Source organism: Python bivittatus, unplaced genomic scaffold (genome assembly GCF_059951505.1).
Source record: "Python bivittatus isolate LINGU-HERP-01145 unplaced genomic scaffold, Pbiv_v1 ctg000220_np1212, whole genome shotgun sequence".
Lineage (NCBI taxonomy): Eukaryota > Metazoa > Chordata > Lepidosauria > Squamata > Pythonidae > Python > Python bivittatus.
In genome coordinates, this window is record NW_028277048.1 from 15,389,222 (window position 1) to 15,677,579 (window position 288,358).

At 40.5% G+C, this 288,358-nt stretch overlaps 3 protein-coding genes across 13 annotated transcripts; 1 reads left to right on the forward strand and 2 right to left on the reverse strand.

Annotated features, from left to right (window-relative positions):
- Nucleotides 1-15,903: 15,903 nt before the first annotated feature.
- Nucleotides 15,904-37,478, reverse strand: STAC3 (SH3 and cysteine rich domain 3). Of its 3 annotated transcripts, none has more exons than XM_088138522.1 (11): nucleotides 37,410-37,478; nucleotides 29,778-30,033; nucleotides 28,080-28,177; nucleotides 23,996-24,053; nucleotides 23,802-23,893; nucleotides 22,892-22,958; nucleotides 22,243-22,289; nucleotides 19,594-19,685; nucleotides 18,446-18,497; nucleotides 17,060-17,209; nucleotides 15,904-16,343 (listed from the first exon to the last, which is right to left on the reverse strand). In XM_088138522.1, the coding sequence occupies exons 1-11, from the start codon at nucleotides 37,476-37,478 to the stop codon at nucleotides 16,245-16,247; spliced, it is 1,080 nt and encodes a 359-aa protein (XP_087994648.1). In that variant the 3' UTR covers nucleotides 15,904-16,244. The 3 variants fall into 3 exon arrangements, with proteins under 3 accessions (XP_087994648.1, XP_087994647.1, XP_087994649.1); XM_088138521.1 differs by having other exon boundaries at nucleotides 23,993-24,053; XM_088138523.1 differs by lacking the exons at nucleotides 23,996-24,053; nucleotides 28,080-28,177; nucleotides 29,778-30,033; nucleotides 37,410-37,478 and having other exon boundaries at nucleotides 19,594-19,679.
- A 19,232-nt stretch (nucleotides 37,479-56,710) lies between these two features.
- Nucleotides 56,711-223,743, reverse strand: R3HDM2 (R3H domain containing 2). 9 transcript variants are annotated; one of them, XM_088137953.1, is made up of 25 exons: nucleotides 223,171-223,743; nucleotides 125,069-125,265; nucleotides 121,979-122,020; nucleotides 120,317-120,403; nucleotides 118,850-118,976; nucleotides 115,713-115,791; nucleotides 114,211-114,270; nucleotides 110,940-111,080; nucleotides 107,534-107,642; nucleotides 106,002-106,097; nucleotides 103,486-103,517; nucleotides 103,336-103,389; nucleotides 94,749-94,984; nucleotides 87,505-87,659; nucleotides 84,338-84,439; nucleotides 78,219-78,461; nucleotides 73,887-74,013; nucleotides 72,135-72,370; nucleotides 70,761-70,918; nucleotides 69,309-69,409; nucleotides 63,624-63,793; nucleotides 63,368-63,515; nucleotides 62,597-62,697; nucleotides 61,574-61,658; nucleotides 56,711-58,118 (listed from the first exon to the last, which is right to left on the reverse strand). In XM_088137953.1, the coding sequence occupies exons 2-25, from the start codon at nucleotides 125,231-125,233 to the stop codon at nucleotides 57,778-57,780; spliced, it is 3,195 nt and encodes a 1,064-aa protein (XP_087994079.1). In that variant the 5' UTR covers nucleotides 125,234-125,265; nucleotides 223,171-223,743; the 3' UTR covers nucleotides 56,711-57,777. The 9 variants fall into 9 exon arrangements, with proteins under 9 accessions (XP_087994079.1, XP_087994080.1, XP_087994083.1 ...); XM_088137954.1 differs by lacking the exon at nucleotides 223,171-223,743 and adding an exon at nucleotides 166,763-166,854; XM_088137955.1 differs by having other exon boundaries at nucleotides 56,712-58,118; nucleotides 70,761-70,915.
- A 35,662-nt stretch (nucleotides 223,744-259,405) lies between these two features.
- Nucleotides 259,406-263,536, forward strand: LOC103060389 (inhibin beta E chain-like). The gene is made up of 2 exons (XM_007434078.4): nucleotides 259,406-260,036; nucleotides 261,974-263,536. Exons 1-2 carry the CDS (start codon nucleotides 259,676-259,678, stop codon nucleotides 262,690-262,692), a joined length of 1,080 nt encoding a protein of 359 aa, XP_007434140.1. The 5' UTR covers nucleotides 259,406-259,675; the 3' UTR covers nucleotides 262,693-263,536.
- Nucleotides 263,537-288,358: the final 24,822 nt, after the last annotated feature.

A 288,358-nucleotide genomic window follows, 5' to 3' on the forward strand; every position in this document is an offset into this window, starting at 1 on the left:
CTCAACATAAAACTCAGAATGGCATATAATTAAAACTATAATCACACTATAAAAATAATTATCCAAATATAATGACATAAAACAATTGTGCCAGAGGCAATTCAATGATAAAAAATGGACAGATTCACAAGACCACTTGACCCAATGCCTGAGGGGAGAAAAAACAAGGTCTTCAAGGCCTTAGAAAAGGCAGGCAGAGTTGTACAAGCAATCTCACATGGAGACATGGGAGTTATCTCTGTAGCTATCTTCATCAAGAAAGCCAGTTTGGTCTAGTGGTTAAGGAACTGGGATTGCTGAGTTCTAGTCCTGCCTCAGGCATGAAGCCAGCTGGGGACCTTGAGCCAGTCACTCTCTCTCAGCCCTAGGAAGAAGGCAATGGCAAACCACTTCTGAAATCTTGCCAAGAAAGCTGCAGGAATTTGGCCAGGCAGTCGCCAGGAGTCAAGACTGCATTTCTTATAAGACAGCAAGGTGGATGGCATAGAGGGTCTGTGGTATAACCTTCCATCTTTGGCTGTAGTTCATCAGGGAAGAAAAGATTAATATTTTCAGATAGCACATATTGTGAGAGTAGTATTCCTACTGACACCAAGGTCCATTCAGTCCAATATTCCTTGCAAGCATCCCAGCCAATAAAAAATGCTTGACCTAAACAGGGATATGGTTGCTTTAATGAGTCACAAAAAGGTGTTGCATTCAGACTCCCACACATTCCAGAGCAGCTATTCTAGACTGAATCTGTAGCATTGCATAGCCCTGATTTCTTTGCATTCTAATCTTGGATAAACTCATTGCCCAGCAAAATGAGGTTGTACGTATTGAATACAACCATTTGTAGATGCATATTTGAGAACTTGCAACAGGAACATCCTCAGTAATTAGTTTAAAAATAGACAAGTAAATCTTGTCAGTACAAACTGTTCTTAGAAAAGTTTGTTTAACAGAGGCCTAAAACAAGTCAGGCTATAGTGATGATAAAAGTATGAGCATACCTTGTCTGTAGAACCAAGATGATGAACTGATTGGCCTTCATAGCGTATGTTTTTGACATATATCTCCCAGAACTTCTAATCATGCTAATTGAGACTGATAGGAGTTGTGATCCAACAAAATTTGGATATCTTCAGGTTTCTTACTTCTGAAATAGACTACTCCTAAGTCAGTCCCCAGTTAGAAAGATTTCAGGCTGAAGAGGAGAAAGAGACGTCTCTGCCTGATGCCTTGAAGATCTCCTGCCCCTCAGAGCGGACGGCACAGAACAAAGTCTGACTCAATATAAGCTTCATTTATGTTAACTTAGATAATGCCGCTTTTAGTTTAGTAACTTTTAGAAGTTGGAAATCCATGGTCTCCCAGGTATTATCGCCAGGAGTTGTAGTTCAGTGACATTTAGAAAGCCTCTGGACTCCTTCAGGGGAAGATGGGGTGTCACAAAGCCTTTGCGCAAAGTGACTGTAAAGAGATTAATTTCTAGTAATAAGTGGAGTAGTCAGGTTCAAAAACTAAATGAGCACTCTCTTGCTGCCGCCTGCATCAATGTATTTTCTTTCCTTGCTGCTGTTGTCTCCATTGAGATCAATGGACCAATAAACAGGAGTGTATGGGGAGAGTAAAAGGTGAACTCACTACTAGACAGCAAAGAGTGTATACCCATGGAAAACAACAAGTGACTCGAATGTGCTCCCTGCAATACATCCAATACCACAGGGAAAAATTGGCTGTCAGGCTGGATTCTCCACTGTTTGCCTGGAAACCTAGAATTTATTCAAATGGTTTGGTGGCGGGGGGTGGGGAGGAGGTCCTCATGACTATTTGCATGCACTGCATGCAAACAAATGGATTATGATGCTTACAAACATTGCCAAGTCAATGCAAAATATTCATTGACTTGTACACAGTTCTGGATGTCTAATTTTGGAACTGATTTGGCGTAATTGCATGCTGCATTCACAGAACTAGATTAGCAAATCACATCCCCTTCAGTGATATAATTTGATAGAATGCATTTGATTAAAAAAAAAAACTGCAGCAAATGGTAGAAAAATCACAAAACGAGACTCACAAGCCTTAAAGTAATCTAGGAGTCCCAAATGGGTTATTCTCTCCATACGAGAGGATTCGTTCTGCAATATCTTAAAAATCTTTAAAATCAAGGGTCTTGTGGACCTGGAAAGGCCTGAATCTGGGTCTTGGTTTGCTCAATGCCGCTGCTGATATACTTCAAGGTACAGAATTGCTTCCTAACCATATCTCATAAAACTTCAACCCCAACAGTCTTTGGGTCAACCACTTGGATCCTTCCCCATACCACCTCAGGGGTGGGCCATCTTTGGCAGTTGCACTTAGCTGTTTTGGAAAGACAGAGGATCACAACAGGACAATAAGGATATGGCAGTGTTTCACTTTGATTTATGATCCATACTGTACTGGTCATTGCAAAGCACTGCACTGTCATTGATCCTTGCATACAACTGTAATTTGATTTTGTCCATTCACATTGTGATTTTTTTTTTGGCTTTGAACAGAGCAAAGTCCAAGCTCTCTCCACCATCCTTTGCCATTTCCTTTTCTGTGACTGGCAAGTGACACTAACTGGGTATTATAATATGTCCTTCTGATTAGTCTTGTCTTAGTGGTGAAGCTGCTGGCATTTTTGCATTCTCCTTGGAGGCTTAGTCTATGGGGACCATCACGATGTTCTTCTGCCTTTCAAAACTTATCACTCCACTGCATCAAAATATATTAATTTACATGCAACGTGTCCCAAAGAAACACCATTTTAATGTGTGTACCTACAGCTAAGTTGGGGTGTATCCGTCAGGTTTTAAATTATGCTCTTATATTGCCCAAAGGCCCTAATGAGTTGCAGACCAGTATATTTTACTGGTTATAGCAACTATTTAACATGCATATTTACTCAAGACAATGAGAAAATCTAATTTTAATCAAGAGTTTGAATTCTTCTGTCTCTTGTTATTTTCAGCCTCATACTTTCTCTTTGATTTAAAGCAACCTGAGTCAAAGCAAACTATCCTGATGCAAAGAGCAACAGAGGCTTTTAAGCTTTGTGTTGCACGAGCTTCATCTGCTTTTGTAGATGGTCCTACCATTGGTGGCAACGCGACCACAGAGAGACAACCCGTATCGGATCATGAACTAATTGATTAGAACATTTTGCTTTAAAATATAAAAGCAGCGACTGGGTCATCAAATCTCCGCACCTTTCCTTGCTAAGCTGCCTTTCTCTCCCCAGTGGAGTATTCAGATGCTACAAAAATCACCGTAATTACTTGAACTTAGAGATGGTTTTGGTTTTTTCAGCACTTCAGGATTCCTTCTGTTCAGCCTCTTTCTTTTCATTAAAGAACATTGATGGTGGAAAAAAAGGATGAGAAACGAAAACTAAGGGAAGGGGGGAGAACAGGAGTTCAAAAGCCCCAGGCGCTAACGAGCTCCAGGGAATGGTTGGCAGGGCCCTCACTGCCTTGGAAGCCAGACGGGGGGACGAACCTTTCATTAAAGACCAACGCAACTCGGGTGGGAAAACTTCGCCTGCTAGCCAGAAGGACTTAGGCCTCAAAGCCCAGAGATGGATGTCTCCATGCTACCTCTTGCTGGTCAAAGTCTGCTCAGTTCTGGTTGAGGCTTCATGATTTGGAGGCAGGGCAGGAGGGGAAAGACGGGGAAAGCTACCTTTACTGAACGCAGAAAGACAGATTGGCAGAGAATAGCCCATTTTTCTACCACTGTTCCGTAGTGGATTTTGTGAAGGGCTAAGAATGCCATAGTGTTCCAGCATTCCAAGCACTTCACCTACTTTGTCTAGTTCCATCCTTCCAGTAACGTTACTAGACAAGCCAGTATAAAAAGATAAAGACTCCCACAAGTTAAGCTTTTAACTTCCCAGTCTAGCCAACAGCCCAGGAATTTCCTGGTGGTCTCCCATCCAGGTCCAACTGTTTCGCTTTTTCAAGCCAAAAGAGATATCGAAGCTGAGTGTCCCCTACTGAGTTTGTGGAAGAGCTGAGACTCAAACCAGGGCCTTCCTGATTTATAGCTCAGCAACTATCACACTGCATCTGATCAAAGTATTCCACAAATCAGTATTCTGCTGGGCTGTTCTCACCAGTTCAAAATGCAGCTAGGCGCATTGCTGTACAGTTCCACATTTCTTTTGGTGTGGAAAATACGCCTAGCAGGGGAGAAATCTTCCCCCATTTTCACTTTGGACAGAGAAGAGTCAGGAGTGACCCTTCAGCCTCATCTTTAGGCTATTAAGATGCCAACTGCTTCCAATATCTTGATGTTAATATTGCTATTGATTTATCTCAGTATCTAGTCAAGGAATACACTACAGGAGGCATCATGTCTCTACCACCCTATGGCCAAATTGAATATTTTGCTTTGCACCAACGCTAGGGGCACGTACAGGACAATAAATACACAGGTATGCTCATTTCCAGCCTTCTGACACATTTCAACATGATCTGAGAACTGAACCCCAGGTGTGACAATGTGGGTTAGGAGACACGGCTCTACAGATCAGGATGAAGTCCGTTCAGATGACCTGCCCAGAATTTGGACATCTGAATCCTGGCTTTGTGGGAGGGTGTACGGCCACTGAGCCTCACTCAACTATTTGAACAAGGGAACTTCTTCCTGCATGGTGGTTATTTGCTACGGTAGGGATAAACAAAAAGTTGTATGTGGGGACAATTTGGCTGATAATACTGCACGGCAATCTTTCTTGTTATGCTGCCATCAGCAAGCTGTGCATAGTCCGTACATCCCCAGCACTCTCCTGTCTTCCTTGCCTGCCCTGACAGGGATAGGCATTTTCCTGATATACATAATAATGACATGCATAATCCTTACTTAAAAGAATGTGGAAAACCCATCTATCCCTCTCAGTTCACACCAGAGCCAGAGGCTGCAGAAACCGTGTGACTTCTCACCTCCCCACAGGACTGCCACGCTACTCCAGGAGGCGGGCCAGCCGTCTGTCTCCGCAATGCAATCAGTGGTGGGCTGCAACAAACAGGCCCCTGGGGGGTTGCTGGGGAATTCTGTGAAGGCTGCAATTTGCCAGCAATAAGATTACAAGAAGGTATAACAAAGCTGGCTAATTTAATTAGGCTCCTGATTGCAGAAAGATTAAAGATGTGACAGACTGGCTGAGCATGGAGAGGGAAGCACTGGGATGGAGGGTACACCAAACCACTTTGGGTAGGAGCGAGAAATATATTATTCACTGTACAAGCTGACAAGCAAGAAACAAGGAGGGCTGGATAACTCGAGGCAAAGCAGAGGAAGGAGATTCCGAGGCGGGCGTTAGATGCCGAGCCACGGGTGACCTTTCTGCTTTATGCTGTCTGCTTCCCCCTTTAAGAGGAAAGGGGTAAATGTGCCCAGTTGTGCCACCAGTGTCTTGTACATAACTGCTTTGGGGGAGGACGCTGGGAATTGACCCCAGGACAGTTGCTTCTTTCCTGCAGGTGAGGAAAGCAGGGCAGAGAGAAAGTGTTGTTACAGTAGGGTTCAGCCATCTAATATCTTCCCAATCTTGAGAACAATAATGCCTCTTAGTTGTTACACTGGCTAGGGGGTCTGGACGCTGTTGGCCAAAAAGCAGCAAAGTCACCAAAATCTGGAAGACACCAAAACATCTGGAAGGCACTCCTGCTGTAAAGGTAACATCATGTCTCCTTTGAGTCCTGCTGACTTTGTGGACAAGGTCAACTCCATTTCATCCCACCTCCATCCTAGGGATAGGAAATTCCACCCCACCAGGTGAGGACAGTCTCTGAAGGTCTCATTCTCAACTTCCCAGTTCTGATTGGGACATGAGGAAGAAGGGCCATGGGGTGCCCATCTCCCATTATTGCATCTATGAAGGTCAGGATGGCCTATATTCACTTTGGTATCAGAACAGTCCCTGAACAGCCCCCAGGTAACTGTCCGAGAGGAAAAGCGATTTCTTCTTCTCAGACTGTTGCTTGAAGAGTTTCATTGTATAACAACAACAGGGCTGAAACTTCAGGGAAGAACCCTGAGGTTTGATATTATGAGAAATTTCCTGATGGTAAGAACTGCCAGCAGTGAAACCTGTAGTGAAATCAGTACTGAATCTGAGACTCCTTAGCTGCAAAGTCTGTGCTGCTAAACCGTTTCTCAAAGCTCCCCTCCACATATTCAGAAATGCCTTCAGAGGCTGCATTCTCACAACCCAGGTAACCCAGGTATCCCCTTTCCAGTCAAAAGAATCACCTTTGTGGGCAACGTGAACTGCACAAATCCAGTTGAACATGAGATGGCAGCAAAGTGTTTGGCTTGCCTTTCTTTCTCTACTGCCACCTAGTGGTTATCCACATTTTTTTCAGCCCTGAGGTTATCACATGAGGATGTCTGAGTTCTCTCAGGTGGTGCAAAGGAGGCTGGGAGGCTGTCACTGATGCCCAATTCCTGCCCATTCTTCCTGAAGGGATAGATACGTAGTGGCAGGATTGATGCCGCTGGGGATGGACTTGGTAAGGGCAGTGAACCGCTCTGAATGCCTTTATACCCCTTCCCCCTGCTCTCTCTCTCTCTCTCCCTCTCACGTACGCGTGCACACCCACACACACCCACACGCACACTAGAGCTGCAAGACCTAGTACGTGAAAACTACAGAGGCGACAGAGACAGGCATTCCTAGAGAGGCTGCTGTCAGTCTGAGGAATGAGATGAATCAATTCATTCCCACAAACAGAGGAAAGGAGGACATTGGCTGATAGCGTTTTTTCACCCCAAGCCAGATGAGGGATGCTTGGGCTGCAATTGAACCTTCTTCTGGCTTAGGGCATTTCCATACTGGTGTCACAAAGTGATACAAAGCCTGTCCACATTGTTGTTATTTTGGTACAACAATGGCAGGATGACTCTAACAGACGCTCTAAACCGCTAGTGTGGACATTTAATTTTCAGGTCATTTGGGTTTGTACTGCTGCATATGATTTCAGCCTCACCCTTCCGCTGCCATGGTGTGGTTTAGCATGTTATGTGAACGGGGCCTGTAAGTCATAAGAACGGTGGAGTTGACAGGCAGCTACAGCCAATTTAGTGGGCTAACCTGATAGGATCTCTTTCCTTGCAAGTGGTGTTCCTTGCACCTTCCAGTATGATTTTCAGGCGTTCATCAAATGTCACACCACTCACACCATTTAGGGAAACTTTCCTATGTGTGACTGTGATGAAAAAAATCAGGTAGGTGGGTTTGCCGTGTCACTAGTGCTTGTCCTGGGGCCAGGACAAAATACAGTCAAACTTTCAGAAGGGCTCTCCCCATCTCTCTATTGCAAGGTGGAATTCTAGTTGTGTCCCACAGCAAGTGAAAGATGAACTAGAACCTGGCCGAGAACAAGGAACTGGAAAAGCTGGGGTTGCACCCTCCTCCTTCTCCTCCTCCATTAATCCTCACCATTATTTTGGCAATTTTTAAATACAGGCCCTGCAATTAGATAATTCCACTTGGAGTCAAGAATTAAGCAAGCCCCTTCCTTCCCTGTTCCTACAGATTGGACCTCAGCCCCACAAGAAGTGACCTTCGCTATCATGTCTGGAGTCTGACTTAGAAAAATGTTGGGAGGGTCTTGCTTGCCATCTAATGGCTAAAAAGTGGAATATCGTGTCTCTGACTGGTCCCAAAAAGGAGACAGAATACTCAAGAGGTTTCTTCTGCATCTCTGTGACATGAGGACCAGAATAGGTCTGAACCTTATACTGGCACAGGCTTAAGGTACCTATTTTTCCTTTTATCCCTAAAATAAGGAAAACTCAGCCTGTTAAAGAAGATGGTTTAAAGGTGAAATGGATGCCTTAAAGTACCGTGAGGCTTAAAGCACCTGTTTTATTCCTTGAATATCCTTAATGCTCCCCAAAGGCCAGGCCTAAAGTGTTAAGCTCCATTTGCTTTGGATGTGCTGGGTGGGACCTCAGCTGGGCTGTATGCTGCCCATCCTCACCCTAAAGGGATCTTGCATCAAATAGTATCTCAGGATGTGGCATTGTGATACGTGTGATCAGATCCAGAGGAGAACAAGTTCATGGAGACAGGCTCTGGAAGCTGGAAAATACTTTGAAACACAGGTCTTACATGGCTGCCGGCTTTCTTTCCTTACTAGCGTTGAATAATCATTAAAAATAAAAAATAACTAAAAGGCAGGCTAGGGGACTGGTATAAAGGAGTGGCTTTTAGTGGCACCATCAAAAGCTGGAGGGAGCTTTTTGGCTTCCTTTTATAAGCCCTTTGTCAGGAGACTTTTGAAGCCACTCTCAGTTTATGTGCTGTGCCTTTACCTTTTCTCTTTGTTTTCGTCGTTCCTTGCTTTCCAAATCCAGAAGCGATCCCCTAGCTTGTCCCTTGGACCCCTTATTTTGCACTAGCTTTTTAATAGCCGGTAGATGTCTCCTCAATGAGCCCTAATGACTGGGAAAGAGTTGGAGATTTCTCTTCAAGTCTTTTCACCGAAAAAGCTATTAGAGCTCGGGAGGTGAGACCCCGTGTGAGAGAGCATTAGATGAAGACTGAACAGCTCTCTCTGGAAATCTGTGGAAGTTATAGATCTGCTGCCTGCCTGGAGGAAGGGAAGTATATTGCTTGCTTCCATTTGTCTCCAACTTGGGTATCATCAACTAAGCAGTACAAACACACCCTATCCCTCCAATGGAAGCCAAATACAAATAGCTCTGGATGCCCCTGGAATTTTCCACCATTCCAGGAAATGGAGAATGAAATACTATAAAACTAAACTATCAGGTACTGTAATTTATTTTGTGAACAAGGAAAAAAAACTTAACATCAGTCACATTGCTCCCTCCCACCCCAATAATAACTAACAAGAAACTTAGGGTAAAAAACTTCAGTATTCTTAGCATGTACTCAAAGGAACACGAGAAGCTGGTTTTAAAACCAAGTTAGATCCTGGCCCATTTAGTTTTGTTGCTGTCTCTACGTGGAGTGGAAATTGCTATCTAGCCGGGCTGTGAGTGCTTCAGATTTGATTCCAAAAAGGGACTTCAGGGCACAAACACAGCAACTCTTTAAAACAGCTGCATCTTTTGCGAGGATTATACAGCCACCCTTTATAGCTACCTCATGATCCCAGAAAAAGGCGGGATGACCTGCTTTAAGAAGAGGTGCTATGTGTGTGTCCCCAGGACCTCTGAAATATCATTTTTAACCAGATTCAAAGCACTGGATGCTCCTCTATCCAGGATCTCAGGGCAGGCCTTCTTGCTTGAAGGGGCTGGGAATTGAACCTAAATCTTTTGTAAGTAAATTGCACGTTCTGTCGTAATCAATGTTGTAGTTATCACTATTTGTAATCACTTGAATTTTGGAATATGGAGCTGAAGGTTGTTGGTCAATATCATAGGAGCAGTGTATGAAGGAAGTAAAGCATGTGTGAGAATGAATGCTTAGGGAGTGGTTCAACACTGAGCAGAGGGTAGCACAAAGATTTGTGATATCTCTTGAATATTTAATGTATTTATGGATAGCTATATAAGGAATGCTTGTGATGTTAGAGATGTGTTGATTTAGGATGTGAACGTACATGTACTTTTCTATGTCGATGATGCTGAGGTTTTGGTTGAGAACCCAAATGATTTGCAGTGAATGTCAGGTTGCTTGTATGATGCAAAGAGGAGTATGGCGCTGAAAATCAATAAAGACCGAGGTAGTTGTGTTTGATAGGTGAAATGGAGAGAAAACCTAGAACATGTAGATTAATACTTTGGTAGAATGTTTACCAAAGACGGGGAAATGGATAGAGAAGTTTTAAGATGTGCAAATACTGGTAGGAAGGTCTGTTGTGAGGGTTAAATGAAGCAAAAATGGCTATGCTTTTGCCCACTTTGTTATATGGAAGTGAGAGCTGGGTAGATTAGGAGAAATAAAAAGGAAATTAAATATAGTGGTACTTATAACTGCATGCGGTAAAACAAATGATAGAGTGAAGAATGGATGGATGATGGATAAAGGTTGACTGAATGTGAAAGTGAATGACCAGTATGAATGAATGAAGTCTGGAGATGGTTTGGTCATTCATTCATGTAGAGAAAATGAATGAGGATTGAACTGCAAATCAAATATATGAAGGAAGGGTGACTAAGTCAAGAAGAGGGAAAGTTATGATTGGATGGAGCTGATGACATTCTGAAAAAAGAGAGAAGTGAGAAGTCTAAAGTATGAAAGGCAATAAATGAAGCAAGATATGGAAGCAAGGATGGATTGCCAAGATAGAAAGGTATGGAGAAGTATAGTGGATAGAGTTGGGGAAAAAATCAATTTAGTTATTTTTCTTTTTCTTATCTTAAGTCTTTAATTTCTTTGGAGCACTATTTCTTATTTCTTTTTTGTGCTCTGTTTAATGTTGCTTATTTCAAAAAGGAATCGTGGGGCGATACGTACATACAGGGTATACGCAGAGGGTAGAGCAGGATAAAATATAGATTTGATTTGTTATATAAGCTTCCCTCTGTCATGAGCTCATTGGAGCTCCATTATAATATGAAGACATTAGTTCAAACCATAGGCTAGGATTCCCTCTCTCATGCACAGTGGTGCAGTCTGGGTTTAATTAAGTCTGGGGAAAAAGGTACGGATATGATTAAAACACTTCCCTCCCTGACACTTGGTGAAGTTCAACCACTATCTGAAATGCACAGCTGCCTGTTCAGAGATGGTGTTTGCTCTGTTCTCCTTTGTAGCTAGACTCCTCTCCACACGTGTTGCTAACACCCGTCCAGACCTGGACAAATTGGGGTGCATTCAAGCTAGTACAACTCACTTACCCAGTAAGGTGCCTCATTAGGGCATAGAAACCTTCCTGATTCTCATTCCCTGCAATTGTCTCTGCTTACAGGGGGATTTCAGGCACCTGAAAGACTACAGTGGATATCTGATAAGTTTTATCTGGTGCGACAAGTTGTAGTTCTACAGACTTAGGTTAACAGCTGCCAAATCTTTACTTTCTACCCTTAATTCGTGTCCAGACTTTCTATAAAGAGTGGCCCAGCTGGGGCTGCTTCCCTCACCCTTCCTCTAATCAGAGGTGTGAAAGGATTAAGCAGTGACAATGAGAGGAAGGTCAGGCTGCAAAAAATGGTGAAAAATGTAGCCTTTCTTGAGAAAGATTTATTTTTCAAAGGTTGCAGCCAGAACATTGTGATGAAATAGCAAGCAGAGTGAATTTCCGTTTCATAGCCTTTGGAATTTTGCTCCCAAGCTCAGCTCAAGCTTCACCCTGGATTTTGAAAGGGCCCTGAAACAGACTTCATTCTTTTACTGAAGCAATATGCCCCTTTGATCCTGAATAAAAAAATGCAAATAACAGAAGGATCTGAAACACTGAACCTTGTGTCCAACGTCTGAGTGCAGTTCCTCAGACCCCATCATTTCTTCCTGTTTTCATCCAACCTCTTTCTGTCTTTTGGGACACAGCACCTGCCTCGTGCTTTAAGTGAATGAACAGAATTGAGCCAGGCAAGAAGATGTGTGGAGGGGGCCAGGGATTCTATTTAAGAACTCTTGTGTTTATCCTTAAGATTCTCACAGTGATAATACGGGGACACCTATCAAAGGATGTCTCTGTGCTTGCCCAGATTTTTGGCCCTGGATAAGGGATCGTCAGGGCAGACTTGACAGTTCAGTAGGCTTAACACTGGGAGGAAGGAGAGCGAGCAAGTGAGCTGGAAAGATTTGAGAAGCACGGTTCTGCAAATTTAAATGGAAATGTCCTGAAGGGTACGAGTGCCCCCTTGAGTTATACGTTTATATGACATATCCTCCTAAGTCTTCTTTGCTGGCCACTGTTCACTTATCTTCCTGGCTTAACCATAGTCACCATAGGCAGCCAGGCAGCTGCAGATTTAGGATTAAACTGGGGGGAGGGAGAGGGGAAGGATTGCTTACTGCCCTCCCTGTAAACTTTTGGCCCATGAATTGTCCAGTTATTTATTCTGTGTGAAAAACAGACATGCCACATGTGTGCACCTGTCTCTCTTGCTCCTTCGTATGGCAGCCCCTGGGTAGGGCTCCACTTTCCAATAAAGATCTTCAGCTACGCATTCCAATCAGAGTTTCAACTTCTGGCTGGTCTATTTCTACAAGGCAAGAAGCAGATGAGATTTTATGCCAAAAATAAATCCAGCCAAGAAAGGAGGGAGAGAGCCTAAACCAGCCTTCTGCAATCATGGTTTCACCCAGAGCATGGGCTTCAACTCCCAGAGTTCTCAGCAGTAGCCATACAAGCTAGGTATTCTGGATTTGAAGTCCATACATATGAAGGATACCGAGGTTGGGGAAAGCTTTTGGAGGCTATAGCTTCCAAAATTCCCTTCGAGCTGTTATCACTGTTAGTTGGGGATTCTGGAAGTTGTATTCCAAACACATCCAGAGGGAAGTAGGTTGGGGAAGATTGTTCTAAAGTCTGTACAACCTATCAGGCAGGCTCATAGCATGCTTGAATCCAGCCCGCCAAAGCCTAACACATAAGCTCCTTAAAATCCTCTGCTCTGTGAAGCCTCACAAATCAAATGTATCAAGACTGTGTCCCGTGCTATGTATATTTTTATCACCAAATAATCAAAATCTTATGCCAAATAAAAGCAAAATTCTTCTAAATGAACATATTATGTGGACTTCTACACATGTTTACTGCTTTTGCATACTTTATTTTAGGAATTAAGTATATTACAAATCCATCATCTGACATTCTTGCTCAGCCTAATTCCACTTTGAGATTTCAATAAACAATGATCAGATCTCTCAGGAGGTTGCATTCTACACCAGATATCAAATTTCTCTGCATGTGCAGTGCATTGACTCAAAGATATATATATACAATGTACATTTCTTTGGAAATCCCTGTAGGAAGCACAAGTCCCTGAACAGATGTTTCAAATATGTTCATATCCAAAACCACTGATTTTTCATCATCTCCCCCTATTCTATCACTATGTTGCAATCCTTCAAATCCAAGGATATAAGACACAAGTAATATGGTATAGATATTTGTATTAATTACAGAGCTGTAGACAAAAATACACACTTGTATTGCCTTTGTCAACTCCATCTTAGCTGTCAGTTTCCACATCACCTACTGATGCAGTTCTAAATGATTCTAGACAGGCAGCTGGAGATGTATATTCAAAAATATTTCACATTCCCCTACATTATTTTTCTGCTCAAAACCATCTCATTTGTGCAAACATTTCCTGTACATATATCATAACAAGTGCAAATTATCCCTATCTGCTAACTTCATCTTCTCTTTGTCCATATATAACTGACACCTGAAATCCTTGGATGAAGTAGAAATGTAGCAGATGCACAACCAGTTGCCCCCAAAAGAAAAAGAAAATACAGATTTCCAATGCTACAGGAGACTAATAGGAATTTTTTTTGTTAACAGACCAAGTACCTAGCAATACATTGCTGTGGTAGATGCCCTGTCCTGCCTTGCCAACTCAAAATGTTTATCTGGAATTGTGAAGTACTGTGGGAGGAAAAGAAAATGGATTGCTCTAGCTTCAGATAGTACCTAAATTACCTGAAATGCAATTAATACTCTTGACAACTATAGAATCCTTCTGTCTTGTTCTTTAATCTTTAACATGAAATGATCAACCATCATTCTCTTTACGTATATATTTATGTGGCTTCCACGTATACTGTATTTTCTTCTGAGACACATTAGACATTTTCTTGTTTTCTCTAAACAATCCTTTCTTGTTAATGAAGATGTTTCAAACTTTCCTATAGAGATTCAGTAGTTCACACTTCCATCTGCATTAGATTTTAGCAGATCTGTAACACATAATTGCCCAATATAGTATAGCAATGATCATGGGGTTGGGGGTGGGTTAAAAGGAAAAAGCTAGTAACATTTGGGCAGGAAAGCAGATTAATAAATAATCAGTATCTTGTGGATGCATTAGGTCCACCTGGAAGACATGGGATGAAACTTCCATGAAGTACAAGGAAAGCATGAAACAAAAGTAGGTGTGGCTGCAAAATCACACACACACACACACACACACACACACACACACACTGGGGGGAGGGGAACAGGCAGCATTGTTACCTTAGCAATATCTTACTGATTTACAGGAGAAGGGGAACTGCAAGCAGTTATACAGGCAGGTGCTCAAATGCATATAACAACCAAGTATGATGTAAAGGGGGTTGATATCTTAGCAAGTTTTAGGAAATACAAGCCAATGAGTGTCACCAGAGATTTATTCAGCTTGACTTTTTGTGAAAATAGGTTTGAGTGCATCAGCGTACAAGTGTTAAAGTAACTCCTAGCATATGAGAATTCTGCACAAGAGCACGTACAAATTACTCTGCAAGGTATGAACAGGCTAGTAAACTGTTGGAATAAAGTGAAGAACTGTAGCTATTATGTACTAACTACACACACTATCTGGGCACTAAAATGCATCCATCACATGATAGGTATCCTGGTACCCTCTAGATGTTTCTAGCTATAGTTCCTTTACTATTGACCATGTTGTCTTGGTCTTTATGGTCGTCCAATTGTAGTCCAAAATGCCTGGAAAGCAACCATTTGCCTACCCTAATTTATAGGCTCTCTGGAATCATTGCCTCCAGTGATCTGAGAAAAGAGAAAAAGAGTTTTTCCTCCAGTCTCTTGTGAGACTGAATGTTCAGTATGGCAGTTTCGAACATTAAAAAAATAACCTAATGGAACTTTATTTTCATGTCCCTCCCTTTACTGAAAGATTTGTGTGTTCCAGATGAGTCTTGAGTTTAGACCTCTTTCTTTATCGCATCAAAATCCTGGGAGCAAGATACAGATTAGTCAGTGGCCTTTTGATTACCAAGTAGTTTCCCCACTTTACTGAGCTCCAGCTCTTAGGATCTTTGCATGCTATGGCCCCATAGCATGCAAACAAACAAAGGCATGGCAGCAGAAATGCTGCCAAAAATAAAAACATGTAGCACATCGGATCTCCCTCACAACTAGGGCTAGAAGAGGATAGGGGATAGTGCATGATGATGATGATGATGATGATGATGATGATGATGATGATACATCAATCAATTGCAAAAGGCAGCCTTACTTGGAACAGCTTACATCCTGTGACAATACCTTTAACACCATCAAACAACAACATCTGCCTATCCCAAGTCCTTGGGAAGGACTCAATAGGCGGATAAAAATGCCAGATCTAGTCTAAACATCTGGCTGACTGACCAACTGTAATAATTTCATAATAGAAGGAAAGCAGTGGAAGAGGACAAGAGCCAGTTTGGTGTAGTGGTTATCAGGCTAGAAATGGGGAGACCAGGAGTTCTAGTCCTGCCTAAGACACAAAGCCCGCTGAGTGACTTTGGGCCAGTCACACGCTCTCAGCTCTAGGAAGGAGGCAATGGCAAACCCCTTCTGAAAAACCTTGCCTAGAAAACTGCGGGGACTAGTCCAGGCAGTTGCCAAGTGTCAACAATGACTCAAAGGCACACAGGCACACACACACAAACAAAAAGTGGAAGAAGATAACAGGAGAGATATAAGTATCACTTCAATTTAAGGGAGCAGAGCAATTTCACAGCCTCCCAGCAATTGACAACAAATCCACAAACTTGCTGCTTTACATCAACATAGATAAGCAAGTGAGGGATAGAAAACAGTAACAGATATTGGCAAAACATAACTGAATCGAAGCCATCCAAGTAAACTAGGAGCCAGGCTCCCCCCCGCCAGCAAAGGGACAGCCATATGTCCTGGAGTAAATGCATGCACGTGTTAGTGCCACCTACAGGAGGCAGCAGCAATGACTCTTGTCATTTGTCAACTCTGCCAATCCATGCATACAATCACTATCTACTTTCTTTGCAGACAAGAAGTAGAGCGGCTTTGGCCGCATCCCAGCACCTCCATGACAAGTTCATAAAGGGACAATGGCTGAACCCATTCTGGAATCTGCCAGCAGCAAACTGCAGCGTTCAAGAGAAGCACTGAGTCCTCTCAGATGGCAGTATGATATACTTCTTGCCTTGAATCCTGGCTCATTGATACAGGCCTTCAGGCGATGTCTTAGTTCTTGGGCCACAGGCCTGCAGAACCCAGCTTCCTTGCAGAGAGGCATTGGCAGCTGGTAATCTCTCTCCAAAGAAACGCTCTGGCCTTCTCTGGCCCTGGTTGTGAAATCCTTGTGAATGTCAGGGTTGGACCTCAGATCTCCTGCAAGAAGTCAACGGGAAAGAGCCCCACTTTGCGGCCAGTGTAGACTTTGACATACCCATTCAGCTCCTCTCCTTTCTGTACCACGATCTATAGGAGGATAAGAAAACATTGTTGAGGCAGATGCCTGCTGAATCCATGAGGAGCTGCCCCACTACCTTTTTTCTTGGAAGAGTCCTTGTTCATTTATGTGGAGAGAGAGGGGGAAAAAACTACCAGTAGGACCTGAGCTTAGAGGAAACCTAGAATTGCTTGGGGGCTGAAAGTTATTTCGATGAAGTGTTAAAAAATGCTGGGTTTTATAACTATCATGTGGAATTGCCCAGATACTCAGTAAAAATCTAAGCGCAATCAGGGTCCCTTAGACTGCTCTCCTAGCTCTGGTTTATGTGGATAATTATCAGATGAAAACTCAAAGGGATCCATCCTCCTCAGTTTTAGAAGCACTGGCATGTGTGTGTGCATGGACATTTCTATATGCATAAGGGGGGGGCGTGCAGAAAGAAGAAAGAGAAGCTACTATTGTAGCATTTGTTTACTTAATGTTTAAACTGTTGCCTGTCAGAAAGGGCATCTACTTGATTCACCCTTGATTTTAAAATATAAAACTACTCTGGAGTTTTGTATGGGATATAAGACCAATTTGTAGAGAAATATGTGGCCATTTTCAGGTGAAGGTGGCCTTTCAGCTCAAGGTGGAAACATTTGTAAAAGTCATCATTGTTTTGCCTGTTCAGAACAGGGAATGTGTGTATGGGGGGGGGGCATTTATTTATGACCGAATGAAATACTTCAAAGAGACGTACCTGATCCTTTTTTAATGTAATCTGACCAATTTCTTTGTTGCCCACAAAGGATCTCATGACCTTATGCACACGTTCTCCTGCACGCACTCGGATAATGAAGTTTGGTGGAAAGTATCCGATTTTTTCTCCAATCTCCCCAACTTTCTTCCCCTAGGAGATTCATGCAGGAAGTTAAATTGTAAAGAAATAACCTGCTCAAAAAATTCCCAGTTCGATCACCACCAAACAAGACAGGATTAACATACTTATGAGGACTTTTTTCATAAAAAGCAGAGGGGAAAATTGGCAATTTGCAATGATTCCCTCCTTCAACATATAAATACACTTTTGTTCTAAAAGGAGGAGGAAGAGACCAGTAACTAATATTTTGGAACATTAGCTCTTGCCAACATGATATATTTTAATTATCCCCGTTCTTCAAAAATAACGTCAATAACCCTGCCAACTGCTCATTAAGCCATTTTCAGGAGAGTAAGTATCTTTGCGTGTTCTAAATGGGGGATATTAAAAAATATTGTGAGAGAAAAATGAACAAATTTGACAAAAGGAAAAATTTCAAAAGGAAAAATACAAAATTAATGTTACCAATTTCTTTCAACCCTTTCATGAAAATATACAGTTTTTCATAAACAGGAAGAGGTTTCATTCATAACACTTTATTGACAGAGGATGGAGTTATATATTTTGTGGGAGGGTAGGCAACCTTTTGATGGTCAGGAACTGGAGTGAATGTGTTTAGATGTTTGGGGGGGCACCATGATTTGGATGATGGTGCAAAGTAGGTGGAAATAGGATTTTCTGGTGTCCTTTCCCTTTTGGTTGGGCATTTCAGGGATATTCTTTAATTTTTTAACCCTTCCCTGACCATAGCTGCTAAAAACCAGCAGCAGAGTTTCACACCAAGTTGAAGCAGGACACGCCTGAAAACTATGAAAGCCCAAACATTTGTAGCAGAGTTCCAGAACAAACTCTTCCTTGCCCCCCAAAAAAAATCTTAGAAAGAAACTGCAACAGAAAGTCCTGGATTTCTCAGGTTTGTGACATGACCCTCTTTTTTTAAATTATTCCTTGTCCCTAATAAAATACTATATACAACCCCTGCTCACTAAATGGTTGCCCACCTCTCATTTTCACTGAATAACTGATTTCTTGGGAGGAGGGGAGCAACACTATTTTGCCAAGTTTAGTTAAATCATGCAAATGTGCCTCAAGTCACACTGAAGGAAGACTCCAGCTGGGACACCATAGTAAAAGCCGAAACAGAGGGAACCCCAAATATTTTGCTTGTGATTAACCACTAACATTTAAAAACTTTAGATTTTAAAGATTAAGAACTTTCTTCAAAAATGAACAGGTTTGATCCTGAAAGAGAAATTCTCTTCTTACCCGCCACCATTCCTCATTGGAGTCATCAACAATTGCAATTTTGTCTCCTGGGCTGAAAGAGAACGAGGACCCCAAGATGAAAATACTGTTGCAAGTCAGAGCTGCTGAACAATCTGAGTGGCCTACCAACATTCTGGCATTTAATCCTTTCTCTCCCAATTCTAAATATTTGACCAAGATGGGGAAAAAAGACATACTTCCGTGATTGTTCCGCCACCAACTCAACAAGGTAATGAGATACAGAACTTCAGCTGAGCACTAGAACATCCAGCAGCCTGACAAATGCTCTATTCTTTTCTCACTGTCTTGTAAGCATTGGTAGGATTCTATATTCATTATTGCCAGTGCCTACCTTTGCGTACACGGTGACCCATTCTACTTGTCTCCTTATCCTACTTACACTGAGACCCACAGTTAAGTTGCTGAACTAGGACCAAATCCATCCTCAGTCATGGAAGCTCACTGGGTGACTTTGGGTCTGCCAGCACTTCTCAGCCCAACCTACTTCACAAGATTGTTATAGGAAAAACTGGAGGAAGGAGTGCTATATACATCTCCTCGGGTGAGGAGTGAGACATACACTTAAAAGTAAATAATCTTCCCCAGCCCTTCTCCACAAAACAATATAAGGAAGCTGTCATGTGAAGATCTCACAGTCTTACATGAGATGCATGACTTGCCCTGAACTAAGAGGGATATAGCAATGGTATTCCACAGGGCTTTGATGTTCCTGAATAAGGAAACTTTCTTCAAGACAAGTTAGGTCTTGTTTTATTTGGGTTCTCAGCATCCTCAGATTATGCCTTACATTAATGTGAATACCATCATAGCGAAGCTTTGAGTTCCAAATCTCTTGTTATCAATGACTTGTTCAGAGACAACTGGGAAAAACAAACAATATAAACACTATCTTCATATGTTACAACTTAGCTCCATATTTCATAGGTTACTCCTAAGTTACTCCTAGGTTACCCCTCAGTCTGTGAAGGCAGGAGGCTGGCTCCCCTCTACTGACATGACTTTAACAAAGTATATCAGAAACTCAACCCAGACACTTCTATATTGGGATTTGTTTCTATAATGCAGTGATTTCAAGACTAGGTTTGGTATATTCTGACCAATAATAACAAGACAATTTCATTACTCACTGGAAATCCAAGTCATCTTTCTCCAAGGCTTTGAAGCGATAAAGTGCAATGAAGTAGTGAGACTGTGGGAACCCAGTTTGCTGTTTCTTACTCTGTTCAAAAGAAGAAAAAAAAAGTAAAGTCTCCTTCAAGTCAAACTTGACTCTTGGTGACTCATCCATGCAATGGATTTTCTTGGCAATGTTATGGAAGTGGCTAGCTATAGCCTCCTTTGGGGAAGTTCCTTTGATTTCCAGGCTAGTTTATAGCCTTGGACTACCCAGAAAGCCCACATGCAAGTAATAACCAGGGGTAATCCTGCTGAGCTAAGGGCAGCTAAATCAACCAGATGCTACCCAAGAGGAGAACAAAACACATTAACATTGATGTATTTGACAGCAGCCAGAGAAACCAGGGTCTCCTCCAAAGGGAAACAAAACCAAACAAGCCCCTCCAGGAGTTCCCATGCAAGTGCTTCCAAGGACTCATGATCTTCATTCTGCCTGCATGCATTAAGTTACAGCCATAAAGGGGCATTTTCAGTGCCTTCTGTGATGGGCTTTGTCCACACAAGGAGGAACTGGCCACAGGCAGGCATTTACTGGTCAACTAGTCACCTCACAGTGCCTGTTCCGCTGATTCTAGTCTTTACTTTAATTTTTAAATTACATTTTTTAAAAGTTACCCCCTTAACCCAAGATTTTCTGCGTGGTTTACAATAATAAATACATCCACTTTCAAAACAGTAAAAGCTGCTGTTAAAAACAATCTATCTGTGTAATACTTCAAAAACTAAAAGCCTAGGAAAAAAGTTGTGAGCGTTACGGATGGAAGACCCTCTCTGTCTCATTTCAGCCGGCAAAGGCATCAGGAAGAGAGCCCTTCAGAATGTTCTTGCTGGCTTCATTCCTTTGAAAGTAAGTCATGGGCACAACTCCTGGTTTTCTTATCCCCCACTTGCATTTACCTCACCCCCAATGGCAGCTAAGTTAAAAAATTATTTCATGACTGTGCTGTTCTTTTGGAAACTACAAATTTAAAGAAATGAGTAGGACACAAAGGTTAGGGATATTTATACCACATTGCCTTTTTGTTTTCATGCTTATGGACTGCTATAAAGCCACCAGGGCATAGTTATGATATTTTTATTTTGCTCTCAGGTACTCAGGTTGTTGTTAGAAATTTTTAATGCTGGCCAAACCCAAGTTCTTTCTATATAATTAGTCTCAGCATGGGCAAGGAATCAAAACAGATTATTCGTAGGTGTACAAATAAACATGTTTATATGAGCATGAGTATGCATGCACAGACCTTAAAAGTGGATTTAATCCACCTACGGAAAGTAGGATATCATGCATGATCTTAGGGCTTGGGCTGTTCAAAATCTTGTAGCCACCCAACCTCACACCTCAACAGTCTGCCCCCGGAGGTGCGATTGGCCCCCTCACTCCTGGCCTTCCGAAGGACCTTGAAGACCTGATTCTGCCACTTGGCCTGGGGTGGGAAGGGAACATCTCAAGCAGGGAGATGGCTAGCCCCATAGTGGCCGGCTGTCCCTGCCCTGATTTTCCATCATCTTGGAATTTTTTTGTTTCTAGTATTGTTTTAATTGTACATATGGTATGTATTTTATATATATGTATAGTTTTAATATCTTTGTAACCCGCCCAGAGTCCCCTATTGTAGGGGAGATGGGCAGGAGAGAAATCCAATAAATAAATAAACAAATAAACAAATAAACAGACAGACAGACAGACAGACAATATAGTCCATAGGTCTTTCTTGAATCCTTTTTGTTCGTCTGTTTATTTTGTTTTGGTCATAAGGATTAGAAACTATATTTGAAAACAAGTAATTTATTTGGTGTACTGGACAACTATAGAAGAATACATATTAATCATGGTGTTGACAGATTGGAGATTTGAAGTTGTCATGAATGTCTTCAATTCTAATTCTGCTGGACTAAAATTCTCTCTCCTGCTATAGAGAGAACTGTTTTCCCTGAATGGGGTGAGGTAAAATGCATAATCACCCAAGACCAGAAGTAGATAGACCAAGGCAGATCTCACCATTATTTGTAGTAGATAGGCAAGGCTTTCTAATCCTCAAGTAGTAACAAAGTGATTCCCCTTCCATTATACATAAACTAAACCACTTCGGGGTAACCAGGAATAGATTTTCTGAAACCTATTCTGTTCTTATGCTAACATGTGCCAAATTCTTTAAGCATGTATGGATGAAGTTCTGATTAGTGGAATCTGAGGTCTTAGGAAGGGAAGCAAACAAGCATGCTGGAAGTCTGCGCAATAGAACTCAAGAAACTATTTGATTCTGATCTTGGGCTTGAGAGAATACATGAGTTGAACAGCTTAACATCAAAGGGCTAAGTGTCTATGGGCCATTTTCCTACTTTTTCCTCCATGCAGTCCTTTACATTAATATGAATTGTGTAGGGAAAATGACAATGCAAAGTTGACTATGCAGGAAAATACAGCCTGCAGCCATTTTAATAATCAGAGCAGCAGCTTTGGAAAAATGACCCACAGCAGCATCACACACTTGTAGGATTTGGAGACAAGAAGGCTTGCAGTCACTGTGCTCAATCTAGAAGCAGGCAAGCACATTCTCTCCCTCCTCCCCTCTCCTATGCAAGAGTAAAGGGGCAAGCACCTTGTCATCTGGTGCATTCTTCTCCACCTTCTGTCCTTCCGGATTTCCTGGATTCAAAACAAGCAAGCAAGCAAGTGAAGTCTACATTCAGATGGGATAAGATATGGAGAAAAGCAGCGTTCAGACAGGTTCCCCTCTCCCAGGGCATTGAGAATAAAATCCCACAAATCGTCATTTCCTTTCCTAGGTTTGTTTCTACGCCTAAAAGGGAGATTCATAAATTAACCCCCTCTATCTGTTTTCTCTGCTTTCCCTGTATCAGTCTCCTCCCTGTTTACAGCACTCACAAATTTAGTTCTTTATGAGCTTGATTCATTGCATTCATCTCAGTTTTCATCTTTTCATGTATTTTTTTCTAGTGGAAGGATAAAGTTTGGCTAACTGGCAGCACCTAGCTGAACTTCCACTTAAAAACCTAAGCAGAATCACACCTGGTTCTAGTTGAGCAACATCTGGAGGGCTATCAGTTGCCTCTCCTGAGAAGTCATATGGCTGAAAGTTTTAATCTGTGGGCACCAGGGTCCCATGTCTTATCAGCGATCTTCTTGCTTCTTCTGTACTTTGTGCACATGAGCAACTGTGTGCTGAACAAATATGTAGACCTAGGGCCCTAGAGGCAGCAGATGTTCTGAAGTCTGTGAACACTGACCTCCCTCTGGTTTGCCACTTTCTTGTTTTGGGGCTTCTGTTTCTTCCTCCATCATGGCAGCCAAAGGCTAAAATGTAAAAAGGAAAATATATCAGGAAATATTCATTTGGCAGTATTTATATCCCACCAGATATAAATGCACAAACAAAATACAATACTGACTAACTCCTATCCTTAACCTAGACTAAACATCAAACCTTTGACTAGATGGTTGCCTGCAAGTTCTCTTTATGGAGCACAGAGCTATAGAAAAAGAATGATTTTGAGCCTCTTCTGAAATCACAGAAGGGTAGAACCCAAGATTACCTACAGGAGCAGCTTATTCCATAGCAGAGCTACTAAGGGAAAGGCTGCCATAGGACGCACATCCTTTGTTACTGACTGCAGTGACACAAGTTAAATGAAACTGTAGGATGCAGAGTTCCCAGCATCAAGGAACTCTGGATGGCAGATTAGTGCCTTAAGGCATTATTATTATAACAATGTATTACTTTACATAAAGAAAAGTGCAACTCAGACAGAGGGCAAGATTTCCAAGTGCCACAGTCTCCCAAGAGCAGAAGTAATACGTAAGTTAAATGTATAGTAGCATAGACTTAGGCACTGAGGAGAAGAATAGTTGAACATTTTAAATATGGTGGATTACACAAACTATTTCAGATGGGGGTGGTGAAAATGTGGCCCTCCAGATTTCACTGGGCTAAGACTCACATCAGTCCCAGCCAACATTAGTAATGGAGAGAGACAATGGGAGTTGTAGTCTAGCGATATCTGGAATGCTACATATTCCCAGCGTTTGCTTTAGAGCTACTTCTATCTTCATCCATTATTCCAGCCTTGAGAATCTCTTATGAGATAACATATGCACCACCCTTATATGCCGTGATGTTTTATCATACTGGCTTCCTACATTTTTTTTGTTATCCTGCCCTTTCTTGCGCTCCTTGTTCGCCATGATAACGCCTGACCGTAGCGTCTCAAAGACAGGGTCGTTTCGGTTAGCTGTGAAATAAACAAAAAAGTTGTAAAAATTAGAAAGGTGTTTCTGAGGATCGAAGATCACCAAGCAAGCATTAAAGTCCTATTTGATGGCTAACTTACCACCTGCGAGTTGTTGGGCGCTGTACAATGGAGAGCTGTAAGCACGGCGGAAACCTGGAGGCTGAAGAGTAAAGATAAGGGTTATATACAGGCAAGAGCATTGCAAAATGGAGACGAAACCCACTGTTCTCCCAAATTATGGAACTTAGTGGCAGAGGCAGCTATTATCCTCGAAAGGAATCTCTAGCCTTAGTCTATTCCCTTGCAGCAAACATTTTCGTAAGATGCAGAAAGAAGTCTTCTGCTGATTTATCAGAAAGTCTAGTGCAAGAGTGGGCAAAATGCAGACTTCCCAAAGCTTTGGCAGTAGCCCATAAAGCCTTTCCTAAACTTGACACTGTACTGTAATTTTCAGTGTGATGGAAATGGGAAATCATTAAATACATGGAATATTAATTCATTGCATGTAATTATTATACACTAAATTAATTTTATTTTTGCCCTGCCTATGCCTACTTCTAGTCAACTTTGCAGAGCAGCCCCTGGTATTTTACTCTTTTACACTTAAGTGTTGCCCTTGAAAAAGGTTGTGTGTCCTGCAATATAGAGACTATTGTGAAATCCCAAATTGGAAGAGAAGGATTTTCCAGAAGTGAAGGCCAATTACATCAGCCCATTCCATTAGATCCAGCAGGGAAGGCGTTATGGGTTCCATGGTCAGGAACTTGCATTTGGTGGGTCCCAGGAGGCGGGCTTTCTCTGCCGTGACGCCCTCCTTGTGGCACATTCTCCCCCCTGAAGTGAGGCTCGCCCCTTCCCTGCTGTCATTTAGGAAGCCCCTCAAGGCCTGGTTGTGTCATCAGGCCTGGGGGTCTTTGGGAAGTGGAGATGGCTCCACTGTAATTGATATTCTGCTCTCTCCCTAGGGTTTGTATGTTTTAACATTTTAAATTTTTAAAACTTCTGTTTTCATTTTAATAATCCCTTTTTATCTTTTTATAATGATTCTTTTTATCCATTTGTTATTTTATTTTGTTGTACGCCACCCAGAGTTGCTTTGTGTGAGATGGACAGCTATATAAATGTGACATATAAATAAATAAAATAAATAAATAAGGGCCCTGGTTGCAGTTGTTTTTGCATTTCAATATTCAGGAAATGCTAGCCCCTATTGATTGGACCTGCTAAAGAGAAACCTAACTGTCTGGCTTCACCCACATGACCTATGCTGTTGTTCTAAGACTTTCTCACCTTTGTTTGCTCTCATTTATGTCATCACGTTCACTGTGATCCCTGACTGGCTAAGAACACAGAAAAAAAATTGCATCCCAAACCTCACAGGACTGCATATAATACTGGGGGAAAAGCAAAAAGAAAACACAGCTGATTCTCTGGGGAGCCATTTGGTTTCCTCCAAATATGTGAAAAATGTTCATAACCAAACTTTCAGTATGTTTATAAAGAATATGTCACTAACTGCTTCAGCCTTTACTAATATACAAAAATGCTGCATAATTTGTTACCTTACTCACCCACTGCTCCCCTCCAATTCTGCATGGGGGAATTGCAGTTTCAATCTATCAAAGGCACTGCTTTGAATCCACACTAAGAATTGGAATCCATTTTTCAAAAAGTATAAAGTCCATTGTAGGGCCAGTAAGTGTACTTTCCCCCCCACATGAATAACATTTCCAGTTGACAAATAATGTAATCCTTATCTACATTGTAATGACTGCACATTTCTACTTTTTATTCTGGCATCTAGAGAAGCAGTGAAATACATCTATTTGAGGTAGTCACTTCCAGTGATTGATATTCAGATTGTGCATTATTTTATCCATGTAGAACAGTGTTGTCCAAACTTGGCCACTTTAAGATGAGTGGACTTCAACTCCCAGAATTCTCCCCATGCTGGCTGGGGAATTCTGGGAGTTGAAGTCCACTCATCTTAAAGTGGCCAAGTTTGGACAAAACTGAAGTAGAACACGTGTGGCAAAGGAGCTCCTAAATCAAGGTGCCCTAGTTAAAATTTTCACAGCACTCTGGACCCCAGGGTTGATACCACCAAGAGCACTGGACACAAGCACAAGAAGAACTGATGCAAGATAAAAATGGCAGCTCTTCCGTGTAATCATTTAGAGGCTTCAAGGCAAGCAGAGCTGCTGAGTCAGATTACAACATACAAACTCAGCCATTAATCCAAACCCACACGCAAAACTGTTGGGGAGGCGAGAAACTATGTTCTTGGTTCTGATCTCAGGAATCTTATCCAAGTTTGTTGTCTCTTACTAGCAATAAGAGAGCCAGTTTGGTGCAGTGGTTAAGGCATCAGGCTAGAGACCGTGAGTTCTAGTCCCGCCTGAGGCACAAAGCGTGCTGGGTGACCTTGGGCCAGTCCCCCTCTCTCAGCTCTGGGAAGGAGGCAAGGGCAAGCCACTTCTGAAATCTTGCCGAGAAAACTGCAGGGACTTGTCTAGGCAGTCGCCAGGGGTCAAAAACGGACTCAAAGGCGCACCCACACAAATACACACACACACACAAAACCCATAGCAGTAAGGAAACAGCAATCTGCTCCCCGGGCCAGAGCTTTAGTAATGATTTCCTGCCGTACTTTACCAGGCATAGCAATTTAGATCAACTCTCCAGAAACTCAACCACATCCAGTAATAATTAGAGGCTTCACAGATGCAACATGGCTGAATAAAATGTCTTATTGCAGGTAAAGCTGCAGAACACAGGAATCAAACCCTATGATATCTGAATTCCAGGGTTAAATTTTAGGAGTTTCCTCCTCACCCTGTCTACTCAACCGATTATTGGCCATTCTTTTCACAACCTTGAGCACTAGAGACACAAGTTCTATGTTTATATAACAGTTCTGTCTGGCTGGAGATCTATGGATTCCTGTCAGTCTCAGCCTTGCTCCCCCCCCCTTTTCTCTTTCCTCTCCCTTTTTAGTCTTGGAGGTGCCAGATGTGCCCCCCCGCCACAATGGTCATGGGAGAATGAATGGCATTGTGCCCTTCCTTCTAGTTCCATTTCTTCCCTGGCTGGAGAATTCTCTGCTTCAAAACTTCCTATTCCTTCCTCTCCTGCCTGGGGGGCTCAGAGGTGGGGAAGAGATTTTTATTTCTTATTTGAAGTTGGAGAAGGTTTACCCCTTTGACTCCCTCCCTCCTGACACCAAAAGCAGGAAGAGGCAGAGTTTTTATTTCTTCTTATGAGGAGCGCACACACACCCCCTTTCAGAATTCTCCCTCTCAGCTTTAAAGGGCGCAGTCCTCGTCTCTCTCATTACTTGTAAAAATGTCTCTTTCTGTTCTCCCTCTCTCCACCCCAGGCAGAACTGCTGGTAAATGCAAAGCCAGAACCTGTGATCAAACTGGTGATTTGGACATGTAAGGGAATGATGGAAACTGGTTATATTTTTGGTGTGGCTGAAAGATAAAAATTATTTTTCAAAACAGCTTTGGGTCAACTCTGACCACTGAAGAGAAAGGGCCAACATTGGCCATGAAACATTAACATCCCAATTTTTTCATAAAGCTGTACCACGTAATAGAGCAACATTTACAGTTTTCCTAAACACTAACTCCATTCCTTTAATTTTCTTATTGGTAGCCATCCCACAAGCTTCATGTTATGGATTTTTTAAAATCATCAAATACTGATGGATCCAACCCCAAAGTAAATGGCTTTGTTTCCCCATTCCTTTAAAAAACGCTTTTGCAATATTCTCAGCTCTGCTACTATATTTTAAAATGTATTAACCTCAGCAATATACAGTACCTGATCCCACCCTGGATCCAATGATAATACACACAGACCAAAAAAAAAAACAAAACTCTTCCAATGTTATCTAATTTTATTCTAGCTGTGAGCACTCAGCCTGAAATAGACCGGTTCTTGATCATACAGCTTTTGTTACACTCAGTGATTAAAAGCAGCTGAAGAAATCCTGCTGTTTTCAAATTAGCATGCCTTTCTGGAAAAAGGTTATCTCCCTTCTATATCTCAGTGTTTTCCACATTTCTTCTAATGGAGCAAACACAGAACCCAATCAGCAGCCTGCCGTATTGGATCATGTTATGGACAGCAACTGGCAGAGGGCAGGAACATGGCACTAGGGCGAAGAAGGGGCACTTACAATCTTGCCAAAGCAGCGCTGAAATTCCACGTAGCTTTGGCAGTGATGATGGATGTGAGTTTTGCAGTTCTTGCATTTCAAGCCATATTTGTTGTTGACTACAAGAGAAAGAAAGGCAATCAGTGGCATTATGGGCTAAGGTGTTCTCTCCCTCCCCCCCCCAAAACATTCTCCCCATTTCTGGAATCATACAATAGATAACACCACAGCATGTCTTCTAAATGAGCCAGAGAGAAGCCATTTAAAAGCATAAAAAGAAGCCATTTGTCTCCCAGACGGAGGGAAAATTACTTTCAGAAAAGACTATAGGATAAAACATCAGCATGTCCTGAATATGCTTCCTTTTGGCATTTTAAAACGTTCTGCCAGAAACCACAGGGGGAAAATCTATATATGTTCGGTTCTATCAGAAATGTAGCCTGGAGAATCATTCTGGCAACAAAGGATTTCTAGCTTTTACCTTGAGACCCCCGCCCCCCCCCCCACCTCATCTTGGCCTCCTGGACAGAAAAGTGCAGTAGAAGGCCGCTTGGTTGGCCTACGGCCTGGCTTGAGCAAGTAAGATGTTCCTACTGTAGTGCCATGTATTGGACTGCAATTCCCCCCATGCTCAGACACTTCTCTTCAACCCCAACAAATTCCTATTTCTCTTTTATACGGGAGGAGAGGACTGACATGGGACTGCCTCCATTACGAGTTGGCTCTAAGGTCATCATCATTTTCTCAGCAGAGGGAACTAGGTTTGTTGTAAAGGAAGAAGTAGCCTGTGTTACTTTTAAAAGTGGGCCAGTGCAATGCATAAATCCTGACAATGTTCTGAAAGATACTTTTTAAAAAGCAGTATGGAAAAAACAGAAATATCCTCAGGCGTACTTTCTTCCCTTTTGGCTTGGCTTTAGATGCACCTCTTCCGGCAACCATCCTGAAGGATGAAATTGTGGGTGATTAAAAAGGCCACTGCTTTCAGAACTGAGGGGCAGGTAAGGTTTGAATTTACACTTAAGTATCCAGGGGTGGCGGTTGGAGGCAAATGATAACACGTGTGTCATAATGAAGATGACCCTCTTTATGTACTTGTACCAGAGATAATGGCACAAGTACATGACTGCATTATTTGCACAACAACATCATGATGCACCTGACATCACTGTAGCTGTGAATGTCTATGAGTTCCTTCTGCCATTCTTTATAGAATCTTCTTCTACCATGCATAGTTTATTATGAAAGAGAGCCAGGGACTTTTTGAATTTCAGCATGGCTGCAAGAGATAACTACCTACATTAAACTATTAAACAACCACCACACAATGTGCACATGAGCATATACCAGTCTCTGTTTCAACAGTTAGCTTATAATTTTGCCACTGGTCATAAATCATAATCTGTAGCTTCTCCCTCCATTTGAGCAACTGCCCCAAATCATATGCCTCCTAGGACCACTCAGATCTTCACTGTATCCCACCACCTCACTTTTGCTACTTTTTTTCAGGCATGATTCATGCATCTTTAATAACTGCATGGCATATAGAAACTCAGCAGTGAAGTTCCCCTAGCACAGAGATACACTGAGAAAAAGAGCCATGCCTATTGGATCTCTGCTGTTCTTAGGGGCCCAGGACCTTGCCAAGAGGAGGATCAAGCAAACCCCCAACCACCATCCTGCCCTGCTTGCAATTCGCTCCCCTCAAGAAGAACTCACGGACAATCATGCGGGCACAGACATCACAAAACTTAGGTTTCTTGAAGTAGTGATCCTTGAATTTGTGAGGTCTGTCATTAACTGGTCTCTCCAGCTCAGGTGGTGGCTCAGGCTCTTCCTCCTCCTCCTCCTCTTCCTCATAGATGTAGTAGATGGGTCCCCCTGAGGGGCTGACCAGCTCCCCGTTGGCTTGTGGCTCTTCTGGGGTGGGCTCTTCCATGGGCTTGCGCTGGAAAAGCTGCTTTAGCCGCTGCAACTGAGGATCCAGGATGGGATGGGGTAGAATGGGTGGGTGGGGTGGACAATCAGCATTGCAATCAAGAAGCTTGGCAACCATTGGAATTGGCATGCACACTCCCAACTTGTCTAGCCCCAAAAGGCAAAGGAATGGAAGAGGGGTTCATGGCAAAAACAGGGAGATGAGAACCCCAATTCCTGCTTCTGGGATTTTTCTTCCAGAGAAAATGTAAACAAATGTCCAGTGTAAATATACAAGAAGCAGCAAAGTTGCAACATGCGACTGCATGGAGGCTGCACCACAAAGCTCACTATTTGCGTGTAGTGGTTTTCTTTTCCCATATCTCCAAAAAATAACCAAGCTGTTGGTGTGCAGTAGTGAAAACAGGCCTAGATGGGGAACCACAGCACATGAACAGCATGCCATGTGGAGCTTTTCCATGTAGTGGCATTTCAAGCAGGACTAGCAACCAAATTAAGTTTTGTTAGTTGATTATCTTTTCAACCCAATAATCAACCATTGGTAATCTACCATCTAGTTACTATACTGTATATTCTTTACCTATATCATCCCAGCAAGCCGTAAAAACCTTACAGAATCATTCATTCATTCATTCATTCATTCATTCATTCATTCATTCATCATTCATTTATCAGGCCACCTGACTCCTAAATGATTCTGAGTGGCTTACAACTGAAAACCAACATGCTAAAAGAAATACAGCTGATCAGAAGAGCAACATACAAAAATGTTCATATTATGCTCATATTGCATATTAAGAAAGTGTTGAAAACAGAATTTAACTAGGGGCTTCCAAACTAAGAGAGTCACACTCTTAAATTTAATGGATTATAACATTCTGGATTTTTAATTGGTTTAACAAAACTATTCATTGATTACAGAAATGTATTTTATTTTTGCTTTTCATTATTCCTTAGCACAATCAAACTAACCTTTTACTCACAGGCTCACTGCTTAAAAGCAGCCACACTGATTAATCAATGGGAGGTTTTGCTGGTTAATCTATTCGATTGGCAAAGCTTTCATAATATACTTTGAGCCTAATGCTGCGTGTAGATATACACTAGCTCAACAGTTAAGCTACTAGGGAAGGGCACTTGTCACTTTTGATGGGAATGTAAATACTTGTTTTGCTTAACAACTCACAGGATACAAGTAACACCCATTTAATTTTAGCTATTTACATCCCATTTCAAAGATATATAGATTAACAGCAGAAGTCAACTATCCACAGCATTAATTGGTTAGTCCAGCAGATCAGGTAGAACAATGTCAGTAATCCATCTTCCTGTTTTGTCCATTAGTCCAGCTTTTATTAGAGACGTATATACTTTTAATTGAATAAATAATACATATATAGCACTTGGAAAATAGTAAAAAAGGCAGACAGCTTCACTGAGGAAAGAGGGTAAGCTTCTGAATAATTCTTCTGTTCACTATGTTGTGTGCAGTGGTAGTGGGAGGGGGGAACTTGCTCACCCCACCTGAGAAAGTAAACTGCAGTAAGTCCTCATTGCTATGCACATTTATATGCACCCGTGTTGTGCTACTAATCCCTAAGCTATTGGTACAGTAACTTATTTCCACAAGGGTGATGGTCATCGTGACCCTGAGCAGAGCGATCTGTGCAAGACCTGGGGCAGGAGGATGCTTTACTGGCTCAGATATTGCTTTTGTACTGAGGAGGGCAGTCAAACCAGCAGAGAACAGAGGATTCCTAGGAAAGGTACAAGCTGAAAAAACCAGAGTCAGCAAGGAGAAAGCAATGGTTGAAACTTGACATGCAGCCCTTCTCCTAAGGCTAAGGGCTGCTAATACATGTCTCGGGGGGAAAGCAGCAAATGTTCATTCGCCTGCATATATTTATTTATCCACCTCCAGGTCTCCTGAGATCCTGAAACTGGGCAGTTTAATGAAATGTGGAAATTCTTGCAGCATTTGTGCTCTTGCAGCAGGCTTCTGGCACCAGAGAACATATGATTATCCAACACACAACACTCTGGGCTCTGTCCAGCATCTTTCAGAACAAAATATTGGAATACGGATCCTGTATCAAGAAAATACGTTCCTTTATGCATGAGCAATATTTCCATCTGTGTTATTCTGCAGGGTCTCCTGACCAGGTAGAAGGGACTTCATTCCAATGTTCTCCTTCAAAGTTTCCATATACAGTGGGGCAAAAAAGTATTTAGTCAGCCACCAATTGTGCAAGTTCTCCCACTTAAAAAGATGAGAGAGGCCTGTAATTTTCATCATAGGTATACCTCATCTATGAGAGACAAAATGGGAAAAAATCTCCAGAAAATCACATTGTCTGATTTTTAAAGAATTTATTTGCAAATCATGGTGGAAAATAAGTATTTGGTCAATATCAAAAGTTCATCTCAATACTTTGTTATATATCCTTTGTTGGCAATGACAGAGGTCAAACGTTTTCTGTAAGTCTTCACAAGGTGTTCACACACTGTTGCTGGTATTTTGGCCCATTCCTCCATGCAGATCTCCTCTAGAGCAGTGATGTTTTGGGGCTGTCGCTGGGCAACACGGACTTTCAACTCCCTCCAAAGGTTTTCCATGGGGTTGAGATCTGGAGACTGGCTAGGCCACTCCAGGACCTTGAAATGCTTCTTACGAAGCCACTCCTTCATTGCCCGGGCAGTGTGTTTGGGATCATTGTCATGCTGAAAGACCCAGCCACGTTTCATCTTCAATGCCCTTGCTGATGGAAGGAGGTGTTCACTCAAAATCTCACAATACATGGCCCCATTCATTCTTTCCTTTACACAGATCAGTCGTCCTGGTCCCTTTGCAGAAAAACAGCCCCAAAGCATGATGTTTCTACCCCCATGCTTCACAGTAGGTATGGTGTTCTTTGGTTGCAACTCAGCATTCTCTCTCCTCCAAACATGAGTTGAGTTTAGACCAAAACATTCTACTTTGGTTTCATCTGACCATATGACATTCTCCCAATCCTCTTCTGGATCATCCAAATGCTCTCTAGCAAACTTCAGATGGGCCCAGACATGTACTGGCTTAGGCAGGGGGACACGTCTGGCATTGCAGGATTTGAGTCCCTGGTGGCATAGTGTTACTGATGGTAGCCTTTGTTACTTTGGTCCCAGCTCTCTGCAGGTCATTCACTAGGTCCCCCCGTGTGGTTCTGGGATTTTTGCTCACCGTTCTTGTGATCATTTTGACCCCACGGGGTGAGATCTTGCATGGAGCCCCAGATCGAGGGAGATTATCAGTGGTCTTGTATGTCTTCCATTTTCTAATTATTGCTCCCACAGTTGATTTCTTCACACCAAGCTGCTTGCCTATTGCAGATTCAGTCTTCCCAGCCTGGTGCAGGTCTACAATTTTGTTTCTGTGTCCTTTGACAGCTCTTTGGTCTTGGGCATAGTGGAGTTTGGAGTGTGACTGTTTGAGGTTGTGGACAGGTGTCTTTTATACTGATAACAAGGTCAAACAGGTGCCATTACTACAGGTAACGAGTGGAGGATAGAGGAGCCTCTTAAAGAAATAGTTACAGGTCTGTGAGAGCCAGACATCTTGCTTGTTTGTAGGTGACCAAATACTTATTTTCCACCATGATTTGCAAATAAATTCTTTAAAAATCAGACAATGTGATTTTCTGGATTTTTTCCCCCATTTTGTCTCTCATAGTTGAGGTATACCTATGATGAAAATTACAGACCTCTCTCATCTTTTTAAGTGGGAGAACTTGCACAATTGATGGCTGACTAAATACTTTTTTGCCCCACTGTAGCTAAGAACTGCACCTCTTGCCAGGGTCCACTTCCATTTCAATACCTTCAACCATCAATTCCTCTCTCTCTAGGGACTTCATGGCAAACCAAGAATATTAAACCTGCTAAAGGTCTATTTCTTTGGTGGGATTTCTGACACTGTTTGCATAGCACATTAAACCATGCTGTGTTTAACCGCTGAATAAATAACAATGAGCTGGATTTGCAGATCTTACTAAGTCAGAAACAAACCAACCAAATACATTTTGGTTTAGTGAAATGTGTGAATCAGGTCACAAATTTGCCTTCAGCACTTTCCACTTCAGGTCTAACTAGGATTACTTCTAAAAGTAGAACTGCTTGTATCACTTCAGATTTAGGTTTCCAAAGTCCTACTAATTTGGTCTCTTAACTGAAGTCTGTATGGAAGGAGGGCTTGTAAGTCTTGTTACATATGCCTTCAGTTCCCCTCTCACCTCACAGTCAGTGGCAATTCCCCTATACAGTCATAATATTTCATGATATCTAGAGCTTACCAACCTGTTACAGGGGAAATGTCAGGTTTTGCCTTAACAGAAGACCCAAGGCATGTAACGAGAATGAGTTATACTGTTCATCCATCACAGTTATTGCTCAATGAACAGAGTGGCAAACAGAGAATCTCAGTCCCTTGTACAAATCTGACTCATACAATTAATTCATTACTTGGGCATTGGATAAACCATTTTTAGCTTTTACCATCCTTACCTGCAATAAAGCTATCAAAATAATTATCTGATTTAAAGGGTTTGTTGTAAGCATTACAGAGGATGCACATGAAACACTTTCTCAAAATTACTTAGGAATATTATGGATGCAGGGGTCAAATATAGAGAAGAAAGAAGACCAGATTGCCAAAGATATTTCTAATTGGAACCCACATTTTTAGACTTGGCTCTTAATTTTTTTCAACTCATATTCCTGTTGTTCTTTCACTAATCATCCATATATCATTTTAATGTGATTAAGTGACTTCATTATGCCAATTGTGGAACAGTTCTGTAAAGTGGAATGTTGTTCTGATTCCATTGATGCAGAATGCAGATCGAAAAAGAATACATGTTGCCTAAACCTGCATGATAAGCTTATTCTAGTGTCACAATCTGAAATCAGGGTCCAACACTTTTTCGACAAGCATCTAATATTTGCTATAGACCAGTGAAGGAGCTTTAAGTCATTTTACCATTGTGAGTTTGGTTATCTTAATTAAGTAAATGGACCCAACACTAGCAAAATAAAATGTCACTTGATAGTTGGAATTCCTCCTCTTCTGTGGAATGGAACACCTATCAGAATAGGACAGATGGGAAGAACAGCACAAGAAACAGAAGCACCTTTTGAACCTGGAGAAAGGCAGAGATCTGACAGTTCAGACCTATAAGTTTAGCTGGATTGGAAGCAGTTGGTGGAGTTACACTCATGTTTTGGGAATATAATGAAGGGACAGTGGGTTTGCAGCCTGCTTTTTTATTAATTCCATTACTTTTATATTTGCAAATAAGCACGGCTATGTAAACATTCTAAGTCTCCAATATTGGTGATCTCTGTCATGAGAGAAGTCGGAGAGGACATCTTAACATTAGTTTTTCAGAGAGATATGATTAACTGTTGAAGAAATTCCTGTCCCATAAAGTAAATATCTTTCTAACTCCTGGGAATCCCATAGAAGTATGGATTCTGTACTCTTCCAAAGATTGCATCACTTACAAAGTTCCATAGAGCTCTATCAAACAGAACACAATGTCATAAAAATATTCAATTTCAGACACACATTCTGATTTGCAAGGTCTCTGCTCATTATTTTAAATGCAGGAGCTGAATAGGGTGCACAGGTAAGAATATAAATTAATCCCCAATTACCATGTGTCATGGGCTTATTTGATATACCATAGGTTTATTTAATCCAGCATTTTTCAGTAGATCCATAATCAATTCATAGTGGTTTCATATATTGCAAGCCTCGTTGACAAGAATGTGTGTGCCCACATGTAATGGCTCACTCTTCTACCATTTGCACTTCCGTGCTAATGTCTGGGACTCACAGAAAGAAAACATGCTTTTATCCAAAAGTTAGCCCATCTTTCCACATGTAAATCCTCTTAGATAAGCTTGCTAAACTTTTTTGTAGTATCAAAACTTATCCATTCTCTGCCAGCTTTTATGAATTCCATGAACCTTTAAAAGATTCCAGCAATTATGCAGTTCCAATACACGTGTATGCTTCACTAGAACAAATGTCCACCAGTACAGAAATCTGACCTCCTTTTTGCAAAGTTCCACCATGCTGTACAGCTTTCCACCAGGTTCCAATTTCATTCCTAGATTTAATGTTGCCACTTAAATAGGAATTGGGAATGTGCTTCAGGTACCTTCAATCCATTTTTTAAGCAAAGGGGAATTCTAAAGGCACTCAAGGTTTGTACTGGCAACTTCAACGTCAAACAATATTGGTACCTGGATTTGAAAGACCACCATATAGAAGTGGGGCAAAGACTTGCTAAATTCTGCCCTAGAGATAGGATTAGATCTAATGGGTTTAAGCTATCAGATGACAATAGTTTCTTGAGGGCAAGAACAGTTTGAAAATGGAACCAATTATCTTGATACGGGTGGGTTTTTCCCCCACTGGAGATCTTCAAGTTGGAGAGGAGCTATGTGATAGGATAAGGCTTTGGCTTTACTAGATCATGCTAGGGGACTGATTACGGGGCCTTCGAAACCTTCTCCTATTGAACTAAACTACTAGTTTATCCCCATAGATGTTTCTATCTGGCATGGTGTGTTGTATCAGAATGTGTGTTCTCATAAGCAAGGTGGTATGGCAGAACTGTGCACTGCGCAGAAGATAAGAGAAATCCTTACAGTGTCTGTGCCACTGCCACCATACCATTATAGGTTGCTTTGTAGGCACCTTTCCTTTTTCCTCTACTTAAAAAGTAATTGTAGCCAGCTCAGATATCTCACTCACACCCACACAATTGTCTCAATCTAAGTGTAGTACATGTACTACATTATTAACAACTTGTTCTTCATAGCATATTGACCTCTATTCAAGAAAACATGTTCTCAAAAATCCCATTGGCAAGTCTTACATAGCTATTTTGGATCACAGGAAAGAAAACTTTGCCAAATTTGAGGTGGGATAAGTGGCACCAATGGTAGCAACTTTAACCTTTGGTAGAAATAATCGTAAGGAGAAGTTATCTTCTCCAGTCATAAAATACAATGCATTAATTATAAGAAAATGTGTTCTTCATGGACACAGTAGATGTGGTTTAGGATAGGTTGCCTTTAGCCTTACTCCAAAGGACAGGATTGGTTGCAGCTACCATGGCCAAAAGGCAGTCATTAGAAGGTTCTGGCATCATAGGATTTTCTGAATAACTGTCCTTCCGGAGCAAATTTTCAACCTCATGCCTTCCAGATGTATTAGACTACAACCCCCAGACTTCTCAGCCAATAATTCAATATATCCAGAGGACAGGAGGTTGAAAAAGACTCCAGAAAGACCCTATGGCTGATTGTGAAGGAATCAGAACATAGGAGTTGCACCCTTACCCTCTTAGAATAACCAACAACACTTACCCCTTCTGGAGATTTCCCTCTTGTAGATGTGGGTGATGCTGATGGCTCAAGAATCTCTTTTTCTGTCATACTGCACAAGAAAGAGAACAGATGCAAAGATAAAATGCAAACATAGTAAATATTTCTACTCTTTGCAAAAAATAGAAGCCAGAGTTTGATCTGGTTGGGTCCTGGTACCCGTTCAAAGTATATACTTTTGACACACTAATAATCTGTAATTCCCCACTGTGAGGAAGCTGACGCTTAAATGTTACAGGCCTGTTTGGAAATGCAAATACTCACATTGGCTGAGATTTAAACCTAACCCAGGTTTATCCACCAAATGTGATTTCAGCATCAAAGCGTAAGTATAATACTTATAAAAATAGTTTTGAGCACATGGAGAATGGCTTTCATTCCAATATCTATTGCCCCCTTTTAACTGGTACATTAGAGACAATACAGAATTCATCACACCAGGAGGGAAATAATAACGCCTCAAATATATACAATCATGAGCATCGTGTTGCATCATTTAATTACTAATGTGAATGGGAAAACAAATTACTAGTGCCTATGGAACATTACTGCCTTATTAATCTGCACAGAATTTTTGTTTTGAGAGCAGAGCAAAATGCCACCCCAGCTTAGCTTTACAAATTTTATTTTTCATTACCTCAAAAGCTTTTTTCCCAGTACACATTTTTGAAACTGAAAGCAGAGCTAACTGGATCGACACATATTTCAGCCTTCCCATGTAGCTTCTTTAATACATTTATTATATGTTGAAAAAGCAGTCTGCCACAGTTCTATCCAAAATAAATTCTCTGTCTCTAATTTTATGGACAACTTCTAAAATATGAGCAATCCATTGAGTTTATGAATGGGGCGAAAACCCTACTCTATGATGAGTAATCAAAACTTATATTCATAAATGATTAAGGAGAACCCCCATCTGTTCCAAGGTCATTTCTCAACTAGCAACTCATAGTATCTTCTAGAGCAGGGTTTCTCAACCAGGGTTCCACGGAACCCTAGGGTTCTGTGAGAGGTCACTAGGGGTTCCCCGGGAGATCATGGTTTATTTAAAAAAAGCAGAGACAAAAACTGAACAAAAATCCTCCAACTTCCAACACTGGGTTGGCCTGCTGGAGTGTGCGTGGACCCCAGGCGGAGGCAGTGATTGTGCACACAGGTGCAAGCTGGAGGTGAGCAAGGTGCAAGCCGAGGAGGAGTGAGCGTGTGAGAGAGATGCATGCCACCAGGGTCTCCACGCCAGGCTCTCCTTGCTGGCACATGTCTGCCTTTCTGCAGGCACGCAACCCTTTCTGCAGGAACACCACCCTGGGGGGCTCTGTCACAGGACGGGCACAGGAGATCCAGGGTGGGGTTGGCCTGGGCACCAGTGGCAGCAGGCACACGCCTGTCTTTCAGCCTGGTGGGGGGGGGTCTGTCTCAGGGCGGGTGCAGGAGATCTGGGGCTGGGCTGGCCCGGGCAACAGCAGCAGCAGAAGCCATTCACAAAGATGAAGGGGATGGGGAAAAGGAAAAAGTGGTAGTGGTGGTGGTGGTGGTGGTGGTGGTTGTAAAGGCTTTGGCATCAGGGTGCCAAGATTTCAGGAGAGGTTGAGGAATCTAAATATTAAGGGGAGGGGTGTCGGAGGTTGCAAGGCATCAGCCCCCATCTAGTTTTGCAAAGGGGTCCTTGGGAGAGGAGGTGGAAAGAGGGAGGTGAGAAAGGAGAAGCTGGATTTGGGGAATGAGGTGTTGGTGGTACAGGGAGGAGGCCGGCCGACCCAACTCAGCATATCTGTGTCCCTGCAATGCATTTTGCAGTTATCATTCATGACAATTTGATATATTGCTCAAAAACTGTACACACCCTCAAAGTAGCCCAGAATAGCCCAAAAAACCACAACCCACAAAGGCCAAAAATTTCCCATTACTGATCTCTAAAACTCAAGTTTGGCCCAGAATTTGAGCATTTGTGTGGCAAAAAACAAACACAGGTTTCACATTAAAGAGGTAAGTTCCATGCTTTATTTTTAGTTTAAGAACACTGTTAATGCATATATGCAGGCCTACGCATGAAATGAGTATAATAATTTTGTAACTTCTGGCCTATATTTGAGCCTGAGTGTGCAGGGGTTCCCTGAGGCCTGAAAAATATTTCAAGGGTTCCCCCAAGGTCAAAAGGTTGAGAAAGCTGTTCTAGAGTCATCCAATCATCAATGTGCCAAAATAATAGTAATGACAATGGGCTTTATATCACTTCATTGATAGATTATCTATTAAGATGCTATAAGTCATTAGTGGGGAAATGGCCTGAGAGGGTTTCAATTCTCTTCCCTTTAGGAAGAAAGGACACAATCATCTCCACTTAGCCCAACAATATTCACTGGCTTTCTTGTCCCCAACAGGAAATGCTGGGGATGAACTAGAGATCCACTACACGCAAAAAATCTGTTCTCACCATAAGCTACAGTTTCTCCTTTTTAATTTGAGAAATTAAGCAATTTGGGGACAGGAAACATGTAAAAAAAGATCCAGATTGGCTGGAATGTCTCTGGCAGCAAATATGACAGTGTCTTGTTGAGCTTTAAGAAATTTATGACGACATAAACTTCATTGGAACTATAGCCTACTTCATTTAATGCATGGAGGATTATCTTGAGATGGGAGTATAAAGACATCCATCTGGCTGCCTTTTTATGCATGGCCAGCTGTCCCCTGTATTAACTTATGGCTATAAGTTTTTTTTAAAAAAGATACTTAAGATCCTGTCCTGAAACCCAATAGTTGATACCCAATTTAGCAGATATCAACAGGGAACCATTTTCCATGAATAGTAAGTATATCAGAATGCAGAGGGAAGGGTTGCAACATTTGAAATGCCCGCCTGCCTATCTGCCACAGTGAAGATGGTGGTAGGAGAGTGAAAATTCTTTCTAGGCTCAGCTAGCAGATTAGGAAGGGAGAAAGCTAACTTTGAATCTTTCTCCTTGATGTGCTAACCAAATGTGAACTACTGGGTGCCTCAAAAGCTTTGCTTTAGCCTCTAGATCTCCTCCAAAAACTAGTACAAAATTTAAATTTCTAACAAGACAAAAGGGGAACATTATTAAAAGCATGAGGAATAGCCATTGCAATGGTGTTTAACTAAGCGGAAATTAAATCAAATTTACTTTCTTTGTATGGTCAAACCCTAACAACCTTTTGGAGTTTAATCCTTGCTGGCATGCCTCTCAAAAACCAAGATATCCCTTGGCTCAAAAAAAAAGTTCATACTTCTATGCCAATGCTTTGTATGCATGGAGTTGGAATGCTCATTTTTAAAAGGCAATTGCAACCCTAATTCTTCAACCTAATTCTATTAACTATAGAAAACAGGATCCAAACCAATCTAGTAAGTAGAGATGGTCAGCAGTCCCATCCTGGTGAAAATGCCAGAAAATATTCTTGAAATTAAAGACTAGTTTTCAGAGCTTAGTGACTCTGATTTACTGAGACAAATGGTTTTACTCCCAAGGAAAGGGGCTATTTATCCAAGCAGTATTTCTCAATTCATTTTGCAACTTAGAGCAGCCCATTCAGGCTTTCAATCCTGCAAAACTGTTGTGAAAGGTTTGACAAATTCTGGCCGGTGTTTCCTCCTCCAGAAGGCAAAAATCCCTTTTGCATGTATCTGTCAAGGTTTTACAGAATGGAGAATTCAACTTTTTGATACCTTTAGAAAAACATGAAGGACCACAACATAACACATTGCTGAAAAAATAGCCAGCAGTCTTCTTCTCTAGCAAAGGTTGGGTCAACAACTTCCAGAGGCCCCATCTGATGGATTATTTGGCTGGGAATTCTGGGAAGTGCACTCCCAGCATATTTGGAATGTGCCAGGTTGGGGGAAGGCTGCACTTGGCAAATAGTATTTTAAAGACTTAGCAACTAGAAATCCTTAGGTTCAGATCAAACCCGGAAGGGATGTCAGCCCTTTGAGGTAGGCCAGGTCAAGAAACAGACATTGCAAGAATTACAGGAATGCTGTACTTTATTGTTGTACGGCATAACCACCAAATTTTGAAAGCCTGCCAGAGTTTCCCTCTGGCCCCTCTTATTCCAAACTAAACCCAAGTGAGGTTACTTTGAGCTTCTTTTTCATGTCTTCCCACAGGACAACTCCGTTGTCTTTTATTTTCCCTTAAGGGCTCCTGCATGCTATCACCAAGGTTATCTCTGCATTCCCCTACAAGAGGTGAAATCTGCCCTTCCTGTTTCCAGCCCTCCCCTTTTTGAAACAGCTCAGGACCGACAAGTAAGGGAATTCTCTGCATCAGGATCCCCGGCCTATATTATAGGATTTCCAAAGTTTTAGAAAGATCCAAGAAGCTCCATGGGAAAGTTTCGCCCTGGAAGCACACAAGTACCTCAACAGGGGGATGAATAGAAGTGACAGGAAAATCTCCTTGGCATACCACCTCTTTCCTTCCTGCACTCATGGCACACTGTGTACAAAGATACAGGTGGGAAGGAAGTACTTGTAGACTGGGCATTAGCTGTGGGTAAGGAGGATGTCGGGTTGCTAGCCTGTTTCACTAACAGTGCCAAGATTAGGTTTTAGCCTAAAACCCATAAGAAATAAGAGGGAGCCAGCTATAAAATGGAACACATATTATTCAATCAAAGTAAGTTTTATATTCAAAAAATTAGACACAGTCCCTGTCAAAGCTGATTGAAGCATGCCTTGTAAAAATGACTGAAATTCAGACTGCTTGCAAGCTGAGTCAGTCTTTCGAAAATCTATCGCCATCCATCATCTTTGCAAATAGGGTGTTTTGTTCCAAGCAAGGAACGACCTCAGAGCTTTATTTTTTCATTTTTACTATACCTCATGAGAAAAGTAAATGCAATCATTTCCTTTTACTGGATTTAGAGCAAATATTAGTTCTATGTTGTGCTATCACACAGTATTTGCATTCCATTGTTAACGACAGGATGGGAAAAAGCCGAATGCTACCTAGTGAATTGGCTCTTTTTTTTTCCAGGAAGGATGCATTTTCAGCAAATCTCTCAGACTGTATTAGTGTTACGCATAGACCTCAAATTACCACTTATCCAGGAACTTTGCCAGCTAATACAGACTAGTTAACTCTGATTAATTCAGAGAAGTTACTCTAAATTCAGGCTGGCAGATCACTGCGTGGATGAAAAAGGAATGCCAATGGAAGTTAAGCATTTTGAATACACACCTATTTTTAAAATCCGTTCTAAAAAGGGTTTTCTAACGAGCTGCACGAATCATAGCACAAAAGACATATTTCTGTTATAGATTTATGCTGGGAATGTGTCATGATTCCTCTTCCTGAGGATCTTAGGAACTGTGGCTTGATTAGGTTCCTGAGAAAACATATTAAATCTATAATGAAATCTCCACAGAGGACTTCCGTGGTGGAGTTTATTGGATCAAATATGGCAGCCGAAATCCATGGATAGATCTCTCTCATTTCCCTGGCCTACTGCTCTTCCTAAAGGCAGTATGGAAAGGGGCAGTTCATTATGATGAAAGAAAATAGAAGGAAATACTAATTCTTGAAAAGAAATTGTACCTCATACCAGAAATGAATTATTCTCCAGTTAGTGGCTGTTAAAATCACATCGGATGTGGCACTGAAGGGGTAGAAGCTAATCTTTTCTTGTTTTCTTGCTGCTAGGAATCTCTACTGTTTATTCCTAGGCAAATAGGGACACATTTATTTATTTATTTATTTATTTATTTATTTATTTTTCCAATTTATTGTGATTACCCAGAAGAGAGGAAAAGGCCGTTTGTACACACTCAGAGATATTTGCCCTTAGTATTACTCTAGGCCTTGTCACACATTGGGCTTGAAATATCTGGAGTAATACTAAGGGCAAATACCACAGAATGATGGTAATTTCCTCCTTGGTCTTCTGAACCCTCTGGAAATACATCCGGCCACACACTTTCCCCCAAATGTCCCAAAGTACTTACCAGCACCAGAACGGAGCCCCATTATCAAACCAGGAGAAGAAAGCCCCCCCCCTTTTTTTCCGCTTTCCTCTGATCAGCATGTTATCTCCTAAACTTTTACAAGGTTAGGGAGTGGCCAATCCAAAGCCCGGCTCATGCCTGCCATCAGCCATGTTAGTGGTAGCTTTTCAATGTCTCTCTGTTGCCAGTTTCCGATTGCCCAAAAATGGATGGAAAGCCCCCTGCTGTGGGCCTGGCAGCCCCCCCCCACCCCCCATTCCTAGTGTTTTTATCGTGCCTTGCTGAACATCCAGTCAAGGCAGTCCCATAAGCTTCCAATTTACCGCAGTGCCGTACGGAGAGGGAATCTGCCTCCAGCACAGACGGTCCAAGTTCTGCTCAGATGCAAAGTTCAGTTGCTTGCCTTTCACTTCTGGAACCGTTGCATCCCCCACAATAAATCATTCCTCACATTTCAAGCTAGGAAGCCAGGCCCCCATCTTGCCTCCTGGGAGTTGCTAAGGGCCACAGACTGAAACGCCACCCCCTTCCTTTTCAGAATGACACTTGCTGAGCTGGCAACAGGTGCCATAATTTTCCGCAGCTTCAACTTGAAGCAGAACTGAAACACCAGGAAAAACAGTCCGGCAAAAATGAAACCGTGTTAGGCCCATCTTGAATGCTGGTAGAAGTCCAAATTGCAAGTTACAGAGGATCCCAGTGTGTTCCCTGGCCTATAGGCAGTCATAAAATACCATGTTTCTGTTGCAATGCAGCCCCTTCCCCAGATCCTCCTCTACCTCTTATGAGGCATTCAGCCATTTTCGACCTCCATAAATTGGACGGACGGAGGGACAGGCACAGACACACGTCCCAAATGCAGAAAGCTCAAAGGAGGAGAAACAGAGCGACAAGCCATGCTTTCAAGGGTGACGTTTTACTGTCTCGTTCCCAATTGTTAGCATAAAGAGATTTTTGTATCCCCATGAAAAAAGAGTAACTGATGGTGATGAAAACTAGGAGGAGGGGGAAAAATACTTACTTTCTACAAGGAAAAGGGGTACTCCCGTCAATTATATCTTTCCCAAACTGTCCCAAACTCAGCTCTCTTCTCTTCTCCCCAACATCTCAACTTTTGGAGATCTGTCAAGGATAAATCAATTTTCCTCCTGGGTCTTAAGATGTAAGCGCTTCGTGCGTTCCCAGCCGCAGTGACAGGGCAAGAAAGGAACAAACAGCTGCCCTCCATGGGCAGGGCTGACACAGAGAAATCTGACACTGGACTTGGGCATGAGCTGTGGGCCGGAGACTGTGCCGGAGGGGGCAGCAGCACAACAGATCTGCCCAGCCCTTGGAGGACCTGGAAGGGCTGGGATTCATCCCAAATTGGCACAGAGATGGGTTGCTTTGCCCAAGAGGACAAACAGATTCTCACTGTTCAGCGCTACAAAAGCTTGCACCCATCAGGGTATCACAAGTTGAAACTTTTCATCTGTGTAGGTAGCTTGCCAGGAACTAGACAAAACCATTCAAAGACTTCCTGATTTTTCATCTCCACCTCTCTGAACAGCAGACTTTTTCATACAAGCACCTAACAACAAAGCATTACAAAATCCTCACTGCCCCCCCCCTTCTGAACTGCCCCTATTTCCAAACTGGAAATAAAACCTTTCTTTCTTTCTCTTGGCCAGGTTGCCTCCAGATTTACCCATGAGGCATCTGATCCCAGTTTGCTGGATCCAAGGTATGACAGCAGAAATCCCACTTTCCCTTGAAAAGCGATCGGATCTGTTTAGCTAATGCAGTTTCATGGTTAAGGTGGTGGACTGGCCCAGGGGAGAGAGCTGGGGTTCTAGTGCACCCTTGGTCATCAAAGCTCACTGGGTGATTTTTGGGCAGTCATTCAGCCTCTCAGCCTCACCTCCCTCTCAGGGTGGTTGTTGCAAGGAAAATGGGAGGTGGTGATGCTTGGGCAGGATAAACATCTAATAAATAAATAAATGTACAGTCAAGCTCCCTTACAGGATTGTTGTAATAGAGGGAAGAGAGAAGAGAAAGCACTAAATACTCCCTTTTGAGCAGAATGAAAGGTAAGGTAAGGTAAGGTAAGGTAAGGTAAGGTAAGGTAAGGTAAGGTAAGGTAAGGTAAGGTAAGGTAAGGTGAAGGAAGGAAGGAAGGAAGGAAGGAAGGAAGGAAGGAAGGAAGGAAGGAAGGAAGGAAGGAAGGACATACTTTGTTGTTGTTTTTCTCTAGCAAACTAGGCCTACTATAAATGCTTGCCATTCAAGTTGTACCCAAATCTCAGAAAGTGAATGGCATTCACAAGAAGCTTGTACCAGAAAAGGTAGTTATTCACTTACAGATGGACTAGCAGTCGTGGGAGCCGAAATCAAATAAATCTGGAGGATCCTAGCTTTGGCAATGCTGACCTGAAGCAAGGAACTGAATGTATTTGACCCCTGGGTGGGTTCATTAATACAGAACATCAGAATTGAATCATGTTATTTTGCAAAGTAGCACAGAGATTGCTGTTTGCAGCACGAATGGGAGATTTCATACAGTAATAGGAGCCACACTGCAAAGAGTTTGCATCTTTTCCTGTCATTTGGGGAAGAGTGTGGTTAATTTTCTTAACTGTGCTATGCCAATTCTAGGATTCACACTAGTTCCAGTGTATTTCCCATCTCAGAATGGTAGGAAATAGTTGGAGTGCCAGTGAAAGATCTTTCTGGTCACTAAGAAGAAACAGAAGGGTTAACTCCCCCTCTCCTATCTGAAAGGTGGGGCTTAAGGCTTCTTCCTGTGCTGTGGAGGAAACCCAGTCCTTTTCAATCTTCCCTTTCAATCACGTGCATTGACTTGAGTTCTTCTTTATTGCATAATTCACAATCACCACAAAAAGGCTTGCCATCTGGAAGAAAACATGGGGAAAATGGACGAATACAGTATAACAGTTAGGAAACATAGTAAAGTAATGCATAATTTGACCATCAGTTGTTTTTGACTGGTCCTCTTTAAGAATGGTAATGTGTAGTCTATCTTTCAATGACCAGAAAGGTATTTCATGGAAAAATCGACTACTATTCTTGCTGCCAAGAGGGGACTATACCACAATAGTATTCCTAGGGAAGGAGACATTAGTTAACATATGAGGCGGCAAATTCATCTATCTTGTGTTTAGTGAATGTAAATAGTTCTGCCCAGGTTGCCCCACTAAGGCAAAAGGGGGACATTAAAAGCATGGGGAGTAATCATAGCAATGAAGTTTAAGTACTGTAAATTAAGAGGAATTGTATTTTGTTTCTCTCTTTTTATGTCCAACCTCCTGTTGTTAGAGCTGCTAATGTAACTGCACCCTGCATGAAGTGAACTGTGATACTGGGAGCTGTTTCTTGCTGGCTGAATACCCGAAAACACTGCTTTTCTGACCCACCTGCTAATGGTGGATCCTGCAACTCATCTTCCCACATTATCTGTTTCGTAGGAGACTAATAAGCTATCAGCCCTCTGCCCCGCTAGGGTACATATCAAGCATTTTCTTAGCATCTTGCATACATCCAGCTTGTACCAGGTTCTTTCCCTAGGGCAGAAAGAAAGAGACCCTAATTCCCCAACTTTTGTTGTTACTTTTAATCTTTTCATGCTGCCCAGAGTCACTTTTGTGAAATGGGAGGCCACATACATTGTATAAATAAATAAGCCAACCAACCATTCCTTGTAGGAACTCTGCTAATATGGAGAGTTTCTCCACCCATGTAATTAGTTGTGGGCCTCTTTCTGTAGGACCCTTGTTCTGATTCTGACCAGATGTTTGCATAGGCTTTGTTGGCTCTTCTATGTCTGACACCGCCAGGATGGATACCCTCCTTTTGGTCTCTCTTTTCTTTGTGCTTCCTCAGCACAAAGCATCTCATTCTTCTGCACCACCTTCCTCAGAGCCTGCAAAGATCTCGGTCATTGGAGAGTTGCTGCCATAGATACTGCCTACTGCTGGTCCAGTCTGGCTGCCAGAGTATCAGTGCCCTGCGCTGCTCACCTCTACCATTCTATTTTGCTGAATGGATGCTTGTCTGACTACAGGTAATTGTTTAGTGACTGCCTCATACAGCAACTGTTCACAGTTACAACAGTGAAGAAAAAGTAACTTTGCAACCATTCCTCACTTTTACAACCTTCACAAGTCTGTAAAGCAAAGGAAAGCTGAAGTAAGATCTTAAGCACAGTTGTGGTTTTGCTTAGCAACTGCTTCACTTAACGACCAAGTTGCCAGTCCCAATTCTGGTAGCTAAATGAGAACTACCTGTATACATGTTCAGCTGCTCCTGGATCAGCTCAGACCACTCTGAGGTTCTCCTGTGATCTGGCTGCTCCTCTGGTGTGACTGGTCTTCGCAACACTCATCCTATGTTTTCGGTTCCTGAAGTCCTTTGCTACCTAGAACCTTCAACGGCAGCATAAATGCTTGCATGCTTCTTCCCTTTGGTTGCATCTCAGATTCCTTCTTTTTCTTTCTTGTTCTTGGCCCCCCAAAAATTGAATGGAGAGTAAAGCCATTGCTTTTCCTAGAAGGAAGTGTAAGACTGAAAGGCCGGGGGGTGGGGGGTTCTTCTGCAGGAGAGGAATCAAGCCTTAAGCTTTGCCCTGTCACTAGAAGAGGTGAAATTAACCCTTTTCTTTCCTGTGGGCTCCATCTTTGGTGACAAAGGATGCTACAATTTTCAGCAATCTGTCATAGTCAGAGATGCTCTGGGACCTAATGCAGGAGAATGCTCACTTCTGGTTCATGCCATTTTAGCCTCCTCTTTTGTTCTATATGCTGCTAAGATTTAAATGTGTATATTTAAACAGAGTCACTTCCTTGTGAGATGGGCAGTGTCCTAATCTGATAAATAAATAATTATATCCCTAATGGATCCCACAAGTTCTGTCTTCATATACTATTCTTACAGATAATAGCTGATGGGCAGCAATGAAGACCGCAGCTGAGTCTTTTTAAACACTTTTTCAAGTGCTAATATGGGAGCTATTTGTAATAGGAGATAGATACAACTGTGGAAGTTTTAAGTTCACAATTCAGACTCATTGACATGAAAGCTTCAGTTTACATGAGATGAAACCAGATAGTACTAAATGGGTATTACCGTGAGAGATTGAGAGAAGGCTGGGAGAGTAATGGAAGGAATGTTAAACAACCAAGAGATAGAAGGAAGTCTGTTGTAACTCATCTAATACATAGCAACTAGATCCAAGTGGCAAGAAACCTGGGAAGAAATTATTCAAAATATTCCAAGAGACTCCATCTTAATGATTATGATTGATTGGCTGATTATGTGCCATCAAGTCAGTGTTGACTCTTAGTGACCACACCAATTTTCTCCAGGATGATCTGTCCCTAACCTTGTCCTTCAGGACTTCTAATGGTGCACCCATCACCTCTGTAATTGAGTCCATCCACCTTGTTACTAGTCAGCCTTTTTCTCTTTCTTTTCACCATTCCCAGCATTATAGGCTTCTATAAGAGAGCTAAATCTTCGTATAATATATCTAAAATATGATAATTTGAGCATGGCCATTTGTGTCTCAAGTAAGAATTCTGGATTATTTGTTCTATGATCAATTTGTTTTCTTGGCTACCCATGGTATTTTCAGGAGTTTTCTCCAAAACCAAAGTTTAAAAGCATCAAGACTCTTTCTATCCTGCTTCTTCACAATCCAGTTTTCACTTTCATAGAGTTTCATAGGCAAAATCATTCCCTGCACAATTTTGATCTTCAGGTCCTTCACTGCTACTCTACCAAGTGCTAGTCTGTGGCGTATTTCTTGTCTGCTGGTTCCTTTACTGTTAATAGTCAATCCTATCTTAATTGTAAGCATTAAGACTAGTTGTTGTATCTGTTGTCATTAGTCTGGGTTTTAGATTCAATCTCAGTCCCGTATTTTCACTGTGCTCCTTCACTTTCATGGCTAAACCTTGCAGATGATTTGCATTTTTAGCTATTAAAGTAGTGTCATCAGCATAGTGCAGGTTATTAGTATTTCTTCTTCCATATTAAAACCAATCTCATCTTCTTCCAAACCAGCTTCTCTCAATATATTTTCAGCATATAGATGGAATAAGGAGAGAATATACAGCCTTGCCTCACTCCTTTGCTCCCCTGGAGCCAGTCTGTTTCACCATGTTCTATCTGGATTGTGTCTTCCTGACTTATATATAGGTTTTACATGAGGACATTGAAATGATCTGGGATTCCCATTTTCCTAAGCATATTCCGCAGCTTGCCAGGGCCAACACAATCAAAATACTATTATAAATGAAGCATATATTGATTTCTTTTTGGTGGCTTTCTTTGTTATCCAACATGCATCAGCAATGATATCTCTTATTCCCCAGCTTTTACTAAAGCCAGCTTGAACATCTTATATTTCCCTTTCCATGTAGGGCTCTAATCTGCATTGGGTAATCCTAAATTTTGCTAGCATGTGTAATTAAGAACACTGTAGAGTAGTTTACACATTCTGTTAAGTTTCCTGTTAGCCCTTTGAGATAGTCCAGACAAGAAGCGCAACTATGAGTACTAGCTCTATCTTTATTGTAAGGTTACATTAACAGAATCTTGCAAGTCTGAAAGTATTTCTCCCCTCCTTTACTTTTATTCTCCCCAAAACTAGGGAAGGTCCCTTCTGAAATACTTCCCATTCTTCCTCTGCTTCTGTGGGCTATCTTTTGCTTGATTGTCTAGTCTGTGACTCTTCCTCTTGTCTCCCAAAGTCATTCCCACATACCATTACAATTCCTTTCTTTGGTATTGGTATGTAGAGCAACTTCTTCCAATCTATTGGCCACTGTGTCATTTTGGCCAGATTTGCTGGCATAGTTTGGTTAGAACCTATACAGGTTCTTCTGTTGTTTGCCATATTGATGATGGTAGATATTTCGATAATTTCTGTAGCATTCTAACTTGGTAATGACTAGAGTGCTGATCTAACTATCTTCTAGTACTAGAGGTTCTTATAAGTAGGAAATACCTTCTAAGGTATCTTGGATATTGGCATCTCTACTGTATGCAGTTTCAGTACAGGTGAGTCCTTGGTGAGTCCACCATTCATTTAATGACTGAAGTTACAAAGGCACTGAAAGTGACTTACAAGCGGTCCTCGCACTTATGACCATTGCAGCATGCCTGTGGTCATGTGATCAAAATTCGGCAACTGGCATGTATTTATGATGGTTGCAGCATCCCAGGGTCATGTGATTGCCATCTGTGACCTTCCCAAGGGGCTTCTGACAAGCAAAAATGGGGGAAGCCAGATTCAGTTAATGACCACATGATTTGCTTAACCACCACAGCAAACAGGTCATAAAATCGGGCACAACTCACTTAATGACCATGTTGCTTAATGACAAAAGTTCCAGTCCCAATTGTAGTCATAAGACAAGGACTACCTGTATATTCCTTCCATCTCTGATCTTTTTTGAATCAGCTACCATCTGCTGATTGGTGTCCTTTACTATACCAATTCAAAGTTGGGACCTGCTTCTGAATTCAGAGAATGTTTGGAAGACCTTCCTTGTTTTTCTGTGTCTGGTTCCATCTTCAATGTCTTTACAAAGGTTGTAATACTGCTTCTTAATTCTGCTAACAGTTCTCTGAAATTCTTTGTTGAGGTCCTTTTTGAGACTTTTCTTTCTTGGCTTTGGCTTCTCTTCTTGATAACTTCCACCATTTGTTCTGACATCCAGTTTGCTCTCTTTCATTTCTTGGTCTTTGGCAGTTTCTTTTCACATTCATCCCTAACAACCTCTTTGATTTCATTCCACAATTCCTCTGGTCCCCTGTCAGTTAAGCTTAGGACATCAAAGGGATTCCTGATGTTCTCTTTGAAAATAGTAGATATAAGCTCAAGATCTTATAATGGAAACTGGAAGCCTTTTCTTCTTCCTCCTTAGCTTGACTTGGAACTTGCAATGAGCAGTTTGTGATCTGTTCCAGAGCCAGCTTTTGACCACATATTTGCTGTTATAACAGAAGGAAATAACTTCCACCTCTTGTACTAGCAATTTAATCAATTTGATTTCTGAGTACTCCATCTGATGATGGCCATGTATATAGGCATCATTTTGGTTGTTGGAAGACTATCTTAGCAATGAAGAAATCATTGGATTGACAGACATTGATAAGTTATTGTTTTATTTCAGATTCCTAAGCCATACAGTCCAACTACATTTTATTCCTTAATATTTTCAGTTTTGGCATTCCAATCTCCAACCACAAGCAGCACTTTTTGCTTGCATATTCTGTTGATTTCAGACTGAACTTCACCATAACATTCACCAGCTTCCTCTTCTTCTACATCAATGGTTAGATCATAAACTTGGATAATCATTGTATTAAAGGGGTGACCATGAAGTCTAACTTTTATTAGGTCATTGATTGCATTGTACCCAAATACTATTCTTGCTATATCCTTCCTATGAAAACAACCCTGTTCCTCGTTTTTTGTGCCTGAGTAATAAAACAGTATGATCTTCAGACTGAACGTGTCCAATTTCAGTCCATTTCTAATTGCTGATGCCTAAGATGAAATGAATCAATTACATGTTGACATCTTACACTGTGGTGAGCTTTCCCATGTTCATACTTCTGACAGTGCATGTTTTTATTGTAATTCTGTCTTTGTAGCTTCAGATTTTCTTTTCCTGCATGACATCAGCAATTAGATGTCCCCAAGGCATTAATTAAGCCATACCATAAACATTTTTAGTATTCAAAAGATCCTCAGCTCCTCTTCAATAGCATTTTGAGTGCCATCCAACCTGAGGAGCCCATCATCTGGCATTATATTGTTAATCATTTTAATCTTGTCTATCTGTGTGCTTTCTTGGTAAAATACAGGGAGTCCCAGTAGGGTCACAATACAGAACATTGTGTATGGGTTAAGAATGCTTGGGTTACAGGCGAGCTATAGTTAAGAACAGAGCCTATTATAGCAAAATTTTAGTTAAATAGACAAAGATTTGAGTTAAATACACAATACTACTTAAACAGTATTATACAGTAATACTGTTCCAGCTTACAAATTTGACTTAAGGACAGACCTTGGGAACAGAACTCATTCTTAAACTGGGGACTACCTGTACAGATTTACTATTGCTTTCTCCCAAGCAGTATGAAATAATACCTTGGTGTTGTCACTAAAATGATCATCCACCTCCAGCATCTTCTGATATTGCTGCTGCCCAATATAGGTGCCTACTTGCTTTTAGCTGGGCACCTGAGATGACCTTCACACCCTGGGTGACCTTAATGGGACTATATGCTTGTAGCATATGCTCCCAGCATTCTTCATCTCTCCCAGGAACACCCCGATGAGACATGATGAAGCAGCACAGCAGGACTTAAGGGGGCCACCTTAATGAACTCACTAATAAATCAGTGTAGGAAATTCCTCTTATAGTTTCTAAGATTCTGTATTTTACTGTAATGCTAGTATTATACATCTTCCTAAAATTTGTGTATTTACTTCCTTGATTTTGCCCAACTGTGTGGGGTTTCACCTTACTTTTGAGGATTCTACATTTTGAGTGTGCTGTAAATTACAACTTTTGAAAGTTCTGTATACTTTCCATGGCCAGTTCTAAGGTTGAGTTCAGTTCTTGCGCTAAACCAAGGGTGGACAATCCACAGGCCATGCGTATTATGACAACATTCCAAAATGTCAGTTTTCAGCAGAACCTTTCCCCCTTTCTGGTAATATAAGGGACAAAATAGATGCACAAAACCTTTGCAGTACCCATTTTGTCCATTAAACTCCCCATTAAAGGGTCAACCATTTTGGCCTCTCCCATTCTGCTAATGCTGCATCACAAGATTCCACCTGCAGAGCCCAAGGGATTTTGTTGTGTTTTTCAAGAAGTGTTTAATCATGGCTTGCTAATTAAGCCATAATGGCTGCAACACACCAAGTCATGGTTTACAAACTATGATGATTGGGGTGAGACTTCAAGATACTTTCTTGCCCTAGGGATAAAAAACACCCCTAAAGGTGGATGAACCAACCTAATTGGGCCAACAACATAGAGTGTGGAAAGGATTGGGGTCTTACCACATCTTTCCCACAGTCAACCAGGAGTCAAAAGTGGACACAGTGGGACTCATGGCTGTCAACCTCCTGGAATGAGAAGACACTTAATTAAATGGCTGTGTTCACACAACATACTAAGCCATAAAAATGAAAATCATAAATAGGTCTGCCAGCCAGCCAACCCAACGCAGGCTAACTACAATATTGCTTCACTCAATCTATGAATTCAGCCTAGGTTTCAACAGCAGTGGGGAGGTACTGAAGAGTTCCAATGATCAAAGGGCATGTCTTGAATTTTCTACCTCAAGATTGGAAGGTGCCAAACAAGTTACACTAAAAGTCATTTGATTACTATGTGTAATCTACATAGAATCTAACATTTTCTGGAACATAGCTTTGTTGTCTTTAAAGCAAATTGTACATACAGAACTAAGCACAACTGTTAAAAGGATTCTTTAACCTAAGATTTGATTCATACTTAAAGATCATTTACCTGGAAATAAACAGCAACAGTTTTGCTTAGGTTAAAGGGTTGATTCTGTTCCTTTCATGAATTTTGAACAGGGAAAAAAAAATTAGCCTAGATCTATGTATTTTACAATTCTACATGAATGCCACTATATATAGTTGCAAGAAAAACTATTTGAACCTTTTGGAATTTTATGTTCTCCATTAATTTGTCATAAAATGTGATCTGACCATCATCTAAGTCAAGAGTATTGACAAATATGTGCCTAAAATAACAACACAAAAACCATTCTGATCCTTCATGTCTTTATTGAGAACAACCATAAAAACCTCATAGTGCTAGTGGAAAAAGTATGTGAACCCTTGAGTTGACCTCAAAAAAGCTAATTGGAGTTCATACCTGGAGTCTTAAGAAAATGAGTTTGGAGGTGTGGACTAGAGCTACGTTGACTGATAAAAACCACTCAAACTTTTTGAGTGTGCTCCGCACAAGAAGAATACGCTTATGTGAGCCATGCCTCGCCAAAAAGAGCTTTCAGAGGATCTACGATCAAGAATTGTTGATTTACATAAAGCTGGAAAGGGTTACAAAGTGATTTCAAAGATCACTTTGAAATTCACCAGTCTATAGTTAGGCAAACGATCTACAAATGGAGACACTTTGGGACTGTGGCTACTCTACCAAGAAGTGGGTGTCCAGTCAAAATGACCCCAAGAGCCCAACGAAGACTCATCAATGAGGTAAAGAAACAACCCCGAGTGACAGCCAAAGATTTGAAGGCATCATTGGAACTGGCTAACATCTGTGTTCGTGAGTCTACAGTATGTAAAACATTGAACAAGCAGGGTGTCTATGGCAGGACACCACGAAGGAAGCCGCTGCTTACTACAAAGAACATTACTGCACGCCTGAAGTTTGTGAAAGAGCACATTGACACTCCACAGCGATATTGGCAAAATGTTTTGTGGACTGATGAAACAAAGATTGAACTATTTGGAAAGAACACACAGCACATCTGGCGTAAAAAGGGCACTGCATATCAGCCTGAAAACATCATCCCATGGTGGAGGAAACATCATGATTTGGGCCTGCTTTGCTGCATCAGGGCCTGGCCAGTTTGCAGTCATTGAGGGGAAGATGAATTCCCAAGTGTATCAAAAAATTCTTCAGGATAATGTGAGAATGTCTGTACGTCAGCTGAAACTCTGTACAAGTTGGGTGATGCAACAGGACAATGATCCGAAACACCGGAGCAAGTCCACAACAGAATGGCTTCAGAAAAACAAAATCCGCCTTTTGAAGTGGCCAAGTCAGAGCCCAGACCTCAACCCAATAGAGATGCTATAGATGACTTGAGGAGAGCCATACACGAGACATCCAAAGAATATGACAGAGCTAAAGCAGTTCTGCCAGGAAGAATGGGCTAACATCCCTCCTGAACAACGTGCAGGTCTGATCCACAGCTATAGGAAACACCTGGTTGAGGTTACTGCTGCCAAGGGAGGGGTAGGGGTCAACCAGTTATTGATTCCAAGGGTTCACTTACTTTTTCCACTAGCATTTTGAATGTTGAATGAGTGTGTTCAATAAAGACATGAAGGATCAGAATTGTTTTTGTGTTATTATTTTAGGCACATTATATTTGTCAATACTCTTGACTTAGATGATGGTCAGCTCACATTTTATGACAAATTAATGCAGAACACCATGAAATTCCAAAAGGTTCACATACTTTTTCTTGCAACTGTATATGGTACTGATTGTGGATTTATAATACAGTAGTTCTTCAATGATACCGGATGTATGTGTTTTAATTTCTAAACTGAGAAGATTCTGGACATGATGCTTTCCTGGACGTCAGTCTTGCAACTTGAAATTTCATAACCTCTAATCCTAGATGTTGGATGGCTGTTGCGAGCAGAACAGTTTCAGAGCAATCCTTGTTTAGCATCCTATCACTTGTTCCAGCCTTCCTTCTTCATGCTGAAAAATTTCATGCCAATTATTAAACCATAAGCAACTCCCAACTTTGCCTTTTCAGAATAAAATTCATTAAAAAAAACACACCTTTATTTCCTAATGCTTCCAACTTGCCAAGAGCTTTTACGTTTTTTAAAAAAGAAATCATCCAATTCAGAGGTGTTATTAACTAATTAAGGATGAGATAACAGATTAACTCTGCAGAAAGCGGCTACTGAAAAACCATCGTCCTTGCCTCTTCCTATACGGCATCCATTGTCAACTTGACACCCCCTCTCCCAATGTATTGTAACTGCAACTCCCACAATTCTTCCTCTGGCTAGCATGACTGAGAATTCTGGGATTTGCAGATCCAGCCCAACGGAGTAGGAAAAGGCTTCTGCAAGGTTTCGCCACTTGACCCATACTTCTTTCAACAGCAGGCAATTTGAAGTTAGACAACAAAATGCAAGTAGGAGCAAAATGGCCTAAAGATTATGCAATTGGGGAAAACTTGACGCAGCCCTGACTTTACCAATAATATCATGTATCCTATAGCTCTGATTTTATAGCTTCCTTCTATAAATAGAACAGCGTTAAAATAATGGACTGTAGACATCTGTCATCTTTTAGCAGCCACCAAATTATTACTGGATTTTTGTTAAACCAAGCAATAATTGTATAACTAAATATCAGAAGCAAAGACATTTACAATATGGCTGGGTATTCATATTTGAAGATCATGGGAAAGTTTGTTGACTAGAGTAAATTCCAACTGAAAGTAAATAATTGATGCAAATCTAAAATCACAGTTTATTGCACTCTAATGTATTAGACTATAATTTTCATCAAAGACTCTTAGGGCAATATGCAATGGGAGTTTAAGTCCAACACAACCAAAATAGAGCCCAAAGGGAGTGCTGACTTAGTGCTACATAAAAAAATTTGAGGTTATGCACTCCTCTTCTGCTGCGGATAAGAGAAGGAGAACAAAAATGACTAGTTTTACAAGTACCTTGTTTTGTCACATAATACAAACTAGGATTATATATATAAACAACATATAAAAACTCTGTTATCTTAACTGATGTGTCCCTTTCGTATGCAATTTTGTTTGTAGTTCGTCTGAATTAAAGTGCATTAAGGAGCAGCAAAGAGAGCATCCCCAAAGAGCGTCTTACCTGACTTTTGTGTTGGGACAGAAGCATAGGTTCTGACTACCTGCTGCTCAGGTATTCCAGAGCTCATTATAGCTAACCCTGCCCTCTTCCCACCCCAGCCCCCAACAAAAGGCCAAATATAAGGTAATATTCCAGCCCTGCCTCCTAAGGTCATATGCCTGGGGCGATAAAATGGTCAATGCTTGTGACGGGTTTCCCAACATTCAGTCTGAGAAAGAGAGGTAGGCAGGAAACAGCTTTAAAGTGACAGACGATTCTTTTATATTTAAAAACCAAATAATAATATTAATAATAATAAACCCAGATTAAATAAAATGTACAGTGAATATACCCAGCCAACATCTGTATGTGCAATTAAATACGGCTCCGTACCGCGGCACAACGCTGAACAGAAACAATATACACGTGTTCCGGAGAGGGGGCAAAGGGCAGGACATGTTCTTCCACACAAAAATAATTAAAAAAAAAAAAAAACAGAACCCCCCCAACAAAACAAAAACAAAACAAATCAATGTCTCTTCTCTTCATTTTGTCCATATAAATATCTCCAGGAAATTACCCCCTCTACCACCAAAATTAAAAAAAGGAAAAAAGAAAGAAGGGGAGGCGCATGTGGAACTAAAGGAGGCTGGTCAAGGGGCCGTGGGGGGGGGGGAGGCTGGAGAGGCCAGTCCAATGTGCTTGTTGCCCCCCTGCCCCTCTGTCTGCCCCTATTGGGAGCTGGCACGCTCCAGCACACGTAGGTCGTAGTTCTTTTTGGCCATACGCAACTTGAAGCAGTTGAGGGAGTTGTTGAGATGCAGGGATGCATTTTGGGCTGCCAAAGGGCTGGGGAAGACGGCCACGATGGTGTATAAGGCAGCAAGGTCAGAATGCCTGCCGTTCTCTGCAGTCCCGTGGTTATTGTCGCCCCCGCCCCCAGGACGCCCCTGAGTTTCTTTGAGCCACTGGATTTTGGCACCAGACATGGCTAACTGGGTGAAGAGCTTGTCGGCCTCGGTACGTGTGATCCCCTCAGGCAGGTCGGTAACTTCCAAGATACGGCCCAACACTGTTGGAAGAGGCAGCAAGAGCAAGGAAGAAGGAAGGGAAGAGAAATATGGTTAGTATCCTCCTCTGTGAAAAAAGCAAGAGGCTGAACAAAATGCGAGGGAACTTCAGCTTTCATAACTTAGTAACTTTCTAGACCTCTGACTTGGAGACCAACTCCCGCAGGCCATTGACAGGAATGGGACTGAATTCTTGTCCTTCAGAGCCCAGGGCTACTGGCCCTGGAAACAGTACCTAAGGCCCATGAGAAGGTTCGTTTTAGAAGTCCCACTCTGTTGAAAGTGAAAGAGTAACATAATCAGTTATTGCCTCCTTTGAGACAATGAACACCTGCTCCTTAAGTCAAGCAAGGCATAGGATCTCCTTTGCTACATTACTAAAGTACAGCCTGTCCCTGATTTCATTTAAATGCTTTTTTCCAGCAACACAGGATGCATATCTCCATATATCAAATTGCTTTCACCAGGCTTTGATTATCAGTGCCTCAGTCCCTCAGCAATGTCTGCAAAATGCTACACCAACCTCCCTTTTTTGGGACATCGTTCTACATCTTAGCCAGCTTCTCCCCATCTGTTTCACCATATTAGACATTAGTAGGGATAGCCAACTACGGAAAAACACAGGAATGTAATGAGTCTTTCTTTCAAAACTGATATAAAGTTACTCTAATTCTATCTGAAGGCATGGAACCCAATGAAGAAAGGTGATTTATAATCAAGTCCTGCTGGGTGCTGATGGCAATGAACCCCTATTTACCAGCACACTAAACATACCATGAACGTGTTCTAAAATCTATTTATTGAGCCAAATGTACTACTTTAGGCAGCCAGCTGATTTTACCAGATGTTAGAACCATGAGGAACTGGCAATCAGTTTTAGAGAAGAGAATACTGTATGCTAACATCACGTACAATCCATATAAAGCAAATAACATCAGCACTGTTGCTTTTAGTTTTAAGCATATTAGCGCTGTTGCATCTGCTGTCACCTTCATACACACTGCACTTTGATGGCAACTTCGCAAAGTACATTAAATGAAGGAGACCTATTCAAGCCATCAATTACCTTAGCTTGATACAGTATGTTACATACTGTTGCAGAGATGCCCAATTTGAAGCTAGAGAACTACCTGTGGCCCCTAAAAACCCTGGGCATCATCTCTGGAGACCCACCACCATCAAGTTATTCTCTAATTACTAACTAAAATGTTACAGAAAAGGAAAAACACATGAAGGCATGTGCCCTCATCTTCAAAGGCATTCTGAAAGCGCATCAATCAACCAAATCAAAGTGCCTGCACGCTGTGTACACTTAAACATCCCATTATCAATGGAGCTGTTCTCTTTCCTTCCCAAAAGATCTATGTTGATGGCTTGCTTTAATCTGGTTCTTCTTTTCCAAGATTCTGACTCCAGTCTCATTCATACATCCCTGTAGTCTGTGTACTGTGTTCCCTTTTTTGTGGAGATTTGAGAGGGCGTGTACAAATGCATGAAGAGGCAGCAGTGGTTGGTCCACGCATGTTCTTGGATCCTGCTGGTGCATTTGGTTGTAACAGCATGGTTAAACGTGTTGGTTTGAGACCTGTTGCTCAGCGAATGGCCATTCACATTTCCCGGGTAACCTCCCTGACTCAGGAACACCCTCCTTTCTGAGATACGCCTGGTGCTAGCTTTACTGTCTTTTCAGTACCGGGCAAAGAGGTCTATAGCTTATGGGCCTCTTAACCTATTATGATATTAACTGTAAATTTGTTTGCTGCAATAATGTTTTTGAGTATCTAATTGCTGCTTTTTTATTTAATTGTGTGCTTTAATTATTATTCAATCATTTATATTGTAAATTTAAAGTACGGTAAGCCACCTAGCAAAACCTGGGTGAAGGGCATTATACGCACAATTAAAAAAAAACAAAACAAAGAAATTAGAAACAATGTCTTCCAAAGAACTTATTATTACAGAACTAAATCCTATTGTTACATGGATAGGAAAACACTGAGATCTAAGCTGTATACAGCCAATATAAATGTGACCGCTTCCCAAATCATTCTGGGAAATGTAGTTTGGTGAGATGTATCTAACCACCTCACTTTAAATACAGTCCTCCCAATGTATTCTCAGAAGAATGGTTGCTGCAAAACATATAAAACGTTAAAAAAAAATCCCTTTCTTGTAGATTTTTCATAACAAAAATGTTGGGAAATGTGTGTGAGAGAATGCAGGTATGGGTATACACCTTTATCTGTATCTAATCTACATGTCTCCATATCCCTAAATAAAAGGCCCTGCTGGGGAAAGTTGACGTAAGCAGAAAAGGATTTTTCCTGACAGTCAGCTTATACTGTGAATCATTTTCACAAGGGTTCTGTGCTGAAGAAATTAGTCCCCACCACTGAGGCTGTGTCTCTTGGCAGTAGGCCTGAATGTGTGCCTCGAGTATGGAGCATCATAGCAGTTCCAGTTTCCAGTTAGTAGCTGGGCTGGGTCCCTGCAGGCAGGATTCGTTGCTAATATTAAACAGGTATGTAACAAATATAGCACCAGGCAATTTTCCACTGGAGGGTGCAAACAGAGTGGCTTAAAGGAACAGCTCTAATTTGTTATGGGGGAATTGTCAGCACGCATCCTCAGTGGTTGATATGGATAGTTTTTTGGGCAACTTAGCCTGCCCTGTCCAAATCGACTTTGCTTACTCTTTCCCAAGCACGAACAAGACTCTTGAACAGTTAGTTTCACACACCAAACCTCCTGAAATGCTTAGCTTCAGACCATGGGTGGCAGCATTATTACTTTTTTCTTTTTAAAGCATTTGCAGAGAAAAAAGAGTAGGCTGTATGACTATAAACCCAGTATGGGTAAGAGAGAAAAGGCAGTAGTGGAGAAGAGACAAATTATGAAGAAGGCTAGCTCCATCTCTAAGCCATTGGAGACCTGTTTTTTTCTAGGAAGCTTGAAGAAATAGTGACACTATGTTGGAAGCAATGTGTGATGCCAATACAACAGTTCCTAGCCCCTTGGCACTGGCAGCAGTGATTTTGCTACTTGATGTTGCTGCCAGGAAAGTTCATTAGGATTCACTCAGGAGGGGGCACCTGGGATGTTTGTTGAGGAGAGGGGCCAACAAAAGTTATCAGCAGCAGTGGAATGGATCAGATGTCCTGGGGCAACATCTGCATCTTCAGATGCAAAGTGCAGTATAGAAAACCAGTTTACTATTACTGAACCCAAAGGTATAATCAAATATGGGTTTGGAGTCTAAGCTCTGGTCGAAGTAAGACAACAGATTTTCATGGCCAAATGGCACTGGCATCTTGGCAGAGGACAAACCTACATCAACTTGATCCTTCCAAGCTAACTTGGACTTGGCCATGCTGGCTAGGAATTCTTGGAGTTGTGATGTTCTAGTTCTAGAAGGATACTATGGGGCGGGGGGGGGGGCGGGGGAGGAGTCACTTGCCTATGTCACTTGTCCCGAGATCTGTGGATGCCGACTTGAGAGCTTGCTTCTTACTTCGGTTCCCATGCTTCATCCCTGTTTGTGCCTGTGATGGAAGAGCAAAGGAATCATAACACAGGATACACAGGGCTATCCTTCACACTTATATGCTGGAATTCATTTCAGGAGCTGGTGCTAGATCCTGGAAAGTTTAATCTCTCATGTTCTAACAAATGTACCAAGACTCTTGAACAGTTAGTTTCACACACCAAACCTCCTGAAATGCTCAGTACCAACTAGGTCCCAGAAGGACCAATTTTGCTAAATGAAATTTAGCAGGCTTGGAATCGGATGGGAGATTCTGCATGGCGAACATTTTCTTGAGTTTCACTAGAGAAAAAAGTGAGATTTAAAGGACAATGGTCTTACTGAGCCATCACCACAATGTCATCAGTAACCACAAACAGAGCCAATTACAAAGCAGCATCAGTGGAAATCTTTCACCTATTATTTAACATCTGAGCTCGGTATTCTCTACATGTTTTTCAACATGAAGTTAGTCCTCTGAATATTCAGTCTCTGTTTTGACAGAGTCATACCCATCATCTTTTTGGTCTGTTTTAAGTACAGCAGGAGTTTTGACAGCATGTGCGGGCCAGGGGAGAGAAAGCTTGCACCCATTTACCAGAAGACATACTATATTCTGCAGCCTTTCTTTTTTCTTCTCTTTTGGGCTAGCAGGAATAGGCAGTCACAGTTCCATATTAAAGTATTGGGCTGCAACTACCTGGCATTTTTGTTTTTGAGGAATGCCTAAAGGAGCCCAGAAGAATTTTCAGAAGAAAGATAACAGAGGATGACTGCTTGCTATTGCAGCATGACTGCTTCCTATTTTTTAAAAGTGAAAAGAATCTTAAAAGGATTCTGTCGGGAAAAATAGTTGATGTCAAAGGGTTCTGTGACCCATCTCTCAAAGAGAAAAATTTTGGCCATTTGGCTGAGAAATGCTTCCTCAAGGCCTCATGCTTCCCCCCTCCCCCTCACCTGGTGTGCTGTATAGCTGGACTGGTTGTGCAACAGAGGTGGGGGGCAAATGGAGAGATTGTACTGCAGCGGCTGGCCCAGCAAGGAATAGCGCCCGTCACCTGGGGAGAAGCAAAGCCCAAGAAAGGTTAATTGATGGCACTTGATTCTCTTTTTGTATCATAAATAGGAGTAAGGGGAGGACACTGGAAGTATCGTAATCAAATGTCGGCAATCTTTTCTAAGTGAAATTTAGCGGTCTCATGATATTTCAGCTGTTCAAAAATGTATGTTATTGGGGGTTGCAGTGCCTCTTGGAGGAACTGCTAGCCATATTGATATGATCTTAATCAATCTTCTCTTCTTTATTAAGAGGGATCTTCACTTCCCCATAAATTAATGGACAAACAGTTGAAATCATACCCATTTACAGCTAACATGCTCATGTTCTTGGTTAGACAAAGATTCTGGTGGAAGTATTTGAACTGCATTCATTTGAAGCTCCAAGACTAAAAGAATATTGTAGTTATTTGGCATCATAGTGTAAAACCATAAGGAACTCCTCCACAATTTTCTAAAGGTTGGGCACTGCAATTCGTAGTGAAACTAGCTTAATCTGGAACTGTAAAGGCACTACTACTACCCACAAGGCATCTGTTCATGAATAGGACACCAAGCAAGATGTTCAGGTCTAGGAGACCAAAATCACTTATGTGGAGTTGCCCTTTATTCTAATGCAAACACAGTGAGCGATCTTCATTATGATAAGTCCTCCCCCACTACCTTTCTTACCTTGTGCTGGGCCCACAGGCCGGGGGAACTGTGTGAGCACCGGAAGGGGACTAAGACCTGTGCAGACGCTGTTGAGGCTGGTGACAGGTGATGGTGTAGGGGACTGTGTGGGGGATGTGATAGGGCTATTCAGCTGGGTGCTGCCGGCCTAGAAACAGGAAAAATCAAAAGGATGGTGACTGGCTGGCATTAGCACAGCTAAAGACAGCCCAATCTTCTCTCCCTCTTCCACCAGCCCCCTTCCCCATCTCCCTACCTGAGCGCTGTTGTCTGGGCTATAGATGTCACCAGGCTTCTGACCTCGCTGGTCTAAACTGTAGTACTTGCAGTGGTTCCATTGCACCATGGATGAATTCTGAGGAGGCTGGGGGCCATTGGGCACATTGAGTTGCATGACTACAACACCAGGCCCTGCCGGGGACACCCCTAAAAGAGAAGGAAAAAAATTATCCGATATTATGGACATCATGTCAAGCATAAATCCTTCTTTGTCTCTTTTACAGCCTCTTCTCCTTGGAGCGGATGTGGTCTCGACAGAATCTTCATGGGAATCATTTTTTAATACAGGCAATTCCTGGCTTATGGCACCATTCCGTTCCTGGACTGCTTGAGCAAGTCAACTTTTACAGAGTTTGCCTGCCATATTTGCATATACACTAAATGGTAGTTGGCTTCCTGCAAGTATGCAGTGTCCAGCTTTTTCTGCATGTGCTAATATGGTGGCTCATATGTTTTATGTTCCTTGCATACAATCAAACTAATGTAAGTTGTGTGTGGTTTAACTCAGAGACCGCCTGTACCAGTATTTCATCATCGTATTAAAGTACATGGCTGTTTATGTTTCACAGAACTACATAAGCAGTAAAATAAAATATTCCAAATAAATTACTTCTGCTCAGAGCCACTCTGGAATGGAGTGGCATAGAAATCTTATGAAATAAAATAAAATAAAATAAAAACTAATAGCATGAGAAAGAAGAAAAGTATTAAGTTCCAAAAGAGATAAAAGTGAGGCACAGCATGTGCTTAGGCACATACATGACCTTTAAATGAGAAACATAATCATGGATAGAAATATTCTGATTTACAAGATTATTGGCATTATTATTAATGCTACTATTATTATCATAATAATAGTGGCATTAATAATAATGCCAATCAACAACCTCAGATATGGAGACGATGCCACCCTAATGGCAGAAAGCGAAGAAGAACTCAAGAGCCTCTTGATGAGGGTGAAAGAGGAGAGTGCAAAAGCTGGCTTGAAACTCAACATTAAAAAAACTAAGATCATGGCATCTGGACCCATCAGTTCCTGGCAAATAGAAGGGGTAGAAATGGAAGCAGTAACAGACTTCATTTATTTGGGCTCCAAGATCACTGCAGACGGAGACTGCAGCCATGAAATTAAAAGACGCTTGCTCCTTGGGAGGAAAGCTATGGCAAACCTAGACAGCATATTAAAAAGCAGAGACATCACCTTGCCGACAAAGATCCGCATAATCAAAGCTATGGTTTTCCCAGTAGCAATGTATGGCTGTGAGAGCTGGACCATAAAGAAGATTGAGCGCCAAAGAATTGATGCCTTTGAACTGTGGTGCTGGAGAAGACTCTTAAGAGTCCCCTGGACTGCTAGGAGGTCAAACCAGTCAATCTTAAAGGAAATCAACCCTGACTGCTCATTGGAAGGATTGATAATGAAGCTCAAGCTCAGATACTTTGGTCACCTAATGCGAAGAGAGGACTCTTTGGAAAAGACCCTGATGCTGGGGAACATTGAAGGCAAAAGGAGAAGAGGACAGCAGAGGATGAGATGGTTAGATAGCATCACTGAAGCAATGAGCATGAGACTGAGCAAACCCAGGGAGGCAGTGAAGGACAGGAAGGCCTGGCGCGATATGGTTCATGGGGTCACGAAGAGTCGGACATGACTTAACGACTGAACAACAAATTATTATCATTGTGCTTTCTCTCCTTTATATTCTCCAGAGTAGAATATAAAAAGCTTTCACAAAATGATCTTCCAGAAAAGCATTTCAACTAAAACAATGAGCAATAAAAGATAGTGGTCAATCTTCCTCAATCTGGTGTGCCCCCCGCCCCCAGTATGTTCTGGGACTGCAACTCCCAGCATTCTCAAAGACAATACTGGTTAAACTGAAGGATCTGCAAAACATCGGAAGGGTGCTAGGCTGGGAAGGGTACACAGGTTATGTTAGACAGGCTAGGGAGCACATGGTTTTTAGTGAAAGACCAAAAGGAGTGAAAAGAATGAATAAATACTTCCCTCTGCATGCCAGTCTTTGCCTTCAGGTTGTCTGTAGTAAGTGTGAAGACAAAAACTCAGGTGTGGGGAAAAGAAAAGACTGTTTGCTTCTCTGAAATGATTCCAGTCTTCAGAATACAGTCAGCTCAGTAAGAAATGAGCAACAGTCTATGTCTGCTTTGGCTCTAGAGTTGTCATCGGCAGCAGTAGCCAATGACGCTACTTTAATCAACACTTATTTCAAAGTTCAGAAAAGAGAAAGAGAGCCAGGGACTCAGCACTGGATATAGCAAAGTTTCGAGTGCATTCTTTGATGCAGAGTTTCTGTCTCTCTGCAGTCCTGGCTCAATCAAACTGCTTCCCATGGCCAGAAGAATTCTAAGTATATCAAAGTAACTGGGAACTCACTCAAAAAGTAAAAATAATTCTCTGAGAGGGGAGGCAACTTTATCTCCCCTAAGGTTCAAACTTCAGCCTCTTTTTCCAGATTCCTTAACAAGAAACAGAGCAAGCAAATCCATTCACTTATATAGACACGGAAAAGGACCTGAAGTAGCATAACTTTCCAGGGGTGAACATAACTGCTGATTCTCACATAAAAGAAAATGCAGACAGGGAGGAGAAAAACTCGGCTTTCACATAGAGATAGCAAAATAGCTTCATTTTTACTTTGTAGGTTTTGAGTAAGCTTTTGAAATTGGTTATTCGTACTGACTTTCTCCTTTCTGGAGGAATGGAAGGTTGGACTGTAACCTGGCCATTGGTGCATATGGTGGATCTGTAGCTTTGGAACTGTGAAACTGGCTCCGGTCAAAGGCCTGAAGGTGCTCACTTTCTGTGTGCCTGGCAAATGGGGAAACTGCATGTGACCCAGAAATCTCTTCACTTAGTGCAATGACTTTGAGCCATCACACACACAGGAGGCAGAGAGGAAAACAGTTGGGGGAAAGCTGCAGGGATAAAACCAGATGGGCCCCATTCAGCAGAGAAATTACTGCTGCTCAACAGCTAAGTGGCAGTGAGGATCATCTCAAACCCATCCGCTTCAATGTCACGGTGAGAAAAATGATTGCTAGGTTAAAATCTTCCTTTACTGTTAACTGCAAGGAAGATCAAAAGGACAAAATGCCACACTCATATAATTTATAACAGTAGAAATGGTTTTGAGATGCTGTTTCTGCTTGCTGCCAAAGATCAGACTTTATTCTTTATTTATTACTGAAAACCTGTAATTGCAGTTGCCCTTATTTATTAGACTTGGCAGAGGGCCATGACCGAGAGCATCTTTTGAAAAGGACCCACAAAAGACAGAATTGATAGAGGCCCATTGTGATGGCCTCTCTGCCATCCAGGATTGTTATCAACCACTATACAGAAAGAAGGATGAGTCTCTTAAGAAGAGACTTCTGGAGCAAGGAATGAATTCTCTTTCCATCCTCAGGGGGTTTAGGTCTGACCAGTTATGTGAGGGACTGCCTATCTCCCATGGTTTCTGCCTGGCCAGTATGAGCCAACAGAATGGGCATGCTCCGGGTCCCCTCAATGAAACAGTGAGACCCAGGAAGCATGCCTTCTCTGTCATGGTGCCTGCCCTCTGGAATGAGATTCCCCTAGAGATCTCCGTGGCTCCCACCTTGATGGCATTCCAGAGGGCCTTAAAGACCTGCGTGTTCTCCCGGGCCTTGGGCAGGCTGGATGGAACCCCTTGCTAGGAGTACTTTACATAAGTTGCATATGTTTTGGTGTTGGTTGTCTGGACCTTCCATCTTCTGTATTTCTTTCATTGTATTTTTATTTACCTTATGTATTTTTATCTCGTTTCCTTATATTGTGAGCTGCTCAGAATTGGCTTGGATTTGGGCACCACAGAAATAAATAAACAAACAAACAAACAAACAAATAATGGGGAATCTGGAAGCTTGTTTGCAAGCTTCTCTGGAGTTCCTAGGCAAAAAGCCAAATTGGTGTTAAAAAGCTTTCTGATCCCAGCTATACCGCAAGACACATTGATAAAATTTTGTTTGACTCCAAGTATTCTCCCAGGGAGCATGGACCAAACAGAATATCTAGATTACTAGATTCAAAATCTCTCCAAGCACAATACGAGTTCCTACAAGTCATTCCAGAAAATTGTGGGAAAGAACCCAGGAATAGGCTTTATAGCACCCTTAGGAGATGGTATTGCAAATGTGCTTTACATTTGCGGATTCTTGGAAGTCCAAAGCAGCCTAAATCACAAGGAATAGGGTTAGGCAGGAAAAAATAATGCTGGGCGACAGACATGGGCAGAGATAATCAGGCTATGACAAAGATGATGGTATCTCCAGTTTGCACATATAGCATAATCAAGCTGCTTGGACTGACCTCACACTTCCCAAACACTCCAAGGGAAGCAGAGAGATGGAGTTACTGGATAATAACATACTGAATAAGGATTGCACCTGCATGGGATAGAGTTAGAATCTTGGGTCTTCTCCAGGCATCAGCCACTGGACAGGCAGGTTAGAGTGATATCCAGGTGCATGTTTGCACACCTAAGGTTAAATGTCTCTATGCATGTTCCTCCTAGAGATTCCAGATCTGGCCAAGATGACATACCCTTAGTTACAGCCTGTTTGGACTAGTGACACTTTTAGTTATTTCCTGACTGGTAATGTGCCATAGGTGAGACTATTTTTCAAAAGAGTTCAGAAATTTTCAAAAAGAGTTCAGAATTTTCAAAAGAGTTCAGAAACTTTAGCTGATCTAGAACACTGCAGACTGATAAGGACTAATTGTAAGGGCACCGATAGGGCATTATACTCCAACAAGAGAGTATACTGCATTCCAATAGGGGTAGTCTCATTGGCTACCAATCTGTTTCTGGGCATAATATGAAGTGTTACTTAGGGCTCAATATGACTCAAGATAACTTAGGATAAAGCTGTTGGAAATATATCATTTGAGTCTATCCAGACTTTAAGATCTGAAGAACACATTTGAATTTCCACCTCATTTGGTGGGAATGCAAAAGAAGGCCTTCTTGGTCGCTGCTCCCAAATTCTGGAATTCCTTGCCAAGGGAAGTAAAAGTTGCTCCCCCACTGTTGGGCCACAGGTGACTTTCAATATTTTTTAGAGGAGGTAGGTATATATATCTGAGGAGCCGTCTTGCCCCTGTTATATCAGCCCGCCCCACTCAATCGGGCAGAAGAGGCATGTTGTGGACCCCACCAGTCAAGGAATTTCAACTGTCGGGGTCTAGGAAGAGGGCCTTTTCTGCCGTGGCCCCCGCTCTGTGGAACAACTTATCACCTGAGGTGCGGTGTGCCCCCACTCTCATGGCCTTCAGGAAGAGTGTGAAATCTTGGCTATGCCAGATGGCCTGGGGTCTGAGGGGGGCTCACACCACTGGAATTGGCTCGTGGGGTAATTGATTCTACCCTCCACCCCCTCGTCATCTTGAACGTTTTGAGTCTTTTTATGTATATGGACTTTTTATATAGTTTGACTTTTTAACTAAATTAATGTGTCATTTATATTTTTAACTGTTTTTGAGGTTTTATTTTAACCGTGAGCTGCCCAGAGTCACCCTCTGGGGGAGATGGGCAGCATATCAATTTAATAAATAAATAAATGTAGATCAATCACAGTCTCCCAGGTTTGTTGTACCTATAGATAAAGTACCCCGCCTTACCTGAATACTGTTGCTGCATCTGGGGTGGGCTGCAAGGAGAAGGGGACTGGGGCATCTGGTACTGCTCTGTACCTGGAGGCTGCAAGAAGCCAACAGAAGGGCTAGAAAGGGGAAAAAAGGAGACCATTTGGGGCAGGTGATCATCATGATGGAGATAACACTGTATTTCTACTGAGTGTTCCTCAGCCACATTGTGCTCAGCAATTTTCACCAGTCTAATGCTATTTGGTTGATTTCAATTAAGGGGATGCTTATTCAGGGCTACAGAGAATAGGAACGTCTCTCAGTATACACATTTCCTTTTTCTCTGGCTGCTAGTACTGGGCTCGTCCCAGAGAGGTCTATCAGCGTAAGAGGCGACTGGTTAGATCAGAGTTACCCAAGTGAAAAGAGGCAGCCAACAAGCCTGCTGAGCACAAAAGCTGAGGCTAAAGCTGAAGCTCCCCAATGATTTTCAGATGATTCAAGCAGGCAGATCTTGCCTAGGGTTTATGCCAATTCTGAGGAGCTCACGCATTGTTAGGACACAAATACTAGCAACCTGCTAAGACTATGGATGCTCCTAAAGAAATCAGAGAGGGAAACTGCTGGAGCAGGATGCTTTTGCTATTTACTCAGAGGAGAAATGAACTCTATAGTGACTTCTATCATTTAAAAACCAGAATTTACAGAAATGAAAAGTGGTGTATAAATATGGTGAATATGCCAAAATAAATAACATTGCTTCATAGAAGCTTCCAGGTTTGACAGATAAAGATCTTGTGAACAACTCTCTCCTGACTTCTTTTCAGGTGGCCTTTCTGCTATAATTCATCACTGGGTTAAAATGTATGCATTACTTTGGATATTTCTTTTTAAACAGAAATGTAGCATAGAAAGACTTTTAACACATGCCCATAAATTTACTCTGGCCTTGCACTTTACTATATTTCTTGAGGATCTTTGTCTGTTTCTCTCTCTCTCTGCTGGATTAGAACCTGGGAGACCATGAGTTCAATTCCTTTCTTAGGCACAGAAGCGGCTGAACGATTTTGGGCCAGTCACTCTTTCTCAGCACAGCGTGTTTCACAGGGTTATTGTTGTGAGGAAAGTAGGAGATTGGGCCACTATGTATGCAGTCTTGAGTTGCACAAAATAAAGGCAGGATATAAATCTGGTAACTAAGTCAATCAATTCCTTTTTTAAAAAACATCATGAACCTGAATTCTGGTAATAAAATTCTCAAGCTAATTCAAATAGCATAAAACAAGCAAAGCCCTTCCCTTAATCTAATGCCGGAGATTTTAATTCTTTTCTTTTAACATGGCATCTAAAACCCAGCAAAACAGGAAGTTTTTTAAACAAGTAAAGAATGCTGATCTATCAAGGGAATCCCTGGAAGAAAATAATGATCCTGAACTGACGTTTCCCCCAAACAGAAGGGTTATGTAGAGGTTTCGCTCCTGCTCATACCTGGTGCCGTTCTGCTGGGCTGGGGGGATAACACTGTAATAGACTGGCATCCCTCCAGCCTGGAGCCCTCCTTGCACAGACTGGTTTGCTGGTACCAGCACGGGCTGCTGAAAGGGTTGTTGGACCACGCCTTGAGAGTCATTCGCTACTGGCACCTGCTTGGGGAATTAAAGAGCAGAAGGGAGAGAATACATGATCTTGGGAAGAGGCGGTGAAGGGAACCCTGAGTACAGTATAGAGCAAGAGTGGGAAAAACATCAGGCTCCCCCTCTCTCCAATATCAGAATCTATTTGACCTCTAAAATTCTCCCTTTCAGTCTCTACAGCTCTGGCAAGAGAATATTGATTTGGCAGGAATTCTTCTGTGGTTTAAAAACGAGAGAGTACATTACTGTGGAAAAGGCAGTTTGTATTCAACAGGGCACTCTTTCCTCCACACTCATCTGCTAGCCTTGTCCAGTCCACCCCATTCTTCCACGTTCTCCTTTTCAGGGTCTCATGCGCTCTTATTTCTTTTTCAGATCTTATCCACGCCCAGAACAAACTCCAACGTATGAAGACTGAGCCTATCAATGCCTCCTTATTTGCTGCGTCAAAAATGCAGCCATACTTCAAGAACTACTGTACTTCCCAGGAATCACCCACTACAGACCCATGCAAAATTCACTCCGGATAGACAAGGGCTCTCAAACAGCAGCCCATTCTAAAGAAATGCTACAGTTCTGAGGAGTTTGGAAACTCTGTGTGGGCACCTTTCATGAAGTTGGGAAGCAAAAGTTCTTGCACAGAATACAGATCTTTGATTATATAGTACATTGTGTGTAAGCTATCCAATGAAGGTGGCTTATCTTTTTCCAGTTTACACAATACCTAGCATACAGTTACTGTCCACTGACTGGAAAAGCTTTCTAGAACTGACATGACACCTGGCTTCCAGAAGGAAAAGGGAAAAAAAAAAAAAAAAGGCTGGGGAAAACAACCAACTTATTTCTAGGACCCCCTGAAAGTGAAAATACAGAATTAGCCACTGGGATGTTTGTCTCAGTTCACATTTGTCAGCAGCAGCGTTTTTTGTTTTATTTTCCCAGATCTGAACTGTTCACTTCTATTGCCCGGTTCCCGCTTTGAAGTGTAATTGTTCATATTGTCGGTTTTGTATGAAATAAAATGACTGAACAGGCTAGATAAATTTTGGATTTCTGAAAATGTTACACCAAGTTTGGAAAAGCAGCCTGAAGGTTTCCAAGCCATGTAGAGCCTATGTGGGGTTCGCTTCTCTCATACCAGGTCCCCGGTGCTGTAACAGCAGAATTGCGACTTCCCTTCCCTTCCCTTCCCTTCCCCTCCCCGCTCTCCATTCTTGGTGCCACTTACTTGATATGAAGGCAGTGGAGTGTACTGGACCATTAGGCCTTGCATCTGACCGCCCATGTTTCCCCGCTGGCTGCTCAGGAGGCTCTGGCTCTGGGACTGCTGCACACCCATCATGCCCTGCATCTGGCTACCCATGCTGCTGCGCTGGCTGCTGAGGAGGCTCTGACCCTGGGGTTGCTGCACTCCCATCATGCCTTGGTATGACTGCTGCTGGTTGGACAGGATTGGCTGTAATCCTGCATCGGAACAAGAGAGCGAAGATTACAGCTGGGACCCGCAGGTGGGGGGCATCTGTTGTGTTTTCAGTCCAGCCAGCCACTCTGCCTTCTGTGGCCACTGAGCACATTTACCCTTTTGGTGGGGTAGGGGAACTTTTGAGTTTGCTCCTGAAGATTTTCTTCTTCCTTCTCCAAACGGAAGGAGAGCTCCCCTGAACATAACGATATCTCCCTTAGCAGCCTTCATAGCATGGTATATCTTATTGCTGTCTTTTCTTCAGTACCTTTTTGAAGAATATGTGGGAAAATTGACTGTGTATGCATGGTGCACCTCTTCTCTGACCAGTGAATTGCACTACTGTATATGATTTTCAGAACTGATAAATATTTAGGAGTTTAAGCGGGTGGAAAGTCAAAAAAGCTCAGCTAATATGAGGGTCAAACTGTACATTGGCTAAATGCAACAGCTGTTAACAATGCAACTGTTGTGTGCTTGGCTCCCCTCTTCTCTAACACTTCTAAGGGAAAAAACTGCAATGTGTGGAGTCATAATATTCTGTCATTTCTCCACATCCTCCTACTGCTGGCATGGGATTAAAACATTCATAGCAGAGAGACATCATGCTGTGAGTTAAATTCTTACTAACTCAGGGGTGGGCAACTTGCAGCTCGCATATGCCATCCAGCACCCCCCCCCCCAATATCATAACGCCATACTGCTAAAATACAGCAGTTAACTAGTTAGTTTGGCAGCACTATTTTTCATAGTATTTTTTTCCAACCTACCCTCCCCATTCCCACTCTTACCTCTTCCCCCACCCCCCAAAAAAGCCTGGAACAAAATCAGCCTCACCCCTTCTGCTGGCACCACCGTTTTTCTGCAGCTGCCCCCCTGCGATCCCTTGCAAAGTTAAACAGCTGATAGTAGCCTCTAACCCTTCAAATGCTGCCTACCTCTGTACTATCTATTGCAGATGACTTGCTCAACATGCAGCTGCCATATTATGCAGGTATGATGGAAACTTAAACTAGTATCTTTTCTAGCCCAATGTGTATCCAATTCTGGTGGGTTCATCCCACTGAAGATACTATTTTAGTGCCTCCTTTGCGGAAAGAGATCCAAAGTTCTGCAGCAGCTTTCCACTGTAGCCTCCAAAACCACAGCTAAACCAGCTTCCTTTACATTTCCGCTCATATGTTTCAATGGGCCCTCCTTGCTTCATCAGCTCCAGTTGACTAGTCTCTCCAAAAGACTGGTTTTCAATAAGTACAGCCCTTCAGACTTGAGTTTTCAAATGCATGGAAAATCCATAGAAGGTAAGAGCTTAAGGGCACACACAACCTGCTCATGCCTTACGGCTGAGCTAAACTTGCCCTCACAAAGATCTTTAACGTGTCTAGGATTCAAGCCCTATAAATAGGGTGGCTCGTCTGGGTTCCAAGAAAGGGCAAGATGGCTTAGCTCTCCCTGGCAATGCTGAACAAGTACAGGTCCCCCCCACCTTGCTTGAACACTGCTCATCTGGAGACTTACCAGGCTGCTGGGACTGTTGAGGCAGCTGTGGGCTGCGCTGGGGGCTGTAAGCCACCGGGTGCGAGAGAGGCCGGTACTGCTGGCTGGAGTTTGGATATTGCCCAGGAGGGTAGTAAGAAACCTGAATCTGCCAGAAGGAGAAAGGATGTTGTCAGAGAATAAAAACAAAGGACAAGAGGTAGAGAAGAGAGCAAGGCCGAGCTCCTAGTGGGTCAAAGGCAGGGGCTCCAGCTCTCAGTCAGTTGCAGGTAGCGTCAAGGGGACCTTTATTAGTAAGTTTGGTTGTGTTGCATTTAATGACTGTACCCCACCGAGAGTTGGTCCAGACTGGTAGTATAGACAACAAGCAAGCAAATAAGCTTCGGTGAGGGAGAGCCAGTCTCTCTTTGCAGTCTCCTAAAAGAAAACTCAGTCTTGCCCCTTGCAGCACAAACAAAATGTATCCACAAACACATATCCAAAACACTAATTATTAGTTCTTTTTTTAAATTAATTTTTATTATAAATTAATTAATGTAATTTATTAATTTTAATAAAGTAAATACAAATTTAAAGAAAAAAGTAAAGAAATGTAAAAGAAAAGTGATAAGTAAATAGGAAAGAAAGAAAGAAAGAAAGAAAGAAAGAAAGAAAGAAAGAAAGAAAGAAAGAAAGAAAGAAAGAAAGAAAGAAAGAGGCTTCCAATCTTCTTTGCAGCAGTTGTAAATGCATTTATATCTTATCCTCTCTAAGTTTACATCATGGCTCCCTTCTTTCCATATTCTATCTTTTCTAATCAGCAAACCCATAAATCACAAGTTCATTTTTTCCCCGTTTTCAGTAAAAAGTCCATAAAGGATTTTCAGTCATTGACAAATGTAGTTATTGTCTTTTCTCTAATCTAACAAGTCAATTCTGCCATGTCCGCAAATTCTGTCATCCTCACCCACCATTCCTCCACTGTGGGTATTTCAGACTCTTTCCATCTTTTTGCATGTAATAATCTCGTTGCAGTTACCATGTAGCTGTTGTTATTTGTTATTAGTTCTTTATGGTGAGGAGTACCACTGTGCTATGTTGCATGATGCTGTTGGCACCCCAGGTATATTTTATATTTATCTTTCAGTAAAATATTAAAATGGCCCAAAATAGGACCAGATCTTGTTTATTCTTGCTTGTGCTCTCTCACAGTTCTATGCAAGAGCAGAGAATCTTGCAAGATTTTAGTGAACTCACAAGATCACGTTTGATACTTTAAAATTTTTAAATTTCATTTGATTTCATTTTTTTTTAATTTAAGCATGATGAGTTTCACCTGTAGTGGTGCTGGTGTTACAATGTCTGCAAGATCTATGTTGCAATCATCATTTCATGGAATATACAGGCGTGGCATTGCGAGAATATTAAAAAAGGCTGTGGATGTAGATAGTGTAACTGGAGAAATGTTAAAATATGGATGTAACTTTCTTATGGAGTAGCTCTGCAACTTGTTTAATGTGGCTGTGTGAAGGCTGCATCTGTTCCTCATAACTGGAAGAAGGTCACTGTTGTTCTCCTATACAAATGAAAATAATAATATACAATAGTGTAATAATACAGGTGGCGGAGTGGGGGCTTGTTTATTATGCTGGGGAAGATATTTGGCTGAATTCTGATTGAAAGGGAAGGAGAGGTAACAATAAGTAAAACTTGGAAAGTGCAGTGCAACTTTAAGCCAAGAAGAGGGATGTGGGCATACTCCGGGTCCCATCAGTCACCTGGTAGGGCCCAAGAAGCATGCTTTCTCTGTCACGGCATCTCTTTTGCAGAACAGCTTCCCCCATAGAAATGGAAAGATGCAACCCTGTAGGCCTTTTAGAAGGCTGTGAAGACCTGGCTCTTCCCCCAAGCACTGTTGATGAGGATGGAGCTCTGGAGAGGTTTGTTTAATGAGGTGATAAATGAGATATTTAGGGTCCTCACCCCAGTTTCTTTTGAACCGAACTTGTATAGCTATATTTCATTTCTGTTTGCCATGCAGAGTTACTTGGGTAGAAGGGCGGCTAATCAAACAAACAAATAAAATTTGCTCTTTATCAGGTCACTGAGAAATATTTGTACATTTGTTGATTTAAAGAAAGTGTATCATAAAGTGAGTAGGCATGAATTATGGAATGTTTCCAGTGAGGTTAGTTGCTAAATGAGATAGGAGCAGCATATAATGGAAGTAAAGTATTCCTAAGAATAAATACAATCAGTTCTTCTACAGTTCTTCTACAGCATGTGCCTATACAACAAAAATTTGCTCATGTATGATTGATATATAGGGGAATGACACCACTATAGCACAAAGTATGTTCCTTTATGCATAACTTTTCTGGGTTTCAATTTTGGGCTAACAAGAAATGGCAGATGAATGTGGGGAGCACTGCCCAGTTGAATGCAATGCTTTGTTGCTTTATTTATTGCCCACTCAAATCAGTTGTTACCTGTATGCTACTTTGTTAATGTCTATTGTGCTTCTCTCCTTGTTTTGGGGTGTTATTGCTGCATAAGTGTGCTCTTCCCTGTCCCCCAAATCAGTAACCTAAGTGAAAAAATGTGCCAAACCTATTTTTTCTAGCAGCCCTGTTACTCATATTGCAGGATTTTGCATAATACTAGGGTTTCTAGGACCACAACTATCATGACAAGGCTTTTACAATGCTTAGTGAATAGTTCATCACTGAGCAAGGAGTAAGCAAGGATGTGTAATGGTTGTTTAATGTATCTATGGATAAGGAGTGCTTATGATAGAGTTAGGGGTAGGTTAATCAGGGACAGGAACATGTTATTGGCTGAGACCTTGTTTGTTGGTTGGTTTTTGAGCCTTGGAGCCAGTGTTGACTTCTGGTGACTACCTGGACAAGTCCCTGCAGTTTTCTTGGCTAGGTTTTTCAGAAGTGGTTTGCCCTTGCCTCCTTCCTAGGGCTGAGAGAGAGTGACTGGCCCAAGGTCACCCATCTGGCTTCGTGTCTAAGAACTCATGGCCTCCTGGTTTCTAGGCTGGTACCTTAACTTGAATACTTCGCAAGAAATGGTGGATACATTATATGATGCAGTGAGAAGTAGGGACCTGAAAATTCATGTAACAAAGACCAAGGGAGTTGTATTTGCCAGAGAAAGTAGGACAAACAATTTCAAGTTATACATTAAGGGCAAAAAACCTAAAGCAAACAAATGAAATGCTGTCCTTCAGAAGAATGTTTACTAAAGATGGGGAAATGGATAAGAGAAATGCAACTGCTGGCAGAAAGGTAGCATGTAGCATCTGGTCTGTTGCAAGGACTAAACATTTATTGAAGAAGTGAAAAGGGCTGTGTATAAGAGTGTCTTTGTTTAAGACCATTGTATGCAAATGAGGGGCATGAAACATTTAAGTTGAATGCAATGGGAATGGGTTACTAAAGAAATGTGTGATAAAACAAGAAGACATAGATGGGGTCAAGAATTAACAAACATTAAATGAATGTGGATTGAATACAAAAATGAGTGACCAATATGAAAGACTGCTGAGGTGAATGGTCATGTAGAGAAAACTAATGAGGTTCAAATTACAAATCAGACCTAAGATATAAGAGTGGATGGGCTGAGGGGAAGGGAAAGTCCAAGAAAAGCATGGTTGGATGGAGTTGATAAGAGCCTCAAAAGGAACAGGTGAAAAGTACAAAATGTAAAGTATAAAGCCATGTATAGTTGTGGGGGAAGCAAGAATGGCCTGCAAGTTTAGAAATGTATGCAGAGATACAGTGAATGGTTTGGTGAAAACTAGATGTAACTGTATTTCCTTCTCTTTTTTAACTCATGTCTTAATTCCTTTTGCTCACTATTTTTACTCTGTTCCTGTCCTTTGAGCAATGTTGCTATCCTAAAAGGGAAGAGCGTGATGGCTTGGTATGAACGTCATTTCAAAACTTTCAAAATTTTCTCACAAGTAATCAATGTTTATCATGAGTTGAGAGCACATTGTTCTAATTATCTGTCTTGTGATAATGTTACATGAATTCTCTTATGATTTCCTTGGATCAATTTGTTTGCAGAAAAAATAGTTGCGTATGCTCCTCTCCCATTATTTTAAAAACTTGGTATAATACACTTTTTGATTCTCATACAGATAATCATAGTACACATTTTTCCCTTGAACATTATTCCCCCAACCCGTAGTGGCTTCTCCCAATTTTAATCCAGGTTCAATAGAGGGGAGGCATGACCGCCACTCGGTGCCATAATGGAATGTATACTGGTGGACTGTATCATTCCGCTCTATCACAAGAAATCCAAAGCAGAAGACATTCTGACTGAAGCGCTAGCCCCACACTCAGTGCTGCTACTTACTTGCTGGGGAGGCTGCATATAGCTCTGGGGTTGGAGGACCTGCTGGGCTGGCGCCGTGTGCCCTGAGGCAGAGTAGTTGGAGGCAGTGATTGGCTGCCCTGGGGAAGCCATGATGAATCCTGTCTGCTGAGGATGCTGGGACATGATTGGTTGCTGGAACATGGCGGAGGACGGATCAGGTGCTTCAGTGGAGCCTTGGCGGCTGAGGCTGATCTGCCCAAAGGGGTTGCTGAGCTCATCAGCCTATGGCCAAACAAAGAAGAAAAACTGAGTGGAACAGCTGGGTCCCCAAGTAGTCTTCATTAGCACACACACAGTGCCAGCAGCAATGAAAACAGCATCAGGGCATCAGCAAAGCATACAGGGTTAGCAAGTGACCTTTTTTGGGAGGCTGAACGAAAAAAGCACAAGCACAAATTGGTGGAAAGTGGGGAAAGGGAAAGAGAAAATCCAACAATGCCACTTTAGCACCTTGATTCATCACCCCACTTGTTAATCATATTCTAGTCCTTTATACCAGATATAATTAAGAACTATTATTTAGCTCCCCAAATAAAAGAACAAGAGAATGAAAATAATAAAGTACTGATCAGCGTTTCCACACCATTAAATTAAAACCATTAAAGTGCTCAGGGAACAAATGATACTTCCATTTTTGCCAGCTTACAATCTAAATGCTATATTGGAATTTGTGTTGCAACTGTGGAAATAAGGTGAGAGAATGAGAATCCTACCCAGAAGCAGTCAAAGAAGACTGACTGACTATGTGGGCATTCCTAAAACATGCAATGCATTTTAAGAACTCGCTAAAAAAAATGCTATCCCACTGAAGTAACACAGTTTTGAAGATGACTGTTATAGAAAAGGATGTCAGGCCACCAAAACAAACCATGCAAAATGGGGAGAACTTGTTGTGGAGAAAGAGAGGGCCATTTTACAGAATTAACTGCCTATTTCAAATAATAGTAAAGGTAGGGAAAGGGAAAAGGGAACAGAAGCAAGGCTGAATGAGCCCACAACTGAACATCAGTGATTCCTTCATTCTATTATGCTTACATGATGGAAGGACCTGCTTCCAGTGGTGACTTTCATCACATATATAGCTAACACTTTGTCCTTGTCAGACTATGGTGTGCGTGCAGGAATAACACCAACTCCTACACAGCACAGTTGTTTATTAGGCAGGGTAAGACAACCTGATGCCCTCCATAAGTTTGGGCTAGAACTCATACAGTCCTTTGAAATTCTCCATGTTGGTGGGAATGATGGGAGCTAACCTAAAATGTTGTGAGAGCAATGGGTTATTTGGCCTTCAGTTAGGAATTAAGATTTGTGAGACTCAAGTGAATTACAAGTATACAGCCTGTGTGTTTACATACATACATACACACATACCCATCACAATATTCCCTTTCTGATAAGCAATGTTATACAAAGCACAGAAAGGGAGTAAAACATAGTAAGTCAAAGCAATTAAAAGCATGAAATAAAAAAATAAAAGGAAATCAAACTAAATCTAGTTTATACCAACACCAACAACCTTTGCTTCCACCAAGTCCTCCAATGTGCTTCATATATTATGTTGTTTAAACTTCTCGCCTCTTCCTTTCTCAGGATTTCATCATCTCCATCTAATTACAACTTTCTCAGTCCACCCTCTCTTCTCAGTCCCTTCACTCTTCTTTCATACTATTGTTCTGCACTTCAGGCCTCCTTCATTCTCCTTATGTGACAAAATCATGTATTTTTTCTGTACTGTTTATTCACTTCCAAATTCAACCCACATTCATTCTTGACCCATCTCTTTTTAGTTTACCACACATACTTCTTAAGGGACCATTCCTACAGCGTACAACTTATGTTTTCTTTAACATACCCACTCTCATTTCCACATAACGACGTGGGCACATGCAGGCTGTTAAAGCATGGTCATTTTTACTTATTTCAACAAATGTTCACTCTTTACAATCCACTACCTTTCTACCAGTATTTCGTATCTTAAAATTTCTCAATTTTTCCATGTTTGGTAAGCACTTACTAAAGGTAAGGTACACAAATTCATCTATTTGCTTTTGTGTTCTATTTACATATAGCTTGCATTGATCACTTCATTTTCCTTGTAAAACACAACAACTTGCCTCCACATTCCTCATATTCCTCATAGCATCATATAATCCAACATTTGCTGCAAATCATTTCAAGTCCCAACTAACCACAGGGCATTGTCTGCACATGAAAGTACACATACATTCACATCCTCAATTGACACACTTCTAACATGCCCACAAGCATTTCTTATACATTTATCAAACACACTAAACAACCAAAGGGACATTCTATATCTTTGTCTTACTCCCTGCTCAATGTTGAACCATTTGTTAAATATCCCATTTATTTTCTCAAATGGTTTACTACATTCTTAAATTTCTCAGTGAAGGAGGAGCAGAAATCTGGTCTATAGACACCCCCCCCCCCCAACCTGGCATAAAATCAGCACTGCAGTTACCAAATTTGGCTCACTGTCACTTCTCCTTCCCTTTCAATCAGAATTCTGTCAAATACCTTCTCAGGTGCTCTTAAAAAGCTACGCCTCTGTACTTATTGTCTTCACTCTTGCCACCTTTCCTTTTGTATAAGGAACAATAGCATTTTCTCAGTCATTAGACAAAGAAACAACTATCATCAGCCCATGAATTCCTACTTTCATATGCACTCAGAATTAACTTGGATGACACCAATTCATATGTTCAGACATACCTTTTAGCCCTTTCATTCATACTTAACCATACACCTTTACTTTCTTTGGAGCTATTGCATTCTTCCCCATAACATGTTTTTTCCCATTTCATTTGTTAATTTATGCTCTTTACCATTTACTCCTGTTACATTCCAAGTCTCAATCTTCCTTATGCTATGACCGTCACCATAAAGACTGACAGATACTAACTTTTATTGCCCATCACGGCTTTTGTCAGTTAAGGATTTCATATGTTTTTTTTTAATAAGCTATAAAACGTATAGGCTGGGTTCCCAGTCACAGACATTCCTACGCAACATGTAGCATTCCCTGCTAACACTAAATACAGTATCAATCCATTTTGGCCAGGATGCCACAAGCACAACCAAAACCCAGTTCTGACCCAAGCAAGGTCAAATTATTTTATGCAAGCTAGGTTCAAGATTGCATAAAACACTTGGAGGTACATGCATCTTACTGAAACACATGTATGATGCCTAAGTGTTTAAGTTATCTGGTACAGCCTTCCTGGACTTGCAGTCCCATATTCCTCTAGGCCAGTGTTGTCCAAACTTGGCCACTTTAAGATGAGTGGACTTCAACTCCCAGAATTCCCCAGCCAGCATAGCTGGCTGGGGAATTCTGGGAGTTGAAGTCCACTCATCTTAAAGTGGCTAAGTTTGGATAACACTGCTCTAGGCAGTGTGGTCATTATGAATCCTGACTTCGGGATTATGGAAGTTGAAGTTGGCACGTCTAGATATCATCTGCCTGAGTAAGCTTTTAGAAACAGCAAAATCCTCTTGGTACATACCGGCAAGGGCACTCCTGCTTGTGCCCACTGAAAACTGCTGGGGACAAGAGCAGAGCCACCAGCAGAGTGGCGAGTGATCGCATCTGTTTCCCTCTAGCCCCAGCAAGTCTCTCTGCAAATTGCTTGCTAATCTAGAATGCCTCTTTAACTACTTTTCCATCTCAGTATATTATTACAGTGTGTGTTTGGGAGAATGGGCAGAGGGGCAGGGAGAGAGAGGAAAGTGAAATGCATCTTAGGACTCTTATCATTCTTGCATCTCTCTGACTAACAATTACAGTCTTTACAATTCTCTTTATTTGTCAAGATCAGATAGACTATAGCCCAGAAAAAAAGCATCAGAAAAAGCAGAAAGCTTCTTTGCGGGGGGGGGGGGGGAAGGAAGCAAGATTAGCCAGCCATCACTCCTTTTAGCACTACGAAGCTTCTGTCATCCAGAGTCTGTCTTAGAAATGGAGCGAGGGAAAAACTGCTGCCCATTTAATAAGCAAAGCAAGAGAAAAACAAAGGTCCCTCATTTTATACAATCTCATCCGGCAGACAAGAGAAATGAGTGCCACCTGGTGGCTGAGATGGCCAGCTTTTTTGCAAAATACTAGGAAACTACCTTTGTTCCACACAATTATGGGCAACTGCTTCACCTTTAGTATTGGGATCCGATATGAGGAGTGCTAAAAGGGAATCTAACTCAGTCACAGAACTGAGTAGCGTCCTGTAAAGAGCCTATAAGCCTCAGTTCAAAGGATTCCCCTTTTTCTTTTCAGGGTCTCTTCCTATATCCCTTTCAATGCATGATCTTGCTTTTTCCACCAAACAAACTTCTGAACTTATGTCGTCATAGAGACACCCTTGAGAGGTGGGACTGGGTGCAGTTTCCAAATGTACACTGGGTGACAAATAAATGTATTTATTTATTGCAGTTAGACTTGTGAAAGCATTTCTAGCTTTTACAGGGCAATCCTGCAAATGTTAATTCATAACTGCTAGCATAAAATGCATGTTACAGCCAATGGACAAACAAACGTGCTGGCTGGGGAATTCTGGGAGTTGAAGTCCACACATCTTCAAGCTGCCAAGGTTGAGAAACACTGCTTTAGAAGAAGAGGAGGATGTTCAACAATGAGGTAAGGGAGCCTTGTCTTGGATGGAAACAAACAAACGAACAATACCTAAACATGTAACTTTCTGTTCTCACTCATCTACTTATTCCTGCGTTCTTTAAAACAGAGGCTGGCACATAAGAAATCTACAGCTGTGCGTTCTTTAGAGCTGCTCCCTTCATTTCTCTAGCAGCAGGAGGCAGACATGGCATTCACTCTTGCAATACCGGGAGGGAGCTAGGGTGGAGAGGTAACACCTCGTCTCAAGTCCCTAGGCAAGCTTCTCGGGCTGAGGGAAGTACTGAACCTGGGTCTTCCCTGTCCTGCCTTGTGAAGTGGAGTGAATTTGAGGTTAAGCGGCACACAGGGCCTTGAGGTGGATTTGAACTTTGCTGCCAGCCCCTGCTTTGCATGCCACTTGGTGATAGGGGAAACCATGCAATGAAAACATGGCAAGGATGACACGGTGGACTCTGCTCATCTGTCATCCATGATGTCACAGGCACTACCCAAAAGGTGACTACATGCCCAGAGTCCATCCGAGTTGGGCAGCTATAACAAATTTAAATAAACAAACAAATCAATAAAACATTTCTGTCAACATAGAAAAACACAGTGGGCCTGCTGGTTTGGGAATTACATCTTACTTTCCCAGCTATGATAACATGGTACAGACAATGGTTAAGTTATCTGGTACTGAGATACCAAAGTTCAAGTTCTCATGGAGCTCATTGTGTAAACTCTCTCCTCCCATCCAACCTACTTCTTAAAATTATTGCTGTGGAGATAAAGTTGGAGGATATCCCCATCTGAGGCACCTTGAGCTCTCAGAAGATGGGATATGCAGTAAATGCAGTAAATAACGGCAGATAAAATAACCACAATCAGCAGCAGCAGCAGCAGCCTTTTTGGAGAAAACATTTGGATCTCATGCAACAATTTAATAAGGTTATACTTGTCTCATTATAAACAGATACCCAGAAAATATCTTAAAGTGAAGCTTCAGGTAGTGGTGTTAGTGTGCAATAGTGTAATGGTAGGTGGGAAAGACCTTGGGAGACTGGGCCAAGAAACTCTGCCCAGGGAACAATCAGATAAGAGACAGCACAGCCCATAGCTGGAAAGTGGGCAGGGCAAGAGCCTCAGAAAGGGCCCTCCCTAGTTTCTTGGGCTGTAAAGGTGACGGTGGGTGAACTGTACTTTCAGACTTGCAAGATTCTGTTAATGTAGCTTTACAATAAAGTAGAAGTAGCTCCTCCGGTCATGCTTCCTGTCTGGTCTACCTAGTAAGGTTGACAAATAGTTTAATGCTGTGTTACGAGAACAATCCTTATATTCTACCTTACTGTCTTTAAAAGGACCCCAAAAGCGGTTGATAAGATCAGCTTGGGTGTACAGTACATAAGTGGGTAAGCAAAGCAGAAATACATGCCGAGAAAAAGACAGCAAGAAAGAGGGTTTTTAATACCATGTTGTACTGCTGGGGTGGAGAGACTGGCAGAAGGACTTGGGGGCAGGAGCTTGGAGAGTACTGAACTGGCTGCGGAGAGGACTGCAATGCTGGGACCGGCTAAGAGATGAGCAGGAAGGGAAAAGGGAAGGGAGAGGGGGAAGAAACAGGTGGGAAAAAAGGAGAGGAAAAAATGTAGAAGGACGTTAGTAACTGCATATACGTATAGACGAGCAATTTAAAAGCTCCACCAGTGACTGAGCTGTTTCCACCCCACTCCCCCTGCAATCTATTTTAGGGCAAGAAAACCAAGAAACCGGTGCTCTGGAAAAGTCTGGCCAAAGGAAAAGGGCAGGAGGAGTTGCATAGTCTTGGATAATCATCTCTGAGAAACCTGAGAATGTGAGGCATATATCTATGGCATATAATGTGAAGCATATCCATCCATCCATCCATCCGCCCAGAGCTGCTTAATGAGATGGGTGGCTATATAAATGTGATGTGTGTGTGTGTGTGTGTGTATCTCAATCAATCCATCGCAGCAGAAGCAAGCGTGCAAACATCCAGCAAGTTTCATAGAAAAGAATGAGATGGACAACCAGACCCTGAATCACTGCAGAGTTCAGGAAGCAAGCTTCTCCTCCTAGATGGATCTTAGACCATCTTCTGGATTTTTAAGCTTTGTAAGGGGGGGGGGAGAAATTTCATCCCCAATCAGAGCAACGATTTACCTATTTCCATGTGGGAATTGTTACATAATCTGCAATTCTACACAGCTCGCTAAGCTGGAACACATACATTTAAAGCGATGCAGAATAAATGAAAGCTTATTTATTCAAAATGCTTGTTCTGCTTTTCTCAGAGTGAGAAAGCGAATGGGGATAAATATCACTGGATGGTCTAGAGGGATGCAGTCAAATAAGGGGAATAAAATGGAGTAAATATCTGGCAGGCTACTTCGGTGTCTCTATCGGCTTTGAGGAAAATATCATATGGCCCCTCTATCCTCAGGAAAGCAGTCAGGAAAGTCAACAGAAGGGCCTACCCCAACCTGGCCATCCTCCAGATGGATGTACTTCGATTTCCAAAACTGTCAGCACCAAGTATGCTGGCTGGGGGATTTGAAGTCAAATACATCCAGAAATTGCTTGAGTTGGGGAAAGCTGAACCCTTCCCATGAGTTTAAAAATTATACTGCCTTGGATTCTTCTTCTACTTGGAAATATGGAGGACTAGAAACCAGAACATAAGTGTAGTTTCCTTTTCAGACATTAAGACACATTAGAAAAATACAAAATATGCTTTTTGAGGGCATGCTATTTGCTGGGATGGAGCAATGGAGGTCTTTAATAAATAGGATTGACTAATTTGGTACTTGTGATGAAGTCAGTCCAATTTCTTCAGTAAGATTATAAAGTTTAAAGATAAAAAAGCAACAATGTTGGCTATGAGTAAAAACACATTAATACAATACTTTATATTCTCTTCCTGTCCCATTTCTAAGTTTAAAAAAATTATCTTGCCTAACAAAAAGTTCTTGAAAACTTGCTTACTTTGTGCTTGCCTTAATATACAATAGAATTTCCAAATGTATTATTGCTTCTTGAATCTGATAGGAATACTTATATCCCTTTCCCCTTTAAAAGACATGTACTGCTTCTAAAGCCAGATAACAAAGCCCTTTTGTTCCTCTGCTCATGGGTTCCAATCTATACTGTGAAGAGTACTCTCAAGTATGCACAGGACTGCAGCCATAGTAATAGTAGTAAGTTAAATAGAGAGCCAGTTTAGTGTATTGGCAAAGGCTCTGGCCTAGAAACCAGGAGACTCTGAGTTCTGGGCCTCCCTGAGGCATGGAAACCAGCTGGGTGACTTTGGGCCAGTGGCACTCTCTCTGCCCAACCCACCTCACAGGTTCGGATGGCCCCTACCCTAGTGGCATTTCAAAGGGCCCTGAAGATGTGGCTCTTCTCCCAGGCCTTTGGTGAGGATGCCCCTTTCTTTTTTTCCCTTGTTCCCATTCCGGTTTGTTTCCTTTGCCATCTCTGCTCTTTTGTTTTGTGTTGGTTTTGTGTTTTTGTATTGTACTTTGTTTTTAAACGTTTTTAACAATTTGTAAACCACCCAGAGTTGCTGGGAGTTGGGTGGCATATACATTTTAATCATCATCATCATCATCATCATCATCATCATCACCACCACCACCACCACCACCACCACCACCACCACCACCACCTGGACCAAGCTATTAAGTATACACCTAGGTCCTACAAACCATACATATTCTATAATGGGTCAAGCATGACCTCTGCACAACAAAATAAACTCAGCAAGGCAAGGTATCAGGGCAGGACTCATCCATGCTACATGATTAAACTTGATATATCTTGACATGAGCACACAAATCTATCTTGAAGGTGAGGAGATACGTATGCACCTATCAGCACCTCCTTAGAGAAGCTGCATCTTTTCTTGGGCATGTACGTAGCTACATGATACCAAGAAATGCAAGAAGTGCCAACAGGGTGCAACAAAGGACTTTGGAGCAAGTACGAGCACGCTGCTAGTGCCTCCTTAACTCAGACACATATTTTCTACAATGCAAGCCCAGGAAAGGAAGTGCTGGCAGGTGCAGCATGTACCCCTGTTCTGCCTGTTCAGAAGCACCTTTTCCGCTTCAGACCTTAAGCCCAGCACATCCCTAATGAAGAATCTAAAGAATTAAAGAATCGAAAGAATCGAAAGAATTCTTCATATTTCTATTGATGCATCTTGAAAACCTCCTCAAGGGAGCAAGTTCAGGACATCATTCTTCACTGCATTTTCCCATGTTGTGTAGGATCCACTTGAGTAATAGCAAAAAGACAAAACGCTTTTTAAGGAGGAAGGTAAATGCAGAATGTATTTTGGCTCTAGAGCACCAAGTCTTATTAAAAAAAAATCCTACTAAAATTTTTGAGGGTCACCTCAAAATATACATGGCAGGAAACCAGGCATGTCTCAATTTTATAGCACAATCTACGTAGAAGGTGGAGAGTCTAGGAGGACTAATTTGTGCACAAGCTCATAAATGTTATTCAAGCGTCATATAAGCATTTGCAAGTGCCCTACTGACCACTACTTCCTTAGTAAGGAGCCACAAGGAAGAGCTCACCACACAAAGGTGACATTGAACAATGACTCACCTGCGATATGATGTGATTAGTCATTGCCGGCTGTTGCTGCGGTGTGGGTGGAAGTGGTTGCTGCTGCGGTTGCTGAGCAGCACATGGCAAGAGGCCTCGGCCAGGCTGAGCAGAGGAGACTTGACTGCAGGCTTCAGGCGTACTTAGAGACAGACCTTCATAAGAAAACAAAATGAAGTGGGTAGGTGTGAGCAAAGGCTCTGCTTTCTTTCTGAAAGAAGAAGTGCCAGGGTTCAACAGTGCCTAGAAAACACACTTTAAGGGTTCCAAAACCGGGATTGTGTGCAGAAATGTGTCTGAACGTACCCATTTCTCCTTAAACCTGCCTATTATTAATTCATCTAGTCCAGGTCTGAGCTGGGATATTCGATCGGTTGATGCTGAGCCTAAGCTTCACTGAAGTCTTGGTGATAATTTCACTGTTTTACTGATCTCTGTACATTCTTGTGAGCTCCTATGAACAGTCTAGAAAATAGTTTCATAGCAAATTCATAAGAAAAATAAAATTGTGCAAAGAATTTGGAGGTTGAAATTGTCCATCACTGAAACACCTCTGTTGGGTGTACCAGAAATGATCTGATCATAAAGTAGACTGTTGCAAAGCTGAACCGCTTCTGATCTTTCGATCTATTGACCATAACAAATTTTACTACTACAAACTTGAAATAGTGAGGGTAGAATGGGATGTTCCAAGGACAGAATGTTTTAAGCTTGAAATGATTAACAATAACATCCTGTATACTCCTATTTCACATCGAAGACTACCATGGATCCCATCCATCCAGCAAATCATATTTCACAATATAGCAATACAACAAAGCAAAGCTGAGTGAGGACTGCATTTCCAACTTCCTCAGAAATCTTTGAATGAGTTTGTTTTTTGGAGCTTCTGTCTCTCACACATGCAGTCAATCACTCCTCTACTACTGCATCTAAAAACTTCTTTCTTAGTAACAATAAATATCTCTACTCCAAAAGTAGAGACTTCCAATTAGGAAGAAATGGCTTCCAAATAAATTTAGCACAGAGGATGAAAAGCAACATTTGGGCAAGCCATTCCAATGTATACAATACATTCCAGTCAGAGAATCTGGTAAAATTAGAAATATTTTTGTACTGAGTGCAGAGCTGACGTTTTATCTGATGCTAGCCGTAATTATTTTCATATATTCGCACAGTTCGGAGTTTGCGATCAGCTTCATCTGCTGTTGAACTCTGTCTCCATATGCTTTTAAAAACACATTAAACACATTAGCTGTGTTATACATTTACCCCAAGTGGCATAGGTGTTTTTAAGAAAAAATCTCCATGGCACACAATCAAGATGCATTTTTCACTTTTTTTTTTTTTTTTACACAAAATATAAAAAGTGGACACATGTAGCATTAAGCCACTGGAGAAAAAGGAGGCTATAAAGTAAAATATGCACCAGCATATATTTCTATATATGTATTTATGCTGGTCTTTGACCGTAATAAAGATCTGATTTGATTATACGTATGAAAATTATTTTTATCCTCAGTGATGTTCCTATATATCAAATGCATTGACTCACAATGGATTCACACTACTGAAACGGATTCAGACTGTCTCCCGCTATATTATACATCATTTACTTTTTATTATAGGTAGTTCTTGAGTTACGATGGCAGCTGGGACCAGAATTTCTGTTGCTAAGTGATGTGGTTGTAAAGCAAAATGTCACATGACCGCATCATTTAGCGACGGCAATCCTGGCACTCCCTGTTGCCTTTGTTAACCAAATCCCACCAGTCATTAGCTGAGGACCCACCCTGATCCAAGCCATTCCCAGCTTGGCCCTGAGCCTTGGTTCTTCCAAGGTAACAGACTGCCTCCCCTTCAACTCCCCCCACTGCCTATTCTCCCCCGCCCCTCTCTCCCTTTTTGGCTGTTCTGTGAGGGGGTTTCTTGGCATGCCATGGCTCTGGGTCTGCAAGAAGCCCCTGACCGCAGTGCAGCATGAAGCTCCAGCTGCCCCAGGAAGTCCCAGCTGTCCCAGCCAAGCCACGTGGTGCGAAGCCCCAGCTGCAGCTGGCCTTGCCACCCTGCACTCCATGGCCCCTGCCGCCTTGCACTCTACTACCCCAGCTGACTTTTGCTGTCTTCTTGCTCCCATTGAGGCATGCCAAACCTGGCCCTTTGCGAGGCAGCTGCTTGCCACATGAGGCCTTCTTCCCCAGGTCTTGCAAGGAAACCACCATGTGCAACCTTGGGAAGAAGGTCTTGTGAAGGGCCAGGCTGGGCACCAAGGGCAGAGATGGGGGAGGAGATAGGTGGGTGGGGGGAGTTGAAGTGCCCCTGCGGTCCTAAGTTTGGGTAGGTTGCCAAGCACCCGAATTTTGATCATGTGACCATGGGGGTGCTGCAACAGCCGTAACTTCAGGGACCAGGTATAAGTACCATTTGTTCAGTGCTGTTGTAACTTCGAATGGTCACTGAACAAATGGTCATAACTTGAGGACTACCTATATATGTAACCTAGTTTAACCTACTGTGCTAAAATCTTGATAGCTTCTGCAAATCATATGCAAAATCTGAAGTTTCAATACACAGATGCTCTACTAGGAAATAGAAAGGTGCTTTGTAGTTTATTTCTTCAAATCAGAAATATTAGTATCTTCAATTTAACAAAACAATGTTACCATTGTTGCTGTTTTTAAATTTCTAATGAAACAAAATAAGTTTGGTATAACTCAAGATCTTTCATCCACCATCTACACGGGTAAGAAGTGCTTAGCTTGATCAGAACAAAGGGGAGAAAATAACATTTGTTCTCTGATGTGACCCACTATATATATCTACAAAGCACTACTATCCAGTGGCCAGGTAAGTTTTCAGTTTAAAAGTTGGGGAGAATTAGTCTCCCAAAACTTTGATTCTGCCTGCAGCCAAGAGATGGTGCCATCCCAAATGTGATTAATAACTATCCTTGACAGAGTAGTGAGATAGCCCAAATCTGCACAATAGGCCTTAAGGAGAAAGTAGGATTCCAAATCTTATACAAGCAAATCAAATATTAGCCTTGGGGAGGAAAAAAACAAACAGATGACCTGATTACTTGATCACCCTGTTCTGTATCCCTACTTCTGGGTTAATTCTAAGATGTGTCTTCTTTATTTCAAGCTCAATATTCCAGACAACCCCTTCCCCCACAACTCTTTATTTTCCCTGTACAGGGAGACTTTCAAAGCTCTCTTTCTGACTTTAATGGTATGATCATAATTACAGTGGCATTTGAGCACCAGTAGGCATTAACTGGCTTTTACTCCCACAAATATTCTTGCAAGGGACAGAATTATCATTGCCACTTCCCCTGATGGATGCAAAGGATTCAGGAAATATTTTACATCCATTTACTTTTTGTTCATGTAAAGAGCCAACATCCAACACCACCTAGGTCTCAAGCCACTGTACTTTGGACCTTCCTTTGGATAATGACTGCTCTGCTCTGTTATAGCACTGAAGGGTACCCACATTAGGAATTCATCTACACAAGCTGTTTTCTTAAGTAAGTCAGAAAAAGCTGATTCCAGCCATCTGGTCTAGGACCCAAACATGACTCCACTTCTTTGTTTTGTCCCAGAAAATCACTGCATAATTAAAGAGCTGATTCACATGTGATAGAGAATATAAGTTTTTCCTAGATGTTTGAGACCTATAGACAACCGGAAGTTGTTTTTTTTTGGTGGCATATATCCTTACGATATTTGTGCATTGTGATTTAACTGCACATACAATAAATATTCTAAGACAACTGTGTATGAAGCTATTTTAGCCTTTCCACAACTGTTATAAGTAATATTGACTTACCGTTCAGGTTTACCACCAAAAGACACAGAATGATGCTGTTGCTACCTATTATGAAACAATACAGCATGTTCTTACCAATAAATTACTTTTTTCCACCCTAACTGGTCCCTATTCTTCTCGTATATGGCATATGCAATTGTGTTGAAAAAAACAACAAACAACACAGTGTTAAAATAAAATAAATGGTAAATGGCAAAGTAACCTGACATTTTGCTTCATATTTTACCTATATTGCTAGTATTTGGACTTTGGTTACCTGTTAGCCTCTTCCTATTCTGTAGAGGAAATTCTACATAAATGATGAAATGAAAATGTCAAACTACCAGCCCCTGTACTTGCCCAAAATAAGTGGATCTTAACGAATGATTGCTATGCAAAAAGAAAATTATAATGAAGTAGACTTCTGTTGCAAAAAAATTCAACCAAACCCACCATCTACTCTTCTTCAAAAGGATACGATGGATTCACTTGACACAGTCTTTGGTTAAAATAGTTATGCTTCAAGGATAGAAAGAGAACCAAGCCTTAAATGTTGGCTTAAGGAAATCATGTATTTGCTTGTAGATACGTCATAAATATTTGTACAAGTATCTACACAATTCCTCTTTTGTGGGTTTTTCAGGGTTTGTTGCTGTAAAAGGAGGAAGCGTTTTTGAGATATTTGCATATTCAAAATCAAGAATCTGAATAATCAACCATTTCTGCACTGAGCAATGATAGTTGGACAATAACATAAATGGTTCTTTCCAGTTCTGTGGCTGGGAGTAACATGATCTCCGATATCAATTCAGGAAGCTAACAAATGAAATGTATTTTATCTCCTCCAAATGTATTTTATCTACATCCTACTGACCGATAGGAACTGTACCCCAAAACATCTAAAGATTGCTAGTTGGGAGGTTCCTGATGTGACAGAAGAAAGAATCCTAACTCAAACTGGTAGCAGGGAGGAGGTTCTAAAGTAGTGACAGCCAATAAGGGAAATGGTGGCAATAAACAGGCTTGAAGAAAGGGGAACATAATCAGGAACAGGACTAGAATTTCAACCTACTGACACCCAGTTGGGTCTGAAATGTCAACCCAGACATAGAAATTTCCTTTCTGCCACTAATTATGCACTCAAACTCCTACGTAAGGGAGTAGGCAGCACCATCCAAATTGTATTCTGTACCACACAGGTCTGTGTCTATTGTGCTACTACTCCAAAATAAGTCCAGCATGAAGGGGAAATCCAAGCTGTGTAATCAAAATACCGCACAATCAATACATTTAATTATACATCTCTTTGATAATACTTTACAAAATAGTACTTTTTGTGAGGGCAGAAATAACTACTTGCTTAAAGCCACCCCATGAATTTATATTTGAGACTTCCTATGCTACAACTCATGCTTTTGGTCACAATCCCACACAAGTTCTCAGTGTTCTTCTTTTCATTACATAATATATATATGTACCAATTGCCATGCAGCACTCCTCCACCACTCTCTTCACGTGGGAATAATATGACAGAGAATAATGGAAGGAGGAAAGGGACAAAACTTAGTTATTTGTGGGATAATGATGGTTGAGCAATTAAAAGTAACCAGTGGAGATAAAACTAAAGGACCAACATAAAAAGGAGCAGCGTTTATTGTGCATTTTTATTACAGTTTTTGTACAAATGAGATAAAATAAAAATTTTGAGAATAGACATAACTAAATTACTCAGCAACACAGCCTATTCTCAGTGCTTTAGTTGTGAAGCCACCCTGATTATTGGATGCCTGCCTGGATGCTTTCTTCTCCGACTTAAAAGCTATGCACATAGGTTAAAAATGTGTGTCAAGTAGCTTGACACACACAAAGACAAAACTAGAATGTCAACATTCTTTGATGCAAAGACCAACTTTTCATGCATTTGAGCAACCAGATGGATGACAGGATTTTTCTCCAACACCATGCTGACTACGAAGGCAGGAGATCATGTTCATAAACAAGTGCGCTAAAGGAAAGCAAGGCAGAAGAAATAAACAAAGGCATTTCAGTGCCTGCCCTTGAAGTAAACAGGTTGTGTAGATGGATGGTTAAATATGAGTCATCTCTAGTGCTGTAGAAAGCAACAGTAAGAGAGGAGACATGATGTTATTCTGTACCACCCCCTATATTGACACATCCCTATTTCTGAGCTCAAGAAGATGAATTAGTACATCTGTAAATGCATCATCCACCCTTATACACAACATATGCTATATAATGCTGCAGAGTGATGGAAGAGGATCTTGGAAGTGCATTTCCTTTCATCTTGATATGACTGGGCAAAGAGATAACAATATGCTTGTTTATAACAAGATGTATCAATAGAATGTATTTATTCTACTTATCCATATGAATACCAAAGTATCAACTTTAATAGCTGATGATAGTGTTAAATAACACTGAAGGAACTTCTCCATGCACTGCTTCTCAGAAGTGTATTTAATGGTACCAACATTTCCCAACCTGATGCCTTGTTGATGTTTCAGACTACAGGCTGAACATCTCTATTACTGACATGCTGGGTAGGTAAAATCACATTTTCTAGCCTTGTTTACAGTCTGACATGGCATAACAGATCAAAAACTCATCTTTTCAACAATTTTTTAAGAACCACCATCATTCTGGGTTGCATATATGGAAGCTCAGCAATTTTCTTATGACCTGTTTCTAGATGGGAACGACTTAGTTTTTACTGAATTGCACACTAATTAAAACAGGTAGAAATCTCAGAACGAAATTACAGAATTTTGAATGCTGAATTCTTTATCCGAGAGAACTAGACAAGACTTATTTTTGGACATCATTCTCATAGATGGTTATCGTGTAACAGGACTTTGTGGAGTCAGCAGCCATCAACACTGAAGCCTCTACCAGATGAGTGTGACACATATGAACAGCTCAAGGGGAAAAAGGAAGACTAAGCATTATCACGGTGGGTTGCTTTTAGATGTGAACATTATTTTAAGCAGGCACAACAGCTAAAAAGAGGCTTCGTGAAACCCAATACGCAGAGCTCAGAAATGAAATTTCATCATGTTTAAAGTGGTTCTGATTGGGTTAAAAACAAAACAAAACAGAAGATATTTTGTCAATGAGGCCAAACATTTTGATCATCTCTGGAATGGGACAGAAGCCTTGATACCAGCTTGTCCCCTGTTGCTGACTCTATTTCTCGCAGCTAACATTACTACTATCCAGTGCAAATGTTTCAGGGTGATTTCTAGCTGCTTCCTCTTCAAGGCTTTTGATTTCTATAGTGTTAAGCAATGTCAATGCCATAAGATGTGGGCTGGGACCCATTGGAAGAGAGAGAGGATTACCCCAAGACAAATTCATCATAAACTTAGAATCTCTTATTTTACTTGAAGAAAAGCAAATAAAGAACATAGAGATACCTGGCCTGACAGTCCTGCTGGCGCCATTCCCTTTGCCAATGCCACCAATGCTATCTCCTCGTGTCAAGATGGAAATGCCACTGAAGCTGCTGGCTTTGGTGACCGGAGGCCGCAGATTGCGGGTCGAGCCATCAGAGTCTGTGCTGCTCCATGGCCGGGGCTCCAAGGATTTCATATCACTCTCTGTGCTGCTCTGGCGGCTGCCCGAAGCCCGGCTGAGCCCATCTCGGTTACCCCTGTGTCAGGGATGACAGTGGTTAACGTCATCAAGGACAAGAAAGACACAGCATGTCTGAACATTCAAGATGTCAATGTTTTGGTATTGGAAGAGCAGACAAATGAGCACAAGTAGCTACACTGAAAAGGGCCAGCTCAGAGCTGCTGGCCTTCAAACAGACTAACGTGTAGGCAGATGGACCTTACAGGCTGCTCCTGGAGAAACAGGCTTCCTTACATACAGAATGGTCAGCATCACAGTATTTGGTGACAATCAGAAACCGAGACCTAGATCTAAACTGCCCTGCAAGTGCACTGATAGCAAGTGCTTTAACCAAAAATGCAGGATGAGTTCAAGCATTCCCGTGCCCTGACGTCAGAATTTGGGTATCCCTCCTAGCTCAGGCAGCAGGTGTCTCCAGCAGTCAGTTGAACTTAGGGCAGTGTAACTATTAGTGAGTAAACTGCAGCATGGGCATCGTGAAACCTTCCCTTTTGTGCTAGATAGTTACTGGGATGTTTCCTCAGGTAGCACATACCTATAACTACTGCTTACAAACATTGCCAAAATACTCAGGGCTCAAAACAGAATCTGTTCACCATCACTAAACAAGAACAAATTGGTGAGAACTGGAAATGTAGCTGGAAGAAAGTGTGAAAATATCGGCAGTGTGGTTGGTATGTGAGAAGGTACAAATGAGAAACAAGGTTGTTCCTAAATTTCAGCAGGACAGAATTAGACAAGTTAAGTGGAAGAAGTTTATTAAAATTACAGGGGGTTATATATCAGCAGGGAAATACCCCTTTGAGAGCAGAAATGCTTAAGCCTTCAAGAATACAGTTCAACAAAAGTTCCCAAAGAAAAAAACAATTCGGAAATAATACAATACAAATGCAAATGCAAAATACTTTAATGACCAAGTATAAAATATATACAAGGAATTTGTCTTTGGTGACGAACAACAAGATCAACAGTGCGTTTGGATAGCAACATAAAAATAATAAACAATAACACTACACAGTAAAATAACTTTTTCAAAGGGAGAAGCCACTGTCCAGCACATATCGAGTCATGTAGTGTTTAACAGAGCAATGGCACAAGGGAAAAAACTATTCTGATATCTAGATGTTTTAACATATGGTGCTCTGTAGCGCCGTCCTGAAGGAAGAACTTGGAAGTGTTTATATCCAGGTTGGGAAGAGTCTGCAGATATCCTCTCTGCCCTCCTTTTGATCCTCACAGTATAGAGTTCTTCTATAGAAGCCAGGCGGATTGCAATTATCCTTTCTGCAGACTTAACTATCCGTTGGAGTCTGAGTCTGTCCTGTTTGGTGGCAGAATCAATGATTCTGTTTGGAGGAACAGATAACAGACTCAATGATTCCCCTGTAAAACTGTACTAAGAGCTCCTGGGATAATTTAAACTTCCTAAGTTGACGCAGGAAGAACATCCTTTGCTGTGCCTTTTTAATGATGGCTGTAATGTTAAGCATCCATTTCAGGTCTTGGGAAATACAGAACCCAGGAACTTGAAGGACTCTACCACTGATACTGGTCTGTTGAGTATGGTAAGGGGAGGAGTATTAGAAGGATTCTTCCTAAAGTCCACAATCATCTCCACGGTTTTAAGTGTATTCAATTCCAAGTTGTTATGACTGCACCACAAGACCAGTTGTTGAACCTCCCGTCTATATGCTGACTCATTTCCATTTTGAATTAGACCAATAACAGTTGTATCACCTGCATATTTCAAGTTTTTACTAGAAGAGTCTTTTGAAATGCAGTCATTGGTATAAAGGGAGAAAAGCAGCGGGGAAAGCACACATCCCTGAGGGGCACCTGTACTGATTAACCGGGTACTGGATGTAGTTTTGCCTAGCCTCACATGTTGTTTCCTACCTGTTAGAAAACTGATTATCCACCTACAGGTATGGTCAGGCACAGTAAGCTGGATCAGTTTGCTGTAAAGAATTTCTGGTATAATAGTATGAAATGCTGAGCTGAAGTCCACAAAAAGAACTTGTAAGACTCTGGAAATTCAAGGTGTTGCAGAATATAGTGCAAGGACATATTAACAGCATCATCCACTGACCTGTTTCCACGCTAACCAAACTGCAGTGAGTCTAACAGGGGATCCGTGATGGCTTTCAAGTGAGCCAACACTAACCTCTCAAAGGTCTTCCCGACCACAGATGTCAGTGCAACAGGTCTGTAGCCATTCAGCTCACTAATGGAGGATTTCTTAGGAACTGGGATGATTGTAGAGCTCTTAAAACAAGAAGGGACATAACCCATTATGACGGATACCCCGGGGTGATGTATCCTTAGTTCTCTCTCTGGGTTCTTTTCCTGCTGGTTATGTGCAAGCGTGATGACAGAGTAACTTGAAAGGCAAGCAGGTTTTCGACCAAGGCTTTACTCAATGCTCCAAAAGGGTTTGATAAGATAAGCTGCAAATTAAAAGTCCTTCCATACGGACAGACAGTCAACATATAGAAATAAAAGCAGGAGTGTAAGCCCTCTTTGCCTGAGTAGCCTTACATAAATGTGTCTTGATAGCGAGAGGAGAAAACGAGCGGGCCCCTCCTCCTGCAGCCGAGGCAAGACTTAAAATCGTAGCTTTTCCGGAAAACTATTATGATGCAGACCAGCAGCTATTCGAGGTCGACCTTTGCTTCTCCAGCACTCCCTGCACTCCTCCAGGGCTAATCTTAAATACCCTTTCAGGATTGGCCTCCACCCCCCTCCACAGGTTTTAACAATTTAGAGTTCCACTTTGATTTACTTAACAGAGTTTGCAAAAGTTACAATTCAGGATACAAACCGGGGCTCTTTCCCACGATCTTATCTAGTACAAAGGCTTATGGCTATCTAACAACTAAAGTTAATTTTCTAGCGGGCCATAAATGCCTTGTCCATGTCACACTGAAGTATGAATCAGGAAGTTTTTCCATCTGCTATTGAGAACAGAGAAATATGCAAAAAAAGATGGTTATTTCTCACGACCCTGGATCTCCGTCACACCCATCTCCAGCGATTTATTAAAAATATACGTGAAAACGGGGGCCAGTTGTTCCGCACAAGCTTTCAGACACGAGGTGGTCACACTGTCTGGACCTGGAGCTTTTCCAATCTTTTGCTTTTGAAACAGACCTCGCACTTCTTTTTCTAGGATCACCAGAGGTAAGGGACCCGGGGGATTGGGGACAGGTGTAGAGAAGTTTAATGCTGATGATGTATCTGAGATACAATAAGTGGGGAAGGACAATCAATGTCTTGGATATTGAAAACAATCTTGGGAAACTTTAATTGGCTGAAAGGACATTCATAGATTTGGTACTGCTAGTCCAGACTGAGATTATTTTAGAACTCACAAAGCTTGAAACTGAAATACACACAGCCAACACCATGTTGGCTTTACAAGGCTTTATACACTCAGGTCTTTTGGCTTCAGACCTCATGTTTACATCCCTTGGGAATAGAAGCTAATTGTTTTTCAATACCAAATGCCGATAAATACAACTCTGTTAACAAGCTACTAATACTGGCACACAGTCCTTCAGGCAACAGGCATGGCTTAAATAAGAGTATGTTGGGAAAAGAAAAAAAAAGGCTCAGTACCCAATGCCGGAAGAGGAGGAAGGAAGTTTCTAGATCCAAGAAAAGAAAGAATATTTATTAATCTAATAGGTATAAAATGTATATCTTTTTGCAGAGGTGCTTTTTAGGTGTAACTCTTAAATCTTTGGTATCCAGATTACTCCAATAATCTTTTATTTTTAACACTGTTGGCTATCAAAGGTTTGATCTTGTTGCACCTAAAAGAGCTCTCAAGGATGTACATTAAAATTGCACAGAGCTTATAAATAAAGAGCTGTGTATTCATAAGCTTCTTCCCTTCTTTTTCCCTAGGTGGATATCTTATTATTGAAGGCAATCAATTACAGGATGAATTCCTTCGGCGTATATATACCAACAACCTACTGAACTCCATGTGTTCAGCAAAGCTTCATATTAGACTTGTAGATGAATATAAAAATGGTCCTCAGTCAATGGAAGCCCAGACATTTAAATGTGTCTATAGCTACTGCCGGGTGGCTAAGTTCCAAATCTGGACAAGGGACTTTAGCCAGATACAGAGATAACAGTAGGCTGTCTTTCAATTGCGAAAGAACCCCAAAAAATCCATGCTTGCCAAGCTGGAAAGAGTCAGCAATTCTCTTCCGAGGTTTGGTATTTTGCTTTCTCAATTCCCCCATCATATGTCAAGACTGGAAAGATTAGGAGCAGGTGGTTTTGGTTTGTCAATATTAAAATGAGTAAGTCAGACTTTGAAAAGATCATTTCTACCATCTGAAAGGATTGGGTGGAAGAATGAACCCAACCTACTATGGCAAATTGAAGAGTCAGTCTATCATTACAGATGCTGGCAATAGAGACTGTTTTGACCAATTTCTGGGGAAGATGTGATGTACAGAACTCTATTCCACAAAGCCTGCACTGCTGAGCAATGGGGAGTTTTCAAACTAAGGAAATGAACACAGAACCTGAAGACTTTATCACAATGAGAAAATGAGGGGGGGAGGGGGGGCATGGCCACTCATTGCCAATGACATACTAAAAAAAGTTGAGTCAACAAGCATTTCAATTCCCCCACCATCATCAGAACAGAACAGAACAGAACAGAACAGTAAAAAATTATCTATGCAAGAGGTTAAACAACATACTCTGTAACCTGAATGTCAAGTTACTGAAACTGGCTAGATTTTGAGATAGACAACCTTCAAACATACTTTGGACACAATAAACTGGGAGTTTATTTTATATAGGCAGCATTGGAAGGAAAGTTGACCAGTAGTGTTGATCAGTAGGGTTCATTTTAAGAAGTACAGAAGAACTTTCACACAGGCTATATCTTTTTAACTCAATCAACAGACCTCACTTGAGTAGGAGTAAAGCAACCTGTTAATCACTGCTTTTACTAGCCAATTCTAACTCGTATCACTTCTTTATATAGTTACAGATACAAATTGCTGAGAACAAGGAGCTCCATGCTGAGTTCCAGGGAATGTCCCCCAGTAGCTTCAACTTCTTAATTGCATCCTACCACCTGAAAGGAAGCTGCCATGCCTACAGATGAATTCCTTATCTTCAGGAGGTTTTGTTCTGGTTAGGTTTCGACAAATTATCCCGAAGATCTAATAACTGATTCTCAAAATGTTCTGGAAAGCACACATGAGGCAGCCTCATTAGGCAACTGAGTTTGATGGCTGCTATTAAAAGTAGCAGAACCAAAGAGAGATTCAGATGTGGGACACAGTGCCCAGGAACAAATTCCTATATAAATTGCACTGAAGTGAGCAGCAGCTACCCAAGAATAATAATTTCAGTTCAACTCTGATAGGTATAGTTTGGTTTTTAATGCCCACATTTGCTATGCAGGCCTTGGGCAAATACTGTGTTCTATAATCACAAAGCAAAAATACTTATATCATGCCATGCAGACTGCTCTTACTGAACAATCCACACAACTTAACTGCTTGTTTATCAAGGTAGCAAAGCAATGTTAATAAATAAGTTACGCGCTAAAGGAAGGGAAGAATGAAGAATTCCTTGATTCTGCTCCTATTTCCACAGTGACTTCAAGAAAGTGGTGCTGGAAAATTACTGCATAAGGCTTTAGCATCACAGTTTAGAATTTGCAAGGTTTTTTTCCTTTTATATTGTTAATGAGCAACATTAAAAAGGGTAATTGAGGATTTGGTGTGATGTGTCATCACTATGCAAATTAAACATTGCCATCATCATCAATTCATACAATGAATATCAGTCTTTAGACTGGATGTTTTCCAAAGATTTGGGTTCTATCCAATAGCCTAGGAATCATGAAGATATTGTTATAGTTTATAAGAAGTTACAAGCAAGGCATTTTTTGCAAAGTGAGCAGTTTCAAGTCCAATAAATTTAAAACCTACAAAGGGTGAATCCCTTTGGTGTGGTTCAAAGAACTCCAATTACTACTGGCATTATAGCTGATTTTTTCTTCCAAAGTCCTTCAACTTCAAATTGCAAATCTCAGTATTTTTTCCATGTGTTTTTCATCAATTCATTTATTTCCTGATATTGCTCCATCTATGAACCTCACTTTTTCCCCCCCAATAGCAGCAATGTCTGGTGTGTTGTATTTCAGGTGTCCGTTGGTTTGTATTTTAAAACCCAAGATTCTGACCTCCTTATTTTTTTTTGCAGGTGTGTGGTGCCAGTAGCTTTTGTTAACAGTAAAGTCAAGTTTTCTACAAAAATTTCAATGCACAATTTTTGCAGCTCTTTCGTGGCATTGCTAATACACTCGGGCAATTTTGCTACAGCCATTAATGAGGTGGTCTACATGTTCATCTTTGATCTTACATAGTTGGCATTTGCTATCATTTAAAAAGATATTCGATTTTGGCTTTGATGATTTGTAGCCTGTTGTTCTGCCATGATGGTTCCTCTGTGCTTTTCCTTTTAAAGAATTCCAGTTTTTAGCTGCTGCCAAGTCAAATATTGATCTGATTCCCCTTCAATATCATGTATATATTGAGCGTGAAGTAGTTTAGATTTCCATGCATTAAACTGGTTTTCAGTTGCTTCCTTTTTGTTTTCTTCTTTTGATTTTTTTTCCTTGGTGTTCAGTAATTTTTTTTACTGCTGCTGCTGTTGCTGTTATCCTCAACCTGCACATGAGCTGTTTTAATGAAGTAGCTGGAGCAAGCAACCTGAGACCAAATCCCAGCAAAACAGAAGTTTTTATTACATATTCAGCTAGGTGAATAGGTTACAAATTTGTAATATGTGTGCATGTGTGTGTGTATTCTAGATGGTTTTGCTCTTCTCTTCATAGTCTGGATGGTACTTGTTCACCCACCACTGTCATTAGAAGCTCAACTGACCTTTGCCTCTTAAAGTTTCTTTCATCAGCTTTAGCTAGTATGCGGACTCTAACCTTCCAAGACTCTAAAATTATAATCATATTTATTTACCCAAGCTATTTTTCTGAGGTTCTGCCCTGAGCGCCAGGTGATCCCAGGGCAGAGGGCCTTTTCAGTAATGGCATCCTGACAAATGTAAATGTCTTCCCTGAGAGCCCCGAAGCCATCGTTGAGGACTCAGGGTGTCAGGAAAAGACAGTTGGGTTTCTTAAATAAGTCACAGAAATCCGGACCTCTGGGCTTTGAAATCCATGTGGGGGTTTTGCTAGTTTGGTTTCCTGTTTTTAGAATGTATGGCTACTTTTAGAATGCCTTATTTTATATTTACTTTTTACACTTGTCTAATGTAAGCTGTTCACAGAATTTTATGTTCCTGGACAGCACGTAGAATCTGAGATCCAGATCCCTCCTTTGCTACAGCACTTCTAAGATTAAACAGGAGTGGTCTGCGAGTGTAAAGAGGCTCCTCTCCTTCTAGAGCCCCCAATTAGCCTGCCCCTCACTTATCTGAAGAAAGGAGCTGATTCATGCTTTAGAATGCTCTCCCTGGTTCAGAAAAAATAATCAATGTTAACTATTATTATTGTTGTCGTTATTTTAAAAGCATAGTTTTCATTTGCAGCAATAGTAAGAGAGAGATCTTAACTTTCTCCTTCTCCATTGCAAAGGTCCTGCTAACCTTTTCAAAAGATTGTTTAGCTCAGCTACCCTGCTGGCATACAGTGGCCTGCTCCATCCCTTTGAGAAGAAAGGTCATAGACAGTTGTAGAGCATTTGTTCAAAGTTTAATCCCAGGCATCTTCTCCATACAGGACTGAGAAAGACCAGTCTGAAGCATCAGTGAGTTCCTGTGAGACACAGCAGGTAGTCTTGAGGTATATGAATCAATGATCTGTCTTGGTATAAAGCAGCTTCCTATGCTGAGCCATATGAAATTTATTTTGAGAGAACAAAAGACAGCTTAAAATTTGACCCTGCAGTTTGGCTGACACTCTCTTCATCATATAAGGTTAAAGAAAGCCAGCTGAATTACAAGATACAAGATTATATCTTCCAGAAGCATCAATAGATAGGGGAAGCAGCTGCACAAAGACTGAAGCATTTCTGTTTTTTTCATCCATTTCCCCATTCTAACTCTTTGCAAGACTTCAACCCTAAGCTCACTTACTTGGAAGTCAGCTGCATGGGAAGCAATAGAATTTACTACCTAAGTAAATGTTCTCAGACACTAAAAACAATAAAAAGTCTCTGAGCACCCATTTCTCTCTTGTTGTGGGAGAAGAAAAACAGAAAGTGATGTTGCAAAAGATATGACAACTTGAAGGACTCGACAAGCAGCCATGCATGGTGCGAACTTGCTCTGCAAGACAAATGTATGCAAGAAATCACACAGAGGTACCTAAAGATCTGTCGCCTTTTGTGAGAGCTAGAAGAAAAGCCTTCTTTGGCGAGTCTGTTGGTTAACATCAAAGAAAAGCATTGTTATGGAGTTTCAGGATCCTCAAGAAAGATTGAAGATTAGAAGGAAGCATGCACAAGCTTTACTAACCTGCTTTCATTCAGGAATCCATTTTGGCCCGACTAACGTCAAGCAGAGCCGCACAATTTGAAACAGAAATAGAAAGAAATCTCATTAGACAATGATTACAGCAGGCTGAAATCTAAACATCTAAACATTCCAGAAGGGCTCCCCAAAGCCCTGTTAAAACTTTCCCATGACTGTATCTATCAGGCAGAAAATCTATAATGAAACAAAACTATGTTCATTTGACTTTACACAAATTCCAGATTTGCAATAACCCCCATATATACAACTATGAAGAAATTTGGTAGTCAACCTACAGTGATGCTTAAGTTTGTGAACCTGTTTGAATTTTTAATATTTCTGCATAAATATGACCTAAAACAATATCTGTTCTCCACACAAGTCCTAAAACTAGATAAAGAGAACCCAATTTTAAAAAATGTATCAAAAACATTATACTGATTCATTGATTTATTGAGGAAAATGATCTAAAGCTACATACTTGTGTGTGGCAAAAGTATGCGAACCTTTGCTTTCAGTAACTGGTGTGCACCCCTTGGGCAGCAATAACTGCAGCAAAACCTTTCCAATAACTGTTGGTTACTCCTGTACATCAGCTTAGAGGAATTTTAGTCCTTTCCTCCTTACAGAACAGTTTCAGCCCTGGGATGTGGGCAGGCTTCCTTGCATGAACTGCTCGCTTCAGGGTCTTCCACAACCATTTTATAGGATTAAGGTCAGGACTTGGACTTGGCCATTCCAAAATGTTAATTTTCTTCTGCTTCAACCATTCTTTGGTCATCCAACCTGTGTGTTTTGGGTCGTTGTCTTGCTGCATGACCCAATTTCACAGATTCCCTGACATTTTCCTGTAGAATTTGCTGGTACAATTCAGAATTCATAGTTCCATCAATGATGGCAAGCCGTCCTGGTCCAGAGGCAGCAAAGCAGGCCCAAACTGTGATAGTGCCACCACGTTTCACAGACAGGATAAGGTTCTTATGCTGGAATGCAGTGTTTGCCTTTTGCCAAACATAACACTTTTTGCCAAACATTTCAAACATACATTCAAGCCAAAAAGTTCTATTTTGGTCTCATCCATCCATAGAACATTCTTCCAATAGCCTTCTGGTTTATCCACGTGGTCTTTCATAAACTGCAGACAGGCAGCAGTGTTCTTTTTGGAGAGTAGTGGCTTTCTCCTTGCAACCCTGCCATGCACACCACTGTTATTCAGTGTTGTCTTGATGGTAGTCTCATGGTAGTCTCTCTTAAACTGTAAACTGCCCAGAGTTACTTCCTAGTGAGATGGGTGGTGACCAAATTTGAAACATAAATAAAAAAAATGAACATTGACATTCACCAATGTAAGAGAAGCCTTTAGTTCCTTAGACATTACCCTGGAGTTCTTTGAGACCTCCTGGAATATTGCATGCCTAGCTCTTGGTGTGATCTTGGTTGGTTGACTACTCCTGGGGAGAGTAACAATAGTGTTCAATTGCCTTCATTTGTACACAATCTGCCTGACAGTGGACTGGTGGAATCCCAACTCTTTGGAAATAGTTTGTAAACTTTTCCAGCCAGGTGAGCATCAACAACTGTTTTTCAGAGGTCCTCGGAAATCTTTGTTCATGACACACTGTGTTGTGAAGATCAGACTTTGATAGTGAACACCCAGAATTCTGTTATGTAAATAAGGCAGGACCTCCCACACTCACACCTGATTATCATCCCATTGATTGATGATCACACTTGCCTCTAATTTCCCCTTCAAATGAACTGATAATCCTGAGGTTCACGTATTTTTGCCACACACAAATATGTAACTTTCGATCATTTTCCCCAATAAATCAATGAACAAGTATAATGTTTTTGACTCACTTGTTTGACTGGGTTCCCTTTATCTTGTTTTAGGACCTGTGTGGGGAACAGACATCATTTTAAGTAATATTTATGGAGAAATATTGAACATTCAAAAGGGTTCACAAACTTTTAAGCACCACTGTATTTCAAAACACCCTGATTGCTAGGGAAAAAAGGAAGACAATTGCTTTCCTTAGAAGTGGCAAAAATAACATTTACTTGTAAAGTCTTAGTCTGGACCCTTTTGTTCTCCCTCCTTTTCCTGATGCTAATGGTTTTCCTTGTACTATCATTACAGCAGGCCAGTACTGGGAGAAGACTGATATAACCTCTAATTGCCCATGGCTCATTTCTTGGTATCAGAAGGGGGCTTACTTATCTTGTTGAGCTAGCTAAGTGGTTATCTTAGGGCTAAAGGCTGCACTGGATAAAATTCAGTTGCTTAACTTCATGTTTCTGTGTCTTAAATGTTCATTGTAAAGAGCCTCCATAATTGTACTGTACTTGGTAATTTCCTGGTGATTCCGGGTTGTGCCCCAGCAGAAATATAATGATTCAGTGTTTCAAAGGAAATTAAATTCTTTAGAGGTTCAGATGATAATTAAACACAAATCAACTTATAGATATATAGAATACTGAACATCTTATGGGTCCCATGAAAATGGATCCATACTTACCTCCCGTGCAAATATGCGTTCCCTCACCCTCTGGTACTCCTCTTCTCGCTCTTCTATAGATTTGCTCCTTCGTCCATCCTGCAGTGGGATCCTAATCTAGATTGACAAACAGAACTTTGTTTAGTTAAGGCCTTGCTCTATGCCAAACCCAACAGCAAACCATATATATACAATCAGCAAATACTTTATGAATCCTTTAAGCAGGCTGAGAGCACAGATTTGCCTGGGTAAATTAGTCTGCTTTGGAAATATTTCTGGGTTTTGGCGAGCAAATTTTTTGAAGCCATTTAATCCCAATATTTGTGACAAAAAGGGAATAAGAATTATTTTGCTTTCAACCATCACAGCTTGCATGTATAAATCAAGCCCATGCAGTCCACATAACAGGCAGTCTGGCAGGCACAACATGGCCTCATCTCCACGATTATAACGCAACTTCTAAATCTAAGTATCCTGTTAAACTGCAAGCTATCCTTTTTTGTTAGAAGAAATAACAATTTAGCACGTTCTCTTCTTTGCTTTCTAGTACACCAGAATCAAAATAATCTCACAGAAAAAAAAAAGTCCTAACTCTCAGGTTCAACAATTAAAGCTAGACCTTACTGATCATTAATTCAATGAAAATATCAGACCAAAAGAAGAGCCCCGCTGGATCAAGTCCACAGCCCATCGATTCCAGCATTCTTTGTTACATACGGGCCAGTTAGATATACTCTGGAAGCTCACAGAAATAGAGTGGAAGTCAGTAGGATGTAGATAACTGTTACTCCCTTGTTCAGTTGATCATTCGCAAATGGTATTTAAGGGATTTTGCTTGTGATTCCAGTAGTAAAGTGTGGTCATTGATAGCCTGATGTTCCAAAAAGTTGTCCAGCCCCATTTAAAACATTCTTGACTGGTGAGATTCATCTCCAGTGTCCCAAAATTCCACCAATTGATTATGTGGTATAAAGGGCCACCTTCTTCTATTAGTCCTGAATCTCTCCACATTTAGCTTTAATGAATGGCCCCAAGTTCTAACACTACAAGAAAAAAGCATGGATTGAGTGTATGTACATACAAAATTTGGATTTTGTACTCATCGCTTTGCATGGATTGCATTCATTACTTTGCAATCCATTCCAGCTCTTCTTGGAACTCCTCATAATCCCTTTCAAAAAATATGGTTCTTTAACTCTCCAATTTGAAAATTAAACCAGCAAAAGCCTCTAGACCAGCCTTCCTGGTCTAGTCTTCCTGCAACTTCTTAAATTCCCAGTAAATATGTCCAAATCTATATCATGCTGGCTAGGAATTACAAGACTTGCTGTCCCATCACTTCTGGAGGGCACCAGATTGGGGAAGTCCGCTTTCCATACAAATATGATTCTGTCTGAATGATGTAAAGTAGCTCATGGGAACTTAACCAAGTATATAAATATTGTAAAGAAGCAGAGCCAGGGGAAATAACAAGTGATGAAAGCTAATAAATGTGACCACTGTCCACTAATGAGGAATGCATGCAAGTCAAGTTATACTATGGCATCTCCTACCTGATTATCATCTCGATCAATGCTGGTATCGTCTCGCTTGAGGATAAACCTCTGTGGAAAGTCAGTGCTCTTCTCATCTTTGATGTGTTCAGAGAACCTCTGCTCAGGGCTGTGGAGAAGACCCGAGCCAAATTTTAGCAGATGAGATGGTGAAGCAGTCAGGATTCAAAAGGACTAAAAGATTTGTTCCTGTGCTGAATGCACCAATGTGTCTATGAGGAGATTCTAGGCTCACAACTGGCATGTGCTAGATTTCTGCCAGGCTGCCCCCTCCATTCCCCAAGAGAAGGCTTCCATTCAGGCCACTTTTGGTTTTTCCCTAATACTGGTACACCTATACTATCCAGATCAGCTCAAAGTTTGTCTAGGTAAAGCATTAGGCTTGCAACAGAGATGCATCCAAGTTCATCAAGCTCAAATAATAAGCTTTGGGGGACTCAGAAATGTTTGTCTCAGTGAAGCCAGAAAAAACTTCCTAAATCATGCTCTGCACTGAAGTACTACATCTCATAAAGATAATGCTTAGTGGGACAGACTGTATTCTTTTCTATCTTTCTACATACACATGAACTAGATCTTCCAGCCTAAAAGAACTCACAGAAGATGCATTTTCATCCTTGTTACTTTGGGAGTGGTTCTGCAAAGCAACCTACCCAGCAAAGCAACAGTCTTTTTATTGCTTTAGATGAGGAACTTCAATTTGAAAAGCTGTACGGAATTTGGATTCATTCAAAAATCACCTGAGCCATTTCCCTATTGGTGTGTTGGGGTGGGGGGTGGGGCAGAAGAGCTTGACTTATTTCCAATCCAACCCGTGGCTAGAGAAACTCATCCATCTTCCACTGTGATCTTGTGCTTGGCTTTTGCTCCCTTGCCTCCTCCTTCTCATCAGGCCTGGGATATATATTATAGCCTTAGAGCCTTTAGACTGCCAAGAAAGCCCAGTGTCAAAATGGTGCCTTTCTGAAGCAACTCTACTGTGGGCTGTAGATGCTGAGATGTACAGTACTGTGCGAAAGTTTTAGGCAGGTGTGAAAAAATGCTGTAAAGTAAGAATGCTTTCAAAAATATATATTGTAATTGTTTATGTTTATCAATTTACAAAATGTAAAGTGAGCAAACAGAAGAAAAACCCAAATCAAATCAATATTTGGTGTGACTACTCTTTGGCTTCAAGCCAGCATCAATTCATACACTTGCACACTTTGTACACTTGCACAAAGTCAGGGATCTTGTAGGATTAGATTCAAGTGTATGATTAACCAATTATACCAAGCAGGTGCTAATGATCATCAATTTCATATGTAAGTTGAAACACAGTCATTAACTGAAACAGAAACAGCTGTGTAAGAGGCTTAAAACTGGGTGAGGAACAGCCAAACTCTGCTACTAAGGTGAGGTTGTGGAAGTTTCATGTCACAGGTCATACACCACAGCAAGACTGAGCATAGCAACAAGACACAAGGTAGTTCTACTGCATCAGCAAGATCTTTCCCTGACAAAAATTTCAAAGCAGACTGGGGTTTCAAGATATGCTGTTCAAGCTCTTTTGAAGAAAGAGGCAACGTTGAGGACCGTAGACAGCGGTCGGCTAAGGAAACTTAATGCAGCAGATGAAAGACACATCATGCTTACTTCCCTTCGAGATTGGAAGATGTCCAGCAGTGCCATCAGCACAGAACTGGTGGAAACCAGTGGGACCCAGGTATACCCATCTACTGTTGGGAGAAGTCTAGCGAGAAGTGGTCTTCATGGAAGAAGTGCGGCCAGAAAGCCATACCTCCGACGTGGAAACAAGGCTAAGTGACTCAAGTATGCACGAAAACATAGGAACTGGGGTGTGAAAAAATGGCAGCAGGTGCTCTGGACTGATGAGTCAAATTTGAAATATTTGGCTGTAGCAGGAGGCAGTTTGTTTGCCGAAGGGCTAGAGAACGGTACAATAATGAGTGTCTGCAGGCAACAGTGAAACATGGTGGAGGTTCCTTGCAAGTTTGGGGCTGCAAATGGAGTTGGAGATTTGGTCAGGGTCAGTGGTGTCCTCAATGCTGAGAAATACAGGCAGATACCTATCCATCATGCCATACCATCAGGGAGGCATGTGATTGGCCCCAAATTTATTCTGCAGCAGGGCAACAACCCCAAACATACAGCCAATGTCATGAAGAACTATCTTCAGCATAAAGAAGAACAAGGAGTCCTGGAAGTGATGGTTTGGCCCCCACAGAGCCCTGATCTCAACATCATCGAGTCTGTCTGGGATTACATGAAGAGACAGAAGGATTTGAGGCAGCCTACATCCACAGGAGATCTGTGGTTAGTTTTCCAAGATGTTTGGAACAACCTACCTGCTAAATTCCTTCAAAAACTGTGTGCAAGTGTACCTAGAAGAATTGATGCTGTTTTGAAGGCAAAGGGTGGTCACACCAAATATTGATTTGATTTGGGTTTTTCTTCTGTTTGCTCACTTTGCATTTTGTAAATTGATTAACATAAGCAATACAATATATATTTTTGAAAGCATTCTTACTTTACATCATTTTTTCACACCTGCCTAAAACTTTTGCACAGTACTGTATTTAAAAAAAAAAAATCATGGTGGCAGGCCCTTCACATGGCAGTTTTAAAATGTTATCTAACATTAATGCCAACATAATCCAGGAGTGGTCTAGGAAACTCCAGCACACCCTGTAGAAAACAGGGAGGAAAAACCATCTGTTTCCTGCTCAAGGAAGGAAGAAAACTGGGGAGAAAGCCATCACATTTTAGGTGTCTTTCTTCTTTCAACGGGAAAAGCTGGAAGAATGGGGAAAAGGTTTGTGATGAGGAAAGAAATGGTCTGTGAACCCTGCCTTCATGGAGCATAGAACTTCTCCATAGCCCTGCCAAGCAGAGGGAAAAAAAAGGATCAGGTCATGGAGGTAAAAATCCATTTCAGAGGGCCCAAAATGTTTTTGGATAAAAGCCAGGAAGCCCAGTGTCCTCTAGACATTCAGCAGTACAAGTCCCACAGTTGGTTGCTTTTGGACATGTGGACTGTGGCTGATATAGGTTTCCAAATGAAACAACTGGATGACACCATGCTACCTGTCACAGTTTTAGGATAAGGATAACCATTAAGAGGCTGTTACAAGGAGCTTTGACTTATATTCCATTTCTGTCATGAATTGATTAGGCAAGGCAAGGGAAAGAAAGACAAGGATAATCTCAATGTTGCTCTATGGAGCCTGCACAAGAAGGGGTGAAATCCAATGGCCTTAATGGTACTTTCTAACTCTATGATTGTAGGAATAGCAAGTTAGAAAGAGCTCTGAATATTCCGAAGAGCTATAGAAATGTTAAAGCATTAAGAATGTAATTAATTTCCCAGTACCCCCTTCCTAGTTGAAAAGCATTCTTGCCTTACATTCTTGTGTTACCGGTCTTGTTGATAATGACAGCTTTCCCCGTTTGGTCTACGTTGTGGTCCATGCCAAAATAGGCAGCCACCCGGTGTAAAAGCATTCTGTGGTATGAGGTCATTTGAGGAAACTTCTTGAACTGATTGCTGACCGCAGCAAGGGCAAAGGGGAAGGAGAGGAAAGAACAAGACAATAAAAAATGAAAGCCATGATACACTACATTGCTTCAACTAAAAATGTCATCCTCAGAATAACTTATACTGAAGTTCTTTACTAAAGCAAGAGTGCAGTGAAACAACCCTGGACTTAAATAAGCTGCTTTCTGGCAGACCATGAACAGGAATGAAGAATGCAAACTCTAGATTGCCCTGCCATTGCTTAAAATGCCCCAGGCCTACTAAAATGAAACAAAATGTTGCCTGGAAAAGAGAGAGTCTGACACTGAGCTATAACAGGTTCTACAGGATGTCTACAATGGACATAAACACTTTAGAAAGTGTTCACCTTCAGATGGCTATACTTTAGAAAGGTAGCATTCTGATACAGTATAAGGGAAAGGGGCATCCAGGAAAAAGAACAACCCATGGATATTCTTTTTTGACATCTTCAGCATCTTTTGAAAAGTCTCAACCAAACCTAAACATTTGTCAACATGGTCTCATTTCCTATTGCAGCTGAAAACCCAGCAACCAGAAAACCTAGAACTGTGCAAGTTCACTGTGACCAGAACACGAATCAGTAATTAACCTTTTATATTTTCTTGACTTACTTAGACTGGGGAGGTAGCCTTAATTGTTTCCATTTTTTTACATTAAAAAAAAAAGTAAACTCACATATATTAGAATCAATTAGTATCCCATCAGTTGATGCCTACCCTCCTAAATTTACAACCTTCCATAGTCTGGACCTCTCCAGATGGGACTGCAAATCCCAGTGTTTTCTCCTTTTGGTCATGCTGGCTGGGAATTCTTGAAGTTGCAGTTCCAACACATCTGTAGGGTGCCAGATGGGGGCACAACAAATAAACACTTGTTTCCATGTGAGTAATGCTCAACTAGAACTTCCTGAAAACTGAAAATGTGGGCAACCTTGGTCATCAGCTCCATGGCAGATGGTGGGATACGTTTAGCAGAGACACTCTCATTCAGCAAATTTAGCAGGTAAAAAGATCAAGCTAAACTGCTGCAGCAAGAATCCATTCACTGGTAACTAAACCATCACTAGCAACTCAGTAATACTGCTTTACAGATAGTGCAAATTGCAATTTGATATAATTTTACACTGTTAAAAAATCATTGACATTTAAATAATCCAAAAAAATCATTTCATCTCTACTAGTGGTTCATTCAGTTACACCTGGGAGTAATGTGGACTTTTTTAGGACGGGCACTGAAGCAACTCTTCCTACAGTTTTATGCAATGAATGGCTTGCATCCATTTCAAGTCATGTATACTAGCTCTAGGAATAATGACTTAAATATCGATATATTAGAATGCTAATCTTATATGCACATGTACCTATGTAGTAAGCTGCCCACTGTCATTTGGAATAAGCTGACATATAAATACTAAGGGGAAAAAACCTTCCAAAACACAAACCATATCTTAGCTTTTAGCTGAATCTTGGTATATTCTGCCCTAAACAACAGGGTCCAAGTATTTGATTAATAGTGTGAACTAATGAAAAAAGCCTTCCAGCAGGCATTCTTCCGGCATTCCTAGTAATTACATATTGGACATTTAAGATTTAGCATATTATGTGAACCCAGTTATCTGTGTTGTACAAACCCAGCTATTTATTCAATAAACCACAAATAACCATAGCTTAGCACTATTAAGCTATCTGATCCTGGATCAGACCATTAATGTATCTCTCCCAGTATATGTCTACATAGATAAATGGACTAAGAGAATTTCTAAAGAATTTCCCTAAAATTCTTTTGAACAAGGATGTCAGCAACTAAACTGGGCAAATGCTTTGTTAGACAGCTACAGGTCTCCATTTCTTCCCCGCTATTTCTGTATTGGCCGCTGAAAAATTAAAAAGAATGGACTTCACTCATACTGCATGGTTGGCTTAAACCATACATGCCTAGATTCAGATCTGAATGGGATACTGAAAGGCTTAACACTGTTTGCTTTAAATATCTGCAGAGAACTAAAATAAAGAGCTATACAAGCAAGCTTGGAAAGAAGAAAGGTGTGCAATCTCCTACCAGTACACTTACATCCCCTTCCCCTTTAATAAGCCATGAACACGCTTGTTATGGGTAAAGAAGGCATGACAAAAAGTCTTAACAGTTTGTAACAGATGCATGTGTCTATCCAGAAAGAACCATGGCTCATTAGCAATACATTTAGTTTTAGTAGCATAGAGGCCAATTTTTAATCTTAAGAATCACTCTTTAAAGAATGTTAGGGAAGAGTAACCTTCCAAAGGATAGCCGAAATATATGATACATAGCACATTAGGTTGTCAACGAAGCTGCAGTGTGGGATTTCCTTCTGCTCTTCTAATGTCTACTATAACTTTGTGTTATATCAACTTTTTATTATGTTGAGTTCGGAGAAGTCTGTATAAGCTGCAGTTTATGCAGAGATGTTCACAAGTGTGGTAGTGAGTGTGGGTGTGTAAGAAAGGTAAGATGGTGCCCATAAAAAAAGGGTGGCTTTTGACTGCACAGTTGCACTGCCATCTTGACTTGGTTGACACCCCTACCCCCAGGGATACCCTGAATTTTCGTGTAGCATCTGCTGTGTTGGATAATGACTGGAAGGCCCAGGTTGAAATCCCCGTTTAACCATAACACCTTCTGAAGGATCTTGGACCATCGAGAACGGTCCTGAAGATAAAAGTGGGCTGAGGGAGAGAAATCTTGAAAGCTATCCTAAGCTGCTTGGAGAAAGAGAAGATGAAATAAAACGTACCAAAACGGCTTTGTATTTTTATGCTGCTGGTTCAGTTAGGATCCAGAGAATTGTATAACTGGGAATAATGCCTACTAAATTCAGAGACATTATTCTGAATCCAGATGCAGAGCTAAAAGGAGGAAGAGGAGGAAATGGAAACTCCATAATTGCTCTATACTAGTCCTGAACAAAGAACCTGACTGGGTTGTATATGCAAATGTACAAATTCTTAACCTATTGAGGAAGAGCAGAGGAGAAGGAAAGAGTACCTGCACTTTCATCAAATGGAAGATTTCCATCTCAAGACATAGAAAACATGTAGTCCCTTAAGTTATCCTTACTCATAAATCAACACACATTACTTACTTGTTATCATTAATAAATTCCAGGATCTCCTGTTCTAATTTTAGCAGCATCATCCTATCCCTGTTAAAGAAAATCAATAAAACATTCAGAGCAGAAAAGACTATACATCTCTTTGAAAAATCTGTAGACTTACGTCCCCCTCTTTTCTAACATTAAACTAAAAGCTCAAGGTAATTCAACAACCAAGGCCCTGTTACCTGTTCCGCGCTGACAGACGCAAAATAGATGTAGCAAGTTAGAAGTAGTACTTTTCTGTTCAGGCAGATTATTTTCTGCATACAGACTAGAAGCATTACAACCCATGGGCTCTCATACAATTTTTATTATTGAAGAGAAAAATGTATCAAAACACAGCTAATGTGAGACATTCAGTTTTGATACCATTTATTAATGAAACAGCGGAAGCACAATAGAGAAGCTATTTAAAGGCAGGGCTTTTAAATCACAATTCTTTGTAACTGTGTACCTCATATCCATTTTTCCTACTTTCTGTCCTTGCATGTAGTATATAAATGCATCTATTTTGTTAGTCTGAACTGCTAGATAGCCAACATAGTGGTTCGAGCTTTGTTGAAAGACTAAGGAGACCAAGCTCAAATACCCATGGAATCATGAAGCTTACTTAGTAACTCTAGGCCAGCCACATTTTCTCAATCCAACCTATGCTGCAGGGTTATGTACATCCCTCTTGCATCTCTGGAGGAACAGCAAAATGTAAATGAACAAGCAAATAAGTAGCAAAAAGCTTGTATCATTACTGATTCAGCTTTCCAGGATTTTCTAAGAGGGCAGAGGAATGACACAGCAAAGCTAAGTTTACAGACCAGTAACAATTTGAGTAGGAAACCTGTCAACATCATCTTACACTAAGAAAAATGTGATGAAATTTTACTCATTATAATGTATTTCAGATACTGTAGTAGATAATCTACAGGCTGGATCAATTTTCCCCAGCCAAGTGTTTTCCTGATATATTGGGCTACATGACTAGGCAGATCATGGGGAAATTTCTCACAAATACACTAATCTCCATTAATGGTAAATACTGCAGATCAGGAAAGGATCACAACTTAGAAGTTACAGACCAATCAGCACTAGTCTAAGAACTATCCTCATGATTCCTCGTAGCACTGTTGCCAAGGGCCTAGGCATTAGTCAAAGCCCAATCCCTACCAACTCCAGATCTCACTGTTGCCATGTCAAGTCCAAGACTGTTCAGGGCAGGATAAGCGTATGAATCCTTGGGAGTAGCAAGACTAGATAAACTGAGAGCACACTCTAAACTTTATGTAATTCATGCTCATGATACTTACATCATCTCCAAGATTTAAGGAGGGCGTGGAAGGCTGCTTAGCGGCTCCATCATACCCTCAGGAGACACATACCAACATAAACATGTTAGATTTTTGGCAGCTAACACTACCCTTGGTTATATATGTACCTCTCCTTTTTAATTCTGCATGCAGTTGCAGGATCCATAACATGACCATTCTGGAACCTACCTTGGGTTTTTCTTCAGTGTATTTACTAAAAATTCATGCAAATCTATTCCAGTGGAGTCTGTGTATTCCTGGCTGGAATCTATAATAGACAATAGAAGCAGACTCAAGAAATGACTACTTATAGGAGAAAGAGAAAGAGAAAGAGAAAGAGAGAGAGAGAGAGAGAGAGAGAGAGAGAGAGAGAGAGAAAGGTAGGTAGGTAGGTAGGTAGGTAGGTAGGTAGATATAGATTGATTGATTGATTGATTGATTGATTGATTGATTGATTGATTCTGGCATTCAAGGACCTCAGTTTAGTGCAGATGGTGGAATGGACACAATTTTAGTAGAGTCTTTTCCAACCTTGGATACCCAAATGTTGCACTACAGCTCCCTTTGTGCCAAAACACTGCTCAGAATAAGAGTAAACAATGGGAACAATAGTCCAACTCAAGTAAAGTCATAGTTGAGAGCCTACGAGGTATTTTCTGACAGATGTTACATGCACTTCAATGCACACTCCAAACTTCTCCCTTCAAATTCAACTGCTTGGCACTTTGAAAGACCATTAGGCTAAATCAGAGGGTGAGATTAATCCCTAGGATTTCAATATGGGTCTAGCTCCCTCTGCCACCCATTCCACTGTAATGGAAAGGGCTTCCACCTTTGTCTAGCTCCAAAATGGATGAATTCTTGGACAGGTTTACAATATGAATCTAGACTACAGAAAGAAAAGGGCTTATTTGATCAGTCAAAGTGTGTTGTGATATATCCCTGAATTCTTCTTATGAAATGCCAGCTTCTATCAATGTACTCAACGAATTCCAGAGTATTTCTTAAGGTAGCAAGGGGAATCATCATTATCATTATCACCACCATAAAATGACACTGACCAGAAATAGACTGATCTGTTTCTTCCTAGAAGGCAAATTATCAAGCCTCAGTGCTTGATCTTCAACCCCCATATTAACAAAGTTTACAATAATCCATCGTAACAAGTTGTGGGGGACAAATCATCACTCACCAGGTTTTTATAATGAGATATGTTAGGTTCAGCATTATTTACAAAGCTTTTTATCTCAGAGGAGGTGAAAGCAAACTCAGATGTTGTTAGTAGTTCTTGGCTCCTCTTATTCAAATTTCTCACAATTTTCATCACAAGTTCCAGAGAGTTTAGAGTCGCCAGTCCAGATGAACTGGTTGGTTAAGTAGGCTCTGTGCTTTATTAAACATGAGTGCATGCCTTTGCACACCAAGGAACAAGTTAAGACTGAAAACAGAGTTATGCCCTAGCAATTCAGTGGACACCAACACACACCATTTTTTCCCTCCAGTAGAGATATGCAGCGTTTGTGATCCCAGAGAAGTAAACAGGTTGCTCATCTAGGGGAAATGCTGTGTGCAGAGGAGCCCTGCAGAGTTTAAATTCTATCTTGCAAGCAATTATTTAGAGGGCTGCAGCTCAGTCGAAATGCATGCGTTTGCTATGCTATGGTCTTCTGGAACATGGCACCTCCAGGAAAGCAAACTCTCATAAGAAGCCTAGAAATAACATCACATGCTTGCCCCATATATAACCCAGTATTAAGGCCTTCTGTGTCTCAACAAGGTCTGGACACAGGAGCCCCCAATACTGGGTGATATATTGGGCAATTGTCTCATGCAATCTGAAGATAGCTTTGCATGTTAATCCTTTTCCAGTTTTGCAGGTTATTTCCTGTGCCACATTACGCTATAAAATGGCAGATTCTTCTCTTCTAATCTTCAGGATTATTAGTTCTTTTAAATGTGATGCGGGGGGGGGGGCTGAAATGTAGTGCCACCTAAGTGATGGCCTGCATCACAACAGGGTGCACTAAATGGACTGCAAGAAGTGTTATAAAATATCTTCATATGCCTCTGAGATGGTGGAGTCTGTGTGCAGCCTGCCAGTTGAAGGAAAGAACTACTTTGTTTTACTTCAAGTAAGCAGATATCCTATCATGCTATTTTATATTTCAAAAGTGCACATTCCAATCAAATAACCAGTAAGATAATGCAGAGGTGCCAGGATGCTTTTATAATAGCAGTAAGAAAGAAACAATTCTAATATCAAATGAAGTTTAAGGTACATGGAGAAAAAATTGGGACAAAATAAAACTTCTGACAGAGATTTTTCATTTTTCATCCCCAGGTGAAAGGAGGATGGAGGGATTGAACGGAGAACTTGGTATAGCACTGCCACTTGTGTTAGTAACTTTCCCAACTCACTATGGAAATGGCAGAAAAAATAGACCTGAGGAATTCTAAAGAAACACTTAATCACCTACCACTTTTCATAGGGCAGCTAAGTGTTTTTTTATTTATACACATCTATCTATCTCTCTATCTCTCTATCTCTCTATCTCTCTATCTCTCTATCTATCTAAAACTAGGGACTACCTATATATATATATATATATATATATATATATATATATATGGTAGCTAACAGAGTAGCTAAGTGTGTGTATGTATGTATGTATGTATATGCACGTGTGTGTGTGTGCGTGTGCACCATTTTACTGAATTTTATAATCTGGGCAAGCTTTATGTGGGAAGAAATCCAAATGTTCTCCCATTGGCAATGGGGAATATTATCAAAATGTGCACTTTCAGGCAAACCTGAGTCTCCCTGTGTAAAGCATTTACATGCATCTCCACACTAAGATTTTTAAAAACATAACAACATTTGTTTTCTAACTATATAAAATTTCTTTTCTAACTATATAAAGTTGCAAATTAATTTTTTCTTTACTCCATCTTCAATGAGAGTGTAGTGGCTAATCAACACATTATGGATTGGGGAGACCCAGATTGGGAGGCTCAGATACAGAAACTGACTGGATGACTTGGGCCAGGTACCATCTCTCCAACCAACCTACCTCCCAGGGCTGCTGTTTAGGGGGAAAATTATGCCTATGCACTCCTTGAGGAAAGACAGGATATGCAACTAACAAATAAATAACAAACAAATTGAATGACATCAAATATATTGCACAACCTTCAAGGGTTATTAAACCATGTTACTAATTCACCTTAAGATTTTAGGAAATGACATTTTACTAATTTATTGGTGTCATCCAGGTCCCTGGAATTTTACAAAGAACAGATCTGACTGGAACCTAAGATTGTCTTACCTCTAGACAACATTTTCTTGGGGGCCTTCTCTTTGTTTTTTTCTTTTTCTTCTTTCTCGGGACCATCTTTTGCAGATTTGTCATCTTCCTTGTCAGATGGGCAACTGATGTGCAAATGTATGATATCCTAGTGACAGGACAAAAGCTGTATTTGTTGATGCTTTGCAATCAACAGAAGCTGGAAGCATCGTATGATCAAGTTTTTGGATCTAGGAAGGAATTTTACTTTGGGTCAGGTTGGCCATCAATCACTGAAGATTCTGGCCTCCCCTGCTCCATGTGGCTAAGTTCTTATTTGTGTGATTGATTTATATATAAAAAATTCCCCTCTCACCCCTATGGGTGATATGCGTCTTCCTCAATCTTGGGTCCTCTACCAGAGGCCTGGGAGTTGAGGGTTCTATGCCGTATCTGAGCTGTTCCTAGCACTGCACTCTTCTGGCAGAGAGCTCTGTTGTTGTTCCTCGGATCTACTGGAGCCATTCTCCCAGCTTAGGAGTCACAGCCCCGAGTGCTCCTACCACCACTGGGACCACTTTGGCCTTTACTTTCCACATCCTCTCTAGTTCTTCCTTCAGGCCCTGGTACTTCTCCAGCTTCTCATACTCCTTCTTCCTGATACTGACAAGATGGACAAATGGCTAGACTAAGCAGGCCCTTGTGTCCTTGTTTTCCCTTGCTTCAAAAAAAAAAAGAGGGGGGGATGTGATATTAAGAGAACAGCAAATTTTGCTGACATTAAGAGAACAGCAAATTTTGCTTAGGGAGCCAACCAATAAATGATCAATTCGGGTGTGAAAACGGAAGCCCTTTCCAGATCAGATAGATTAACAACCCAGTGGATTTTGCATTGATATTTTTTAAGAAGCATAGGTCACCTGCTTGAATAATCTATACTATTGGGGTGGTAAAACATCTCTAGTATTTGCCACTATTCTTGCTTCTGTCTTCTTATTATAGCGTCCTATAATCTGAACCATGGTGATTTACTATATGGATGCTCACAATGTGTGTCACTTTCTGCACAGACTGCTGTTCTACATGTAAGAGATATTCAAGTCCCCTAACATGTAGGTATTATTTGGAATCACTAGAAGATTAAAAGCTCTGTTATCATATCCTGAAAGTTCTCCTTATACTACTCTTTGTGATACAATCATCTGTTACATCAGCTACCTAATTCAAGCTTTTTTAATAAAGAGTCCAGAACATGCACTCATAGGTATGGCAGACTGTAATCAGGCCACTGGAGATTACTATTAAAGCCCTGCCAATAGTATTTCAATATCACTTTTAATACATTTTAACTTGGCTATCCTTTTGCCATAAGATGCCATTGCTACAAGCAAGTTTTGTTCAAGAAGGTGCCTTACCTTAATCTATGCCAGAAATAATTAACACTGAAAGGGATTCTCTACCCTCCTCTCCCATCAGTTGAAAAGGGTATCTTTCTATTGTTTGGCCTACCTGGGTTTCCAAAGGCCCATCCACAAAGGGACTAGAGGATTCTTCACATACAGCCAGGCTCCTGACTAGTTTCAGTTTTGAATTTGACTGAAAAACAACAACAAACGCTTCTGAAGTTAAGATGCAGGTGGCTACAGCTCCTTTTAATACGTCATGGACCGGCCGGCCACCTAGTGGTAATTAAGGTAGCACTGTTGTAATTAGAAAGATACATTCTTTGTTACCCTGTAGCAACACAGAGGGTGTCTACTCCATAAAAATTAGTAAGCACATAACTAGGAAAAACTTCCCCTCTTGGCATCTTAGATGGGATCCCAGTATGCATGATAACTTGCCACTCCATCTGACCTTAGCTTCTATGTAGGCCTAAAGGATGAATACATGATTTCGGCTTCTCAGTTGCAATGAATTCATTGTATGATCTCTCCCCAAATATATATAGCAAAAGTAAGTAACAAATAAGTAGATTCTTCCTGCTTAATTCCAAACCTTCCATTCTACAGCTGGTACATTACATGTTATTTTCAACAAGCATAGCTACTCTGGGTGATCTGCCAGTTTCATAATATGCTAAAAATAAAGCTTTGTCTCAGGCTGCTTGAAGAATTTGGGTTGGGGGAAAGGAGCGAATGGTGGTGCCCCACAGTATTTTACATAGGACGAGCTCACTTATGGTGAAATATGGACTCTTGAGAATGGATGGTATACATCTTCATATAAATAAATAGAAATAAATTAATATAATTTCAAAGACCACAGCTAAAGAGCCTTACTAATGCAATGAATATTAAAAGCATATATGACAAATGCCTAAAGGGGCCAACTTTAATCTGATAGTGATTGACTCTCAAATTGTAAAACCCCAATCTGCCCTGTTCTTATGGAGGCAGTAAACTTAGATTTATTTTACAATATTTGTAAGCTGCCCCAAGATTCTGAGTGGAAACCAACAAAGCAAAACAAGATAAGAACTCTGGGCTGCACCAGTTCAGCTTGCAGTGGTGGGAAAGTATGAATGAATTCCCCTTCACACCAAAAAACAAAACAAAACCCAGCAAGCGGTTAACAAGCACGCCAGGCAAAATGATAGTGAGCCTGGCCTTCCTCACAGTATGCTATTCCTGTGTGTGTAGAAAAAAAAATATTTAGATGTAGAGATTTGATAAGGGGACACTCCACCACCACCCTGACTTACTGTGTGCAACACTACAACTCAGGCATAGCGAAAACAAGCGAGATGCAAAAGCTAGAGCTCCAATAAATTTAAAATGTTCCCATGGCTCCCAAGAAGATGGACAACTTTCAGCATGTTTTTCCAAAAACAGTCTGCTCTGCAGTTGTGGTACAGCCACAGAGAGAACAATGGCCTTACCCTCCCACCTCGAGATGGCTGGATGCAGTGCCTGTGAACTATCCAAAGGACGTGCTTGAAAAATCCTTGTAAGACCTAGAAATAAGATGCAATTGCTATGGCATTCTGAGCCGTGAAATCAGTGATGGACTAAGAAGGGAAGACTGGGAGGTAATAAATCTGGCACCCTGTTAGGAAGGAGTGTGGCCAGGACTCAGAACTAAGGATGGAATCAGGTTTAATGTCATATCATCACCTTCTGAAGTATAATGCTAATACAACATAGAAAGACGGCAGGGGGAGTTTCTTACCTTGGCTCTTTTTCTAGCGTGCCCATGATTGGATGTTCTCCTCTGTTTAAAAGGAAAAAAGATGGGGATAGGAAGAAGGTGAAAAGTTATTCTGTGCACTCTTTATACTATAAGATACATGCTAGGAAATATGAATAAGTGATGGCTGAGTTTGCAGAAAGGGCTAAATCGACTTGTTTGATTAAGGCGGGAACTACAATTACTTTTATAAAAGACTGGAAACCCTTTATAGATTTTTTGCTGAAAATGGATAAAAATGAACTGCTGATTTTGGGATTTATTAATTAAAAAGGTTTGTTTATGGGAAGAAGGGAACTATGGTATGTAATATGGGACAGGGAGATGGTAATTGCTATGTTTGTAACTGCTGCAAAGAAGATCGGAAGTCGCTTCTTTAAATATCTTTCTTTTTCTTACTTTTTTGTTATTCTTCACTTTTTCTTTTACCCTTTTATAATCTTTTTCTTTTTCTATTTCTTCTTCTATGGTTCTGTAGTTTTTAAAATCTTTGCAAAATTCTTCTTTTAATAAAAACTATTTATTAAAAAAAAAAGGAGATATGAATATGTATAATCCAGATGTGCCTCCCAAGCATCCCCAAAGTTTAAAGAGGCAGGGGTGACAGGTACAGTGAAGGTGCACTGTTTGCCTGGGGAAATTACCTCTCTGTCCATAGGTGAATGACGAATGGCATAGCTGCTGAAATCCAGCAAGCGCAACTGGACAAAGGAACCAATTACCCAGAGAAATGGTAGAATTGCTCTTTACTGGATGTAGGATCAGTGTTAGACCATGCTGGTTGGAGAATTCTGGGAGTTGAAGTCCACATGTCTTAACATTGCCAAGGTTGAGAAACACTGTGTCAGACAGCTCTCTGTCAGGAGTGATTTAAATTAGGATTCTGCACTTGGAAGGTGGACTCAGTGGCCTAAATGATCACTTCAATTTTAGGATTCCAGGCTTCCTATACTAGTTTTTCCCAATTTTGTGTTGTCCAAGTATGATGGAAATACAACTCCCAAAATTTTCATCCAGACAAAATATAGAGAGCACTAGATTGGTGACGGCTATCCTCCTCCTTTCTTCCTTTTTTGCCATTTCTGCCAACCAGTATATATACTACCAGTTTAGCATACAAAGGAGGAGGCAGCTACTTTTCAGGATTAACACTGGCACAATGCTGAACATTCTGTCTTCATCCAATTAGTAATAAAAGAGACTACAGAGTTTCCAGCTTGTTAAAAGAAATTTTCATATTATACTGAGAAATGAAGGTGGTTTCTCTACTGAGCGAAATACTTTCTTGCAAAGGAAAGATATTGTCAGTGCCTGTTTCTGAACTCTTGTAAGAGGAATAAATGTAGCAGCCAAAGGGCTTGGCATTAGCTGATTACTTCACATCATAAAATTACACAGCCTGTCATTTCCATGACACACTCTGTCTTACTAAGAGTCTAATGAAAACCGGCTAATTTGTATGTTTAGAGAAAATCCAAAAAGATCTGTTGACAGCAAATTAAACATCAAAAGGGCAAATGAAGAAACAGAATGCAGTTCAAGTAAAGAAATATGCTGTGCCCAAAACAAACCTTGTATCACTTAGTTACAGGGGTTTAAAGACACACCTTCATTTGAATTCTTTTCCAGTCACAGTGCCCTTCTTCCTTCCCTTAAATCCACATTTAATTCCCAACATTTCTGTCAAGCTTTTGTCCAATCTCCACTTATCATCCTTAAAATGAAGACTATGCATGTAGCAGCAGTTGCCAAAACTGGCAACTTGCATATTAAGACCAATTTCACCCTTCCCCTCCTTCAACTGTCTTTCTGTCCTACTGAATTTCCAGTTGCAAAGTCCTTGTGGTGGGGCCCTTCTATTAATTGCTTTGTATAATATTGAGCAGGGGTGGCACTATACCAATACACTATGGTTCTGGGCTTAGAGTATTTTTTTTCATTGTTTTGCTCACTAGAATTAAGAAGTAGCCCATCATGGTTCTATTAAGGTGCCAAACACTTATGTAGGAATAAATTACTAGACCCACTGAGACCTTCTTCCAAGTACTGTAGAAAAGAATGTAATGTAAAAAGCTAAGAGGACTCTTCTTAGGGACAACAAGAGGAAAACAACATTGAATTGGAAGAGATTTCATATAGAAAGCCCACCAAATCTCACATAAAGTCAAATGGTAGTGTGAATATAATTTCAGAAAAAATAGTCACAATGCAATTTCTAACACTACTTTCTTTGCACTATACTTAAGGAATGGGTGCATAACTCTGTGAACAATGTGACTCCATAGATGATTAAACATTGGTGTGATTTCTCATGAAGACTAGCAGTTACCAAAATAAAGAGGTTGACTGTCCCCCCTTCACAAAGAACAAGGCCTTTACATCAAAAAAGCAGGAAGAAACAGACAAGGGGTTTTCCTCCATAAATTTCCTATATAAAGTCATCTCATCTGAAAATAAGGTACTGTCTGGAATTTTTGCGTTATAACCTTAACTTCCTTTCTAATAAATAGTACTAAATAGAACTCCTAATTTCTTGTTCTTTGAATAAACTATTTCTGGTCTAGACTGCACAAAGGAAATTCTGAAAAATGGGAGGAGGAGGAGGAGGGGAGGAAGGAGAACCCTTTTATACAAAAAGAGAGAAAAAATTGTCCCGAGGAATTATTAAAAATTTAAATAGGGCAGGAATAAGCCAGCCAAAGTAACAAAAGATGAATATGTGAACAAATGCAGCAGTATTCTATTGTAGTCAGAGATGCAGGCTTCAGGTTTTGAGGATGAATTTGAATAAAAGTAAAAAGGAGGAGGTGATGTCACATTAGTGCTTTGGGTGGAATTTCAGGGATGGGAAGAAGCAGATGAGTTGTTGAAGTGAGCAGGAAACTTCTAAGCAGCAGATGATGGTAAACTGAGATATGTTCTATGGAGCCTCTAGTGGAGTAAAGTCAGCAACAGCTTTGAAAATAACTGACCAAGATATTGTAAAATTAAGTCCAAGGTCTGTAGCCAGTCAGTTGTGGGCCTTGATGGACCTACTGGTTTGGCTATCTACAAGACATTATGTCCAGTTACCTGAGATTCTTGCCGTACACTGCTCTCCTCCCCGTCCTTCTCAAGCTCGTCTTTGCTTGGTGACCTGGATACAAATTTGGTTTTGTTCAAAGATTCCTCAACCAGCCTCTTTTCTGATTCTTTCATTATTTCCAGTGTCTCCTGTGTGGTGTTGCTGTTAGACATCTTCAGCACAATATAATGTTAGTGATGGATACCTGCAAGCAGGAGTAAAAGAGTTGGAGACTTATTTGCTTTTAACAACTCTGTTTTCTTACTTTTTGCCTCTTGCTTAACTGAATCCCTAAGCATCTACAGATCATTCTTTCTATTATTGGAGATATGATACTATAGATTCCAGATTAATTCATATCTGTTGCAGGGGTAGGAACATCCAGTTCCTTCTTTACTCAGCTTTTGACAAAGAAGTCCCTGCAGATGTTCTTTTTGGTAGAGGAATATATTATTATTAGAATGAATGAATGAATGAATGAATGAATGAATGAATGAATGAATATTTCATCCATCCATCCATCCATCCATCCATCTCAAGGCGGCAAATGTACCTAATACCCTGCCTCCTATTTTCCCCACAACAACAACAACTGTATGAGGTGGGTTGGGCTGAGACAGAGGGACTGGCCCAAAGTCACCCAGCCAGCTTTCATGCCCAAGGGAGGTCTAAAACTCACAGTCTCCTAGTTTCTAGGCCAGCACCTGAACCACAACACCAAACTGGCTCTCTTCTTATATATAGCATCTTTTTATCAAGAATATGGTTGGAGGACTTACGTTCTCCTTCCCTACCGAATGCAGCCCTAATCAGTCCCTCCTCAGTAGCTAGATTGGCCAATGAAAGACATTGCACAGGTAGATTCAGTATGTAATGGAATGTGTACAGCATATACTGTGCTAATACACTTGAAATATTATTTATTACTAGTATTTCTATGCTGGTCTACTCCAAAACCACTCCAAGTCACAATAAATACAATACAATACTATACTATACTATACTATACTATACTATACTATACTATACTATACTATACTATACTATACAATACAATACAATACAATACAATACAATACAATACAATACAATACAATACAATACAATACAATACAATACACCAATTTTCCATCCACACCACCACACGGCTTATTGGTAGATATTTTCTCTCTCTCCAATATCTCTGTTACAATGAACCTTTCCCAAAGGTAAAAGGGAAGTAAAAATGAGAAGGACAAAAACAATGTTCCTCAAGCTTAACAAAAACAAAAGAAAGCTGTACCTTTCAGCAACTAGCATTTTGATTTGGAAAAGCACAATGAAATAAAAGAGAAGGTTAATCACATGATTTCAGGAAAGCAGCCACTAAGTGAGCTGATGCCTTTACTGTATAGGGATTGAATTCAGATCTCCTAGAACTGCTATTCTTCCTGGAGGGATTTACCACTGCATTTAAATTACAAAAACCCTTCATTCAGAAAACAGTCCCTGCAATTACTGTAATTCAATAAGTCACCTTTCAGAACTAGCAGCATCTTCTCAAACGCACTTCATTAGGGACCTGAATTCAGGTGGCTTTTTCTCAATTGGACTTTACCATCTGAAAGGAAAGCAAACCTATCTAGAACTTCTCCCCACCTTTTGTCAAGTTTTATTAGTGTTGCTGAAACTTCCCCGCACCCTTCATTAACACCCTATTTTAACAAAAAGTAAAAATAGAAAAGAAAATATCATTGCTAATTTTGCGCAACAACAACGACAGAAATGTGGCTGGTCGTACAGAAATTCAGCTAAATAGGAATGCAGGTTTAAGTGAAATTCAGTGGCAATTGTAACCGACTAGCTGACATCCTGGCCAGACATACAATGCTTATCCACCCGCAACTAGATGGTGGCTGGACAGGTGAATGCCATCTTACAGCTCTGTGAGAATGCTATGTCTTGTCTACACCTTGCCTAAATCTGTAAAGTACTTATTTTGAGGACTCTCGGTACCAAACAATTGGGAAACAGAGAAAGCAAGCAAAAGCCTTAGAGAGCATTTATCAACTCATTTTATTAAGCAACTGCCAAGTCTCAACAGAAAAGCAGTCAGATACTACAAAGATTTATTGAGTGTTGGCCCTAGGTTGGATTTACTAATATAGGCAGACTCATTCAAAGTAATTTCTCTTTAATTTGTAGTGCTGTAGAGCACCGAACATGCATTATTGCTTATTTTACAGCCAGTGGTCTTGGTAATTACCAATGAGGAATCCAAAAGTGTGATTTCCAGACAATTGTTACAAAGTGGAGAGGAGAGGCAAGAATTGTTGATTCACTCTTACACTGTGTTGAGAGTAAGCCCTAATAACAAACTTGGGGGAAGCCATGCTTTTTACAATTTTGCTCACCCTGTCATTACTACATACTATAGGGTAACTAACGTTTCTGCCAACATTAGGTATTTAAAAGTAAATACTAATATACGTAATGTGTGAATTGGTAACTCTCATACCCTTTACCCATGCGGGAGAGTATAGGCAAATGCTCTGTTAATAAGCTATCTGGGACTTGTTAACAGAGCATTTGCCTGCACTCTCCTGAATGTGGTGTCTAAGCCCCTGTCAGTGAGAAGTAGGCTGATTCCACTCCCTTTATAGAAGAGGAAGAGGGCCCACCATAATCTGTCACCTTAAGATTGCTATTAGGGATATGAAGAAATTCTGTGCGTGAATAAGCTGGTTTTGGTTTGTCCCTGTCAAAATCAAGCATGTGGTAATAGCTAAGGAGAGTGGAAAGCGAAGGGGCTGGGAAGACAGAGCAGCAGGGAACCTGCCCTGTAGGCCCTTCGGAAGAGAAAGGGAGTAAAAAGCCAATAAGCAAGAGCACCGCTTTATTCGCCCCATAAAATCACTTTCAGATCCCTCTAGATTTTGTACCAGCCAAAATCTAGAACAACTAACATGCCCCAAGTATGGTTTTGGCCAATGTGAAAAAGAGTTTAGGAGACCTCCTGGGAACAAATGGTTTGTTCTTTGGGACAACCCGATCTTTGGGACAAACCCTCTGTTTGGCTTCTAGTCACTTTTCTTCTGAAGAACCAGGGATAGTCTACTGGGGGCCATATGATGAATAGGCCTGAAATGAGGTCCAAAAGTGGGTCTAAAGCAAACAAGTGGGAGGAACCACTCTGATTTTTCGTGACATGCCCTTTTGTTGCTTTCTAGCACCCTCTTTTCTTTATCCTAAGTGGTAGGCTGTGGGGAATGTGCAGACAACTCTTTAACAGATAATTATCTGAATTCTTCTCTTGCGAAGGGCTTTTGATAACAGACCAAGAAGCACTGCAAGAAATTAGGCCAAAGTTTGCAAGTCACCTCACTGCCCCCCCCCCAGTGGAACAAACTGTATTAACAGCATAGATAGCCAAAGAGCTATTGTGCTTATAACACACCAGGTTTCAGAATGACAGGGGATTTGTGATCTCTGTGTTATGTATACCCCACAGAAATTTTTCATCCCTCCAAGAGCCCTGATGAAAATTGCAGCCTTGCTGTTGCCCCCTTCTACCAAGCAACTCTTATAAGAATCACTGAAAACAGGGAGAACTATACTGGGTATTTGATGGGCATTCCCAGAACTGCAGTGGACAAGACTGTACTCCACGTTCCAAAAAGGCTAAATTCTCAGGTTTGCTTTTATAAAAAAATTATAAACATTTAAAGCTTTGAAATTCTTTAAAATTAATTAATTTTGACAACAAATTAAAAAACCTTTTTCCCCCAGAGATGAAAGATGGAAGGGTCTGAAGAAGAAGAATCCTGAGGAGCTGGAACCTAAACCAGGGAGTTCTCCCCTGACCAGGATGGAAGGAGACTAGCTTCTCTCCTTGAACCTTAATGAGGATCAAGTATCTCTGGAAAGAAGACTTATAATTTCTTTCTTATTCCCAGAGAACCAGCAATCTTGAGCAGGGTTGCTGGGAGGGAGAACCTAGTGAGGACCCATGGGATCAATATCTAAAGAATGTGTTGGATGAGGAGGACTACATGGAGAAGGGAGCAACAGATATATCCATACATATGCACACGTGTGCATAAGTGTGGCCCCTGAGCTGCTGCCCTAGGAACCAAAAACAATTATCAGTCATGCTGTAGAAATTGTCTCCAGTTCCCACTGCAAGGAACCAAGGAAGAACTAAATCTGATGATTTAAAACCCTAAGAGATAGACATCAGCACAAACCATGGATTCAAAAGGTCAAATGTGGCTGATTTGAACACTGACCTTCAGCAGCTCTGGATTACTGCTGAAGTTCTATGCAATCCCAAATTTATTTTATTTATTTATTTATTAAATTTCTCCCCCGCCCATCTCCCCCCAATGGGGGACTCTGGGTGAATCAGAGTACTGCAGTCTGAGAGGGGGCAAGTTTGCTTGGTTTTAAAAGTCTGAAAAAAAGCTATGATACTACATCAGTAACACATTTTAACTCAGATAAAACAATACTTAGTCTCACCAATGGCAACTGCTATATCATGAGGTAAACAAGTAGAGATGTAGATAAAAATCTATTTTTCTTTTATCCCTCTTCTTACTATTCTATAATTTTGATTCATGAAATATGGCATCTAGTGCACCATCTGGTATCCAACAATCATTCCTATAAATCAGTTTTAATGTAAAAAGAAACTTCCAAGTTCTCATTACCTGAAAGCATCCAAGGAGCACTGCAAAAGACTCTGATACTAAAAGAATATGAAGTCAATCCCAGCAAACTTACACTGCTGACACTGTTCTGGTGCACTTGTGATTTTAATTGGGGGGTTGTGATTTTAATTGAGTGGTATTGTGATTTTAATTGGGTGTATTTATATTTTTATTGTTTTTATTGTCTTGGTTTTCAATTGTAAGCTGCCCAGAGTCACCCTCTGGGGGAGATGGGTGGCATATGAATTTAATAATCTATCAATCAATCTCCAATTTATCCAGAACTGACTCTTATCTAACTATGAGTTAATAAACTATTCCAGAATAAGAATGAACCCATTGATCAAATATATGCTAATTTTGCCTGATAAATTTGCCTGGATTCTTTAGACCACTGTTTGAAATACTCCCACGAAAGTCCCACTTCAGTCACTCACAATCTTCCTTTTTGAAAGACAATTACTTCCAACATGAGGAGAATCAAAACCAGTATTTCATTTTTTCTATATATGCATACACATGCACACACAAACACATATAATCACAATTACTGCCCTCCCCAGCCGTCTCTCTCTCTCTCTCTCTCTCACACACACACACACACACCAGCATGAACAAAAGAGATGATCTGGCTGAGATCATTTTTGCAACAGAGAAACTAAAAAGACAGTCATAAATCCCCCACACAAGTCTTTAGGCAGTGCACTGTGCAGAGAAGCAAACTGAGGTTTCTGGGTTCAACTAAGGTTCTCTCCTCGCTGACAGCAGTGAAGACTAAACATCACTATTTTCACCCCTCTCTCACCCCCCCCAAAAAGATATAGTACAGTACAGTCCAACCAAGTCACAGATGTCTTGCCAGCATCACTTTGTTATATGCAACAGTTCTTCCTCAGATTCATACTAGGTTCGCAAGATTTTTTTCTTATGTGATAACTTGAAATTTCAGACCAGGGAAGATAAGTTTTGAAAAATCTGGTACAGAATGTCCCCCCTTCACCACTGCAATACCAAAACTGGCAGAATGGTATGTGTTACTGCTGTGCTCTCCACAAACCACAAAATCCTCATGGCTGATGAAGCAGGTATATGAAAGAGGTGAGCCATTTGGTTCATCTACCTGAAAAGTATCTTAGTGCAATGTGTACGTTCTCTGTTTGTTATATATGAAAGTCTGGACTGCACTAGCTGATCTATAAAGCAATAAGACCAGACTTCATCAGTCTAACTCCTTCCCAGAAGTCTGGGATTACAGCTTCCAGAGTAGCAGAGTTTGGGAAAGGCCGAAACATATAGCCCCAATATTTAAATGCAACTTCTATATTCAAAGACAGTCTTTGTCTCTGGTATAAAAAAGATAAACATGCCATCATATTGTGCTTGACTTGATGACCACAAGAGCATTCATGCAGGAATTGGCAACATTATGGAATTGATGCTGCTTTCCCAATAGGTTTTTCTGACTTCTCAGTCTAGCCAACAGCCCAGGGATTCCCTGATCTTTCACCCGGTTTCTGCACTGGACCAATTCTACTTAGCTTCCAAGACCAGACAAGACTGGTAGATGTTGCCACCTGCTGAGACATCTCACATGTAACTGAGGACTTACTGTCCATCCTATCCTACCCTATCTAAAAAAAATCCTAAAAATCTCAGTTTGGTTGTTCTTGAAGAGCAGGCTGGATTCAATAATTTTTTAATGTTCCGATTATCCAGTTCTGAAGACTGGAAGATTCCAGTCTTTTCCAACTCAATGCCTTCTGGATGTACTAAAATACGGTTCTCATAATTTCCAGTTAGGTTGGGGAAGATGGCTAAAGGACAGTTGGTCTAAGAAATCATCTGCAGAGGTACAATTGTCACCAACTGTAATACAATTCCTGCAGGAATAGAGAAAGAAGGGAGAATCCAAGCTCTTTCTCCCCTTTAATGTTAAAGAAAAATCAGATTCTGAGATCACACAAATGCCAAGAGACACCCACTCACACAGACTGATAACCAGCTAATTTTGTAAGCATGAACATGCCCACTCAAGTGACACATTTGATGGAAAATCAGCCAGCTCCCATAAAGCTTCTTACACCAGTGAAGATTTCCACCTAACCACATATTACGCAGTGCATTAACATTTAGTATCTCATAAAAAGCTCAGTATATACCTCTATTATAGAGTAAAATGCTAAGAGATATGGACATGCAGTAAGTTATCTTTCTGTAATGTTTGTTTTAAGATAAATCAATGTTATTCTAAAGCAGGAACACGTAACATTCAAAATTAATTACATACATGGAATAATTTCATTTATTTCTCATCCTACACTATTTCAAGATAGCTTGCAACTAGTTGGAAAGAAAGCAAAGCACAGCAAGGGATAAGGGATGCACCCATGATAGAAAATAGTCTCACTGTTCTTCATGCATTTTACAGAGTGTAAGCTTTTCCTGACAGAGATTAAACTTCAAAACACCCTGGAAGAAACAAGTTACATACGGTTGCCTAATAACTGCATACATTTTATTATTAAGGAGGAACTTCACAAACTACCTACAGAACAGAAAGAATAAATGGATTATCTTTGTAAAGACTGTATATATGTGATACTGAACATATAAGGTGCTGCTTTCCATCCAAACAGCCAGGAAGGACTCACGTTTCAGCAAACATCTTACTTACACAGGTAGAAGCCTGACTACTAGAAGAATTATCTCAGGGTATCAAAATCTCCAAGAGATTGACACGACCATGCCTGCTTGGTCTCATCCTGCCACAGATGAAGGAAAACATGATGCCTGCAGACACTCGCTTCTGGGAAACACTTAGGTATTACTATTTACATAGTTTAACCTATGTCCATGCTATCAGCATGCATAAAGATACTCATCAAAGATAACATTAGGGCTTGGAGCATAATGTCTTTCTCAAACATGGCAACTTCCACATCTACCATTTCAGCTCCCAGAATTCTCAGCAATGGTTGTGCTGATTGGGGAATTCCAGAAGTTGAAGTCCCTATAAAAGAAGGTACCCAAGATAGGAAATTAGTTCCATTATCATCTTTATAATTATGTTTATTATGAAGTAAAATAAGTAACTCAATTTGGGCTTGAGAATTTAAATAAATAGGTCCATGAAATTTTTAGGAGAATCTCTCCAGAGAATTTTAATCAGGATAACGAATTAAAGTATTTATGTAATAAAGGCATACAAAACTCCAGAACTAAAATTATTGAATTAATTGTGTTATGGGAAAATCCAACTTACTTACTTACTTACTGCACTTACATACCATCCAGCAACAACAGCTTCACATGTAAAGCCCTGAACAATAAAGGCAACAACCATTGATGGATATTATGTTTAGAGTTTATTAAAGGATGCCCTTATAATTACATTTTAATATTGTGTCAAAATCACATTGATTTACTAATAAATTATATTTAGGGTGATGAGCTTAAAGCTCTAAAATTAATGACAAGATTTATAATAATTTATAGAAGTTGGGGTAAAGGTGATTGTGGCAGAGACCGTTGTAGTCTGAGAGACAGCTCAGTAGCAGGAAGCAAGTAACAGAAAGCAAACGCTGGATATATCTCCAAGAATATAGAGGACCTGCTGAAGTTTATGTTTCCCTGTCTGTTGAATGTTCAGAGACAGGGGCTGAAAACAAAAACACACTCTTCAGAGCCTCAGCAACCCAAGCCAATAACTCAAAATAACATTCAAAATAAAATGTCTAACCAAGTAAACAGATACAGTAAGCAGCAATTTGAGATTTGTTCTCCAGCAATCATGCCAACAACCTCTTTTATATCTATATCTATAATTTTTACTGAGAGTTTTAACAACAATAGTAAGAACTAATATAAACTAAAGTAGAATGAGAAAGAAGAGAAGGGGAGAAATAAAAGAAAAGGCTAAAAGTGTAAAAAAGAGAAAGAGGAAAATAAAGAAGAAAAAGAAGAAAAGCAGAAAAAAGAAGATATAAAAAAGATATAAAGAAGTGGCTTCTGATCTTCTTCACAGAAGATATAAGAAACTCCTTATTTGTGTAGTCCATTCCCCCCTTTCTTCCTTCTAAGGAAGGCATTCCAGCTTGAAGAGCCAGCTCTCTTCTCTGACTGGGCAATACAGGTAGTCCTCACTTAATGGTCATTCGTTCAAAGACCGTTCAAAGTTACAACAGCACTGAACGAATGATAGTTACAACTGGTCCTCAAAGTTACAGCTGTTGAGACGCCCCCACAGTCACATGATCAAAATTCAGGCATTTGGCAGCCTGCCCACATTTACAACCACAGCTTGCGCAACTCTTTACACACATCTCCCCCCGATCTCTGCCCTTTTGGCCGCCCTGCAGTCTACCACCCCTGCTACCCCCGCCACCCCCAGCTGACCTTCACCAGGTGCGCCTGGCCAAGGCAGCTGCTGGCCCTTTATAAGGCCTTCATGAAGGGCCAGCAACTGCCTCGGCCAGACATGCTTCATTACCAGCGGGAGGAAGAAGATGGCGAAGGCCAGCTGGGGGTGGCAGGGGCAGTGGAGTGCAGGGTGGCCAAATGGGCAGAGATCGGGGGAAGACAGGCGGGTGGGGGGAGGTGAAGTGGAGGTGAGCGCAACAGAGCAGGACAAGCACGAGATCCTCATCTAAAGACCACAACCAGGACTACTGAAACTGCCATTGCTAAGCAGTGCAGTCACATGATGTTTCACCTAATGACTGCTTCACTTAGCAACAGAAATTCCAGTCGCAATTAGGGTTGTTAAGCAAGGAGTACCTGTAAGTCGAGTCCAGGCCAGGCAGCACAGAAAGATGTAGGAGCTTGTTTATACAGGTCTGATAAGAATAATCCAACATGTGCTTTCTCTGTAGGCTTCTCTTTGTTGCCCTCTGGCATCTACCATCTCCCTTAACCTTCTTCTCCAACCCCACACCTGTTTCTTCATCAGAGCAGCCTTTATGCTCAGCAGATATTCAGTCTGCAGATACTCACACTCTGCTGTTGTGGTTTAGTCAAATGGAGGCTGACATTTTCCCTTCACCACAGTAATATAAAAAGTAAATGCATGCATTTAAAGGCTACCGTTTATTTTGAAAAATAAATTTTTCTGATTTATCAGTGGATTTTAAAGTTGTTGATAATGTAAAATAATGGAAACATACTCTTTTAAAATCAGGTATATCACAGACTAAGGTTTTAAGGTAGACAAGATATTATAGCATCTACGAAGCATTAACAATTTTCTGAAAAATGAACCTCCATTAATCCCAGTTCTAAAGACAAACAGTCTTATCACAGCAGGATTATTTTACCAAAGGAAAAAGAATAAAGAACAAGGCTAACATTTAGTAAAAATCAATAATATGAGCAACATCACTGTCATATAGCTTACCCCAATAACTTTGGTTGAAGGGATGATGAAAGAAGCAATACTTTTGTCCAGTTTTTAATGATACAAAAGATGGGTTTTTCCTTTCTGCCCCAGTGGGAAAATTGCTGGAGAAGCCAGCGATATACGTTCCTCATTCACAAGAGGCTGTTTGGCACATTTACACCATCAAATGCCCATGGAACACCTTTTGGATTATTTCTCCCAGCACTCAAATGAAGAAAAGAACCCACTATTATGTTCCACCAAAGTGTTTTATTAAAAGCAGGGCATAGGGGGAAAAATCCCTTTCTTGGAAAGATTTATCTTTCTGTGTGAATAGATCAGCCTCACTTCCCTCAGGACAAGCACGGGCTAGAGCAAGGAGGTAGCTGGCATGACCCACTGTGGCCAGTAAGGCTTGTAATAAATGTTGAGGCTCACAGGAGCTCGGCAGAAGGAAAAGGAGGGTGGGGGACTAGCAGTGGAACAGGCAGCTACCCCAGGCAAGTAAGACAAATTACAGAGAGCCACACAGAAGCCCCAGCAAAACTTTGGGGTCAGGGAATGCCAGCCATAGAGAGGGGGAAGGGAGGCACAGAAAAGAAATGTTAGGGTTTTATTTAGTTCGCAGATGTCAGGCTAAGAGAACGAAACCTAGCACCTTGAGCCACACAGAGACAAAAGCGATTCTGTCCCAGTTGGCCACTGAAATCAGTGCTTGAATTATTTGGCAGGGCAGAAGGGGAGTAAGAAGGGGCTTGGCTCCTTCATTCTTTGAGATCCTCCCCTTTAGATACCATGATTAAATGTGTAGGAGGCATGTTTTTGTCATGAGTGGGTAGAATTAGGTCAGGATGTTTCAATTTCACTAATAACTGTTCTCTCTACCCACACACACACACACATCCTAAACACACATTTCCTGAAGCAAAGAGAAGAAGGCATTGCCCATCTTCAAAGTATATAATTAAACAAATGAAATTGATCTGCTCACCATGGGGCTGGCTATCACTAATGGCAGCCTTTCTTCCATTCCTGCTGTCAATCAAAAAAATAAAAATACTACAGCAACAACAACATCAAGGAATCGTTTTATACAGAGGTCCGCACACTCTCAGGTTGACAGTTAAATATTTCAAAAACAAAATGCACTCTGGATTGGAAATGTTCTATTCTCCGGGAATTTCACTTGAAGTTCTCTCTGCAAGTGTGTCTCTTTGTGCAAATGTCTCTTTGCATTTGACAGTAAAAATCTATCAAATGCAATCTCCCCACTTCCTTTATTTTGGGCTGTCAAAGGAAACACTTCTCCCCATTTCCAGATATCAAATTCCTTAAATTGATAATTTATGGAACTATGGTATACTGTTCTTTTTGGAATGTGACACATATGAGCTTCAAATACTGAAATTTATCACTCTGTTTCCGCTGCTGGCCATATAGGTACCTCCAGAAAATTTACAAGCAGGACATAAAGTCAACCACTTTCCACTGCAGTATGACTAAAGAACACAGTTCTCCTTAGCATCCTTACTTCTATTCCCAATATTATAATAATCCTGTTTATCATTACATAAATTATTTGGTCATAGACAACTCCCAAACAAGCCACTCCGCACTAATATCGTGATTTCCAGGGGGCAGGAATGAAATGATCTAAAAATATTAGGTGAGAATTTATTGTTCTATTGTTTCTTCAATGCATGCCTGGGCGTTTTTCTTGGGAAACAAGACTACTGACCTAGTTAGCCAGATAATGTTACTATCCCAGCACAGATAACAATTTTAAAAAACTGCTATTATTCTCCAAGAAAACATTCTCCCAAAAATTTTGGACAATTTAAAAAAAATTGCTAATGTTCCTTCTAAATTGTATTTTGACACTAACTAGTTAGAGAGAAGCCTAGCACATTTATAAGGTGAGCTGCTTGATCAGCCAGCCTAGGAAAAAGTCTCTGCATTCTTCCTTCTGTTCCAGATTAACATGGAAGTAAATGAAATAGAAAATGGATAGGAAAAAGTTTCTAATTATTTGTGGGGTGGGGGTGAGGGGATTCCAGACAAATCAAAGAAGACTGGCCATTAAAAATTGACTCTGACTACAAACTGCCTTCATATGGCCTGTTCAGTCAAAAACAGTTGGCAAAAATACGGTTTTTGTTTTCTTTCTTTCTAATGCAAAATCATCAGCAGTGGGAGGAAAATGCTGTAAGCCAGAACCAACTCTTTTCTGTTGCTCAAGTATTTCAGTTCTACAGCTCTGCACAAGGCTTGATATCAACATCACGTTTTTCTGAATTAGTACATCCTGCAAGGTTAAATTATGATGCTTTTGCTTTCTATTTATTCATTGGCCTCTGGGTCAGCCAATCTGAATCATGCCACCATGGCAACACTCTCTTATCACTATGAGCAACAAGACAACTTTTTTTATTCTCATCTATATTCCTAAGTTTCTTTTTTAAAAAAAAAAAAACCCAAAAAAGTTGTTCCACATGTCTGTCATGCAAGACACTTCAGAAGTAAACAGGGTACTTCTTTTGTTAAAAGCAGCTAGGCGCTCACAGAAACCGAGCTTCTAAAGGGAAGACAGGGAAAAGCTGGGTTTCTGTGAGCTGCTGTACAGGATGCTTGCAGAACAGCAGCCTCAGCTTCTGTACACTTGTGGGTGGAGGTAGGACAGAACAATAGAGGCACAGATGCTTTAATTCAGTTGCAGATGCTTTAACTGGGTTCCTTCAGTCAGCAGTGAGTTGGACATGGTGGCCTAAATACCCCCTTCCAACACTGCAATTTTTGTTTAAAAGGGGAGGGGAGGGGAGGGGAGGGGAGGGGAGGGGAGGGGAGGGGAGGGGAGGGGAAGGGAAGGGAAGGGAGGGGAGGGGAGGGGAGGGAAGGGAAGGGAAGGGAAGGGAAGGGAAGGGAAGGGAAGGGAAGAGAAGAGAAGAGAAGAGAAGAGAAGAGAAGAGAAGAGAAGAGAAGAGAAGAGAAGAGAAGAGAAGAGAAGAGAAGAGAAGAGAAGAGAAGAGAAGAGAAGAGAAGAGAAGAGAAGAGAAGAGAAGAGAAGAGAAGAGAATGCTGTTCTGTTGTTGCTTAGAGACCTTCATATGGGTCAGGATAACAGACCTGTTTTGTCCAAAGGGTGTTTTTTAACTAGTTCTTTGATAGAAGTGATGTATAAAAGCTGGATTCTTACTACCCTGACGCGTCCAGGTGTAGGCTTGAGTCCTGACGTTCCACTCCAGCTGGAGTTTAGCACAGCAATGCATCCTTTACAGGCCTGCAGCAAGCAATGAATTCTACTGAGGAGGAGAGCCAAGGCCCTCCCCTCCCTTCAACTGCCTGGTCAACAGGAGCACTCACTTTAGCTGTTTAACTCGCTAGTGCATACCCTCATTGTACAAGAACTCTACCTGTTGTCCTCAATTGTCAGACACATTTTCAACACATTTATTGCTGGGTTCCAGGTTCTTGAATTTTAGTGTTAAGCCAAACCACTTATCCTAGCACTGTCTAGAAGAGTACAGCTGGAGCCATAAGAGCAGCTACATTTTTATTTATTTTGTGGGGGGGTGCCTTCAAGTGAGTGTTAACTCCTGACGACTGCCTGGACTAGTCCCTGCAGATTTCTTGGCAAGATTTTTCAGAAGTGGTTTGCCCTTGCCTCCTTCCCAGGGCTGAGAGCATGTGACTGGCCCAAGGTCATCCAGCTGGCTTCAAGCCTGAGGCAGGACTAGAACTCATGGTCTCCTGGTTTCTAACCCTGTGCCATAACCACTATACCAAACTACACTACACCACTCCAAACTGGCTCTTTACAGCTACATTAGCCCTGCGTTTTTCATAAAACACTTTTCAGAATAAAGATTACTTTCTTACTAAGCACCAGTCTCACAAGTGTTGTTCAGCTGGATATCAATCTATAGATAAAAGGCTTATAGCCTCTTTTAAACAACCAAAATGAGTTGGAGGATAGTCAGAGAACTGACAAATAATCAGTGTAAAGAAGGTACAGGGCACCCCAAAACAGAACTGCAGGAGATTATGCAAGAGTGGAATATTGCAGGAAACTATTACATCTGCTCTGGAGTGTGGTGACCTGACTTGGAGCAGATTCTGAGGTAATACAGATTCTTTCTTGCTGAGCATAATCTGTTGAAATTTAAAATACTAAATGTCTTGGCCTAACAGTTTCGGCAAATCATCTCATCTCTCTTGATCTTGGGGTAGACTCTAATTAAGGCACTCTTCTCTACTGTGTTTACTAGTATTTGCAATTGTGACAGATCCTGAAGATGAACCAACTGGGTTCATATGACTTGTTATTTTTTTAACTGTATTTTTGTTGCAAACTCTAATTATTTGTCAACTAGCCTCAGAACCTAGTTCTGGCCTGCAAGGCAAGCTGCAAGTTTCCACAAATGCACTCACCATGTTTTCAGTGTGAACAGCAACCTCAGTAGAACTCCATTTGTTGAGGAAAATAAAGCCAGAGTTCCTTCTCTTTCCCAAGCTCTCCACACACTGTAGAGACTCAAAGAGGCATAAACGTCTTACTACAGGGCAGAGGTACATCCCTTCCTTGTATTATGAGCATCTATAGATATATGTGTGTGTGTACATATACCAGAATTCCTCTGGTATATACAAAGTTAATTAGCATCTATTATTAATATTGTTGTTGATCGCACAGTCAGCCAGATGTTTAGACTGGATTTGGCATTTTTATCCACCTATCAAGTCCTTCTACTGTTGTTGTTGTTGTTCTTTCTGATACATCTAGTGACTGAGCAATTACAAGGGCTTGGCAGAGCTACTGAGCTGAGGAACAGATATACCAAGTCTACTTATTAAGTGTTTCCCGCAGACACATCTTTTATCCAGCATTAAGTAGATCTGTAATCTGGACATCTGTCAACCCCTTGCTGAATTCTTTTCTGTAGCTCTTATTTCATTATTCTACTACAATCAACTTCACAGACCAGCTCCTACTACCAGAGTGTGCTTGAATACATGCTAGGAAACTCTATTACATCAGACTCCACTGCAAGGTTGCCATGCATGGCCTTAAGTGCTCCTCCATCAGCAAACTAAATACCTTGCAGGACTAGAATAATCTGCCTTGCCTAACCCACAGCGCTGCACCCCTCCCTGCTAAATTTGGTATACTGAATGATTTTATCTGCGCTCTTCGGGTATTTCTTTTTAATGTTTACAAACACATATAACAGAACGACTTTTGGTACGAAATAATTTATGTTCGTGCTTGACTCCAGTTAGGAAGATAATCAACCCCTCTCTTCACCACTGTTACTCCGGCAGGAGAGTGATATGCACATTCATGCCCAATCATAGCTGCGTTAAAATCTTAGCATTCTGAATAGCTTTTATTGGATGTCATCAGTTCAGCAGTGGGGCTGAGAAAATACCTAAAAAATGAACCAAGAAGTTCCTTTTCGAGACAACAGAGGGCCACTTTAAACTCTTCATCTAATTAGTACCGTCTGTTTTCCTGTATACTGGTTATGATAATGCAGTGACTGTATAGCTTGGTTTAAAACACTGAGAGGAGGAACCTGGCTAGTTTCCAGCCCGGGTTAACTGACAGAAATGTGTCTGCAGAGGAAGATTACTTTACTTTTCAAAATAGAGCGGGAGAAGGCTGTCATCTTAGATTAACTGCAGCAACCATGATGGAGGCAGACACCTTCTTTCTATTTATTTAATTTATTCACTGAATTTGTCACCACCCATCTTCTTTTTCAAGATGAGGAGGTTATGATTCAGGATCCGGTAAAATAAAGAGAGGCTTTTGTTGTTGTTGCTGCTTAAAGGCAAGCCAGAAAGAATTCATCCAAGTGCCTCCCTTACCCCTCTCCTCCACTTGAACATACACATTCTGAATCAATGTTGCATACAAAGAAGATTCAAGAGGGGAAGTAATCCGTTTATTTTCCCACTAACTTGGGAGATACTCTGCCTAGCTTCCTCCAAATCTCAGCAAGAGCAGAGTAAATTGCCTTTGCTTGTGTGGTCCCCTAAGTTCTGTACGAATCAAGAAAGGGGTGAACTTATGCTCTGACTGTACTTCACAGTAAGCCAGCCTTACTTCACCTGGGTGCGCCCTACAGATATCCTGACTTCAGCTTGCAAAACTGGGATCCAACCAGCTGGACAATGTTGAGAATTCTGTGAGATGGTCCAAACATCTGGAGGACACTCAGGTTGGAGAAGACTCTGCTGGGTTGTGAAAACGGTCAGAAGCAATGAGACTGATTTCAGTGATTAATGAATTTTATTGAGCCTTGAATACCCAGGAGACTCCATTTCCTTAAGAAACTAACTTTCTAACTGACAGCTATGCTAGTCAGACACAGGAAGCTATGTCCTGGGACTCTCAGGGCTTGGAAATATTCTTTAAACACTAAAATTGATACTTGAATTGTGTTTTGCCTATTACTGCCTTTGGCTATTTTAATTCGGTATGTGTCAGTAACAAGGATGGCCAGTTTATATAGTATTGATGGGATACACATTTTTAAATAAAAATAAAGACATACAGGGTAGCTATTTCTCTTCCTCGGGGACATCTTTCTGTCACTTAAGAACCACAGGCTTAAATGCATTATTTCTTGGAAGAGTCCATTCTCTTCTTCCTTCCCTTTGTTCCACGTTACTTTAATATCTGAGCACTTAAAGATGCCCAGTATTCATTCTGAACCAGAAAAGCTGCTGGAATCCTACTCAGTAAAAATAATTGAATCTGAAAAAAAATAACCAATGAAAGGCACAGGAGTCCATTCATTCTAATCCATGTGAGAACATTAGCTCTGCTCCAATGCTCTTCAGCAGAATTTCCTTTTAACAAGATCTAGAGTGCACAATCTTCTTCTGACTCAAGACTATACTTGGCTTTTGGGATGCATTACTGGGGGCCACATTCCCAAAAGTGGCTGGAGACAAAACAAAAGAGGATTACAGCTGAATTTGATTTAATTAAAATAATTGGATACCATTTGGATGGTTATTCTTCATTAATTTAATAATTTCCTCCTGCTATCACAATACAACAGGGGCTCTGGGCTCCATTGAGGCCCTGGAACTACAGTAACATGCCCCTGATCTAAGTCCTGCTGAAACATCTTGCATCCACTGGCTAAACATAGAGCAGAAGAGATTTGACAGCTATACTTTGGATAGACAGTCACTTCACACTCTGTTCTCAGAGCAGCTGTTAGATGTCTTGGAGAAAAACAACACAGAGGTCTTCTGACATCCAGGTGCTACAGCACCTCAAATTAGTACAGGAAATAAGTTCACCAAAGGGATCAAAATTACCGTCATGGTGGATTGTTCATGACAATGTTTTTTCATGACATAAATAAAATTAAATTTATGGAAACAAGCTAAGTTTGCAAACTCTATTAATCAAAGCAAATATCAACTTTCACCTTTTTGTAGCATCTTTGTAACACTTTAAGAGGTTATCTCAATTATATAGCCTGTAACACAGCATGCTCAGTTATGCCATCCCACTCAGCCCCCTGCCCCCAAAAGCAAAGCATAAGTACAGCTAAGGCATACATAAACACTTGGCATTAGGTCAACAAAGGCAACTATTAGTTGTAACCAGCCAACAATTTCCAAGATTCTTATTTCATGCAACACTCTGTGACGGGAAACTAAAACTGATGTCCAGGACATATGTCCATAGATATGTCAACAAATAAGTTTTGGTATTCATCAAATTGCCTGTGTGTCATCTACACATTTCCCTATGCCAAAGCTAGAGGTGTCATAAAGATAACAGCTCTGTTAGAGTCCTATGGAAGGAGCTCAGGTCCAGAATTTCAATGATTAGAGAAATTTGCAAACCCTTTAGAACCATCTGTAATCCTGTAATATCAGTAATATTTTGGCCTACAATATGACCAGATCTTCATCTGTCTTATTAATATTAATATTATTAATATTAAAGAAATCTGGTTAAAAATTTCTTTAATACCAAAACCATGTCCTGTGTCATGCTTTCATTAAACATTTCATTGTCTTCATTGGAAAAAGTATGTGAAACCTAGCTCTCTTAAGAGGAGTAAATTGAGGCTGATGTTCCAAACAATAAGACAATCATGCGTGATTCTGAAGGGTCCACCCCTGATAAAACATACATATACACATACACCAAACTGAAGAGAGCCAGTCTGGTGTAGTGGTTAAGGCATCAGGCTAGAAACCGGAAGACCATAAGTTCTAGCCCCACCTTAGGCACAAAGCCAGCTGGGTGACCTTGGGCCAATCCCTCTCTCTCAGCCTCAGGAAGAAGGCAAGGGCAAACCACTTCTAAAAATCTTCCCAAAAAAACTGCAGGGACTTGTCCAGGCAGTTGCCAAGAGTCAACACTGACTTGAAGGCACCCTAATAAATACACACACACACACACACACACACACACACACACACACAGAGTTCACACTGAAAAGTTACTATCAGCAGAGTCTGCTTTTTACAACTCAGGTTTGCAGAAGTAACTCATGGTTCGATCAAAAGACATCTCTGTGGATCTCAGAAAAAGGTTTGTCATGCTTATGGGGCTGGAAATGGCTACAAAACCACTACCAAACACTTTCACTTCTATCAGTCCATGGCCAAGCAGATAGTATACAAATGGAGAAAATGCAGTACTACTGTTACTCTTACCAGGAGTGGTTATCCAGCCAAAGTCACCCCAACAGCAAGACATGCAATACTCTAGAAGATCACAAAGAACCCCAGGGTAACAGCAACAGGTTTGCAGGCCACGTTTGACTATCATAAAGAAAACAGTAAATAAGAGTGGTGTATCTGGGAGGATACCAAGGAAGAAACCATTACTCTCCAGAAAATACACAGTTGTCTATCTCACTACCACCTGTACGATACAGCAGGCCATCAGAACAATGTCCTGAAGACAGTTGAACCCCCCCCTCCCTAAAATGGAATTATTGAGGAATGTTATATTTGGAGAAAACAAAACACTGAATTTATAAAAAGACCACCCCTCACTACAAATGTGAACCAAGGTGGTAAGAGTATCATGATTTGGGGCTGCTTCCAGCCTCAAGTCTTAGGTGGCTTGCCATTATTATGGGAACGATGGATTCTGGACTACACCAGCAAATTCTACAGGAGACTTTGTATCCATCCATGAGCTGAAGTTTTTAAAAATGTGGGTCATGTAGCATGACAACGATCCTCAAAGGAATGGACCACAATACCTCCAAGCAACATGCACTATTTATCATACAAGAAACATTTGGTAGAAGTCACTGCTGACAAAGGAGATGCCACCAGTTACTTACTCTAAAGCTTCACACTCTTTCCAACAAAGGCAGTAAACATTGACTGAATGTGTTCATTACAGACATGACATGGTAACTGTTTTTTGTATCATTTATTTAACCAGAATCTCTTCAACTATTAACAAGACTTCGATAATGTTTAGATCGCATAGTAAGTTGCAGTACTTCAGGATTACAGATAACGAGTTCACAAATGTTCTTTTACCACTCTAAGTTATTAAATCAAGCTGTTCTCCCCACTAAGCCTGGGGAAAATTATGTCTATAGAACTATAATCATCAAAGATTCTAGTCTATAAACAAAGAATAGGTAGACTAAAGTGAAGGTGCCACATTTTAATGCTCTTTTGCATTGTAGAAAAACTGTTACAAGAACTAACACTTCATGGATAAAAGTTCTAATCCAACCTGTTCTTTACAGTGAGGGTTCTGTTATTTTAGAGGAAAGTATAAAAAATATATGTACGTGTATTATAAAAAGGAACGCTCCACTCTCTCACCTGTTTCGGCTGCCAAACAAATCATATCTGACAGCCATTTCCTTACAACAGTAGCAGAATACAGTGATATCCTAAGGAATGCTGTTTTATGGTTATGTTACATTATAAACAACTTACCAGTTATTATTTTTAAGAAAAGCAGCAAAAAAATTATCCACATCCAGAAGAATCTCAAATCAATGTTCAATAATAACAATAAAAACAATGATAATAATTATTAGAACGAGCTGCCTATCAAGATGCGTTACAGAAGCACTTAGCTAAGGAGGGCTAAAATTCAGCTAGGTAACAATTTCATTATGGCAGCATCCTGAATTGTTGGCTGCAAATGTCAAAATAAGGATTAAGAAATGAAAGCTCTGTGATGCCTACACCATATCATTCTCAACCATAAAGCAATTTCATTGAAGCCCAAGTGTACAGATGCACTACATATTGAATTCTCAATAGTCCAAATCTTTGGCAGCTGAAAAGGTTTGTCACCTGGTAATGAGCAACCAGTGACTTCATAGCATCCTCATGTCAACACTGTCAAGAAGAACTATCTGAATAGCACCACGATACAAATGCACACAAAAATGCATGGGGTTGAATTGGAACTCTGCCACCATTACCAGTCATATCAATCCCCAAATTTGCCTCTTGGACTAAAAAGTACAACATATACATGCTGAAAAACCATCCCTCCATCTTTGAAATTTGCATCCAGAAGAATATTTATGAGAAAGTAGGAAAGCAACTGGAATCTAGGATACTAAATCTTTACCATATGGTGCAGGTTTCAATGAAATAAGACTACTATGGAATGTTCTGGGGTTAACTTTTATTTACTGGACCCACCTGTTTACTAAGGAATAAGAAATGAAAACTGGCTATTATACACTGATCGTACAACTTGTCCTGAAGTGGCCTAGTAGCAGCTCCTAACCATCATGGCTCAAAATGGATATTTCATTAATTTCTGTGAGGCAGCGAGTTGCTATGAGGGGAGAAAGAATGCCAGTATAGGCATAACTTTAGTAAAATATACAGATAGGTACACAGCAATTTTGATCTTTGAATATGATACTGACAAAGCTATAGCCATTCAGATGAGATGTCTGAGGGAAAAAAAATCTTCATTCATTATTTAATTAAGACATAGGTAAGAAAACTCTACCCTTCCAGAATCAGAATAGTTAACTCTGAAAAAGACAGGGAGATCAGGATTACTCAGGAATTCATCTTGCTTTAATTATTTTCCAAGGTTGTTTGGGGGTTAGGGTGTTGACTCGGCTCTAATAAACAACCAAATAAAAAGAAGAAATATAATAGCCTTGGCTTAGAACAAGGTTAGTTTTGCAGAACATGGCATAGGGTGTTGTTTTTCACCTTGCTTTTCACCTACCTCTGTTTCAATCTCCCTTAGAGGTTATACAAGGCAGAAGCTGGACTGGTTCTATGTTCTATGCTTTCCCAGTTTATTTTCAAGGTTTGCCAAAAGCTCATAAAAACACTGTTTTTCCTTCATTTCTCCCCCTACCCATATCCATGCCCTTCCTATTTGACGGATGTGCCAAAACAAAGCATGGTCTTTCCCCTTTGATGACGTAAATTCACAAGACAATCCTTTCCAGTCTAGCCACGAGACACAGACAAATATCATCATTTTTTAAAGAAACCTGCAAATGATCCAAATATTAGCTTTAAGTATGAATTCTGCATATTTCACTGCTGCAAAGATGGTGATTAAGGAAAAATGCCCCCCCCCCAGCGAGTACCAGTTTTGCATCAGCTGACATTTCTCTTTTTTCAAAGCTATTAACATGCAGATGGGAACTGCCATCAGTGACGTCAAAATAGTCTCTTGGCAACGATTAAGAGGGCCATCCACCATGGGGATTTCCTGAAAATTTAGCATGAAAATTACCCACCTCCTCTGTAATGTCAAGATGTGCGACATTGCATTGGAATTCCTTTTAACCCATTCCTGCAGAGTCAAAACCTCCGCTTCCTGGCACTGTTCTCTTTGCCCAATTCCCTTATTCTTTCAAATAACAACAGTGGGAGGGGGAACATTCTGGGGTTATTAGCCGCTGGTGAATACAGAACCAGCTGCTTCTTTCTGGAATAGGAAAAAAATATATGCCTACTCATAAAAATAGCTCTTAACTCTTTCCCACCCAAAAATGAGATGCTGCACAAAACAAAATGTGTCTGAGGTTGTATAATTTCACAGCAGCTAAATTAAACCCAATCCAGCTTTTCATTAATTACTGCTGTCCACTGGACATGCAGAATACTTCGCAATTAAAATAAGAAATGAACAAAACGCCAAACATAATAGGGGGGAAAATACACAACAGAACTAAACCTGCATTGAATAGCAAAGAAAGTTTCTAACAACATAACATACATGCCAGCTTTTAGAAAAACAGGTTGAAGAGGTACCCATCTACACTCAAAAAAAAAAAAAAAAGGTAGTACAAGCTGACTTTGAATGTGCTGGGCATGTTCACTTCTAAGAAATGCATCCAAAAGGAGAGTTTTTATTTGTAAGGGACAAAGACAAAATGAAGAGAAGGACGGTTCTTAGCTGAGTTACCAACTGCACTCAAGGGACCTTCTAATGGGAATGAGTCTTGAAAAGGATTGGAATGAAAGCATGGCAACAGTAATTCAGCTTCCTCCCATTCTTTCCCTTCCTGAATTTTGGCTTCATAGCAATAAGAACAAATCTGAAGAGAACATCCACTTGCTAAAGTTATTTCCATTTACCACAGCCAAGAAAACACCTTTGACAAAACTATCTAACAGATGCAGCTCTGCATTATTGACTCCACTAGCTCATAAATTAACCCTCTATGGACACTGTAAAGCTTCTTCAGCATTTCCATCTTTCTTTTCTTTTTTGAAAATACAGTTTAGCATTCATGTTTCAGCCAAAGATATTTTGAGGATTTAGCTAGTTAAGCACCTAGGTAAACACACCTAGAAAAGTTCCAAGAGAAGCCCTCCTAGGCAGCCCAGTCCACTCTAAAACAACAACATGACCATCATGACACACAAGGAAGACAGCCAAATGCATCCATTTCATCCTGCTGTGTTCAGTGGCATGCAAATTGGCTGACTGGTTGCTCCAATTTAACAGCCATGGTCTTTAGATCTAAACAAACCCATGGGGGGGGGGGAAGAACCCTACAACATACATATTAAAAGTGCAAAGATTCAAAATGAGAAAGGGAGAGGGATAGAAAGATACTCACCTCATCCTCAAAACCAAAGGATGAGTGAAAATGGGCACAAAATTCCCTCATCAAAGTCCAGCAGCGAGAGCTCCTTCATGACACAAAAGAACGGAGTGTGTTTATGGGGGATTCCCTTCCTCCCTCTAGGTGAAAGCGCAGCAACCAGTAGCAAAACTGGTGACATGGAAGTCACCGAGACCCTCCCAGACTTAAGAAGGAGGCTGTGTGGAGAAGTCATGAAATCAGAGATGCTTCATTCAGAAGAAAAACCATTCACAAAATCCTCACCGAAAGAGCAGGAACCCCCATCACTGACGTATCATGATAGCCAAATAGCTGCACAACAGACTCACAAGGATTGATTCATTGCAATCGGCACAAGATTTCTCTTTCTTCTATCAGCCCCTCACATCATTACAAAATCATTAGTGACTTCATCCTAAAAATAAACTTACCCTGATGGAAACTGCAACTCCAAGTAGGTCATCTATTTCCCCTTCTCAGCAGGGATCTCATTGCCAGGAACAGTTATCGGAGAAATCATGCCAGGGGCTCATGGTTCTTGGAATTCCCCCTACCCCGCCCCACTGCCATGCCTGCTTTTCCAGCCCCCAGTGAAAAAAGAAATCTCCTCGCCACTTGCTACAGCAGCTAATTACTCCTGACAAGCCATTCAGAAGGAAGCAAATCTCAGCTGCTGGAAGAGATGGCACAGAAAGCTCTGCCAATGGCAACTTCCACACACACCCCTCTCTCATTCAAAGACTTGTGCAGAATCGCCTCTGCAAAGCTCAGGATAAGCACTTTAAAGACACAGCACCCTCTTTTCCACCCTAAGAATGTCAGTTATGGAAGAACAATCCAATTAAAGGAGGGCTGTTCTCCCACAGAAGCTGTGATGTGCTTACTCAGAAAAAGACAGAATTCTTGGTGCTGCTGAGTTTCAGTTCAATAAGGATTTATATGCAGATTTGAGTCATTAGTTGTTTTGTTTACATTATCCTTCCCAAGCTTGGCACCTTCCACATGTGTGGACTTCAATTCCCAGAATTCCCCAGCCAGCCTGGTCACTGTTGAGAGTTCTGGAGCCGGTCTACAATCTAGAAAATGCCTAGATTGGAAAAGATAGGTGTACATGATATAAAGGCTTCATGCCAAGTTTCCACCTTATAACCCACTTGTCCAGTCTTGCAAATTTTGTGCCAGTCCACACTGTCCATCTTCATTATGCATATATATACAAACCCATATTGCTGTTCCCTTTAGGGGCAAGCAACATCACGCAAAGTACACCAAAACATAAGAAATAGTAAGCCAAAGACATTTAAGATGTATCAGTACATATTCAGGAGAGATAGAATGTAAATACAAAGAGCTGGATCAAAACAAATTAGCTGTAACAGGACCTAAGTGCAGCTAAATTGGTCTGTATACATTTTAGTATTTTTAATTGTACCAACAGAGCTGTGTACAGGAGACTTTGGTGCTTCAAAGAATAATACACCAGGCAACTGGACAGAGATTCAAAAGCTTGCATATACTTAGAATATTCTATGGCATAAAATGCTTCCAATTATCACTTCTTCCTTGCTAAGCTGCATGAAGTGACATCAAACCAAAAGAATTTTCGAAATAAATTACCTATGTCCCAGCCACACCAGATTAATCCAAAACAGACAAGATATATCTGATGGCTGGTGTGGGTCTTCCGGGCTGTGTGGCCGTGGTCTTGAAGTTTTGTTTCCTAACATTTCGCCAGCACCTGTGACCGGCATCTTCAGAGTGCAGGAGCACAGACAGGAGCAGTTCTGGGCACAGAGAGAACTGCTCCTGTCTGTGCTCCTGCACTCTGAAGATGCCGGTCACAGGTGCTGGCGAAACGTTAGGAAACAAAACTTCAAGACCACGGCCACACAGCCCGGAAGACCCACACCAGCCATCGTATGCCGGCTGTGAAAGCCTTCGACAATACAAGATATATCTGACTTTTACTGACCCACAATACAGAATTCTGGTATGATTTTTTATCATAATGCTAAAATAGTCGACATTTTCCTAATTCAAATGGTAGGCATAGATGAAAATTTGGAAGTACAGTAACTGCTAATAAGTTGGGGGGTGGGAGAAGAAGGAGACTGTTATTTTGCAAATGTGAATCTGGGGTCCCTAAGAATGTCCTAACTCTCGGTTTAATATATTCAGTGACTGTGTGAATTTCGAAGACAAACAAGTGAAATAAAAATTAGTAAGTGAAAAGGTGATTGAGACTGCAAGGTTTAAAAAAAATGAAAAACAAAATAGGCCCTTCCCATTCGTTTTCGCTATACTGTATAACACAGAATTCAGCAGCCTTAAAAAGTGTGGAATCCAGGTGTCTCATGGTCTGAGTGTTCTCAAAAGAACGTGCCTGCTGACTTAGATCCTCTACAGTTTTCTACTTTCTGCTCCTCCTCAATCAGACCAGTTGGAGGATGGAGATACAGGTCTTTTTCAGCCATGGTACCAAGACTCTGATGCTGAGTGCAAAGTGTTATTTCTGTTTGGGAGGGGGCTTGTTTGGGTCTAAAACTATATAGCTGTTTGAATGCTAATGCTTGAATACCGTTCTGTTTTAGCAGAGGCAAAGATTAAAAAAACCTTATGCAGTTAAAATATATTCAAAGTTTCTTTGAGCAGATATAATTGATGACATTACACTTTCATTGCTCTGAAATATGCTTTATGGATCTGCCTGAATCAAAACCAAGATAAGAATCTCTCAGTTAAATAAAAGAAAAATCTTAAACTCATACATTTGAAAGCATGTAATCAGAATCCCTGAAAGGCTCAATCTAGTCAGAAAAATCAAATGCTTCAGAGTTATCAAGTATCTCTTGCCACCCTATTACCCTCTATCCAAACAAAAACAAGAATTTGGCATAAAATCTGAAATATAGGGTTTGGAACAGCTGGCCCATTTTTCAAAGACAACTGCAAATTCTATTGATTTTCAGTTTTTGAGAAAGTTTTCACTGCTTCATATATAGTGGAAAGGAAAAGTGGGAGGAGGGGAGGAAGTACTAAAGACAAAGAAAAAGAAAAAACATGTATTAAGTTTTTAAACAAGAGATTAAATCTTGACCTCACAGAGTTATACTGATCAGTCTTTCCATTAGGTCAATCAAAAACTAAATTTCTAGATAAAAAAGAGTGAACACATTTAATCCAGTCAGAATTTTGAATCAAGTCTAACAGAGTCTATCAAAATAAAACAATATTTTAGCAACACTGAATGTACAATAAACTCAAAAATTTCATCATAGTTTAATAGATTCCCAGTTTTCAGTTTATACTTCAACAACACATTAACTTCTTCGGCACTTATTTTTCTTTCCAATATCACATTACAAATAAGAATATGAAATCAGCTTCCAAATCTTTGATTTATTGGCTTTTATAGTTATGTGTTTAATTTTAGCCAATCACTCTGTTACAAAGCCATTGTTTTTGGCAAAGTAGGAAGAATATGATTCATGAGCCATGCATGGAGCACAGTGCATTTACATGACGACCACTGAGGCAGTAACCTTACCATCCTAAAAAATCTTCTTCCTGCTACCGCTCTCCTTGCACACAGAATAAGACAATTATACACATTCAACACAGTGATTCATCAAAGATCTTAATTATGTGCTTTTAAAAACCAATGCTCTGTGAAAGGAAGATTAGCTCAAACCTAATTGTAAATGAAACACATTTATAATTCAGAATGTTAAATATCCTCAGCATTTCAGCATTCTTGCCTGTATGTGTGCACGCACATGCTTTACAGGAACAGACGCAAAACACTTGAAACTTCCTATTTACAGAGAACCTTTCCTCTATAGCAACATTTTTGAAACTGTGTTTTACGGAAGTTGGGATTTTCTTAAAAACATCTATGGATTCTCAATTAGAATTCCAGCTATGGTGGACAAATTTTTCTTTAAAAAAAAAAACTTGTAAGCATTCTTTTGCAATATACAGTTGGTTGCTTTCCAAGGGTGAATTGAAGTCCATACATCTTAAAGTGGCCAAGATTGAGAAACACTCATCTAGATGATCTAAACTATCAATTTAAACCCTAACTCAAAATTCCCTCCAACACACAACTAAAACCAGTCTGACCTGGACAAACTTGGCATGCTCCTATAATATTTACTTGTCCCAAGGATCTGGCATTTCCACGACCTGCAGAGGTTCCTGAATTGACAACAAGATATGAAATAGCTCTCCCTGAGGGTTGAAAACTTATAAGAAACACTGCTCAAGTACACTAGTATGCACAGGAGTATCTATTCCCAGAAAGGGAGAAAAAACAAAGGAAAACCACTGGTAACTATTTCTAAATGTTACAGGAAGAAAACCATACATACATAATTTTAATGCATAACTATGAACTAAAATACAGATATTTTAACATAGGCATATTTTATATTTATTGGTATTTTATTATATTAGTTTGAATATTATTTAGAAAAACATTCAGCCAGACTACATGCCAAACAAATGCAGTCATCCACATCTTCACAAGGGAGAGATTTTTTTGTCACATACATGGAGAGATACTCCAGTTTATCCCTCTATTAGGGGGGAAAATATTTTTCCCTTTTAAACCAAAACAAAAGTTATTGGACTGAGACTGAGAAAAGAGGACTATCATAATTCATCACAGCCTCAGATTAAAATTCGGAGTTAGTAGGAAAGAGAGAAGTCCAGAAAAATGGAAGCAGTGGAATGGGTGCTTCAGAGAGTTTCTGAAGGAATAAGAAGGAAGGAAATGACAGTTATTTCTTTGTCCTGTGAAAGTTCCCATCTTGTATTTCTGTATGCAATCAGTAATTGTGTGCATTTCAGCCTTTTATGTGTATCTCAGATTGTGCCCAAAAAAGTCATTTCTCTTTAGAATCTTTTGCAATTCAGAATAAAGTTTGAAACCCTGATTCAGTTGTAACAAACCACCACTATACTGTTATCACCCTGGACCATTTTATTTTCTTTTGTAATTCCCTTTTTAAGCTGCAGTTTTCCCATTATAACAATTGTTTTGTACGTACCTCATTCAACAGTGAATACTGGCATTTAAATATTTAAAATTTAGAAAAGTCCTGTTCCTGTTTATCATTTCTTTAATAATGTTTGATTTTGTTTGTCTCTTTTGAGATTGGTCTCCCAAGGAACGGCTGAAGCTAGTGCCTCAATATTACAGAGTCAAGAGGTGGTGCTGTGGGAATTATTTTATTATTTTTATTTTGCCATTTAATTGCCAAAAATCAGTGCAGGGTATAAGATGTTCTTTTGAGAGGGTACCTACCTCCCTCACACATCAGCTTTTCTCTTACATTAATATTATACCTAAGTTAGTTTGGATTTTAGAAAAACATTAAGTCAAGCCAAAAGCAAGGGAGAGAAAAATACAACCATGTATTAAAACATCACCTTGCCCTTAGGAAATGCGTGCATTTTATGTATGTGTGCATGTTAAGCATCCAACATGCAACTAACTTATAGGTCCAAACTAGAAATGCATAAATATAATCCAAAATGTATTTTTCTTAAGTGACATTTTCTGAAAAAGGTGCATTGAACATCTTAAAAAGGCAGACTGCATTATTCTATACCCTCTTGGGAGTTCTGAAAATACAGGATGTACAGGCTCTTTAGCATTATAGAGAGACTTCAAATCAAAAATTCTGCATTTCCAAGAAGCAGTCTACAGCTTTAACTGCTCCATGGGGCTTCTTCTGAAACAAAGGCTCCCACAGCATTAATGTGTAATAATGTTTTATTAATAAAAATGTTTTATTACACATTAAAGCAATTTGTCTAAATACACTATAACTGGCCACCTGAGCATGTATGAATTCCTACCTCAACATTAAAGCTTACAATGGAACTGGCCTCTGCACATACATGCATAAGGGCAATGCATGTAAATAGAACTTCTCTGTGGCTGCCATAGTAAAACAACAAGAGTCACCAGCTGAACTGATTCATACTTTATTTTGTTAATTCCATGTAATCATTAGAAAATGTTACAACTGATAGGTGGGAAGAATTGTACCCTGCTACATATTACAATAATAAATGTTATTCCAGTGGCAGTATTCATCCAAGAACATTCTACAATATGGTGGTATTCTCAAGTCCTAGATCCTAGCTTTCAAATATTTAGCTGCCAGATTTTTCTTCTCAACTGCAGACACAAAATGTGATATAAGTATTTAAATTTCTTATGGTAGTGCTAAATCTGAAATAGTTCAATTTAGTCCATTCTTTGACCCTAAACATCAAGAAAACTCAAGTTTGAGGACAGTTTCTTCATACAAAACCCATAGGAGAAACCAGGCTATAGTCTCCACCAAGTAACAGTTTTTTGGTTGTTTTCTGTTCTTCTGTCTCAGATATAGAAATATAATTTCTGCTCTACAACTTTCAGAGTATAGATCTTAGATGAGCAGAAATCTCCCCTCATGGTCTACCCAATGTCTGACCTATTAATGTTAAATTGCTTTCATTTTACATGTATTTTTTTAATTTACTTTCTAAAAACATAACTTTCATAAAATGTGTTTCCCACAGCTACCTACAGTTGCAAAAGTTGAGCCATGAAAAAACTAGACAGGAGGAAAATCGACTCGTTCGAGCTGTGGTGTTGGAGAAGGCTCCTGTGCTTTCCTTGGACAGCAAAGGTGACAAACAAGCACGTTCTGGAGGGTATAAAACCAGACATATCGCTGGAAGGCAAAATCACAAAATTCCACCTTACGTATTTCGGCCATGTCATGCGATCAAACTCACTGGAAAAGGCAGTTATGCTCGGAATGGTCAGCAGTAAAAGGAAACGCTACCAAAAAACACGGTGGCTAGACACCATCAAAGCTGACACCAACCCCAGCGTAAAACAGCTGAAAGAAGCCGTACAGATCAGAAAATATGGAGAGAGCTGGTCCATAGAATCACCAAGAATGGGACACAATTGAACGGATAGCATCAGCATCATCATTTAGGTCATGTTTATACTTGCAGAAAACGCAACCTCAGAACAGAAAGTAGACAAGTCCCTCCTGGCTCCTTGCCACAGGCTCCTATATCAATACATCCAGTTGAAAATTGTGATAAGAATAATAGCACATCAAGCAGGAGCAAGAAAAGTCAAGGCTCTGAGACCAATGCCAAAGATCAGTGAAAGACGAAAAATAAATTCTGAATGTTGCCTTTTGCACTCCCTTTACCTATGTTAAGTAAATGAAGGACACTCTTGAATTGAGTTTAACTCCTGATGATTACATCACAGTGTCACATAAGTGATCTCCCATTACCACACAAAGTTATGGACCTGCCTGCTACATGTATGCTATTTAGAACCCTCAACGAAAAAAAAAATAGCACACTGCTTTCAATAAATTTCCTTTCTTGTTTGCCCAGAGGTTATTCTTACTCATCACAGGGAACCAGGAAAATGTCTATTTACCAACCTGTCCTACACACTGAGTCATAATATCAGATGAAATTCATTTATCTTTGGCCATATTGAAAAGGTAACACAGTGTGCTTTGAGAAGAAAGGTAAAAAGACCAGGAATTGTTTCAAACTTGGTTTTCTGTACTTAGAAGATTATTCAGAGCACAGCAATAGCATTTTGACTGCCTCACTTTTTAGCATCATTGCAGAGCATATGCATTTCTTCTCTTATATGGTGCTGCCCTCCCCTTCAGATTTTAGCACAATGTACCCATTTTTTGTTCTCTCTCTCTCCCTCCCCCAAGCAGTTCAGTATTAGGCCAAGAGAGATTTTATAGTCCTAATCTGCAGCATTTGCAAATTTTATTTTGGTTTTAAAAAACAACTATGCACTTAAGGACTTCTTTTAATGGTCAAATGTATCCCCAGCAATAGCTCCAGGGTGAAGAACCGCAAGTCATTACCTCAGTGACAATGAGGGAGTAGGCTACCCCTCACATACCACCTGGCTGGGCTGTACCTGTCTTATGGAGCAATTAATTTAGGCCCAGCAGGTGCATGCAATGGAAACTGGGTCATTTGTGCTTTAGATTTACAACAAAGAGGTCTGTGTCATCAAGAAAGGGAAAGGCACTTGGGTTTGTTTGGTGGAAAAGCTTTTGTCAAGCAAATCCCTGACACAGTGTATAGGTGTGTGTGTATAGATTTACTGTGTACACACCACACCTATTTTCCCTGTTAATACCTACTCTCATACTGCAGAGGCTGCTTGTTCTTAAGTAAGAGTCTTACTTTTCCCACAAAGAATCCAAAGCAATAACAGGATATGAGGGTCTGTTATTCCACATCAAACTATTGTTGCTGTCTTTTGACTCTGACACGCAGCTTTTCTTCAAAATCTCAAAGTTCTTCAATGAGGAAGATTTTTTTTCTTATACCCTGCTATTTGAGACCCACTTTAAATGGAGAGAGTCAGGAATAATTCTTAGGATTCTCCCAATGCCAGTCATATTCTAACTGCATAACTGCCCTGTTTTTCCTCCAGCCATTTTAATCAATCCTGCTTTTGATTGTAAGCGGGATGCCCAGTTTTTGCTTTGTTTCAGCCTTGGTTTATTTTAGGTTTTAGGTTTCTAGCGGGGGAGGGAGAGTGTTTTTAACAGAGGAAATGGGAGAAAAATAACCCTATCAGCTGCTCTCATATTTTCAGGCCACTGGCAGGAAAGGTAAGAACTCCTAAATTAGCTTAATCTTCTATTTCCACTAAACTGAGGAAAAAAAGAGAGCATCTCAGTAAGAAGCCAGAAGCCCCCTGGCCTAAACTGACAAAACAGCAAGGCATCAAGAAGCACAGAGGAAGGATGGCATACTCTAAGGACAGCTGGCCTGCTCCGTGAGCTTAGCACAGTTCGACTAATTTCTCACACTGTGCTATCTTATAATGTGTTTTAAGAGATTTTAACTTGCTGCATTGTGTGATTCAGCCATTGTGTTTTATAAGCCATGATTTGTAGCTTAACATTATATGTGAACTTAGCTACTATGGCTAGTCAACACATTGTGGTTATAGGAGTGCAACAGAAAAGAATGAGATCCAGTCTACATATGAACTGTAGTTGGTAATCTTGAGTCTGTCAAGAATACCACCTTACTTTCCAATTTATTTTTCACTCTAGGAGAGGGACTAGAGCTCAATGACAGAAGATATTACTTTTGTTATTAAAAGGTCTTGGGTTCTGCCCCTGTCATTTTCAGTTAAGGGGTCTCAGAAAGCACAGCATGCCAAGACCTCTACCCTTATACTCTGAAGAAGCACTGTCAAAATAGATCACGCAGGATCACAAATTGCCCTAGTCCTTAATGTGAACTGTTCATTTTGGGTCTGTTATGTGATATGGTTTGTAAACTATGGCTTTTAACTTAGCATGTTGTGTGAACCCAGCCATCTGTGACTTACTCAGCTGGGTAATTCAACAGCCAGTCAGACTTCATATGTTCATACTGTAGAGACTCCATTCTCCCCTTTCTCTTAATAAGAAGCATAAAGTTCCATTACATTGGGTGTGACAAGAACCCACAAATGGACCACTATTTTTTCCAATTGTTTCCTGTACCACCTCATTCATCATTATATCTCTACAGGCAACAGCCCTAGCAAATTATTTCCTAGGGAGAAGCTATGCTATACTAATTATTTTGCAGTGGAGCTGGCAAAAATTCTACTGCAAGGATATAAAAATGGGTAAATATGAAGACAACAATATGAATGTATAAAGAGAATGAATTATAAAGAGCTGCTGCCTCCTCCCTCCAATCTGTCTTTTTTTAAAAAAAACATGGGGCTATGCTAAATGGAAAAGATTAGAAAGCCAAATCTTCCTTTTTCTCAACACTAGCCCACAAGGAAACCATATTTGAAAGGGGAATGGAGGCCACAAAAGGGTTGGGGAGGAAGTGCACCAGCAAAGGATGGATCTTCTCTCCCTGTCTTCAGCCTGCTATTTGCTATTCTCCCGTGCTTGCTCATTTAAACAAGAACCATTTTTCTTACTAACCTAAAGAAAGCAAAATCACTTTTCAGTACCATCCTCCCTTGTCATCACAAGTCATCCTCTGAGTTTGGCCTAGTAGCTAGTACTAGAACAGCACATAAGTTTCCTTTCTCCCTCCAGCCTCAAGAAGGTCAGATAGGAAAGGGGAAGAGAACAGGAAAAGAGATGCAGCAGATGTGGGTAAGCTTGAAAACAGCTGTCAACCTTTTAAGGTATGTATTATCTTTCATTTAGTGTAATGTTAATTTACACATTTCAATCCAAAATCACAATCGGTATTGATATTTTCAGTTGTTCATTTTTAAAATGTTTATTTAACTAGTGGAAAGGTATGCCTGATTAACAAACAGCGGGAATGTATGAGGGGAAAATACATGGGGAAAAAAAGGAAATGACACATTTATGGGACCCTGAAGAAAGCTGCCACAAACTTTAGACATTTTTACTGATATGCTCATCAAGTTCTGAGTTTCTAAAAGAGTTCAAAAGAAACACTCACTGACGGATCCTATGCTGACAGTACTTGCAGATTTCTAAACTGTATGTCCCAAACTATTGAGCTTAGCTTAAAATATCAGAAAACGTATATGACCAGTAGTGTTTCAAAATTATTCTGCTGAATCTTAACTCTGAATCATAAACACCATGGACTTCCACCTGGCTAGAGATTCAGAAGCAGGAATTCAAACAAAAACTATACTTCTTTTCCTGTGAGACAACTGCTTGTTCTTGTCAATGGCAGGTCATAAAATAAGCCTCATCCTTTCACCACAGCATTCATTTCTAAATAGATGTGTCTGCTTTATTGATGTGATCTTTCTCAGGCTTTTAGCATTAAACAACTGATGATCCTTAAATCAGTTGCTTGGCCCTGAATGACTTCACTCATAAAATCATGGGAACTTTATCACAATGCATTAACTTGAAGAAGTCCTAGTAGTTGCAAAGCCTCAGTGTTCACTAGCTGGCTTTAGCCAAATTACTATTCCAGTTGTTGTAAGAATAAATAAGATTTTAACAGCTAGCTTCAAGAGCAGATAAGAAGCAAACCTGGTCGATTTTTTTCCCCTAACTAAAACTGAAAAAAGATGCCTTCCATGCAAGCCTAGTTATGCCAATCAATACCACCATTAAGTTTACCAAATTCTATTTCTGGAATGGCTTTTAACTGGAAATATACACAGTGAAGTAACTTAAACAAATGGGGCAAAATCCAGCTACCAGACAATATAAGCTTTGTAGATGACTACCTGGACAACATTTAACATCAGCCATGACTTAGTCAGCCAGTTTTAGCAGGATGTGTGACAACGGGCATCTTAGTCTCTTTAAAGAAGAAAATCTACTGCTGAGCCAACTTTATGTTTGAGACCACCATATTCAAGCAGCCTTAAACTAGCATCAGGTGCAAGATCTGCCATGTCCCTATCCCATCCTATTCTATGCCCTAGCTAGGCCTACATGCAAGTCATATGCCAACCACACTGCTTGCTACTTTTGTAGTTCTTATGTATGGATCGCAGAAATGTAAAAATTGCATTTATAGAGCAGTTGGGATCAACTTAGAGGAAGTGCAGCTGACCTTGGCAAATATTTGAAACAAGGTTTTGGCAATTAGGTCTTAAGCAAAAAAATTAACATTTTGCCAGTTAGGAGCTAACAAGCAATGACTTCTGCCCTAGATTGAGGATATCCAGCGGAGGATGAATCAGATGTATAAATGCCCCCCCAAAAAACGGCTTGTCGTTGGCTTTCTGTTCAGAGCATAATTATGACAGAAACTGTATTTTGAAATGCAAAGCTGTATGCTGCCATTCGTGACATTCAACTTACAAGGCGGCAAGCCAGTTCTTTGACTTCCCTATTTCATTCTCCCTCCCCTCCCCCCAATCCCATGCATGCCTGGTAAGCTTTCTGTTGAACAATAACAAAAATCAATCCAGTGTGCTGGAAGTCATGCACCTGCTCAGTGCCAATGAGACACTGTTCCAGCCAAAGGAGGGGACAGCCTGTTTTCATCAGTCCTTTGCCTGGTACTGGTCAAGGAATAATTCAAAATACTACAAGCCAGGATATAATCTAGCCCTCGATTGGTGAGTTTTCAGGAAGGTATTCTTCCAGATATTATAAGTCATCATCTCTTTGAAGCAGAGACTTTTGTGCGCGGCAAAAGTCAAAATTCAAAAACTGAGCAACCCCAAAAGACAATTCTGGAAATGCAGTGCAAGCAAATCTTTATTAGATACAGTCATACCAGAGTGCAAGAAAGACAAAGGAGCTTGTGTATGACTCATTCTTAATTGCAAAGCATTGTTCCATAAAACTCACCTATGATAAACTTGTACTTATTTCAACGTGCTCTCTTTTTATGTCTCAGAACAATGCTTTTGGATCAAAAGGTGAATTTTGATGAATTAGGTCCTCTCTTAAATTCGATCTCTCTACAGCTACATAGTCTTGAAAATCTGCTTCAGAAATGAAGTTTGCAATCTCTCAACCACTGATGTGTCCAGTATTACAACAGAAACCCCACTTTTCAAAAGACAATTGCATCGGACTAAATATAGACAACAGTAGCCAAATTAAATGCCTAAGCCTATGCTACTGGGACAAGCCAGAAGATTTTCCATCTCTTTTGCTAGAAGGTTATGGAAAATCACCTAAAGCTGACCACTTTACTCATACCTCACTAGCCCAAAGATGCAATATGGATTTAATAAAATGTGAAATCATGCATTTAAAAAGATATTATGGCTTCTCTGAACTCACAAGATGAGAGTAAACTTTTTCAGCAAGGACCTTTTCCCTCTATGAAGCCTCTCCACTTTACCCCAATTTGCAATTTACACTCAGATTTTGAGACAGCTGGCCACTCTGGTAGTAGGTTTAGGTCAGTAGAGACTGTTGTTGGCTCAGTGTATGGGCAACTATAAGTGGAGGAAATATATTGGGTCCAACTTTGTGCTGAGATATGTGCATGGGGCATAGCGCTGTGTGTGGAAATACCATTAACCACCAATTCCCAAAATTTCCTCTCATTTTTTTTAATTAAGCTGAGGCCACATTCCCTCCATTGATCCCTATAGTAGGATAACTTCCTAGTATTTAATCATTCCTTATATTAGGATTGAAATTGGATCAATAACTGAATCAAGGAATCTGACCTTTCCTCTCTAATTCTCCTCTGTAGCCTTCTCAGAGCTTGTCTTTTATTTCTAGTCTTGGTTATACCATCCCTTCCTTGTATTATTCCTTCTAGGATGACAGGTAGTGGTAATCTGGGAGCTTAGTACATTGTAAATTGAACTAAAAATAAAATATACATTGGAGTTGGATTGCAGTGCAATGCAGATGCTTTGATTCAGCATCTGTGGGGTATTTAAATAAGCAGTGAAAAAAGTGTTTTATTGTCAATTTATTGTATTTTATAGCATTCCTATGTTATGACCTGTGGTTACAACAGTAAACTTCATTACTTACTTACTAATTTGCAATGTGACATCATAGAAAGTATCCCTTATGTTTTTGTCCAAAGAGGAAGGAGATCAAGGAGTACTGCAACTAACACAAATGATCTATAAGCTAATGTGCTGCCCACAAATCCAAATTCAGCAAAGAAACTATTTATGTGCAGAAGATTATTGTTAAACACTATATTCTCAGGATAAATACCATTTCTCTTTATGTTTTCTATCTTGTGGCTCTGGATTTGCATGCTAATGCTCTGAAATGAAGAACCATATTAAGCAATTAAAAAAAAACAAAAGGAGCATAGCTGGGGGCAAGGTTCAAGCAACACAACCAGTATGAATAGAACGGGGGCCAATAAGCCAGTTTCAAGTTTGCAACATTATTTTTCCACTCCAGGCCTCTTCAAGTCTTGAAGGAACATTTGTGTGAAAGAGAGGAAGGAATACTGACGCCTTAAGCCGCGCTGAGAAAAGCTCAGGTAAAGGAGGGGAATGGACCATCATTAGAGAGAAAATGTTTCCCAGGCCAATGTTTAAATTGCATCTCACTAAACAGAAGGTCCCCAGTGAGAAAAGTGTTTAATTTTCCTATATACATCACCGTTCAGACACATGGCACTTTCCGAAAGGAAGAAGGCTGTCTCTGTTCCAAGATGGGACTTTCAGTTCAGAAAGCTGATGCAGTAGACCAAGGATGCACAACCTGCCTCAGGCCAAGGCTGCCTTGGCCTTTGCATTGCACAATAGGCAGCTACATTCTTCAAACTTGACTTATGTCTAAATGTAATTAAGATTAAATTAATGTAATTTAATGCAACTAATACAATTACTCCTTTTGAATCTAATATTTTTTTTCCTTCTGTCACATTCAAGATTATATTAGTGGCAAATTTTGAAATGGCCATTAGGGAAAGCATGTAAAATTTAGGGGAGCCAAAGGTTTTTCATGTAAATAATTAACAAAGGAAGGGAAGAAAGGGAGAAGAACAGGCAGCTAATTTACATATGGGCATATAAAAGAACATATAATTAAATACCAATTTAAAACATTATACTGTTTTATGATAAATCCATTTAAAATTATAAATATTAAGACATAATTAAAAGCAAAGCCCAGCACAGAGCTTTAATGAAAACAAATTATTGCTTAGATTTAGTTGTAGTATCCAGCTAGATAGCAGCAACTAGTCAACCTTGTTTGATTTTGAAAAGCTAAATGGGATCAGACTTGGTTAGTACTTAGATGGGAGACCAATAGGGACCCCCCAGACTATAAGTTAAAAGCTGAAAAAAACATTCAGGAAGAACAATGTCGTTATTGCCAATAGTCGCCAGGAATTGAGGTGAACATGAAAGAGACTTGACCTTACTCAATGCAAAAGGGCAGGGGTAAACACAACATGACTTTGGTGGGGGTAGAAGCATGATGTCCTTTGCCAATTACACACCATCTTTTTATCATCCCATCTTATTTTTGTCTTCTCTGTGGGCAGGTAGGCCGCCACCCAACTTTTTATATATATGTGGTCCATCTGTATGAGGCCCAGAGGCTGGCACCTTGCTTGAGTCAGACAGAGCAGGGATTCTAGTAGGCTGCATGGAAAATATATGCAGGCACTACACTACCTAGCCTGCAGTGGGTCACTGGGAACTTTAGGGCTGTGTCAGAAGCTTATAGAGAAAATTTAGATACGCCAACAAGATTTGCAAAAAAAAAAAAAAAAAATCTGTTCACTGCTACAGATGGGCCACTGTAACATACAGATGTAAAGCAAACCCTTAGCTTATATTATGCCAGTATTGTCCAAACTTGGCCACTTTAAGATGAGTGGACTTCAACTCCCAGAATTCTGGGAGTTCAACTCCACTCATCTTAAAGTGGCCAAACTTGGACAACACTGTATTATGCTATGCTAAAGCCTGAAGGACACAGCTAGACAGGGCCGCTAGACATGCCACTCAATCTTCTACAGAAAGCATGGCTCTCCCCGGGCAGATGACTAGGTTGTTACCTGTCAAATAAGCTTATATGGGACACACGCTGTGAATCTGAAACTGAGGATCATCACACAAATGTAAGCATACCTGCAAAGAAACTTGCTGTCCTCTGTTCTACATAAGCAAATCTACATACCAATCCACCACTGGCAGAGTCCATTCATCGCACTTCTAGTCATTGCAATCAGATTCATAATCCAGTAATATTTTGTTCTTCTGCTACTTTTAACTACCTCCCCACAAAGCAAGAGCAACTGGTCTGCACTTTGACCATTCTAAATTAGATAAGTTCTCAGTGGCAATCTGTTCCCTTTGCCCAGGCAGCAGTCTAGTTATAACACATGCACCCATGGTGGGGGGAGAGCGTGTGTATTATCATAGGCAGCGGCTATCCACTTTTTTATCCTTTCCTGAAGCTGGCAGAATTTGACATGAACCAAATCTGTCAAGAGCTCAAGGCAGACCTGTGGGCTTTAATGAGCAAGTAAGGTGGGAGGTGGGGGGAGGTGGGGGGGGTGGAGACCATGCTGCTCCATTCAGCTCCAAATAATGATAAATAATTCAGGAAGAGAAATACCGCAATACAGAGCACCCAGCAGGGTTTAAAAATAGAACACAGAGAAGTCAAAAGAGGAGACAGCAAGAGTGCAAGCACCATAGAAAACAGGGATCTGTGTCAACAAATCAAAAGCCACCAGATGCTGTGATCATGACAGAGTCGGCTGCCGCCAGATTGCAGCAATCACGACATCCTGTTGTCACCCAACAGCCAGTGCTTTAAAAGAAAGAAAGCTCATTCGTTCTCTCTGGAAATGCAGCAATTCGTTCTAAAACAAATACTTACTCAACAAGATGAAACATTAGCTCTTCGCTAACAATATGAATCCATTGCACTCAGTATCAAATGGAAGAAAGTCAGGGAATAATAAAGATGGAAGTTTCCCTCTTTATCATGAAGAATACTAAAGGATACAAGGCATCTTTGATTCACTTCTCAGACATACAGTACTAATGGAAATCTCAGCTTCAATCAACCAATCTACCCCCAAAGCTTTGAGATTCCAAACCTAGCTCTAATTTACAATCTCTGCCGTTTATCACTAGCTGGATATCTTAATTTCAACAACTATTGTTTCCTGTAAAACATGGTAATACTCACACAGGAAAAAGGGGGAATATACAAATTACAGCAATTCTGTTTTTGGGATTTTTTTTTTCCTGCCCAATGTTATTCCTAAAAAAAATTACGTCTTTGTATCCCATATATACCAAACCACCGCCCCCCCAGGGTGGAGGAGGAAGCAGACGAGCAATTCTTACATAGCAATCTGAACAGAAATGTTTTAGTCATATGTGGGATTACACAACTATAACTGTTCCTACCTAGATGTATCTTTTATTCTCAGAATTGTTTTCTTTATTAAGCTTGTTATACCTCTGACTACTAATTTCAGAAAAATGCATTTGGTATAACCAATCTTGCACTAAAACAAAGGAGTGTTTCTTCCTTGAATGTCTTGAAATTCAGAATATAAGTGACCAATATAGGGTCTCCAGTTGTTTGGGGACTGAGTTTCCCACATACACTCACTTTTGGCCACTACTGCCTATCTTCAATCTAAGTGATACTGGTTATTTCAAAAACTGCAGACAACTGGATATTCACCAGGAAATTCAGCGTCTGAGATGATGGCCTGGAAGACAAGGTGCCAGTCTCTTATTTGCCTCCAAGGAGATTAGGCTATGTCTGCAAGGTAGTCCTTGCAGGTACTGCTGGAAAAAGAAACAAATAACTGTCACTGGAGCTTACTTTACTAATCAACAGTTTTATTTTTTTCATCTGGATAAGGACAAAATGTACCTGTGCTTTCTCTTTCTTTAAAGGAGGGCTGCACAGTTCCCTGCCTCCAAAAGAGAACAAGAAAACCTCATTTTCACCAGCCAATATGAATTAATGAAAACTTCAGATTGAGTTAAATTCCTCAGGAAGTGGGAGAAGAGTATATTGTAACTTAGATTTAAGTTTAAGAACAAAAAAAAAACTACATTTCCTTCTTTATCATGAAGAATACTATAGCACTACAAGGCATCACTGATTCACTTCTCAGACGTACAGTACTAATGGAAATCTCAACTTTAATCAACCAAGCCACTGTTCTGATTTAATGGAATGCTCTGTTATCTTGTCTAGTTTTAGCACAATTAAATCAACACTATTCCATTTTTACCCCAAAACATGAATATCATCACTTACTACTAAAAAATCAAAGAGACATCTTTAAAATGAACACTGTTGTGCCTGCTGGGTACCCAGTTTTGATGAGTATTTTGTTCTGCAGAACTACAGCGTTTCTGCAGGCCTCAGTCCCCAAATATCTCACCCACCCCAAATCCTGAACAGAATATCACTTTGTCTCCCCTCACACGCTTTCCTCAAGAATCTAGGGGTGAGAATACTGCATAATCAAGGCTATCTGGGAGGTCTTTCTAAAAATTTCCACCTTCCACCAAGCAGTAAAATACAAGCATATCAACGTTGTACTAGCTTACATATTTTTTTCTTTCATCTGAAAACAAGCAGTTTCGAATTAAAAGGAATGGGAAGGAGGACTGTGTGCAAATCCACCACAAACTTTTAAATCATGTTGCTGGGGGGGTGGGGGGGGGAGAGGTGCTGCAAACTGGAAGTAGACAAAGCCAAGACATGCAACTATATTTAATATGATTTCAGTTAAAAGGTAACTTATTTTAAATTAATTATAGTTAATATTGTTCTCCACATAACCCTTTCATAATTTCCCTTTCTGCCACATTAAGCATTATGTTTTGATGACAATTTTTGGAGGGATTTTAGGGATGGCATCCGAGGCCTGGGGAGGGTGCCAATTCTGCATCCTTTTTTCAGATCCTCAGAGGAGACAGGAATGAAAGCATAATGCCTATGGAAATAGGGAAAAGTTGCATTAGCTACAACATCAAACATAATGAAACAAAAAGGGGTCAGAATGACAAATGCACTGCTTTTGGCTGGTCCATCCATGTTTAAGGGGTTATCTAGTAAGTTTTGCACTCACCTTACATACTGAGAGCTATATACATCCAGCAAATAAGTAGAAATGGGAGATGGGAGCCTTCTAAACAACTACAAAGGAAAGAATAGAGAGGTCTGAAAAGTAAAAAGGAAGTGTATCAGGATGGATATCCTGGGTTATTCCAAACAAATACAGCCAATAGATAAGCTAGTGAAGAGCAGACTCTGAGATATCCCAGTTTGTTGGGTCTTAGTTACTAAAAAGCAGTATTTCGCTATTGTATATGTAATTAGATTTCTACCTACCCCCAAAATAATAAATATAACAACAACTGGTATAGAACTTATGTCATCCATGTGGGCAAGGTATGAGAAGGGACGATGTATTATTATATCTGCCTTCAAGACTGTTGAGAGACGAGCATTCAAACATACCTTTGAGAAGGCACAACAGTATTTGGGGTAATTAGATGATCCATTCATACCTCATGCTAAGCCAAAAAGCTTTAAATCACTGCAGTGCTCTTGCAGAGGACTATTGCAATGGCGAAGAGGAACAAATGGTATGCTCCCTTTTCCTCTGCGCTTTCCTGTATAAAATGACTTTTCTTATACAGTGGGGCAAAAAAGTATTTAGTCAGCCACCAATTGTGCAAGTTCTCCCACTTAAAAAGATGAGAGAGGCCTGTAATTTTCATCATAGGTATAACCTCAACTATGAGAGACAAAATGGGGGGGAATCCAGAAAATCACATTGTCTGATTTTTAAAGAATTTATTTGCAAATCATGGTGGAAAATAAGTATTTGGTCAATATCAAAAGTTCATCTCAATACTTTGTTATACATCCTTTGTTGGCAATGACAGAGGTCAAACGTTTTCTGTAAGTCTTCACAAGGTTTTCACACACTGTTGCTGGTATTTTGGCCCATTCCTCCATGCAGATCTCCTCTAGAGCAGTGATGTTTTGGGGCTGTTGCTGGGCAACACGGACTTTCAACTCCCTCCAAAGGTTTTCCATGGGGTTGAGATCTGGAGACTGGCTGGGCCACTCCAGGACCTTGAAATGCTTCTTACAAAGCCACTCCTTCCTTGCCCGGGCGGTGTGTTTGGGATCATTGTCATGCTGAAAGACCCAGCCACGTTTCATCTTCAATGCCCTTGCTGATGGAAGGAGGTGTTCACTCCAAATCTCACGATACATGGCCCCATTCATTCTTTCCTTTACACGGATCAGTCGTCCTGGTCCCTTTGCAGAAAAACAGCCCCAAAGCATGATGTTTCCACCCCCATGCTTCACAGTAGGTATGGTGTTCTTTGGATGCAACTCAGCATTCTCTCTCCTCCAAACACGATGAGTTGAGTTTAGACCAAAACGTTCTACTTTGGTTTCATCTGATCATATGACATTCTCCCAATCCTCTTCTGGATCATCCAAATGCTCTCTAGCAAACTTCAGACGGGCCCGGACATGTACTGGCTTAAGCAGGGGGACACGTCTGGCACTGCAGGATTTGAGTCCCTGGTGGCATAGTGTGTTACTGATGGTAGCCTTTGTTACTTTGGTCCCAGCTCTCTGCAGGTCATTCACTAGGTCCCCCCGTGTGGTTCTGGGATTTTTGCTCACCGTTCTTGTGATCATTTTGACCCCACGGGGTGAGATCTTGCGTGGAGCCCCAGATCGAGGGAGATTATCAGTGGTCTTGTATGTCTTCCATTTTCTAATTATTGCTCCCACAGTTGATTTCTTCACACCAAGCTGCTTGCCTATTGCAGATTCAGTCTTCCCAGCCTGGTGCAGGTCTACAATTTTGTTTCTGGTGTCCTTCGACAGCTCTTTGGTCTTGGCCATCGTGGAGTTTGGAGTGTGACTGTTTGAGGTTGTGGACAGGTATCTTTTATACTGATAACAAGGTCAAACAGGTGCCATTACTACAGGTAACGAGTGGAGGACAGAGGAGCCTCTTAAAGAAGTAGTTACAGGTCTGTGAGAGCCAGACATCTTGCTTGTTTGTAGGTGACCAAATACTTATTTTCCACCATGATTTGCAAATAAATTCTTTAAAAATCAGACAATGTGATTTTCTGGATTTTTTTTCTCATTTTGTCTCTCATAGTTGAGAGGTATACCTATGATGAAAATTACAGGCCTCTCTCATCTTTTTAAGTGGGAGAACTTGCACAATTGGTGGCTGACTAAATACTTTTTTGCCCCACTGTATATTGATGTGCATAGCATTGCTTGGTAAGACCTTGGATTTTAAAGCAAGAATCTGAGCTTTCCCATTCCTTCCCCATCCCCAGCTGTGTTCTCATCTTCTAATGCCATCTAGCTCAGAAGGGTTATCTCTTCAAGGTCAACCACCTGTAGCAGGGAGAAAGATTTGCTGGTATTGTCTCACAGAAACTTTCGATAGCTGATAGGCAAGACATATGAACAATGAATGTGCTTAAGAAGAAATATGAGTAATTGCAGTAATATACTATGCACGTTTGGAAACCTTCTTAAGGATCAGCTGCAGAATAGACCAGATTCCCCAGAAAGCTATTGCACATTAGCCAGTATAATCTGGGGAATATTCACACTTGTTATGGATGGGTCTCCCAACATGTGAAGGAACATGAGATTCTGTTCTATATTCACACTCCTCTAATGAATGTTGCTATTTCCTGTTTGTTGCCTTGACTGTGAATGTTTCCTGCCTACATTATCCTTCACAGTTAAAGTTGTTGCTCTTTTGCTTTACGTTGTTTAATAACCACTTCAGATTCTACCTCACTACGGTACTGTGTTCATTGCCTACAAACCCATGAACCTACTACCCACACTTTGCTGGACAATATGTTTGAATCTAGTGTCATGCATTTTATGATGCTGTGTCTTTTATTCTTTTTGTATGCTTAAATTTTAATTGTTTTAACCTTTTGCTAACTGGGAAGATCAATATAAATATTAAGAAAATTTAAACTGTTGCAACAGTATCCTCAACTATTTTATAGTGTATTTCTTAAAAACCATGTAGAGAATGAGATTGGCTGAGTCAAATGCTAGATGCGATCAACAGTCAGGGTACAGCTGTATATCAGAACAATCAAAAAAGCAAAAAGGAAAGGGAGGAATCTAGTTGACTGATTAGCAAGTATTGACTAGACACAAATAAAACATTTTTAACAGAACAGACAGCCAATTAAAAAACTGTCAGTATTCATTTAACAGATTAGATATAAATAAATTTGCATTTTACCAAATACCAGCTGTAAGATACAGAAAAATAACTGTTTATTAAAAGAGCAGACAAAAAAGTTCTTTTCTGAAGAGCCAGGGTTTGTTTCACCAAAACTCATGTGTCTGAATTCAGTCCACAGTCCAGTTTCTAACCACCATTGCAACATGGTGACCTCTTCAGAGACTGACCCTCTCAGATGCATTAAAGCAAAGTTTGTTGGCTAGTCTTCCTCTTTTCAGAAAAATGTAAATTTCAACTGGTGAATGATATACTTGCATTAGAGGAATTTACAGTAGAGAAAGCAGCCAGTAGCAAATGTTCTAATATGCATAATGCTTACTAAAATGGTTATCCCTACATTGGATATTTCAGGCACACTTTTTTTAAAGCTTGCACATTGGCAGAATCCTTATTAAAAGTTTACCAGGCTTCAATTCTCATTGGAATGTTGGCTTTATTGCACTGACTCCATGACACCGAGCTGAGGGTCTGAACTGAAACAGTCCATTTGTTCTCTCCCTATTTCACCAAATGAAGTGCGCCAAAGCATGAAGACTTAAAGCCAACAATGTTCCCTTCTAAGATCATATGCATTTTTCTCAAGTAAAATCAAACTAAGCATTTACAATTCAATTTGGTGTCACATAAGAGGCTTTGATGGGTGTTACTAAGAATTGCTTTCCTAAATGTGGTATCTTCCAGATGTGTTTAAATTTCAGAATCCCCTTCCCAGGATACTGGGATGACTGGCTTGACAAAATCTGAAGTTGTGTATAAAGAAATCTCCCTCACACCAGCCTAGCCTCAAGCAACACAAATTTATAATGATGGTGTCACCTGTGTTGTACTTATTGGTAGACCAAAGTCATTTTTTCCCATTACTGTATGAATGGATATGAAATAGAAACAATCTCAGAAGTGCTTCAAAAAGCAAACACTGGGCTTCTTTTGAAGTGCTAACAGGACAAAATGTGCATGCTATAGAAGCAGATGGCAAAATAGTTCAAACGGCAGTAACCAGCTGCATTTAAAGCAGTCCTTGAAAGAATAGTTCAGGCACCTAGGCCCATGGGAAATCAAATTAGCAGCAGTGGATTGTGAATTCTATGTTTTTCTTAAAAAAAATGATTAAACTCTTCCTTGGTAAATGGCTTTATTACTTCCTGTTTTTATTTCTCTGTGCCGACATTTTTGTGTATCATCTTAATGGATTCCAAAAGAAAAGCAGTATAAAAACTCAGGTTAATAAATAAAGGTGTGTGTGTTGATCTCTTCTGGTGGAATGACTGCTACTGCTTTCACATGAGCTGTACTCCAAAGTGGCTGGGGCAACCTGACATGCTACTCATGATTATAAGCACAATATCAGAGATACTAAGGTATAGTGTAACATCTCCAAGGTGATCAGCTTTCATCGGCAATTAAAGTTTATAAGATAAACAACAGGAAGAATTTCCACCTACTGCCTTAATTAACGAAAGAGAAAAAGGTCCTCTCTTCTATACGCATGCCCAGCCAAGTAAGCATTTTATAACATTCAATGACACATAACCATGATGTTTCATAAAAGCACTATGTTTGATTTATTCATAGGGCATGTTTTTAGTTATCAGGGTATGCGCTATTTCATATGGGTAGCCACTTCAATGAATGTTTTTTATACTCGGAACACAACAGTGGCTACAATTCATAAAATTGTGATTATACTAATAGTATTATTACATTATAGTATTATAGAAGAGTTTCATCAGTTTTACAGCTGCAGGTTCTCAAAGTCCGTCACATGTGCACATGCACAAACAGCTTAAAAAATGCTAGCGTTAGCCTTACAGTACAGGTTCATAAAAATGAGCAGGATTACGGCCTTATGTTATTGGAAATCTATGATTAAAATATCTGAACTGTTCAAGATTGTTCCAGGTGATTGCATTTAATTGCTGGAGCACTAGCCTTCTGAAGAGCACAGCACACTTAACTTTGCTTGCATTATTTGTGATTGGGATGGAACAGGGACCTCAGCATCTTCAAATCGGAAAATCAGATGTGTCTTTACTGTCTGTGCCTAGTGCCAAGACTAACCCGTCAAAATGCCAAAAAGACCTCCCAGAGCCACCTACCACTACATGTGTAATCGCTTATGGTGCCACCATTATTCAGAAGTTGGGAGTGCCCAAACATTTAATGAATATGCCTACACAGTGTTTTTACCATATGTCTTAGAACTAATTTTTTTAAAGCAGCTGCACACTAGCCACATGGCCCAGCATCTGAAAATGATCACCAAGCATTATGGTACAAATACCATAAATATTGCTTTTTTAAAAAACAGTTCATAACTGTTGAGCTACACCACCACACTTTAATGGACATTCTAAATTAGAGGATGGAACTGAATAAAAAATCGAAGTTGCCTTTATTCACTCGAGTTCAATGTAAAAAATGTTTTTAATCTGAATCTTGTGCTAGAGTAAACATGTAAGTAAATTTCTAAAGGTATTCTGGTTTTGGGCATTACCCCCAACCTAATACACTATATTTTTCATTCAATATGTTCAAACCTCCATACAGAGGTCCTAAAAATTTTAAATGTAATTTAATTTTAATGGTTGCATTGTTATAAATGTGGGTTCTATATGTGTTGCAGTGGTGAAGGCCTTGAACTAGAACTGAGAAGACTCAGGTTCAAGTCCACCCACAACCCTGGCAGCTCACTGGGTGATCTTGCACCAGTCACTCTGTTAGCCCAACCTGCCTCGCAAAAAAATTGGGGAAAAATGGACAGAAAGAATTCTATATATGCTGTCTTGGAAGAAAGAGGATTTAAATCGTACAAATACATTTATAAAGGCATTTTGGAAAAAAAATATAGTACAGTCTCACATTTCCACAGAATTTAAGATTAAATAAAATGTATCAAATGAAACATATGGATTTATATTGTAAATTGTCTTCCTTCCCTCACAAAATTAGTGCATTTCTCATTAATACAATGTAGCTATACAAACTGCTATCTAATGATAAGTCATAATCCAAGCCATGCCTTTAATTCCTTTTTGGGCCTGAAACTCAGTATTTTCTCATGAGAGAGAGAAGGAAGGAGGGAGAGAGATCTGCCATTACCAAAATATATCTGTTTGCAACTGGATAAATTCACCCACAAAATATTAAGTGTCCCCTGCAGATCAATTTATGAATATAACTACATAAGTGAAGTAAAAGAGCTTTAGCAGTTCTCATGTTATTTTTGTATCTCCAGGCAAAGCAGCTCCCTGCCTCACCTGACTTTATTTTTTTATAGACCTTTACTTACCAAAAATTAAATAAAATACAAGTATACTACCAAGCAACCATTCTAGCCACTAACATAGTTTTTATTTATCTGAATGCTTCTACATCTGGGCTCCATAACCATCTAAAAGATAAAGCCATACTTTCCTTGGAAATGTGACCTCAGCACAAATACACCCACAAAGACAAAGGAAAGCTTAGATGCCAGACATCATTCTGGGGAACTAAAAGATGTAGAAGGGAAGAGTCTCAACTGTTTGTTCTCTAAATGACAAAATGTATCTAGTGAACCAAAAATATTACCTACCTCTGCTCTAGTCAACAAGAAATGATATAAACACACAGATAATCCTATATTCTTTTGCCTGGAACCCACGTGGTTTGCCAATTCCGAAAGCCATAGTGTTCAGAACAATCCCTTATTTCTCACACCCTGTGCCTTAACTAGCATTTGAAATCATTTTGATCTTCTTTTCATCTCTCTTCAACTTCAAGAAAAGCTTTCCTTTAAATACATGGTGGAGAGTTAACACTATGTCTTAATTAACCTAAATAATCCTTTGTGTAATATTCTTACCAAGTTTATTTCATTTGAACAACTGCCTGGGGGTGCCAAACTGTTTAGGTCAGCCACAGTTCAGCAGAACTAAAACTCAGAATGCTTTCCTTGTTCAGGTTTTCAGATAAAATGAAATCTGGACAGGGTGAGTAGGGCAAGGCTGGTGGGTGTCATGTAATATATCCTACCAGTCCCCTCCCTCCTGCCCAACTGCCAATGTCCCTGGGTTTTTTTCCTCCCTCCCTCCAAGCCATCTCTGCTAGGAACAAAGCAGTCTCCTTTCATTCCAAGCATGGAAAACTCAAAAGCAGCTATTCTATGTATGGAACATTTTTTGCACAGAATGTTTTGTGCATCCCTAAGACTCTCTCTTTAAAGAGGAATTAACACAATAAGTTCATGGAGTTTTCACACTGCACACAGAGGCTTCAGCAAGAAAATGTACTGCTCCAAACTGATCAGCAACAAGTAGGAATATCATATAATAAATGTTCTAGCATTAATGCTGAGAAAGGTTTAAAATGTATTTCAAACTTAGCTTAAAGGTCAATGGACTAAGTTAAAACAACAGTATTTAGTGTTAAAAAGTTAACACATTTATTTATGGTTTATTGAAAACGTGTTAGGATTTCTCTAAGGGCAAAAGTGCCTAAGGCAATTTCCAAAATAAAATCTCATGCACTAACAAAATAAACGTGAGTATAATTAATAAACACCAGTAACAAGCAACATCCAATTAGCAAGTACTAAAACCTAATATACAGTTGCACTAAAAGCCAACTATCAGTATATAGTCAGACTGTCCCTACAAACTATAACAATGACACCCATTAGCAACAGAAACAGAAACATATGTTTATACATAAAACTACTAGAGAAAAGCCTCTTGCTACCTAACTATTCTCAGATGTGGACAACAAGAAAGGTCACTGCTATTGACGCTAACATACAAGCAGGCTGAGATGGATGGCAGAAGTCCTGGAAAGAACTTGATTTAAAATCAGTCCAGCTGGCACAATGGAGATATCCTAGGAATTGATCATATCAGCCCTATGAATTTTCCAATGGCCACATTCTACGCCAGCAGAAGTTTCCAAATCATCTTAAAGATAACCCTTTGGGAAATTCACCAGCCACTCTCAACCTTTACTGAGCTCATCAATGGAGAATATCAAACCTGTAAATCAATGGCAACCCTGCAACTACTATGTTGAAATCACACAGTGGCACTTTTGCTAAAGTATGCATCATTTGAGTCTTTCAAAGATTACACTCTGTCCAAGAAATCCAGCTCTTCTTCATAGTTATTTTTTTTTAATATATCTTTTGCAGATATCGATTCCATTTCATAAGAGTAGTCTGAGCCAAGTGCTCCAGTAATATCACTGTTGTTGCTCCTACTATATGGACAAAGTTGACACCAGGATTTGTGTGGTACCTCTCACATTTAAGAAACTAAAGGTATTACAACATAACAGATTAAGAAAAGGATGGTTAAGAGAAAAAAGGCAGGCATTGGGATAAATACAAGTGCAGTTACATGTATAGAGACCACAGTACACACAGTTGCATTTCTTCATTCATTCTCAGCTATTATCCCCACATAGTTCAATAAAAGTTAATGTTTGCAACCAAACAGAAAAGTGGCTTCATATAGTTGACCATGGTTTCATAACTTGTTCAGCATAGCCAGCATCTCTTTTTAAGGAAAAAAGCCCTTTATGGCCCCCCAAATAAAATAAGCCAAGATCTAAGCTCCCCACATCAACTTCTCATAGTTGATTTTGGGTGAACTAGATAAGAGAGCCTAGGCTACCCACATTTCCTTCCCACGGCCCTCCACATCTGGGCTGTGTGACCTCCTCCCCCCCACTGCTTCCCACAGCCTCTCAGACCAAGAGACTTTGTTCCCAAGCTTCTGACCAGGGCTTGTCCATCATAGAGAATGAATCTACACAAGCTAGATGCGTGCAGGGCTCTTAGAATATACCTCAAACATACTCCAGAGGAGAACAATGACAATAACCTATTTACCTCTTCCAAAACAGGAAAAAGAATCAGAGAAAGCATTACTTTGGCGGGCTCAGCCAACAAGAAACAGCTTCGTTGGAGGGTGGCTACATCAACAATCCTAATAAAGGAGGACTCTAGGCAGAACCAACCATGCTCATTAAGCATTGCAAGATAAACAAGTCTGCCTCCGCAAACATGGCCTTCAAGCATACAGTGTCAGAAGATACTTTAACTTCCACTGACCCTCCCTGGGAATACTGCTTAGTAGATCACTTTTTGCTGTCCAAGAATTATAGTTGAACTTACCCTGAAGTACTTTTCTAGTCATCAAAGGATGAACCTGACATTCCCACCCTAGATGAACAGGACAGACAGTTGATGCAATCAAGAGTCAAACCATTAACTTCTTTACTGTATTTACTGAGATACAATGTTCTTCTGTTTTCTCTGTTCCTTTGCCTGTGGCTAAGTTTTTTGTTGTTACTGTGAATTATTCAATAAAGAAGAACTGGAACTACACACAGCTGAAGTCAATCCATGAGACTGAAAGGGACAAGGTTTCCTCCACCGTACAGAAAGAAGCCTTAAGCCCTGCCTTTCAGCTAGGAGAGATGGACTTCACTCTTTTCTTTCAAGTTCATCTTTCAGTGTCCAGAAAGATGCTTTACAGTTCATTCAACAACCATTCTGTTTTCACTAGTCATGGGTTAAACATAAGAGAGTTCCTTCTTTCTACATGGTTTTGGACAAATCAAAATTAATTCAGGCTTCTTTCCTTTACAGCTTGATTTCTCTGATAAGCAGCTGATGCAAATTTCTTTAGTAATTTAGGAAGAGCTAGCTTTTTCTATCAGTCACAACCATTAAAAGTACTTTGTTTACAACCGTGAAGTAATGTCACTCTTGTTAACAAGGGGGAAAAAAACCCCAGAGCTTTCTTTCCAAATGAAGTCATCCTTCTCTCTATTTTTTATTGGAACACTTAAATTTGCCCATAGCTGTACACAAATTCCCAGCACTCTCTCCAACTCACAGAGCTATACACAGGTAATGATGATGGGGAAGAGAATAACATTTCATTCTATGAGAAATGACACTCAGGGAAAGATGAACAAACTAAATTCATTTTTGCAGCGGGATTTATAGAGAGAGGAAGTCCTTGATTTATGACCACAATTGGGACCAGAACTTCCATCGCTAAGCAAAGCAGTCATTGAGTGAGTTGTGCCCAATTTTACAACCTTTTTTGCCACGGTTGTTAAGGGAATCACCTTGGTTAAGTGAATCTGGCTTCCCACATTGACTTTGCTTGTCAGAAGCCCCGAGGAGGTTGCAGATGGTGATCACGTGACTCCGGGATGCTGCAAACATCTCAAATACATGCCAGTTGCCAAGGGCCCAAATTTTGATCATGTGACCACGGGGACGCTGTAACATTCATAAGTACGAGGACCAGTTGTCAGTCACTTTTTTCAGTGCTGTCGTAACTTCAAACATCGTTAAACAAGTGGTCGTAAGTCAAGGACTACCTGTAATTTGTATTCTTTCTTATCCAGTAGAATGTTGGAAAGAAACTAAGTAAAGGGAATCAAGACTCCATCTGTCTGCTCATCGGCATGATAACTCTTCAGAACAGAACTGAACCAAATTTGGAGGGAAGGGGATGAACCAGAAAATGGTCTCAATCGGCTGAGGGCTGAAAGAAAGATTCCTGTGCTTCTCCTGTAGGAGAAGCAGTTGGGCAGGGGCTCATAATGTTGCCAGCTCCTTCATTCTAAGCCCTCTCCCTCCTCCCTCCCAATCACTTGATTCAAAGTGAAGCATATACATATATGGCCACTGCTGATAAATGAGTTGGAAGGAACTCCGGAAATCATGCATATTTTCCCTTTGTCTTCTATTTACCCAATAAAAAGTTAAATTCCACATTCACAGTATGATGGAAAGGTCTTACAAACTATCTCATCCCACCACCTACTTGGTGGTTTTACAGAGCTGTTGAAGTTCCCTTCTTCCACAATTTGATAGTATGTCCAGATGGCACCAGCCGCAAAATGTAATGGGCTGTGAAAATAACCTTGAGGAAGAGGAGGAAGAGCTACAGCCAAGGCAACAGGGCTAGAAATTTCAGCCCAAAGCAGGAATGAAATTTGAGAAAGCATCTCAGACTTGACCCTCCCTAGTTGTCTCATAGATAAAGGCAAGGAGGGGGGAGGCACATTCAGAATTACAAGATTCTGTTGCTAAAACTATATAATAAAAATGGTTTTAATATTCATGACTTTGGTGTTTGAGACTGGTCTATCTCAAAGGGCTGACATGACCCCAGGGAAGAGACATTAGAGTGGCTATAATTATTTGAGAGATGGTTTTCAGAGGCACCACTCTACACATAGTTGGTTGTGAGACTCTGCTAATGAGATTAGCCACTAGAGATCAGATGGGATAGCTGCTGCTATACTACCCTGCTGTTATTGACTTCCCTATCCAAGCTCCTTCAGGCAGTCTCTGGGTTAGAATTCCCCAAATTAATGGTACCAGGGAACTTCAATCTTCTTTCTCTGGGCACAGATTCAGAGGTAACTCCATGGCAACCATGGACCTAATCCATATGGTTATGGGGCCAACTCACAGTAGCAGTCACACATTAGAATTGGTTTTTACCTCTGGGAAGTGGTGGTATGATCAGGAATTGGGAGATACAACCATCAATCCCTTGCCATAGTTGAAACACTCCCTGTTAACCCTAGAGTTCTCTACTACCACCTTTTGCTGCAACGAGGAAGAACCTACTTGATTGGTCCATCCAAGGTACATGATGGACCCTGCTGGTTTGAAAAGGAACTGGGTGTTGTTCCTGAGGTTCTCATGCATAGTTCATCTGAGACCCTTGTTGCTGCCTAGAATGAGAGGGCAATCATGACCTTGGATCAAATTATGCCTGTGTCACCTCTCTCTGTCTGTAGATCCCAAAGATACTCCCTGGTTCTCTAAGGACCTCCAAAAGAAATAGCAGACAAGACACCTACATCACCAATGGAAAAAAACAAGGACGACTACTTCATGGCAATAAGACTGCATGGCAATAAGAGCAGAAAAAAATAATTTTTTTCCACTCTTATCATGCCCCAAATACCTAGTGGTCTTGTTCAGGTAACTCAATCCTTCCTAGGGGACAAGGGACTGGAGGAACATCTATAAAGCCACTGTGAAGACTACAGTAGATATCTGTCAGCTAGAATTGCTCAGATTCACTCTGAGTTAAGACTCCAACTGTGCAGGTCCACTGGAGTCGATTGGAGCATGGTCTGGTGTAGCTATCTGCCATGAATTTGAACCTGTTAGTCTCAAAGAGGTGTATAGGGTCCTCAAGACTGTAAACATGGCCACTAATATATTAGATCCACATCTGTCATGGTGGGTAATAGCCTCCTAGAAAATATGTAGTTGGATTCAAGCAGTGGTAAATACTTCCTTGAGGGAGGGAGTGATATCTCCAGTTCTTAAAAAGGCTGTGGTCCATCCCCCTCAAGAAATCTTCTTGGATCATTTTTGGACTTTTTGTGGGATACAGGAAAAAAAAATGAAATTATGTGGCATGGATTTGAAGATTAGAAATAATGTAGGTTAATAGAAATAATGGAAGTTATGTTTTAAATTTAACGTAAGAGTTTGATGTATACTGTTACTTATATCTATTGCAAGGAGGGTCAGAAGTCAATTCTTTTTTTTTCTTTTGTTGTTTCTTTTTCTTTTCTTTACCTTTGATCTTTATTAATTTCTTTTTTTTTCCATTTTCTTTTTCTTCTTATACTTTCTCTCAATATTAGTTTTTGTTAGTTCTTACTGTTCCTTTAAAAAACTTAATAAAAGTTATAAAGAAAGAAAGAAAGAAAGAAAGAAAGAAAGAAAGAAAGAAAGAAAGAAAGAAAGAAAGAAAGAAAGAAAGAAAGATAGATAGATAGATAGATAGATAGATAGATAGATAGATAGATAGATAGATAGATAGATAGATAGATATTCCAGGACAATTTTCATCCAGTGTCCCACCTTCTCTTTTAGGAGAGGGTTGTCAAGAATGTGAGGCTGTGAGGGTCTGGATGGGTAACAACAGGCTTCAACTGAACCCTGGCAAGACTGAGTGGCTTTGGGTTTTGGGGCCTTCTGGTGCTAGGGTATGCCATCTTTGGTATTGAATAGGGTTGCACTGCCCCAGACAGACCCTGTGTGCAATCTGGGGGTCCTCCTGAACTTACAACTCCTGCTCGAAGAGCAGGTGGCAGTCGTGGCTAGGAGGGCCTTTGCACAGCTTCATGTTGTGTGCCAGTTGTACCCATTCCTAGGTCAGAGGGACCTAATCACTGTCACTCATGCCCTAGTCACCTCCCATTTGGATTTCTGTAATGCGCTCTACATGGGGCTGCCCTTGAAGAGTATCCGGAAGCTTTAGCTGGTACGAAATCCAGCGGTGCAGGCAGTTATGTATGCCCCTAGGGCAGTACATGTGACACCTCTGCTCCATGAGCTGCACTGGTTGCCAGTTTGCTTCCAGGTCCAATTCAAGGTGCTGGTTTTGACCTTTAAAGCCCTTCATGGCATGGGGCCGGGTTTCCCCGATTACATCTGCCCATACCATCAGGTCTGGCAGAGAAGGCATGCTGCGGGTCCCATCTGCCAGAGAATTACATTTGGTGGGTCCCAGGAGGCAGACCTTCTCTGCCATGGTGCCCACCTTGTGGAATCTTCTCCCCCCAGAAGTGAGATTAGTTCCATCCCTCTTAACATTCCACAAGTCCCTCAAGACTTGCGGAATGTTGTGATCTATGTGATCAGGCCTGGGGGTCCCAGGGGACCAGGGAGATTTTGCGATGGTTCCCTTATTAATTTTATCCCCTCCTGTTTTGTGTGCTTTTATAGTTTATTTGTAATTGTTTTTATGCATTTATTTATTTTGTTATTTTATGTATTTATATATTTTTTATGTATTTATGTATTTATTCTTTTTAATTGTTGTATGCCGCCCAGAGTCACTTTGTGTGAGATAGGTGGCTATATAAATCTGATAAATAAATAAATAAATAAATAAATAAATAAATAAATAAATAAATAAATAAATAAATAAATAAATAAAAAAAATGTGGCTGGCTTGAGTAATGCAGGGACCTAGAAAACATGGAATATCTGGACCTGTTCCAGGTACTTTCAGGCCAGAATACAGTACTGACACAGCACTGATTGCCCTTTTAGGTGACTTCTGGTGGGACTAGGATGGAAGTAATATACCCATCCTAGCCCTTCTTGTTCTCTCAGTGAATTCCAGTGCCACGGTATACTGGTTTGAAGTCTAGGAGTGGCAGGTACAGAGTTACACTGGTGGTTCTACTTTCTCCACAGCCATTTCCAATTGGTTGGTGGTGGGGGGAGAGATCTGGCCCAAGGCCCCTGCTTTGTAGAGTTCCGTAGGGCTCTACTCTCTCTCCATTCTTATTTAAATCTACATGAAACCACTGGGGGAGGACATTCATCAGTTCATGTATCATCAATGTGCTGATGATACCCAGTTATAATTCTCTGCTCTATGCTAAGCAATGCCATCAAGGTTCTTTCCCAGTGGCTAGAGGCTGTGAGGATCTGGATGGGGGAATAACAGGCTTTGGTCAACCCTACTAGACTAAGTGACTGTGTGTTTCTTGGTCCCCTGACTCTGGGGATTCTCCATCTTTGGTCCTGGATGGAGTTAGACTCCCCCAGACAGAACTGGTACACAATTTGGGGGTCTTCTTGGATTCTTGGCTCCTGCAGAAAGAGCAGGTGGCAGCCATGGCTAGGAGGGTCTTTCCACAAACCCCTATCATGTGGCAATTGCACCTGTACCTGGACTGGGAGCCTCTACTCGTTTTCTCTTATGCTCTAGTCATCTCCCATCTAGACTACTGCAATGTCCTCTACCTAGAGTTGCTCTTGAAAACCACCTGGAAGTTGTAATTGGTCCAGAATGCAGCAACATGAGCAGTTATGGATGCCCTTGCGGCACCTGCATAACACCACAGCATCATGAGGTACATTGCCTCCCCATAAGCTGCCAAATGCAATTCAGGATGCTAATTATCACCAATAAAGCCCTTCAGGTCACAAGGCCAGGCTGCTTATGGGACTGCCTCTCCTGAATTGTCTCTGCTCAGCCTGAAAATCTGGTGGAGTGAGCATGCCTTGGGTCTCTTCCTTGAAAAAGTGTAACCTAGAACCCAAGGGGTGTGTCTTCTGTTACAGCATCTGCCTTATGAAACATCATTCCTCTGCCCCAAGGTTTGAACACCTCTGACCCTTCCTTTTTTCTGCAAGCCCCTGTAATACTGGCTCTTCCCCTGAGCACTGGGCCAAACTATAAGTGAGCTCGTAGAGAATGCAAGACCTTTGAGTAAGATATATGTTGGTTGGCCTCAGTTGCTTCTGTTGTTATTATTTCTGTTATCCTCCATGTTCTGAAAATATATTTTATATTACATTTTTAATTCCTTGTTTTCCTGTTTCTTCAAATTGTAAGTCATCCAGAGCAGCCATACAGGAGGACGAGGAGGGGGAGGAGAAGGAGGGGGGTATAATACATTTGGTTTCCTGATTTCTATCATCCTAGTAGCTCTCCTATGAAGCCATTTCAGCTTCTCCACAGTCCTTTGAAGTGTAGTAACTGGAACTGAGCGTGGCACACCAAATGGAAGCTAAGCAGCTCAGAGTACAATGGAACTCTTACCTCCCATTAACTGGATGCAATGCTTCTATTAATGTGACACAAGATTGCACTGGCCTTTGTACCTGCTGCATTACACTGCATGTGGCCAGCTGTTACTCCTAGATCTTTCTAACATACAGAGCCATCAAGCCTTGTCCTTCCAAACCTGTACTATGCATTTGATTTTCCTGACTCAGATACAAGCCTTCACACTTATTGGATCTGCTATAATGTTCAAGCTTGGTGAGTAATTCTGAGTTGACTAGGTGTTGGTCTAGAAGACCTCCAAGATCCCTTCCAACCCTATGATTCTATGAAATTTTGTCCTATTAACAAAAGCATGTTCCTCCTAATTTGGTCATATCTACAAGCATCCTTTCCATTCCATTCCCTGTGGCATTTCTAAACATATAACAGAGCACTGGGGGGGGGGGGCACTTGATAACTTCTCCTATAGTAACATTTATACGCATCTTTTAGATGTTCTCCCACAGTACTGCTCTACAGTATCATCTCACCCAGTTTTATCTATCTTGTGCACAAGATTATCATGAGAGATATTGTCAAACTTTATAGTGAGATCTACATTCTACATTCAAAGCATTCCCTTAGTCTATCAAACTAATCATTCTGTCATAAAAAGAGGTAAGATTACTCTGATATGAACTGTTCTTGATGAAGTCATGCTGGTTCCAAGTAATGGTAGCATTCTTTTCTAAATGCTTGCAGACATTCTAAACCTGCTTGACAATCTATTCTGGTAGGCACTGAACTTACTGGTCCCAAGTATCCCAGGTCCTTCTTTTTGAATGTCAGTACTCAGTCTGTTCTACTACAGTTTTTTGGCACCTCACCAGTTCGCCACAGTTTTCAAAGAATATAGTAAGTGGTTTTGCAGTCACATCTGCCAACTCTTTGAACAATCTAGGATGTAATTTGTTTAGCTCTGGAGACTTGAAACCATTTAGATAGCCAAATGAGTACCATACATGAGTTGTGTTTCCCCCATTTTCTTCAATCATGTTAGAAAGGATTCTTTTCTTTCTGAGGACAAATGCAAAAAGTAGGCAATTCCAGCTTCTCCTTATTCCATGTAACTACTTCCCCACTTTCTCTGAACACACGGACTATCAGCCTATTAACTCTTCATTTTGACAAAAACTATTTTGCCAGCCTCAGCTCCTCCCCCCACCCCCCCAGTCCTGCTGTGTTGCCTCATCGTGGTGGTAGTGGTGGGTGTTCCTGGGAGGGATAAGCAAAGAACGTCACAAATATATACCAAGAGTATATATTCCCAGCAGGGTTACCCAAAGCATGAAGGTCATCCCAGCTGCCCAGCTAAAGCAAGCAAGCACCTATATTGGGCAGCAACAATGCCAGAGACAGATGATCATTACAGCAACAGTGGCAAAGGCATCAATTCATACTTCTAAGGAAAAGGCAATGGTATTTTACAATGGTTTTACCAAGAAAACCACATGGATAGATAAGATAAAATGGATGACATTCCAATATCAAAAAAAAGGAAACTTAACAGAATGTGCAAACTATCGTACAATATCCTTAATTTCACATGCTAGCAAAATAATGCTTAGGATCATCCAATGCAAACGAGAGCCCTACATGGAAAAAGAGATGCCAGATGTTCAAGATGGCTTTAGAAAAGGCCAAGGAACATGAGACATTATTGCTGATGTATGCTGGATAATTGAGAAAGCCAAAGAATACCAAAAAGAAGTCAATATGTGCTTCATCAATTATAGAAAAGCCTTTGATTGTGTCAATCACGTGAAGCTGTGGAAAGTGCTCAGAAAAATGGGAATCCCAGAACATCTCATTGTCCTCATGAGAAACTTATGTACAGATCAGGAAGCCACAGTACAGACAGAACTTGGAAAAACAGGCAGCTCTACCGTGGCAAAGGAGTGCAACAAGGCTGCATACTTTCCCCTTATTTATTTAACCTATATGCTGAATATATATTAAGGAAGCTGGACTGGAAGATGAGCATGATTTTAGAACTAGAGGAAGAAACATCAATAACCTGTGCTATGCTAATGACACTATCCTAATAGCTGAAAATGCAAAGTATCTGCAAGCACTAGTACTAAAAGTCAAAGAGTACAGTGAAAAAAATGGGTCTAAAATATAAGGAAGACCAAATTAACGACAACAGGTAGAACAACCAGCCTCAGAATCAGTGGATAGCTTCCGCCTTTTAGGATCAACTACCAACAATAAAGGAACAACGGCCAAGAAATACGTTGCAGATTAGCACTCGGTAGAGCAGCCATGAAGGCCTTGGAAAAAATATTCAAATGCCATGAAGTGTCTATACCTACAAAGATCAGAATTATGCATGTATTCCCTGTGACACTCTATGGAAGCAAAAGTTGCTTTGAAGAAGCAGGATAGAAAGAGTATGGATGCATTTGAACTCTGGTGTTGGAGAAGACTCCTGAGAATACTATGGATAGCCAAGAAAACAAACTGATGGATCATCAAACAAATCAACCCAGAGTTTTCACTCAAGGCACAAATGACCAGGCTCAGATTATCCTACTTCAGACACATTATGCAAAGACCCAGCTCTCTGGGAAAGGGTCTAATGCTGGCAAAGGTGAAAGGAAAGAGAAGAAGAGGGCAACCAGCAGCAAGGTGGATGGTCTCAGTTATGGTGGCATTGGGAGACTTGAAAGAACAGGTTAGTGATAGACATCATGGAGATAAGCTATGCAGTTGTTAGGAGTTCAAAACGACTCGATGGCACATAATCGGCTCCTTTTGAGCTTTAGCCTTCCTGACACCAGTTCTAAGGCTTGAGCTATTAGTATACCTTCTCTCTGCTTGCATTTCCTATACATCTCGCTTTTCACTCAAGTTGTCAGTGAGCTCACTGTCCATCCATATAGTTCTCTTAACACTTTCCCCGCTCATTTTTCCTTCTCATGCAGTCAGGTTCAAGCCAACCTGCTTGCTGCCTCCCTTTCACCTAAATTCATTTTCACCTATCTTCTTGAAATCCAAAGTATATTGTTGACTTGTCTCAACTTTTCCTTCCTTAATTATCTTGAACTCCAACACAATGTGATCACTTTCCCCAAGATGTCTAACATCTTCAGTCCATTCAAACAATACCCCTCTGTTGGTCTCAATTAGTTCCAGGACAGCTGATCCCTATCCACCAATTCTAAGCTGGTTGTTCTACCTGTTTTCTCCTCAACCTTCTGAAAAATGAAACTGTCAGCAAGAAAGATGAGAAATTTTAGCTGAGTTAGTTTTTCATCAGATATTAGAATAGTTACATCCCAGTCATAGGTCTCATCTCACCATGTTTCTATGACATATTTGATTGGCACATTACAATTTCCTCAGTTTGTTGCCCATACTCGGTACACAGGCATTGGAAATTGGGATCTCTTGATCTAGTAGCCTTCCCATAGCCAAGTGTTACAGATTTCTGACTACTCTTTCCTGCTTCAGACCTCTCTTGTTGTCAAGTGCAGCCCTTTTCCTAATTCCCAGCATTTTCCTATCTAAATCTGTGCCTCAGTCTCCCTTTCCAGTTTAGTTTGAAGCCCTTAAAAATATTTGTGAGGCTTTTGCCAAACACATTTTCCCTGCCCAGTGAGTCCCTTCTACTGGTGATATAATCTTTATTCTAGGAATCCAAATATTTCTTGAAGATATCTTCTTAGCTGTTGGTCACTTCCAAGGACATTCTTTCTTTTCCTCTGACCATTAATGGAAAGGATGGGTAGAAAGATAGCTTGCACCAACCTCCTTCACTTTCCTATTCAGTGCTGAATAGTTGCTAATAATCCTCTAAAGTGTTTGTCAAATTCTAGCAATGTTATTTGCCCCACATGTGTAAAAGGAATGGATTGCAATCAATCAGTTTGATAAATTTTGTTAATCTTTCCACTACATCTGTCAGGGCACTTGATAATAATGAATGAAGATTGAGAATAATGCTTTATCTACTTTTGTTGGAAGTAATATGGAGAATGCAGAGATTCTAAAGCCTCTGAGGGAATGGCTTGGGTGATGGTAAAAGTGTCAAAAAGACATAAAGCTAGATTTAGACTGGCTAGAGAAAAATGCAGAAAACTTGAACAGTTGAAATCTGTATATATCGAGAGTTCTTCAACAGATTGATTCTTAAAATAGATAAGATGTCTAAATTGATCATTAATCTCTTTGCAATAAAACTTGCAATAGGCCTTCATATGATTCCTCCAAAAGGTAGGAACCAGTAAGGCTGAAAATGTTCTGGATATATGCACATGGAAGACAGGAAACTTCTCATAATAGTTTGTCTGATCCACACAGACCTGTTACTGGCCCTCATCCACTTTCAATTACCACCACTCTCCTTAGTGGAGAGTTTTGGCTTTGTTGACCCCTGCAGAGTTGAAAGTCTTTTCCACTGTTCTGGAAAGGATGGTATCTCAGATGGCTGGAGCACCCTTTCTACAACTTCAAATCAACTTCAAACCTCTTCCTGGTTCGTCCACTCTTTTGTTACAGACGTCACCTCTTCTATTAGCATGTCTGTTTCCCCTATCATTTGCTCTTGGACAAATTCTTGTACTCTGTCCTCTTTAGAGATTTCATTTGCTGGCCTTCATAGAAAACTTTCTACGTGATAAGTGTATGGTCATCACTTTTCCTGATGAATCTTAAAAAAGAAAAGCTGGCCTCCAGCTGTTTAATTTTCTTTTCCAGCAAGGAAACAAGCTTGTACTTGCAGTAAGTCCAATTACCAAACCATTCTGGTAAAAAGACAAATACAACACACACCTGGCAAGTCACCACAGCTGTTCTTTCAATATCCATTCTTTTAGCAGGATCTGAGGTCAGCTGTGCTTCCCCCTCCTAAACGCCCTGGCTAAACTCCTCTGTTCCTGTTTATTCACTCTGCTTTCTAAAGAGTACTGGCTGAGAATCCATCTAAACTTTTTAGAGACTCATATAGCAGTATCAGCTGACAAATTCCTTCAGCAACCAAAGAATAACCAAAAATTATAAGCTAAAAAACCATAACAACCAGGAGGCTTGGCTGACAGGCTGGCCAGCCAGGGCAATTTGTCCATGTCTTCAAGCATTCATGCACAGGTGAATGATAGCATCCAGTGCCAAGAAAGCCAATATTCAATGGCATGAAAAATTATACTAATAAGTTGCATTATTCACATTAATTAAGCATTTTCTCTGGTGGAACATCTAATTAGTGCTTTTCAAGCACTATTTTTTAGACTTCTTGAGGCAGTGCTGTTCACAAATTGCAACAAAAATTGCATACAGTATTTATATCAAAAAAGGATCAATAGCAAAAGATGCATTTTTTAAAACGTTTTATTTTGCACTCAGAGAAACTAAATTCCAGAATTAGAATTATATGGATCAGCACATGTACATAATTAAAAACATGCTTTTATTCATAATGTGTTAATGGGGATATTGTACAGTATTTGTAGTTTTGATAGCATATATGATTCTTTGGAAATAAAATGGTGCAGTTCAAGTCCCTGTAATGGTATGAAGACTATCACAAGCAACAGGAAATGGCAACAGGCAAGCACATTGTTGCTGCAGTTTCTATATCTACCAAGCTGCATAACTATGGTTATTTTGGAAAAAGCTCTTTATTCAAAGGCAGATTCCACATAAACAAATGAACAGAATTTGAACGTATATCTATGTACAGTCTGTACGTTTTTCTTGAAAAAAAAAACCATTGTCAAACTTATAAATGTATCTTAACAATGGTACACTGTTGAGTGTTTGGTGGATTATTTGTAACACAGACTTTAAGTGATAAAATTTTATTGCAGGTATTAGAAAAATGTTCAGCATTTTACATGAATATGACAAGACAGGAAAATTAAGACCCCCACTCCAACGTCCTAGTGTGAAAGACAACAGTAGATTATAAAATGAAACATATAGAAGATTTATTTTTCTCTCTCTTTCTTTAGATGTCACAAGTAAGGCCACTACTATTCAGTCAACATAAAGCAATAAAGGCTTGTCTTGGAAACCTATGGCTGAGCTAAAAAAAACCTCAAGTGACTAGACTTTAACTATGAAATATTCTAAGAATGAATAATATTCCAGTTTCACCCAATCATAAGACTGTATGCCACAATCAGTCACCATGCATTGTAGGAACTGTATTGCCCATCATTAAGCCTGTGATTGGTAAGGGTCAAGGTGTCGACATTATGAACAAATTGAAGTTCCACATGAATTTGCTATTCAATATGCTAACATTCTTTCATGACTGATCCAAGGCAACATATATGAAATGTGCATGCACTACCCCATGTCAGATCTTAATATACATACGTTCAACCTTATGTATATTATGCCTTAGGTATATCCCAGATCAGTAACAATGCTTCCAAAATGACATTTAAAAAGTCCTATAAGAAAAAAAAGGGGGAGGCATCCCGGATGGTTTTGTAAATCATTTTTAAAATGTGTATCTTGCCTTACAGAGAATTATGAGCTAATAACAACATGTGGTTTTTTTTAAAAAAAGAGTGATTTAGAATAACCTAAGTCATTAATGAATTATTAGTGCTCTGTTACAGTGGCAAAAGGAAACAAGGCCGCCAAAAAACACGGGAGCTAGACACCATCAAGCTGACACCAACCACAGCATAAAACAACTGAAAGCAGCCGTTCAAGAACGGAAAATGTGGAGAGAGCTGGTCCATAGAATCGCCGAGAATGGGACAAGATTGAACGGACAGCATTATCGTCATTATATCACAGCTGAAGAACACTCAGACAAGGCTGCTCCAAAATATTTTTCTTTTATCTATATAATACAGTATATTGTCCCTAATGTATCACACATCATTTAGACAATGTGTTACAAATGCTGCAAAACTTCAAACATTCATGTTGAAATAAGTAGACAAATTTGGTGTGCTTGCTGTACAATAGGCATGTTTCTTTTTTCACCATTAACAGTGCAGAAGAATTCTTGATGCAGAATTATTTGTCTAAGGCCAAGTAATAGCCCTCTTAATGAAACTCAAAGTGCTGTAAAAATACACTTGCCCTCCTGATTCCATTTTCTAGAAGTAATCAAGGTTCAGGAGAGCTTATATCCTTTGCTGGAATCATCCCAAGAAAATCACACCATTTGCTGCCAGGTTTGAATATGTCCACATCTAAGCCTCTCAAATTAGTATCCTAGCTATGAAATTCTCTTTTTTGTCATTTGTCATTTATAGAACAATCTTTGCCATTTAAGCCGGTTGTCTCATTACATATGGGTACAAAAAAAATAAAGAAAGAATAGGATCAACAGGTCCTGACTTGTACTTATATACTGGGAAGTTAGTACATCTTGATTTATCCTCTCATACTGCTTCTGTAGCATGGTGATGAAAGAAATGAATGTCCCACCTCACAGTGGTGCTGGAAGGATAAATGCATTAAAAATAGTGATATACATACACGCCCCGTTTCTATGACAACTGAAGAATAATTCTAAGACTGATGTAAAAACTGCTGGATGAAATTAAGAATTTTGCTAAATAGGACATGAAACCTACTCACAGGCTCAAATGCTCATTTTTGGCCTTAGGACCTGAAAAATATATAGACAAATATATGCTACTGACAATGGTTCAAAGATGTTAATAGAGGTCCATGTTTCTGTTCCAACTGCAAGGTATAAGCAGGGTATACTTTAGTTTTATGTTGCACAGCAGGCTTTTATTCCCCCCCCCTCCCCATTTCAAAGACTAAAATATTTCTGCAGTTAATGAAAGAAAAGTGTGGAGAAGTAAGGAAAGAGCGGGAGATGTCTCTAATTAAATAATTTCTGAGAAAGGTAACATCAGGAGAAACCAGCTTTTTCAAAAGAGCACGTCAAACCAATGTTAAAACCTTAATTTTTTTTTTTTTTAAAGACTGACAAAGCAAGTGGGCTGCTTATGCCCACACTCACTGGAGAGGAAGTTAATGGGAGTCATGAATGAGTCATAGGCTGTGCTGTGCATGCCGAACACACTCACGATGCAAAATGAAAGCTTGGCATTATCTGGAAGGATGCATCAACCCAAGCCACGCTAAAAAAGGCACACAAGGAAATCCCAGCATTCTGACACAGCAGCAGACCCATTTATCTGATGGGCCTCTAATCCTCAAAATACAAAATAAGATTAGAAAAGCCATTCCCCCTTCCCCATTTTGCTTACAAACTCAGAAATCACCTGAAGGTCCCCTACCCTATCCACAATATGGCTTAAGAAACAACCTAGGCATGTGATAAAGAGAGCACATGGACTGCTTTCAAATAGAGCAGACTTCCCAACTGCAGACAAGTTTAAAGAGGAAGAGTTTTCCCACACTTATCTTTGAACAGCCAGTGGAATAGTCAAAGGAAGAAGATAAGCTGCAAATACAAATTAATTCCAAAGGCACCCATCTTAAAACCTCTGATAAAGAAATCCAGGGAAAATCCCACAGCAATTTATCACTGCCCAAAATACTAGTTTCTCATGTTTTCTTCCTCTAGCAAGAACTGAGAGATCACATTAGTTCAAAGTAAGTGATATTGAAGGAGTCTGTACTAGAAAGGCCTAAGGAAGCCTGAAGGACTCCAAAGAGCATGGTTCCCCCCCACAAACCATTACATATAGTAATCTGACATTTTTCAGTGTAGCAGAATAGAGAGCCACTTAGCAATTCACACACATCTGGCTTCTAAAGGTCATCTATCAGGCTTGCTGGAGATTCATCTACTAATTTTAATCCAGGGAAAAGGATTCAGACAAAAATAACCCCAACTGCCCAGAGTTGTCATACAAAATCTAAAGAGAAGAATAAAATCAACATCCCAGTTACACTCAGAAGTAGTCACTCTATCACTGTAAGCCCTAGCACCAGCCTGGAATTACCTTCTACCAAAGCAGTCCTAAGCGGGAATAGAGAAAAACAGAACATTAGATTGTTTGCTTCAATACCGAGAAAAGACCATATAGGAAAGCGATAAAGTAGTATTTTATCTCACTCTGTAACAGCAAACACTTCCGCTGATTAGTAGAATCTGAAGCCATTCATATTACAGAAAAAAGCTTTAAATTAAGCGTTCAACCTGGAAATGCTGTATGCTTCTAGCCACAGGAGTGACTGCATTAACGTGATGCAGTAAAAAGAGGGCTTCTTCAAGATGAGAGAAAAGTTTGTGAACCCTTTAGAACTATCAGTAATACTGTAGTACCTACAATTTAAAGTTTTATCTAACTCTTATTAATAGATTAAAAGATTCTGATAAAACAAACAATCCAAACAGTATACTATGCCATGTCTTTACTGAACAGAAGGAACCAATATTCACTGCCTTTATTACAGAAAAAATAAAGCCCTGGGATAATTAGCTAGCTCTCTTATGGGAGTAAGTAAAGCCAGAGATATTGAGGTACTCCAATCAACGGGACCATAATCAGGTGTGAGTCTGAGAGGCCCTTCATTGTTAAAAACACCGACACACATGCTGGTTGTTGCTATCAAACCCTGCTGTTCCCAATACAGGTTATGGAAATGAATCATGCTTCAATCAGAAATGAAAACATCTCTGTGGACTTCAGAAAAAGGGCTTTTTAATGCTGATGAGGCTGGAAAGGACCATACATCACTACCCAAAACTTTGCCTTTTATCAGTTCATGGTCAGGTTGATGATGTACAAATGGAGAAAATGAATACTATTGTTACTTTTCCCAAGAGTAGCCTTCAACAAAAATCAGAGACTCCTAAAGGATCTTAGGCCACTCTTACATTGGCTGAAATCATGGTGTTCATGAATTCACCATAAGGAAAACACTGAATAAGATGGATGTGCATAAGAGCCAAGAGGAAAATCTCTGCTGTCCAAAAAGTATATGACCATCTGTCTCAAGTTTGCCAAAGGCAACCTAAATGATCCAGCAGGTGATTGGAACAACGTTCTGTGGAGAGTTCAGACAAAGATGGAAATTTCTGGCATTAATAAAAATGCTACATTTGAAGAAAATTAAAACAATGCATTCCATTAAAAGAAACCTATTAAACCATTAAGCATAGTGGAGGAAGTGTCATGATTTGGGGCTGTTCTGAAGCCTCAGGGCTAGTCAGCTCACCATCACTGAGGGAACAATGGATTTTGGATTGCACTACTACCGGAAAATGTCACGGTACCCATCCATGATCTGAAGCTTAAAAGAATGTGAGTCATTCAGTATGATAATGATCCTAAACACACAAGTAGATCTATGACAAAATAAATTTCATGTTTTGGAATGGCTGACTCAAGACCCTAACTTTAACCCAACTGACTTGAAGTGAGCAGCATGTTCGATGGTTCAAAAATAGCAATGAGCTGAAGCAATTCCATAAGAGGAACAGACCAAAATACTTCCAAGCAATGTACACAAATGATCAACAGGTTCAGGAAACTTTTAATTAAAGTCATTACTGCTAAAGAGCATGCTACCACTTACTATATCGAAAACTTACAGACTTTTCTAACAAAGAAAGTGAACGTTAGTTCACAGAATTTGATAACAATAACGTTCACACTGTAGACTACAGTACTGCAGGATTATGAATATTTACAAAGGTTCACCAACTTTCTCTCAACACTGTAGTTGGGAATTTTCTAGGATAAATCTTACCATCATCTTACTTAAGAAAGAATTTCTTAGACTTCTCCCAATCTTCAAACTGGTTCTCCATATCAGGGTGTTCTGGAGATCACCAACCTGCAACCCATTAATATTTTGAACACTCAAAGAAAGAATTACGTATCTACAAGGAATCATTATACTGTACCCAACATTTTTGCCCCAGCCATTTCATCCACTACTTAGCAGATCAAGAATCAATCTAAACAATCTTCCTACTTCAAATGACAAAAGCACCAAGAGTAAATTTCTGAACCATCACTACAAAAATCCTGTAGAATGGAGGCTGCTTCTTAATAATTCAATAGCTTGAGTAACATTCTAAAATGTTTTAGACAAAAAGTCTCCCAGTAAGAATCCGAGTTTGAGAACCCTAAAAGCAAAGCTTTGGTACCTAAGCACTGGTAGATAATCTGATGCTTTCAAGATGTTTTGCACTGATCTTTAGATATTAAGGATATTACATTGCCAGTGTATGAGTACAAATTCTTTCTGCATGCTGATATTTTGGCAATTTTGAATCAGTATTCTACTTCTTTGCCTAACTTTAAAAAGACTGTGCAGTATTCTGGAAAGTATTCTGGTTATAAGATAAATTGGATAAATCTTGCTTGCTTGCCTTGGGCTCTAATATACCAATACATGTAAAGAGATGGGTTTTGTAATTTCTACTGATTATATTAAATATTTGGGGCTTTATATACCCCAAAATATTTCTAAATATGTAGAAATAAATATGCTAAAACTTTTAGAAAGAGTTGAACTGGATGTTAATAGATGGCTTGAAATTCCTTTAAGCTGGTGGGGCAAAGTTAATGTTATTAAAATGAATAGCCCCTCATTTCATTTATGTTCTTAGAGGTATTCCTATGTTAATAATTAAATACATTTTTCCTTTCAATAAGTTATTTAGGAAATGTATTTGGATAGTAGACCACCGAGGTTTTCCTTAGCTAAAATGAGATTACCATTTGAGGAAGATGGTTTTAATTTATCCTTTATGGGCTAAGTTGGGAAGTTAGTATTTATTTCCTTTGCCATCATGGCAAGCGCTTGGAACATATAGCAGAAAAGGTGTTTTATTTCCAGGAGTATGAGCAGTGAGAAATCTTTGGGCTATATTGGGACGTAAATTGAGTTTTGGTAATGAAACTCATGAATATCTAACTCTTTGGAAAAATTCTACTTTGAAAATCAGTAGTAAATCATTTTATTGGAAAGCTTGGTCAGCAGCTGGGATCATGACTTTAAATCAACTACTATGTAATGACTACTTTAAGGATTTTAAGGCTATATTGGGACATAAATTGAGTTTTGGTAATGGAACTCATGAATATCTAACTCTTTGGAAAAATTCTACTTTGAAAATCAGTAGTAAATCATTTTATTGGAAAGCCTGGTCAGCAGCTGGGATCATGACTTTAAATCAACTACTATATAATGACTATTTTAAGGATTTTTCCAGACTTCAAACTGAATTTGGTTTTCCCAATTTGCAACAGTGGAGGTATCTTTAGCTTAAGCATGTTTTTTTTAATAGTAATTGTATTAAATATTACAAATTACAACAATAAAAACTAATACAAAAAAGAAAAGAAAAGAAAAGTAGAGGAAAAAAAGAAAAATAGAAAGAAAAAAAGAAAAGAAAAAAAGAAATATAGTAAAGAAAAAGAAATGTATAAAGAAGTGGCTTCCCTCTTTCATAACAAGAAGTATAAACAATTTTAGTAACTTATCACCTTCTCTTAAAATACAACAAATGATCTCTTCTTCCCATATCCCACCTCTCATCTTTAAACAAATCCTTAAAGCTTCAACATTTCAGTCCTGATGTCAGCAAAAGTCCATTAAGGGTTACCAGAGATAACAACCACATTAAATAAATAAATAGTGTTGATTGTGTTTTTGGCCACCACAGGGGGTAGGAGTTGATGGGGTTTTTGTATTGGGGATTTTACTGGCTGGAGTCACTGGCTGGAGTCACTGTGCATGTTGGCCGGCCATATAAATTTGTTAAATAAATAAACACATCTATTTTAACCTTGATCAAATAAACCAACTTTATATTCCTTCCTTTTACTTTTAACAAACTTGATCTTTAGTCCCTTCAAATAATGTCCTAGAACTTGATTTCATTTTTTCTTTGTCCCTTCTCACAAAATTCTTCAAAGCTTTAACAAGCCTCTTTTGTAAATCCAATATAGGAAAAGTATCCAGGTCACTCTCTTGGTTTGTTATTTGTATATCCCTTTTAATTATTAAGATATCAGCAGATTTCTTTTGTATGTCCATTGTAGCATCTTTTTCCATATCGCTCTTGTAGCCTGTCATTTTTAAATCCACTTTCAGATCAGTCTCAGTCTTGTCTGGTAAAACTAGTTCCTCTTCCATAACATCTTTCAAACAGTCCATCTAGAGAGGCAGACATTCTTAAAATTAATTCTGGATCCATTGTTCAAAAATATCCTTCAATATGTCCAATGTTAAAATATTTTGCTTCATTCTCTATTAATAAATCAAGTTTGAGTGTTTTCTCCTTTAATTATGATCTTTAGTTCCTTCTAGTTCCCTCTAGTGTCCAATTTTTAGTCTTATCTTATGTTTTTTTTAAAAAAATTCAAAACAAAAGCATTTTCTCAGGGGAAAGATCCTTTATAACTAATTCCAAAATCTTATTTCAAATCCATCTGGACCCTCAGTCCATTTGTAACTTCCTAAGATTAAAGTTTTAATTAACCCTTTTGCTGTTTATTCCAGAAAAAAAAAATTCAGTCCTTAAACTTTTAAAACTTCTTTTGCTAAGGACTGAAGGAAGCTTACCCAGTGCTGTAAACCTTGTTGATCCAAAGGTTCCTAATAGCTGAAAAGCAATTAACAAGCAATTTCCAAAAGTGATTAGAAAACCCAGTGTCCTTTTAAAGGCACTGACCACAGTTTGAGTAAGATGGCTATTCCCTCATGCCCCAGAGCTCTAAACCTGCCAGAGTCTCCTGTTTCACAGTTACCTCATGAGGAGCAACTGTCTGGAGCGCTTGTGGGCAATCTCAGGTCCTCTCCTTGACCAGAGAGGAATTATGAAGAGCTGGTCTACTTGCCAACTTCATTTCGCTGCAGTCATCAGCTCTGATTTTTGTGGAGCCATCTTCAGTTTGCCATTTCTTCCCCAAAAGTCCCAGCTTAAACATGTTCTAACAGATCAATATGGACCACGTGCTTTGGCTGCCTCAAAGGCCCTTACATTGCCTTCTTATTTGATGGAATCTATGCCAGAAATAAAACCTATAATATATCTCTATCAAAAGCTCAAGAATATTTTTAAAGTGGATATTTCAAACATGGACTAAAGAACTGGAATTTCTGATAAAGCCACATCAATGGCTTCATGTCCTTAAAAATGTTAAAATGGTATCTACAGATTTGAGATTAAGGTTGATTAATCAAAAAATTATATTTAGGGTGTATTAGACTCCCCAAAAAGGATGGGGAAAGGAAAGGATGGACATCAGATTTTCTATGCTGGAGGTGTAAAAAATTTGAAGGTTCAATGACCCATATGATATGGGCATGTGATCATTTAATATCTTTTTGGGATAATGTATTAATATATACTAGCGGATTTATGGGAAAATCTTTAAATGTTAAATATGTTAATGTAATGTTGAATTATATATCAAAGCTCTGGAATCTGACTCTTTATCAAGAATTGTCACTGTTTCAAGTGGGGGGGGTGGAAAAAAGAATTATATTAAGAAATTGGAAAAGTTATATTATTCCAGATGTCAAGGAATACTTGTCAGAAATGTGGGATTTACCTGTTTTGGAAAAGGCAGTATTCTCTACTAATCAAAGGATGCAGCAATATGTGTTACTGTGGCAGAGATTCTGTGATACCTTACAATAATAACTTGTATTGTTCATATTATAGTATCAAAATCATTGGTAAACCATTGACTATTGATAAGTATAAAAGATAAAATAGATTTTTTCCTTTTTTCCTGAGTTTGTATTTTTAGTTTGTATTTTTAATTTTTTTTTTACATGTTCTTTTTTTAAAGATTAAAGATTGTTTTGTTAAAAAAATAATAAAAGTTGTTTTAAAAAAGAAAAATGTTTTGCACTACAGATATACCTTGAAACTGGCCATACTAATGAAGGCTGATGGGAATTCTAGTCCAAAACCATATGAATATATGAATATTCACTAGGTTGAATATTCTGGCCTGGAAGCTTCCATGCAACAGTCATAAAAATACATAAATACTCTCAAGAACACTACCTTATAAATTGAGAATAAGGATCCTGCAGTCCTCTAAATGATGTTAAACTAGTAGTCCCAGCCAGTGTGGACAATGGCATAGGAGGCAGGAACTAAAGAGCAAAATCCAGAAGATAGCACATTTCCCACAATTTTGAAACTCTTTTAAACAGGATTTTTTTTTTATCCCGCCATTATTATTTTTTATAAATAACTCAAGGCAGCAAACATACCTAATACTCCTTCCTCCTCCTATTTTCCCCACAACAACAACCCTGTAAGGTGAGTTGGGCTGAAAGCGAGTGGCTGGCCCAAAGTCACCCATCCAGCTTTCATGCCTACAATAGGATTAGAACTCACAGTTTCCTGCTTTCTAGCCTTAGTGCCTTAACCTAAGGAGGTGATAGTTACACTTCGTTAAGTACTAAATCAGTTCAATCATTGTAATGTGAATAGTGCATTAAGAACTTAATGAATTATGTGTCTTAACAGAGTAATTTGGATAACTGAGGAAGAAGCTAGTTATGGCTACTTTCTTCTCTGGTGCTTGGGGAGACTAGATATTATCTTTCTTGACTTCTGTTAAAATGCCAGGGGATCTCAGTTCCTAAGCTCTACTTGATCTAAATTTAGCAAGGTAATGGAAACAGTTGGAAGGCATGTAAGTCATTTTAATATCTGCACTTGTATGTTGCCAGGCAGCTAATTTCTGTATGATTTTAAACTACCCAGCCAGGAAAAGCAAAATGCTACTGGGATAAAGGCACACTGTTGCTTATAGGATATCATTATTCACTATTCCAATCAAGATACTGTCTTCACTTTGGATGGAAGGTGACAGAAACAGACCCAAGACTTAAATTAAGATGTGCTTAATGTTAAGCCATGGTGTATACCTAGAGGTTACTAAATAAAGCATAATTAACTGGATTCATCCAATATATTAAGACATAAATTAAGATTCACAAACTGCAACAGCTTGATACACAACACACTAAGCCAAAACCAAACAATCATACAGGTAGTCCTCAATTAATGACCACTCATTCAGCAACCATTTGAAGGTGTGACAGTGAACAAGTAATACTCATAACCAGTCCTCAAAGTTCTAGCCCTAGCAGCACCCCCCGTCACATGATTACAATTCGGGCACTTGGGAACCACCGCACGCCTAAAATGGTTGCAGCAACCCATGGTCACATGATTGCCATTTGCGACCTTCCCTGCTGGCTTCCCACAAGCAAAGTCAATGGGGAAGCTGACAGAAAAGGTTGCAAGTTGCTCTGGTAAGTTGTTTTCACTGCTTTTTCTCCTGAGGAGCCCACTATAGAATACAAGATCCCAGGGATTTCGTACTCCATAGCATGTGCCCACTCACAACACCCCCTCTGCCCACACTCCATAGTTCACACCCATCTGCCTGGCTGCATTTGTGTGGCACTGCAGCATCCCCTCCCTCACCCGGCTGCACTTGTGCAGTGCTGCAGCACCCCCTCCCGCATTCATGAAGCAGTATACACACACCCTGTCCATATTCTATAGCACACACACACCTGCCGGCCTGTTTGCGAGCCGCCCAGGACTTGCAACTTCCTGCCAGTTTCCCCATTGACTTTGCTTGTTGGAAGATGGCAGGAAGTTGCAAGTCGCAGTCACATGATGTCCTCACTTAATGACCTGTGATCATCACTTAACAATGGCAACGGGGACTGCTAGGATTGACATTGCTAAGTGATGCAGTCACATGATGTTGCGCTTTACAACCACATTGCTTAGTGACAGAAATTCCAGTCCCAATTACCATCATTAAGCGAGGACTACCCATAGCATGGCTTAGCATGATGTACGAACCCAGCCTAAAAGTCCAGAGGTACAAAGGAAAATACAATATAAATGTATTATCTGAAACTCAGTTCTTTATATTTATACAGTGCATTGAAGTATTCACATCCAATATCTTAACTGCAATCCTTGCAGTCTGCCACATAAAACAGCCTTTCCTAACCTTGTCTCCAGGTATGTTAGATTATGGGCAAATCCACACAGCCTCTTTGCCCAGATGCAAGGGCAGGCCTCTAACCATTCCAAATGCACATGGCTTCATGCTCGGCCTGTATCTCAGGGTCGTTCTGCTGCTGAGACAGCCTGAGTACAGCTTAAGGTGCCATACTTTGGAAGAAGCACCTTCTCTAATATCCTGCCCGAAGACACTGTTTGGAGCCAATTTAGGATATGTTGACATGTTTAACTTTCCAAGGCTGAAGAATGTGACATATGGCCTCAATTACTTAATAATTTACAGAGCTGATATTAATAGCAATATATGAATGAATTACTTATCGACCTAGATTAGCTATGGATTATTATAGTAAAATATAGTTACTGAAATGCTTACGTAGAATTTTTCGATACATATACATATCCATGCATGTTTTTACTTTTTAGATATTTTTAGGTTTATTTTTATTTATAACTTTGTGTATTTTTTTTTTTAGGTTTGTTGTATTCAATTAACAAAAGAAAAAAATGTAAGGCACATCAATGTGGATTGGAGAGGTAGCCCCTTCAGATGCCCAAACTTTTCTCCTGCTCCTTGGTCCTCCTTGGGCTGCAAGGGAAACCAGAATTCCTACTTCTGCAGCCACTTTTTTAGTTTGTTTTTAAATGGGTTGGTTGATAGTCCACTAGTTCATCTAGATCAGTGTTGAATCTTGGCAAGTTTAAAATGGATGGACCAACTCCCAGAATTCCCCAGCCAGTTGAAGTCCACCCATCTTAAACTTGCCAAGGTTGAGAAACACTGATATAGAGTGTGTGAAGCCTTGAAACTGACTTGGTTCAACACATGTAACTGAAAGGACTCCGCTCCTGTACTTTTGTAGCCTGTCTGGTGGAGAATTCCCTTCCCATCGGCCTCTGCTCCCAGAGAAGTCCTTTCTCCTCATTTTCTCTCTTCATGTTATGTTCTTAGGATAATTCACAGCTCCCCATAGTGATCCTCACAGCTAAACTGCTTTCTAAAACTCCAGTTCTTCAACATTCTTTATCTCGGGTGTACAAATCCAGATGACTGCTAGATGGCAGCAAATAAATATAAAAGCCCTCAAGTCTTTTCTTCATGGTTAGGTCAAACAGTCAATCCACAGTTTCAAGGATTTAAGGAAAAAGTTCAATTGGTTGACAGTACAATGGGAAAGAAAAAAGAAAACAATTACAATGAAGCAACATGGGCAGTTTTGAGCACCATTCATCCGGCGCATGTGACACCTTTACTCCACGAGCTGCATTGGTTGCCAGTAGGCTTCTGGGATCAATTCAAGGTGCTGGTAGTGGCCTATAAAGCCCTTCATGGCAAGGGGCTGGGTTACTTGGGGGACTGCCTCTTCCCAGTTGTATCTACTTATCCTGTGAGATCCAGTAGGAGAAGCATGCTCTGGGTCCCATCCATTAGGAAGTATCATCTGGCAGATCCCTGGAGGACACCTTTTCTTTTGTGGCGCCCAGCCTCTGGAATATCATTCTCCCAAAGATTAGACTTGCCCTGACCCTACTGGCTTTCTGTAAGACCCTAAAGACCTGGTTTTGTTGCTGAGCCTGGAGCCCAAGAATTATCTATACTGACAAAAAAGTCCTGGGAGTTATAATCTAGGCATCTGAATGCCACTAAATTGGGGAAGGCTTCTGTAGTACTTTAGCGCAACTAATACATTTTCTAGGTAACTAGTAAATTTCTTTTGTATCATGTCTATTATATTGAGAAGGCTAAATAGTTCTTAGAATAACCAGCACTTTATAAACAACATGAACCACATATGGCCCCAGTCATATTGGTTATCTTAAAAAATCCCAGGTTTGTTACCTGTTTTTCTTCCAGAATAGGAAAATACCCGCCTTCTCATTTCAGTGAAGTAATTTCACAAGAAAGGTAAGGGTAATATATCCACTTCCACTAACAACTATAGCTTCTGATTGGCTATGCTCATGAAAGTTACATGAATAACCTATTCATTTGCAAGTGAAGTGTTTTCAAGCCAACTGAAGACCTTCAGCTTAAGGCAGATCTTGACCAATATCCTTGGTACTGAAAATTCCCCCCACCTCTCCTACAGATGGTGATGGAAAGTATTCTGCAGACTCCCTTGCTTTCAAATAGTGCTACTGCTGCATCATGTTCTATTTCCTCAATACAGGCACTCGTGTTCCAGTTCTCACTAACACTGTTAATCTATCATCAGTATACAGCAGGCTTATTAAATCACTGCTTCGTAAAAGCAGTGGCCCATTTTTTTAGCTAGGGCAATACAGTATCATTATTAAAATACCCAATCCTGCAGTGCATTCATACCGCTCAGCAGTGGAACTCGTTTTCAGACTGAGAAGCTGAAAAATCATCTAACTTGTTAGTTAGTGAGCTTTCAATCAATTTATATAGCCACCCTCTCAACAATGACTCTGGGCGGCAAACAATAATAAAAATAAAACAAATACATATACAAAAATTAAAATACATAGCGGAGAAACAAGTCATAGCCAGGAGATGGGTCCCTTTACACACCTAGGGCCCCAGACCCTGTTGTGCCCCATCCAGGCCCCCAAAGCCTCCAGGCATTGGGACAGGATACCCAAGGCATCACTCAGATGGTGTGGAGCAGAAATACAGAGCTGAGTATCATCAGCATACTGGTGATACCTCACCCCAAACTGTTGGATGACCTCACCCAGCGGCTGCATGTTTATCTTTATGTTCTGAAGAACATGTTTCAAGGCACCTTTATTCAGACAAATGCCATCAAAGCTCAATTTTTGCTCAGTACAATAACCCCAATGCCAGGCTACCCCCTTTTGCTCACTTCAAAATTATCCAAGCACCTTGTCTCAAAACTCTAATATCCTGCATTGAGTAAGAGTTCTGTTCTCATGTTTAAAAAAGTGGGAAGTGAGGAATAATATGAGAAAATGGAAAGGGCTGCTGCTCCAAATGAGCGAGGGGAAGAAAAATGGAGCACACTACAAGATCATAGGAGCTGATCTTTCACTCATGGCTACAATTAGCATATTAGAGTCAAGAATAAATTATTTTAAGTGCACTGCTACTAAACAGCAGCCTTTAACAATTTTCTTTCATTCCTTTTGGTGTTCTGTTTATGCAAAACAATTCTGAAAATCTTTGAAACTGGACCCCAGCACTGACAAGAGCAGATTCCATGTCCAGCATCTTTCAATGCTCTAATGGGATTAATACAAGCACATTGTGTTAGGGATCACATTCTGGCTCTGAGATGTATGCTTGTTTGCTTATTGGTAAATCTAGAGATTTACTCATGATTTGTTATTTTAACAAAAAAAGCTTTTCTGTGGCTTTCTATCAAAGAGCTAAAATTCTTTATTAGTTGCCTTTTAATCAATTAAGCAAAATCACGCCTTTATATAACCACCTCTTCAGTAGGAATGCCTTGCAGAGATATTGAAGAGGTGAAGTGTTACATAACAAGCTGAGTGTTTAAGAAGTCATCTTTTTTTTAAGCTTTGCACAATACACAACACAAACCTAGACATAAACCATATTTATGTACAAATCCAACTAACTGTGTGCATGTTGAATGAAGACAGCTTATTGTGGTTTATTCAGTTAACCTCATCATCAGACAAAGACTACTTTGAATCTCAGAATTAATCAAGCTAGTTTCAGTTTGCCTGCCAAAGTAATGACTGTCAGCCCTTTGAGGTAGACCACGTCAGGAAACAGACTCAACAAGGAGAACTGGAACACTATTGTTGTAGGGTGTACTATAACAGAATCTTGAAAGCCTGTGTGAGTTTTCCTCTACCCCCTCATGTATCAAGACACGGTTATTTTGATCTTCTTTCTCATGCCCCCATCTTTCCCAAGGCTGAGATGTCATCTACTATCTCTTTTATCTGCAAATGGTTGAGGCATTTCTTTGCCAACACTATCTCTATACCGCCATACAAGTTTGGAACTAAGGCTGAAATCCAAATTTTTCACTTAGGTGGTTCAGTCAGATTATTATTTATTCATTAGATTTATATCCTGCCCTTCCCTCAGAAGTATGAGGAAGCTTCCTCCAATTTTTTCATCCACAACATTAACTCTCTGAGGCAGGCTGGGCTGAGAAATAGTATCTTATACAGTACTAACGCTACCTAATGAGTTTCTGTGGCTGAGAATGAATTTGAACCTGGGTGTCCTCAGCTCTAGCCCAACATTTTGACGATTAATCCATACCATCTCTTTCTCTTTACATAGTGCACAAAGTTAGCTACCAGCTTTAAACCAGGTCAGTAAATCTGTCTGGAACCTTTTATAATAAAGCTGTTATATACTTGGCTAACAAAAGCCAAGCAAACAGTGACTAGCAAGAAGACACAACTTAAGGAGGAATCAGGAATATAACGACAAGCATGACTGAGTAAGACTGGGCCTGAGTTGGTTTCACTTGGTGTGTCGAAATTAAGTGAGATATACAACAGAGGTGCCCCCCTTTAATTGTAGGGGTTCTATTCCAGAGTAAAATCACTGACAGTGAAATCATAAATTTTTTCTTGAACCTGCAGACAGGCTGAAAATAGTCTGGGCAAACTTCTGAACCTAACATTTCCTCCATGCACAGAGCAAAACACACTTTGTGCTCATCCTTGTAACTTCTTTTCCAGATGTGGGTATGTTGATTTTACCCTCTAAAACCCTAAATATATTTTATTTCTATCTCTACCTAGTCATTTCATTTTGAACCTGCCCAGTTATTAAGACCTATGAGGCAGGGTCTTTCTTGATGACACTATCATATATGGAATTCTTCCTATGCTACTTATTAATTGTAGAACCTACGAATCCTGACTCATGCCAACCTTCTTTGCTTTTAGAAAGAATAATTAAGATACATCTTTTAAATTCATACAATGCAAATAATTATATTTTTGTTTTGGTTTCATCACAATTTATTTTTTCTCAAGGAACACATCAATCTAGCTGATCCAATAAGGGTTGATCTCTTTCCCGAAATGAGTCTTTTAGCAAATGCCAGGATGCTCCAGAACCAGAACATGGGATTTTGCATTACCCTGGAAACCGGGGTTTATATAAAGACAAGCCTGTCCATTGGTAAACTTTTACAAGAACACCCACGGTAAGTTCTCAAATGTCATAGGCCCTCCCCCATCAACCAAAAAGAATTGTCTACTGCCAGATTTAAACAGAGATATGTTTCTTATTACACTAAATATTCATCAGTACATCAATTCAAGAATGTCTGTGTCTCACACTTAACAACTGTTTTATAAAATATCTTTGTCAAGAAGGTAATCATCACTGTCTGTTACACTTACACTGTTCATTATTTCTTCACAACCTCAATTATGAGTGAGTGAGTGAATATATATATTCATTCTTTTTTCATGCATTCTTTTTTCTCTCAGGAATACTGCTATAAGGAAGTAAAGGAGAGATTTTTATACAAAACTACACCATGAATTTATGTAAATACCATAGCTACTGTATCAGCTAAAGCAAGTATATGAAGCTAAAAGTGTTCTTTTTCTTTTCTTTTTGTGATGGCAGTTCTGTATTCTTTGCATTAATAATACGTTTCACTTCCTAGTTAATAAATCTTTGTGGTCATTTCACTTCATCCATATCATCCTCATCCTTCTCTTCTCAATTAGATATCCAAAAAAAGCTATCACTAAGCCTCTAGGGCAGGGTTTCTCAATCTTAGCAACTTTAAGAAATATGGAGTTCAACTCCCAGAATTCCCCAGCCAGCCATGCTGGCTGGGGAATTCTGGGAGTTGAAGTCCACACATCTTAAAGTTGCTAAGGTTGAGGAACCTTGCTCTAGGGTATAGGGCTCAAAGTTGTAGCTCATGGCCTGTATACAGCCCTCTAAGTCATTTTCTGCGGCCCACTCATTCAGCACCATCACAAGTTCGAACAGCGGCTGAACGAGTGGTTGTTAACTGATGGCCATCTGTATATTTTTCCTCAGGCAAAAAGTAAATCCCTCAGAAATAAAGGACCCCTCTTCCAAATACCTTTCCTTAAAATTGGTGACGAACAACGGAATAATGGAAATTCAAAGTGGCAGCGTAGAAAGATGTAGCAAAGGTGTTTATGATAGGTTCCTAACTGCCCTAATTTAATCTTTCAAATTTCATCTGAATGAATTTTCATTCATTCAACTCACACAACTGTTCAGGAAGCATGCATTGTTTAGTACTTTTAAATTGGTTTCTGAATTTGAACATTTGTCAAGAGACAACATTTAAATTAATGGGGAGGACCCTATCTAGTTTGTATCTGAATTACATACACAGTACGGGTGGCTTACCTAGGACACTGTAGTGGTTTTTTTAAAAAAATTTTTAATTTTTTCGTCTTTATTTTTTACTTAGTAGAGACTTTTGTACTGAAGTCTAAAAAGGCTTCAATATTATGGCGCTTGGGCTTATGAGCAAGGTCCCATGCGGCATTCATGATGATTTGAGTTTGAGACCTCTACTCTAGGGCAAAGGTAAGCCTATCTCCACACCATGCCAATCTCACCTCCAGCTGTGCCACAAGAGCCTTTTAAGCAATTTGTAAAAATCAGCTTGCCTACTTATTTTGTTCCACATGCCTCCCACTGTTTATTGTGCTAAGCAGAGGCCCTGTGACACTGCCATAGCATTTGAAAGTGGTGACAGAGGCAGCTATGACACCACCCTTTCAAATACTGAGCTCAACAGCTCTGATTACTGCATGTTGTCAGAATCATAACATGCTAATTGCCAAGAATTTCACTATACCATCACACAGAGGCAACTAGGATGCCATAATATTTGTCCAAGTAACTCTTCCTTATACTAAATATGTACAGGTGTAGCAGCTTGCACCTCTAATGCAATTTTCTATAATGATCTCAATGTTTGATAAGGAGAAGTATTTAACATTTTGAAACCACAAACAGGTTTGTGCTCAAGCAGAGTTTGCTTGCCTTCACAACTAAAAGTGGTTTTCAAGCTTTGAAAAACAAGGTCTATAATGGAAATACTGACACAACCCTAAATATAGCAGCACAATTGGTGGTGCTATTACAACAGGAGCTAAAAGCATCTGTACATAAGAGGGTGGAGGAGAGCAATGAGAGACAGCAGCCAACAAGAGAATTGGAAAGGTTTAGCAATTGCGTAACTTAAGCCTTATCACTGGAAGTTGGTTCTCATTCATTACCTTCACTATTCCTTTCTCCTGCCTGCCAGTTTTGACCTTCCTGTACAAATTTGTCTTGATTTTTCTCCCCAAAAGTAGCATCTCTCTCCCAGGACATATGACTGCAATATTTCAGAAATCCTCCAACATCACAGTTGTGTCCACAATTGATGGTGTTTTTGGGCAGTGCAAAGCAAACGCCCATCCCAGCCCCGCCCAGGAGTGTAGCACAAAGGGGCGTTTTGGCGCGCCGTGCTCCAGGAGCTTTTTGCAAAGGGGCTTTTTGTTCATTAACACAACGTGGCAACCAACCTATGTTTCAGACAACTGGGAATATCACCAATAAACACATGTTTTCATATGTATTTTTCAACTATAACTTGTCCATGTCCTAGGGAAGCAGTACTCTAAAATCTAAATGAATTAAATGATGAAAAATTATGACTATTATTATTAGTTCAATTCATATAGCCACCCACCCATTTCTTTTACAGACAGAAATAAAATGTATATTAAATGGTTCAGCATATGTTTTGTCCAAATCCTAATGCACAGCTATAAAATAATTTGATTGCCATTTCCTCCAGAAGTTGTTCTCCCTCTCAGAAATGTGAGATTTCACAAGCATATGTTGTTCCCAACAGCACAGGCACTCAGAGCAGCTGCTTCACAAAAATATGAACAGAAACTCTTTAACGCTAATCTTTACTCTCAGTGAAATTCTCACAGATTTCCACCAACTGGATTAGCAAATCAGACTCAACTAAGCAGCTTTTTAGATTAGAGAAAACTGCAGACTAAGCTTTGCAGTATTTCAAATTTAACAAGTCTCTGAAAGTAGCAATTGAAGTTTTCCTACTTTCACATAAAGACAGGCAGTAGATTCAAATCTGAGAAGAGAAACCGCATTTTTATGCAATTTTATGCAACCTTGACATTTGACATAAAATTTTAAAATGCTCTATATAATATACAACTAATCCTGGTTCTACATCTGAAATTACATTTGTAATCAAGCAAATGCAAAACTTCTATTTAGATCATGTTTAATCTTTAGAGCAGGTTACACAACCTTTCCTAGGCCTAGAGGTGTATTTGGTCTTTGAGTTGTGCGCCACAGGTTGCCCCCCAGAAAGGGGGAGGGGAGGTAAAAAAAAAAAGCCTACCTTTGATTTCATTTACTACTTCATATTTTTGTTTAATTAAAAAGTGATGCATTTAATACTTTTCAGTATCTGCCACTAGAACATTCTACCTTGGTAATAATACATGGAAGTCCTTGGAGGCCAAATGCAGCATCAAATTGTGCACCTCTGTTTTAACATACACTGAACCTCTTTACATATTTAATTCTTTTGCATGAGCCTCTTTATAGCTAAATCCACAAAGACGATTGTATGCTTCATGCATGAATAACAGATATATTTAACAACTTCCATTCAAACTGATTTTCTAATCTGAAAATTCTTCACAGTTTATTAAGCTGTATCTATAACCTGCGAAAAGGCCACCACTGATAAATCAGTTCTCTCTTTGGGTGATGGAAAGGGAAAAACAGCAAGGAAAATTGCAAAAGGCCACATTAATCCATTATCTCCATTCTTTCTGATGTTTTTGCAACTTCGTTTAATATTTCTAGGTTTAAGCCTGTGTCTTGCTTGACAGTATCTATCCAGCATGTTCTCTGGTGGCATTATTATCTAGCACCTCCAACCATTTCTAACATAACTGATTTTTAAAGGAATTTAAACACATATTACCAAAATAAGACAGCCTTAACTTGGTCATGTTAGCTTCCAGTGATATTTCTAGCTTGATAGTCTAAAATTGTTTATTTTGTTGTCCAATGTTGTTCAAATCCATAATTCAAAGGAGTCTAGTATTCTTCCATCTGCTTTTTTTATTGCCCAATTTTCACAACCATAGGCAAAAACAATAGCATTTACTATTTTGCACTTGGTATTAAGACTGAGGTCCTTGTTTTTTCACAGTAGTCATTGCAGTGCACTCAAGTGATATTCTGCATTTCTTTTTGGGTCCAGTGTCTTCTGTTCAGTCAATTTTGGAACAGAGTAAAATAAAGCCCTGATTCAATTTCTTTGTTGTTAATTTTTATCTCAATGTCGCTCTATTTCTAGCTGTTGGCATTACTTTGGCCTTCATGTTTAGCTACAATCCAGCTTTTTCACTATATGCCTTGACTTTTAGGATAAGTTATTTTATATCTTCTTCATTTTTTGCCAGTACAGTGGTTCTGCATATCTTAAATTCTTTAATGCTTCTGCTGGCAATTTCCAATTCATCTAAGTTAAGGTTCCTCAAAATTGCCTTTGTGTTTGAATTGAAATAGGGATAAAATACAGCCCTGCTGTATACTTTTTTCCAATCTTGAACTAGTTTGTGTCTCTCTAAGTTGTTCTGACAAGGGCTTCTTGGTTACTGAACAATGATATTATCAATTGAATCAAATGTTCTGGAATGCTAATTTCTTTCAGATATACCTTAATTTTTCATGTTCAATGCAAGACTTTAATTGATAAGCATAAATACATATCCTTTTGAAATTCACATACTTGTACCATGATCCATCAAATATTTGCAGTGCCTCTTCTACTTCCATATGAACAACCCATATTATACCTTGAGCATTTGCAAAATAAAATGCAGGATATAAATTAAGTCAAATAAATACAACTATATGGTAGTCCTTCAGGTTCAAAAAAGACATGCTGTTGTGCAGTTCATCTGTGGACATGGAGGTGGCTCTGCAGTCCCAGTCTAGATATGCAGAGTCTAGCACAATGGGAGCACTGGAAGTCCATTGTTGTAGTAACTGTGGGTGTTATTCTGTGATACCTCTCAGAGTGTTCCATCAGTTTTTGGCGGTGCCTCTCTTCAAAGCCGGTGGAGGCTTCATACCATAGGGCTCACCAGCGGGTTCTTTCAGCAGCTGCAGCTTCTAGTTTCCTTGGCTGGATGTCACAGTGGTGTAGGATTTCTTTCACAGCGACTTCGTAGCGCTTGTGTGGTTGACCTCGAGGTCTCTTTCCAGACTCCAGTGCACTATAGAGCAACTGGCGAGGCATACGATGGTCATCCATTCTGATGATATGTCCCACTCACTGCATCTGGGCTCTGATAATCAGGGACTCAATGCTAGTGGACGCCACATGATCCAAGACTTCCAGGTTGGAGACACAGTCTTGCCAAGGATGGAGCGGAGAGCGTGCATGTGAAATTTCTCCAGTTGTTTGATGTGCCTTTGGTACAGAGTCCAGGACTCACATCCATATAAGAGAGAAAGGATAACCACAGCTCTGTAGACTTTCAGCTTTGTGGAGGTATGGATGTTGTGTACAAGAGTGCACAGTCATCAGCAAAGAGGGTTTCTTGGATGATGTATGGAGGCACTTCATCTGTGCATTCAAGTGGTAAAGGTCAAAGAGAGAGCTGTCCAACTGGTACCTGTTGTATACTCCAGGTACCTACTTCAGACCCTGGACAGCACATGACAACATGCAAGTGAAGAACAGATTGAACAGGACTGGGGCTAACACACAACCCTGTTTTACCCCATTGGAAATGGCAAATTCAGCTGATGTATCACTGTTGTAAAGAACCTGTCCTGTCATTCCATCGTGGAGTAGTTGAATCAACTTCACGAATTTCCTCGGGCTTCCATAACATCTCAGGATGATCCAGAGAGCCTCCCTGTTTACAGTGTCAAATGCCTTTGTCAGGTCAATGAAGACATACTAAAGAGGCTTGTTCTGCTCAATGCACTTCTCCTGGACTTGCCCCACGGCAAATATCATGTCTGCAGTACTCCATTCTGGCTGAAAGTCACACTGTGCTTCTGGGAGGTTCCTTTCTGAGACAGTGACAAGTCTGTTCAGGGGAATGCAGGCAAAGATCTTGGCTGCAATGGACAGCAGTGAGATACCCCTGTAGTTTCCAGAGTCTGATTTGCTTCCTTATTCTGAAACAGCAGCTAAATGACTTTAATCCTCAGGCTTGATAAACTTCCATCCTTTTTTGCTCTTCAGTTTCATAGTGGGTTATTAAAAAAGGCAAAACGTGAAACGCACTACTGAATTCAAAGGAAGCAACAAAAAAAAGTACTTTCCTTTAATAATCTTAAACATACAGAGAAGGCTATGGAATCACTAAGAAAATACTTTAAAAATTTAATAGCAGATAACTATCCATTTTGTTAAGGGAAGAATCAATAGAAACTTTCAGCTAATGGAATGAAGTCCCTATCACCACAAAAGGGGGAGGAAAAGACCAAAGTCTGTCAATACTAGGCAGTGCTGCTAGGAAGAGTAGGGGAAAAAAGATCTTCATGATTTTAAATTATGCCTGAATTTTTAACGAGGAATTTCAAAATATTATTCCTTTATGAAAATGAAGTGATTGTCAAAGGTCAAAAGACTCCATTGAGATTCATCACTGCTGGAATTCCTTTCCACAACAGTTAATGTAGACCAAGCAAAGAACCTAAAATTAGCTCTGCTGCCAGCTGTGTTTTGTTTTGCAGCCACACACGTGTGTTCATCTCTTCCATTTTAGAAAACAGGGCAGCCACAGAACTGTGATGCTGCTTTGTGAAATGAGGAAGGCAGCACATTTTTCTAGAGATATAGTCTGGGTTTTAAAAACCAGGCAATACCATAAACTCCTAATCAACCATGTAATACAACAAGGTATTTCTTCTTTTTGTCATAAAGATCAGAATTCTCATTAATTTCTATTAACAGATATAGACCACATTCCCTGCCTTTGGCCATGTTCTCCAACTTCTGTTCTTTATCCTCCCAAATAAACTACAGAGCACTTTTGCTAATCACATGTTCTAACCGCAAATATGCAGAGAGCTGAAACAAGAATATGGGATGCAATCAGGAAGGAAAAAAGACACTTGCACCAATGTAGGCAGGACCAGACCAAGGCACCTGGCTCGAGGAAAGAAGCATCTTTTTTTTCCTATTCCAGAAAGAGAAGTCCGCAATGGAGGCGAATATGTGTAGCTCAGGGTTGAACTGTGGAGGTTACCTAGCCGGGTAATGAAACGTTTGCAAGGAAAGAACCAAGCTCAGAGAACCCCAAGGACTCCACAAACAGAAGTCAGCTGGAACAGCACCTGAATCTTCTTTAGTGCTAGTAACATGAGAATGTCCTCTATTGCACTTGAAGGCAACAGCTAGCTTAGGAGATCCATGACAAACCACAAGGCTCATCGAGTTCTGTCCTTCAGCATCTTACCCTGCTCCCCTCTGTTGCTATTCAAGTCCTTAATGCAATGAAATGAATTACAAACAACTAGGACTTTGGACTACCACCAAATCAAATGTTGCTGCTTTGAGGAAAATGTCCTCCACACAATCAGGTACATTAATTCATAAACCTGATAGAACAGGGTGCATTTGAAATCTTCCAGGAAATTTTGCAATACTCTATTCTTTGTTACCATTTTAATAAATCGGTGCTTTAAATTGTTTTAAGTAAATATTTTTTAATCTAGCCACATACAGGTCTAAGAGCAAGCACCATTTGGTGAATGATAATTTCTAATTCAAATGCCAAGGATGAGCTCTCATTGCACATGTTGAAAAAAAGAGTTCAATTTTACTTGTATTCCAGCTTCTCTTTCATGAAGATGAAATATTTTCTTCTGCTAGATCCCATTTATTTGACTGAAGGTGCTGCTGAAATTCCACTTCAGTAGAATGCATACTAGGATTTTGCAAGGCACTTGAAAGAATTACTTTCCAAAGTACACAACCATGATCAAAACAACTCTCTCTGAATCATTAAAGCAGCCACATCCTTTACAAAGTTCACACAGCAGCTTCAAAGGGTGTCCCAGTGTGTCTCCCCACCTGTGTGCATATCACAATCACTTGCCCCTTCAGCAGTCACAATGCAATTGGATGTACAGGATTTTATCCCTAATGACAAAAAGCTGTTCTTTGAATATATCTTATTTTGTGGGATAAGAAGGTTAATTAATAAGTTTAGTGCCACAATAGGGCTTGAAAACAGATCTTAAATAAATTCTCCATCTCCTCTTCCATAATAAGATGACAAGGACAGAAATAGAACTCAGAGTCATCACAAATTCTTAGAGAGGTCACTGTATGTATTTTCACTCCTACAGATTTTGTTCAGTTCCCTCCCCTGAAGAGCTCACATTTTCTATCTTTAGATGCTTACATGGCCCCAATACATTTATATCCTAGTACATGAAGTTTTTAACATATCCATCCCCAGAAATATCCTGTGAGATAGGGAAACTATTTTCTAGGTGACAATCCAACAGCTCATATTCTCAAATGCTACACAATCCTAAATATATTTACTTAGTAACTCCCAATGATTTCCCTAAAGTATTTTCAGAATTGCAGCATTACATGTATTTACTTGAAAGCATTACTGATTTCAATGGCATTTATTATTTTAAAAAAAAATACTTTTAGGTTTGCAACCAAATCAGGCCTTCTACGGTACATTTTGCATTTCCTTGGTGAAAGGAAAATGTGTATACTTCAAACATGCAGCTGTTACTGAAAAGAACTCAACAAATTGTTTGCTGAAACTACTTGGTTAAATTGCCTGCTGTCCATTTTTGCCATAATGGGGACCTGGAAAGGGCAACTTATTCTCACTGAGTGCTTCTTCCTTTCTGATTTATTTACTTTTCTTAACAACTTTCTGAAGAAAATCTCAGCAGATATATTATTATTGCATCATTCTGTTAGAACGTTATGTTTAAATTTTCAGTATCCAGTACCAATATTAATCAATAGCCCCCAAATTTTGATAGAAGGATTCCAGGTTCCTAACCTCACTAATCCCAAGCAAACACTTATTCCTTTCTTCCTTAGCATGGGCAAGACCCAGCAAATATTACAATGTTTCATGCAAACCAGCTCCTTCTGTGTTAAAAGAATGATCCGTCTGTTTAATACCTTCACCTGTATTTCCAGGAGGCAAGGCAGGAATAATATAAATGTCTTCAAATGTTTTTCTATTGGATATTCTAATAAAGGAAGTAGTGAGAATGTCAACCAGCAACAGCAGCTTCTTCCCTGTCCACAACAAGGAAATTACTGCCCTTCTTCATTTATCCTGGGCTTATTACAAAGGCTTCCACAACCTGTAACCTACCAATCCAAGCAGAGAACAACATTATGCAGGCAGAAAAAACAAGATGTTTGACTCCCCCTGCACATCCTCAGCAAGAAAAAAGATATATTCCTGGTATCTATATTCAGCTTGGCAGTTTACAAGTTAGGCAGGCCTTTCTTACCTGAAGGCTACATGGAGGACAACAATATCAAAAAGGAAGAGTCCAATTCATTCATAGCACCGTTTCTGAAGCAGACAAACATCAGAGCAATTATATGCCTGCCTTTTACATTTCCACAAGGTGATTAATTGTGCCAAATAATATGTTCTGTCTGTAGCCAAGAATCCAGGAGTAGTTCAGTTAAGAAAAAGAAAGATTCCCCAAGGGCTAGATCAGAGCAAATACTCTGTACAAGTGTAAGTAATAGAACATGGAGCACAAAAACAATGAAATTATCCATAATACAATATTTTGGTTGCTTACTTCTAAATTCAAAAAGGGACAAAATAATGAAGCAAAAAAACCATGCAGAAATAAACTTTTCCTAATATGATATCAAACTGAAAGTTAATAATAAGCAATTCTTATTCCATGGGAGCCTTGTAATTGTATTAGACTTTAAAATATTCTTCAGGTTCAACTGCAATAATAAGATGACAAAACTCACTGGGAAAAATCAGAACATCTCAACTTCATAAAAATGATTGAGAAAAATTGGCAACACCAAACATCTCTCTCTCCCCCACCTACCCCTCAACGCTGACAAAAACATTCCCCATCGCTCCATTACAAGATTAAGTATACAGGCAATCCCCGGGTTAAGAATGTCCAACTTATAGACAACTCATACTTACAAACAGGCTGCCTATTACTAAAAATGGTGGATGGCATTCTCCTTCCTCAAGCCAACAGACTGCTGAAGCCACGCAAGATTTGCATGAACCGCTGAAAACCACTGAAAACAGGCTGTATATTAAAAACATGCAGCTTCAGCAGTTCATGAAAATATTGCGTGGCTTCAGTGGTTCGCCAGCTCAAGAAAAGAGAACACAGTCCACCATTTTTAGTAATAGGTAGCCCATTCGTAAGTACGAGTTCCAACTTACATACAAATTCAAGTTAGACAGACTTAGGAATGGATCTCATTCTTAACCCGGGGGCTGCTTGTACATGTGTGACACTGTGGAATAAAGGTAAGTAGATGTATCTGTCTCAGTCCAACACAACCTGCCCTGAGCACTAGAATAATCTTCAATTGTAAACTTTTCCTGGAATATTGCTGTTTAGACTTGAGCAGATACATATACCAGAACCTGTTCTATGCAAGAAAGCAACCACATGTCAAAGTGCATTAAATTTGAGATTTGCAAAACTGTGGTCCAAGGAGTACTGGTGCTCCACAAGTTCCTTTCAGGTAGTCTATAGAGAGATTACTGAACAACTAAGAAATACAGTGGGGCAAAAAAGTATTTAGTCAGCCACCAATTGTGCAAGTTCTCCCACTTAAAAAGATGAGAGAGGCCTGTAATTTTCATCATAGGTATACCTCAACTATGAGACAAAATGAGAAAAAAAATCCAGAAAATCACATTGTCTGATTTTTAAAGAATTTATTTGCAAATCATGCTGGAAAATAAGTATTTGGACACCTACAAACAAGCAAGATGTCTGGCTCTCACAGACCTGTAACTACTTCTTTAAGAGGCTCCTCTGTCCTCCACTCGTTACCTGAAGTAATGGCACCTGTTTGACCTTGTTATCAGTATAAAAGACACCTGTCCACAACCTCAAACAGTCACACTCCAAACTCCACGATGGCCAAGACCAAAGAGCTGTCGAAGGACACCAGAAACAAAATTGTAGACCTGCACCAGGCTGGGAAGACTGAATCTGCAATAGGCAAGCAGCTTGGTGTGAAGAAATCAACTGTGGGAGCAATAATTAGAAAATGGAAGACATACAAGACCACTGATAATCTCCCTTGATCTGGGGCTCCACGCAAGATCTCACCCCGTGGGGTCAAAATGATCACAAGAATGGTGAGCAAAAATCCCAGAACCACACGGGGGGACCTAGTGAATGACCTGCAGAGAGCTGGGACCAAAGTAACAAAGGCTACCATCAGTAACACACTACGCCGCCAGGGACTCAAATCCTGCAGTGCCTGATGTGTCCCCCTGCTTAAGCCAGTACATGTCCGGGCCCGTCTGAAGTTTGCTAGAGAGCATTTGGATGATCCAGAAGAGGATTGGGAGAATGTCATATGGTCAGATGAAACCAAAGTAGAATGTTTTGGTCTAAACTCAACTCGTCGTGTTTGGAGGAGAGAGAATGCTGAGTTGCATCCAAAGAACACCATACCTACTGTGAAGCATGGGGGTGGAAACATCATGCTTTGGGGCTGTTTTTCTGCAAAGGGACCAGGACGACTGATCCGTGTAAAGGAAAGAATGAATGGGGCCATGTATCGTGAGATTTGGAGTGAACACCTCCTTCCATCAGCAAGGGCATTGAAGATGAAACGTGGCTGGGTCTTTCAGCATGACAATGATCCCAAACGCACCGCCCGGGCAAGGAAGGAGTGGCTTTGTAAGAAGCATTTCAAGGTCCTGGAGTGGCCCAGCCAGTCTCCAGATCTCAACCCCATGGAAAACCTTTGGAGGGAGTTGAAAGTCCGTGTTCCCCAGCGACAGCCCCAAAACATCACTGCTCTAGAGGAGATCTGCATGGAGGAATGGGCCAAAATACCAGCAACAGTGTGTGAAAACCTTGCGAAGACTTACAGAAAACATTTGACCTCTGTCATTGCCAACAAAGGATATATAACAAAGTATTGAGATGAACTTTGGATATTGACCAAATACTTATTTTCCACCATGATTTGCAAATAAATTCTTTAAAAATCAGACAATGTGATTTTCTGGATTTTTTCCCCCATTTTGTCTCTCATAGTTGAGGTATACCTATGATGAAAATTACAGGCCTCTCTCATCTTTCTAAGTGGGAGAACTTGCACAATTGGTGGCTGACTAAATACTTTTTTGCCCCACTGTATATGCTCTTGGTTTTGGGCTTTATTATGACAAAGACTGAGGTCCCTTTTGACCAGATTATCAGACTAGCTAACAAGGCTCAAATCTTTTGATTTTCACAATAGAAACCACTTTTGAAGTGATGGTGTTGAAGAAAAGATGTTAAATCAATATGAAGAAAAGGAGCAGTGGTCTGTAATCTTACAAGATCACAACTTTCAAACAGTTTATCAGAAAGAAAAGAAAAGATTTGCTCTAAGGGTCCTTAAACAGGGAACCTCCTTTGGAGTGACAACCCAAAAAAAAAAAAAAGGTAGAATGAAAAATAGGAAAGATGTATGAGCTACCAAAAATATATACAGTGCAACTTAAAGGCCCCTCCTATATCTTGAAAGCAAAAGTTACCAATTAAAAAGAATTCTGAGCACCATGAACTTAACAGCATAAAAGCACACATCAACTTAGCAGTTTTTCAAGTTGAGGCACATATTTGAAAAATCATGATCTCCTTTTAAGAAAATACTTTTTGAGGATGATCCATATATTTTGCTCAACCAGATTACCACCATGATGTTGTGGGCTGGGGGCTCTGTAGCTCCAGTGCTCCTGAGAATGACCCCGGAAGGAACTTGAGCTGAAAAGATCACTCTTGCTAATAAGGTCAAAAGGAAAGAGGTGAAGCAAAGGGCAAGCCCCAGCTGGGGTGAGGACAGGTCAGAATCTGCAGGTGTGAGGAAAAGCAACCACCTGGGAGAAGAAACTCCAAAATCAAAACTTGGCAAATTCTGTTGAGAAGAAAAAAGTACAGATTTGGCTAAAATATTTAGATGCATTTGGATGACAGATTATGTGATTCTCAGGTCAAAATGCACTCCTCTATTTACTAGGGAAAAATATCAAACTTTCACAAGCAGATCTAGAAGCAATGATGTAATCAGACCAAAGCCACAAGGAAGTCTAATCACTGATGGGGCAAGTACTTTAAAAAGTTCCTAATTTTACAACACATAAAACTGGATACTGGAATGTGACAAAGAACCACCATGGAAAATCGGAAATTGTCAAAGCAGAAATGAAGCAATTTTAAATCTGATATTTTAGAATAAGTGAACTTAGAACAGAATGGACCACTTTAAATGAGAGCCATATGATAGACTCTTCAGACCATGACATCTTATTAAATAAAAAATAGAGTGGCAATGATTCTCTAAAACAGGAGTTTCAAACTTGCAGCCCATGGGCCATGTGGAGCCTCCAAATCATTTATGTGGCCTGCACAAGACATCATATACCCTGATGGTGCTACCCAGCAAGGACTGGGGACTAAGCATAGCTTAGACATGTAGGCTTTACCAGAGAAGCACTTCAGGATGAGGAGTGCCCTAGCAGCAGTAGAAGCCTGGCAGCTCACCTCAGTGAGTCTTCTAGCAACTGCAGAGCAGGTGCTGCTTCTATGATGATGCTAAGCTCTCCAGATAGAAAGCAACATTTGGTCAGGAAAGACTGGCTGGGAGGCTGGAACAGCCCAAAGGGAAGGAAGAGGTAGCTGAGGAGGAAAGCTAAGCGTGACCAGCCCACCACAAAAGTCTCTCTGCAGGGTAAAGGAATGGGAAAAACCACAAGCAAGCAAATTCTCTCTGGAAAAGAAGGACTCTGCCAGGCAAGGAGAGAAAAGAGAACGAATGGGGAAAAGATCCCTGCCCGGCACGGAGAGAGAAAAAAGGGAAAGTAGGGTTTGGTCAGCTCTTATGAGTTTCTTAGATTATATCATCCTGGATATGATCCCCCCCTCCCCAAAATATTAGCTATCCAGCCAGTCGTAAAACCAAATACCGGTGTTCTGGTTACTGAAACACACCAGCAGCTAAGTGGCCAAAGCAAAACGGCTGGTTCACAACTCGGATTCATGGTAAAAGGTTGTGGCTGCTTTTCATTATTTATTTATTTAATAAATTCAGATGTAATGACATACCACAACACTCTTCATTTTTGATTCGTTAGAGACTTTAGTATCAATGCATGAAATGCTTTAGTTTTGCTGCCTTCAGGCTAATGAACTAGTCCTCATACGGCACTTATGACAATTTGAGTTTGAAATACCTGCTCTAAAAGGACATTGCTAAATATATGCTTGGATATAACCTAATAAACGATAGGATCACATCTACTAGAATTTGTGGATATCCAGTGCATGCACCTACTGCAGATACAATGGGAGTAGTCACTGAAGGATTTTATGGCAAACTGTAAGAGGTGCTGAATGCAATATCAAGAAAGGACATTGACTGACTGATTGATTGATTGATGTAGTCCCCTGCCCATTCCCCCCAATGGGGGACTCTGGGTGGCTCACAACACGTTAAAACAATAAATAAATATACAATTAAAACCTATAACAAATACATGTTCACAAAAATAAAAGGGAAAAAATCCAGGAGGCCAATGGTTCAAGGCAGCAACGCCAGGCCACTAAGGGACTAGCCAACCCCACACTGATTCCCCTCCTCGCCCCAGGCCAGATAGCAGAGCCAGGTCTTCATATCCTTCTGGAAGGCCATGAGTGAGAGTTTATATTATGAATTATATTATAAATTATTAATTTTAATAATTATTAACTTTTTAATAATTATTAACTTTCTTTTTACAATTATTAATTTATAATTGTAAAAAGAAAGTTGAAGAAACGGAAAGACCTTGAATTACCAGAAGATTTGGGATGGGTAAATGGAGTAGTGCAGGTTTGGTAGAGAGTAATTCGTTGCTTATTACCAACACTTGCATCAAGCAACTTAAACACAGGCTCGACACATGGACATGTTTGGATGCACAATGTTGGCATCAAACTGACTAGACAGCAGAAAACAGAAGATGGACAAGTACAATCCAGCCAGCTAAAACACTCTGAGGTACACATTATGGAAAAGACCATGAATTACTGACATTCAGTATATGGGTCAAATTTAGAAAATTAGACAGCAGGTCAACAAGATTTGACTTGGAAAAATTACAGACAAAATATAAGAGCAATATAAGTACATGTAACTTATGCAAAGGAGAACCCGAGGAACCATGGGAAGAGAAAAGAGATGTTGTAAAAACCAAAGTGGGAAAAAATTCATGGATGAAAAGATATAGCTGGCTTTCAAAACAAACTATCATGATAACCAAAGAAAGCCAGAGAATGAAAGCCTTGGATAACGACAGCATAAGATGACTGAACGCAGACTTCCAATGTCAAGCAAGAAAGGACACAGAAAAATATCTTAGTCAAAAATTCTAATTAATTAATTAAGAAAATAAGAAAATGAAATAAGATATGTTTCTAAGATCAGAGAAATCATTGGAAAATTTACACCTAAGATAGGAATACTCAAGAGTTGTTGCTGTTATTATCATTACTAATATTTAGATGGCCACAATGTAACCCTGGGCAGCTAACAACAATCAAACCCTGTAATATATTTTAAAAATACAAACAACTTTTCCACCCCAAATTAAAGACTAACACACTCTAACTAGGCTCGTAACAACCTCATAACAACTACACATATATTGGGCTCAACTTACATCCTGACCCAGTGCCCGGGGGAAGAGCCAGGTCCTCAAGGCCTTCCAGAAGGCCTAGAGGGTAGGGGTTGTCTGGATCTCAGGGGAGAGGTTGTTCCATTGTGAAAGAGATCTAATACAGGTGGAAAGGAAATTAGAAAGGCTATACTGAATTTCTTTACAAACAGGATTATACAATGACAGAAACATTTGTAGAGAAAGAAGTATGACAGGTGAGGCGTTACAGGCAACAAAACATTTGTCAAACAGAAAAGCATCAGAAGCAGATGAAATACCCAATGAACTGTTTTAAGCTGCAGAAGAAGGCCATTAAAGTGCTAGCAACTCTCTATCAACAAATAAGGAACGAGGCTACATCTTAGAGACTAGAAAAGATTGGTGTGACACCAAAGCAGGGACATGCAAGAGAATGCACAAATTATTAAACTATGGCACAAGCTTAAGATCTTACAAAGAACAATAGAGTTATACATACAAAAAGAAACATCAAATGGATAGGCAGGTTTTGCAACAGGCAGAATCAATAGTTGATACAAGATAATGGACACAGCAAGAGAATATAAGAAGGATGTCTACCTTTTCTTTATTGGATACAAGAAGGCTTTTGATTCATAGATCATACCAGAATGGAATATATTAAGACTAATGGGTATGCCAGAACATCTGATTATTTTTCTGAGGGATTTTTTACTACAAATATGAAACTATTGTAAAAAATAAATTTGCAATACACACACACAAAATATATTGTTCGCATATCTGTTTAACGTATATGGTGAACATATTATAAAAACACTGGGACTGGAACATATGACAGGAAGCTAGAATCAAAAGAAGTGGCTGTGACAATATCTATTTGAGATATGCAGACTACAGCACTTTGTTAGTTGGAAGAACAGCTAATTATGAAAGCAAAAAATGGAAAGTAAAAAATATGGTTTATTTTTAAATATGAAAAAATGGTGATGTCAACCAACATATTTAGTGAATTCACCACTGATTTTGAAGAAACAAAGATGCTGGATAGTTTTGTTATCTTTAGCTCAAGAATAAAGATGGACAGCATGCTAGAGAAACACAGATTAATAGGGAGGAAAGCAATAACAAACTTAGACAAGATCATGAAAGGTAAGTATATTCCTATGACAACAAAAATCAGAACGATAAAAGCAATGGTCTTTCCAGTGATAAGGCATGGCAGTGAACATTGGACAATGAGAAAGAGTGAGAGAAAGGAGATAGACACCTTTGAATTATGGAGATGGTTATTAAGAGTACCATGGACCACAGAAAGAACCAAACAATTAGTCTTTGACCAAATGAAGAGTGACTGCTATCTGAAAGGGATGATCAGCAAGCAGAAACTCACATGCTTTAGACATGTGAGATGACAAAAAAAAAAAATGGCTATGCCTGGTAAATTGAGGGAAATAGAAGGAAAAGACAGCAGACAAGGTGGATGAATGGGATCAAAGTAAGTACAAATTGTCCCCAGAAGAGCTACAAGTTATTACTAGAGACAAGCTGAAATGGCAAACATTTCTCCATGCAGTCATCAGGAGCTGAACCGAACTCATTGACTCCTAACCAGCATATATTTTTCGGTGTGTTGATTTTTAGCAGCTCTTGAAGCAAAAGACAGCATGGAAAATGACAGTTTTTCATTTACAATAACAGTCACTTTTCCCTCTATCTTTTTTGGCAGTTGAGGGGTTTTTTGCCTTTGGTTTCATCACTTCTAAAAACCAATGTTTCCTTACTTCCTTATTTAAATATGCCCATCTCATCCCAAAGACTTGCCAAAAAAACAAACAAACCTCCACACAAACAACCACAAACGTCCATCCATAAAACAGATTAAGACAACATATAGATAAATTAAATTTCCCCACCTCTTCACAACTAAACTCTGAACTCCAAAGGCCAGGCAAAATAGATAAGCCTGCTTCCAAAATATGCACAGGCTCAGGTTCTGAGAAATTTACTGCTGGGGAGAATTCCAGGTTTGGGGGTCACTCACCAAGCACATGTTCGTGCCCTTGATGATATAGGTATCATCATCATTTAAGGATCTGTTACCACTTTAAAACGTACTATACTCATCTCTGTAAAACAACACCAGACAAAAAGTGCCTTCCACTTCTGGATACCAAGGAATCATGGGAACCCATATGGTAAGAATATTCCTTATACATTCAGCCTACAAATAAACTAACAGTAAAGCCTATGCAAATTAAGTCATGCCATCATTAGACACAGCAACTATGGATCCCTAGCTCGGATCAACGAATGCACTCCCATGCTAGCAACAGATATGCCCACGGCCTCAACCGTTCCATCTGGCCCCAAACTAAGATTCTCAAGCCCCATGCTGAATGGCACACAGGATGCCGATCCTCCTTTGGACATGTTCAATAGCACTCCTTCCTTCCTCCACCCCAGACAACACTGGCGAGGGGGGATCGTTTCTGAAGGCCCGCAGAACTACCGATTCCCGCCTTTGCCCAAATTTAAGAGTATGCTCCAAACATCATTCCCTCTTGGCTTTAGACCTGTTGCACCTTCTCTCTTCCTCCTCTCCCGGAGGAGACATTCCCCCTCTCCCCCAGCACGAAAAACACAAAGAGGCTGAACATCGAGCCCCGTCCACCCGCTCCTCCCACCCAAAACCGTACCTCCCGGTATCTAATTAGGAAAGAGACCGAACTTTGCAACCCTCCCCCCACCCCCCAAAGAGGCGAGACCGCGCTACTTACCTCCGGGGGAGGGAGGAAGGGAGGGGAGGGAGGAAGGGAGAAGGAGGGGGAGCGCCGGGACCCCGTCCCCCCCTTCCGTCGCTGGCGTGTCTTCGTGCTGCCGCCTTCCTCCTCTTCCTGCTCCCTCCTCTTGGGCGGGGAGGAGAGGTGGCGCCGGCCGAGGGACCTGCTGTCCCCCGCTTCCTCTGACGTGAGCGGTAGAGCGTAGGTAGAAGCCGCCGCGGGAGGAGGAAGTTCTGGGCAGCAACAAGTGTGGTCAGCTGCACGGGGGCTGAAGCGCCCGCGGAGAACGCAGACGGGCCGGCTCGGGGCGGAGCGGAGCGACGGGCCGGTGGGACGCTGCCGCGCCAGGGAGGCTGGAGTTCCCAGGGACTCCTACGGGCCGGGGAGCTGGGCTGGGGTCCGAGGCGGAGGCGGAGGCGCCGGCAGGAGAGGGCGGGCAGGTCGGGGCCTGGATCCGGGAGGGCGGATGGCTGCGGCCGGGCGACTCGCGAGGGTCAGGTGGGGCCGCCGAGGCGGGGGTGGAGAGAGGGAAGCAGAAGGGCCAAAAGAAAAGGAGGGGAGGGGGGGCGGGGAAATTAAAAAGGGGGGGAAGGAGGAAGGGGGGAAAAGAAAAGAAAAAAAGAAACAGAAAAAAGGGAAAGAAGCTGCCGGCCCCTCCCCCTGCCTGCGCGCGCGCCTTGCGTCACTCCCGCCCGACGCCGCGCGGCGACGTAGCCCTTGCGCGCGTCACTCGTCGCCCCGCTCGGCGTTGCTCGGGGCAACGTCGCGACGCGCCGCCTCCGCGTCCCGCGCCGGAGACAGTCCAAGCTCGCCGCCTTCGAGGAAGGGGAACGGAAGCGGTGTCGCTCCGGTGACCGCGGTGGGTCGGGGAAGCGAAATGTTCCTGAAACGACTTGCCGTTATCTGAGGTCCTGCAGATGCGTCAGCCTGCAGCTTCCGCCGGCTTCCTGCCTTGATGGCTGGGGAGCATGGAAGCCGTAGTCCAACATTTGGAGGGCCGCGGACTGAGGAAGATATTTAAAGACATTTCTGAGGAAACAGGCCAGTGCTGAATCCTGATTCGAGGACTGGGACCACATTGGAAGCTCCAGTGGCTGGTCTGAGGGAAAACTCTTTCCTTGTGTGGCTTGCATTTCTTGCAGCTGCCGCCTATGATCGGTCCTTATCTATACCAGAGGGAAAGGAAGGTGACACCATGCGACTCCTTTCAGATTTAGGTTGCTATTCTTGGGCACTTAGGACTAAGATTCCGTTGGACTTAGCTGGAAATAAATCCTTCCGAATCAGTCGTTAGATACGTAGTTGTGCTTAAGAGGCTGAACTATAATGAAAGTTGTACTGGATCACCTGCATATTTGTAGCACAGAGTATTTTGCTGCAGGGTCCTGCCTCCTTAGATACTTTTTGTAAACAGCAAATTTTAGGTTCAAGATACATGTAAGTACTATGTGTAGGATGACCTTGGGGTGACTTTTGGATTGATGCCTCCAGTTCCAGGAAGTTCAGTGCCTCCAAAGTTTGCCTCAGCCCTTTTCTTTGGAACATGTATAACCTGATTTGGAACGAGAAGGTGTATTCATCTTACAGCACTAACTATAATGTAGTTAGAAAAGACAAAACAAGCTTACACAAAAATAACCCTGAAACAGAAACAAAATACCAGTTGGGTTTATATAACCTGGTTAGCCAAAATGTATTTGGTGTTTGTAACTGACTATATGTGAACCTAGCAATATTTGTATATTTTGTTTCAGAATTGTCCCAGAAAAAATCATAATAATGCCAAATATGCAGTACTGTACAGTGTACACCCATTCCACAGATAGCTCCCTTAAGTGAGCAAAGGCAAGGAACATATAAGGGTGCCTTTAACCATGTCAGGCCACTAATTAATCTAGCTTCATATTGACTTAACAGTGCTCCTTCATAGTTTTACACAAGGAATATACAGTCAGGTCCAGAAATATTGGGACATCGACACAATTCTAACATCTTTGGCTCTATACACCACCACAATGGATTTGGAATGAAACAAACACAGTGTGCCTTAACTGCAGACTGTCAGCTTTAAGTTGAGGGTATGTACATCCAACTCAGGTGAACGGTGTAGGAATTACAACAGTTTGCATATGTGCCTCCCACTTGTTAAGGAACCAAAAGTAATGGGACAGAATAATCATCATACATCAAACTTTCCCTTTTTAATACTTGGTTGCAAATCCATTGCAGTCAATCACAGCCTGAAGCCTGGAACACATAGACATCACCAGACGCTGGGTTTCATCCCTGGTGATGCTCTGCCAGGTCTCTTCTGCAACTGTCTTCAGTTCCTGCTTGTTCTTGGGGCATTTTCCCTTCAGTTTTGTCTTCAGCAAGTGAAATGCATGCTCAATGGGATTCAGGTCAGGTGATTGGCCATTGCATAACATTCCACTTCTGTCCCTTCAAAAACTCTTTGGTTGCTTTTGCAGTATGCTTTGGGTCATTGTCCATCTGTACTGTGAAGCGCCGTCCAATGAGTTCTGCAGCATTTGGCTGAATGTGAGCAGATAATATTGCCCGAAACACTGCAGAATTTATCCTGCTGCTTTTGTCAGCAGTCACATCATCAGTAAATACAAGAGAGCCAGTTCCATTGGCAGCCATACATGCCCACGCCATGACACTACCACCACCATGCTTCACTGATGAGGTGGTATGCTTAGGATCATGAGCCTTTCCTTCTCCATACTCTTCTCTTCCCATCACTCTGGTACAAGTTGATCTTGGTCTCATCTGTCCATAAGATGTTGTTCCAGAACTGTGAAGGCTTTTTTAGATGTCGTTTGGCAAACTGTAATCTGGCCTTCCTGTTTTTGAGGTTCACCAATGGTTTACATCTTGTGGTGAACCCTCTGTATTCACTCTGGTGAAGTCTTCTTTTGATTGTTGACTTTGACACACATACACCTACCTCCTGGAGAGTGTTCTTGATCTGGCCAACTGTTGTGAAGGGTGTTTTCTTCACCAGGGAAAGGATTCTTCGGTCATCCACCACAGTTGTTTTCCGTTGTTTCCCGGGTCTTTGGGTGTTGCTGAGCTCACCGGTGCATTCCTTCTTTTTGAGATTGTTCCAAACAGTTGTTTTGGCCACGCCTAATGTTCTTGCTATCTCTCTGATGGGTTTGTTTTGTTTCTTCAGCCTAATGATGGCTTGCTTCACTGATAGTGACAGCTCTTTGGATCTCATCTTGAGAGTTGACAGCAACAGATTCCAAATGCAAATAGCACACTTGAAATGAACTCTGGGCCTTTTATCTGCACATTGTAATTGGGGTACTGAGGGAATATCACACACCTGGCCATGGAACAGCTGAAAAGCCAATTGTCCCATTACTTTTGGTCCCTTAACAAGTGGGAGGCACATATGCAAACTGTTGTAATTCCTACACCGCTCACCTGCGTTGGATGTACATACCCTCAACTTAAAGCTGACAGTCTGCAGTTAAGGCACATTGTGTTTGTTTCATTCCAAATCCATTGTGGTGGTGTATAGAGCCAAAGATGTTAGAATTGTGTCGATGTCCCAATATTTCTGGACCTGACTAGTCTGCTCTGGCTGAAAATGCTCAGAATTGAACCTTACACCCTACTTTATTTAAAGCATATTATTTATTTTATTTCTGTACAATTCTTCCTGGATGAATCCAGAACAGTTTATGAGAGAAATAAAAACAATTTTAAATACAATCAAAAGTAAACAATTCTTTGAAAAAATGCAAACATTAAAAACAAAGCTCATTTTGAAAAGTAGAAAAACAATCTGAAAGACAGCTTGGTCCTATTGTACCTGGTATTCTAAAATGCTTGGGAGAACAAAATTGTTTCAAAATAATTGTTCTCAAATAGAGCAAACACCTGTCAAACATCCCTCAGAAGGAAGTTCCATAAGTTGTGTGGCTCTAGTCATGGTTGTCACTTGTACTCCCTGCTACTACCATGAGCAGATACCCCCCAGCTGATCATAATGCATGTATTGGGTGGTGTTAGGGAAGGAATATTTTAGCTGATCCTGTCATTACTATATGCTTCCTAACTGAGTGATGTTTTCTTCCCATGGGAAAAACATGAGCAAGAAGGTTGCCTATGCCTAGTGTTGTACAGGTTAAAAGTGAGATGTGCAACAAGATCACCTTTAACCCAAATCCAAAATTATTTGGTCTGGGCTCAAAGCCCAGTTGCCATGTGGAAAGCTTTGAAGCAGCTGAAGAATAATGCAGAATGGTCAGCAATGGCACTGGTTATCCTTTTGCCCTAAAGTTTGTGAGTTAATATGAGTTTTCCACTCATAAGCAATCATTCTCCATGAGGTCCCCTACACACAGCACAACTTTCCAAAGAAGCCAGTGGTATTTGTTCTGCTTTAACCTCCAGTCATCAGCCTGAGAAGGTATTATCTGAGCTCAAATTAGCCAATATTAATAAAAAGGAATAAAAAGAAAAGTGCTTCACAGGCTACTAAAGAACTCTTCTTGCAAGTAAGTCTCACTTCATGTTATGTGTTTTCAGCATTCACTTTGAAAGTCACCTATCTGATCTATCCAAAATTATCCTGTGAAGTGATCAGGGAAGAATAGCCTGGGTTCAACAGGTAGCTCTCCTGCTTTTAATGCTACTGAAGGTTGTAACATACCTGGAGACAGCAAGTCAGGACCCAGAGAAGCAGAAGTTTTGCATTAAATTAATTGAGTAAAATATCCTTTCCAAGTTTCATTTAAAGGAGAAGCCCAATATCACAGTCTTTTGAATTGCTTTGCAGATGGTATTGAAGAAACAGTTTAATAGCCAGGAAAATGCATGGCAGACCCCAGGATGGAAGTGGAAGAATATGTACTTTAGTTCTAAGATTTGTAAAAGCAGGTTTGTATTATGTGTGTGTGTGGTCTGGGAAGCCTTATCTCCTTTTCCATGCCACCCAGCTAATCAGCTGCCTATGTAGAATATATTGCTTTTCTAGCACTGTTTTTAATAATAGGACAATTGAAATATTAATGTATTTGTCCTTAATAATCCCAATGCATCGAAGGTGATGGTGATTTTGATCAGAAATGCAGGAAGAAATTATAACCTCATCCAGCATATATGCTTACAGCTCCAACAATTACACTACAGCACAACCAAAACAGAATCCCAAATTCTAGAAAGGCATGCATCTATGCATGGTGGTCTGTATACAAAAAGAGGGAAAAGATAATGTGGGTGCTGCTTTTTCAACTATTCCCCCCCCCCATTTTAAAAAGATAAAAACAAACTAATATAAAGTAAGAAAAAGAAAAGAAAAACCAAACAAAGTTAAAAGAAAAACAGAAAAAAGATACAAAGAAGTAGCTTCTGATCTTCTTTACAGCAGTTAGAGGTACAATTATAAATTTACCTCTTACTCTATGGTTACAAGATGACTCTTCTTTCTATAATCTATCCTATCTAATCATCAAAACCATAAATCACTATTCTCTCTAATTATGCAGTCCTGAAAGGATTTCTGAGTTGTTAATATTTCCCAGGCTCTTCTCTGGAAAACTGGGTCCACTCCACAAGTATAAGATTGCAACCTCAGTGTGTAGTAGGAAAAGCTGTGGCTTTGTGCATCTTACAGAGCAATCACTTTATTGTGGTGTAAGTTTTCATGGACTTTAATCTCCAAATGTTTGTACCATAAAGGAGTTACAGGATCACAAGCCTCTTAGATTAAATCCAGTGGGGAACTTAATACTTGTATTAACAACCCCATACTAATTAATCCCCTTTGTTTTTATTCCACTTAATAAGAACATGTAAATTGAAAAACTGCTTAAGATACTTACACCCAAAATATTGGAATATGTAAACAAAAATTTAAATTCAGCATTAACAGTAGAAGTATCCTAGCCTGTCCCCCACCTGATCCTTTAACAAATAATCTGCAGACATTAGCAGAGTAATTCTTGTTGGGAATAGCTTCATCTGTCAATTTTTAGACATCAAGTTGTTGCTACAGGCTTAGCAGCAGAGCTGGGGTTTTTTTTTTAATTCAGCTGTGCGCTACCCCCAAGATCCTTACCAATATCACATGTATATTAATTCTCTTTCTGTGGATAAGACCTGTCAATTTCAAAACTTCCAAGGGTACCTAGTTAGTTTTGCAATAAGACAAGACCATTTTGATTTTATATTGGGGAAGAATAGAACATGGGTAATTACTACACTGCTAGTCTCTGCCCTGAGCTAAGTACAGAGATAATAAAGATGAAGAGCCAAGTACCTGCCTTCACTGACAACAAAAGATGATAATGCAAAGAAGTCACAGAAGCTCTGAGATCCTTCTCCTCAGCTTGAAAGAAGTCCATTATCTACAACTGTAGTGAGTCTAATTTCTGTACAGCCTGTCCACACATAGTCAGCTCCTGGCCACTCTTGATCAGAGGAATCATGGCTTGAGAGGACCATTAAAGAAGAGGGTCCAACTGACACCATTTGCCTACAAACATGAAGGAAATCGTTCCTCTATGGTCTACCACAGTAGGATTTCTTGTGCCAGTTGGATACTGCTCCATTAGAACTAGCTCTGTCAGCTCTGACTTGTAGGATTATGGCATCCAGAGTGGGGCTTCCTTGATCACTTTGGGGATGTGTGCTAGAAACAAAATCTGAAATGTACTACATGTGTTGTGCCACTGAGCAATGGTTTCTCCTTCATCTTCAGAAATGGTCGAGCTGTATTTCTGGCTTCATTCCATTCAAGGGACTATGCCCAGATACCAGAACTTTTCAATATTTAGCAATAATCCTGCTCTAAGTTGGAAAAAAGCAACCATTCTTAGATACACCTTCAGATTTGAGCCATGAAGCTATTATGGATCCAGAATAGAATCTGATCTGCAAAATGTTAGCCAACTGGAATTCACCACTGGGAATGAAGACAATACATCAGAATGGAATTAGCCCCAGGAACTAACTTGCTTAGACTTGCCAAGTTTTTGTTAGAAAAATATATTGTAAGAAATGTCTCTTGGACAACAGGATAGATGGCACTTTGGTGGCTTCAGATTTTGAAATTAAATCCTAGGATGGATTTGATAATATCTATCAAATATATTAGGGTATATTGATATATCAGAAAGCCACATAAACTATACTGCAAGGCATTTGGATCCTCAAAGTTTATGTTGAAAATCTCACCTAGTGAAAAAATTAAATAGAAATTAAAAATGGTGAACATGTGATGGAATGGAATTATGAAGGCCAGGCTCAGGGAGATTAGCATTTTCTTAGCTCGCCGCAGGAGCATGGGAATTACAAGAGCATGAGACTGGCACCTCCCTGAGGAATTCACACTGTTGTGGCTGGCTGACTTGGGACCTGAGGTTTCAGTCTGGGAAGATTCTTGCTAGAGGTTGTAGCTAATAAACATAGCTGAACTGATTTTGCATTGTCTCTTGGAGTTCCTTGGGCTAGGCCTGACATCAATCAATTAGCAAGGGCGAAGGAGGTGTACAAGAGGACTGCTGATGCCCACAGGCAGATAGGTCCACAGATTTCTGTGGGGGGCAATGTGTGGTTGTCTGCAAGGTTTCTAGCTTCCAGCAGGCCATCCAAAAAATTGGATGACCAGTTCGTCAGAACCTTTAAAGTTTTGCAGCAGGTGAATAAGTTAGCCTTTCTATTGCAGCTGCCACCGTCGATGAAGGTCCATCCGGTCTTTCACCACTCCTTATTAGTTAAGGAGGCCCCACCAAGTCCCTTGAGAACGCAGTCTTCCCCACCCTCTCTGGTTGTGGTCGAAGGAGAGGAGGAATACGAGGTGGAGGCAATATTGGACTCTCGCAGGAGAGGAAAGGGAATTCAGTATTTGATTCATTGGAGGGGCTATCCTGAAGCAGAGCATTCTTGGGAGAATGCAAGGAACGTTCACGCCCCAGAGCTGGTCATTGACTTCCATAGGCATTTCCCTAGCAAACCGAAGCCTCAAGTGTTGCCCGGAGCGCCAGCAGTTAATCAGCAAGAAGAGGGAGGGGGCAGCACACTGGAGGAAGGTTTGGTGGGGGATTTAGGGGAGGAGCGGACTCAAGCTAGCAGTCCACAGCCTTCTACTTCAGGTTTGCAGATGGTAGGAGGGAGGGGGGCTGATTCTGCTAATGTTGTAGCTGTTTTTCAGGACCAATTGGATGACTGTACGGAGGAGACAAGAGGTACTGAGAGACCATCATCATCTGACATCTCGTCCCTCCCGCCTTTGCCAAGTTCTGATGAGAACTCCGAGGGGGAGGATGGAGATGGAGGGAGATGTGATGGAATGGAATTATGAAGGCCAGGCTCAGGGAGATAAGCATTTTCTTAGCTCACCGCAGGAGCGTGGGAACTACAAGAGGATGAGACTGGCACCTCCCTGAGGAATTCACACTGTTGTGGCTGGCTGACTTGGGACCTGGGGTTTCAGTCTGGGAAGATTCTTGCTAGAGATTGTAGCTAATAAACATAGCTGAACTGATTTTGCATTGTCTCTTGGAGTTCCTCGGGCTAGGCCTGACAGAACTATATGCAAGTACAAGAGTTTGGTAGCACCTTTTCCGTGGACTGTGGAGGTTCTGTGGATGGATGAGACCAAAATAGAACTTTTTGGCTTCAATGAAAAGTGTTTGGTGAAAGGCTAACACTGCATTCCAGCATAAGAACGTTACCCCGTCTGTGAAATATCATGATGTGGGCCTGCTTTGCCACCTCTGGACAAGGACGGCTTGCCATCATTAATGGAACAATGAATTCTGAATTGTACCAGAAAATTCTTCAAGAAAATGTCAGGTTATCTGTCCATGAACAAGAGAAAGTGGGTCATGCAGCAAGGCAACAGCCCAAGACACGCAAGTTGTACAATCAAAGAATGGTTAAAACAGAAGAAAGTTAATGTTTTGAATAGCCAAATCCAAGTCCTGACCTTAATCTTATAGAAATGTTGTGGAAGGACCTGAGGTGGGTAGTTCATGTGAGGAGGCCCACCCACATCCCAGAGTTGAAACTTCTGTAAGAAGGAGAATAAAATTCCTCCAAGCTGATGTGCAGGACTGATCAACAGTTACTGGAAACGTTCAGTTGCAGTTATTGCTGCCCAAGGGGGGCACACCAGTTACTGAAAGCAAAGGTTCACATACTTTTGCCACACACACACACACACACACACACATATATATATATATACACATACATATACATACATACATACATACTGTACTTACATACATACAGCTTTGGATCATTTTCCTCAAAAAAATCAATGAACAAGTATAATGTTTTTGACTCATTTGTTTAATCGGGTTCTCTTTATCTAGTTTTAGGACTTGTATGGGAAGAGGTCATGTTTTAGGTCATGTTTGTGCAGAAATATTAAAAGTTCAAACTGGTTTACAAACTTTTAGGCACCGCTGTATCTTGAAGGTCTTCTGTTGCCCTCAAAACACACTCTTCATATTTCATGAAGGGAAGCAACTCCCAGCAAGCCCATCCCATCTCTCATTTTTGTGATTGCAGAGAAAAAAGGCAGGAAAGTTTCTCAGCTAGAAGAAATGGCCCTTTTCACTATCTCTTATTACTGAGGGAAAGAGCTATACAGTGGTACCTCGGGTTACGAATGCCTCTGCTTACGAACTTTTCGGGTTACGACCAGCTCTGGCCGCAAAAATTTACCTCGGTTTGCGAACTCCGCCTCGGGGTACGAACCGGATCCGCGGCCATTTTCCGCCCGTGCCACGTGGTCCGCGGCCATTTTGCCGCCCGTGCCACGTGGTCCGCGGCCGTTTTGCCGCCCATGCCACGTGGTCCGCGGATGTCGGAACGGATTAATGGTAATTACATTGAACCTTATGGGAAATTTTGCTTCGGGTTGCGAACAAATCGGGTTGCGAACAAAGTCATGGAACGGATTAAATTCGTAACCCGAGGTACCACTGTATTCTTCTCTTCACATTAACTGTGGAACATACTAGACCACCAGACAGATGGATCCTTTCTGCTTTGGGATGATGAGGGCGGGGAGATGACTAGGTCCTATAGAAGCAGATCTTTTTGGTGCACTGATTTGGCACATATCGAAAGTGAAGTATTCAGGAGTATGACAGGCAGCTGCTCTCCAGGTTAGGGTTGGTAGAGTATCTGTTGTGGTCAGCAGTCAATCAATCTGGTTAAAAAAAACAAACCAATATGTTATGTACATATGTACTCCTCTTGGCTATTATGTCAAATGTTGCATAGGGCTGGAATGACTGCTTACATCCGTTCAGTGCCATGAATGCCATAGTACTCATCTGCCTGCTATGTCCCTCCAGGATACCCCACCGCCGCCACCACTTCTGTATTTGGATCAAGACAACTACGTCGCATTTACCAACATCCCTAATATGATCCCTGATGCCTAGGACCACATGGTTACCATTTCATTTGTATATTTGCTGGTTCTTGAGCAAAAGTGTATCAGATTAAGTGCTTTGGCTGGCAATGCCTTTTGAAGATCTCAGGCACTGTGAAAACTTTTCCAGCTGCATTTCTGAGGTATTTATCTGAAGGTGTCCAAGACTATTGCTGTAATCCTAAGCATGTTTACTCAGAAGGAAGACTACTTCATTCATTGTTTCCAGTGATGATTGCAGTGAGTTTGTATCCTGAATTCAGAAGCATCCATGTGCAAATGTCACACAGACAGTAAAATTTGTCATGCCAGAACAAGAACATGGTTTTCCACTACTCTTGCATTGTTAGCTTTACACATGAATCTCCCTTTTGGATGAGAGTTAATAGGAGTAGCACAGAAGGACAAAAATAAAATGGCGAAGCTCTGGTAGTGAGAAACCTTCATCTATACACTTTATGTGATATGAAGCTCACTCTCACCCAAAAACCTGAGTAACAATTACTCAGAGCCCTACTGAAATAAACCAGATTTAATTGTCCCCCTGATTGTACCACTGAAAGGTGAAAACAAATCACAACACCAGTGATGTCATTTCCTGCTAAATATACTATATGCAGAAAAGCAAACCTATTGTAGCAATCCAAACAAGAAAGACTCAGTCATATAAAAATGTATGAAATTGTCATTATGCCATAGCATCATCCTTGTGGTGGCGGCAGCGGCGGCAGCAGCAGCATTATCATCATCATCATCATCATCATCATCATCATTATTATTATTATTATTATTATTATTATTATTATTTTACCCTCTGGTGCAAAAATGCCAGTATGGGATTAACCAGAGCTGATCTCAGGTTTAGGCATCCTGGATGAAATAAAACATAATTGTCTTATTCTTTAGAATATGCTATGATGATAAATCTAAAGATGTTTGGACAGAGAATTTGATACAGTGTGTGTCAACTTCTCCACCTATAAAGCTAACATTATAATCCAATGACTGATTAGGCAATTCCTTTATCAAACATCAACAGCCATTAACAACAGACTTACATGGCCAGCTCTGCAGTAAGAAAGATTGCAACAACTGGGGCGTAGATAACAGATTTTGTCCTGTATTCCCTATACTGGAGCACTGAGGATTGTTAAGGAGTGGAATCCATGTTTGTATACAGGATAATTCTCCAGAGCTAAAGTCATGCCAGTGATTGGTTAAGTTCACTTCTCATGTAAGGGACAAGGTTTTTTTTTTTCCTTCTCATGTGTATTGTAAGTTCAGCACCACAACTATACAAATATGTCTACTGCTTACAAAGAGAATGCTCTGTGCTATACTGAAATTATATGTATTTTCCCTACAGGCTAATAAAGCTATATTAAAAATAGGATAAGTGAGACTAGAGGGTTGAGTCTGAGCTTCACATTTGAGCAATTGGGAGAGTGTCAAGAGAAAATGGTGCTTTTAAAGCATGGCTATCATCTTTAAATTAGTACACCTCTTACCAAGAAGAGAAAAAGGATGGAGGTTTTTTAGAGTGCTACTCCCTGGTTGTGCTATGTATCCATGGGTCCACTCCACCACCCCACACCCACAAATTTTACAAGAACAGCCGCATCAAAGGTGACAGTCCTCCTTCCTTAGAAAAGAACCGGAAACAGAGAAAGAAACTGTAATTTGATTTTTTTCCCTTTGTTGATCTCTACCTCAAGTCTATTTCGGAGAGAGGAGAATCTAGAGAAAGAAGCTGAAGCAAAGACACCAATAGGCAGGGAATTGCCATTTTGTTTGGCAGTTATAACATTAATCAAGGTCCTTCAGTACAGAGTTTTTCCACTTTATGAGAAGCTCAATAATTTGGACATGGTAAAGTGGCTGAATTCACACTATATCCTAAACCAAGAATGGGTAACCGTTATCTGCATGTGCCTCCCCTGCTCTCATTTTCCAGCCCCAAAATTGAGTTAACAAAATTCAGTAGCAAAAAAATAAATTAAAAAAATTCAGTAAACATAGAAAAAAACATGTTGCTTTTTTAATCTGGTCAGTCAAAAACAAGTACCTCCTGTTCTGCAATGTTCCTTCAGCAGATATGGCCTCACCTTGCCTGCTTTTTCAACATAAGGAACATGTGAATTCCAACTGACTTTCATACTTTGAGTTATATAATACTTTTTGTGTTTAAGGCCCATCCCAGGATGTTCCTTCTGGACTAATAAGGAAAAGTCAACTTACATGATCTTAGTGTTAACAAAATAAAAATAAATGTTGATTCCCCAAGAAGACTGGCAAATTGCTCCCCACTTTCAATGGCTGAATCTGTGAACTATGATTTAAAATTTCCCACAGTATGCATTATATTGGGGGCACTGCTGAAAATATTAAGTAATAGCTATCTGCTGCCATAAAAATGAGCCCATAGCCAAGTACCTAGATATAGGAGAGAATGCACTAGGATTTTCAGTCTGGAGCCAATTCTGATAGCAAGCATCCTTCAACATGAATGTAAATCTTGGAAAATGATCAGACATAGGAATAGGCTCCTTAGGAATAGCCACACATGGTTTGAAAAAGTCAAGCACCCAACCCCATCATGCCTCTAATCCTTCCTAGGCTAACTGCCAAGATATATTGAAATATTATACTGTTTTTTCCACAAAGATACTTTCCACAGCATATCTACCTGAACACTAGAAGCTGTATCCAAAGGTAATACATGAACAAGTTTCCAGATACCTGCCTGGAAATTAGCATTTGGAATCCTTGAGTCCTTGAGGTACAAGGAAAGACTCAATATCATCTAGTGATCAGTGCTGTCTGGGAAGCCAAGGCTATGTTTGTGCAAAAAGGGGGGAAATGTATAGGATTTTTTTAGTACCCCCCCCCCCACACACACACATATACAACTATCTGTATTTGCTCAGCAAGGATATGAAAAGTAAAAATCCTTCATTGAACTAATCAGATCATTATTCACTTAGTAATAAACATGATAATTCATTAATTTTGTTGTGGCCCAGCCCAGAAGAATCAAGGTCACAGGCCAAGGTTTTGTTGCATCAGCTGCTAAACAAACACAGAACAAAATGGAGATATGGTTCTCCACCAGATATTCTATTGACCCATTATTTCTTGTCTAAGTTATTAACCTGCCCATTTCTAAAATGTTGACACTACTGGGATTTTCTCCAATTTTGGCCAAGCTTGATTTTGAAATAATGGTACAAAGGGCAGGACCAGTACAAGTCCATGTGCATGCACAGACACAAAGAGGAGTGACAAACAGGAATATTGCTACTTATTTAAAAGATCCAGCATGCAAGGTCTAATTTTAGACTCTAAACTAACTTGCCTTCCTTCCTTCCTTTGTACACCACCTCAGTTACTGAAGCAACTCTAGGTAGATCTTGTATGACCACTTTACTGACTTACCTCAAAACAGGGCTACTGGATATGGACTGCAAACATCTGGATAACCACAATATGCCAGCAAAAAGTATCACCCAAATTGGTAAATCAGTTCATTCCCTGCACAGAGTGCTTCAAAGGCAACAATTTTGTCCTGTTGGCAATTAAACTGTTTAGAACTTCAAAATACATAACATCCCAAGAAGCCATTCAATCTAGACCAAGGAGCTCTCTACTATTATTACAGGAGCAATTTATGCAGACTTTGCGTGTTGTGCTAAGTTATATTGTGAATTTGGCATCTCATATTTTGTAAATCCAGCCATTGTAAATCATGACTTAAATCCAAGCATGTTATGTGAGCAAAGCCAATTGTGGCTTATTCAGCAATCCATGGCTAAAAAAAATCATGGCCAAGATCATGTCCATATTAATAATTTGTTGTATCTTAAAGCATCACCCAACTATTGTGATGGGAATATTAAGACTGTCTTAATTAATGGTATATCACTACAGCAATGGCTGGATGATACTGTAAGTTGTGAAATACTCATGTAGAATGTTCCAAGTCCAATATGTGAACCAGGGGGCACAGAGTGATGGTCTTTATTGATTCATTTACTCTACACTGTATTTATATCCCACCTTCAGCTGAACACATAAGGTAACTAATAGCAGTCCCTCTGCCCAAAATGTGAAATATATATTTTAAAAAAGGCAAAATATGTAAATCACATATGATAAAATCATTCACCTAGAAAGTTCTGGCTAAAGAGATGTGTTCTAACTGGTCACCTAAATCCAAAGAGAGTAGCAGCTGTCTTAAATTTGTGCAGAATCACTCGGCCTCAAGCTATTTTACGGACCTCTCCTCTCCATTTCTGGTGGTCCCAATTCATATTGGGGGGGGGGCACAATACTTATTCTGAAAAGAAAAACAAGCCTGCCAACTATCCCAGACTGGCTCAAATGAGTACAGTTTATAGAGATTATCCAGCCTGAAAAACTGGCCCCAGGAAATCCTGGCCAGGAAGTAGAGATGTTGAAACTGACACATGGTCTTGGCAGCACAGATGATTGCTTGCTGGAGAGACCATTCCAGGTGGCAGGACGTACTTCTCTTGCCAGGTACATGCATAAGGTTGGACACAAGACAGTATAATGCAGTTGGTGATTTGAGTGGTGTGGGACTTTTCTTATCTAGATCTGGTCTTTATTTTTCTGAATTGCTTAAATCCTGCAGTTAAAGGGCTTGCTAATCTAGGAGAGTATTTTTTTTTAAAAAAACGGCTTAAGTGCTTATTCAAGGACCTTTCTTCTCCAGAACTACATTTTCTATTTTTAAAACTGGCTCCAGAGCTGAAATCAAGCTCTTTCGTAATGCAAAACATTATTTTATTTTTGAAATCACATACTCAAATAATGGGTATTTTTTAAAATCCAAAACAGTATTTCATTTTCAAAATCTAACCATTGTCCAGGCAGAAGTCTTAAAAAAATATATTTTAAAATTACATCCAGTTCCCCATATATTTCGGTGGGGTAAAGGATTTATAAAACCTTCCAGTAAAGAAATATGTGCTTTTGACTTTTCCTAGTGGGATTCATAATGTAAAGAGGTATTCAGGTACTATCCAACGTAGAAATGCAAAAGATTAAAAGAATTTAAAATCCTCCCGGGTGCTAATGAGTCTTGATCCAATCCACACAACTCAGTGACAAACAAAGCAGTGACTGCAAAGCTACTTATCAGATTTTTAAGGTAGTACAATGTGTCATTTGTTGTGAATAATTGTTTCGGTAAACTGGTAGGCAGAATATTTCCAGCCACAGGAAAAGCTATGAAATGTGCATATGGATACACGAAAGCCAGTCATTTTATCCACTGCATTACCCTGGATTAAGGAAGATGACAAACACTGCTCCAGCCCCAGTCAGTTCTCACTAACTCTTTTGACATAGTATTTCTTGCTTTGTGTTTATGGAAAACTTGTCCCACCACACTCTCCCTTTAGGGTTTTGGAGGAAAAAAAATGATATGGCAGACCAGGCAGGTATAGACAGAAGACCCCATCAGTCAATCAATCTACAGCTGGTTGATGAGGAAAAGGGACAAACTGATGTTATAAGACCATGGTGGTGGTGGCTGAAGGAAACAAGGGAACAGATGATAGAGGTAGAGATAGATGTTGAAGACCTACAAGCCACTGATGGGGACTAGAAGGTCAGAGGTGATGTGTGGGAGCAAAGTGTTTGATTGTTGTGGAAAGAGATGGAGATTAGTCTGTTAGGTTGCAGGGGCTTTACTTCTGACTTTTAAATAATATAGACAGCAGCAAGCAGTGTGTGTGTGTGTAAGTGCATACATGCTCCAACAAAGACCCAAACAAAGGTGTAACACACACTGATCACTGAGAAATGCTTCAGACATAAAACACATGAGTACCTCCTTTAGTGACTGTCTTGTTTAGCAATCATTCGCAGTTATGACAGTGATGAAAAAGTAACTTTGTGACAATCCTCACATTTATGATCTTTGCAAGTCTATAAAGCAAAGGAAAGCTGAAGTATGTAAGCACCATTGAGGTTTCACTTAGCAACCACTTTGCTTAATTACCAAGTTGCCGGTCCCAATTGTGGTTGCTAAATGAGGACTACCTGTATTCATTCAGATTATTGAAGTCCTACATGGCTTGGGTTCTAGGTATCCTCCAGACCACCATCTCCAGATAGAAACAACCATCCAGTGCATTCATTCAAGTAGGAGAAGTTATTTATACCCAACATGAGAGAATGAGATCAGTGGGGACCCAAGGACAGTCTAGCCCCCACTTTCTGAAATAGCCTCCCTGCCCCAGTGTGGCTAGACTGGCACAAACTCTAACCTCATTCCTCCAAGCGGTAAAAACAGCTATTCTGCAGGGTTTTTGGAACTTAAGGCTGCTTAAGGTTGACGACCACCATAGCTGGTATATTTAGGCATACTGCAGTATTTTACCAAATGTTTGGTTTTCTGGATGATCACAATTCTATTCATTTTAGGTGCCCAGGTATGGTTCTATTTTACTGTTCTGAACCCGCACAAGTTGTATCATTCAGCAGTACAGAAACTGCATGACAATATTAATGAATGTTAAAAACACACACATATCAGCAACGCACACTGAATGCACTTTATGTTACTAGGCTGTTTCACCCGAAGGGAAATAAAACCTGTTACATTTCTCTGCAAAATGTGATCAAGGTTTGGGTTTTATTACGCAAACATTGGATTGGCCCGATCAGTCAGGACTGAATGAAAAAAAGCTTTAAATGGGGTACGGATCCCTTTTCCCCAAGCAGAAGACTTTTGGAAGGAAACAAGCCGCGTTCAAGCCACAGACTGGCAAAGCATATGGCTGCGGTATTTATAACTGTAATGAGCCTCACATGAAAAGTGACTAAGAACCAAAGGGCTGTATTTTTAAACAAGCTTTGACGTAAGTGTGAACAAAGAGCTATAAATTAACCTCCTACACCCGACTCTCCGTCTTTCCAGGTTAACAGGATGTCAAGCCGTTAAGAATCCAGGGCTACCTGGTTAGCACAAAAATAAGGCAACATTTCACCTGCTTTTCTGGAGGGCTGCACGCTGGAAACACTTAGATGTGCACCACTCTCTTGAGATTGAGTTCTGCCAGCCAGGCAGCTGAACCTGAGCAGGAGTTCGGTTAAGGCCTTGGCCTGGGAACCGTTGACTGAGAACAAAGTCTCAGCCCTGGCATAGGTGAAAGAGGACAGGTGCCCAGGCCAGGAGTCACTTCTGTGACAAGATGCTCCTTTGGCTTCTGTTACAAAAAGCTCTTTAGCCAGGAAGACGTTTGCTCTGTTCTGACCAGCTTGCGGCTTTTTCTTGCTTCCTGGCTGATGCTCAAGATGAGCCAGCCTGTGGAGAAAAAGACAGCCCTCTTGGAAAGCAAGGAGTCAACAGTGGCTCAAAGACACACACGCACACACACATAATGCAGGGGTTTCTAGTACATTAACTGCACTTCCAAAATCCTGGCTCAGATTTTCTTCAGTAATGCATCTCTTCCCTCATAAAATCTTTAACACTAATTTAAAAAGAACTGAGCCACTTCTTGCAAATTTAGAAGGGAATGTCCTTTTTTCTGTTACATGAAGGATATTTCAGCTTGTACAGGGTTTGTAGAAAGGGTCAATAATTGATGGCTCCCAACAGGTATTTGATTCCTCCAAACCAATTTCCTAAGTCACAAGATGATCATATTTGTGGCCAGAAAATAACTGGAAATGGTAGCTACATTTGCCATAATCTTTCTTGGGAACTCATCCTCCATCTTCAACCTCGCAATAAATATGTTCTTGATCCTTTTCTCACAGAATAGAAAACTGCCTTTTATCAGATGCCAATTGTTTGAGACAGAGTTGACTGAATTATCCCCAGGCAGAATTAGCTAGGCCATTGATGGATGTTTACGCAGCCTATTTTTTCAGGGATCTTTTGCAATATTTCACAAAAAACAGTCTATCATTCCTGTTTTGTGTAAAGATTTGTAATGGCCATCATTTATCCAATCAGAACCCTTATTTAGCAGTGAAGCTCCATTATCACAAATCAGTTCTTCTGTAGAATTGCCCTCAGTCTGGTCAAGCTGAAGTTTCACCAATGAACCTTGTGTTAGAAATGAAGCTAGTAGATCATTGATGTTTTGCTGATCCCATTGCCAGAATATAGCTGCAATGGGCTGTGAGAATAACCTTTGGAGACAGGAAGAAGAGCTGTAGGCTAGACAACGGTCTGATAAGAGAAACCTGAGTTTAAAGTAGGAGTGTAATTTGAGAAAATGTCTCAGAAAGGACCCCCCTTAGTTCTCTGGAGGGGGGAAGTAATAGAATTATTATACTACTACTAATAAAGGTAGTATTAATGTTCTTGGTTTTGATTTCCTGGTATGGACTACCTTGAAGGACTGACAATAGCGGACAAGTTGAAAAAACAACTCTGCATATGATCTTGAAAATGTCAATGGAGTTGAGTGAGAATCTGTTGTGGCAAGACAACTCCTATATTGGTTTGATAATGACAACTAAGTGATTTGCCGATGAGGCACTACCACGGCAAGGCTTAGTGCTTGTTCAGAATCAGCTCCAAACCTGTGCAATTGCACAATGTTGGGTGGTTTTGAGAGCTGCGATGAAAGGGGGGTTGGTGGTTTCTTTGCAAGTCAAATGCACCAGCAGAGCTATGAAGCTGCTGGGCACCCCGTAGCTTCTCCATTAATATCTTTAGATCTATTTTCTGCAGTGATAAACAGGATTCTAGTCCTGTTGCACAAAAGATAGCAAAGCGGTTGGTAGGTTGGCAGGTCCACCAGTCTATCAGTTGCATTCTTTCCATGCTACAAAACCTTTAAAAAACAGGCCCCACGTTGGAATCAGGACATGGCAACTTGAGGTATCCAAACACTGTAATCAGTGCTAAATCACTCCCGTGCCAATAGCAAAGTGGTGTCTGTTGCTTCTGAAGGATCTTTTGCCAGTATCAATAACTGCAAATAGCAAAGGTCCCAGGGACTATTTTGACCAAGGCCAGACTAAAAACCTACCAAAATCCCTGCCCTCATCACATAAAGGGCTCATTTTTATTTATTTATTTACTTACTTACTCACTTTTAATTATTTAATTATTTATTTATTTACTTGTTAATTTAAAAAGACTCTGCAGGAATGAAACCTGTTCCTTAGTAGAGGAGCAGGTGCTCAGCTTGTCTGGCAACAAAGTTGAGATAGACCCTTCTGTATCCAAGGCTATACTCATTGGCCAAAACCAACCAAACAATATTACAGCTTAGTACAACGTATGAATCTAGCCGTTGGGGTTTATCAACCACGACTGATGGGTTAACATTACATGTAAATCAGGCCACAAGGACTTGCTTAGCAAACCATAGTTAAATCAAAAGATAACTTGGCATGAAGTGCAAAAGTAGGTATTGAGTTAGAACAATGGTCTGACTGGATATAGAGTACTTTCCTATTAAACCAGTTGACTAATGTGATCTATTTCATGACCAGTTCCAGAAGGTAAAAGGCAGGATACCTGCTGCTGTCCTTGATGTAGCTGAATTTCTCCTCCAGTTGACCCCAGGCAGGATGGCAAGTCGTCAGGAGTAATAGGAGCTCTTGTTCAGGATGATTTTGAGAGCCACAGATACCTTAACCTTAGTAGAAGGAAAGAGAAGAAAATGTTTGAAAATGTTTCAAAAGGAACAAGAAACTACACTGAAAACATTACGCAGAAATCTAATCTGATATATCAGTAAAATCTACCATCGTGAAATCCACTATTATAAAATAAGTATTAAACTCAATGTAATAACCCTAACAGCAGCATCTTCAAGCAGAATTCAAGCTGAAGCAGAAATACATTGAATTGTAAGAGTACAATCAACACATACACCATTATTTGACATGTTTGTTACATCAAACTATGTAATGCATGGTTAGCTATTCAACATACACACAGTGCTTGCACACCCATCACACTGTTCTCTTTCAGGGTAAATTATCTGATGCAGAGCACAGAAAAGGAGTAAGAGACAGGAAGCCAAATACAGTAAATTAAAGGCATGAGATAAGAAAGGAAATGTAACTAAAATCAATTTAGCTTTCCATATTTTTCTACCTTGCAAACCATCCTTACTTCTACCCCATTGATACTCTGCTTTATACATTGCCTTTTGTTCTTTAAACTTCTCATCTCCCTCTTTTTCAGGATCTCATCAGCTTCATCCAACACGACTTCCTCCATCTTCGCCTCTCTTTCAGCCCACTCGCTGCACTTGAATTTCATTACAGTGGCACCTCGGGTCACGAACAGCTCCGTTCGCAAAATTTTGCCTCCGTTTGCGAATGCCGGATCGGGTGACCAACAGGATCCGCGGCCATTTTCCCTCCCATGACACGTGGTCGTGGCTTCCTGTAGGGAGGGGGACTCTCCCTCCAAGCAATAACCGCCTCCCCACCCGCCTTCCTGTCCTCCACGCCAGAAGTCACGTCGAGCAAGGTTAGCGTTCTCTCTCTTCGTGCTGTATTTTGTGTCATATTTTTGCAGTTTTAAAAAAAACAAACATATGGTTCAGAACGGATTAACCGTATTTACATTGAACATTATGGGAAAATTTGATTTGGGTCGCGACCAAAATCGGTTGGCAACCAAATTCATAGGGGTCAGAATGGATTAACCATATTTACATTGAACCTTATGGGGAAATTTGATTCAGGTCACGACCAATTCGGGTTGCGACCAGAGTCACGGAACGAATTAAGTTCGTGAACCGAGGTACCACTGTATTTTGCAGTTCAGTGCTCATTCGTTCTCTCTGTATGACCATGCCACTTTAAAGTGCCCCTTTCATACTGATCACTCATTTTTATTTTCAGCCCACATTCATTTATCCCCCATTCATTCTTGATCCTCTCTCTTCTTGTTTCACCATACACATTTCTTAAGTAATGCATTCTCACAATCTTCAACTTACTTTTATCTTTCTCCTGACATACCCAGCTCTCATTTCCATATAATGAAGTGGCAGAAGCAAGTTATTATATACAGCCATTTCTGCTTCTTTTGACAAACACTCATTCCTAACAAAGGTCCACATACAACTGAATATCTTTCTACCATCTGCACATTTAACATTTCTGTATCCATTTTCCCATCTTTAATAAACACAAATTCATCTACTTGCTATAGTTTTTCATCATTTATATATAAACAACAAACATTCATTCATCCTGTCAAATACAGCTAACTCCCTTGATACATTTATTTCCAGATCCACACTTCTGATTGCATCATATAAGCTAGCTAACATTTGCTGCAAATCATCCAGATTCTTAGCCAGCAACAACAACAACAACAACAACAACATATTAAATTTGTATGCCCCCCAACTCTCAACGACTCTGGGTGGCTATGATACATTGCAGTATCATTTGCATATAAAAGTACACATGTATTCCTGTCCCCAACAGATATATGTATCTCTAATGTCAAATCATCACAATCATTCCTCACAGTTCACTTTTACCCTTTATGCCCTTTCATCCAGAATACTGACAGATACCATTCTAGGCACATTTAACAAACCAGTTCCTTGAAGGTTTTTCATTCACTCAGGCTACATTTCCCTTTCAATATGTCACAATAATGGCATTCTTTTAGTTGTCAGGCATAGATACAGCCTCCACAAGCATGTTTAAAAATTCACATACCTTCACCATAAGCCAAGCATACCCATATTTTAACATTTCTACAGTTACACCATCTACACTTGAAGCCTTACCATTTTTAAACATCTTCACAGCATTTATTCCTTTCCTTTTTCCCCCTTGGGCACTAGCATTTATAGCACTGATTTCAATTCACTTTTGACATATCCCAATATATAAATATATTTATAATAAATATTTATGAATATAAGTCTTCCAGCATTCCCCCACTTCAGTTCCATCCCAAATCCTTTCCTCACTTGTATTTTTTAATTTCTTGCACTCTACTAGAAACTCCTTGTTTAGCCTTTTTCACGTACTCCCAAAATACTTTTTAATTGTCATCAAAATTTCTCTGCATTTTCTCTGCCTCTTTTAATCTTAACCATTCATTGCTCTCTTTGCCTACATTCTTTGCTATTGTCTTTTTGTCTTTATATGTCCATTTTCCATGCATTCTGTTTGGAGATATATCTATTATCTAAACTCTTTTTCATACAAAACCACCTTCTCTCTTCTTGGAATCATTCTGCTTTCATTCTCTTTCATTTCTTTTTCTGTCCTTTTTTCCTTAAGATCCAGTCATGACACTATGAAAAATGGTTTCATATTCAAATTTTCTCATCACCCTTCTCATTAGTATCTTTTACTCATTCTCTCAATCTTTTATCATAACTAGATCAAGCATCCTTTTAGATTTATATTTGTTCTCTTGCCATGGGTACATATGCTTAGATTTATGCTTAAAACATATACATGACTTTTTTTAAAGCAGATACATAGTCCCCATTCTCATTTAATTACTTTTTCTGTATTCTCTCATCTGGTTCCAATAAACCCATGTCATTTAGTAGAATACTTTTTTCTCCTCTCATTGACATGCATCCAAAATATTGTGTAATTTTTCCCATAATTCCCACCCAGATAATTTGGGGCTACAGTTCTCAGAATTCCTAGTGAGCGTGGCCATTGTCACAACGCGCTAAGAGGTTGGAGAAAGTAGAGTGAAATCATTATAAAACTACATAAGCATAAGCATAAAGTACAATACTTGACACACTCTGCAGTCAATATAAAACAATGAAAAGGACAATGTCCTTAAGCTCTTTCTTTAGGACAATATTTTAGATAAGTGCAGGATTTGCCAGTCTCTTATAAGAAATATCTAAAAAAATAATAGTGGCTATCTTAATATTGGTGCAATTTTAAATAAGAATAAAAGTCTTTAAAAAAACTATTTCATTACCACATACAACAGATCATAGAACTGAAGAGCCTACTGATCCCAGGAACTAATACATATGGCTGGAAAAGTCCATAGAAAGGTATGGGACTTGCAAAAAACATTTTTACAATGCTAAACTATTGCTGAATTATTATGGCCACTTCCACATTGCCGGACTCCTTCTGAGCTATCATCGATCCTAGAGGAACAAAAAATATTGGCTGCCCACTCCACACAAAAAAGAGAATAAACTGCTAAACTCTTCTTCGTGTTCATAGTTCATATTGTCTGCATCTGACTGGCTCTGTGCAAATAAATCTGAACAGACGCTATGAGGGGAAGGCGCCAAACCACTTTTCCCCTTTAGAGCTCTGTGAAATAATAGCATGAGATTGAAGCCTACCAAGTAAGATGTGGGGTAAAGCAAGAGTTGCCACCAATGGGAGAACAAACTGCTCACGTGCTTTGCAGAAGGGCATTATTAGGCTAGCCCAAAACTGCTGGCCTTTCACAAGGCCCTAGAGACTTGGTTTTGTGCCAGGGCCTGGGCCCAGGGTCTGTGACAGAGCCTATCTCTTGGCTTTGCTGTGATGCTCGTTTTATGATGCTCGGCTGCTATGTATTTTTATGTTTATATTATGTGCTTTATCTGTTCGAGCTATTTTCTGGTAAGCCACCTGGAGTCATGTATGTGAGATGGGCGGCTGTACAAATAGAAATAAATAAATAAGTTAGCAAGTAAATAAATAAATATAAAAGAAAACCAGCATGAAACCAGAAAAGGAAATACATGGCTGTTGAACAGAGTTAGACTGTAGAATTGCACAGGTCCATAGCTATTCTAAACAGGTGTGAAAACACACCTCACAAAATAATGGAATCAATTATGCAAGATGGAAACTTATTAATACATAATCAGCTTCATTTAAATCAAAGATATCCCAGACAGACAGAAGCAGTACAATTATAAACTTACAGAAAAATCCAGCCTCTTCTGTTTCATCAAATGAAAGTTTTACAATGAAATAATATCATTTGGGGAACAAGAATGGGAAACAACCCCGATCACTTAAAAACATACATTGTACAACACGAAATCCAACCCCAGCTTCCAATCTGGAAAACAATTACTGCTGATACAAATCAGAGAAAATATCTTATTAATTATTCCCACAGTCCTTGAAGGGTCATCATAAGTAAAGTAAGAATCAAAATGGTTTCATGCTGGATTAATTTCTTATTCAACCTGGTCCATTTATATTTATAACCCCAAGCTTGTGGATTGTAGACAGCGAGAAAGATAAATAGATATTCTTTGCACACTGAAACTACTAAAATGTTCCTGATCTTGCTGTTCGATAAAGCAGTTGTTCCTCGGCAGCTGCATGCCAGAGAGAAGGATACTAGATATGTTGTCTCTTATGTGTATAACGGGGAACAGGCCCATGAACTGGAAAGAAAATAGGCGATAATAGGTGTACAGTACTTTATCCCTGTGTGGCCTATTTCCTGTTGACCACCCTACCCCATATTTACTGTTTGATTTCTGGTAAACCTTTCGGTAAACCATTTGATTTCTGTAAACTCTCCACCACTGCTAGGCTTCAGGACAGGATAGAGCTTTAAATCTGTATTCTTTCAGAAACGCAATCCTGCATTCAGGACAACAGCAGAAGCTTAATTGACTTGATACTCCTATATAGGCTGCTGCTTTACTGAAGACAAGAAAGAAGTCATATAGATCTGCCTTATGCTAAACACAGAACTCACACCCTATGTATACCTGTCAGTTTAAATCTTACACCTCTTCCTGCTGTTGTTTCAGGTGAACGGACTTTTAGCTGCTTTTCTCCCAGCCTTGAGATTGGAATACACCCGCTTCATGTTTACACAACCATTTCATCTGGTCTGAGCAGTGCCGATTCTCACATTGCTGGCGTTAGCTATTACAGCCATAATCTCTGTTCTCTTGGTACTTAGAGGTCGAGCGTGCTGTGGTCTACTGACCTACTGCTGCTTCGTTGATGAATCAAGTATCCCCTAAGCCAGTAGGATTTCAGAATAGGATTCCCTGCTTAAGTTGGAAGGACTGGAAGTTGGAAGGATGTTGGAGTTGGGCAGCCCATAAATTTAAATAAAATATATAGAGCACATTGAATGTACATTGAAATATCTTGGTTCAGTTTGAATGACCAGCAGAAATCACTGATATATTAAAATAGCCAGCTCCGAATCAGAATGTTACAGCATGTGCTGACAGAACTTGCTGAGATGGCCAAATTGACCTGTTTCATTAGAGAAAAGATAATATCCACATTTACTGCTGACTGGAACCCCCTTATGGACTTTTTGAGTAAAACAGAAAAAAATGATCTATGGTTCTGCCAATTAGATAGGATAGATTATAGAAAGAAGAGAGTCACAATGTAACTTTAGAGGAAGCGGTAAATCTACAATTATACTTATAACTCCTGTAAAGAAGATTGGAAGCCACTTCTTTATATCTTTTTTCGTTCTTTTCTATTTTTCTTCTACCTTTTTTTCTTCTTGCACTTTAGCTTTCTCTTTCATTTCTTCCTTGTTCCTTTTTCCTTCTTACTTTATTTTAGCTTGTATTAATTTTGACTCTGGTTTTTAAAACTCACAATAAAATTATAGCAAAGCAAAAAACAAAAGGCTACAGCATGCGCACAGAGAGCAACTCCCTTGCTTCCAGTCACAACGAAGAAAGAACCAGAGTGCGCATTTGAGTTCTACAACTCCTATTTAAAACTGGAAAAACAGTAGACCTTGGCAGAGGTTGTATAATGTGCCAATCAAATAAGAATTATTTTCTTAAGATATTGAAAAATGTGAAAATATATACTGTGTATATGGTGACTTTAAGGTACGGTGTTCTGAGTTTGTATCTGTTAAATGACATGTGGCATTAAATGTAATTAAATAAATAACTACATTAAATTAATTTAATGTAAATTAATTACTTAATTTAATTAATTACTTAATTAATTAAATGTAATTAAATTTAATTTGTTTCCCACTTCTTTGAACTATTATTTCTGCTACAGAAAGGAACTCTCAATTTCCTGGATCATGATACACAAGGAAGAGTACAGATATTAATTATTTCCTCCATTATTGCAATCCAGGCAAAAATCATATTTCCCTAACCTCTTACTAGTCTCGGCGGGGTGGGTGGGTGTTGTTTTGTTTAATAAGCACTGAAGTTGTTCACTATTCAAAAAAGCAGCCACAGGGTGGCAAGAGTGTTTCATTAAATTGCACAATTTGGATCTGTGAATAATTGAAATCATCTGTGGCAGTAAAATAGCAGTTACATTGCTTGAAGGAAAAATCAAGACCTAATTACATTTTTCAGCCAAAAACCTCACAAGAACTTTGAAGAACTGAAAAAGGTTCAGCTAAATAATAAAAAGCTAAATAATTAGGGGGCTAAAACAAATCCTTTATGAGGAAAAATTCAATATTCAGGCATTTTAGGGGGAAGAGACTCATAAGGGGAGAAAAGATTTATTGTTCTACCACAATGATAAACTATTTAATATTTTTTTTAAAAAATGCTAATTACTTTTATTAAAATATTGCTGTCAATATCATAAATACTTTTAATTAGCCCTATAAGAGAGATTATTTTTCCAATGGCAGAATAATACAGTTGCCCAATATGAAAAGTGTTTTTGTGTTTATCTGGGATGGATCAGGCAGACCTGTGCAGAAATCAGAATAGCATTCTGAGAATTGGAGGAGCCAACCAGACAAAAGGTAGGAAACGTGTCAGCAGTTTCTCAACTTGTATAAAAACCTGAAATTTGGCCACGGAACTACAACTGGGATTGGATAATAGCAACAACAAATAATGTGTCGTTTGTTTTCTTTTGCAAAACTAAAATTTGAGACCACTCCCTTACCAGAATGTTCTCCCACTTGGAAGAACATTCATCCGTTCCAGTTCCAGTTCTTGGTTTTGCTTACTTGAATATAAATTGTATTAACAAATTTAATAGAAAATTTGTCTTCTTCAATAGCCTGTTTTCTGATCAGAATTAAGCGCACACTGTTCCCTATCTATCCAAAGGGGGAAGATACACAATTTTCATTCTTTTCTTGCCAAAAGGGAGAAAGGAGCTGGGAAATATTGTGATAGAAAAAAAAAATAGATATATCCTGTGAGCAGTAGGTTAAATACTACTTTGATCCTTTTTGTCATTCTAAGCACAAATGAACGCTCATGTCTGGCTTTCTTGTGTCTTGCCTTGTTTTAAAGGAAAATAAATCTCTATTTTTCAAGGTTGAAAAAAATAGGTTTGAGTGTATCTAGGTAATTCCTGAAGAGCATTTTTTGCAATTTCCCAGGATAATCTAGGTCTGTGGCTGAGTTCTTGCATAATGTTAATGCCACCACCTATATGTTAGATTCTGTCCTTTTTGGTTAGTTAAGGCCACCTTGGATGTAACTTGTGGTTGGGTTCAAATGGTAGTAAATTCATCCTTGAGTGAGGGTTTGGTCCCACCTGCTCTGAGAGAGGCAGTAGTGCTCTCCTTCGTTAAGAAACCATTGCTGGACTCAACAGTTTTGAGTAATTTCTGACCTCTTTCCAACCTTCCCTTTTTGGGAAAAGTTGTGGAGAAGGTGGTGATCCTGCAGTTCCAGAAAGACCAGGGGAAGTAGAAGACTTTTCAGTCGGGTTTCAGACCTGGGTTTTGTACTGAGATGGCACTGATCATGTTTCTGGATAACCTCTGGCAGGAGTGAGATGGTGGTAGGGTGTGATTGTCCTGGTCCTACTTGATCTCTCAATGGCTTTCAATATCATTGGACAGTGTTGGGCATGAAAACCTACACCAGTTTATAGCTACACCAGTATATAGCTTTCAGTATCACTGATAATGATACCCTTCTGAATGGGAGTGGGGGGGGGGGACTGTGTTATTGTGGTTCTTCCTCTGTCACCAGAGTCAGTTCCAATCAGTGTTGTTGGGTAGGGAAGAAACTCAGCCTAATTTCCCTGGGTTCAACACCCTCCCCTCTCCTATTTAACATTTACATTAGGCTGCTGGTCATCCAATGGCCTGGGGTCACATATCATCAATATGTGAATGATGCCCAGTTGTATAATTTCATTCTGGCCAATCAGGTGAGGAAGAAGGCAATGGCTAGCCACTTCTGAAAGTCTTGTCAAGATAACTGCAGGGACTTGTCCAGGCAGTGACCAGGAATCAGAACTGACTCAAAGGAACCACAAAAAAACAAAAACAAAAAACCAAGACCAAGCTGCTGTGGATTCAAAGATCCTTTATTTCCAGGGATTTTCCGTCTCTAGTTATTGATGAAGTTGCACTTCCCCAACAGGTACATAATTTGAGGGTCCTCCTAGAATCACAGCTCTTACTTAAGGAGCAAGTGGCAGTTGTATCCAGGAGGGCCTTTGCACAGATTCATGTGATACACCAATTGTGCCCTTTCTTGGATTTGGAGGCCCTTTTCATGTCTTTGTCACCTCTTGTCTGGACCATGGACTTTACATAAGGCTGCCCTTGAAGATCACTCAAAAGCTGCAGCTGGTCCAGAATGTGGCAGTGAGAGTAGTTATAAGCTTATTTTACCAATGTGACACCTTTACTTCACAACCTGCACTGGCTACCAGCTGAATTATATATGTACAGTGTTAAAATATTTTGCTTCATTCTGTAATTGTAAGTTGAGTTTGAGTGTTCTTCTCCTTTAATTGTAATCTTTAGTTCCCTCTAGTGTCCAATTTTTAAAATCTTATCTTATGATTTTTTTAAAAAAACAGTCAAAACAAAAGCATTTTCCCATGGGAAGGATTCTTTATAACTAATTCCAAAATTCTTATTTCAAATTTATCTGGACTCTTAGTCCATTTGTAACTTTCTAAAATCAAAGTTTTAATCACCCTTTTGCTGTTTATCCCCCCCCCCCCCAAATGTAAGTTCTTAAACATGTAGTTAAAACTTCTTTTGCTAAGGATTGAAGGAAACTCATCCGGTGCTATAAAACTTGTCAATCCAAGATTCCTAATGACTGAAAAGCCATTAGCAAGCAATTTCCAAAGTGATTAGAAAAGGAAGTATGTGATTTTAGTGTCCTTTCAAAGGTGCCAACCACATTTTCAGCAAGATGGCTATTCCCTCACCTCTCAGAGCTCTAAGCCTGTGGGAGACCACTATCATGCGTTCACCTTGTGAGGAGCGGCTGTCTGGAGCACTTGTGGGTAATCTCAAGTCCTCTCCTTGTCTGGAGAGGAATTATGAAGAGCCGGTCTACTTGCTGGCTCTTCATTCCACCACAGTCGTCAGCTCCAATTTTCACGGAGCCATCTTCAGTTTGCCATTTCTTCCCCAGAAGTCTGTGGTGGTAATTTCTCCAATGTGAACCATTAAAGTTCATACTGTTATTACTGGTTTTTCTTCTTCTAGTTTTGTTCTTAAATGTAATTATTATATGATTGTATGTCACCTAGAATTGCTATGCTGATTGATTAAATAAATACAAAATTTAAAAAGTAGTTTGAGTAGTTTCAGCTAGCATGTTGCATGGAGTGAGCCACTGTGGTTTTTAAGCTGTGGTTTATGGCTTAGTGTATTTCACATACCAAGCCTGTGATGGTTCCCAACTCTTTGGAACATTTCCCCCTGGAGGTAAAGATGGCCCCAGCCCTGCTTATCTTTCACAAAGTTAAAACTATTATGTTTGAATGTGCTTTCAGGCCTTAGTTGTTCTTAGGCACTGATTATGTGGGTTTATTCTATTTATGTTTTCTCTTTTATATCAAATGCTTTATTGTATTTTTGTTCACCTGGTATCTGTCAGGATCGGTGGGGTTGTGATTTAAATACTGGGAAATGATTTAATACACAAACAATGGTTAAACAAGCCATGGCTTAGCAGAATGTGGGAGCCCCAAGTTTTCACTTTGTACCAAGTTATCATGTGGGCTGCTTGTTTGTGGTTTATTGCATTGTGCAGACCCAGCCACTATGATTTGTAAGCTCTGGCTTAGCACAAGGTATGCCTTCCAATGGTGATTTATTTATAAACCATGGTTAAACCCTACACAGCACATCCTAAATGCGGTCTCTGCTGAAGCTCAGGTCCACTCAGTCATGCTGTTCCATTTCTCATTAGCACGTGAGTTGGGTGTGAGGTTTGCTTTCTGAGAAATGCTCTATCAATCAGTGGCTTATGCAATATGTACAGTAAATCTCAAAATACCATACTGACCTCTGGCCTAGATTCCCGTAGATGCTGTTTGGAATAGAAGATGGGGCTTTGAGAGTCCAGAAAGGCACTCCAGCGCTCTTGCCTCAAATTCAAATACAGCTTAAAGTTACCTAAGGCTGCTTGTCCACCGGGATGAATATATTTCCTCTGTGGCTGTGATACACCACGCAGCTTTGGATGATATGCTGTCACTAAAAGCACTCTGTTGTGTCCCTGAACCCCCAAATGGTTTCTTTTTAGCTTCCCATCCCCCAAGGGTACAGGATAAGATTTAAAAGACAGCAGGACTGAACATGTTTTGAAAATCCCAGTTTTGAGGTCTTGCATGTCTGGTTGTCACACTTTCTAATCTTGAAACTCTGATGGTTCAAGTTATGTGGAACATACTGATAGACACATAGGCTTGAACTTTTGAGGACTAGTACTCCCCAGAGGCACAAAATTAACAGGGCTCTCCCTTCCATCCCTCAGAAGAACCAACTGAGCATAAAACAAAAAGTTAATTCCACAATGACAAGATTTTTTTTATCCTCACAGACTCATTAGGACGTAAGAGTGCTCAGGCCCTTTGGGCATCAAGTCTGTTTTCCACTGGGGTACGGTAGCTGAAGGGTCATCACTTGCCTGTCCTTTTATAAAGCACTGTGAAATCCATACTGTTGTGAAAATACATTTGGGTCCCCAGCTTTACATCTCCAGACTGCGATGTTCAGTCACAAACAGCATTGTAGTCCTTCCATTCACTGTGGCTGGAGTTTCTAGGCAGGTAGAAGTACCATGTGACACATGCCCTGGCATCATGCCAAGGCCAATTGCTAACTATTTACATTCGTGGCCTATTCCTGGAGCTACGCTGCCAGCAGTCTTAGTGTGCTATGAACTTTGGCCCTAGCCCTTCAATTGCATGATGTTGTATGGGAGGGGTTTTCCCAGACAGTCCTGTTTACCCATTGCCTCCATCTCTGGCCAAAACCAACTCTCCTGTTATGCTTCTTTCAGACACGGTTAAATAATCCTCCAAAATAGCCAGGTCCATGATTGTCGGCCGAACTTCTTTCTGCCAAAGCTTGTGGTGGAACCTCTCCAAGTGATGGACACCACATCTGAGACCTTAGCCTCAGATTCTTACACCACAGACAATCACAGCTTTTTTAATGCCAAAGCCACTGGGTCCTTTAATGACATGCCAGGGGCTTCACTCCAAAAAGTAATGGGTAAGGCCTGGACAAAAAGTACATTTGGTTTAATTTACATCTGTATTTAGTTAAAATGAAATATAGTTAATCTAACTGCTCTCCAGTTATGTTTTTTAGTAATATCCCCCTTCTATCACAATAAAAATTGCAGTTCAATCACAGGTTTTGGAGGTCCGGGGGCAGCATGTAGCTTCAGGCTGTACACCTCTATGTTAGAGAAAAACAGAAAGAAGCTATAGCAGTTAGTCTTCTGATCAAGTTGGGAACGTGCTTTATTTCTGGAGTTGGTTCAAGGTGATATCTACTATGATCAGTGGATCATACAATGACGATTAAATCTATGGCCAAGTGTACATATTTCCTGCTTTAAAATACACTGCATTTAAAAAAGAGACACCCACCTAGTCAGCCCATGTATTTGGTTTCTTCAAGCGACAGAGCAAATGGAAATAACTGAAGCCCCAAGGAATCCATTGCTTTCCAGTTTCCAAAATTGCCTCAGGCGTTTCCTTTATCTGTACAGCCTTAAGATTTAGGAGCTTGTCCTTTCTTTGATTGCCTTTCAAAGTACAAAGATAGGGTTTCAAAATGATTGACTCCACATTCAGTATAAAATGCGCAATTTGGTGACGATATCATGGAGCATTCATACCCCAAACAACAGCTCAGAGCTACAGGGATGTTTGAATGTAGGCACTGCCCACATTGGGTTTCCTGGTGGTTAATTGCCAAGAAACTCCCTCAAGCAAGGTCGGTGTTCTTACCAAGCACATGAATGCTCAGTTGATGCCAAAAACAAAACTTCCTATCTCAACGGCTTTGGATCTGGCTGGTTCTTGACCCACATTTCTGCGGAAAGGTGCAGATCCTGTTTGTTTATCAGTTACAGCAGTCCATTTTCAGTATTGCAAAACATAAGCAGTTTTGGAAGTCAACACACATGAATGTCTTCTACGGCTTTATGCTTTTGTAGAACCAGACATATGCAGGGTTGACTATTTATCCAGATGCCCTCTTATCACCAGATCTTTAAAAAACGGCATGAACCAGGAATAGATTTTCTCATCTGAATATTCAGTGAATTACTGCAAGTACTAATGAAGATGTGGGCAAAGCCACATAAAACATCATCAAAAGCACATCACTGTAGAAAACCTCAGATGCAGTTTAACATCTACCCCATGAAATTCTGCCTTAACCAAACCATAATGCTATGGATTCTGCAATTACAGCTGGCTTTCTCACTGTGATCTGACACTGATGCGCTCTCATTCTGTTGATTTAGTAAAACTAATAAGAGATGGTTAAGATTTCTCAGCAAAAGTCTATCTTCAGCCTCCATCTGGAAATAAATTGCTATGTAGTTTGTTTGCATGCACCACTGTCTTTTTGATATAATGTTCTAGGTAGCTTTCATCTTTTGAGGTGACTGATCTTGGGAATTGTTTTGGATGTCTCCTCTGGAATTTTTCTATCTTACAAGCAGTTGGTGCAAGAGATGATTGCTCCCAGCCTCATACTGGAGGTTGTATTTGCTGGAGGGATTTTTGCTCCCAAGGATGAAATAATATCAGTATAAAAGGTTGAAAACATGGCTGATCCTACATGCTTATTATAATGCTTTGCCTCCCTGAAGACCTTGGGAACAGCTATATTACAAGAAATCCTTTGGCAGGGATTTAAGAAATGGCTTAAGAAAATATACAAACCCAATCAATCGTTTGTGCATCCTAGGCTCTCAATTCACTGTATGTGATTTCTGTAGTCATTCCTATTCATCCATTTGATATTCTACAAAGATTGGGCATGGCTACTCCAGCCATGTCCAGTACTCTTCATGCCCATTTAGTAAGATGGGAGAGTTTTGAGTAATGTTTTACTTATTCCACTTAGAACATATGGACATTGGCTTGGTTAAATCCAGCTGGATTACACTGTGGATTTTTTGGATCATGTTATTGGGGGGGGGGGGGGAGACAGAATTTACCCTGGAGTTTTTGCCTGGCATGAGTATCCACACCAACAGTCAACTTATTGAACAACTTTCTATTACTCTGTTGCAAGAATAATTTTATTTATCATGGGATGTGATGGGAATAATCTATTCATTCAAGGACTTCTTTCCGAGGCCTTTACTCATCTGTTATATGCAGCATCACTGCTTGTTCCCATGACGCTTGTCTAAGCCTCCTTATTTTTCTCTTTATTCTATTGCAAAACCCTGGCAGATGGGAAACGCGTAAGATAGAAAAGATAACACGTCATCATGCTTCCAGTCCTTTGCTATCCACACAATAAGAGTTGGGTTCTGTTCAAGTCTGATACTGTGAAAAGGATCTTAGAGACCCACAATACCACTGTGGTGCTATAAAACACATGACTCCTTGTGCTACTAATCCAAAGCGACTGTATGGCTATTCCATTTCCATTTATTCTTGGATTTTTTTTCTACTAAAGAGAAAGATGGAGGAAAAAAACAGTAGGAGAACACAGGAAGGTTACAAATGGAAGACAATAATGTCTGGACCTCCATAAAATGTCATGACTAAAACAGGGGTGTTTGTAGAATAAGAGCTGGACTCAAAGCACCTAGGCTGCCAGGGGTAAATTAACAGAGGAAAAGATCCAGACTCCGTAAAAATTTTGCAGCCAGGGTTATGACTCTGAAGTTAGCTTTGCAGTATGTTTCTTAATCCACATCATCATCTATGGGATTGGGGAAGGGATGTGGTTACAGAAAAAGCATGCGAGGGACCTTGGCACCTGAGCAAAGCTTAGCTGATCTCTCAAGGTGGCAGAACCCTGAGCAGCCCAGAAACGTTGCACCTGCCAGACGTCACCATATAGAAAGGCAAAGCATTCAATGCTTGCAGTCCAACTTCCTTCCTTTTGCTTATCAAGGGTTTATTAGCAGCTGATAAGGGCTTCGGAGCTTCTGAAAAATGGGGGAACTGTAAGAGTTCACAGGTGAATGCCAATTTCTCTGGCTGGCTAATGAAGTGTGGTGCAAAGGTTGGCCACCTTGTCATTGGCAACAGGGGAAACATATTCACGTAAAGGGCAAGGACAGCAGTGAGCAGGGTGATGATGCAAATGTCATGCTATGGGGTGCGGGATTTTCTGCTTTTTCCTTGTGTTTATTGGGGCAGTTTGGGACTGTTTCACTGTTTCATGTTTTAACTAAGCCTGTTGCAGGCCTTGTGCTATCTCTTTGGTGTGTTTCCCAACTAAAAATGGCATAAATGCACATAGTGAGCTTTTGGTAATATGGATCAGGTCTCTAGGGGACAGCAAAAACTGGGATATGGCATTGGAAGTCCAGGTTCCCCATCCTGATATAATGGATAAGGGTAACTAGAGCAGCCTTCTCCACTTCGATACTCTCCAGGTATATTGAATGACAGCTTCCATCATTTCCAGCCAACAAAACCACTGATCTTATCGGCTAAAGAAAATTCAAGTTTACTAGCACTTCTGGAAAGAGGTAGAGTCAATCTACTAACATTTTGGGACTAAACGGTTTGTTTTTCTCCCTCTGCTCAGCAAAATTTCCACCCAAAGATAACGACTTTAGAATTAATGCAGAATTTTTCCTCTACTTCTTGCAATATTGCTCCAAGCTGGATTTTCAAGCCAGGAGCCTAATTCAGACCTGATGTAAAAAGCTACACGAGGCATGACATTTAAAGAACATGTTTTGAAAAAGACAAATAGACTGTCCTGAGATGATTGATGGTTGCTAGAAGGTGGTGTGATCCCAATGAAAACAGGCGCTTTGAAGCCACATTTGGTATTATGCATATAATATAAATGCAGAGGTGGAATTTTAACATTCTACCCAGTTTATTAGCAGTTGATAAAGGCTTTGTAGCTCCTGAAAACTGGGGGAACAGTGGTGATCTTCTTTAAGTGCTATTTTTTTAGGTGTGCACCTGTCATGCATTCCACAGACATCGAAACGTATCAAGTACGAACACAACTACATTCATTATATATACAAGGTGCTCCTTAACTGCACCTGATGTTAGTCATTCTTTTTTAAAAAGAGTCCTCTTATTTGCTCCCAAAGGTACTGTTTACCATGAAGTACATGGCAGCAAGATTTTTTTAAATTAAAAAAAGGCTCATGCACTACCCGTTTTTCCTGTGAATCCCTCCTCTGCCAAGTTTCCCCCATCCCTGCTCACAATACTATGGCATTTCAGTAGCCATGGACCCCTCTTCCATCTGGGGCAAAGGGCACTCACACCTCCCTTCACATCCTCACTGTTTGGGCCTCAAGTCATTCCTCTCCCCAGGGACCCGTTCCCACTCTTTTACTAAACTCTGATTCCCTCCCCAGCTGGATAAAACCTCCCTCTGGGCACTAGAAGGCAGCCAGCCAATCACAGAGGGACAAAGGGCAGGATCAAGGCTGCCAGAATGACAAATGCTGAGGCTGACACTTGTGGATAGTCAGTTGATGAACTGAGATCTCTTAAGGGAGAATCCTCCTGTCCTGGCACCAGCAGCAGGTCCTGGCTACAAGAAGGTAACAAAGGTGCTGGAGCTCATTGTCTTCTCCTGGACTCTGGGCAGACTGCCATTTGTAAGGATAAGATACAAGCACCCTGGATGCAGCAGAGGCACCATTCATGAGTTCCAGGCACTGTCACTAGACTACCTAGCAACATAATTCTTCCTTGCATCTTGCTACTCATAGCCGTGGATGCTTCATGGCTTCTACCTACAGCCTCCAAGGAAACTGGACTCCTCTAGCCACACTGGCCTTACTATGGACTTCTTTGGCTTGGGTTGAGGGAAAGCCAGGGTGTCCTTCCTGCAGGATGCCCCCACTGGAGCCCAGTGCTGAGAAAGCCTTCCTGGTCGAAGTAGCCAAGCAGCAGATACTCCAGAAACTGAACCTGAGCGAGAGGCCCAACATCACCCACCCTGTGCCACGTGTGGCGGTGGCCAATGCCCTGCGGCGACTACATATGGGCAAAGCCTGGACAGATGGGCTGGGGCACGTCTCCAGCTGGGAAAAAACAGAGTCTGATGAGCAGGGGTACGAGATCATTAGTTTTGCAGAGACAGGTGAGTCCCCATAGCTCTTCCAAGTATGTAACCCAAGGACTGAATATCCTAGACTAGAGATCATTTATGTTTACATTCCTCTGCTCCATAATCGCTACATATAAAAGTATTCTTGGAGAGCAGAGGCTACAAATTACTCCTGAAATCTAACCCATGGTTTAGGTTAGAGCCTGACTATGTGCTGAAATATATCAGTAGCAAGAGGAGAAAGGTAATGCCTGTTTTGGGTCTACTGATGAATGGAAACAAATTACAAATTTCTCATCAGATCTAGCTTCCTATGGCATCTCAAATCTGCAGAGAGATCATCTCCCTCCCAAAGAGCTGCGTATTTCCATTGTCTGCAATATGTACCCTTGGGATTATCTTAACATTATCCAAACTGCTGGATCTTTCAAACGTGCTAGACCAGGGGTTTTCAAACTTCTTGAGGCCTTGGAACTTGTTAGTTAAAAAAGAAAGAAATAAAATCCCAGAACCCCTGATCAAGAGATAAAGCTCTTGATATAAAACTGGCTGCATTCAAGTTAACTTCTTTTGCACTGTTTCTCATGGAACCCTACCATGTTGAAAGACTACAATCCCTATTTACCTTTTTCAGTGTGGCCATCAGGTTGGGGAATACTATACTATCATTGCAGGTTTTGCCATACTGAAAAAAGAGAAGAAGCTAAAAACCATATGATCAGGAACACCAGGCGGACAAAAGAATAAATTCTGTTCCCCCACAGTCATTGAGGACTCTATCATATTGACTTATTATCTTTTTTAAAAATGCCTGCTTTCCTGCAGCTGTTGCTCTATTTCTTCTGTCTTCTCTGCTTAAAATGCAATCTGAGATGGGATAATGGGGTGCAGCTGGAAAAAATGATAAAGCCAAAAGGTTGCTTTCTTTAATTTATATAAACAAATGTCTTTGATAGCCAACAGGCAGATTTAGAAGAAGCTTGCCTGTCATTCATTCTTCAGCCATATAGAAGGCAGGTAGCTGCAGGAATATTCTACACTGTTGGGTAGACATTGTACTGGATTACTGTTTCATTAATTCAGAAATCTGTCCATCTCTCTGATTTCATCTTTTTGGTTTGGCCCAGCAAATCCCAGGACTCAAGGTTCTTGGGCAATTCTCTACTCATCACAGTGGTCAGGCTTCTTGGTGGACTGAACCCTTTGTATCCATAGCAGGCAAGGACTGATTCATCTAAGGGTTGCTCTGCTGAAAGGTGCTCAGGCTTAATTCATGTATGTGCAGTTACTTATTTCTGCTATGACTTTTGTACTTATGCCTGATGGAAATCCATATAGAACATTGTGTGGCGAACAGGCTCAACATGTACATGGTCATCACATACTGGACAAACTTAACTATTAAGCTTCTGAGCACATTATTGTAAGGTTGTTCATGATTTTATGATGTACAGACCAACCACACCAAAGATATATCTCTAAGTAGGCAAAAAAAAAAAGAAAAATTATTGAACGCTGCTCAGAGTATGAGTGAAATTATTTTATTTTTGCATGCACTTTACTCATGACTTGATTTCTTAAACACTGAAATAATGCTGTTGTAATTACAATAATTACTACTACAGTACTATTAGGTTGCTTGCACTGAGTAGCTCAATTTAAAATTCAGACGAGAGAAGGAGTTGAGCTAAGAAACTCACTGGGTGCCCCTTGGACAAATCCATGGTCTCAGTCTAACAAGCTGCATTGGTCATCCCACCCTGGTGCCTTTCCAACTTGTTGGGATTCTTGGCTGGCATGGTTTTCGAAGAAAATTAACATACATGAGGCTAAATGCAAATGTAGCAAATAAGCAGGGACAAAAAAAAATCCTCATTCACCTTGTTAGAAGAAGAACTTGGGCTCTAGTATGGGGCTGGCAGCTTAGAGGCTGACACTGATTTTTGCCTTGACTCTTTTCTCCTCTTCAGAGCCTTCTGGCCTCCTTCAGTTCCAGCTCACCCATACAAAAGGCCAAGCCATGCACATCCTGAAGGCTCAGTTGTGGCTGCACCTCAAGGCACACCAAAACATCACAATTCAGATCTACGTGGCGGGACAGCCACCAGTGGTCCTGGGACAGCAGCAGCTGGGAAGTCAAGGGAGTGGTTGGCATACCTTCTCCCTGATGCCAGCTTTGCAGAGCTTCTTTGAGCATGAAGACAAAACCTTACGCTTGGAGTTGCAGTGTGAAGGCTGCCATTCTAACATTGCATCGTTGATGACTACCAGTAGCAACTCTCATCAACCATTCTTGGTGGTGAAGGCAAAGATAAAAGAATCTGGCCATCGGGTCACCAAACGCAGCCTGAGCTGTGACCAGAACTCAGATTTGTGCTGTCGAAAAGACTACTATGTAAATTTTCGGGACATTGGTTGGAATGACTGGATCTTCCAGCCAGAGGGTTATCAGATAAATTATTGCATGGGTGAATGCCCCATGCACCTGGCTGGTGTACCTGGTGTGGCAGCTTCCTTCCACACTACTGTCTTCAATTTGGTCAAAGCCAACAACATCCCAATCTCAGGCCATTCTTGCTGCGTCCCCACACAGCGACGGGCCCTTTCTCTGCTGTACTTTGACCCCAATAGCAACCTCATCAAGACAGACATTCCTGACATGGTTGTTGATGCTTGTGGTTGCAGCTAAACATGGGGTGGTAAGCAGAGGGAAAGCTGAAAAGCACAGAGAATAGGAAATGGGGTTACTTTCTTTCCACTGGACTCCCATGAACGTCAAAGAGCTCTGAGCCAAGTTGAGGGGGTGGTATTACCATATGGACTCTTTTCAAAAGAGCAACAGTGTACAAGCTACAGTACGGTGTAAACCAGCCTGTTTTCTTACCATTGTATATTGTATAACATAGGGCTGGCCAGGGCTGCCAACAGTCGTCTGACCTTCAGGACACTGTATTTGTCTTCCTTTCTGAGGTTGCTACTTGATAGACCCTCCAAGTTCTTCCCCTAAGCTCTCCCCACCCCACTCCCAGTAGCTTCGTTCATCTCTCTTTCCCCCTGTTCTGTGGGGAGAACGTCAGGAAAAAAATGCCTCTGGAATGTATAGGAGTCTGCATACATGGTATACATAGGATTGCCTTTGATGCACTCAGCATTTCAGGGTAGGGTTGGAGCAGAGGAGGCCCAGACAAGAGCTTCAATCACACACATCTTTTCAAATATAACTACTTGCCCCTAAAGGCAAATCTCATGGTGCATTTAAAAGTTCTCATTGTTGCTCTTCTCATCTTCATGGTGTTCTTCTCCATCCAAGGCTCCAGATGGACTGGGCAAAGTTTACTGGGAAAATCCTTCACTGGATGGGCAGAAAAAGAGAGAGACCAAGAAGAACTGTTCATATCCACACCCAAAGGACTCTGAATATGTTTTGCCTTTTGTATTGTCTGTGAGATTTATTGCGTTTCTGTTAATGTATCTATGTTATTTTATTTTTGGAATGACATTAGCAACAAAACAAGTTTCAAATAAAAATACAATCACAGTTCAGCGTATTCTGAGAAATGTGTGGACCACCTTAAAATGGGCTTCCTGAATGAAAACTGGACTCAAAAAGCAGACACTCTCTTTCCACAAGAATCCACTGTTAGGATTCAGCCACAGCTTTACTTTTGTTCCCTTTCCTCCTTCCCAATGCTCACAAGCTTCTCCATCTCCCACCTCCTGCTGCACCAAACTTTGACTCTAAGCCAGTTTTCCCACTATCTGTACATTTAGCAAAATTCCTGAATCTAAACTCTCAGCTTTTCTGTCACTCCACCATGAATTTTCATCACAATGAAAACTGTGGTTGGGGCGGAAGTTGGCCTACACACTAAAGCGATATATGTATGTGGTGCTTAGGCCTGCTCAGAGAGCCAGAAAGATCCAGATCACTTCTCATTTAGGAAGGAAGGAAGGAAGGAAGGAAGGAAGGAAGGAAGGAAGGAAGGAAGGAAGGAAGGAAGGAAGGAAGGAAGGAAGGGACTTTAATATTTAATTTTTTTTTTAAAGGGAGTGTTTAAATTTGAGATCCCTTTTGAGTTTGAGACCTGAGAGAAATGGCTCTTCACCATCACTGCTCTCATGCTGTGGATTGGCCCTGGTGGCGCTTCTAGTTTTTACCAGTTGCGGCAGGTTTTCTTTTTAAAAAAATGAGAATGTTATGAAGCTGTGGGGAACATTAATTTGATCTCTTAGTTATACATTTGACAGGACGTTGCAGTTAATACTTGTTCTCTGATTGCCTGAATAATATACAAATCTATCTGTATCTCATTCTCGTATCCACCACTGCACAAAGGACCTTCTTCTGCAGCCTTTTTCTCATCCTCAGACCATTGCAGAGGCAGCCTGGTGTTTTCCCTTCCCTCCTCACACAGGTCTTACCGGACAGTTTACATAATCTCATTGAGAATTGCTTGATAATGTCATCTGTGGCTAGAATCTTCCCACTTCCCATTGGTTGTGTTTAGGATGCTCCTTATATATACATGCATAGGGCTATTTTAAAAGAGTCTCTGTGTATTTTTAAAACATGGTTCGATACTTTTTTGAAAGAAAATATGATTAGAGGGGTTCAGAAACAGGATTAATAAATTTGCAGATGATACAAAGATGGTGAGGGTAGTAAACATTTTAGAGAGTAATATCAAGAATCTTGAAAAGCTGGAATAGTAGGTAGAAACCCGCAAGATGAATTTCAACAGGGAAAAATGCAAAGCCCTACATCTGAGTAACAATAATTAAAAATATGAGTACAGGACATTGTGGGGAGGACTATGCTGGGCACCAATACATGTAAAAAGGATCTGGGTCTCGTGGTGGATCAAAAGCCAAACATGATCCAACAGCATGATGCAACTGCAAAAAAAAAAAAAAAAAGGAAAGACAGACAGACAGACAGACAGAAAGAAAGAAAGAAAGAATGCAATTCAAGGCTGCATCAATAGAAGATTGATTGATTGATTGATTGATTGATTGATTGATTGATTGATTGATTGATTGATTTAGGATGCTGCCTGACCCCAACCAACTCTAGGCAGTTGGTTCATGATAGGTAACACTTTCTTTCTATTCTGCGCTAGTCAGACTGCATCTTGTCGTATTCTGGGCACACATTTTAGGAAACACACTAACAAATAAGAGCTTGCCAGGGGAAGGCCAGCAAGATGATAAGCCACTGGAAGGAAAAACTTACGAGGAACATTGGATAGGTTAAACCTGGAGAAGACTGAATGAGACATGATCGTTGTCTGAACAGCTATCATGTAGAAAATGGGCCAGAATTGTTCAGAGTTCTTCAAGAAGTTATAGCAAGAAACAGTGGGTTTAAGTCACCAGGAAGTTGGTTTCAGTAGGACATCAGGAAGAATTCCCTAATGGTAAGAGCTGTTCAGCAATGAAACTGCCTACAGCTGGAGTTGTTTAAACAAAGCCTGGATGGATGGCTGTTCTGGATGCTGTAGTAATGAATTCCTGCACTGGGCAAGGGGTTGGGCCACATGATCTCCAAAATCCTGTCCTACCCTTAGCTTCTATGGTTGTATGAAAAAAAACAGGACTAAAATCAGTCTAGTGTAGAAAAGAAGGTTGATCTAAACCATGAAACAGAACCAGGTTCTGCCAGCTGTATTTTGCTGCTTCTGTCCCAGATGAGTTTTCTGCTGCTTCTGCCACAACAGATTTCAAGCAACCATACTCTCTACTGCTTTTATTTGAGGGAGGGGCATCATTTTGCCTACTCTTGCACCACTTTGCCTACACCACGGATGCAGAGAGTGAGGAAGATGACCTTGATAGAGATATGCAAAAGCTGTTTCCTAGGCAAAACAGGCTTAAGCATTGTTAAAGCCTAGAACATAGATGACATTCAGAAGCAGCTCACACAGATTCCTCCCTGATTCACTGGACGATAAGGAGGAGGAGGAGGGACAGCACAATCAGACTTGCAAGATTCAGTTATTGTATCCAGTCTGAATAAAAAGAGTTTTAGCCTTCCCATGGAGTTGATTTCCTGGTCTGATCTGCCTAGCGGGGCTGACAATGGGCAACTTCCAAGTGCTGATAACCACTTCCTGACAACACCGTTATTCCCTTGAGATTTCATCATGTTCAATATATGGGAGCTTGAGTGAAATTGGCATGAATTCTGTTTGTTTTGCTTTTTAACCAGAGCGACAGATCACAGGCTCAGAGGAGGGGTGCAGGGTAAAGCAGAAGAGCACCCTCAAGGTTCCTCACAAAACACCACCACCACTACCATACTGGTGACCAGTCACATGGGCAACTTGCAAGATGGCTAACACTCCATCCTAGGTGCACTCCCCACCTGTGGTCACCCAAAAATAAATGATGCCAACTCGCTGGGAAGTGTATGGAAATTTCAGAGCGAATCTCCTGTTTCAAGCAAATATGTCCCAACTATATCCACAACAAGCCATGAACACTCCCCCCTCCCAACAAATAAATATCTAGTATCTAATATCCTCTTAGTTCAACTGACAGGTACTAACTCTTTCTGAATGGTTTTGGGGGTGGCTAAGAAATGGCTTTGCTTGCTCTGCTTTTCAGTCAAAAGAAGAGCTGTGCAGAGCATAATAAACACAAGTTTGCTCTAACGCTCTGTGAAAGAAATGCTGCTCAAAGTCCAGTGTTGCATGGCAGCTCAGAAGTCCATGATCATCTCTCAAGCCAAGTTGGTTCCCCTCTCTCATGGCCATGGATCTGTTGCTTGGCAAAGTACAGCGCAGAGAGCAAAGGGCAGCTTTCATCAGCCAGGACTCTTTGTGCACAATCTATTGCTCTGGTCACTCTGTGCATGAGCAGATCACATTGTGATCTTATTCCTGGCTCAGGAAGGATCAGACAGACCCTGATACTTCCATCATAGGCTTACATCTACTTGCAGTGTGCATGTTCTTTGGGTTCCCAGCTGATATTAATTTGAGAGTTCAAAAGACAATTCAATTCAACCCAAGCAAAGAGCTCAACTTTCTAACCCCCCAAATAAACAGGATATCCCATAACAAGAAGTCTGTCCAACTGAAACTGTTGCTCTTGCACAATGCTTATTAATGAATAATGATTCCCAGTGGCAGTTATAAATAAGAAGTTGGGGACTGTCTGAAACTGCGTTATGAGGGCTGGAAGAAGTCCCCCTATAGTCTCTAAAAGAGGTCACTACATTGAGTCCAGCTGAAAACTTTGTTTTGGCACAAATCCTCAAATGTACATGACCACATACAGCCAGAAAGTGGGCACAACTAAGAAACAATGGCTTTGCACTTCACTATAAGTTATGAGCCTTATTATTAAACTCGTCACCCAAATATCCAAGATGACTAGGTGGCCCTGAATCGCATGTAATATCCTATGGTCTCAGGCCCCAAACTTATTAGGGACTACACAAACTCAGTTCCTTGTTTTCTGCAACACATATTTTAGCTGTGGTTGCCATGGCACAGACACCTGATAAGAGTCCAGTGCTGAAAGCACTGGGATGGACACAGCTGAGTGCTATGCCATCATAATGAGCATTCTCTGATGCTTAAATCTTATGGTAAGAGAACATCTCTAGTTCCTCATTTTTTAAAATTACTTTTGGCTATTATTGCTATGAGGATGTGATGCTTGATAGAGTTATGTATGCAAAGAAAGTGTTCTCCTGGACAAGGTTCAGTCCTATCTGGGATGAAACACTCTCCTTGGTGTGTTAACATACACTTTTGAGCCTAAACCTTATTATGAGGTATATACTGGTATAGTGGCAGCATAGATATGCTGGGAATTGAGTGGTGTACAAAGTTAATAAATAAATAAACATTGACAGTGGCTGGATTGACACAACACGCTAACCCAGTCTACTGGCTTAGTAGGTTATGTAAATTCAGCCACCGTGTTTTGTACATAGAGTTTATGCTTAAGAATGGCTTCTTCAAGTATAATGTTTGAATCCAATTGAATTTCTTATGCTCAGACAAAGCTCTGGGCTGAATGTTAACTCTGCCAACTCATAGGGAAAATGTAGGTATACAGCTTGTGGTAGCTGAATATTTATCAGTGGGTTCAGGCTGCTAATAATTTGCTTATTTGTAATTGCACTCATTACCGTATCATTTTTGCACACTGCACATTAGATTTGCCTGGAGAGAATTCAAGTTTATCTTAAAGGGGACAGTTCTCTGTTTATGGGACTGCATTTGTCCAGCATAATTGCTTTGGACAAGGAATCATAGAGACCCATTTTGCTCTGATTTGCCTTACCTATACCGTTGTCACCCCATGGACTTCTGTGAGAAAAGCTGACAGATAGCAATTGGGCATACATTGAAAAGATAATGATGGTCATTTAATATATTTACACCACTTCCTGTACAAAAACACATCAAAGCTATTTACAGCATACACACACACACAAAAAAACATAGTATACAAATTGTATGTAGTAAAATGAACAGGAGAGGGGGAAAACCCATCCATCTAACGGTCATTCAGAGAAGGCCTGCATGAAGAAATAGGTTTTCAACATCCACCTAAAAGTTGTAACAATAGGTGCCTCACAGATTTCAGGGAAGAGAACATTCCACCATAGTGAAAGACCACCCGTGGCCTCTTGGTTCTAGGCACGAGCAACTGGACCTCCTCCAATGATCACTCAGGTCTGTAATGTTGAAGGTGATCCATCAGGTATTCTGGTCTCCACTGTTTAGGGCCTTATGCATCAATCAGGTTTTAAGCAAGACCTGATGGTATCTAATAGGCACCCAGTGCAACTACTTCAGCAGAGGAGTAACATGCCCATGGCCAAGAACCCTCTCAGCAACCTGGCCATCATGATCAGGGCAGTTTCTGGACCAAGTACAAGCACTGATCCACAGAATACATTACATTAATCTAAGCCCAAAGTAAACAGTGTGTGAACAACATTAGATAGATCCATTGGTTTGGGATGTTTGTGCCAGAGCCAAAATGTGTGTTTTGGGTCCAGATACAGAACAGCATCAGATTGTTTTGCTCTGGAAATGTGGTTATTCCAGGCAAAAATAACTTGTTTTATGGGAAGGTAACAACAGGAAAAAGCCAAGACTGAGGGGTTTCCTTGTTGATGCCCCATGCATATCATGCTAATGGTGATGTGGGGAGCAATGAAACATGGAAAGCAGCAGGATAGCTCTTTGCACAGCCATTGTGATGTTGGGAAGGATCCATGTGTCACTTGAAGGCTCCCTCCCTCCCGTCTTTTGCCGTATGGTCACAGGCAGCAATGGCTGAGGGGAGGCTGGTGTGATGAAACATCCAGCAGACCTTGGGAACATGGAGGAGGGAGAAGGACTGTTACAGATAACATTCCTTAGTCCAGGGGAAGGAGAAGCATGAGAAAGACATTCAGTGTAACTCTGCCTTAATCACAATAGGTATAAGTTGATCTGAAGAATTCCTTAGGGAAGCTACCAAGAAACTGTTACATTACCCTACTAGCAATAAAGATCTTTTCAGAAATTCAAGTGGCCTTATGCATCAATTAGTTTGTTTTCTGAGTTTGCCAGGCACAAAGGGCTTGACAGCAAAGGTGGAAGGGAAGGGAAGGGAAGGGAAGGGAAGGGAAGGGAAGGGAAGGGAAGGGAAGGGAAGGGAAGGGAAGGGAAGGGAAGGGAAGGGAAGGGAAGGGAAGGGAAGGGAAGGGAAGGGAAGGGAAGGGAAGGTGTTGGAAAAACCAAAGGCAAGCAGGCTGGTGAGATATAGGGATGCCACACTGGGAGTTGGTGAGACCAAACAGGAATAGGTTCACAGGCCATGTGAAGGAGGCAACAGTGGCCCATGTGTCCTGGTTTCTGAAGGAGGGTGTATGTGATGCATACAGCCCTGCCCTACACACCCTGTATTATGGGGTCTCTACAGGTTTTCTTAGTTGAAACCTGGAACAAAAAAAGTGTTCCACATTTTATATCTGCCAAACTGTAGGCAATCTAGAAGAGTTCAGAGCTTGGAAGACCTTTCGGTGACCTCCAAGAATGAAGCTAAAAAGTACTTAGTACTAAAAAGTACTAAAAAGTACTCTTGAGTTGGGGGTGGGGGTGTCCTACTTTTGATGTCAGATTCTCTTTCCTTTTTTAACTGTTTCTCATTTGCAACCCATTCCACTGGATTCAATGGAAACTTTTCGCTTCTAGAAGAGAAAGTACATATTTATGAATATTTTCCTCTTAATAATTTGCATTATACTTTAGCTGTGCAAGGGATTATTCATCAGAAGATGTGTGTATTTATTTTTCATTCCCCCAAAAATGGAAAGCCAATTCAAACATACATATTTAATATCATATTCAACTGCATGCTTTGGACATAAAATTACTTTCATGCTGTTTTGTCCATCTCTACTTTTTTATTGGATTTTTGTTAAAAATAAATTGTTTTCTGGTTTCTGCAGTTTTGTTTTGTTTTGTTTTGTCTTATTTCGTTCCATTTTGGCTTAAATTGTCTTTTCCAAATTAAAGAAAAAGCAAAAGCAGCTGTAGTGACCATGAGGGGGGGAAAATCCAGATTACACCAGAGCTGTAATGAATCAGACAAATGAAAGTCTGTAAAATAGCATGCAACTTTTCAGTTTCCACTAATTCCTCATCATGAAATAATTATTTTATTACTGATTTTAGCTGCTTGAATCAGCTAGCAAGAAAATAAAGTATATACTTTTTAAAGAATGCATATTTTTGATCAGTTACTTATAAATTTTAAAAATTAAGGTCTTTGTGAAGGTATCTAGTAAATGTTTCCAGGCACGTTTGTACAATTTCACAAGATGCATATCTATTTAGGATTCTCTGAAATGTCAGACTGGTGATGCCATTCCTCTTGAATGAACCACTGCGCTAAAGGATTTTGGTCCTGACCCAGCCTGCTACCTTCTGTGTGCACTAATCAGCCCAGATGCCCAATTTTTGAACTGAAAAATAATTCTCACAATTATGGAATCCAGCGTGTTTGACAAAATGCACAAGCACTTTCTGTCCAATTATTTTATGAGAAAGTAGACGATTCCCATCTTTCAGAAGGTTCTTCCAATGACAAGCATGATTGCAATGAGCAGGGCAGCCATGAAGGCTTGTTCAGGGAAAGCAGATGTGCTACTGCTCTGAGCTTTGCTCCTCATTTTGCCCCTATGATATATAGATCAAAATGTAATTATTAAAAGCGGTATATTTATTTCTTGCCAGCATCAATGTTATCATGGGGATATAAACAAAGTTTGAGAACCACTGACTCAATATGTTGTGTGAATCAGGCCGGTGATTGGCTCAAAGACTGTCTCTGGTGGTGGTCCCTAAGACAGTTCACACAATAGTCTCAATCATGTCTGATGCAAACCATTGTTAAATTACTTATCCAGAAAACCAGCTACAGTCCTGATTTGCTTAGAATAATCATCTTGGTCAAGATACCAGCAGGCACCTTTACAGTGGAAGGCTGGCCATGCTTTTTGCTTTTTTAACAGATACATTAAAAGCATAAAACATAATCTGTGGTAGTGTGATTCAGATCAGGCCACCACAGACAGGATGGAGAAAAGTTAAGGCTACCAGGCTGGGACTGCAAAAATCCAGATGACTGCTGGATGGTAGTAGAGAATTGGCCTCCATCCATTTTACGGGCAGGCATGTTGGTGAAGATAAATAAAGGAAAAAGAAAAGATGGGGAGCAACCTTATTTTGCTGCCACTCCCACCTCCCATCCAGAAGAGTTAACTTCAAAGTAACTGAAGCTCTCTCTGTTTTTTAAGGGCATCACAGAAAAAAAAACCCACTTGTTTTTTATGAACACTGCCACGACCACCATCTTGACTTTTGTTACCATATTTGATAGAGACCCCCATTTTCAGGTCTGGACAAGATAAAAAATGTAAAGTGTATAAAGCTGCAACTCAAACAAATAAAGAACCAATTATAATTACAATGTTCTGACATAACTATAAATTTACCCAACAGCTGTGTTCAAACACAATGCTAGGTTTAAAAATAATCCAGCTTCACATATTCTTCACATGTAACCTGAACCTCCTTTTGTGAAGTGTGTGTTTCTGTGGAAGTTTCTCTCTGCCTCATATTTTGAAGATTAAACAGAAGTACCAGCTGCAGCATTTTTGACCCCAAGGCCTAATTGTTACTAAAGTGCTGGGTTGGGTCACACATCACATTTAGCGGGAAACAATGTTTGGAATTATACAACATAGCAAGCCACAAAACAGATAAATGATGGCTAAGGACAGTATGTGTGAGCATACATTGTGATTTATTTGGTTTTGGCTTAGTGTATTGTAAAAATCCCTCATTATCAAGCATAGTATTCCCCTATCCCAGCAGCCATATAAGTCCTGTAAATAAATAAATACATTATCATAGCTCACAAGCAATAGTTTATGCCTTCTTCACACTGTGCAGACTCAGTAATAGTGTTTTATTCCACAAACCTTTATTAATATAAACCATGACTTAGCATGATGTGTGAACTGTGCCACTAACTGAATCTGCAGCTTGGATTACTACTATGCACTCTACGTGGGGCTGCTCTTGAAGACCACCTGGAAGTTACAACTGGTCCAGAATGCAGCAGCACGCGCAGTGTTGGGCGTCCCTCGGTTTACCTATATTACACCCCTTCTGGGTGAGCTGCACTGGCTCCCAATTTTCTCCTGGGTGCAATTCAAGGTCTTGGTTATTACCCTTAAAGCTGTAACATGGCATGGGACCAGGTTATCTGCAGGCCTGCCCCTCCCTGAGGACATCTGTCCATTCCACCAGAGCAGACAGGGTGGGCATGCTCCAGGTCCCTTGCCATCTTGTGGGGCCTTGGAAGCATGCCTTCTCTGCTGCGGCCTCTGCCCTATGGAACACCCTCCCCACTAAGATCCGACAGGCCCCTTTCCTTTTATCCTTTCAGAGCGTATTTAAAACCTGGCTCTTCCCCCAAGCATTGGGAGAGGGCGGAGCCAGGATGGAATGAAAACGTGGGTGCATTACAGAAGTGTGGCTGAGGTGCCAGGTCTTTTTGTTTTTATTTTATTGCTGTTGGGTTTTATACTGTTTTATAAGAGCACCAGGTTGGTGTAGTAGTTAAGCCACTGGGCTAGAGACTGGGAGACTGAGAGTTCTAGTCCCGCTTGAGGCGCATGAATCCAGCTGGGTGACTTGGGACTGGTCTCTCTCTCTTAGCCCTGGGAAGCAGGCAAGGGCAAACTTGTCAAGAAAACTGCAGGGACTAGTCCAGGCACTCACCAGGAGTCAAAAAGTGACTCAAAGCCACACACAGATTGTTTTATACTATTTTTATACTGCTTTTTTGGTTGCAAGCTGCCCACACTTGTTTTAAGATGGGCGGCTATATAAATGTTTTAAACAAACAAACAAACAAATAAATAAACAAACTGAAGGTCTGTTATAAGTTCTGGTTTTAGGAAAATCAAAATGGCGGCCACTTGGGGTTTCGACAAGACACTAAGCTGTAACATTTGGTTCAAGAGACAGGCTGTGAAACAGTAACACATACTTATTAACTGAGATGTTTAACTTGACTTGTCATGGAGACACACTCACTATATCAGAGTGGGTTACCTGTGGTTAATGTTAAGCTGGTGAACCTCTACACTGCCGGTTTCCTCTTCTTTCTCTGTTCTCCACCATCTTACTTTCCCTTGGGCTTCCTCCCTGCTGTTGATGCCTCTCTCCTGCTTCCCATAAGAACCTGCACCTACAACCCAGAAAAGGCCAGTGTTTATCAGTTTTGGAAACAACTGTTTCCCCTGCAGTAGAAAGTCACCTTTGATCTATTGCATTTGGGAGAAAGAGGACCCATTGTGATCTCAGTTTATTTACCACTTTATTTGCACTTTTAAAGGAAAACATATTCTCCCGGGGTTGTAAGTGAGCCACCTGACCTCTACATACCACTTTTTAAAAAGATAATGTAACCAAATATAGAATAACCACATATGATAACCTATAAAGCACTGAAGCAACTCTGGTATGCAGGAGAAATGATCAAACAGGGGTAAATTACAATGAACTTGGCCAACTCAGCAATCTGAATCCGGCTGTTCTTCCTTTTCTACTCCACCATCTCATTTAAACATAATAGTGCTGCTGCTGTTCCATTCCCTATTTCCCAAACGTTGCTCTATTTTTACAAAGAGGATTTCAGTATCAAAGGCAGGATCAGAGGAGTAGCCCTCCCCAGCATGGAGGTGCATTTCTTGAATTCATGCTGATCACGCTTCTGGTACAGCCACATACCAAATTTCCCCTCTTCTTCCATATGGGAGGTGCACTTCAACCTTACACAGTTATTCTGCCTAGTTGGCAAAATCATTTGCCTCAAGTGAAATACTCCAGATTAATTTCAGGGCCTGGGGCAGTTCTGCTGAAAGGAGTTCTTGGCAAAATTCCCATCGGTAGTCCTCCTACACATTCTGTCCAAGCTTTCACCCAGCAAGGCAAGAGGTATAATCAAGAGGACCGTGCAGCGCTTTGGATTCAAGGCAAAAAGCCAGGTTGGTCTAGTGGTTAAGATACTGGACTAGAAACCAGGAGTCCGTGAGTCCTAATCCTCTCTTAGGCATGGAGGCCATCAGACGACTTTGGGCCAGTCATTCTCAGCCAAATGCACCTCAAAGGGTTGTTCTTATGGGGAAAAAGGTGGGTGAGAGCATCATGAATGCCTGCCTTGAGTTCTACAAAGTGGGATAGAAATCTAATAATAAATAGGTGCCTCAAAGCATGTGAGGCACTCACGTAGCACCAGCCTGCAACTCCTTAAAGCAGCAGTGTCTTTTCCTGAAATTGCATGGTTGCCCTCCATAGTTGCAGCATGATCCTGGAAAATAGTGCACGTGGTTTAAGGAGCTGCAGCCAAGCGCTCATGCAGACTCCACTGTGGTCTGAAACCTACTTTTGCCTTCACATCCAGAGCACTGTACAGTCTTAATAATCAAACAATCTAGGGCACTGCAAATTAGTCCATGAAAGTTTGGTCAAAGTTGACTCAGAGCAAAGAGTTCCAGAACCCATGGGATGGTTCAGAGTATTGAGCAGTATAGCACTGTCGAGAGATGACCAAAGTCAGAACATGCTGTCAGTAAAGGCAAGAATTAGGTTCATAGCCATTGATATTGTTCCAATGTTTGAATGTACCCAGACGAGGATTCCTATGTCTGTCTCAGCACAACTGATGCTACTCAGATTTGGTTACAGCTGTTGGAGAAAAGCTCTTCCTGAATAGTCCACTATTCTCAGGGTGCTCTTCTGAGGAGCCTGGCACTTCTCTGTCTCTTCAAACCCAGCACTCAATTCAATGGTATTATCTCCCACACTCCCTAGTAGGCTTGGTGGTAGTGACACTAGACAGTGTCAGGGGAGATAATTTTGGCCCTTGGGATTGGGCTCACCAAGACTTTATCCAGCTACTCTGGTCAGAAGAAGATCTTCTCAGAAGATTGCTGGCAGGCTTTCCTAGCAGCAAACAACATGGCAGCAGTATTTCAGTATAAATACCAGACAGTCCTCTCTGGGAATTCCAGAGTCATTCCAGGAAGTTAATATGGAAAGTTACAGAAATGCCTCTGAGGGCAGAGGCCTTGACTGTTATCAGAGGATATTCTGTCCATCAAACAATTAGGCTGACCTTGTCTTTTATCCATAGATCCTACCCAAACAATGGCTTATCTACTTATCTGAAGGACTGTTCTGTCCCTGACTGGGCCTTTAACTTTTCCCTGGTTTCCAGAGCCTTATGTCACCTTTGAGTGGTTAAATTTATTCTGGGTAAACAAAATCATAACATCCCTAGAAGAGCAACACTGGGAAATGGTCAGAGGCTTTGATGAATCTCCACAGTTTCCCTAAAAAATCTTGAATCCAAGCCCAGAGATATAATCTCCATGTTCAAATGTTGGAGCAAACCAACAAATTAGTCCTTGGGCCCTTTCCACGTGGAGTTTAGGTACAATTTGTTTTGTTTTTTGTTTGGACCTTCTCCTAATTCTCAAGCCCTGAATAATATCTTACTTCCAGAAACAACAGGTGAAAATGAGACAGAAAATTCCTAAACCAACCAAGCAACCAAAACCCTCAGAAACATAATTCTGGCCATCAAAGCCAATCTGAAATTTAAAGATATTAGAATTTTCTAAAAAATTATCAGGTCCTGATCCTGATATATAGAAATGAAGGTGATGTTTTGCCCATCTAGATAATATTTATATGTTAAATCTTTGACACACACACCCCCAAGTCCTGCTGTGCTGCCTCATCATGGCAGGCGGGGGTATTCCTGGGAAGGATAAGTGAAGAACATTGGAAGTGTATGCCAAAAGTATATATTCCCAGCAAGGTCACCCAAGATGTGAAGGTCACCCCAGCTGCCCAGCTAAAGCAAGCAGGCACCTATGTTGGGCAGCGACAGTATAGGAAGATGCCAGATCACTTTAGTGACAATGGCAAAGGCATCAATTCATGTTGCATGGGAGAAGGCAAGGGTAAACCACTGCTGTACTTTTACTAAGAAAACCACATGGATCTACTTCAGACACATGATACAAAGACCCAGCTTTCTGGAAAAGGCTGTAATGCTGGGAAAGGTGGAAAGAAAGAGAAGAAGAGGATGACCAGCAGCAAGGTGGATGGACTCAGTTGTAGTGGTGATGAGTGCACCATTGGGAGTCCTGAAAGAACAGGTTAGGAATAGATCATCATGGAGAAAATCCATAGATGTGATCGCAAGCAGTTGAAAATGACTTGATGGCACATAATCAATCAATCAATCAATCAATCAATCAAATCTTTGAATTCAAGCTATAATTAAAGTTGTGGGAGGGGGTGCACATCTTTTTTTATTTTTCATCTAAAAGATGTGTTTGATGTTTGAGTGGCATTTCAGAAACTAGACAGGGCTGGGACAAGAAACTGGATTGGTCCAGGACAAAACTAAATTGGATTTAATTTAAATTCAATAAATTAGATTCAGTTGATCTGATTATGCTCCATATAGCTAATCACTTGTCTGACACATTAAAATTTACATTTTGGCAGCAGTTTTTGGAGTTCTAGCTGTCACAGCACCTCCACCAATTTCAGTGGAGGGAGGAAGAATTTGAGATGAAATATATGTTTGGATTCTCAATCCAGAAAGGGTATATCTGGAATATCTGTTCCATGTCTCCTCCAACAGTTCCATTAGCAATATACCTATAAGCTCAAATCTACTGACCAGCCACATAATCGCCCTTTGGTACCTGCCAGCATTTCTAACTTTGAGGAAGAGCACGTCTTGTTTGTGGAATGGGAGACAATTGTACAACTAATGAAAAAGAAACCAAGACTGTCCCAACTAAATATGTGGGACAGCATTCTAGAGCGGGGAGAATCCCAGACAGGAAAGTAGAAGAGATGGGCAAAGCCCTCCTTCTTGCAGTCTAGTATCAGAAGGAGGAGGGGTAGAAAGGCCAGAAAGGGAATCCTTAACAGCTTCAGCCCACAAAGAGATGGAGATCCTATTCTTCTTACTATCCTGAGTCAAGAGGATAGAGGGGTGGAGATGTCTGTAAGGGAGGAGATCTCATCAGTTTTAGTTGACAAAGAAAAAGAAATTCTAGAAGCACAATGGTCCCCAGACACCCACGGCAGAAAGGGGGGAAACACCTGACACCTCAAAATACGAAGGGAAAGGGAATGAGAAATGGGAGAGGGAGATGGCATTAGGAATGAATCCAATGTTGTAGGAACTAGCAGTTCCCAGATTAGTGAGAACCATTGCAGCAACAAATCCTAGCTGTCTTCTGCATCCTTGAGGAAACTGGCCAAATATCTATTAAACTGGAAAGGCCGGAGGAAAAAGCGTAGAATTTAAACCCTGGGATGGATGGATGGATGGATGGATGGATGGATGGATGGATGGATGGATGGATGAATAGATAATTGATAGCTAGATAGCTAGATAGCTAGATAGACAGACAGACAGACACCAATAGAAGCAAATACGGGTAGCTCAGCATTGCTGTGGAGTCCTTGGGGTTCTTGGAGCTTGGTTGTTTTCTTGCAAACATTTCATTACCCGACTAAATAACATCTTCAGTGCTAGAATGGAATGGGGTTACACTCTGTTTATACAGTGGCATGCTCTGCCAGTGTTGGTGGGGTGTGGGTTTTGTTTTGTTTTATTTTTTCTCTCTGGTAGTTCCTTGATTACGGTATTGTTTACTGCTTGATTGTATGTCTGGTGATTATCTTGGTGTTAATCTCTGCTTATCTGGGTGATGATTGCTGGTGAGATGTTCTGGTCTTTTGTTTTCCTTTCTATTGTCTCTTTTGAATAGTGTGTAGATGTTGTTTATCTCTGTGTGCCTGTTGATGGCTGCCTTGTCTGAATACTAAGCTTCCAAGAATTCTCTTGCATTTTTGGATTTAGCTCGGTCTAAGATGCTGACAGTTTCCCAGTTGAACTTATGGTTAAGTCTGTCCATGTGTTGTGAGATTAAGGAGATTTCATCATGTCTTCTGACTGCTAGTTGGTGTTCATGGATACGCTCTGCCAGTCTTCTGCCTGTCTCTCCTACATAGTGGTTGTTACAGTCCTTACACTGTTGTAGGTGACTCCTGTTTTTTCTTCTTGGGCTACTGGGTCTTTTGGTTTGCTTAAGATGTTTTGGAGGGCTTTAGTTGATTTATGTGCTACGGAGATGCCATGTGGTTGTAATAATCTGTTGTTGGTTTCTGAGACGTTTCTGATGTATGGCAGTGTTATCAAGTACTCCATTACCAAAGTAACAACCCAACCTCCCACAAGAGGAGCTGTGTAAGAACATTATTCAAATGAGCACAAATGCACTGCAGCAACCCAGAAGAGCAGGAAAAGGAAACAGACCACCTATACAACATCTTCCAACAAAATGGATATCCATGCAACTTTATCAAAAAGTACCTGACCACTCAAGCCTATTACAACACAACCAACACAAGCTATGAAAAGGATAACACTAAAACAATATCTACACAGCCATCAACAGGCACACAGAGATAAACAACATCTACACACTATTCAAAAGAGACAATAGAAAGGAAAACAAAAGACCAGAACATCTCACCAGCAATCATCACCCAGATAAGCAGAGATTAACACCAAGATTATCACCAGACATACAATCAAGCAGTAAACAATACCGTAATCAAGGAACTACCAGAGAGAAAAAATAAAACAAAACAAAACCCACACCCCACCAACACTGGCAGAGCACTGTATAAACAGAGTGTAACCCCATTCCATTCTAGCACTGAAGATGTTACTTAGCCGGGTAATGAAACGTTTGCAAGAAAACAACCAAGCTCAGAGAACCCCAAGGACTCCATAGAGATAGAGATAGAGATAGAGATAGAGATAGAGATAGAGATAGAGATAGAGATAGAGATAGAGATAGAGATAGAGATAGAGATAGAGATAGAGATAGAGATAGAGATAGAGATAGAGATAGATAGGTAGGTAGATAGATAGATAGATAGATAGATAGATAGATAGATAGATAGATAGATAGATAGACAGACAGACAGACAGACAGACAGACAGACAGACAGACAGACAGACAGACAGACGTATGGAGAGCCAGTTTGGTCTAGTGGTTAAGGCACCAGGCTAGAAATTGGGAGATTGTGAGTTCTAGTCCTGCCTTAGGCATGAAGCCAGCTGGATGACTTTGGGACAGTCACTCTCAGCCCATGACGTCAGGCTTGGGTGACAAGCTAGTTGGTCAATTCCTGTTGCAACCAATGGATCAACATTCAGTTGATACCCAAAAAAGCAGACCCTGCACTAGGAAGAAAAGAAAATAGATAGATGGACAGACAGACAGACCTGACTGAGTATACTGCTGCAGTAGACAGATCTCCTGTAGTAATTGGCTTGTCTGGGGAGTCTACTGCAGATTAAACCAATTTCAGAATAAGGGATTACAAGCCTGGACAGCCTAGATTGACAGCTATGTCAGGCTGAATTATGACAAATGCCCTTCAGATGTACAGTATTAGAACTCTTAATCACAGAAATCTCATTGTTGGTAATATTGGCTTGGAATTCTGGGAACTGAAGTCTCAGTACATCTGGAGGACACTAGATAACAGCTATGCTCATTTTCTCTTTGGTCATCACTATATTTCAGTACAGGTAGTCCTTGTTCAGAGACCACTTGTTCAGCTACTGTTCAAAGTTATGACGGTGTTGAACAAGGGGATTTATGACCATTCCTTGTAGCTGCAGCCATCGCAGCACGCCACCGGTGACATGATCACTATTTGCGACCTTCACTGCCAGATTCCAACAAGTAAACTCAATGGGGAAGCTGGCAGGAGGTTGCAAATGGAGATCATGTGACGACAGGATGCTGTGACCATGCAGGATTCATCTAACAATGGCAACTGGAACTGCTGCAACTGCTATTGTAAGATAGAACAGTCACGTGATATTGCGCTTTACGACCATGTTGCTTAGCAATAGAGTTGTTGGTCCCAATTACTGTACAGGTAGTCCTCTCTTAACAACCACAATAGGGACCACAAAATTTGTCATTAAGTGGGGTGGTCATTAAGCAAAGCATCACATGACCACACCTGATTATACAACATTTTTGTGGCAGTTGTAAAATGAATCACACAGTTGTTAAGTGAATCACACAGTTCCCTTTTGATTTTGCTTGCCAGAAGCTGGGAAAGTCGCAAATAGCAATCATGTGACCCCATGATGCTGCAACCATCATAAGTGCAAGGATTACACCCGGATTACGATCACCTGACTGTGGGGGCGCTGTGAGAGTCATAAGTGTGAGGACAGGTTGTAAGTTACTTTTTTAGTGCTGTTGTAACTTCGGATGGTCACTAAATGGTCATTAAGCAAGGACTACCTGTAGTTAAGTGAGGACTACCTGTATTTTTTCCCCTAGGTCAATGACATCCCTTGATTTTTAGAAGATCTTTTCCAGCTTGCTTGTTCCAGTGTCATGTGACTCACTCCTTTACCTCATTCCAAGTCTCTCTCAAATCTTGTAGAGATACCGTGATGTCTGCCAATCTTGGTAGATTACCAACTCCTTGGTCCTGGGAATGTTCCTGGACAGCAGGCCTTTTGTTTGCATTTTCATTTGCATTACATGCTCTTGCAAATTAGTTTGTTTAGGGCATATGCTCTTTCATGTTCTCATTCCTTAACCAAGTGCTCTCCAGAAGATTTGAGACTACAACTCTCAGAATTCCCAGCCAGATTGTCATGGGGGAATGCATCTTTCTGTGGGTCAGGGCTGAGCTGCAAGTAGCAGTCATAACAGGGGAATGTGGGGGTATGCCAGTGGGAGATCAGAGCTGAGGGACCAAAGTGCAGGACAGTACATGGATGGATGCAAAGCCAGGTACCGCTGCCCAAACAAGAATTGAGGTGCAAAAGCAACAGATTTTTTAAAAAATCACCATAGCATTTCTTGTTTAGCATTATATCTAACTGGGGCCTAGACAGTGGATCTCAAATCAAATTTTAGAAAATCTTGGGGGGGGTTACCATCTTATCAATAGTTTGCCAGTGAAAAGTTTGATAATAATGGACCAGCTTCCCTGAAAACCCATGTGCTCATTGTTCTCTGAGTTTCTTTGTTGCACAGCTACAGGAAAGGATGGGTTGATTTGGGGCCCGTTGTAGAATGTGACAACTATAGGTGAAGCAGCATAGAGAAATGTTGCTCATTCTCTCAAGGGTATGCTTAGAATAAAGTCTCCATAAGGAGGAGGAGGAGAAGAAGGAGGGTTCCCCACTTAGATCATTACTGGCTGACTTTGAACGGCCATGAATTCTTGGAATTGCAATCTAATACAACTGGAGGCCATCAATTCAGTGAAGAAAAGCCAATGTAGTGGGCAAAGTATCAGAATTAAACTAAAAGCCACAGAAACCCAATTCCAAAGTATCAGAAAAGCACAATGCCTGGAGAAGATCAGCACCAAGGAGCAATTTCCACATACACATCTCTAAAAAGGCTGATTATTGACAGAACCATGCCATTCCTGGCTGGATTAATTTCAATTCATTCCTTCCTCCCTACTAATAATTTTCTTGAACACAACACTTGGCATTGTAACCACATTTGGTCCCTTGCATTTCCCACACAGCTGTGCCCCAAGGGCGAGAAAGGCCCCCCAGGGCGTTCCGTTATAGAGCTGGGGAGGGATGGAGAATATTTGCAGAGGCATTCATCGGCAGGAAGCCATCACTGCCACGCTGCCTTGAGTACTTCGCCGGATGGGGCCCTCCTCTCAGTTTATGCTGAGACAGCTTGGACACACCTGGCGATGGACTTTAGTCTCTTAGCAGCCGAGTCTCACTGCCGTGTATTATGTCATAAGCTGGCCCGGGCAGGGAGGGCAAGGTCCACATTCCCTGAAATAGCTGCCTGTCCCTTCCGCTAGGGAAGGACCTCTGCCCTGCATTCAAGCGCCATGGCAACACTGGAGAGCAAGGACCCACAGGCCGGAGCAAGAGGGCTTGGCCCCGGAGGTAAAAATAAACAGGGGGCTTGGATAAGGTGCCCACAGGGCCCCGCCGCTTGCCCTTGTACGCGTCTGAATGTGGGCTGAGAGCAAAGACCCTGAGCTTTGGATTCCAAGGGATGGGCAGTGGGGAAGGGGGATTTTTACTGGATTAAAACTTCAGGCCTGACCTGCTTTCCAGATGAGAAAGGCACCAGCGGAAGAGGCTGGATGGGATGAGATTCCTCACACCCGCTTTTCCAAAAGGGAACAGAATCTATTGCTTGGGTCTGAAAGGGCAGAGCTCAAACTGTTGCCCGTGCTGTTTTGGCCTGCTTGGAATTGGCTCCGAATCTGTGGATGAGCACTGATCCCCCAGCCCTAAGTTACCTTCATGCACTGGAATGAGCTGGAGGTCTGGGGCTTTGGGAAGGGAAGGCTTAACAGAAGCAAATTCAGGGAATGCTCTACTGAAACATTGCAAGCAACAAAAAAGAAGAAAAAGCCATGGCAAATTGCAAAAGAAAGTGACTATCTGGCACAAAGAGGAAGAGATTATTCACACACTCCCACAGAATATTAAAGCCAACATTGCCCAGTTAAATTGATTGGCAGTAGGTTCAAGACAGACCAATGGAAGGAAGGACTTCTTCATACAACACCTAATGGAAGCAGCAGTTCTCAGGTCACGCTGTTAGCGAAATTTGAGAGTTTCTGACTCTCCCCGATTAGGATTCAGTCCGGCAGAAGATCAGACACAAAAGTACCAGCTGAGATTTTAAAGTTTTATTGAAAGCTTGCCAATAGAGTCAGCTGGGGTCTCCCCTTAAGGCAGAGAAGAACCCCGGTCACACCCAAAGAAGATTTTATACATGTTTCTTACAAAGAGATACAGCAATTAACCAATGATTGGCTGAAATTGGCATACGTTTTGGATCCTCCTTATTATTGGGGGAAACTTATCTTCCTGATGACCTATTGGTTGTTAGTCAGAGTTCGGGGACAACCCCCTCCGATCTTCCGAACTCCACTGCTTCCCAGAATGCAGACCGAGGTCACCTCCTCCCATTTCTCCACGGCCTCGACACTCAAGGAGACAGGATGTCTGCCTAAAGCCCTCCAACATAACAGAAATGAGGGAAATGTGTGAAGGCTCATGAACATCAGTTTCCTTGTTATCCCTTTGGTTTTCAAATGTAAGGAAATTAAGATGAGAGAACTTGCGAGCCCTTTTTCATAAGGTTTCAATGCTGTAGACTCATAGAATCACTGCATCATGGAGTTGGAAGGGACCTAAGAGGTCATCCAGCCCAACCCCTGCACAATGCTGGATTCACTACACCATCCCCGAATGGTGACTCTTTGCTCTTTGTCCTCAGTATTGCAGAGTTGGTGACAGTGAAGACAGTCACCGATATTCTTCAAACTGCATTTGAGGGATGGGGGTTGAAAGCCATATTGATGTCAACCTGTCCTTAGCATGCATTCAGTGAGAAGGTGGTAAACATGGGTTCTGTGTTTCAGAGGAAGGGACAGGTGTAAATTGCAATCGGTCAGTGGAAGAAGAGAAAGAGAGGGCATTTTATAGGGAAAATAGAGAAAAGTCTAGTTCATTCACTGGATCCATATTTAGAAAAACATCCATGTGGAAGTCAAACAAAGCGACTTAAAGGAACCCAGAGACAGGTGCTTAAGGTGTGAAAGGACAACTACAGTTTATTTTAAAAAGTTACATATTCCAATAGAAAGCTTCCATCTCTGAGAATTGTATTATCTACTCTTAATGCCACCTAGTGATCAACAGAATAAATGATGCAAAGGATAAATGTTTCTGGAGGTGCATGTCTCACATGTCTTCTAACTATTCCCTTCCCTCATTAAGTGCATCACAAGGTAGGGATTCAAAGTAAGAGTTTAAAAGAAAAAGAGATGCAATCTGATGTGCGTTGATAAAAGGAAGTAATTTTTTAAAGTTTCAGCTCACATCAGGTTGTGATGCAAGTTTTTTCTTCTTCTGCCATGCCTACATTTAGGACTCATACAGGCTGTGTGTCAGGTCTATGATGTTCAAATCCCAATGAAGAAGAATCTCTTGAAACCCAAGTCAGGTTCAAAAAGAAATTCATTTATTGAGATGTACATGCAGCTGCCAAGCATTGCTGAAGCTAAAAGCCCGTGCATTTCCAACCTGGTTTTACCCGCACTTCTAACCCCCCTTCTCCTCAGCCAGTTCTTGGTTCTCATGTTGGTACAGCCTTGGATGTACAGTTCCTGGCCTTAGATAACAGTCCATCTGTGTTAACGGCTTCACCTTCCTTGTATCCCCCTCCCCCTTGGTGAAAAATGGCAGAAGCGAAGCAAGCAACTATTGAGCTGATAGATTGATTGCTGAAGGTTCTGACACTGTGTTTGCCCAACATGCTTCCTCTGATTAACTGAAACCTGATTTACTTAAACCAGTTTTGGGGATTCACATGTCATAATCGCCATAAACTAACCACGTGGACTGGATTTACAAAATGAAATTAAAATAAAATGTGGTGTTAACTTGTGGTTCTGCATATCGTGCAAATTGTTAGAGGAGGTCCAGATCTAATGGCACTGAATCCAGCATGCCATGACTTCCTGACCACAAGGGGACAATGGGGGGCAGATTAGGGTTTACTCTGTGTCCCCTCCTTTGTCTATCACTCTGCCCACTCTTTGCTAAGACATTGCTAATCTGAAGCCAGGTCCTTTTGCCCTTCTTCACAGGCAGGCATGCACAAACAGACAAAGAGCACATGCTCTTTGAATCTCCTCCTGGTAGGATGTGGCTAGCTAAGTTCCTAGTGAAAGGGGTGGCAACCAAATTTGAAAAATAAATAAATAAGTAAGTAAGTAAGTAAGTAAATAAATAAATAAATAGTGCTAGGCTTCATCTACCCTTTAAAAAAAATAAATAAGTGCTAGGCTTCATCTACCTTTCATTTATCTTGTAAATAAATATTTCTGGTATAATTAAAAAACCTGCTACACTAATCCTTGCTCAGTTTGATTCCTGCACTCAGGAATGTTCATGCACACACATGGAACACTTTGACTTCCAACACTAAGTTAGTCATAGGGAGGAACCAGATACTGTCTAGATAAACCTTCTTTAAATATCTTGTAAGTATAGAACGTAATGATTAAAAGTTAAATGTTAATTAAATGTTGTTACTTAATCAGTATACAGTAGTCCTGATATGATTTTATTCACAATTTAACAAAATGCCATAGGAAGTCTAAAGAGCAATCTTGCATTGATTTGTTTCCCCTTCCTTTTAGAAAAACAGCAAAAAATGCCCCCAAAGAAGGAGACAATCCTTGGAAATACATTGGGCATGTTCTCTTTCAGACTTATCATCCAATCCACCGACTCCTAATTCCTCTAATGGAGATCTGTCAGATCATAAAATGATGCTGCTTAGTGCCAGAACAATAATGTGCCACAGCACTGTGATCCAAAACTAATCCTGGGTAGGCAAATTCACCTGACAAGTGTTACCAAATCTAATTGTGCAAAAATGGAGAAGTCAGCTTGACCCAACTATGCCCTCCAAGTTTTAGAGTGCAGCATCAGGCAAGATCTAATGGGTGGGAAAGTGAAATAGGAGTGATTTATTATGAATTCATCCATCCCTGTGTTGAGTTACCCAGTCTGGCAGTCACCAGGATCATAGCACTCATGCTTGATGGTAGAGCAATAAAACAGAATAGGAGTTTTCTTGGCATAGTGCTCACCTTGCTGTCTACTCTTCACCTGTCTAAACTGCTAAAGTAGGAGTGGGAAACCAATAGTCCTCCAGATGTTGCTGAACTATACATTCCTGCCTCCCTCACCACTGGCCATGCAAGCTGTGACTTCACAGAGTTATAATTCCTTATCAAAGAAGTTATCATGTATCTCTACTAGCCTAAATAATTATCAGCTTGTTTGATATCTGCCTTCTTTCTAAGTAAGATAGTAGGGACATATCTCCAGGTTTTCTTGTATCAGCCCTTCAGACTCTGCAATAATGACTGGAATTCTACTTTTTTGATAGAAGTAATAGAATCTTAAAGGCTGACTGTCAGGGAGTTAAGGTACATCAGTCTGAGTTTCTTTCTAATGTTTTCTGTTTCCTGGGCTTAAAATATGTTTTTGTAACTGTCACCGCATTGTTTCTCCAAAAAAAAAAGATGCCTTTTTTCAATCTGGCTTCAGAATTATGTAAGGGATATAATCTGTCATATTATATTGATGGAGTAGAGGGAGAGAGTAGGCTTCTGTTTCATTCTCCTGAAGCTGTTAGTGACATTTGGCACTATGGTATCCTTCAGGATATTTGAAAAACTCCTCCTATATAAATCTGTCTATATGCATCTTCACAGGCAATTCAACATTTGAATTAATATTAACTTGCATGTTTCAGATAACTACCACTGATCAAAGATCACCCCAGATGATGCTTCATTGAATATGAACTTGTAAAACTGACACTGATTGATACTATTGGCTCATCTACTAGCTATTGTCAATGGCAATGGTGTTCCAGGTTTTCAGAAATGAAAGCTCTTCCCTAGTTAACTCGGAGTCTAAAAAACAATATATTATCAGGATAAATAATACAAAATAGCCAGTTTGGTACAGTGGTTAAGGCACCAGGCTAGAATCCAGGAGACCAAGAGTTCTAGTCCCACCTTAGGCACAAAGCCAGCTGGATGACCTTGGGCCAGTCCCTCTCTCATAGCCCCAGGAAGGAGGCAATGGCAAACCACTTCTTAAATCTTGCCAAGAAAACTGCAGGGACTAGTCCAGGCAGTCACCAGAAGTCAACACTGACTCGAAGGCACCAAACAAAAACGAAAAACAAAAACGAAACAGATTTGCTCTTGGCCCTCAAGTTCTATTACTGTTGTTGTTGTTTAGTCGTTAAGTCGTGTCCAACTCTTCATGACCCCATGAACCATATTGCGCCAGGCCTTCCTGTCCTTCACTGCCTCCCTGAGTTTGCTCAGTTTCATGCTCATTGCTTCAGTGATGCTATCTAACCATCTCATCCTCTGCCGTCCTCTTCTCCTTTTGCCTTCAATCTTTCCCAGCATCAGGGTCTTCTCCAAAGAGATCTCTCTTCGCATTAGGTGACCAAAATATCTGAGCTTGAGCTTCATTATCGATCCTTCCAATGAGCAATCAGGGTTGATTTCCTTTAAGATTGACTGGTTTGACCTCCTAGCAGTCCAGGGGACTCTCAAGAGTCTTCTCCAGCACCACAGTTCAAAGGCATCAATTCTTCGGCGCTCAGCCTTCTTTATGGTCCAGCTCTCACAGCCATACATTACTACTGGAAAAACCATAGCTTTGACTATGCGGATCTTTGTCGGCAAGGTGACGTCTCTGCTTTTTAATATGCTATCTAGGCTTGCCATAGCTTTCCTCCCAAGGAGCAAGCGTCTTTTAATTTCATGGCTGCACTCTCCGTCTGCGGTGATCTTGGAGCCCAAATAAATGAAGTCTGTTACTGCTTCCATTTCTACCCCTTCTATTTGCCAGGAATTGATGGGTCCAGATGCCATGATCTTAGTTTTTTTAATGTTGAGTTTCAAGCCAGCTTTTGCACTCTCCTCTTTCACCCTCATCAAGAGGCTCTTTAGTTCTTCTTCACTTTCTGCCATTAGGGTGGTATCGTCCGCATATCTGAGGTTGTTGATGATTCTCCCTGCAATCTTGATTCCGGCTTGTGATTCTTCCAGCCTGGCATTTCTCATGATGTACTC

Excerpts from the sequence above, each read along its gene's own strand:
- STAC3 (XM_088138521.1), bottom strand. The coding sequence starts at position 37,478 with ATGACAGAAAAAGAGATTCTTGAGCCATCAGCATCACCCACATCTACA. Across the intron at positions 24,054-28,079 it reads AGCGCTGCTTTGGCAAGATT|CCTCCAGGTTTCCGCCGTGC; the intron begins GTAAGTGCCCCT and ends TTTACTCTTCAG. Across the intron at positions 19,686-22,242 it reads AGAATGCACCAGATGACAAG|AGTAAGAAACAGCAAACTGG; the intron begins GTGCTTGCCCCT and ends TCTTTTGAACAG.
- R3HDM2 (XM_088137953.1), bottom strand. The coding sequence starts at position 125,233 with ATGTCTAACAGCAACACCACACAGGAGACACTGGAAATAATGAAAGAA. Across the intron at positions 62,698-63,367 it reads GCCTGTGGGCCCAGCACAAG|GTGACGGGCGCTATTCCTTG; the intron begins GTAAGAAAGGTA and ends GCTTCTCCCCAG. Across the intron at positions 58,119-61,573 it reads TCTCGGGACAAGTGACATAG|TGTTGGGCCGTATCTTGGAA; the intron begins GCAAGTGACTCC and ends CTCTTCCAACAG.
- LOC103060389 (XM_007434078.4), top strand. The coding sequence starts at position 259,676 with ATGGCTTCTACCTACAGCCTCCAAGGAAACTGGACTCCTCTAGCCACA. Across the intron at positions 260,037-261,973 it reads CATTAGTTTTGCAGAGACAG|AGCCTTCTGGCCTCCTTCAG; the intron begins GTGAGTCCCCAT and ends TCTCCTCTTCAG.